At 37.4% G+C, this 234,996-nt stretch overlaps 3 protein-coding genes and 1 non-coding gene across 5 annotated transcripts; 2 read left to right on the forward strand and 2 right to left on the reverse strand.

Annotated features, from left to right (window-relative positions):
• The first annotated feature begins 44,299 nt into the window (after positions 1-44,299).
• On the forward strand, positions 44,300-44,371 carry TRNAH-GUG (transfer RNA histidin (anticodon GUG)). Its single transcript has one exon. It is a non-coding gene; the product is annotated as a tRNA-His (tRNA).
• Positions 44,372-47,441: 3,070 nt separating this feature from the next.
• On the reverse strand, positions 47,442-73,197 carry OAT (ornithine aminotransferase). Its single transcript, XM_070945245.1, has 10 exons — positions 73,104-73,197; positions 67,178-67,396; positions 57,845-58,069; positions 56,207-56,302; positions 55,104-55,231; positions 53,563-53,685; positions 51,190-51,318; positions 49,811-49,924; positions 48,823-48,967; positions 47,442-47,957 (listed from the first exon to the last, which is right to left on the reverse strand). The coding sequence occupies exons 2-10, from the start codon at positions 67,374-67,376 to the stop codon at positions 47,797-47,799; spliced, it is 1,320 nt and encodes a 439-aa protein (XP_070801346.1). The 5' UTR covers positions 67,377-67,396; positions 73,104-73,197; the 3' UTR covers positions 47,442-47,796.
• Positions 73,198-88,807: 15,610 nt separating this feature from the next.
• Positions 88,808-92,882, reverse strand: NKX1-2 (NK1 homeobox 2). The gene is made up of 2 exons (XM_070945927.1): positions 92,660-92,882; positions 88,808-89,471 (listed from the first exon to the last, which is right to left on the reverse strand). Exons 1-2 carry the CDS (start codon positions 92,880-92,882, stop codon positions 88,819-88,821), a joined length of 876 nt encoding a protein of 291 aa, XP_070802028.1. The 3' UTR covers positions 88,808-88,818.
• Positions 92,883-102,157: 9,275 nt separating this feature from the next.
• On the forward strand, positions 102,158-222,462 carry LHPP (phospholysine phosphohistidine inorganic pyrophosphate phosphatase). Of its 2 annotated transcripts, none has more exons than XM_070945570.1 (7): positions 102,158-102,291; positions 119,932-120,119; positions 121,745-121,898; positions 127,998-128,061; positions 128,820-128,912; positions 140,741-140,832; positions 222,169-222,462. In XM_070945570.1, exons 1-7 carry the CDS (start codon positions 102,164-102,166, stop codon positions 222,263-222,265), a joined length of 816 nt encoding a protein of 271 aa, XP_070801671.1. In that variant the 5' UTR covers positions 102,158-102,163; the 3' UTR covers positions 222,266-222,462. The 2 variants fall into 2 exon arrangements, with proteins under 2 accessions (XP_070801671.1, XP_070801672.1); XM_070945571.1 differs by lacking the exon at positions 222,169-222,462 and adding an exon at positions 152,272-152,350.
• Positions 222,463-234,996: the final 12,534 nt, after the last annotated feature.

The raw sequence follows: 234,996 nt of genomic DNA on the forward strand, positions 1-234,996 counted from the left end.
AATTGAGAATTAGCTATTATATTGAATGGAGAAATTATATATGGACTGAGTATCATCTTCCACTATTTTCACCAATACTGTTTTTTTTAATCATTTATAATTATGTCTTCCAGACAAAAGGAGGAAGCTATTTCCACCAAAAGACAAATACTATCAATAGAATAATTATTATTTTAGCTATTTGAATTTACCAGATGGATTTACATAGTACAATAAATCCAAAACCTTGGTTAACAAAATATAATTGCTATTTTCACACTTGTGTGAAATAAATATATTATGGATCAACGTAATGGCCCAATTCACATAAAATGTTAATCTCTGTTGGGTTCCCATAGTTTATTAATCTAACTGTATTTTAACCTAATCTAGTAGAAATCTAGCCAGGGAGTAGCATCAACCAGAAAGTAGAAATCCTCTCCAAAAGAGGAAAATAGTTGGCCACATCCCATGAGTTTCCATTCAGCTTTGGAGTGGTGAGAATAAAGGATGAACTACCCTGTTTACATTCAGGACATCTGTTTTTTCCATACTTATCACTTTCTACTCAGATCAGGGTTCTTCAACCATGGCAAATTTAAGACCTGTGGACTTCAATGCTCAGAATTCCCCAACTAGCTGGAAGAAGAACAAGTTAAAGAAACAATGATTGCGTGGGGGGAAAATTTTGGGTATGGTATTGATTTAGAGAAATGGCAAAAATTGTGGATGCAAAATTATAAAATGACAATGTTAACAACATATAAGGAGAATTTGTATAGATATTTTACAGGTGGCATCTACCTCCGACAAGAATAGCGAGAATGTTCAAGAACAAGTCTGAGAAGTGTTGGAAATGCCATCAGATACCAGGCTCATATTACCATATGTGGTGGACATATGTAGAAGCGAAAAAATATTGGACTAAAATCCACACATGGTTGGAAAAAATGACAAAAAAACACATAGACTTTAAGCCAGAGATTTTTTTATTAGGGATTGTGCCGGAAACATATAATAGAGAAATGAGATATTTGATTGTGAATGTTTTAACAGCTGCTAGAATTGTATTTGCTAAAAACTGGAAAAATGAAAAAATACCAACACAAGATGATTATTAAGAAAATCATGGAATGTGCTGAAATGAGTAAATTGACATTTGAAATTAGAGAACAAGAAGATAAACAATATTACAAGATATGGGATTTATTTTATCAATGGTTAGATAATAAAACATGGAAATGAAATTTGAAATATGAATATTATAAATATATTTGAAAATGAATTTTTGAAGCAGTAATGCAATAGTTAAACAAATGATAAATGAGGATGTCGACTTGTTTGACAATATGAGAAATAAGATAATTAGTAAATTTTGAATAGGAGGATGATGCACAAAAGATCTGTAACCAACTGACACACTGGTTGTATTTGTAATGGATGATGGATTTGTTTTATATTTTGTTTTTAAAAAAGAATTCCCCAACTGGCATGGCTGGCTAGGGAATTCTGGGAGTTGAAGTTCACAAGTCTTAAAAGGCAGTGATATAACATTGTGATACATATAGAATTTTTATCACAATGCGCTATACCTTGTTTAGCAATCAAGGGTTCTCTTTATAGACTTCAGCTCAGCATTCAATACCATCGTTCCAGATATTCTTCTAACTAAACTAAACCAGCTAGCTGTAACTGACCACACTTGTAAATGGATCATAAGCTTCCTAACAGACAGGAATCAACAGGTGAAGCTAGACAAAATCACATCAAATACCTGTACAATTAACACAGGGCTGTGTGCTCTCTACACTTCGCTCCACTTCTCTTTTGTGATCACAAAAGAAATCTCTGTTAAAGTACTGAAGTTTGCAGATGAAACAACATTGATTGGTCTCATTCAAGACAATGACAAATCTGCATATAGGTTCGTCATTGGAAGGGAGGTTGAATAACTAGCCTTGTGGTGCAACCAGAACAATCCTGAACTAAACACACATAGAAATGGTGGTAGATTTTAGGAGAAACCCTCCTATACAACGATCTCTAACAATACTAGACAACACAGTATCAACAGTACAGACCTCCAAGCTTCTAGGTTCTATTATATCTCAAGACTTAAAATGGACACCTAACATCAAAAACGTCATCAAAGAAGCACAACAAACAATGTTCTTTCTGAGCCAACTCAAAAAGCTCAAACTGCCCAAAGACCTGCTCATTCAGTTCTACAGCGGAATTATTGAGTCTGTCATCTGCACCTATATAACTGTCTGTTTTGGCTCTGCAACCAAGCAAGACAAACACATACTTCAACGGATAATTAGAACTGCAGAAAAACAATTGCTACCAACCTGCCTTCCATTGAGGACCTGTATACTGCACAAGTCAAAAAGAGGGCTGAGAAAATATCTGCAGACCCTTCACATCCTGGACATAAATTGTTTCAACTTCTACCCTCAAAATGACGGTATAGGGCACTGCACATCAGAACAACTAGACACAAATACAGTATTTTCCCGAATGCCATCACTCTGCTAAACAACTAATTCCCACAACACTGTCAAACTATTTACTAAGACTCAGTGGTGGGTTGCTACCGGTTCACCCCAGTTCACGTGAACCAGTAGTAGCGGCGGGAGGTTCCGCCCACCCGCCCAGACATCATCAAATACTCTCTGCGCATGCACAGAAGTGGCATGTGCGCGAGCGAAGCAAGAGCACGCACAAGAGCGAACCAGTAGCAAAGGTAAGTGAAATCCACCACTACTAAGACTGTATTACTATTATTCTTCTCATTCTTCCTATTACCTATCTCCTCCCACATATGACTATAACCATGTTGCTTGTATTTTTACCATATATATTGTTTTGTTTATTTCCTAGAATGATTTGATTGCTTATTATTAACCTATGACTATCACTAAGTGTTGTATCTTATGATTCTTGATGAATGTTTTTGTTCTTTTTTTTTACTTTTATGTACACTGAGAGCATATGTACCAAAGACAAATTCCCTGTTTGTCCAATCATACTTGGCCAATAAAGAATTCTATTCTATTCTATTCGCCTTGGCCAGCAACAATTCGCAGTTACAACAGTGTTGAAAAGATAACTTTGCAACCAATCTTCACATTTATGAAATTCACAGGTCTGTAAAGCTAAACAAAGCTGAAGTACAGTCATAAGCACAGTTGCAGTTTCACTTAACAACTGTTTTGCTTAATATCCAAGTTGCCGCTCCCAATTGTGGTTGCTAAACAAGGACTACTTATACAGTATTGCTTTCATGAATCTAAACCCTTTTCCTCCCAATGCTGCTGTTGGTATTTTTCTCTGTATAGTGATAACTCATTATTCTCAATGATTATTCTTAATGACTAACTTTTAACATGTTGAGGCAGAGCCAAGGATATGTTTATATCTCCCATCCCTTAAGTAAGTTAGAAGAAGAATGGCTGGCTTAACTCCTGCAGTTTTGTAGAACTTCAGGCTCTTGTCCAGTCTACAATTTTTCAATATATCAGGATCAAGTGTCCTGAAGTGATAGCAAATCCCCGTTTGCTTCTCTATAATTATTTTCTCTGTGATGTCCTCTGCAGATTGAATTGTGTGGAAGCCGGGCCAAATTAGTCCTGCTTAATATGGGATAGATGCTATAAAAAATTATGAGCTTCATTCTTCAAAAGAAGGAGACCCGAAGGACAAAATATTTATTTCTAAGGGGGAGAAAGAATGCCGATAAACAGAAAAATGCTATGAAATAATAACCAAATAAATACATTCAGGATATACTTTAAAAAATCTGAGAGTTAGCATAGCATGGAATAAATTAACAATAAGCAGAAAACTGAACAATGAATGGGCCTGAACCCAACAAATTATAATTATTTTATCAATTTTTCAACTAAATTTGCTGCACATTTTCACCACAAAATTGAGGTGAAATATCTATTGGATCAAATTATTGGGATTCAAATAATGTGACTTGATATTACCCCTTTTATAAGGGTAAACCTCCATTTCTTTCTTTGAATTAATCCCTAATGGATAAAATCATGCTCAGGCCTACTGCATTCAACCTGCAGATTGGAATGAAACTCAACTTATTTCTAAATTTTATTATATCACACGGGCACACCAAAGGAATGGTGCTTGCGTCACAATGATGCAATGCTGATTTAATCATTTAGTTGAAAGTATTGGATCCTGTGGACATGTCTGCTGTCAAAGGTCGAATTTTCCTAAAATCAAATAATGAAAAAATAGTAAATCTATTTCTACATCTATAGTAAAGAAATATAGAAACTAAATAGTAAATCTATTTCTAAAGTTAGAAACAATTATATTAGAATACCAGACGTCCAATTAATTTTAAGGAAAGCAAATTTATTACCAGGACATTCTCACCAATCCTTAGATGGAAAGAATAGGTCCATTATATTGGCTCCTTTTCCATAGATATGGTCAATCATTCCTTAGTTGTCATCTAATAGAATACCCGTTTACATATCATTATATTCTGGATACTGTAGAGCGTGGTGGCCTAGAGGTAAAGTTGCTTGCCTCACACTCAGGAGGTTAAGAGTTCAATCCTAGGCAGTGACAGATGTTTCTCTCTCTGGGCACAAAGTATCTGCTGCAAACTCCCCATAGGTGTCAGGATGCGTAGTATACCAGTAAACACTCAGCTCCGTTCAGGCACCCTGAGTCCACCCCGATAAAAAGGGATTAAAGGGTTGTAAAAAGAAAAAAAAATATTCTGAATACTGTAAACAACAACTATAATCCAGCTGTTTCCAATCTAGTACCCTACAACTATGTTGAATTACAACTTCCAATTCTCTATGAATGACAACTCAGTTGTAAGAGGGCAGTTAAAACCAATCTTCATCCTTCTCCTTAGAATATGATTTCACCATGGATTTTAAAATATGCCTATTGGATGATATTAAATCATGTTATACTTCTAAGCCTTTGAAGGTTGGAACTAGGCAAAGTTTTATTATATTTTACTGATATTATGGTGACATAATTCTTACTGCTTTGTGACACTGTTTATTTCCTCCTTTGTCATTAATTTTTGTTTAAAAAATCAATAAACGTATCAGTTAAAAGGATGTTATATCCAGGCTCACCCATATTGAACAGCAACATCAGTTTCATAAGCTTGGCTAGATTCATCAGTCTCATTCCTTTTTTTCAGTATGTGACATTATTGTAATAAATCTTCAGGAAAGGAATTTTCTGTGGTACTAGTTTTCCTGTTTAATCCCAATGGTTTAAGGGAACCAGCAAAGTGCAAATTGATTTAAGTAAGCAAAAGCTCTAACTCAGAAAAATGCTTCAGTAGTGATCAATAGCCATTCAACTTATCAATAAAACCTTAAATGGAGTCTGAACTCTAGATTTTTAGTCAGATATTTCATTCTGTGAATGGATTTACACTTTAAAACAAATAATGTGTTTAAGTACAAACCTGTCTTGGGTGATTTAAACTCAACTGAATCTCTATTTTTGCATGGATTATTTTCATTGATGCATTCACTATTCATAGCTGAAAATATGCATAGCAATAGCCTTAATAATCAATTAACATTTTCTACCTTTGCTTTTTCTATAAATGCTGACAGAGAATACAAATTGCATTTCATGTATTTGTCCCCTAGGGTAAAAACTACTTTAGCATACTTTTTACTTGTAGCCGTGCTATATAATTCAATTAACTTCAAATAATGAGATCTAGGGTTTAGATCAGAATGCAGGAGGATCACATTGTTCTTAGTTCAGATTATTCATGACTGGAAAAGTATGTAACATCAATGAGCTAGTAGGGTTTATCCTGAAGATATTTACACTTGATTTTTCAGAATTCTCAACAGTATCCATATACTCAGGCTAAGGAAACCTGAGTGGTGAAGTTCACACATCTTGAGGGTGTCCGGGCTGAAGAAGGATGAAATAGAAGATTATATTCAGAACAAGGAACAAAAGTTCAAGTTGTATGAGCTTCACTTATTGGCTGTAGCTTCCTTAATTAAGTCATGCTAAAATTACATGTTCCTTCAACACAGGGTAGGAAAGAAATATGATAAATAAATATATTACTGCATGTCACTGGGGAGGAATTTTGGTTTCTGTAAATGATAGTTAACGAATGTGTGCAAATGTTACTGAATTATAGTTCACGATTTCACCTACTCTTAACTATGCTAGCTGGGACTTCTGGAAGCTGTGATTTCAGCATCTTCTGGAAAGCCATGGATGGTGATGAACCACAGCTCCGAAATCTTGACATCCATTATTCAATATTCTGGCCTCAAAATAATTGTTGTTCTTTAATACAAAATTAAGGATACACTTGATGGCAGTCTTCAAAACTAAGATTGATTTCTCGGTCTAAACGAAGCCATTTTTAAAAAAAAAATGGCAAAAAATTAGATCTTACATTATTACCATTTTGGTCTCAAATTAAATACCAGGGAAATGTTAAAAATCAAAATTCACTTTTACTCTCAAGGGCAATCCAAAGCACTCTAATATATGTGCAATCATTTTTCAGCTTTTAAATAAATGTATCAAACCCAAAGTGCTAGGGGAAAGACTGATTAAAATTTTGCTTCATTAGCCATTTTTCCCCTTGGAAAAAAGCAGATTTGGTTCATATTTTGAAGAGAAAACAAACTAAAATGGAATAGATTAAAGGGGTTTTCAGTATTCCTTATTCAAGATTAAAGTTTCATGTCTTGTTGTGAATTAGGGGATTTTTCTTATTGGTTTTAATTTAAACTATTTTTCAGATTAACACTTTAAATGATTGCATAGATTTTTTCAGCTGAATTTGTTGCTAAATTTTAGATCAAAATAGATTTATTCAACTGTTTATCCCACTTTATTGTCACGCAAATAGCCTTGGGAGTCTTTTCCCAAACAATAGCTTAGAAATCTTTGAAACAAATAGCATAGCATTTAAAAATACAGCTTGATTCTTTCTTCTGTGTGCAGTGTGCATTTTATCCCTGAAACTTATCATATGCTGCATTCTAATTCTCACATTCTCATCTTCGGTACATGTGAGGATAGTTCTCCTTAAGCCTTTGCTCAAGCAATCATTTGTGAATTCCATTGTTGTGTCTCTTGAAATCACCAAAATGCAGTAGTGAATTCTATGCTCTTTTCCCTAGAATCAACAGTGGTACGATGATAATCACAAGTCTCCATTTTATGAACTATCAAAATGAATGTAGTGGAATGTTTTCACTATGTATTAAAAAAATCACCAGCAGCTTTGGAGAATAATACTCACTTTAAGAAAGAAAACAATATTAAAGTACACCTGTTGATGACCTAATTATAGTAAAGCAGGAGTGAAATGCTCCCAGTTCGGACCGGTTCAGCCGAACCGGTAGTGATGGCGGCCGGTGGATCGAAGAACCGGTAGCAATAGCGACATGAGGCTCCACCCACCCACCCGGTCATCATTACTTCCTGGTTTTAATCAGGAAGTAACCGGTTTTTTACCCTCTGTGCATGTGAAACAAGTGCACGCAGCATGTGCACTTCCAAACCGGTTGGGAAAGTAAGTAAATTTCACCTCTACTCACTTCTTGGTAGAAATCCAGTGGAGAGATACTAGCTTGGTGAGGTAATCCAGATAATAAGCACCAATCATGAGTACTAACATTACCTTTGTTGTACGGTTACAATAGCAGAATCATGCAGATCTGAAAATACCTTTACCGTCCAAGAAACAGGAGGGAGATGGGAATGTCTTCTGAGACAGTTGTCATATTCCTCATTTCTTCTATGGCTTAAGCTGCCTCTTCCTGACTGTTTATTAGTCTGCAATTGCTCCTCGTCCTCTTCCTGTCTCTCAAGGAGCTTTTCACTGACCATTTCAAAGCTAGCATAGAATCTTAAAATCATAGAACTGTGGAGTTAGAAGAGATCACAAGAATCTAGTCAAACCCCTTGCAATGTACAGAAAAATCAAATAAACCATCAGTGAGAGGTAGCTGTTCAGAGGTGGACAACCCAATATTTTCTAAGGAAACTATTCCACTGGTGTATAGACCTCCCACATCAGAAAGCGTTTCCTTAAATTTAAGTGAAATTAAAACTAGGTAGCAATTATCTTTGTTCTTAGTTTTAGTGATGAAGGTGGACAAATTTTTCAGTTCCTCTTCCCCTAGTCCTAGTAATTTCCTTGTCAAAGGACTTGGAATTTGTCTCATATGACCTATTTTTGAAATAGCTATGCTAACTCTTAGCAATTATGGCATTGTCTTACAAATAGCTTATTTTATTATTTACTCTAATGTTGTCAGGTTCACTAAGTAGATGAGATCAGGTAATGAACGCCACACAAAGGCTAAAACTATTTTCTTGAAATTGGCTATAATAACAGAATCTTGCAAACCTGATTATGCTGTACCTCTCCTCCTTTTTATAATTCAATGAATTAGGGAATTGCTTGCTTTAGCCACTTGCAATTATTGTGTCATAATTCTGGACTTTAAAAAACCTCAGTAATTGCTTCCTGCATAGCTTCAATAAGGTTATCTTATTTTCTACAAATATTTTCCATATATTGGTGTTAAGCTCACTGATCAGTCAATTCTGGAATCCTTATTTTTCTTATCTTAAAGAGGGAGACCACATTTGCTCCTGTCTAGTCCTCTGGCACTTTCCCTGTTCTCCAGGACTCTTCAAAGTTAGTTAGTTAAAACCCTAACAGTTCTTCAACCTTTTCCTTCAGTATTATAGGATATTTTTCATAATAGCCTAGGGCTGGGGTCTGCAACCTTAAACACTCAAAGAGCCATTTGGACCCATTTCCCACAGAAAAGAAAACACTGGGGGCCACAAAACCCTTCCCGTGCCTGACTATTTCTTGAGCGGCCACAAAACTAGAATATGTAGTTGAATTAAACGTTCTGTTTTCTTCTAAATTGGATTTATCCAAGGTTGGCCTACCGGGGGTTGAAAAGCTCAATAAATCGTGTGCCGGCAGATATCACACTTGGCGCTTGTGATGCATATTTTGAGTAACAGGGAGCCGCAACAGAGGGGTGAAAGAGCCCCATGTGGCTCCAGAGCCACAGGTTGCTGACCCCTGGCCTAGGGACTTGAAGGCATTTACATTCACTAAAAATGTTTTACCACACTCTAATTTACAGCATTTTCCTTGTCATGGTATTTCCCAATTCTGTTCTGTCCCCGTATCACGCACACACCCAACCAGCCAGCCAAGGGTAAAATAAACTCTTCAAACACACAACGTCAGTAATAAGGAACTTGGCAGCAACTCCGTGGCTGCCTGCCAAGAGCTTTTACTCCGATAACACAGACAAAAATACACACAGTTTGAATTAAATCCACGGCAAATAGATGTTGTGTCCGAAGGTGCAAGTGCCTCGCCAGAGATTAGCTTTGTCCGTCACAGAGTCTGAATGGCCACCACACTCCCTTTTATAGCCTGTGGGGTGTGGTCCAGTGACTCAGCTTAATCTCTGGCACGCCTCCTTTTCTGCTGCTAACGCTTATCTCTCCGACGCTGACGTGGGTCCAACCACAATGTTTCTTCATCAGACAGCTCGGAAACACCTGGCTCCTGGCCAGTCTCTTCCCCTTCGGGAGACACCTGAGGCATTGCCAGAGAGGAGGGTCCTGGAGAGGGAGGCCTGGCTGCCTCCTCTCCTTCATGTTTAGAGCCTTCTTCCTCCGATAAGATAGGCTCGGAGGACGGAGCCATAACAAATTCTATATGTAGTGAGCCACAGAAATGACCTGCAGAAACTATGCAGAAAGCATCACACACATTTAAAAATGTTTCAAGCCCAGGAAACAAAACAAAAAAAAATGTTAAAACCAAGGCATAAGAGTGAGGGAATGGGAAATACAGATTTAAGATGTCAACATTTTGAGATAGATCAAGTCAAGGAACAGACTGCGCAAGGATGATGGAAACATGCTTTATTGTTATAGGCCAGTGATGGCTAACCTTCTTGCCATCGTGTGCCAAAAGGGGGGGGAGTGTGGGGGGGTCATGCATGCATGTGCCCACACCCGTAATTCAATGCCTCCCGTGCACTCTTGTGCATGTGTGCACGACCCCCCCCCCCCCGCGCTCCACCTGCTTTTGGCACACAACGGCAAAAAGGTTACCGGTGGCCCAGTAGGCCCATTTTTTGCCCCCCCCCCCAGGCTTTCTTGGAACATGGGAAGGGCAAAAACGGCCTTCCCCACCCCTCCGGAGGCCCTCCGGAGGCCGTAAATGGCCCATTTCCCGACTTCCAGTGAGGCCAGAAGGCCCGAAAATCAGCTGGCTGGTGCGTGAATGAGCTCTGGAGCTGAGCGTGCTATAGGTTCGCCATCACTGTTATAGGCTATAGCCATCAATCTCAAAAATTTGACTGGTTTTCTCTTCTCTTCTTATATTGCAGGAAGTTAAGGAGGAATCAGCCTCTTTCTAACATTGTTTCACAGGCTTAAATTATATTGTTATAAGCATCCCTGCATAATTTCTCCAAGACATCACAAGAGTTTAAACAGTTTTTTCCCCTCTAGCCGATCAGCTGGGATTCAGGAGGCAGCAATAGATTGGGGGTGGGGCCAAATAAAAGGTAAGAATAATGCAGGGGAGGCGGGGGGTCCGAACTGGTTCGGTGATGTCATATTGTCACCACTACTGGCTCAGCTGGGCGGAACCAGAAGGAACCCACGACTGGTTAAGACATAGACCCGCCACCTTCTTGGTCTTCCTCTTGCTATTTTATTTGAAGAAATTCTTCTTGATGGATTTTGCCCCATTGCTAGCTTTTTCCCCTTTGCCTTCCTGATCTCTCATTCTTCCATTCTTGAGCTGAAGCTTTGTTGACTTTTTTGGTCATTAGTCCTTCCTTTCATTTCTAGTAAACATCTTTCTTTAGCCCAAGTTTCTTCCTGAGCTATCTACTCAATTGCACTGATTCCTTCAAATCACTCCTGATTTTCTTCCCCTTTGCTATTGTTTCAGACTGCACTATCCTTAATTTCTTTTTCAAAAAGTTCCAATGGCTTGCCTTCAAGGTTGTCTTCCCATGACATTTTCCTTACTATTCCTTTTGGTTTGTTAAAATCCATTTTTCTAAATTTTATGGTTTCTGTTTGACTGAATTTTTTTAACCAAGCTTTTTGCTAAAATTAAAAACTCTTAACAATGGCTGGTCATTTGTACCCAAAGTTCCCACCAATTTAATATTTTTAATCAATCCTTCCCTGATAGTAAGGACCAAATCCAAAGCAGCAGATCATCTAGAACCCTTCTCAATATTTTGAAAGGGGAAATGATCACTAACATAATTCAAAAATATATCTGACAGAGTATGCTTGGCAAAATTAGTCTTCAACGAATACCAGAGTAATTGAAATTCCCATCGCAATTATTTCAGCCTTCAGTTATCTGTTTTCAAAAATTTTCTACCTAGTTTGCTGGTCTATAGCAGATTCCGGGCAAGACATTTTCTTTGCCAGCTTTCTGCTTTATCTGAACTTGCATGACTATTTGTGTTATCATCAGTTCAATGGATCTCTGTGCATCTGCTCAGTTCATTCTTAATATGCAGTTATCTCCTCTATTGCGTTCATTCTTCCTTTGAAACAAGGGGTAGCCATCAATCTCATTGTTCCACTAATTGATTCACTATTTCTGTAACCCCTATTATAACTTACTTGACTTTGTGCCTCATGACTTCCAGCTCATGTTGCTTTATGGTCCATAGAACTCAAGGGATGCCTTCTGAGACATTTGCCATGCCCTCATTCCTTCTGTGGCCTAATTTGTTTATCAACTGCTACCTAATCTCCTCCTCCTCCTCCTCCTCTTCCTCCTCCTCCTCTTCCTCTTCCTCCTCCTCCTACTCCTGTTGTCTTTGATGTATGGGCAGTAGTGTAGAGATGTTTAATATGAAGGATTAGATTCCCTGTCTTATGTCTCTTGTTTCTTCTAGTCAGTTCTAATTATTAAGTTAAACATGAAACCATTCAACTGCAAGAAAGAATTGTGCTTCAATACTACACAGAGTTCCTACATAGTTCAGCAAGGTCAGATCAATGATCCATTTTATGGTATCATTCAGAGAAACTCATAAGTTTGGCAGAGGAGAGTTAGTCCTCCCTCACTACTTCTCCCTGAAAGCTAGTCCTTGAGATACATTCTCCTGAGCACATGTGTTCTTTCAGTTTTGTCTACTGGTTAAGGCAGCAGGCTAGAAAGCAGGACACTGGGAGTTCAAATCCTACCTTAGCCATGAAAGCCAGCTGGGTGACCAGTTACTCTCTCTCAGCCCAGCCAACTCTCATGGTTGTTGTTGTGGGGAAAATAGAAGAAGGCAAGTGTGCAATAACTCCTTGAATTATTGCAAATATAAGAAAAGGTGGGGTACAAATTAAATAAATAAATTTCTCTTCATGTCATTCACAGGTTCATGGGTACAGAAAAATAGGTAGCCATTCTTTAAAAAAGGAAGGGAAAGTAATGTTCATAATTCAAGTTGTTTTTAGTTGCTTTAAGTATACATAAGGAATAGAAATACACATTAGTACACATTAGTACTAATTAGTGCATAGTGCATAGTACACATTAAAGGCAGCTGCTAGCACACATCTCCTCCCTGGTAACATCTAATCAAAGAAGTTGTTCCTATCCTCATCTTGCTTGTCTGTGGTGCATTTTCTTTAACAAGATAGTAACAAGATAGTAACAAGAGTTCTGAGGGGATTCCTATCTTCCCTGAGACGCTTAGTTTGAGTCTTGATTAGCAAAGTTCTAAAAGCTGATCATGCTAAGCAATACGCTGTTATGCTTAGAGAGGGGAGGGGGGTTGACACAGAAATGGATGTTCTTAGACATAAACAAATTAATCATAGATTTTTTTGAGGGGGGGGCAAGAATCAAGCACTTTTGTTTAATATCTTGGCTCATAGTTATTTTTTTCTCGTAAAGTGGGAATCTAAGCCTGAACTTTGCAGATCATCACATGTTGGGGATTCCGGGGTTATAAAGGAGATGCTGCTAGACCAGCGATGGTATTCAGTTCGGGCGAAATGGTAGCGGCAGCTGCGGGAGGCTCCACCATCCATCCAGACGTCATCATGTCCCATTTTTTACGCTCTGTGCATACGCAGAAGGTCTTGTGCATGCGCAGAGGTATCACACATGAGCGAAGTGAGTGCGCGCACACGTGTCCTCACATTTGCGAACCGGTAGCGAAGGTAAGTGAATACCACCACTATGCTACACCCCCTTTTTTTTTGTACCCCTGCTTTAGAAAAAGATCAAGCAAAAGAGGAGAAACAAATTGGTCAAGTTAGAAGGATGTTTTATTTAATTATATATTATATAGAAACACCAAAAGCAAAATACTTCTGAATATTTTAAAAGTTTCACAGTTATGTTTTTTTTTTCCCCCTGCAGTTTTGTTTTTCCCAACACAAGCGTTGTGAATATAAGCAGTCAGGGCAGCTGCAAAAGAATTAAAAAAACAAAAGAAAACAAAGTGGATTATGGGAAAGTACAAAATGGGAGGCAAATGTCAAGATACAATGTTTATTCAAACCAGCTCTGACCTTAGATTTAAAGCTACTTTCTCAAAACTTCAAAGAAAACCGTCATCCAAGGATCCGCAGATCTGCCAATTTTTGAAGAAAGGCATGTTGATTCTGTCCCTGAGCACTGAATTCTCCCACCATCGCCACCCCGAGCATCAGCTTCTAAAATGGGATAGAATAATACAAAGTAATAATAATAATAGTTTGAAGTTCTGCAAGAAATACCATTTGCCTGCAAGCAAGAACTGGTGGGTCCATGAAATACACAAGGTAATATAAAATGAAGACACTAAATTGCTCTGGGACTTTAGTATTCAAGCAAACAGGCACCTGCCACATAAGACCCCAGACTTAAAAATTGTCGATAAGAAAGACAAAAATGTCTGGATTGTGGACATGGCAGTGCCTACAGAATAGAAGAAAAAGAACTGGAGAAGATAAGAAAAGACAAAGGCCTGAAAATATGTAAATATTGTGGCAAAAAAAGCAAGGGTTTACCAATAGTAATAGGTGCCCTGGCCGCAATCTCAAAACAACTGGAGCACCATCAGCATTGACAAATTCACCATCAGTCAGTTGCAAAAGGCAGCGTTACCGGAACAGCTTCCATCTTGCAATGATACCCCTAACACCATCAAACATCAACCTCTGCCTATCCCAGGTCCTTGGAAACAACTCAATAGATGAATAAAAATGCCAAAGCCAGCCTGAACATCTGACTGACTGTATGACAAACCATAATAATAAACTATGATGTGTTCACATCTGTATTTGTGCAGGTAAATAGAGAGAGAGGGAAGGTGGGTGAGAGATAAATCCTCACATGGTCTTGATTCTAGTTATATGATAAAAGTAGCCTTCTTCTTCATAGGTAAATAATAAAAATAGCACGGTCCATCCTCAAAATCTGTCAAAGCGTGAAGGGATAGTGAGGCTGAGTCAACACCTGGCTTAGCCACAGTCACCAGACAGTTACTGACCTGCTCCTGATTTTCAAACAATATAACAGGATTCACACATATGGTAAACCACATTATGATTTCTTTATTTATGGTTTAGCTTGTAATGAGAACCCAGCTGGTTGTGCTTTATTCCATGTGGTTTAGTCAAATTGTGGTTTAGCACTAACCCAGCACAAGGATGTTTTGTTTCAATCCAGCAGAACAATGAATAAGAGGTCAAAAAATTTAAAACCTTCACTGAATTCCCTTTTCCTTTGTTTCTCCTTCTCATTTCTAGATTCCAATCATTCGTCCTGTTCTTCTTGTCCTTTCACCCAGCCTCCAGTTATTGTTTTACTGTGTTTCCCTGAAAGTAAGATTTATATTAGTTTTTGCTCCAAAAGACACATTAGGACTTGTTTTCTGGTTAGATCTTATTTTGAGGGGAAATATGGTACTAAATGCATCCATCTGTCTGATTATCTTAACTGAGGCTTATTTTCGGAATAGGGCTTATATTACGAGCATCCTGAAAAATCATGCTAGGCCTTATTTGCCTATTGGATCTTATTTTCAGGGAAACACGATAATTACAATCTTAGTTTAACCTATCTATATTTCTAAGAAATCTTACTTGTCAGGTCCTTGGCCTTTTGCCAATCCCTAGTATGCTTGACCTGTCATGCTTATATAATTGGGATGGACCATGGGTGACTTCTTCTCCCATCAGCATAGTTAGTGGTGAGAAATGATGGGAGTTGAGTGACCATTCAACAAAGAAGAGTCTCGGAAGAGTCACTAATCTTTTTGTTATTCAGGCAGAATCTACAAACTTTTTGGAAATCCAGAATTGGGAGGGGGGAGGGGTGTCTGTTTTTCCCTGCTAAAGTCAATTTTTTTTCCCTTTCTGCAAAGAAGAGCCCACAAATGGAAGCTCTCTGGTTGCAAATAACTCTGAAACACAATGTCCTTTTCTCATTTGTTGCCCTTTCATTGTGCCTTCATCTTCTTCCGAAGCATGTGTTAAGCTGACTCATTAGCTCCTTCTGCTGCTTTCAGATCAGATTCAAACAACAACGCATGACAGGCTAGTTTTTCAAGTTTGGTCTTAATATTTAATCTTCATCCCATGTTTTCCACTGTTTTCTTTGACTTTTATTACTATAACTTGTAAATCATTCGCGTTTACAGCCTTCAGAGCAATGGCATCAGTGCTACCACCGTTTATTGATGTTTCTTCCTTACAGTTTAAAAACTGCACACATCTTCTTCCGATCTGGCTTCTCTCAATAAATAATCAGCATACAGTTTGCATAAATAAGGAAAAAGTATAGAGCCTTCTCCTTTGCCATTGCCAAGCAGGAAATATGGTCTGTTTCCAACTCTGGCTTCCTGACCTGTGTATACATTTCACATGAGATGTTCTGGGATTCCCATTTTTCTGAGTACCCTTCCCAACATGATATGAACGGCCTTCCTAAATCAATAATTAAAGGCCTTCCTAAATCAATAAAGTACATGTTAACTTCTTTTTCGTATTATAAGGCTCCCTCAGTTATCCAGCATACAACAGTGTTCTTCAGTTTTTCCTAGAACCATTCTGAACATAACAGAATAACAGAGTTGGAAGGGGCCTTCAAATCCAACCCCCTGCTCAGGCAGGAAACCCTATACCATTTCAGTCAAATGGTTGTCCAATCGCTTCTTAAAAGCTCCTGTGTTGGAGCACCCACAACTTCTGGAGACAGGTTGTTCCACTGATCAATTGTTCTGTCAGGAAATTTCTCCTTAGTTCTAGGTTGCTTCTCTCTTTGATTCGTTTCCATCCATTGCTTCCTGTCCTGCCTTCAGGTGCTTTGAAGAATAGGTTGACTCCCTCTTCTTTGTGGCAACCCCCGAGATATTGGAACACTGCTATCCCCAGCTTGACATGAACGACATAATTAAAAGCCTTCCTATAAATCAATAAAGTACATGTTAACTTCTTTTTTGTATTATTTGGCTCTCTCAGTTATCCAGCATACAACAATCTTGTGTTCTTCAATCTTTCCTAAAACCATTCTGAACATCTTTAATAATTCTGCCAATACTTGCCTACTGTTTTGCCAGGCAAGGTATTTTAATGGTCAAAAACATCTTTCCTCCTCTCTGGAACCTTTTTTACTCTGCCCAAAGCTCTTTTGTACATATATTTTTTGAGGAAGACTATACAATTATGCTGAAATGGGAGACAGACATAGCATTAGCAATTTCTCTCAGATAAATATGATTAACGCAGCCGCAGTTGCACTGGGCATAAAAAAAACCATAAACGAATGAAACCAGCAACTATCTTGATACATCCTTAAAAAGCATATAAAATCCACTGTAGGGAATAAGGAGACATGAGGCACTAAAGCTATCCTTTTATTTATATGAAGAAGACAGATGTGAGGCATGCAATGAACGCCATCTATTTTCCTTATTTTTAAAGAATATGCACATCTCCATCTTACAAACAGAATGGAGAATACATTTTTTAAAAACCAGTAAAACAAAAAAAACCTCACAAGGTAGGAAGGGCATTATATTAGTGATGTTACAGCTATTAACTTTTAGGTGATTTTTATAGCTCACCCAAAATTTTAATGTACTCCACTGTTACAGTAGGAATCAGGTTGCCCCTATTCAACATTTTTCTATTGTATTGTTTTTCATCATAATTTTTATTAAGGATTTTGATCATACTAATATAATCTAATATAATATAAAGAAGATAGACAGGAATAAAAAGTGCCAAGAAAAAGAAAGAAAAAAGAAAAAGAAAGGAGAGAAAAGTAAGAATATAATTTAAAAAAGAGAAAATAAATAGCAATAGCACTTAGACTTTTATACCAATCCATGGCGTCACCCCCATCTGCTGTGATCTGTCACTTAGGCAAAAAGGGCAAATCAGGCAAAACTCTTGACAAAGAACACAGATGCTGTGAGTTAGGTACCTGTGTCCCAATGTCAGGATGCAGGTAGGGAATGTTGACATTTGAATGATATATCATAGAATGTATGTCATCAATTTGGTGTCATTGTGATGTGCTGTGAATGCCACTGCTCCCATATATGCCAAATTGATATATAGTCAAGAGAATGGTACCTGAAAGTGACCCATTAGCACAAAATGGCATTGGAGTAAGCAAAATGGTACCACCAGCCAGGTAACAAATTAGTTAAAAGCACAGAGATGCAAAACCTTGCTGACATAAGCATTGGATTAACAGGTATGAAGGTGAATCCTTAGACAGTCAGTGTCTTGAATGTGACCATGTGTTCTGACTTAAATTTCTCTGTAAATTTTACTATTCACTGTTGACATTATATGCCATATTTTTCAGAGTATAAGACGCACCAGAGTATAAGACACACCTTCCGTTTTGGGTGAGGAAAAGAAGAAAAAGAAATATTCCTCTGCGTCTCAGCAATTTTGCCTCCTTGCAGCAAACAGCAAACAGCCTGCTTTACTTTCAGTTTCGTTTTCAGCATAGCTTGATTAGCAAAGGGGGAAAAAAATCTGCTCCAGCAATTTACCTCTTTGCAGCAAGCAGCAGAACCCTGCGCAAAACAGCTGAGAACAAATCAGCTGAGAGTTGGGAGGCCGATCCAATCAACTTGTGCTAATTAGGCTGTGCTGAAGCTGAAAGGAACTGTTTTTTCTTGCTGTTTACTTGCAAGGATGTAACTGCTGCGAGGCAGAGAACAAAGGGTGGGGGCCATTGGGTGGGCAGGGCTACATTCGGTTTATAAGACGCACCTAAATTTTCACCCCCTTTTAGGGTGGAAAAATGTGTGTCTTATACTCTGAAAAATATGGTAAGTAAAGCTATCCAACTTTTTTTTTACATTCTGAGTAACCGCTAGGAACAATGCTATCCTTCTTTCTTTCTTTTCTTCTCCTTTCTTTTCCTTTCTCTTTCCTTCCTTCCTTTTTTCCTTTTTCATGCCTATTTATATACTGGCTTTGCGCAATACAAAAGCACCCAACTACTTAAGAAGTGCTTTCCAGCAAATATTTCAAACACTTTATTTCCAATAGCTGAGTCAACTTGAGGAAAGGGCATGAACACCAGGCCCATTGCTTAATTTTCTGAACTTTAAAAGAAATATTTAGGTTTTAGGTTCTCTAGCAACTTGCAATGCTACAGACAAATAAATGCGGGGGGGGGGGAATGTTTCGTGGCATAGCATAGTTGGGAAGTTCCTTTCAGTGATATGCCCTAATGACTGAGCTATCTGAGAGAGAACCTACTACATTACTGATCAGCAATTTATAGTGTCACCAGCCATTGCTATGGCAATAAATCATTGGTGCAGACAAGCTTTATATCATCATGGCTAGGTGGTAATAAATCATTAGTCAAAAAGAGTCATACATCAAATCAAAAAGGAATCTCAAGAATAGAGATTTCTGGGCCAGCACTGTCAGGTCTCAAAAATGTTGCAAGCTCCTGACAAGTAATTTTTGAAAGGTGGGAAAAAGAGGCAAAAGATTTGAATACCTTCTCCTCTCTGCACCTGCTTAACAACAAGGAACTTAAACATTACATCACATGCTCCTCCGCATCATATTTTACTTAAGTCAGATTTCAGCTTGGTACTAATTATTGATAATTGTCAGCTCAAGGCATTTGAGTTAGTGTCCAAATGTCATCCTTTGCATAACAGGGCAATATTTCTTTTCTTCATTCTGTGTCTCTATTCATGCCTGAAGCAGTTTCTCCCAACTTGTTCAGCTGCAAAGCTGGACCTTAGTGATAAAAGATCTGAATAACTCACAGTTTTTATATTGCCAAAGGAAGAATAGTTATTACTATACTCATTAATCCCAGCAGGCCTTTCTACAAAGAGAAATCTTTCTTTCTTTTTCTTTTTTCTTATCTGACATACAATTGAATGAATTTGTCCTCTGAAGTAAATTTTATCGAATTCAATAGGCCTTCATCTAAGTGTTCAATCCTCAGTATTGGAGCATCCGTCTGTATTCTTTCTTTTTCATTTTTAATCATACAAACTGCAGCACTGGGTTTTCAATCACAACTCAGCAACAACTTCTCACAATAGCATTGACTCAGAGAATGTAACATCCTAATAACCTTTCTTTTAGTTTTCTCTGACCTCTATCAGTTTCTTCAAGGCCCATCAAATAATCACAGACTTCTGTTTATATTGATAGCTGGCCTGTGAGAAATGTTCCAGCTGTTTAGGTCAGGAGATGGAAGCTAGTGTATACTTAAAATTCAGTACATTTCACCTCTCCTTGATAAATGAAAGCCCATCTCTAAAGATTTAAATTTATTTTGTACGCAAATTACTGTGTGTTGATTATTACTGATTTTTAAGAAAACATGGTATTAATTATTATAGACAACACTGCTTGGGACTGCTCATAAGGGGTCATAACAATGTCCAGGAGTAGAAACCACAAATCTAAGACTGAATTCATCCTCTCTGCTATCCTTCAGAATTCGCTTTTTCCAAAATTAGGAAACCTGAACTTAAAAAGATACCAAGGGAAATACAATATAGGACAAAACAACCAGACTTGAAGATCTAATAGATTCTAATTCTCCAGGATTTGAAGCGTCAATATGATTTAGGTCCCTTCAGGAATCCCCTTTATATTGAAAAATGATTTATCATAGAAGAAAAAAAAATTTAGAAGTTGAATTTCCTTTCCAACCTCCTACTTTCGAATTAAATATTACTAAGCATTACATTCCCACAGAGTATAGTGAATTAGCGCAGTATTGGTAACTCCTGTAAGGATACTTTATGATTCCTATAGGAAAATATACATACTATAGTTCCTTCTGAGGAAGAATGGATAATTAACCTGTGGGAATATCCTTCAATGCAGGGGTAGGTTCTACTTACCTTTACTACCGGTTTGCAATGGGGCCGCGCGCACATTTCGCTCGCACAGAAGCATTCTGATGACATCGGGGTTGGTGGGCAGAGCCTCCCGCCGGTTTTACTACCGGTTCTATAGAACTGGGGCGAACCAGGGGCAACCCACCACTGCTTCAATGTCTAAAATAACTTTGTATTTCAAAAGTAAACCTGACACAAAATTTAATTCAATTTGGAAACCATTTTTGGACTCTCATATTTGGGCTTTCTCTCAACTTAAAGTCTTTAATTGTTCAAATAGAAATGATTGTAATGCTTAATCTTATTTTATGATGTATACTGGTTGACTTATGGCTGTTGATATTCATATATTACTTGGTTCTCCATTAGAATAATTGGTAGCTTATACAGCACTGTAGTTCATATAGCTATCTAAGCCAATTAATGAAATTTTGAAAATGTTAATGTAATTTCGTGATGGTGCAAACTTGTTTATTTGTTTTGTGTTTCTTCTTGTCTCCTACTTCCTCCTCTTCCTCCTCCCCCATCTATTTCTCCTTCTCCAACCTCCTCCCTTTTTTTACAAGAATCTGCTCTTATTTCCCATTCCTCTGTTTTTTTTTAAAGTGCTTAATTAAAAATAACATCAAAATACATGCAAAATAATCACTGTGGGAAGGATTTTCAAAAGATAGACAGATATAGAAGAAGGGCAGCAAACACTTCCCAGGGGTATCTTTAGCTCTGTCAGCCAGGGTCTGTTGCTAACCCAGTGAAGAAAAACTTCCAAACAGAAGATACGACTGCTCTTCCAATTAATTGCGGTCTGCAATTTCAAAAAGTTATTTGGAAAAGCATTTTGGAGAGTAATAATGCGCATAAAAAGTCTTTGATAGAAGTTTGTTTTCCCATGTGGATATTCCCAGGGCCTATGACCAGCATCTACTCTGGATTTTAATTTATATTCTCATCTGCCACACAGTTAAAATGTGAAATTGCTTTTTCTGCTCCTATACTCAAGCAAATCCCTAAGCTTATGTGAAAGGAAGGAAAATTTTTTTTAAATATTTTGAGATATGTTTTGTGAACAGATGTTTGAATTATTATCTTGCAGATATAATTGCGAGATGGCACTTGGGAATGAAGCCATATGGACGAAAGGACATCCATGTTGCCAGAATTTTTTTTTTAATTTTAATTATCTACTTAGACTTTGTTAATCTGCAAGTAAGCAAAGATCAAAGTATTTTAATATTCTCTCATTAACACTTTGACATGCTCGTTTTTGTTCTTGCAGTTTTCTTTAAGCCATTACCTTTTGTCCTTCAAATTTAAACCTTAGAATCTATTTAATCATAATAGCAAATTAGCCAATGGTCTGGCACAATAAAATCACAGGACTGGCTGATTATTTGTGTCACTTTATACAAATATTAGAATCTAGAATTGATATCCAGTGTTCATTCATTTTTTTTTTAATAGACAACCCAGAAACTATTGGAAATCTGCACCACAATATTATTTTCTGAGGGATCCCTGGTGCTGTCTGAGCTTGCTTGTGCACTGATGATGTTCCCTAGTTTGGGTAATGGAACATCTGCAAGAAAACAAACAAGCTCAGACAGCACCAAGGACGCCTCATTGCAACCCTGAGCTGCAAATATTCTCCTTTATTGGTAATATTATTTTCTGCCTTTATATTTCAGAATATGATTTTATAACACTGCAGTAGTGTTTTTAGATAAAACACTACTACAATGTCAACTCATGCCCTCGTCACTTCCCGCCTGGACTACTGTAATGGTCTCTACATGGGGCTCCCCTTGAGGATCACCCGGAGGCTTCAGCTGGTTCAAAGTGTGGCCGCGTGGGTGGTTATGGGAGCGACGTGGCGTTCCCATGTGACACCTCTCCTGCACGAGCTGCACTGGGTCCCGGTGGTCTTCCGGGTGCGCTTCAAGGTTTTGGTTACCACCTTTAGAACGCTCCATGGCTTAGGACCAGGGTACTTACAGGACCGCCTTCTGCAACCAGTAGCCTCTCACCGGCCAGTACGGTCACATAGAGAGGGGCTACTCAGGGTGCTGTCGGCAAACAGTGTCAACTGGCGGCCCCCAGGGGAAGAGCCTTCTCTGTGGGGGCACCTGCTATCTGGAATGAGCTCCCCCAAGAAATACAGAGGATCCTGGATTTACGCACCTTCCGCCATGCCCTCAAGACCTATTTATTTCAACAGGCTGGCCTGGCCTAACTTCCCTTTTAATTGTAATTTTTAAAATTGGTTTTAAAACATTAGGGATGTTTTAAATTGTTTTGGGCCAAATTATTTAATGGGTTTTTATATTGTCTTTTAAATTTTGTAGTTTGTGTGTTTTATCTTTCTGGCTGTTCACCTCCCTGAGTCCTTCAGGAGTAGGGCGGTATATAAATCTAATAAAATGAAATGAAAATGAAACTTGTAGATTGTACAGTAACAAACAACATAGAGACCTGGGAAGACAGAATAATGTAGAAGCTTCATCACCATGAATTAAAATATTCTTCTCTGCTTGCTGTTGAGGGTGACAGCCGTTATCATTATAGTTTTGAAAATGCTCCTTAAATAGCATCTTAATTGCTGTCAATTCCTATTTCCACAGATAGGAATAAATAATTGCTTCCTTGATGTGAATGGAAGCTCTATGGCCGTGACATTTTGGCTAGAGAGATGAGCATGATATAATGGTATGTGGGAACAGACTTGAGAGAAAAGACAAAGAGACCAGCCAAGGGAATGGTCGGATAAAAGGAACTTATCCCACAACGGGAATTTGGATGTGGCAAGAGAGTCAGAAGTGACTTTCTCTAGTCTCTTGAACTGTAAAGGGAAATGGGGCTGGAGGGAGACATACTTTCAAACTTGCAGGATTCTGTTAATGTAACCTTACAATAAAGTAGAATTAGTTCATCTGGCCATGTTTCCTATCTGATCTATCACACCTGGGCATCAGTCTTGCAAGTCTGAAATATATCCCTCCCTCCATTCCCTTTGTAGCCCAAGAAACTTGTGAGGGTCCTGTTTTGCCAAGTGGCAGGTAGGAGCTAGATGCCAGAAAATGGTTGTTTGGAGGGTCCAGAGACAATGAATACACTAATGGGTAAGGAGAATTTTAACATTATTGTTTAATTGTAACAAGTAAATTAATCAGAAGCACGAAAAAGCCATACAAGATGCTGTCCCTTCAACTGCTAGGAGCGTCTTTTCAAGAATCTTCATATCCAAGGCCCTTGGTGCACAGCAGAGCACTCAAAACTGTGCAGAGGCTCCATCTTAATGAGAAATTTTCAGGGCTTTTATTGAAATTTAGTATCAAGGTTTCATGGCCTGCCTTGCATGTGAAAATTTGACTCCAAAAATAACTGTGAAATTGAAAGCTATACTGGAGACTAAGAAGCTGGCAGTACAGTAGAAATAAATAACAATAGAAAGCAGAATGACAAAAGCAGAAACAAAGATAGGAAGAATGACTAAGGAAATATTCACATATTGTTGTTTCATATTGTACCCTATCCAAAGTCACGAAGGAGTTGGGCAAGCTATAATTTTTTTTTAAAATGCATAAATAAAGCACATTTTCTGGAGGGAGTTACAAATCTGTACTCAATGTATAGGAAAACTTCCTTCCTTATATGACACAACTGAAGTTGGTAAGATATATGTTGGGAAGAAATTTGATAAAGTGCTATTTGAGGGAGATTTTGAATTTAAGCCAAGCCATATCATTCAGGAATCATTACAATATAGGTGAGGTGCATTTCTATGTTTAGAAATAGACTTCATATCATATAAACAATTTGGTACTCTCCATATGTTTGGATTTCAACTCATATCAGACCCTCAGTTATCATAATTGGGTCCAATCCAATGGGAACAGAAAGACCACAACCTCCATTGGATTGGACCCAATTATGATTTAAGAAAGTATTAGAATTTCAAATATTGATTAAGCAGTTGTTTCCACACCGAGTTTTTATTATGCAGATGCCTCACCTCATTTGTGTAATTTTATGATTTTGGGAGAATAATATTAAATCTTCCAAGTGCAACAGTATCTTGCTTTCCTATCATTTCTTCTATGCTTTTCTTTCTAAATTCATTCCTCTCTGGCATTTAGGAGAAAGAGACAGGATAAAGACACAGTGCCCATTTTAGGTCATCTAGAGAACCTCTCTGGAAATCACCTACTTTTTAATGTATTTGTTTATCTATCCATTTAGTTGTTAGCTTGAGCAGCTGAAAAAGCTCAGTTGGAGACATTTTTCAAATAAGCCAGGAAATGACATTTTTCCTGAAGCTGTTGAAAAACTATGCGGAGAAAAGAAAGAAATTTTATTATTATTATCATCATCAAATTTATATGCTGCCCAACTTGCAGTTCAAGGTGACTCTGAGCAGGTTTACAGCAAGATCAAACATGCAAACATCAGACAATTGTAAATATATAAACAGACTAAAGTTATAAAAATTAAAATAAACTAAAACAATCAAGGGTTTGGAGGAGAGAGGTGGGGTGCCTTCTCTGTTTCTCCATCAACTACCTCCAGCCAACAGCTTCTCCTTCATGACCCTATGCAAGCAGGTTTTAAGTTTTCCTGAAATGGGGCTTAACAGTAAAGAATAGTTAGTTCTAGAATTGTACATGTTGGGGGATTGTTTACACCAGGGTTTAAATCATCGGCATTAAAAATGAAAACCAAAGTAACAACTAATAAATCTCTGTAGAGATGGCGGATTGATTTTGGCTCACAAACGGGCCAACTGGAATTTTTCCATACTAGCTGTCCAGAAGAGCAGAAGGGCAAGTATGAATTTCTGAAAATCTCTTTTCCTCACTAATAATTCTGCTGACAGAATTAATGTCTATGCAGAGCTGGAATAAAGCTTACAGAAAGCTTGTTTAGGTTCTGGGCAGGAACGAAAGAATGCAGTTCTATTTTTCCAAACAAAAGAGGAAAATGACAAAGCTAATATAGGCCCAGAGTCAGAGAGGGTTGGAAAGCTAACCAGCTGCCTAGAGAGGTCTGTTTTTCTTCCTGATGGGCAGATAAAATATTTTTTTTATTCAGGCAATCCTGGGCTGTTTTGCTGGCTGAAGTTGCTTATTTCATTAATGAGTTACTTTAAAATTTGTTTTTAACTGTGCTTTTTTTAAAAAATCTCATTCAATGTCGATGGCTTTGAATGCCATTTCTTAGAGCAAAAGCAAGCTATTAAATCAAGTAGGCCAATAGGATCAGGAAGAGCATTGCTGGATGCCACAGATGGCAGTGCTTTTGAAGAGAAGGCATGTCAATATTTAGTTCCATTCCAGACTGGCCAACCTCCATGTTATATTTCCCCAAATACAACATCCAAAATTGGACATCACATGTGGGAAATTTATCTGACCAGTTTTCTTTTCATTAGAAAGGGCAATCGCCTACGGCATTAATTACACTTTCTCTCTCGTGCATAATCATGGACATGTTTCCTTAGGGAATTGGTAGCTCAGTTCTCAGGCAGAAATGGCCCCATCTCCATCAGGAGGTTCATTCAGTCTGTTAATAGCAAGTAACTTGATAGCGTCCCACTCACCGGTCTTAGCTGTGATTGGAACTGCAACAAGACTATCTGCCCTCAGGTTTCCCTTAGTATTGGACTAACAGCTGCTTCCTGTGACAAAGCTTTCATATAGGAAAAAAAACCTCATGAAACTGCTTCAGGGTTGCTGCTAGTCAAACAGCCATCTGTTTTTAAGTGGGTTGTACAGAACTAGGAAATCATTCAGTTTCACTTTCTATCATATTCATTGCCTAATTAAATTCATTCTGATCTATGTGCAAACATTCTGGTAACTGCTCTTCAAAAAAATAAACTAAACCAAATTCTCATCCATCCGGACTGATCAATTAAGTACTTATTTCCTTTAGGAAGAATATCACGGGACCTATCCCTGCTATGTAGGGAAAAGAAAGAATGCTCTTCCAATCCAATATCACAACTTAATACAGATTCTATCCACCCTTTAGAAATTAGACAGACCATCTACCTGGAGAGACACATTACAAAAAAGATGTTGAGAGACTCTGGCAAAAGTGCAGAGAAAGAGCATTTGAGATGATTAAAGGCCTGGAGACTAAAATATATGAAGAACGGTTGCAGGAACTTGTTATGGCTAGTCTAGAGAAATGAAGGACTAGGGGTGACTTGATACAGTATTCCAGTATTTGAGGGACTGCCACAAAGAAGACGAGGGCAGGACAAGAAACAATGGTTGGAAACTAATCAAAGAGAGAAGCAACCTAGAATTAAGGAGAAACTTCCTAACAGTGAAAACAATTAACCAATGGAACAGCTTGCCTTTAGTAGACATTGTGAGTGCTCCATCATTGGAGGTTTTTAAGAAGATACTGGACAAATTGTATAGGGTCTCCTGTTTGAGCAGGGGCTTGGACTAGAAGTCCTCCAAAGTCCCTTCCAGTTCTATTCTGATTGATTGATTGATTGATTGATTGATTGATTGAGATATTAATTTCTTCTGCACTTATAATCCCACCTTGTGTGACTCTGTCTAGAAAGAGAGAATAGGAGATATACACTTTGACCCCTAGAAGAAGTCTACATTCTACAAAGTGAGTATATGTTCACAGTTTCTTCCAGAAATCCCCAAACCACACACTTATAACTGTTCATTTCAAAGTCATTTTGTGAATGTTTTCCATACCAACCAGGGTTACATAAGCAAAATCTGGAATCATACAGCATCCTAGACTGAAAGCCTACTATATAAATGTCCACAGCATTGTATACCTGAGGGATTGCCTTGTCTTCTGTCCAATTTCAATTATTACATTTGAAAAGGATAGCCTTTTAATAATTCAAGCAGGCAGAAGAAGCTAATTTTGTCAGCAGAGAAATCCTAAAAGCTTTGTGCTTAACTAAGTTGAGAGACCTGAGCCGGAAGCAAGAGGTAGGATGTTTCTGCTGATGGTGCCATAAGAAATAAAATAAAAATGTATGGGCAGAAGCTTGCAGTTGTGGCCTGCAATGCTGTGTCGTGTTTGTGTTCCTGCCAAGATGAATCTGGCATATAGTTGCCCTGAATGCCAGTTTGTATCAGTTCTTAAAGAAGGATATACACTTTATGAGATAAAGCAGGGGTGTCAAATTCACGATGACACATCATCACGTGACCTATGGCAACTTTTTTCCTCTTCGCTAAACCAGGGGTGGGTGTGGCCAGCACGTAACACCCGTAATGCGGGCCCCATGTTTGACACCCCTGAGGTAGAGGATGAAGATTGACAAGATCAAGAAAAGACGTTGTACATCAAAAATGGAAATTATTGATCATAAGAAAAATAGTGAAAGAAACAAGGCTGGTGAATAAGATATTTTGCCATGAATAATTTTTGAGCTCTTGCGTATAAAATAGTATCTAAGCCTTTTGGGGGAGTGATGGATGAGAGGGAGAAGAAAAGAAGAAGAATATGACTATGCCAGGCAAGAAGATAAAGAACCATGATAATTGGGCATTCACTATAAAGAACTGAAGAGAATGAAAGGTCAGTACCAACTGACCTATCAACTGATGAAGTATGCTATTTACCAGCAGTAAAGTTCATGATAGATTTAACTTTTCACATCCCCAGTAATACAAATTCCTTTCTGTTGATATGTGTGGGAACAAATGATACCACCAAAACAAACCCCATTGCAACCATATCAGCATGAACTTTAAAGACCTAACGAGGAAGTTTAGGACCCTGGGAATTCAAATAGTAGTTCATTCATCCTTTTAGTCCATGGAAAAAGCCTGAAAAGAAGAATGTTCCACATAAATAACTGGCTGAGAAAATGTAGCTAAAAGAGACTTAATTTCCAGAACTATGGTCTGAATTATCTAGATGATAAACTACTGACATCCGATCGGTTGCAGCTCACAAGGACTGGTAAAAATATGTCTGGTTGAAGCATGAAGAGTTTGAGTAGAAGGGTTTCAAATTGATTCCTGGAGGTAGGAAATGTAAATCCTAAAGTAAAGATCTCAGATAAGGATGTGTGTACTATAGAAAGAAATGGGAATGTCACAGTATACTTTGGCCTAGTAAACTGCTAATTAAAAAAATCAGGAAAAGCTTTGGCTTAAAAGTTCATAATCTTCATAACTGTACACCATCTCAGAGCACAGGAAACAATTGAGATCAGCTTGAACTTTTACAGGAAAGCAAATATGATTTCATAGATAAAAGAGTCCTAGTGGGATGAATTCCATAATTGGAATACAGCAGTTGAAGAACATAATTTGTTCAACACAGAACAGGGAAGAAGAGTTCCATTGGATGTTAAAAGTGTCCATTGTCAGCTGATAAGTCCAGGGAATGAACCTGGAATTTTTATAAGAAATTAAAATAAGTAGAAGAACAAATTCAGGTAGCCCTCAACATACAACAATTCATTTAATGCCCCTTCAAAGTTACAACAACACTGAAAAGAGTGACTTCTGAGTGTTTTTCACAGTTATGATCTTTGCAGCATCCTCATGATCATGTGATCAAAATTCAGATGCTTGGCAACTGCTTCATATTTATGACCGTTGCTGTTTCCCAAGGTCATGTGATCACCTTTTGCGACCTTCTGACAAGCAAAGTCTATGGGGAAGCCAGATTCACTTAACAACCAGGTTACTAACTTACCAACTGCAGTGATTCGCCTAACTGTGGCAAGAAAAGTCATAAAATGGGGTAAAACTCATTTAACAAATGCCTCACTTAACAACATAAATTTTGGACTCAATTGTGGTCGTAAGTCGAGGACTACCTGCGAAATTAATATTGTACATTTTATTGCCTGAATGATAAGGAGAAAATGTGGTGGTGCCTTCCAGAATACAGATCTATCAAAGAGACATGAAGAGGAACTTTAACCTAACATCTACTGGGAAGGAAACCTTGTTAAGCATAGTCCTACCAGAAAATTCCCTACATATCTTACAGGCAGTTTTTTTGAGTTTTCTTATCCCTTGAGCTGGAATCAAGGGATAGAGAAGGCTTGACTGAGGAAATGTAAGTAGCAGAACATTAAGGGGAACTGACTGACCATTTATATTAAGGGGAACTAAAGCTGAATTTTTTATTGTTCAATCACTCAGTCACGTCTGACTTTTCATGACCTGATGGACATCATTTCAATAGAACTGTCTGTCAGGAACCGCATCTTTGAACTTTTGTAACCTTATGCTTATGTCATTACTGACAGTGTCTAGCCACTTTGGCATCTTTTTCAATGGCTGCATTTACTCAAACACATATCATTGCTTTCAAATAAAATAAAATAAAAAATAACAACCTAGATTCCAAAAAACTTAAGACCAAAGAAAAGCAGGATTGTCTGGCAAGAATATCTACTAGAGGAAACAGCTGAAGAAGGGTAGAAATTCATTTTAAAAAGACATCAAAGCCACTATTGCAACAATTCCAAAGAAGAAGGAAGAAAAAATAACAGTGGAAGCCCAATGTAGTTATAGTTGAGGTCATTGCAAATCTGAAAATTAAAGAGGGACATGGAAAGATAATCAAGGAAGAATATATACAGATACCCAAAAAATATAGGTAGGATCAGTAGTGGGTTCCTCCCGGTTCGGTCCGGTTTGGCCGAGCCGGTAGCAGTGACGATATGACGTCACCGAACTGGTTCCCCCCCGCCCTCCCACCCCCTCCACCCACCCACCCACGTTATTCTTACCTTTTATTTGGTCCCACCCCCAATCTATTGCTGCCTCCTGAGTCCCAGCTGATGACTAGAGGAAAAAAAACTCTTGCCGCGGGGCTTCAAAGGGCCGTCCTACAGCTGATCAGTGTTAAAAGCAAACAAATGAGTCGGGTCATAAGTGTGAGGACTGGTCGTAAGTGCGAAGACCTTCCAGAAATGACTCTGACCAGTTAGCCACGCCCACCTAGTCACATGACCTCCAAGCCACACCCACAAAATAAGCCACGCCCACAGAACCGGTAGTAAAAAAATTTAGAACCCACCCCTGGGTAGGATCTATAAGTTCAGAAAGTAACAAAAAAGGAAAATAACAATAAGGATTCAGTAGCTATTAGGGCATCCATATTCAGGCTATAAAAATTCAATCAACCCCTTGATAGCAGCAAATACTTCTAAATATGCGTAGATCTTAACATATGACCACAATAAGGAACAGAACTTCCATCACTAAGTGATGCGATTGCTGAGCCATGCCTGATTTTACAACTTTTTTTTGCTCTGGTTGTTAAGAGAACTCAGCTTCCCCCCCATTGCCTTTGTTTGACCCCGTTCCAAGCGTCACTGCAACGGTTATAAGTTTGAGCACTGGTCATAAGTCCCTTTTTTTGGCATTCAGCTTGGAATTGTTGTTAAATGAATGGTTGCAAGTCAAGGATTACCAGTACAGGAAGGAAGGGAAAGGAATGAAAAATATACTAGCTACTCAATAAAAATGGAGTGAAAAATGTTAATAGGAACAAAAAGACAGAACCATTTAACTTCTATTTTAAACTTCTTCGATGTGCAAATATTGTTGCACTAGGAAATTGTATAAAACAGGATAAAAAGATGGGCTTGCAGCTTTAGTTAATAAAAATGTATATAACATATATAACAATTTTTGAATAAGTTCTCTAGACACAGGTACATTGCATCATAAAGAACCAAATGAATTAGCTGGTGGTCTGGTCAATCTTTGAAGAATCCTAGAGACTAGCCAGGTGCCAGATAACTGAAGAGGTGCAAATGTTGCCCTTTTCTTTGGGAGTGGAGGAGTTGCAAGGAATTACAGAGCACTACTGATACCTGGAAGATTTTATTGTATAACAGAAAGTGATTAGTCTATAATTACTTTGAAAAAAAATGCAGAAATTAGTAGACGTCAATGTGGATTTGTCAAGAAAAGACTTTTGTGAGACTAATCTTGTCTATTGCATTTTTGTTGGATAACTTCCTCAGCAGATTGTGAAAATGCTCTGGACATAATATAGCTTCATTTCAACAAAACATTTGACAAAGCATTTCGTGACATTCCAATTAAGATGAACTGAATAGCATGATAATTAAAGGGCTACATCTTAATTTTTTAAAAAAACTTACCACAAGACGGACTGGAATGAGGACGTACTGAGTTTATAGCTACAAGGTTCAGTTTGGGACTTTTTATTCTTCAATATTTTTATTAATGATTTGAAGGAACAGGCAGGGCAAATGTCAATCAAATTTGCAGATAGCACAAAAGTAGGGTGATATTGACAGGTTTTAGAGAATTGAAGAATCAAAATAATAAAATCTGACAATATAAACAAAAACAACACTGGTTGGTAAGCTTTTTGCTTACCAACCAGTGGTGAAATCCAAAAATTTTCCCTACCAGTTCTGTGGGCATGGCTTGGTGGGCGTGGCTTAGTGGCAGTGGTGAAATTTTTAAAAGTTTACTACCAGTTCTGTGGGCATGGCTTGGTGGGTGTGGCTTAGTGGCAGTGGTGAAATTTTTAAAAGTTTACTACCAGTTCTGTGGGCATGGCTTGGTGGGCGTGGCTTGGTGGCCATGTGAGTGGCTGGGCATGGCTGGATGGTCATGTGAGTGGCTGGGCATGGCCAACTCAATATCACTCCCACCCAGTCACATGATCCCCCCAGCCACACCTACCCAGGTTGTGTGGTTCCCGGTGTTTTCTGTGGGAAACAGGTCATGTGACTGAGTGGGCATGGCCAATTTGATTGGTCTCACCCTTACGAAATTTCTCCTTAGTCCAACTCACAATAAAATAGCACAATAAAATAGCACTGTTCCAATATTTAGAATAGAATAGAATAACAGAGTTGGAAAGGACCTCGGAAGTTTTCTAGTCCAACCCCCTGCTTAGGCAGGAAACCCTACACCACTTCAGACAAATAATTATCCAATCTCTTCTTTAAAACTTCCAGTGTTGGAGCATTTACAACTTCTAGAGGCAAGTTGTTCCACTGATTAATTGTTCTATCAGGAAATTTGAGGGGCTCCTACAAAAATGAGGGAGTTAATCTATTTTCCAAAGCACCAACAAAAACAATGGATGGAAACTAACCAAAGAGAGAGGCAACCTAGGGTTAAAGAGAAATTTCCTAAGGGTGAGACCAATTAACCAATGGAATAGCTTGCCTTCAGAAGTTGTAGATGCTCCATCACTAGAGGCTTTCAAAAAGAGTGAGGGAAGTACACCCCAAAAGGACAGTGCCAGGAACCACTAAAACAATGCAGGAAATTTAAAACAGCCATTCCCCTTTTTAAAAAAAGTCAACCGCAAAGCAAACACAGCAGCTGAGAGGGAAACTAAGAGCAGCTGCTCAGGCTAATTGAAAGCCTGGGCGTGTTGCCAAAAGCCATTAACCCTTCCAACTCTATTATTCTATGTTCTCTGTGTTCTAAATTGGGTGCTTCACAGCAGAAGCAATACTGCTGGCTGGACCACATATGCATTAAATTCATGGCCTGTATGATCAAGCTGCATTGTCCCCTCCTGTATCTTTTCCCCCAGAAAGAAACAAGAAGTAGCCAACACTGCAGCAGCTATAAAAGGTCTTGGGAAACTCCAGGGAGTATTAGCTGATCACAGAAATGTTACTTAATACTCTTTATAATGAAAATGTTTGTAATCTTGTCCTTCTTCCTGAAAGGAAGAGGTTAATCCCATCCCTAGATGGGTGATTGATGGGTTTCCCTGCCCTAATCCTGTCAGTTTCTGTTGTTTATTGACTTGATTCAGCGTGTATCAGCTGCATTCCAGCTGCAACTGTTAAGTGGAGCTATTAACCGAAGGGGGAGAGAGAGAGAGAGGAAAAAACCTCTCTTGCACTTTATTTTGAACCAGTTCTCCAAACTGCCTAAGTAATTTACTAATGGTTCAGGCGAACCTGTGAGAACTGGCTGAATTTCACCTGTGTTACAAACTAAAATAAAAAAGGATGAATATATTATGGAAAAACAGCTTACTAATAGTAATGGTGAAAGAGAATTTGAAATAGTAATTGAATGCAAACCGAATATGAGTCAACAGTGTAATGGGACAGAAAAAAAGGCAATGCAATTTTAGGCTGAGTTAGTAAAAGTATAATTTCAAAACCACAATAAACTATTATTGCATCTTACTATGTTTTAGTGAGATCCGAGTAACACATCATAAAAAAAGTTTCAGAGAAATTGGAACAGGTTCAGAGGAAAATAGCAAAAATGATTAGGAAACTACGAATTAAGTCCTGTGAAGAGAGATGGAAGAAGCTGGCCCATAAAGAGTTGAGAAACTCTTCTTAGGAAGGATAGCACTTTTATAATATCAGAAAGTTCTTACAGAGAAGTAATGACTTGTCCTTTGCTGCAGAAGTCAGATAATTTTATGGAATTAAATTACAGGAAAGCAGAAGAGTATTTGTAGCTCAGGGTTGAACTGTAGGGTCCTTGGTGCTGTCTGAGCTTGGTTATTTTCTTGCAAACCCCACTCTCTACTAACAATGATTATGTTACCTTGGTTGCTAATGAAACGTCTGCAAGAAAACAATCAAACTCAGAGACCATCAAAGACCCCACAGTTACAATAAGATATATTCCACTCAATAGAGTGTCCAGAAAGTCCAGTTACCTCTTGAAAAAGCACCTTTGGGGCAAGGGTGAAATGCTCCCGGTTCGGACCGGATTGCCCAATCCAGTAGCGATGGAGGCAGGTGGTTCAGAGAACCAGTAGCAAAAATCCCTGCCCCCTCCCCCCATTGCCCAGCTGAGCCATGCAATCATCAGAGGCTTTTTTTTTTTATTTTTAAAAGCATTTTTTCTACAACCTCTTTGGCCGAAAAAATGCTTTTAAAAGTAAAAAAAAAAAGCCTCTGATGATCACGCAGCTTAGCTGGGATCATCAGAAGCTTTTTTAAAAAAAAAGCTTCTGCCAATCAGGCAAGTCAGCTGGGATCGTCAGAGGCTTTAAAAGCATTTTTTTACAACCTCTTCAGCCGAAGAGGTTGTAGAAAAAATGTTTTTAAAAGTAAAAAAAAAAAAGGTTGGCCACACCCACTCAGTCATATTACACACACCCCAACCAAGCCACGCCCACAGAACAAATTTTACATTTCACCACTGCTTTGGGGCAACCATGACCTGGATGATTGAGAATCTCCATAGACATTCCACAGTTTGAAAATATTTATCTGAGTAGGTAGGTAGAGTAACCCATCAGATTGGTAATCTCCTTTTTGCTGCATCTGCTCAATTAGAGACTAGTAATCTGTCAGGGATGATTCAGTATATATATATTCTTGTCTTGAGCAAGTAGTAGCTCTTTTCAACTCTGGTTTTGAATATAAAGTCTTGAACAGGGCTGGTCAAATTATAAGTACCCTTCTCTGCTTCATAACCACTTCCATCTTGTCAGATTGCTCTCGAGTAGCACTTTTATTGAATACTTTTCTTGTTTTATTCATCAAATTTTAAAAGGACTCCAGATAGCTCTTCTATGTCTTTTAGCATTATTCCTACCAATTAAAAAATACAGATAAGAAATGGATGAAAGTTTCTTTATTGTTGGTACTAAGATTTACCCACCTGGAAGAATCCTTGGAAATCAATCAAATTCAGAAACATTGTATTTTTCCAGAATCACTGCAAAACATAATTTTTAAAACAATACTAGAGGAAGTTTTTATGTAGTACTTTATATGGAAATGTGTTTCTTATTGGGCTATAAAATAGAAATCAACATCACCGTGTTGTATGTCTAACATACATCAATATTATTATATTTTTTGATGTATAATTTTTGTCATTGTTAATTTGTTTTGTTATTCCCCTTTCTCTTTATTTCTTTGTATTTTTATGTTTCATGCTATAATCTAATAAAATATTATTTTTAAAAGGGTAAACATCCTTTCTCAAAACAGAAGAACTTTTTTTTAAAAAAAAGAAAAACCAAAACTCTTCTAGAAAAAAATAAACACAATCATACAACTTGTCCTGCTTATAAAAAGACTCTGCAGGAAAAAAATTAAATTGTATGGCATGCAGGGCAAATAAAAATGGTTATGATTCCCCATAACCATAATCATAAATTGTTAAACATGCCAATTATATAGAAAAGAAAGCAGCTCTGCAGACAGTCTGTCTAATAACTTTACTCCAGTCAATCTACATATAGCCATACAAAATTTTGTTTTTACTTTCATTTGGGTATTAGCTACATCCATTAAAGGAAAACGTTCACAGAATATCTGCTATGTTCACGATCTCAACAAGGCAAATATAATAGCTGAATATTGACTATGTGCCCTCAAGTGCTTAGCTGGAATGACATTAATCTCATTTTCATTTCTGTGCATATGAAGGTTAATATTAGAGTGCAGGGAGCTTTATTTTATTCATAGATTCTATTGCACTGTGAATACAAAACTCTTCTACAGTACCAAGCATTTTAAGCTTGGCCCACCATTAGGGAAGAAGCTACTGTTAGTAAGCAGCAAAGAAGTATATCAGTATGTTTACTCATACCAAAGTTCTGAATAAGTTTGCCAGATGTTGTTGAAGCAATTAATCAGCACTGAAAGGATATTTACCATCTATCTTAGAGAGAAAAACAACAGTTCCTTCTATCCAGATAAGCAATTATCGGAAGCAACATCTTGGTTAAGGCCGGAAAACCAAAGTTAATTCCATCTTTACACTCCAGAATCAACTACTGAAAGACAATCACTTTGTCTTTTGCAAGGTACCTTTATCTTTTTACAACAGAATAACAGCAGGCTTAGCATTTGTAACCCAGGGGCCTCCAAATATGTTGGAAAACCCCATGTTGGAACAAGCTGAGTGGGCTAGATAACGTAGTAGATCGAAATCATAAAGCTGGATTCCTGTCATGCACCCAAAACCACAAATACGGCTATAGATGCTCTTTGATACCCATCAGTCTCCTTCGTATATCAAAAGGGTTTGTTTGTTTTTTAATGGGAAGCTGCCATGCTGCAAACCAGCAGCATCTTCTGTGTAAATTTCAAATGGATTCTATTCGATAAACTTCCTTAGAAACTTTTTTTAAATAAGGACATTTGCATCTCATTATATAGTCCTAGAAAAAAACAAACAAAAGTGACCTGAAGTATAAGGTCATGGACTTTAGAAGAGGATACCAGATGGGGCAACAGATCTCCTTTGATCCCAAGTCATTTTGCAAGAGGATCCACAGGATATTCTTACAAGTCCAAACTTGTTCAAAATTGATGGGAAGCAACCCGGATTATAATTACAGCATTCCTCCCATTTAATGTTTTGGTTTTTTTTTTAATTTATAAGGCTGTCAACTCTATAAGGGTTCTGGGAACCATCCATTCTAAAAACAGTACAGGTAGTCCTTGACTTACAACAAACAGTTCATTTAGGGAGCATTCAAAGTTACAATGGCACTGAAAAAAGTGACTTATGACCATTTTCACACAACTTAAACTGACTCACTCATGCTTACAATTGCAGCATCCCCATGGTCATATGATCAAAATTCGGATGCTTGGCAACTGACTCATATTTATGACTGTTGCAGTGTCCCAGCGGTCACATGAAGGCCCCTTTTGCGACCTTCTGACATGCAAAGTTGATGGGGAAGCCAGATTCACTTAACAACTGTGTTACTAATCTAATAACTTCAGAAACTCACTTAACAACTGTGGCAAGAAAAGTCATAAAATGGGGCAAAATTCATTTAACAAATGTTTCACTTAGCAACAGAAACTTTGAGCTCACTTGTAGTCGAAAGTCTCTGTATGAGACCAGACTGCCATTCATTACATAATCCCAGGCCTTGGGAACAGCTAAGTTTTCAAGGGCTCTTTGAAATGCAATCAAGGTAGGGACCAGAGAAATCTTGGGGGGGAGGTCCATGTGGGTCCAGAAAATAAGTGCTGTGATGAAGAGAATTCATACTTTCTAGGTCCTATCAGGTGACACTCTTTGTGCGAATTGGAGCATGCCAACTCTACCCAATACTATGGGATGGACAGAAACTCTAGAAGGTAGACCCTATGACATGATAGTGATTACTTGCTCCTAGAAGGTAGACACCTATGAAACGATAGGTGATAACCTGCTCCTTGACTTGTACCCAAAAACTCACCAATAGCCAGTGCAGTTCAGAAAGCAAAGGAGTTACATGGGCATGACATGGCTTGCTCATCTGGCAGCATTCTGGGGCTGCTTTCAAGAGGTTTTCAAAAGTAGTCCACAGAAAGAGCATTGCATTAGTCCATTCACAAGGTGACCAAGGCATTAAAGACTGTCTGAAGGGTTTTTTTTCCCAATCCACCAATCTAGGTGGGTACAATTGGCAGACAAAATGTACAAAGGCCTTCTTAGTAGGAAGGCCTTTGTAGGAAGGCCTACTTAGCCACAGCTGCCACCAGCTCCTTGAGCAGAGGTTGCAAGTCCAAAAAGCCTCCAAATTTTGCACCAGTCCCAAAGGGAAAAATGCAATTCCATTCAGCACTTTAAGGTGAAAGTCACCTGTTCCTGGTATAAAGACCCACAACCACTCAGTCTTATAGCAATTCAGCTTAAGTCAGTTCTGCCCAATCTGTGTCCCCACAGCCTCCAGATATTCAGACAGCATCATCTAGTTGATCTGAGTCAAGATGTACAATCTGTCAAAAATGTATGACGAGATTGGTTGTATATGATGGAAGCTGTATGTCAGCATGGGGGGGTTGGCGGGAGGAATTCTGTTGTGAATGCTCACTCACAGCCAGTGCAAAATTCCAATTCAACATTTTACATCTGGGACAGGAAATAGTGCACAAATCAGAAATAGCTTTGAACAGCATACTTCAATACAAGTCCAAGGAAAAAAATCAACTATGATGTGATTCTCTATCATTTAATGTATATATGTTATATAATTGCAATCTAAACTGAGTACTGAGCACTGCTTTAAAATTGCCCTATTAGGAGATAAAGTTCTTTAAATGAGGTATATAATTTTAGATGATCTATCCCACACATGGCAAATTGTTGGAATCACTATGCAGAATAGTCCAGCTTGTTAGAATAATACTGGGATAAATAACCCAGTAAATCTTGAGCATTTTGTGATTGAGATTTCTTATATTATTGCCTAGAAGGGAAAAGATGTTTTCTGTCAATAAGCTCTTCATCACCTGACAGAGACTATTGTACATTTATGCTTATTGAGTATTATCTGTGATAATATCTGGCCATCTTGTCTTTTATCTCCCTCTTTTGCAATTGTCTTGTTTTTTTTTCAAGCATCAAGATCTTCTCCAGTAACTCCTGACCTCACAATTCTACACAATTATTATTTTCATTATTAGTCAGCAGTCTACTTTATCTAGAATTGAACAATTTGTTCTTTTTATAGCTCTAACCAGTTCAATTCATAATACTCTATGTGATTGTTAAATTATTCTATCACATCTTTAAAAATGACAGTGATAATTTCCCTCTTATGCAGAGGATGAAAGCAGGCACCTGAGTACCTTCCAACTATATCCTACCATCACTGAATTCTGGAAGTGATGGACATTTCCTTTATTATGTATCATGTAAAGTATTGCCTATCTTTCTTGGCCTGGATACATTATTTTAAGTTTGGTAAACAATGCCAATAAATTCTTGTTGCTCTTGTTGATGCTCAGCTGTTGTCATATTCTGGGTACAGGAAGATTTTTGCCTGTGTTCGTGTTGGCTAAGAAAAAAAGAATTGTTAGTTCTGCCCTCCTTTCCCCATTAAAAAAATGACATGTTTATATCAGGTTTCCAGCAAACCTGCAATAGTACTTCTTGGCTTGAGATGTGTTTTCATCACTCTGCAAGTGACGTACAGCTCTACAGCTCTGTTTCTCCTTGTATTCAGAAACAAGACTGTAGTTGTGAAGAACTAGCATCCAGCTATGGTAATGGAAGGAATGAAGGCTAGCAAGCTGAAAATATGTTTGCTCAGGCATCCTATGAGTTCTATGGAACATATTCACAATCAAGTTTCTATGGGCGTCTGCATCAACTAGCAATTGCACATATAAATCATGGAGAGAAATAAGGTACTTGTTTTCCTTCTTTGAATTTGTTCAAGACGAATAACTTTTTTTAAAAAAAAGTTGCAGTTTTTTCAACTTTATGGAACGAAGTTTCACCAAAACAGGAGAACCTTGTCTCAAATATGTTATTAAGCTTAAGGTAATAAACTAACAAGTAATATTTAAGAAGAGAATTTCGAAAACAAGATGCACCCATATGCTCTTCCTTAAAGTGATTTCAGTTCCAGCCACAAATTTTCATCTAACCCAAATGAACATAGCAGCTGGTTATAGTTAGAATTAAGAGAGCTGTTCAGTAAATGCAATGAAAATATATTTTCTTGATAAAAACCAAGTATTTTTAACCAGTTGGTAAAAGCAGTATCAGCCCTGAATATTCCAACCAAAAAGATACAAGGGCCAAGTGTAATTATAGACATAAACCATCAGATGGAATTTGTGTCAAGTATAACTTGTTTATAGCACTTTTTTAAAAAGACCAACTGCAAGCATCTCAGCCTCATGCCATCATTTTCAAAAACCAACTAGGAATGACACACAGAAATAATATGGATGAGGATATTGTAGCATTTTATAATATAACCCTTCAAATAAATAAAAATTAAATACAAAATGAAATAATTAATCTCTGGCATAAATGTTGGATGAGAGATAGCTCAAGCTAACAATAATACTTTAAGAGGTCTGCCGATTTCTAATAGATTATAACCATCATTTGTATATTTGTAAAATTTCTGTGTTATCTCAAAGCAACATAAGGTCTAAACTTTATAATAATTTATAAACTTAAATCATTGTGGCAAGAGGACAAAAACACTCCTTTACCCATCTGATACTGGAATATACAAATGGGCCTCATAAGCAGATTTTAAATAATTAACAAGTATACACAGGTAAAGTTCTCTTCCAGGTATTTTGCCCTCTTATCATTTCAGACTTCATTGGTAAAAACAAAGACTTTGATTTTTATTTGGGATAAAATTAAAGATAAATTAGTCTTGATCCAAGGCTAATATAATACAGTCAGCAAAATGCTATCAGAAAGCAAAGTGGCCACTGCGTATCATTTGGAGTTTCCAAATCCTTTTCAAGGGCAGCTTCACATGGACCTCATAACAACTCAATGATAAAACTCAGTACTCTAACCACATATCTAGAAGAGTTTTGGTGGGAACACCTTTTTTTTTTTGGTCTTTTAATGACACCGTAATCCAGGGGTGAAATTTAACTGCTTCTATCTGGATTGCGCAATCCGGTAGGGCCGACTGCATGAAGCCCCGCCCACCCACACAGATATCATGACATCCCTTTTCTGCGACAATTTTCAGCCTCTAAGCATGCGCAGAAGTTTTTGTGCATGAACGTACAGTGGTGCATGCAAGCAAAATGTTTGTGAACCAGTAGGGAAGGTAAGTGAATTTCACCCCTGCCGTAATCCCTTGCATCGGGGTGGAGTCAGGGCAACTGAATGGAGCCGACTGTTTACTGGCCGGATGCCCTTCCTGTCACCAATGCGGAGTTCGCAGCAGATATATTCTCATTGTGCCCAGAGAGAGAAATATCTGCTTCTACCTAAGATCGAACACACAGCCTCCTGATTGTGAGACGAGAGCTCCACCTCTAGACCCACACAACACTCTATGGGAACACACATATCTCTCAGAAATATTCTAACAAAAGAAATACTTGTGTGGCCAGCTATTCAAGGAGCAGGTACAACAAGGTGGCTTCTGCTCTATTAGCTAGGAGGAACACTCTAATTCAACCTGTCCTGAGAGCAAGAACAGAATGAAACAGAAGCAAGGGTCTGATATTTATCATCCAGACAACATAGGAATCCTGATTTATTTATTTTTTGCTTCAATCTGTTATTTGCAAATTGCTTTTAAAAATCATAGCTCTGAAAGATGCAATATAATCTCAGTCTTTACTATATACTCCACCTGATTTTATACACAGTGGTTTCGTTTTTATAAGTTGGTAAAAATATTTCGTAAATGCACAACTGTTATGGTTATAACTTCTCCTTAGCATTTGTACAGCATTCAGGACAGGGCTTCACCTTGTTCTAAAAATGCATGGTGAAATGAAGCTGAAACCTGAAACTGTGCTATAGTCCAATTTGGACCATTATATTGCAGTTTAAATAAAGCAAAATGTTCAGGAAGTGTTTGCCAAAACTACTAATCCTTCCTTCTTCAGCATGCTTGGAAGAAATCATGGTTTATCAGAATTGGTGCTGGAAGTTCTACTTATCAATGTTATAAGTCATCATCATACACTGAAGTGTGGGTTCAAATCAGTGGTGGATTGCCCCCGGTTTGGACCGGTTCGCAAGAACCAGTAGTAAAACCAGGGGGAGGCCCCGCCCATTGCTCCAGATGTCGTCATCAGTGATCTGCGCATGCACAGAAGCTTCCACGGATGCACACAAGCTTCGCTCGCACGCACACGATCCCGTTGTGAACCGGTGGTAAACGTAAGTAGAACCCACCCGTTTCAAATCCTGTTTTCATCCATACCCGATAAAATATTTTCCCAAAGTGGACAAAAATTGTGAACCAGGATAACCATGGGTTATTCCGCAACTTATTTAAAACAAAAGTGTCCACTCACCTTTCTCATCTGACTAAGCCAAGAAACAATCATTCAACGTAGCCAATGAATGAATGGTAGAGAATAAATATGAAACCAGATATTTCCCAGGTCCAAATCTAGTTTTCACTATAGTTTTCATATTGTGCTGATCCACCTTTGCTGCACCAAAGAAAGAATACCATGTTCTGTCATTACACAAGAAAGCTATCCCATGGTAACCCTGATCGTTTTTGTATTTAACTTTCTATGGTATGCTACGGCATTATTTTTAAACAACTGAATTATTGTTCTAGTTTCTAGAAAATACAACAAAGGCTTAGTTTTCTAAGTTTTCCCATTTAAAACATTTAAACGTAGGCACAGCCTACCAGAGTTCTCCCATTCCTAACCACAGACACAAATCAAAGATGAGTATGTAGCACCACCTTCTGGTCAATACAGGACAAGCACACATTTACCAAGGAAAACAGTAAATTCAAGATACTACTGGTTACATTCTAGGCCACTGAAAATCAACTAAGTAATGTTTGTTGCATTATATTTACAACTTCCAAGCTGCTAAAAAAATAAGTTATAATGGCCAGCTGTTTCAAGCATTAAAAGATAGGTTGGAGCACGAAGGAGAAAAGGGTATGCGATTTCTCAGCGTTAAAAAAGGGGGGGAGGGGCAATTAATATAAATTGGGCCGTAGTGGTCTATCCCACTAGCAGCAAATAATTTTCAATATTTATAAAAATAAAACATACTATATATATATATATATACACACACACACATACACATACATACATACATACATACATACATACATACATACATACATACATACATATATATATATATATATATATATATATATATATATATATATATATATATATATATATATATAAGCACTAACCATTAGTTCCTTAATCTGGTTGTGCAAATTGTACTAGGACAGGGCTGTCAAACTCCTGGCCTGCAGGTCGGATGCGTTACATGCTGGCCACACCCATGCCCGGTTTAGCAAAGGGGGGGGGAAGTCCCAATACATCACATGACACCACCATAACAACGTGAGTTTGACACCCCTTGTTCTAAGATAACCTGGTTATGCCTTCTTTCATTCAACCATTCAACTAATAAGTTAGAATAGAATAGAATTCTTAATTGGCCAAGTGTGATTGGACACACAAGGAATTTGTCTTGGTGCATACACTCTAGGAGTACATAAGAGAAGAGATACATTCATTAAGAAAACTTTCCAATAGGAAGGGCTAGGACAAAAACTAGATTTGGTTTCATCTAATTTAATTCACATACAGTGAATGTGATTACTCCTCAAATATTGAATAGTTTTTCTCATCTGCCACATTTTTAAAAATGTAGTCATTACAGGCATTTTAGGAGCTGCAGACAAGATTTCCAGGACTTTGTATGTCCCTCAGCTGCATATCATTAAATTAAAGATGGAGAACACCTGGCCCATTTACAAAAGCCCTTTTAAGCAGCTGGCTCAACCCAGCTGTAACAGCTGACCCACCCTAACAAACATCAGTAAAACACAGTAAAGAATAAACAAAGATGAAATGGGTGGTGCTCAAAATCTTTTTGATCAGTACTACAAGATTTTGGGAAATGTATAAATAACTGGAAATTTACTATAAAAGGAAGAGAGAACTATACGGTGGGGGAGGAATCCTTGGTGCTCTCTGAACTTGATTGTTTTCTTGCAGACATATTGTTACCAAACTAACACTGATGATGTTACCTAGTTTGGTAATGAAACATCTGTAAGAAAACAGCCAAGCTCCGAGAGCACCAAGGACTCTTCATTTCAACCCTGAGCTACAAATATTCTCCTTTATTGGGGAAGTGTTTTAGAAGATCACAAATCCTCACTCCTGAACTGCCTATGTGATTCTCACTTAGGATGACTTGATTTCTTGCATCCTAAACTAGTTTGTTCCCACTGTAGGAAGAATATTTTGCTTTTGAAGAGGCTCCTATTTTCCAGTGCAAACATAGCAAAGAGTTGTTTTTTTTAACTGTATTTGGCTGATAAAAGAAAGACGCACAACTGGGGAAAAAAAGAGCCAGGCTCTGAGGTTTCTGAGATCAGCAGTATTATGAAACTGTTCGTCAGTGCTTCTCATCTCAGAGGCTCTGGCCAATTCCCAATGCAACGGTAAGGAAGAGCTGTTTGGAACAAAGCAGAGCCAGCCAGCCATGATCGTATAGTGGTTAGTACTCTGCGTTGTGGCCGCAGCAACCTCGGTTCGAATCCGAGTCATGGCATCAAATGGCAAGTGCATGAATTTTTTAAAATCTATTTCAGGAAAAAGCTAAAGGCTTCCTGCGAGCTATATTCATATATAGCCACATTACTGGAACCTAAAGCATACGTTCTGAATACATTACTTTGAGAGTGTGTCGTTACATTTAAGACATTTATATGTTGCTTTTCTGCTCATTAATTTGGGAGCAGAGAAGATGAAGAATAGTTTCTTATTTGCACATCATCCTATATGTTTACCATTGTGTAATGTACACATGTAACAATACACTGTTTTAAAATTCATATAAAAAGTTGGCAGGTCAGTAATATACCATTTTCAACTATAAAATATATTTAACATAGATTAAGTTTATATAAATGTAAAATGGCATTTGTAACAATAATAACCAATCTTTCCATCCTCTTTTGGGGGGGGAAGTGTGTCTTATACTCCAAAAAGTACGGTAGTAACTCATAGTTTACAATTTCAAGAAAGTTTTTTTATTACCTGTGTTACAGAATTTGTTCTTAACAAATGAGCATAGCTATCAATTGTTCCTGTCATGAGCACATAAACACTATCCTTTTTCCTCAAAAATAAGACCCTGTCTTATATATTTTTGAACCCCGATATAAGGGCTTGGCCTTATTATCGTGGGGGTCGTATTATTTTGGGGATGCAGGAGACAGCGAGCATGGCCGCCTCATGGCTTCTGCTGTGTTGCACTGCTGTGGCAACAACCGCTCGTCAGCTGTTTGCTGGGGCAACCAAAGGTGAGAATCTCCCCAGCGTTCTTGGCACTTGCCCACCTCCCATCCATCCATCCATCCCTTTGCCTGCAAACTCCCAACCCGCTCCCACCTCTCTGCTGGGTGACCCCCAGCAGCCCCAGACGGTCAAAGCCTGCACCCGCCCGGCTCCCTTTTCCACTGCACCCGGCTCTTTATCAAGGGGGGTGGCATGTGAGGCGGGGGAGAAGCAAGATGTATGGAGTGAAACAGGGCTTGCTCCTCTTGCCGTCTCTTCTCCCCCCTCCTCACCAGGGTCTGGGGAGATGCGAAACGCGCATCTTACCTGCCTTGCAGCTCTGTCACGTGTTTCGCTGTTGTCTCCTTGTAGACACATTGTAGGGTAAAACCAAACTTCTCGCAAGTTTGAAAAGTTTGATTGAACTCGCAAGGTTTCTTTTACCCTACAATGTGTTTGCCTGCAGACAACAGCAAGACATGCAACTGAGCTACAAGGCAGGTAAGACACATTTCACGTCTCCCCAGCCCCACCCCTCTCCACTTGCCACCCCCAAATTGCATCCAATTTGGGCAGGGGCAGGAAGCCCTGCCATGCCCAGCAAGAGGGGGAGAAGAGACAGCAAGAAGAGCGAGCCCTGTCTCGCTCCATATGTCTCGCTTCTCCCCCACACCCCTCAATAAACAATCGGGCACTGTGGAAAAGGGAGCCAGGCGGGCATGGGCTTGGGCATCTGGGGCTGCCTGGAGTCGCCTGGCGGAGAGGCGGGAGCAGGGCGGGAGTTTGCAAGCGATCGCTTCCCCTTTGCCTTCTCTCCCAAAAGCGCTTCTCAGGCACAGCCATTTCTGCAGCAGGAGACTCGCATCTCGCGCCGGCCTTCTGAAGGGTATCATAGCAGCAGCTATCCACAATTGGTTAATCCTTATTTTGTCCTGACCCACGTGGCCCAGTACGGTTCGGATGAAATAAGGGTAAAAAAATTGTGGATAACTGCTGCTACAGTCCTGTTTGGTGGCTGCCGTGAGGCACATGGGGCACATTGTTTAGCCTCCTGCTGCAGAAGTGGCCACAATCCATGGCGCTTCCTGGAGGGCTTATTTTTGGGGGAGGATGTATATTTACGCCCACCCCAAAAATCAGGCTTGGCCTTATTTTTGGAACATGTCCTATTTTCGGGGAAACACGGTACTAGAAACAGGATGATAATTATCAATTGTTCAAAATGTATTGTGAAAGGAGCAACAGTGTGTGTGTGTGTGTGTGTGTGTGTGTGTGTGTGTGTGTGTGTGTTTGTGTGTGTGTTCATTCTCCGACCTTGTGGGTTGATTTCCAAACATTTTGTTACCAGGCTAGGTAACATCTTCAGCGGTGTTTAAGGGGCGTCAGTGTTCTTCTGTTTATAAGGGCTTCAGGTTTCGGTGTGTCAAGTGAGGGTCTTGTGATAAGATTACATCAGGTCAGGGTCATTGCGAGGTGAACTGGTGAGGAGGGTTGCGTGGGTTGATTGAGGGTCGGTGCTGTCTCTGGTTGGATTTAGATTCTGAGGGGTTCGTAGGCTGATGGTAGGTTAATGTGTCTGTTGATAAACTTGCTTGTAGAGTGTCATGACAAGGCTCACTGATGACTCACAACTGACCCATCACAAGAACCTCACTTGACACACCCACATCTGAAGCCCTTATAAACAGAAGAACACTGACAATGACATCCCCTAAACTCCGCTGAAGATGTTACCTAGACTGGTAACGAAATGTTCCGAAACCAACCCACAAGCTCAGAGAACGAACCATCACCCTCATCCTACATAAGGCAGGACGTATGAAATAAATCTCCCCATTTCTAGAACCAGAACTACAAAGGAACATTCCCAGCCAAAGGATTAGCAGTTCTGAGCAAGATACTTTTGCATTAAGAAAGAACCGACATTTTCAAAATGTGATTTAAAGAACAACAACAAATTTGCTGTTGGAAGTTTTCAATATGAATCCTGATAATATTCTTTCAATCCTTCAATATTATTCTTAAAGCTTTCATCTGCAGACTAAAACTTAAAAATAGGAATATTAGTTTTAGAACCCTTTTGAAGTTCCCAATGATTTATAACTTACAGAGTCACACACCTAGTAATGCACACACAGAACCAGTTGGTTAATTTATGTCCTAGTAACGAGAAGCTGTCTGTATTTCATCCCATTTGATCAGTCTTTATGAATTGGTACTTTTTTCCAACAGTAAAGCATTCTAATATTCCCTTTTCTCAAAACTAGGATTTCTTTAAAGATTACAGTCATTATCTCCCAACAACTAAGATTTCAAGTTCCGGCACAAAATGGAAAAAAGAATGCCCATAATTTTTTTTTAATGAAAAGTTTCATTAGATGTAATATTTGGTACATGAAGGTATATAATTTATACTTTGGCTGAAATGTAATTATTCAAATTACAGTTCATTAAAAGAGATTGAACAAATAGTCCACGAACAGAAAAAAGGGAAGAAATTTAGTCTTTTTTTTTTTCCGCTTTAGGTCCATTATAAAATAAATGTTTTAGTTTGATCTTCAAAGGCAGCTTTTCTGTGGCTGAACAGAGCAAAAAATTAAATAAACCGGGAAGGATCAAGCTGAGCTAATGCAATACCATGCTTCAGCTACAGCAGTTTGCCATCTGATTACGGGCACAGGTCAAACAAGACGGCTTTCAAAAAGAGAGGAGGGTTTTGTGGATAATTTCAATGCACTCTCTGATCTCGTCTTCCTTGATCACTAGTGGGGGAGCCAACCGGATTATATCTCCATGTGTCGGCTTGGCCAGCAGTCCATTGTCACGGAGTCTCAGGCACACTTTCCAGGCATCCCAATCTTCAGAAAGATTAAAAAGAAAAAAGATTAACAATTTTTCCTTAGAATCCAAATCTAATACCATATGAAGCACTCCACAAATAGGTTGCGGTTTTATTTGAGTTCATTTCCGGCGAGGGGACAAAACAATTTTTGAAGAAGACTGGAACTACTGAATGGTTGCATGGAGGCAACATACTTGGGGGTTTAGACTTTGCTGTGAATATATTGATAATCTGAATTTGGCAAGAGTTCTCTTGACATTTTCCCTTTTGCACCTATGGCAGAAGCCCTTTCCCAAGCTGATGCCCTCCTGATATATTAAACTTCAATTCCCAGAACTGGTAAACTCCATCTCAGCTCTTGCACATCACTCCCTTCTTTACAGGCTGCCTAGATATTTTTGTGCTTTAAGGCAGAAGTCTGCAACCGTTGTGGACTGGCAGGAAGATGGGAGACGGGATGCCTCTGCATGGGTGGCAGGCAAGCATGCGCATGTAGCTCCATTTGCACCAGCAACGGGCATGTATACCTGCCACTCTCACAAATGGAGCTGCATGCGCTCACCCGCCCACTATGCGCACAAGTGGAACTGTGCATGGGCTCATCCACCTCTTCCACAGCCCAATTCCAAACAGGCCACGGCCTGGTAGTGGTTGGGGACCCCTGCTTTAAGGAAATGTGATGAAAGTGTGAGGGTAGCAGGAGAAAACCATCTTCCCAGTGAAGCTACACCAGCTTGATTCCCATCCAAGAAAGATTGAAGGATGCAGTGAATATTTGGGTGTTGCTTTAGAACTGGTCCTGCAAATCTTCCTTGAAGGAATGATGAAATGGACTTTCTATCACAGTGATGAGTGGTAGCACAATATAATGATCATTTTACCTTTAGTTTCCCGAATAACAATAGCATTCAATAATCCTTTTCCTCTGACTTGAGTGACAATATCTGATGGAGTCTTCATCAGCTCTTTTCTCAATAGGCTGCCCATGATGTCTGCATTTTTAACCAATTCCTCTTCTTCAATGACCTAAAACATTTTTAAAAAGAACTTGAAAAGGATGAACACTGGGGATATCATAATAATTTCAATATGAAGTTTTAATATGGAATAGCGCTATGACAGGCAATCAAGAGGTTCCCAAAATTATACGTGTCTTCTTTCAAAAGACCTAAAACAAATTATGTAGAATTACTCTGCAGTGTTTGTTAGTATCTGTGTCTCAAAACCTGCAGGTTTCAAGTTACCGAAAAATTCCATTATATTATAAGAAGTTTTCATAAAGGCCTAGAAGAAGAAGAAGAAGAAGAAGAAGAAGAAGAAGAAGAAGAAGAAGAAGAAGAGGAAGAGGAAGAGGAAGAGGAAGAGGAAGAGGAAGAGGAAGAGGAAGAGGAAGAGGAAGAGGAAGAGGAAGAGGAAGAGGAAGAGGAAGAGGAAGTAGTAGTTGTTTACTTATATACTGCCTTTCTCCCGAAGGACTCGGGGCGGTGTACAGCCAGAATTAAAACATAAATATACAATATCATAGTTAAAATTAATTAAAATCATTAAATAGTTTTGGCCGAATTTTAAAACCCAAACTTAAAACCCAATTTAAAATCATTCAGTTAGACAGCCCTGCCTGTTGGAACAGTAGGGTCTTGAGGGCACAGTGAAAGATCCGGAGGTCAGAGATGTTACGAATATCCGGGGGCAATTCATTCCAAAGGGCAGGAGCTCCGACAGAGAAGGCCCTCCTCCTGGGTGTCGCCAGCCGACGTAAGTTGGCCGACGGTACCCTAAGGAGTCCCTCTCTGTGGGAGCGAACTGGTCCGTGGGAGGCTGTTGGTGGCAGAAGGCGGTCCCGTAGATATCCTGGTCCTACTTGCATACCTCAAGTGCTGCCATGGCCACTCGGCAGGCCAGTGGGTTCCCTCCATATGTAGAGCCATGTTCGCCAGGTTTTATGGTGAGCATAATTTCATCATCACATAGAACTGCTGACACCTATGGAAGTAGCATGATTGAGAAATTTAAAAAAAAAAATTTTTTCAAAATATTTTGTTGCCTACCACCTAAACGCCTGCTGTTTACAGCTAAAGGTAGCAACATAGAACAGTTCATTTCTTAGGTGTTAATTCAGTGTTTTGCTGCCTTATTGCTTCTTGAAAAATGCTAGTGCTGCATCTGCTTTTAGCAATATCTTGGAAAAGTGTCTTGGATCAGCAATGCTAAAAGTTTCTCCAATTATTTCTGCTGCAGCCCTAGCCAGTGCCAGCCCAAGCCAGCCACTATTTATTTATTTATGTTTTCAATGTTTATACGTTGTCCATCTCAAATCCATGCTTAGCACAACAGTGTTAAAAGAAAATCTAAAAGAACAACCAGAAACATAGGAATAGCAACTGAAATAAAAACAGACTCATAAATCGCCAAAGTATGGGCTCAGCCCCGCCTTCTGTCCTTCAATTGTTTAAGACTTTATGAAAGGCCATCAGGGTCAGAGACAATCTAATCTGTTCAGGGAATGATATTCCAAAGGGCAGGAGTCATGACAAAAAAGACTCTCTTCCTGGCCCCCGTCAGACAGCATTCCTTAGTAGATGGATCATAGAGAATGTTCCGCCATTTCAGTCCCTCCTGCTCAGCTCAAGGCTGTAGTTCATTTCTAAGTTACTCTTGGAAGCCCAAATGATTCGCCAATTAAGATTTTGATATAATCCTATGCTTGGAGCTAAGTCCCATAGAGTTCAAGGAAGTTTCCCCTCATGCATTTGTCTCAGAAGTTACAACCCTCCACACAGGTTCTCTTCTTGAATTCAGTCAGATGTATCTATTTTTTAGCAAATGCACACCCATCAAGGACAACAGACTATGTCAGCCCTATAAAACTAAAGACATACTGAAAATTCTTTTCTAACAAATTTGATCTTATTTAAATCCATGAACCTTGTAAGTTCCCTATTCATGTTTTCTCTCTCTTTTTTTCCCTTTTTCTTTTTTCATCTTTCATTTTTTCCTTTCTAAAAAGTGTTTCATGAAAATAAAAAATATATAATTTTTAAAAAGCAACCCTACCTCAGTATATAGAGACCCTTTCTACTAAGATCAGTTTTAATGCAAATTGGAAAGATTTGTGGAAGTCCTACCATGCTGTAAACAACTTCAGGGTAGGAATGTAGTTCAGCGTTCTACAAATTACTCTTATTATGATTAATCTGTTCAAAAATTCAAAAACAAATTCAGAGTACTTAAAAAAAAACAGCACTTACAGGATAAATACCTCCAGACAGCGCCTTTCCAAGCAAAACCACATCGGGTCTAACATTTTCATGATCAACAGCTAACATTTCCCCTGTTCTGGCTAATCCAGTTTGAATTTCATCAGCAATAAAGAGCACCTGTTAATTATAAAGAGAATAAAACAATAGCCTTGTATGTAAATTCAAGAATTAATATTTCTTCAACATACCAAGTTTATTCTAATATTCCAAGCTAATATGATCATATCACAAAGAAATATAATATCTGTATATTGCATAATTTTTAGTGAGGGGCAGCATCTTGGAATCACTACTTTCAATATTCAATTTTATATCTGCCTGTCTGCCAATCAATCAATAGAACTACCGATGGCTATAGACCATACTATATTGATTCACCACAGAACCAAGACTAATTAATTAATTTAGGGTTGCTGTGCAATGGTCAGATTTGCGAGGGGAAAAGTGGTTTGGAGGTTATACTTGTCTGCTTGTTATACCTGTTGGCAACTGCTTAAGGAAACTGCACCTTTTATGAGGCTCACATGGCAACAGTCATGACCACTTGCACCAAATCATTTTTTACTTTCAAAACTGCCACATGGCCCTAACGTCTGCCCTAACGCCATCTATTTCAAAATAATGTACCCCATTTAAAAATTTAAGTGATCCCATCTGTATATACAGACCATTCTCTCAGTGCATATTCCCCTAACAGCAGAAAGAACAAAAGCATGATGGAAGCAGAGAAGGGAACAGAGAGGATGAGAAAGGGAAAACAATATGGGAGGGAGGGAAGAAGGAAGGAGCATTCTAAAATACTAATCTTTAAAAAAAACCATGCATTTCCGCAGAAAAAGTCTATAGTCCTTTATAGCTCCTGCTAATCCCTTGTTTTAACTGTATGGAAGTTGATAATACGTGCAATTTTTTATCTGAGCCACTATTATGCAGCTAAAACTAAGAAACATGTTTAATATAAAAATGCCGCTAATATTCAACTATGCTGTAACCAAAAGTAAACAAAGTTGTTAAAACAGCCCTGTCAACAAAATCAGTTAGTAAAGGCAGTTTACTTGTGGATTAGAAATGGGTTAAACGTCCAAGCTTAAGAACACATAAAGCATACGCTTCTGTCTGCTTCAGATAGGCACAGAGCAGATAAGATAGTAGAGTTGAGTAATGTGTCCTATGAGAAAAAGATTCCAACAGAACAATGCAAGCATCACTATTGAGAAAAGGGAACACTGGTTTTTCAAAATGTGTTATACTATTAACTCCAAGGCATTTTGTTTTTTTATACCTAAAATGTAAAATTTTTATACTTTAAGGCCTCAGAAATTTTAGGAGAAAGTTTTTAAAAGTTGCCACCAAATTATTAATTCTGACTGAAAGAAAAAGGGGAGATTATGAAACACATAAGGAATACTGTACTAATTATATTTAATCAAAGGTTCTGTCATTTTAAACACCCTAAATTAAATTAAAACCAATTTTAGTTTTGTGTTCTCACCCTATCCATGTTTATATCCTGCCTTTGCCTAGTTTTGAGAATGCAGTCCCCAGCCCAGACATAGCTATATTGTAGCCCAGTAATGGGTTTTTAGCCCTGAATACAATAACAAAATCCAGAAAATATATTATTTTAGGTATCACAGAGTATTGCCACGCAATATTCTAATGCCATGATGACGAACTTATGGCACATGTGCCAGAGGTGGTACGCGGAGCCCTCTCTGCTGACACGCGCACCGTCGCCCCAGGTCAGATCTCCGTGGCGTTTCTTTTGTGAGCTTCTGTTTTCCTGCAAAGGACAAAACAGAAGCTCACGAAAGAAAAAGATCTTACCTCTTGCCGCACTGCCAGTGTTGGGATGTCCCATCTCCCGACGGCCAGCTGGTCTTCGGGTCTCTGCTGCGCATGCACATATATCTGCGTGCATGTCCTCACATGCACAGTCATGCATGTCCGTGCATGCGCAGTTATGTGCATGCACACATATGTCCATCCTGCGCACACACGCACATGTGCGCACACACTTTTCAGTTTGGGCATGCGCACAGGCAGTTTGGGCACTCAGTGTCTAAAAGTTCGCCATCATTGTTCTAATGTGTGCCTTAACATATGTAATAGCAATAGAGAATTCCTTCTTCTGCTCTAAAAAGATACTAGGGTGTTGGTTAATTACAAAGCTTGGCCATTTCCCAAACTTTAAGTATTCTAGTTTTAGAACATCTGACAAAGTGAATTGTTAGTTTATGAAAGTTTATGACTTTTAATGAAATTTGCTAGTCTGAAAGGGTGTTACCAGATCTCTTCTGACTTTTGACTACCATAGACTAACATGCTTCCTTACAATGTCTTTTGGGTACAATCACTTACATTATGCTTTGTGCAAAGTTCTCGCACTCCTGTGAGATAACCTTTATCAGGAACAACCACACCAGCTTCACCTTGAATCGGTTCTACCATAAAGGCCGCAACATTTGGATCTTGAAGCGCACGCTAAAAGGACAAACACATTTGTAGAGTAATCAGAATCACTAAATACAACTCAGAAGTGGGGCAATTCTAATCTTGGCTAAGATCTGCAACCAAAACATACTGAATCTTATTTCTGAATAAGTGAGCTCATACCAGATTCTTTTAATTGTTAAAAAAATGTAGATTTTATTCAGTAACACACAAGCATATGTCACCATCCATATAAAGAATTCGATTTTGTGGCACTTTACATTAACATTGATTTGAAATATTCTCAGTGAGAAATGTATAGAATAGCGTTATAAAGTGGAATGCACTTGAGAAAAAAAAACTGCAATAGTTTAAACAATACCTGAAAAATATATGCCAATGAATAGCCCTTAATATTCCTCTTTTCCAGTTCTTAGTAGTAAATTTTTGAGGGGCACATTTCTCCCTATACTAACTTAACCAGAAGTTGAAATTTTAGTTAGAAGCAAGTGAAACTTTAATAAAAAGTTGGCCCTTTGTTTCTGCTTCTCTTCTTCCTCAATCAAAGTTTGTTTCGCACACTTTTTGTATCTACTTTGCCTTATTTTCATTTTGCTTTGCTCTCTTTGTGTTTGTATTATCCGCTCTCCCTGCCTTCTCCACAAGTTGAGAGCCAGCATCTCAGTCCCTTCATCATGAATCATATTCAAATTGGCATAGGTTTTCATGGCCAGTGTCAATTCGGCAGCACTGGGTTTCTAAACCTTGAAGCCCAACACTGACCATATTCACATTGCTCATCAGGTTGTACCTCATCTTCACCTCCTTTCTTCCTTTCAACATATATTGTATATGGCCACTTCACCTTTTCAATTCTGAAGTGCTTGCTTCCATTTTTAAACATTTTATTGGATTCTACAGTACATACCAATATAGCAGAATCATTCTTTTTGTCATACTTGGCTCCAGAGCAACTGGTGTAGGAACTATTTGGATCCCAGAAGAATTTTTCCCACTTGATAGACAGAGAGGGTGGAGTTTTGTGTATAACTCTACTATAAACTATTATAAAACCATTTTCTGTTACTAAGCCATGTGCTCTTATGCTGAAGCAGTTCAATTCTATCACCAGTCCATGAGAAAATTCATTCATATGCAAGTCCACATCTCATAAGCAGGATCACTTGCAGGGGTCTCCAACCTTGGCAACTTTAAGCCTGGCGGACTTCAACTCCCAGAATTCCCCAGCCAGCAAAGGGGAATTCTGGGAGTTGAAGTCCACAGGCTTAAAATTGCCAAGATTGGAGACTCCTGACTTAAAGTAACCTCCATGTGCAACTTTTATACTTAAGACATTGTTCAGAACCAATTCTGGAAAAGCTATTCCAGTCTTCCAGGACAGCTTCCATAAAACAAAAGTACATTTAGCTAAATATCTTGCAACATAGATTGGGAAACTTGTGAGGTACCTCAAGAGCAGGCAAATCATTGTAGGGAATTACTTCAAAACCTGGCATAAATGGTCCAAACCCATCATAGCTGGAAGGATCTGTAGAGCTTGAGATTGCTGATAATGTTCTTCCCCAAAAGTTGCCAGCTAGTGGGGAGTGGGAGAAAGAAGAGTACATTAAGAGAAGTAACTATATTTACTGTTCAGTTATGCAGATAATAAAAGGTATGAGTAACTATATGTTCAAAATGCATTGTCACCTTTATTGTGGATAAATATAGATAGAATTCCTCCATCTTGATGATTTATGTCACAATTTTGTTACATTTGTTTTTGATACCATGCTACAGCTAACACAGTTTAGCCTACATTTTTCATTTCCAACTATAACAGAATGCTGCTATCTAATATAGACTCGTAAGAAGGGACATTCATCTTTACATTACAAACACCTTGCAATATAATAACACCAAGGTCATGAATGGCAAACGATAGCAATTAAAACTGAGTGCATGGAGTACCAACCTAATTGGAGCAGATCCCAAAGCAGCCTTGACCATTGTTTTCTATTGTTATGATGAATAGAACCATACATTTTACATATTTTATAATTTTGAACTTTAAATTACATGACCATCATAAACCTCCAGCACTACTATTATTATACAAGAGAACTCTTCTGCTTTGTTAACTATACATGCTTCTTAAGAATTTCAGCCAACATACTGATTCTAGATGGCTGGCATGTAATACAATTCTCAATGTTAATACAAAGTCCCAATAAATATGAAGTTTTTCCACTTCCAATTAATCTATTTACAACTACAGTTTCAACCTGACAGCAACTTAAAGCAAGATTTGTCTTAATGCCATAGAAACTTATAACAGTTAACATATTCATTACAAATGCTATTTTATAACAATAACACATAACATACTGCGTATTCTTTGAAACAGTATGACATATTAAGATGTCATGCTTGGTGTTTAACCAAAACACCCAGAATCTCTTCTTAAATGCAAAAGTATTCCTCAGCTGATGTTTTGTTCTAGTTTCATTTGCTGGCTTATGAGTGCTTTCGCTTTACTGTTGCTTTTCATAATCTGTAATTGATTACTCACCTGCAAAAATAATCTTTGCTTTGTATTTTGGAATACCTTTCACTGTGTAAGCCCATTTACGAGCCAGCTTGCATGCTGTTTCTCCAGCCTCCACACCTAAGACAAAGAACACATATATAACAGAGATGGGAAGGAAAGCAGGAAATAAACATTGCGGAGCCCATGGTGCTCTCTGAACTTGGTTTGCTTTCAGACATTTCATTAACTGACTAGGTAACATCATTAGTGCAAGTGAGTGTGGGACTTGCTCCCTGTTTAGAGACAATAGCTTGCCTTGCCAGTGTTGGTGGGGGTATAGGTTTCTTCTTGGTAGTTCCTTGATTGTGGTACTGCTTTCTACTTGCTTGTTTCTCTGGTGCTAATCCCTGTTTATCTGGTTGTTGGCTGCTGGAGAGGATATGTTCTAGTCACATAGACACATAGAGACATTTATGTACCATTCAAAAGAGACAATAAAAAAGCTCAGAAGGAAACAAAAAGACCAGTCCATTCTATTTATGGCACTCTCCCTTGCTCAATTACAGTTTGATCTTTCTCTTCTAAGCACTAGAAGATTCTTATTTCTTTATCCAGCCTTTGGTAGATCTGTGCTGCTGTCACTCTTGTTTATACTGTGAAATTGTTGGAAGTCCATGTAGCAGCTTTATGGCTGACCCTGTTTGGGCTCAGAAGCAAGGACTGGCTTGGGTAGCCTTGAATAGGAGACCAACATATAATACCAGAGTTGCAGACTAAAGTAGAAAGTTTAAAGATAATCCAAACAAAGCACTGACAAACCATATTCATACTACTGTGAAAAAAAGAAAACTATTTTTCAGGCTTTTTCAGGGGCAGACACTATCATAGGATTTTTCTACAATATCCAAAGCACCCAATATATGGATTTAAAAAAAAAAATTAATTAAATCTTTAATTATTATTTTCTTTTCAATATTTTTGGCCTGCAAGTGCCATCTAGTGATTTCACAGATGGTATGGTATCTAAGGCAGTCCAGATGTCAAATATATTTATTTAATCTATGTATGTGGCGGCTCAACTGGCAAATTATGGCTTTGGGTAACTAAGATTTTTTTAAAAAACTGAAAATGTAAACCAATAAGGTAAAAATAACATAAAAGGACACAGAATCTCCACTTTACAGAGATCCAGAAAAAGAAAGTAAAAGGGTCATGGCTCTGGAAAAAAACTTAAAAACAAAGGTAGCACCTGATTCTTGATAAATAAATAAAAATACAGTAGTTTTATTTGTACTTCTCTTCTCAACGGAAAATGTGAGAGGTTGATTCCCTACAGGAAGACCATTCTAGTTGGGATATGGAGGAGTCAGCACCATGCAATGTATTTTGATTTTTTTTAATGTTTGTCATTGTTTTTACTTTATTTTAATTCTGTTCCAACCAGAATCACTTGTTGAGAGGAGCAGCCATATAAACTGAATGAGTGACTGAACAAAGGAACAAGTCATTCTCTCTCTTAATGGGATCAGAACAGACACAGAATGTTGCGTCCAACCAGATTTCCAAGGTGCTGGGAACTAAGTTCATGGTGTTTTAGAATTTGCAGCTTGCTTCTGTAACACAGATGTTACCCAGATGCTTATTTCCATTCTGATTGGAGGAGATGTCAACAAATGTTACCTGTGTTCATTGGAAGCACTTTGTTGTATTTGAACATTTTCGTGATATATTCTTCATATTCACCAAGCACGTCATTATAAAATGCTCTTGAGGTAAGAGTAAGTTTTTCACACTGGGATTTCAAAGCGGCTACAATCTTTGGGTGACAATGACCTTGATTGACAGCGCTGTAAGAACTTAAGAAATCAAAATATTTTTTGCCTTCTACGTCCCACACGTAAACACCTGGAAAGGAATTAAAACAAGCAAAATTTAGTTGTTTCAAGATGCTCTATCTGCATGAAAAAAAAATAATTAAGCAGCTGTCAATTGACATGTGACAAATACAGTACAAGTAGTCCTCAACTTACAATAGTTCATTTAGTGACCATTCAAAGTTACAACAGCGCTGAAAAAGTTGACTGATGACCATTTTTCATACTTCTGTCAATTGCAGCATCCCCATGATCACATGATTTACATTCGGATCTTGACAACTGGTTCGTATTTGTGATGGTTGCAGTGTCCCGGGGTCATTTGATCACCTTTTGTGACCTTCTGACAAGTAGAGTCAATAGGAAAGCCAGAATCACTTAACAACCATGTTCCTAATTTAACAGCTGCAGTGATTCACTTAACAACTGTAGCAAGTAAAGCCGTAAATCGGTGCAAAACTCACTTAACAAATTTCTCACTTAGCAACCTAAATTTTGGGGTCAATTGTGATTGTAAGTCAAGGACTACCTGTACTGCCGGAAGTTGAAATCATATTCTCAATCACCTAGAATCCGACTGAACAAAATGAGATTTACTTCTAAGTAGTTGTGCAGAGGCTGCATTGAAAGTCATTTATCTGATAAAACCATAGTTACATAATCAAGATTTCTAAAGTCGCATTTCAGCACAAAGACACTTTGTAAATGAAATCATTTTGTTTAGCAAAACTTAATCAGAATGACAATAGTACAGAGTTCATCTTTTCTCATTTCTGGCAAGGTTTGAACACAAAAATTAAAAGTTTATCTTTTATAGCCTGGGCTGCATTCACAGAAAATTAGCCCAGTGAGTAGAGTTTGTTTGTTTGTTTTATGTTTTATTTGATTTGTATACCGCCCTACTCCCGAAGGACTCAGGGCGGTGAACAGCCAGACAATAAAATAACATAGATACAAAAAATTTAAAAACCAGATAAAATCAGATTAAATCATTTTGGCCCAGACAAATTAAAACACCCCAATAATTTAAAAACAAATTAAAATTTACATATTTAAAAAGGGAAGAGATTAGGCCAAGCCCGCCTGATGGAATAAAAAGGTCTTCACAGCGCGGCGGAAGGTGCGCAGATCCGGGATCCTCCGTATCTCTGGGGGGAGCCCATTCCAGATGGTAGGTGCCCCCACAGAGAAGGCTCTCCCCCTAGGGGTCGCCAGCCGACATTGTTTGGCTGACGGCACCCGGAGGAGTCCCTCTCTATGAGAGCGTACTGGTCGGTGGGAGGCTATTGGTGGTAGTAGGCGGTCCCGTAAATAACCAGGCCCTAAGCCATGGAGCGCTTTAAAGGTGGTAACCAAAACCTTGAAGCGCACCCGGAAGACCACCGGGAGCCAGTGCAGCTCGCACAGGAGAGGTGTTACATGGGAGCGCCATGTCGCTCCCATTACCACCCGCGCGGCCGCACTCTGCGCCAGTTGGAGCCTCCGGGTGCTCCTCAAGGGGAGCCCCATGTAGAGAGCATTACAATAGTCCAGGCGGGAGGTGACGAGGGCATGAGTGACCGTGCGTAACGAGTCCCGATCCAGAAAGGGACGCAACTGGCGAATCAGGCGAACCTGATGAAAAATCCTCCCGGTCACGGCCGTCAAGTGCTCTTCTAAAGACAGCCGTGAATCCAGGAGGACGCCCAAGTTGCGAGCCCTCTCCGTGGGGGCCAATGATTCGCCCCCAATAGTCAGTGATGGCATCAACTGACTATATCGGGACGTCGGAAACCACAGCCACTCGGTCTTGGATGGGTTGAGCCTGAGCCTGTTCCTCCCCATCCAGATCCGTACGGCCTCCAGGCACCGGGACATCACTTCAAGGGCATCGTTGGTGAGTGATAATGTAATATAAATGAAGTTGTGCTGTGACAAATTTTCTGATACTTAGACCATGTTAAAGTCTGAAAATTCAAGTTGATAAAATGAAATACCAAGAATGATCCTCTTCCTTTGAAAATGACTCTGGGCATACTTTTGCTAAGAAAAACTTTCTCATTTGAGTGAACTGCCAGGCTTCTTCCTTCATTAGCACTAATCAGGGTTTACTTTTTTGATGCATTCTATAGCAGGAGTTTGGGACAACTCTACCCCATTATTTCCCCCATTCTCCAAGAGTGATAATGCATGCTGAAACAAATAAGAAGAGGAGCTGCACACAATTTAGAAGTATCTCTGGTTTATGATCATCTGGCAATGTCGACCATATATAGCATTCTATATTTTCGTTAAGAGAAACTATCATTAATTGATATAGACATCAAGCGCAAAAAATCCATTCCAAAGACAGTAATTCATTATTGGTTAAAACACCAGCTTCTAAATGACCAGCTTTCCCCAAAAAATCAGGAAAACAGGAGGGCATGATTTCTTCAAAGGGTGTGTGAAACCTATATTTCCCTACATCAGACATGTCAAGCACGCGGCCCAGATCCAGCCCACGATAGGCCCAGAGTTGTCCCCCGGGGCTGTCCCATGCATGGCAAAGGACCAGCCCTGCCACCCCGGTCCCCCCGGCTATGCTCACCCAGTCAGCCGTGACCACTAGGCCACGCCCACCCCATCCCCCCAAGGGCAAACAAAATCCTGATGCGGCCCGCAATGGGATCAGATTTGACACCCCTGCCCTATGTATCGTGATGATTTGTCCTATACTTAGTCCTTACCCCTTATTTTAATTCATTGTCTAAAATGTCGTTTCTATCCAAATCTAACATAGGGTAGATCTTTCTGTTATATGAAAGCTCACAATGCACTTAAATGTAATTTCTAACCAAATTTAACATAGGGTAGATCTTTGAGTTATAGGAAAGCTCACAAAAGATTTAAATATAAATATCTTGCATCAGCTGATACAATGGCACCAAGGGAAGGTTGCTTACTTTCACATTTGCAAAGTAAGCAGAAGACTAGAGAGCTGCATTTCTCTCCCATAATAATATGTTTCAGCCGGCTGCAAGATACCAAGACAAAACAATTGTGTACTTGTCCTTAAGGAAGCACATTACTTGTTACTTATCTAGTTGCCAAGCACATTGTCAGTGAGACAATATTATTACACAAACCTGCTAATGTGCAGCTGTAAACCAGTAAAATAGTTGACCTACAAACAGTTTCCAGCTGCTTGTGTTGTACAACAAGCTTTTATCTAACATTATGAGGCTATAGAGTAGCAAGAAAATAGTTAGACTTTGACACCGTTTAAGCTTCTAATTAAACCGATGATAACATTCTCACAAAGTAGTGAAGCTTGCTAAAAAGCAGCGGCACCATGGATAAGGTGGCAAGTGTTGCAAATTATTGGTGCCCTAAATCGTGGGCAGCCTTGTAAAATATGCTCTGTCTTTGTAGAAAGGCAAAACCAAAGGCCCCGTAATTTTTACAACGGGAAACAGAAGGAGGATGAGAGAGATGAGAGGGAAAGAATCAGATATTAAAATTCTGTTCCTGTTTACAGATTTGAATCTGAACATAAATCTCAACTGAAACTCTTATGCTAGTTTTATTTGCTTTTTAGTACTTTATTCAGCTAATTCAGTGGACTAATAATACAAGGAGAAATATTAAGTGTTCCAACCGTCCCAAATAAAAAAATAGATGGGGAAGAGGCACCTGCACCACCAAGAAACGTTAACATTTCTCACACAACTAGTAGTATATTTTTAACAGGAAGGAGGCACTGGCTGGGGAGATTTTCTGTATTTCTGAAAGCTTAAGCAGCATTCAAAAAAAAAATCTCGGTCAGAACTGACTCTTTCATCATTCTCTTATTTATGGATGAAGCTGTAGCAATAGTCTCAGCTTAACTTCAAGCGGTCATTTCTACAGCTGAACTGTCTTGCCCAACTCTTATTTGCGACACACTATCTGATGGGTTTTCAAAATACTTATCTTCTTCTTTAAACATGATAAGCTTTTGCAATAGCAGCCTTTGGACCAATGATTTGCATTCTGTTTTCTATAGGTCAACTATGTCTTTAACAGAATAACAGAGTTGGAAGGGACCTTGGAGGTCTACTAGTCCAACCCCCTGCTCAAGCAGGAAACTCTATACCATTTCAGACAAATGGTTGTCCAATCTGTTCTTAAAAACCTTCAATGTTGAAGCATCCACAATTTCTGGAGGCAACTCGTTTCACCGATTAATTGTTCTGTCAGGAAATTTCGCCTTAGTTCCAGATTGGTTTATAATTACTGCAATTCTCATTATGGCTACAGATAAACATACAACTATAGATAGACCTCAGTTAACTACAGGGATCAGCAACTCTTCTGGTAATAGAAAAATCACAAGATCATAGTGATTTATGAGAGCAGTTGTAGTCACTAACTGAATTGCATGTGGTCATTAAGCACGTCACATGATTGGGCCTTCTTGTCAGCTTCCCCACTGTCTTTACTGTAGTGGCCCCCAACCTTTTGGGCACCAGGAACCGGTTCCATGGAGAGAGGGTTTTCTGTGGACCAGAGGGGGTGTGGTTTCATGTGCTGCCTACATCCTATCGATGGGGCTTCGCTTGTTTGTGCGGCCCAGTTTCTGGCATGCCGCGGACTGGTGCCAGTCCACAGATCGGGGGTTGGGGACCCCTGTTTTACCGTACTTGTCAGAAACTAGCAGTGAAGCAAATGGTGATCATGTGATCGCAGGACACTACAACCCAATTACATGTTAGTGGGGTTAGGACTAGGGTTGCCTAATCATGATCAAATTACTGTGGAGACAACACAACTATGGTTATAAGTCTCCTCATTCAGCACCATTGTAACTTTAAATGGTCATACTTTGGTTGCTAAGCAAGGATTAACTGTACAGCTAACTTCCTTAACATATGCATATACCTCAATTTTTTCAGCCTAACGCTCGCTAAATAAATGAGGCTATTAATTGCCTCAGGCAACATGACCAACAATATCATACAAGTAACTATGTCAGAAATATGCCAGGGCTCCAGGTAAATTCAGTTTTGAATTTACATTTTCTCTCCACCAAAATGTATTAGTAGCATTTGTCAGGTGAATCATCAGCCCAGCAGCAATGAGCTTACAGGGAAAAGAAAAATTTGGATATTCATGCAAATATCTGGAACAGGCCTTCAGGAAAATTAGGAAAAATGTGTGCTGTGCTCTTTAGCATACATTTATCCAGTTATAGACACAGGTTTCTCTCATATGATACACAAAAATAGCTGATTAAATACCGGTCAATATTCTAATGAAGAAAATGCTGCTCTGGAATTGAAATTTGACAATTTTTCTAAAACAGTTTATGACATAAAAATTACCATGAAACAGTTTGTGACATAACGCAAAATGCTATAAGCATTTCCTGTGCTGATGTTTGACCATGACATTTTCAAAGCAAATACACCTCTGAATGGATCCCAAAATCCATTAAGAACATTTTTCCACTTTGCTAATAGCAATAGCACTTAGATTTATATACCGCTTCACAGTGCTTTATAGCCCTCTCTAAGTGGTTTACAGAGTCAGCATGTATTGTCCCCAACAATCTGGGTTCTCATTTTACCTACCTCAGAAGGATGGAAGGCTGAGTCAACCTTGAGCCTGGTGAGATTCGATCTGCCAAACTGCTGGCAGCCAGAAGTAGCCTGCACTCTAACCACTGCGCCACCGCGGCTCTAAAACAAGGCAAGGATTTTTTTCCATGGAGTTTTTACAGGCAATTCATTGTAATTGCTCTACAACCCTAACCTATGATCATTCCAACAGAGAGAGAGAGAGAGAGAGTTGACAAGAGGCAAATACTTATGTACAAATAAACCCTGTTTAATTGCCTACAATTTCATAAAAACAAGGTTATTTTTTTCCTTCCTCAAAATAGCATTGGCATCATTTCAGGAAGTGAGCAATACTTTTTATATGAAGTAAAATCTTCTGCTTAGCTCTGAAAGCAGAGACAGGACTCTCTCTCTCTCTCTCTCTCTCGTCTCCTGTCCCAACCTTGATTTTTCATATGCATAATCTATTACAATATTATCATGTGAAGATCACTCATACTAGAATTAGGATTTTGTGGGTTTGGGGTTTGTTTTGTTTTGGGGTTTTTTGCTTATTGGGACTTTTGAAATTTGGAAAAGATACTGTGATTCTAACAAAATGACTGTCATCGGGAGACTGATATACTGCAGTTGGTTCACTGGAAGAGAGGTTTGTCTGCATCTTCCTCAACTATCATCAGGATGTTCCTTGCTACTCAGTGTGTTTTGGGTTCTTTTCCCCCAGACAGATGAGAACTGTTGCAAATAATTACAATGTTTTCCCTGTATGGAATCCAAGTTATATTTGTATATGTCATAAGCATTTCCTGTGCTGAGGTTTAACCGTGACATTTTCAAGGCAGATACATTCCTGAATGGATCCCAACTTTTCCAATGAAGACAGCATATTTCTGTCATTGGCAATATAGTTCTCTCATTATTGGTCACATCATTGTTGAAGCTATATCAGAATCTGGTAAGGAACCAGATTTGTTTAGTACTAAATATAGGTAGTCCTCAACTTACAACCACAATTGAGCTCAAAATTTATGTTGCTGAATGAGAAATTTGTTAAGTGAGTTTTGTCCCATTTTATGACTTTTCTTGCCACATTTGTTAAGTGAATCACTGCAGTTCTTAAATTAGTAACACAGTTGTAAAATGAATCTGGTTTCCCCACTGACTTTGCTTGTCAGAAGGTTGCAAAAAGTGATCATATGACCCAGGGACACTGCGGCAGTCATAAATGTGAGTCAGTAGCCAAGATCTGAATTTTGATCACGTATCCAATGGAGATGCTGCAATAGTCATAAGTGTGAAAAATGCACATAAGTCACTTTTTTCTGTTGTAAGTTTGAACGGTCACTAAGCAAACTGTTGTAAATCGAGGACTATCTGTAAGGCCCAATGTGAATATAACACTTGTTTCTAATAAATACTGTATTTTCCCTTTTTTAGATACTCATTACGAAATAAGGGATCACTTCTAGTTTTACATGCATTAGAGAAAAATATCAGATCGATAAGGCTGGTACCCTCCTTTGTATTGTAGCTGTCAACCATGTCAGAAGCTGTTAAGAGGTACAGAATACTTCTGACTTTCTGCAAAGGTTGAAGACAACCAACATTATTTTTGCAGATTCTTAGCATATATCAAATTATTTTTAGCATGAAACTTTGAAAATAATGGCCAATTACTGAAGTATCAATGTTTAAAATCTATAGTGGGTTGCAGATTTATGCTACGGCATGTTTACTGCATAAAAATATTAAATGTCAATAAATGTCAATTTAATACTAAAGGAATCTTCAGTACTAACTGGTCGTATCTGCCAGAAGCAAAGCCATTTACAAGAATTCTCTTTAGTGTGAAAACAGAAGTAGGCCACAGGCATCACACAGTGAAATAGGAGTTGCTTTCCGGGATTAATCTATTGAAACGTGGCATTTACATGTTCCCCCAGGTTTAAAAGTGTTGATGCTGTATCCACTAAGCTGGGTGTAAATGCCAAGTCATACTTAGAAGGACAGAAATAGAGAAAGAGCTACGGATTTGTTTCAATCAATGACGTTGGTAACCTATTTCCTATAACATAAATATAAATGTATGCCAAATTTCACTGGGAAAGAAAAGATAGCAACCACAGGCAAAATCAATGTTGCAGTGCCAGATATACAAATTATAAAAGCCATAGTCCAAAATGACTCTGTATCTTGCACATACACTATGAGGGCTGAAAGGGAAATCCATTTAGACTGTCACTGGTGAATTCAAATATTCAGTAATCCACAATTTTAGTTATTATTTGCTGACTAGGACACTATCACCCTAAACCGTTAAACAATGATTGAGACCATACAATACATTAAACAGAATAATAAGTCATATAATAAGTTAACCATACTAATAATAAAAACTCAAGTTATGGTTTAATATTTGTGAATCTAACCAATTCATCAAAAGAGAACAGGGAACCTAGAACACAAGTTGATATAACTATTTGTCCCCATATGGCATGCTATTATGTTCTATTTTTTACTGATGTCAACTTCCTTCATCCTGAACTCCATACTTTACTCTTCCTGAAACAGATATAAAATTCAGAGGAAGAATGTTATTCTAACTATAGCATCCCAGCTATCATTCCTCAAAAAGCAAATTAATGACAAAACGACAATTCCAGGTCACTTAAAGAAGACCGCCTCTCTCTCAGGAACCTTTAAGTTCTTCCATCACATTAATATCTTAGCTAGAAAAAGCTGCAGGATGCTTGTAATACTTAGATCAGGAATCTTTGGGGCACAGCACAGCCATTCTTTCACTCATCCATATGCATAAATAAGCTGCTAATATGAGGCAACTGATGGTTACAACTTGATACTGTCAAACTACTCATCATACTTCTAGTCATATGGCTGCAATATCTGTTATGAGAAGAGCACCTAGCTTCCTTATTTATTCAGTCACAAAGCTGCTTTTGTATACAATAAAAGAGATCAGTCTTCTCGACAGACATCCCTGCCAGTCCATTCCCCCTTGCTCCGTTGCCCTCTCTTATCACGCGTGAACTTATTTCTTCTCGTTTTTCGTAGATCGAGAGCCCTGGTGGCGCAGTGGTTAGAAGGCAGTATTGCAGGCTAATTCTGCCCACTACCAGCAGTTCGATCCTGGCCACCTCAAGGTTGACTCAGCTTTCCATCCTTCCGAGGTCAGTAAAATGACGACCCAGATTGTTCACTCCATATGCTGACACTGTAAATGGCTTAGAAAGTGCTGTAAAAGCACTATGAAGCGGTATATAAGTTTTAAGTGATATTACTATGCTAGATCTGCCAGCTAGCAAAAAAAAAAAAGAGGACTGATCCCACAGTAAGTTCTCTCCTTCTTCAGAGGGCATGTGGGGAAAGAGAGGAAAAACAGCTCACACAGCAGCTACAGAGCCCTACTGTTCCTAAACAGTCTCCCTGAACATCGTTATTTTAGTGGCCAAGCACCTGCAATTAAGGGGAAGGAAAGTGAAAGATTAAGACCAATATAATCCAATATTATTTAAACCAGTAATGCTTAGAAACAAATCACATCAATTAAAAAGGTGTACCTTTTCCTTTTTCAAGTGCCACAGGAAGTGGGTGATAATTATGTGCACCATATTTAGTTTCACGCTCAAATATGTAGTCTGAGGATGGTGGGCCTTGGACTGTTTTCTTGGTTGCAACCGATGTAGCCGTACTTGCTGAAGTACGGATACCCCGATGCAGAACTGCCAAGCGTTGTGGATGGGCCAGTTTAGAAAGCATGATTGTAGTACAGTTGTAATCTGAAACCAAAGAAAAATGGTAAGAAATCTGTAGATTCCTAGGGAGCCACAGCTTTATCAGAATATATATATTATATATATTATATATTATAAAAATACTTAACATTAAATCCCAGAAATAATAGTCAATGGATTCAAGAGTTTGAACAACTTATTAAAATTTTTGAAGCATTTTAATATTGTTCAAGCAAACTAAATCTGAAGGACACTGTTAAAACGTTTCCAAAACAGTGGGCAAATTTCTAAAGCAGCCTTTCCCAGGCTCCCACCCTCCAATATATTGGAATGAATCACAGAATTCACTGCATGTGAGCACTGGAGCATGCTGAATTAAGAAAACTGCCCTAGAAATAAATTGGACAATGAGGAACATGAAAGACTCAGTCCCATATTTCTACTTTCTATAAGATCCAGAAACACTCTGAACAAATGGGGCTATCCAGTGACTTCTATTCTTTGATTGTGGTGACCTGCAGACAACAACACATGTGTATACTTGAGGACCTCTTGACAGCCTGACAGAATGCAATTAATGTTACTAGTTTTTATCAATCAGAATAGACCTGGAAGGCACCTTGGAGGTCTTCTAATCCAATTCCCTGCTCGGGCAGGATAGCATTTCAGACAGGTGGCTGTACAGTCTCTTCTTAAAAATATCCATTGATGAAGCACCTACAACTTCTGAAGGTAAGATGCTCCATTGGTTAATTATCCTCACTGTTAGGAAGTTTCTCCTTAATTCCAGGTTGTTTTTCTCTTTGATTAGTTTCCAGCCATTGTTTCTTGTCTTTCCTTCTGGTGCTTTGAAAAATAAATTGATCCCCTCTTCTTTCTGGCAGCCCCTCAAATATTGTAATACTGTATCATGTCACCCCTAATCCTTTTCTGTAGACTAGCCATTCCCAATTCCTGCAACCGTTCTTCATACTTTTTAGTCTCCAGGCCTTTAAACATCTTAGTTGCTCTTCTTTGCACTTTTTCCAAAGTCTCAACATCTTTTTTGTAACGTGACCAAAACTTGATGCAGTTTTCCAGGTGTGGTCTTACTAAGGTTTATAAAGAGTTACTAATACTTCATGTGATTTTTATTCTATCTAGGCAAGATCTGTTTAATCTGTACATATTTTAATCTTGTATTTTATATTTTAAATGTTATGCCATATAGTATGCCTTATTTTAATTGTGATGTTTCTGACATCAATAAAGAAACATTCTCAATCTTCTAATAGATTACAGGCAGGTGTGTTTCTGCAGAGGAATGGCTACTTGCTAGCAAGTGTGTTTGTGTATCAAAACGTCAGAAATATGAAGATGGATAGACCTTTGACGGAAATGATTGAAACTGAATGACAGAATACAGGTAGTCTTTGATTTACAACAGTTTATTCAGTTACTGGCACTGAAAAGTGACTTATGACTGTTTTTCACAGTTACCACCTTTGCAGCATCTCCATGATCATGTGATCAAAATTCAGATTCTTGCCAACTGGTTCATATTTATGACCGTTGCAGCATCCCTGTATCATGTGATCCCCTTTTGCGATCTTCTGACAAGCAAAGTCGATGGAGAAACCAGATTCACTTAACAATCTGAGCAAGAAATGTCATAAAATGGGGAAAAACTCACTTAACAAATGACTCACTTAGCAACAGAAATTTTGGGCTTAATTGTAGTCATAAATCAAGGACTACCTGTATATTACCTACTAGAAGATATGTAACTTTTATCAGGGTTTCTTGACTTAGATTTGTTTTTGTCAGCCCAGTTCGATTTTCTCCTACCACTCAAAAATCATTTCTCTTTGGAAAGCTAGTTATTTAAAATAACAGATTTCATTCCTAATTTTGTCCAGGCAAAACAGGAACATGTTTTTGCAGAACTGCCTGCTTTGCTTTCACAAGCCTGATCAGCTCGGAAAAAGGTTTTGCAACCTCCCCACCACGAAATGCTTGTGACTTTCCTGAAGGGTTGCTAATCTACAATTTGGGAATCCCTGGTTTACCAATCTGCATGAACCTAACTAATTATGGTTTATTCAACAATCTTAAGATTAAACAAAGCATGGTTTAGCACAAGTCTGGGCAACATGTTTTGGTTTGGATCTATGCTCTAGTATTATTTTCATATATTTTGAGGCTGAGTGGCAAAGAAGTATGGCTATGCCACTGGAGTGACAGAGTTGATATTCTAGGCCTCAGTTTGGTGGTGAATATACAAATATATACAGAACAAAATACATGCATTAGTCTGTGATACCTTGAATCTCAAAAAAAATAATAATGTACAAATAAAAAATTGTAATTGTACTATTGAATTTTGGCAGTATGATGTTAGTGGGCTCAGGGATAGGGAGGACAGGATCTACATATGGATTATTGTCCACTAAGTAGACCTGATCAGAATATTAACTTGACGAATAAGCTAAAACTCTATTTATTGAGATTAGTTCTAACGATATAATCTTTATATCGTCTGATTGTGCGATACCTCCTCCTCCTCATTGTTCAATGAATGAGGGAGATGACTGATCCACTTCTGAACATTATCTCGACACTCTTGACTTTAAAAATGTTTTGGCCCCTATTGCCTTGGTAACAGACTCTTCATATCTCCATCAAGTCATCTTTCTTAGTCAACTTTACTAGGAGTGACCATCCCGATGTTTGCACATTATGCAAACGTAGTCAGTATGAAACATTTGTTTTAATATGGAGACAAAGCCATTAATTGTGAGCGGAAGCATCCTGAGTTTCACAATTCTCCCATAGATGTCACATGATTATCTTGAACAAATAACCATTTGTCTGTACTTTTAATCTTTTGTATCATTCTAAGTAAAAAAAATATCAGTAGGGTACCATAAATGTATTCTAAACAAATAAAGCTAGCCTTGGAATTTCTCACCAAGTGTTGCAAGAGAGAGGAAAATCACTGTGTTTTGCTGAAATACTTTAGTTTCTTATCTACATGTTCAAAGCTTTGGTTCAAATATGCTTGACAGGTCACAAGTGGATTACCTGATCAAATATTAGCTAAATCTATCTACTGTTAAGCGTCCTTGTTTGGCAGGCACTAGAGACCTGCAAAGAAGCAACATGATAGAATCATTCTATAAAATTTCCCCTCTCCACAATTACTGCTGCGGATTGAAAAACCCTTGAAAAAGGAAGATCAGATAGTAGTACTACATTATATTTTTGACATATATATAAACATTTCCAAGGAACTGATATTCACAATGACACCTACTTGTTTATGATGTTATGCTTGATACATGATTATTTCCTTGATACATCTATCCATATATCTATCTATAAACTTTCAGGCCTACAATCTTTAACAGATGAAATGGTGCATCGTAGTGCAATGATTTTTGAACCAAGGCATTTCAAATGGGCTAATTTATAGAATGTGTCCAAAATCTGGATCCCATGCCTCTGTGGAATTGAAATTTGGCATTTTATAACATAATACAAAATGTCATAAAACATTTCCTGCACCGATGTTAAACTGCTATATAGTTTAATGTAGGCCATTTTCAAGGCAGATACAGCTTTGAACATAGCCCAATTTTTCCAGTGAAGGCAGCACATTAAAAGTTCCGTTACTATTGAGAGCACTGAGGTATCTGTCTCAGGAATTCTGGGAGTTGAAGTCCACAGGTTGTAAAAGAGCCACATTTGCCCACCCCTGGCCTAGTGGGTCACAAGTTGTTTAGTTAAACATAAAACCAAATAATTTGCTATGGAAAGGATGCTAATTTTTTAAATAATGATACTCTCCGAAGCAGCCATTTGTGTTCAAAGGATCCTAAGTGTTTCACTTGATGGATATTTAGCTAAATATGAATTATAAGGTTCCTTGGAAAGATTCGGTATTTTTGCAGTATTTCTGGATCAGCTAAAAATGTATTTAAAATTCTTCTAATAATATGTTAATGCAAGATGACTACAAACAAGAAAAAACATCCTTCTCCATTGGTTTCAGTATTTCCGTATTCCTGGATAGTGCTAAACAGCTGCCAAGGAGCTTATATAACTATTCTAGTTGTTCAGGATGTATCAGTAAGTACTGCTGTTAATATTAACACAGGATATTAATGCACCTCAAATATCTAGAGACTTCAAGGAAAAATATCACATAAGATCTGGGTGAGATCCAGGTTTAACATTGCGTAATTCAAAGTTGCATCAGTCTGAGTGTAATAGGACTATAGAAGACTGGCCATTCATACTTCCTCAAATTAGCTTGTTTTGTAAGAAAGGTGACACTAAGATTTATTTTAATATTAAAATCTGATACACACACACATACACCTGAAAATTATGGACACATTTTAAATACAGAAAGCAAGAGAACTATTTTTAAAACTTCCTTTATAAAAACCAAATTTCCCCTTGCTTTAAAAAAAATCAAAACTGAATTATATTACTCATATAGCATATATACTATTTTTAATCCTCTTTTCCTGGGAGGTTGAAAAGGCATTTTCAATATGAAGTAAAACCACTGAAAGTGGCGCCTTAAAAATCCCTTGTCATAGTTAATCCTTAACTATTTGGCACCAAGATATGTCCATTAATAGGGTTGAATAATTAAACCCTTGTAATAGCCATACCTTGGTGCCAAATAGTTATACAAGACATAAAATTTGCCTCCAATATTAAAGGAAACAAATGATGTTAATTTTCAAAACATGCAAAAAAAGTAATATTTTTATGGTTCAAAACCTAGCCCCGGCATATCAACCAGCATAGGACATACCTGGCGGAACAAACAAACACTATTATTTCTTGGGAAACTGGAGACCAGTATGGAAAATTTGTTTAAGATACATATCTCCCTCGCACTTTGTGGACATGTTGGTATAATATCTCAAAAAGTCTCAAAAGCTAACATGTCCAAAAAGTGCGAGGGAGATATGTATCTTAAACAAATTTTCCATAAACATGAGACAAACATGAGCAACATTCCATAAACATGAACTAACATGAGACAAAAATGTGTATATATGTTTCAGACCTAATTAAATCAAATTGTTCTCAAAAAGATTTTTCATCTCTCACTGCCACCCCTGGGATACTGGAACGGCTTGCCTTGGAAAAAATATTGCCATATCTAATAACCAGTCGTGAAACCTCTTATTCTTAGGTAAAGAAGATGTGTAGAAGATCCTCAGTAGATGTGTAAGGAGTGCAAACCAATATCAAGACACAGCCATCCCTGGAGACCTTTGATTTTTTGCTAAAAATTACAAAGACCCAGGCAACGCAGAGGATTGAAGGATGCTGTTATGCAGTTATTTTTATTTTATCAAGACCGACTGCAGCTGAATAAAACAGAAGCCTTTCCCTGCATGCACCCACACTCCTGACATGCTCAGGATATATGATCGTACTCCAGACCATCCATCCATCCATCCGTCAATCAGAATAGAGGTGGAAGGGAAGAGTGACCCAATGTGGCATCGAATTCAACAGGAGGGCTTGGGAGGAAGTTATGCAACTAACAAGGCAAAAATTGAGAAGGGCTTTGCAGGATCCCCCAACATGAACAAGCTCTACCCGGATCTCCTCCAAGTACCAGCCTCTCTTTTCTCACCATCCAGAAACTCCCGGGAAATGGACTTTTGGGGAAAGTCAGCATCCTCTCCCTTCCCCAGACCCCAAACCGGACGCTAACCGGCGCCCGATCCCTCCGCGATACCTCCGAGATCCGGCTCCCTTTCCCCGGGCTTCCAAAACACTTCGAGGAAACGTCAGCTCGGCTTCTCCCGGTGCCCGTCAGAGCAAAAAAGGCCGATCACGTCACAAACCTACGAATAAGACTTGCCGCCTGCGAGGTGCCTCATTGGTTTCGCTTCCCCGATCACACCAATCACGGCATGGCTTTCTTGCCCTGCCCCCCCTAGCTTCCGTTGTCTATTGGCTGGCTCCGCTGTCCTTGACCTTTTTAGATCTTAACTCCGCTCCTAACCAATCAGTTTGTGCCAGTTTTTTTTAAAAAAAGTACTGTACCTTGGGTGACAATATTCGATAGGCTAGCAGGGTCTCCTCCCGTTTGGAACCACTGGCACTTTTCCCTGCTGTAAAGTAATCACTAGCTCGAGTTGCTTTGCGAGGTGGGGAATGGCTTTCCTTTCTGAAATTAGAAAGGAATCTGGAAAGGGAAGAACTGAAGGACTAGAGGTGGCATGATAGCAGTGTTACAATATTTAAGGGGCTGCCACAAAGGAGAGGGGGTTAACTTATTCTCCAAAGCAAGACAAGAGGCAATGGTTGGAAATTAATCAAGGATAGAACCAATCTAGAAATAAAGAGAAATTTCCTGACAGTTCCAACAGTTAATCAGTGGAACCACTTGCCACCAGAAGTTGTGGGTGCTCCAACACTGGAGGTGTTTAAGAAGAGATTGGACAACCCTTTGTCTGAAATGGTATAGGTCAGGGTTTCCTGCTTCAGCAAAATGTCACAGACCTCTAAGGTCCCTTCCAACTCTGTTGTTCCAGAGTGTGGAAATACTGCGTGAAGAAAGAGTTAAGCCATTCTTTCCAAATGTAGTCCCTCCAAAAGATGTGGATGTGCCCACAATCCATTCTGGCTTAAGAAAACTGCAACATTACCTAAAGGTTTAAGTGGGTCTTCCAGATCTGAGCTGTAAAACTCCAAAGTATCACTAGATGACAGCAGTGTTTGCCACTGCTGTTTGTCATTGTCTAATGGTTATCCTGTTTTCTGTAGCACAGATTAATATTTTATTTATATTTGTATAGCTGCCCCTTTCGCAAGGCAGTAAGTCTGGGTGGTGTACAACACTTAATTTTTTTTAAAAAAAATAACCTATTACTACTATTTGATTTTTATCCTACCCTTTTTATATATAATTCAAGGCAGCAAAAATAACTAAAACTCTTGCGTACTATTTTCCCCACGTCAACTCTGAAGTGGGTTGAATCAGATATTTATTTAGCTATTTATCTGATTTATATCCTGCTTTATATCCTTAATTGTAAGTGTACAATTAACGCAATTTGCAAAATGTTCCCATCTCCTATTTTCTCCACAACAATGCTGTGAGATGGGTTGGTCTAAGAGATAGAGACTGGCCCAAAGACTGGTTTTTGTGCTTAAGGCAGGATCAGAACTCATCAGCTTGCATGATCCCATATTCCCTGTGTTGTCTTCCCTGAAAATGTTCTCTGGAGCAATTTTTATATATTATTCACCTGTAATAATATTGCAACATTTTGTTAAAGTCTGTGCATAAATTAATACAATTTGATGACACCCCCTTCTCTCTCTCTCAAAGGTATAAATTGAAGACAGTAGGTAGGTATTAAGAAATGTAGAGGAAAAATTCTATTCACTTATTTGTTCTTTATCTCATTTGTTTCCCAAATTCAACTCAACAGTTTCTCTGGTTATCAACCAGATGAAAACTGGAAGCAAGTTGTAATCCTAACAGATTGGAACACACACAGGTTGCATAGTTTTTTCCTTTACAAAATTGGTCATGTTTTGAAATTATTTATAGTTTTTGTTGGAGACTACTGTAAAATTCCTGATTTCTATTTTGTTTCCTCTTTTTTGAATACACCAATGTTCTCTGTTGAATTAATACTAACAATGTCATTCCTATAAATATACTTTTTTATTTTATATGTATATGTTAAGGCAAAACAGATGCCTCTCGCAGTATGTAAACCATGCTTATATAAGTTACAGCAATATGGTTTATTCGCAAGTTTTGTAAAGTACTTAGCCTTAATATTTCATTTAGCGGTGATATAGATCTGGAAGATCAATTCATGTAATACCTAGAGGTTTTCATGAGAGACCCATTTGCACATAAAGACTTCTTTTATTTTCCTAGTTTTTCCTTGCAGCAGTTTCCTTAATGCATACTTTACGTTGCTCAATTGCACTGTATATTCCCTTCTATCTATCTCTCTTCTTTAATTTTGTCCATTTTGTCCTTTTTGAGGTCCTGACCTTAACTGACTTCTTAGCATTTGCTTACTTAGTTTTTGCCAACCTGGCAATGTTTCATGGCTCAGAAATAAATTACAACACCAGAGACTTCACTGATTAAATGTCCTCAGATCTCCCCACCACCATAAAAATACTTTTGGAAACATCTGTGAAAAATCTCAAGTAAATCTCCCCTTCAGGATAAAATAGATTGCAAATTACTTCCACTGAGTTTAATTGGATTTATTTCCAAGCAAGTACAAATATACAGTGCAAGCATAATCTAATCTTCCTTTCAAAAGGTATAGTTTCTACATCTGGTCCGATTCCTACAAATCTAAATAAATTTATGTAATCCTTATGATAGCTTCCCACTGTAAAGTACTGATACTTGACAGCATGTAGCAAACCTATAAATGTTCTAAAGGTAAAATATCACAGTATATCTTCTCACAAGGGATGAAGAGTGTCTTGGCTTCAGGAAAAGGCTGAGCTCAGATACTTACAGTAATCATAATAACCACATAAAGCTCAGCCACTGGAAGAGAAGAAAGCATGGCAATATGAAAGAAAGGTAGCAAGAAAAACATTACTAATTTTACTATTTTAAGTCTATATTACAGAGATTGGGTTTAGAAATAGTACTGCAATAGGACCAGGAAGCAAGCCTTTTCTTCTCCAGTGGAACAGAATCTCCCCAGAAATTAATTTGGCAGCCACCTTCCCCCATCCTGTGAGGATTGTGATTTGTGAAATAAAATAATGCCAATAAAGAAACAATATTTGTAGCTCAGGGTTGAAATGGGGCCGGGGGTCCCTTGGAGCTCTCTGAACTTGATTGTTTTCTTGCAGAGGATTCAATGCTGCAATGATGATGTTACCTAGTTGGGTAATGAATCCTCTTTGCAAGAAAACAACCAAACTCAGAAAGCACCAAGGACCTCTCAAATAAACAATCTATTTTTAACTAATGATTTACAATATTGTATGCTTGTTTTTTATGTATGTATCATCAGAAGTCAGACTCAGATATGGCCAGTGTTTTTCTAGATGTCTGGTAAAAATAAAAATTATACTGCATGTGTCAGAATATAATTGGGAGTTTATATCATGACTTCAGATCATGACTTCAAACTATATAATTCGCACAAAGATGTCATACACATAACCCACAGATGCCCAGGGATACAACAATAAAAGAATATTATAAATAAAAAAACCAAACAAATCAATTTTAGAAATTTAGAAATTCAGGAATTATCTAAGAGGTATTCCTGATGTGTACATGGCATAACATATTGACTGCTGGGAAATGCAGTTTTCTGATCATAGAATCTCTACTTTAAAAATTGAGCCTAAATCTTGCCATCAAAAAAGCAGTAATTAGCTGTGCCATTTAAGGAAAACATTCTCCACAAAAACATTTTTCTGAAATCTTGATATAATTATGAAGAAATTTTAAATAGCACTGCCTTTTTGCAATTTAGGTTATAATCCTATGGCCATTATCTGATAATAAAACCACTGAATGCAGTGAAGCATTAAGCATTAATTCTGAGCGAACATATGGGGCATATTCAAAGAGACCAAAATAATTATGCACATATATTATTCTGATATATCCAAGAGCATGGAATGAGATCTCCAATATGCCTTCCTTTCCTCTAGTTGAAGGGACATATAGTGTTCTGTGTTCAAACCAAAAAGATGTCTCCCAGCCATCTCCAAGAGAAGTACTGGTAAGTGAAAATAGATCTACAGTATTTTTATTTGTTCTGCTGAAACTTATGTTCCATTGGGATATGCTATCTGGCCATAGTTTGTCTGATCTTTTAAAAAATTACAATTAAACTTTAAAGAGTAATATCTAAATAGGATAGTTTGAGGATTTTTCCCCTCCCCATTTCTTTATTCATGTCATGTAATGTCATGTTTGAATTACCGATAAGTGAGCTCTTTGGAAATACAGTGTAAGATGTTTAAATTGATTCAAAATAAGAATATTGATACCCCTGAGTTCCTGTCCCATTGCTGTTGCTCAGGTAGCCCCTCTTAAATATCAAAAGGTGGAAGAAACCAGGTTCTTGGTGCATGAGAAAGTGCTTTGATGAATATTATATGTGGGGATTAACTCTCACATATACTAATTTGTGGGCCATAAGTATTTACCTTTGCTTAAGGGGAAAATGAGGGCACCTATGCTTGAATGATAGCACATTAATTCTCTATATTATTATTTAATAGTAAAGCATATGGGAACAGACTTATTTCAGTGTAAATCACATGGTCAGTTTTAAGAATATAATTAATAGGCTGGACTACTAGAGTATCATTAGATTTTGGAGAGGGAGACTCAATTCTTTCATTGTCCTGCTCTGTTCTTAATAAACATATCTATCTCCATGCCTTCCCATTGTTATTTTTATTGACAGAAAAAGTCTAATATTTTAGAAGATTCCAGGCTTGGTGTGTTCGGGAGCTGTGGGAGAAAATGAGATTATGCTTGAGTTGTTTTGAAGAAAGATCCTATATTTTTGTTTTAAAAAGTATTACATTGATTTTCCATCACAAATTAATATTAAATATGGGGAAGTAAGCAGCAGACTGTGTGTGCATGAGTAATTATGGGTATTGATTGGGAAAATTCAGGGTATTAGTACCATAAAAACAATTACTAGGTTGCAGAAATTTTGTCCGGATACTACAAACCATGTAGGAAAAAGACTCCTTGTATGTATGGCTGTCCTTAATAAGTTACAGCTCCTTTGTGGTAATAGTTACTGAAATAAAAATACAAAAAAATAAATTTTAATCCATGCATCAGTTGCACAAGCCTACAAAGTATTGACCAGTATTTTTAACTCCGTCCTATCATGACCATTCAACTACATGTAAGTAAATTGACTTTTGAGTTAATGTTCAAACATTCTTGTACAAAAGCTGTCGAATAGTGTTTGTAACATAGCTCCGTAGACATAATCACACTGACATCAATAGGATGTTACTTTTGTAAATGGGACACAGAAACTACCCCTGGTATCTGAGGTCTAACTTTGGCTGGTTGTTAGCTATAAACTTAGTTTTGTTATCTTATCTCTTTATTTAAACATAGAACATATCTCCAAGTCTGGAACAGTTCCAAACAGAATACAATATACTGGATTCTACAAAGTAAAGCACAAATGTATGTGACATTAGAAACTCTGGATAGCATCCTTTGTATTATAAAAAATCACTCCAGCTCTGTTTCAGGGTCCCCTTATTCATTCCCATACTCATACGTGGGATGGGGCACTTAAACTCTGTGCTAAAATCTTCTCTGAAAACATCATCAAATAAGCCAAAAGTAGATGGTTAAGGAGATGGCTTCACAGCAAAACACCGGAAATCAATGGGGTTCATCTGTGAACTAACAATAGAGCAGTTGACATTAAATGAGGACCTAGTCTCTTCATTAGAATCAATCCAATCCCTTGGTGGGAGAAGCAGCTAATTGTTCTCCATTTCTAGGAGGTTCAGGGTGCTGGGATTAAGTCCAGAAATGTTGTTTTTCAATGATGGGTCTGGTTGTCCACTGGAGGTTTATTTGTCTCCAACATTATATGCCTTCTGGAAAAAGTTGGGCAGAGCTTTTTCTGGAGGTCTTTGTGTTTTGTTTGAGTATTTAATGGTATTTGTTTTTATGTACTGTTATTGTGTTTGTTTATTTTTCTGAGGCAAGAGTCTTTGCAGTGGAATATAAATTTGATTAATAAATACATAAATACATCAAAGTCTTCAAAAGAAATAAGCTATTTTGCAAAAGCCAAATGCAGCGGCTCCTGTTCTAGTCCGTCAGGAAGTCATCCTCTCTTCCCGCAAGGATCTGCAGCTACCATAGAGACAGTTTGCATCTGGATTTGTAGAGATCAATCCAGAAGCAGTACAGAACAGTCAATGTAGAATAAACCTGAAGCAGTTGTAGAATCTTATAGCCAAAACCAGAAAGTTTAATTTCTCAAGTGTCATACACAATTATAAAAGTACATTATCTCTTTTTCTATAAGCATTTTGTTCACCTAGGGAGGAGACATAATAGGCAAAAAAATAAAATATTCCTTGTTCATCAGAAGGCGTCATATTTTCTCTAACCATTATTGCACAAAAATAACTGCAATGAGCACATTCCACAACTATCACTGAAGTGGTAAGAGAACTTGTCTCCATTTCTGTTATTCGACACAACAATGCCAAATGTCGAAATATTCTTCATCTTGGCAGGTTTTTTAAAAAAAAAAATCTAAGAAGATGAATCCTTCATGTGGTTATCCAACACTAAAGTTGGATTTCAAATAATAATAAAGGATTATTTTCATAGCAGCTAGAATTTCTGTTTCCATTACTGTTCCTCCCCCCTACCTTATAAGCATGTGAGCTTTAGATACATACTGAACAAAAGGATGTAAATTAGGGACAACAAAAATTCAATTTAGTCTAAACTGAATTATATTAAATTGAAGGCAATGAAATTAAACCCTTAAAACATTAAAGAGACACATTTCAATTAAGAAAATGACATTTTTTTGAAATGTCAATCAAAACATGCTACATTTTAATGTTAATAGAATTACATTGAAAAGAAATGGGATTTAAATTAAAATTAAATCGATGAAATTGACTCTAGTATTAATTGCTACACACAATACTGGATTTGATAAACAAAGTGAACTTCATTGTCTTTAGACAAAAAGGCTTAATACTCTCGGTTATAAAATGTTTTAAAGTCTGAACATAGAGGACAAACGCATAACCAGACTTAATTTTCCTTAGTAAAATAGCTTTTTTAAAAGGTTGATATTGCCATGGTTTCCATTAATTGAACAGGATGTTCATACTTCAAAAGCATATATCACTGTCCTAAGAAAAGAAAAGACAGCTGATCCTGAAAGACCCCCACAAGGGAACAGCAACAGTAACTATTCACCAATAAACTGCTTCCCACAATATGGAAAGTTATATCAAGGCATTATAACCACCAAGCTAAAGGACCATATGGGCCAGTACATGAGTACAGCTCAGAAGGACATTGGGAATAACACCAGAGGCTCAAAACCTCAGTTGGTCATAGACAGAGTAGTCACCCTTGACTCAACTTCTAAGCAAACCAATCTGAGCACAGTCTGGATTGACTATAGGAAATCCTATGACTCAATGCTACATACATGGCTCTGTGAATGCCTGACGCTATAAAAATCAATAGAACGCTAAGAACTTTCCTGAAGAATTCAGTGGGAACTGTGGAAAACACTAGAAGTCAACTCAAGACAATTTACACAACTAGCCATCAAGTGTGGCATAATATGCTAATTGGCATTCTACACCTCAGCTTTCTATCGGATTGGATACCAGATAGATACCAGATCTATCAGATTTGGATACCAGAATGGATTTCAAGAGCTATAAAATTCACTGTTACTTGTCATGTTTCTATTTTAAGATTCTGGAGAATAGGCAGTAAGATGATGATGCTTTAAGTACAAATAACTTAATAAAAAGACAGATTGGGAATAATCTGGTTTTATTGGGAATAAAAAGACAGATTTTTATTCTTTGTTCAGGAAAGGCTCAGGTTGAGTTATTAAATATAAGAAAGAAATCAGGAAAAATAAAGAGGGTGACAACTTTTCAGAAAATTATGTCTCTATTAATAATAAAATTTCAAAGTATAAGTAGGCTCACACATGGCTTAGGACCTGGCTACTTACGGGACTGCCTACTACTACAAACAGCCTCCCACCGGCCGGTATGCTCTCATAGAGAGGGGCTCCTCCAGGTGCCATCAGCCAAACAATGTCGACTGGCGGCCCCTAGGGGGAGGGCCTTCTCTGTGGGGGCACCTACTATCTGGAACGAGCTCCCCCCAGAGATACAGAGGATCCCGGATCTGTGCACTTTCCGCCGTGCTTTGAAGACACTCCTATTCCAGCAGGCCGGCCTGGCCTAATTTTTCCCCTTCTTTTAAATTTTTAAACTCAAATTTTAATTCGTTTTAAATTATTGGGAGTTTTAAATTGTCTCGGGCAAAAATTATTTAATTGGGTTTTAATCATGTTTTAACTTTTGTATTTATGTGTTTTATTTCATGCCTGTTCACCGCCCTGAGTCCTTCGGGAGTAGGGCGGTATACAAATTTAATTAATTTATTTATTTATTTATTTTTCATATTTGTATACCGCCCTACTCCCGAAGGACTCAGGGCGGTGAACAGCCATAATAAATACAAATACATATAGAAGTTAAAAACTATTAAGAAACAGATTAAGTAATTTAGGCTCAAAGATTAAAAACATCCAAATTTATCTAAAGAGGTTTAAAACCCAATTTAAAAGCCAGTTTAAAAGCCAATTAAAAAGGGAGAGTTAGGCCAGACCAGCTTGTTGGAATAGAAATGTTTTCAGGGCACGGCGGAATATGCGTAAGTCTTGGATGTTTCGTAACTCCGGGGGAAGCCCGTTCCAGATGGTAGGTGCCCCCACAGAAAAGGCTCTCCCCCTGGGGGCCGTCAGTCGACATTGTTTGGCCGACGGCACCCTGAGGAGTCCCTCTCTATGGGAGTGAACTGGTCGGTGAGAGGCTATTGGTGGCAGGAGGCGGTCTCGTAAGTACCCTGGTCCTGAGCCATGGAGCGCTAATAAAATGAAATGAAAAAAAATGAAAATGATAAACCTGTCTTGGTTCATAAATCAAGATAAGTTACCTTGAAATAAGATGGGTGACCAATAAATTTAATAAATAAATAAATACTTTCACGTGTTATCTGACCAGCCAATGAGACAGGGTTCCTATTTCATATGAACCATAATGTAATGTGTTTGATTTTGGCTTAAGGTGTTATATGTACACAGCTATTATGGGTTGTAAAGTATCATCTATGACCTAAGATATTGAGAACATGAGACCTGTCGTGCCAGATCAGGCCTGGCTCATCTAGCCAGCCTTTCGTACAATGGTGTGGTGGAAGCCACAAAGCACCAGCCCGCCAGACCTGATTGTTACGTTTTCTGGATTTTTACAAGTCAGTTGAGAGAAGGCCTAACACATTGAGTAACTGTTCTGAAGCTGATACTTACATTAGCAGTGGAGCCAGCAGAACCAGTTCTTAAAGATTAACCTGCACACTACTTGCTTCCTTCTTGGGTGACCCACCAGGTTCATCTTGGAAGTTTACAAACAGGAGATCAAAGCAGTCCTTTTCTCTTGTGCATATACATTGGTGGATTGCCCCAGGCTTGGAGGCAGCACCCAGCCATCAAGGTAATAGCAATTGATAAGATCTGTTCTGTAGGAAATTGTCTAGTCTTCTTTGAAGCCATGTTGAAAACTCAGCCAGGTGTGTGGGTGGTATGTGGGTGTGTTCAATTAGATTAAATAAATTATTTCTGAGCATTTGAGAAAACATTATTCTAAAGCAGGGATGTCAAACTCACAGCATCATGGCGACGTCATGTAATGTATTGGGACTTTTTCCCCCTTCACTAAACCAGGCGTGGGCATAGCCAGCACATGACGCATCCAGCCCGGGGCTGGGAGTTTGACAGCCCTGTTCTAAAGCATGAGAATGTAACAGTTAGATAAAGCAGTAGAAGTTCCAAGAAAGAATCAATAATAACTAGGAATCTTCCCATATGAGACAATTATGCAATTACTTCGTTCATTCGTTAAATTGGATGGAGTTAGAGAGTTAGACACATCCTTCTCATATTTCCTATTTCTGTTTCTTCCCACTTTTTTTTTTTAAACGAGAAAAGAAAATTGCTCAGGCAGGAGAAAGAGAAGGGCGACAAGATACCTTTTGACTAGTAGAATTAGCACCGCTCCATTCGGAAACACCTTAGACTTTCTTCAGGATATAATGCTAAGTTGTCAAAGGTCCCTCACCATCTGAAGTTTACCGAGCAACACAGTGTCCATTCAGCACTTTTCCCCTCATGATTACACAACATTGGCCTTAGCTTACCCCTAACCCATGATTTACAGAGTCTTATGCTACTTAAGAAGTAGAAATAAAAATAGCTTTTTGCCCCACCCATGCTCCACCACAGCGGTAAAGAGTACAACAATAATAACACGTTGTCACCATTATCTTGGAGGTGAGGTCAAGTGAAAGAATGAGTGGAAGTATATTTGAGGACTGCTAGGAAGTGTAGGCTGCTCTTCCTCTCTGCTCAGTCTCCATGGCTGCTAATTCTGTTCCAGCTCTCTGGGTTTCCTGAGTTCTTCTTGTAACTCTTACCTCCTTGCCAGGATTTTTTGTAATTACCTCTAAAAACCAAATATTTATTTTTCCCTAAACTAAAATCGATGTTCTGTTTTTTCTTGCTGTAAAGAAACAAAGAAAAAAATGCTATCTCCGTTGAAGTTTACAATTGTCTTTGTTCTTATACTTTGTTCTTATAAAGGAAACGTTTCTCATATATTCTCTGTAGGTTTTTATCCCTTATATAGGCATATATAAAGCTGTCAGACTGTGAGTCCCATCATAAAACAGACATAAACAAATTCATTACATGTAACTTCTATGCAATTTTCCCTACAGATCTATAATTTTGTGCCACTATCACACAAGTGGGCAACATTGGCCAGAAAAAGCTAACATATTAAATCAGCTTTGTAGTTTAGTCAACATGTTTGTAGAAAGCAAAGTATATAGAATATATAGAAGTATATAGAATTTGACATCTTTTCTGGTTCTGGCATAGAACTTCATTTTCGCAAGACAATACTCTTCTAAATTTCAGGCCCTAAAATTATATGAAAGGAGATGTTGTCTCAGTAGACCTTCCGATACAATGCTTTTGTTCCATTGTATCCAATATAAGTGGATAAAGTGTATGAAGTGAGTATAAGTGGATTTCTCATGGTCTCATAAAATCTTCAGAACAGGACAAGTTACACTGAGGTTGCCTTGAGAATGTGTGTTTTTTATGGAAAAGGGCAAAGTCCTTACAGCTTAAAATAAAATGCTGGAAGAGAAAGAAAACTTAAAGTTTAAATAAGATTTGTTTATTGTACTTATTTATTATGCTTCTATCCCGTCTTCTCTCCAAGGAGTTTCAATGGATATGCAAAACTCTTTCCTGTCCACTGTAATCAATTCTGTGAGGTAGGCCAAGTCAAAAATAGTCACCCCAGGCAGCTTCATGCTTGAGAAGCGCTGTTGGGCAGGGCTTCCCACAATCTGGTACCCCATCTAAAACCACCATGCTTCTGTTTCACAGGAAAAACTTCCAAATCACTAGCAAAGTGTGGTAAAGTCTAGTAAGAATCCTCAAATTTAATCCATCTTAAACTTGTTAGCTTTTTCAGATGCCACACATTTCTCATTTTATATATTGAAATATTCACAAACGAATAGACAGTAAAAAAAGTTCATATACCTCCTTGAATAAATTTTAATCTGATCATCTCTTTTCCTGATCGATGTCGAAAGGGTTTGGTTAAAGAAAGAAAGAAAGAAAGAAAGAAAGAAAGAAAGAAAGAAAGAAAGAAAGAAAGAAAGAAAGAAAGATCAAAGTATTGAATTAAAATGTGAATGCATTATTGGACTGTCCACTAGAGGGCATGGACTGCTTTTAAAAAGCTCAAATAATTCAGTTTCTAGTTATAAGAAAAATAAAAATTCTATCACAGTGAAGAAGGCAAATCTTTGCCAGTATAAAATTAACAAATGTCTGAAGACTAACTGATAGATGATGGCAGAGTTTATTATGGATTCAATATATCAGACCCATGAAATCTTATCCTTGATTGGTAAATGAAGGAAGGAAGGAAGGAAGATCTCTGTGTGTGTGTGTGTGTGTGAGAGAGAGAGAGAGAGAGACAGACAGACAGACAGACAGACAGACCCAGAAAAAGCAGAGAGGGGGATCTACAGCAACAAAAAAGTGAAGATTGCAGATTTTATCATGTGAGCCTTGCCCCTTTTTTACATTCTTACTTAGTATGCCCATAAAAAAGATGTGTGCCTTCATTCCCAGCTTCTGTCTTGACTTTATCAAGATTGGGGAGGGATGATTCTTCTTAACCATGTAGAAGATGATAGAGAACTTCACCATTGCCTGCCCCATTGATGCAATCATCCTATGGCTGGCTTTGCCTATGTTAGATAGACCATCAATTTGTAAATGAATACACTAAGGCCTAAATAATATTTTGTGGTTGCAGGATGATATTGATGGATAGCTGTGGATTCAATCTATCTCCAAACTTGATGAGGCTTTATTTCTAGGGCAAACTGGCTACTGGTTTGTGAAGCCAATATAGGAATACAGTACTGTAAAGAAGGAACAACAGCTGTCAAGCTTTGTGTGGGCAGCCATGTGCCACTTTGTTCCAATTCTTCTTAAAATAAGGTGTCCAGAACTTGATGTGAGCTCAATTATTTGTTTCCAATCAGAAGACAGCTTGGAAAAGATGTGGATGGTCTCAGGCTGCTGTGCCAATGCCTCTCTGACCTTTGGAAGAAACATCTTCTTTCTCTTGCTTGCATTTTGCCTGGCCCTACCATGTATCTGCTGCTGTCAATAACAACGTCAGCCTCTAATAAGACAACACATATGAGAAATTCAATTAGTTTTTAAGTTGTAAACATCTCTTAGACCAGGGGTGTTAAACTCAAGGCCTGCAGGCTGGATCCAACTCACGGGTATTAAATATCTGGATCTTTAGCAGATTTACTGAGGCGAGCTCAATGTTCAACTCAACATTTATTCAGTAACACAATACACGAACAACATTCCCGCGTTTGACAGCTCCTTATATACCGGCTGTCAAAACCCTGGTAACCAATCAGAACAGTTTCAACTTTCCTGCTTGTCGCTAGGGGGAGCCGACTAGCGACTATGCTCAGTATGTAACAACGGGTGCTTAGATCTGGCTGCGAGGCTACCCTGGAAACAGCGAAGGACCGGCCCGCAGTGCCTCTGCCAGCAAAATTGGGCTCCCAATCTCTGTTTTTGGCTGAGACAGCCTCCTGCAACCTCTGCCAGTGAAAATGGAGCTCTGGAGGGCCGCATCCATTTTTGTTGGCAGAGGGCTGCAGGAGGCCGTCCCAGCCGAAAACAGATTGGGAGCCCGTTTTCACTGGCACAACACTTGGGCCACCACACGCCCCCCTGACACAAGTGACGTCAAGCTGGCCATGCCTATCCTGGCCACACCCAGCCCAGCACACACACACAAACACACACACACAGACACACACACACACACACGAGGTCAAACACAACCCTGATATGCGGCCCTCAATTAAATCGAGTTTGACACCCCTGCCTTAGACCCTACCCTGAAAAGGAAGTCCCCAGCCAACCAAAGGGGCATAAATGAAACAGAAAAGTTTGAAGCATATTGTAATTCTGCTGGATCGCCGCTTTTAAAAGGTGCATTTCCACAAATGGCAAATCTTTCCCAAATTCCGCCAACCAAGATGCAGAAGTGAATGTGAGCACCAAGCAGGCTGTCATCAGACTTCTGTACGCAGCAGTCAGTCCAAAAAAGATGACAAATGATTTTGGTTCTGGTCGTCTCACACCAATATTTCCAGCTCTGGACAGGTAAGACCTTTTCGTGAGTTTGGAGAATTGAACAAGGGCATTTTCTTCTCATTCATTTTGAGGGAGACTAGATTTTATTGCCAAAAGCTTGGCTCAAGCAACATATGGGTGACCCAAAGGCTAGCCTAAAAATCTGGGTAGCAGTTGCAAAGAGAAATCAGGGCCCCCCTGGCATTAGTTTATCCCCAAGCCTGTCTTCTGATGCTAGCAGCATTTCTACTGCTCCTCCCAGTCAGCTAAATCAGATAGAAATGTGATATATGTCTCCTGCTCCAGGCTGATGCGGTGAAGAGGGCCCTTTATGTGATCTTGGAGAAAACAGTAGTCAGAATTCACTCTTGACTTTTGTAATCCAGTTTGGCCCAACAACATTGAAACAAGTTTTGATAGTGCTCCGGTTTGCATGCACACACACACTCAAAAAATTGTGATTCCCTTCAAAGTGGCCATGTGCCAGTTTGTGGATCCCTACATTAAATCATCATACAGTATACCTGGCTTTGGTTTAACTCTGACATTGTGATTTGCAAACCACACTTTACTATAATTTGCACAAACTCAGTCAGTTGCCTTATTCAATACTTTATTATTAAAGCAATCCTTGCTTTGCACAATATGCAAGCAAACTAGCACTTACAATTATAATAAAGAACAAACCCATAGTATTCTCAGATATTTACATTAGAATACTTAGTTGTCACCATGGCTGGGTTTATACATTGCACTAAGCCATGATTTTTAGCCAGTTTGACTTGGGCAAGCATATCACATTAAACTATAAAATATGTCTTATTCACTTACAATGTTGTGATCATAAATTATAATCAGGCCAAACCAAGTTAAAAACATTTTCACTTAGTGCAGTGTGTAAATACAGTCACTTCACAGGGCAGACTGCAAAGTTCCTAGATTATAAGGCTGTGTTCACACAGCACATTAGTTTAAAAATAAAGTTGACTTGTTTGCATGCTGTGCAAATTCAGGCAATTGGGAAACTTCAGTAAAAGACAAATTGATGTGTTGTTTGAAAGCCAGACTTACTTTGTGAATTAACCTGCGGAGGGTTACCCGGTTTTAACTCATTTTAATTACACTCTACTTGAGATTTAGACTGCCTTTCTCCCATCACATGACAACAACTGCTTTAAAATATAAGAGAATATAGTACAATACACATTTTATTAAAATATTGCCTTCATTTCCAAACTACGTTTTGCATATTCCACAATTACACATATCCTGTATTTCTTTTTGGAATCACTTCAAAGTCAAAGCAAAGTCATGCAGCATTGGCCCTTAGGAAAAACAGCCTGCTTTAGCATCTAGCTAGCACTAACACAGGTGGGAACAGACGTTCCCTGGATTCAGTGCATCAGAGGACATTAAATTACAGGAAGAGAACTGGAATTAGACACCCTTGTTGACTATTAAATCCACAGGATCTATGCCTTCTTTCATACTTGATCAACAGTCATATAAATACCAAATACTGTACTGTATAGCAGCTCTGGTTCCATTTTTAATAAATCCATATTCCTGAATTAAGTTAATCTACTTCCAAAAGGATTTCACAGATTCAAACTGCAGTTGTGTGTTTTCTCAAAAAATGTGGGGAGGGAGAGATTAATGTTTTCCCATCACGACACTCAAAACACCTAGAACTAGGTAATGGTGGCATTATCCAGTTAGTGTATTAGAAGAGATGATCTTATGTAAGATGTAGAGAAAACATAATTTGTGGCAGATGTTCCCCCATCTAAGGGACCTTCCAGTTGTATCAACTCTACTCCCATCATCCTCAACCTTTCCTGTAGGCTGCCCAATTGAGGAAGGCTGATCTGGGTTCTGATCTGGATCCTTCTAGAGGTGAGGGTTATAAAATGGAGTCAGATAAGCAGGGCGAAGGAAGGAAGGGAAGGCCCCTCCTGCTGCTGCAGCAGCAGCCACCAAGGGAAGGGAAGCTGCTGTTGGAAAGAGAAGATTGGCCGAGGCATAAGATGGGAAAGTCTGGTAGGCCAAGGAGCTAGGCCCTGGTGGGCTGGGACTGCTACTTCCTGTTGCTGGGGTCACAGCATTGTTGTTTCCTGGTTGGACCAGGCCATCAATTCCGGGATTTTGTTTCTTCCATTTTGTCCTTCGGTTCTGAAACCAGATTTTGACCTGCGTCTCCGTCAGGCTGAGCGACAGAGCTAGGTTGAGGCGTTCACACACTGACAGGTATCGTGTTGCCCTGAACTTGTTCTCCAGAGCCACAAGCTGCTCGTATGTAAAAGCTGTCCTGGCTCGCCGAGGCTTGGCACAGTTGGGCTCCACTCGGCGCCGTTTGGACAATCTTGGTGAGCTGGGTTCATCCAGATCCGAGGAGGAGGAAGAGGGAGGGAAGTCAAGAGAGTGGAGGGAAGCAGGTCTCCCCACTGTAGTGAGGTGGTTCCTCTCCCGGTCTGATTCTTCTTGTTCAGATGCCTCCAGGGTGGCTGTTTCACTTTCTCCTCTTTCTCCATCAATGTTTACATCTATAAAACATAAAACAGCATTGATGACAGTGATGGAGTCCTTGATTCCACCTGAGCTGCCTAACTATTGCTTTCTGCCTGAAAGCTGAATTGTCCATGCATACATACAGTTCAACGTATGCTTCAGATAGGGAGTTTTTCTTTCATTATATTTTTTGAAATAATATGTAGAATGGGTGGTATAGAATCAGACACAAGCAGAGAAAGATGGGTGGATAAGTAATAAGTCTGAAAAAAACATAAATGAATATATATTTATAATACATTTTTAGAAGCTGATCAGAGTCCTCTAGGGCTCAAAAATTCTGGAACATATGCCAGAAGAAGAAGGTCATTAACCTGAAGTGTCAATATTAATTACGCTCAGCAAAATCAGTGCTTCTGAGTATATGCAGAGCAAACTCAAGATTTGGCCAGTTCCCATATTTAGAAAAAGGAAGGTGCAGAGAAAGTCAAATAATGCACCTTCCAGCTTTGTTTGATCCCCCATCTCTCCCTCTCTCTCTCTCTCTCTCTCTCTCTCTCTCTCTCATCTCTCTCTCTCTCACTTCCCCCTCTCATCTCTCTCTCTCTCATCTCTCTCTCTTTCATCTCTCCCCTCTCTCTCTGTCACACACACACACACACACACAACACACACACACACACACATCTTCTGGTGTGACCAAAATTTGAAATTAAATACACACAATTCATTTCATCCCAAAACTTTTCTCAAGCTATTTATATTATGAGAAGGAAAGGCTGGTTTTAATCCATATACTGCTAATTTCAATCAAGTTGTATAAACCAAATCTATTAGTTGTATAAAATGTATAAAAAAAACCACATTTTTTTTAGAGGGAGGGGGCATTTGAACCCAAACGAAGGAACTCTATTTTTAAGGTAAATTTACAATCACATCAAACTTTCTGAAATTCTAGGTAACTTTTTCCAATCAGAAAAATAAGAAATCTAATTTGAGAACATTGGGAGAAGACAGTTAAATATTATAACATTATTAAGTGTTGGTTGTTCAAAATGTTTTTAAAACTGAGTGAAGATGTTGGATTGCTGGGTTGTTGTTTTTTTTTCCCTTTTTGCAAGAAGAAGTGAATCTGGTTCTTAGCCTCCCCCCACCTTCCCTCTTTTCCATCTCCTTTTTTTCCCCCCCTTCCTCGACCTAATAGAGTTTCAGATTTGTGAAGGGGCGGATCGATACATGTCATCTATTAAAGTTAAGTTTTAATCGAACAATATGAGGATCAGAGCGGGTCGGGAAAGAGATTTGAAGTCGGTACCTACAAGCTGTGGGAAGGAGATACGCGGGAGTCGGTAATAGGATATCGATCAAGGGGGAGCGAAGGCATCCTCTCGTGGGGGGAGACCGCAGGAACAATTATCTGGCTTGTCCTTTGCCGAGCGCGTCCCGATGCCAATCAGGCTCCGAGAGCCGCCTTTGCCTACCAGCCCGGGCATGGGCGGCGGGGGGGGGGTAGTGTGAGAGCTTCAGTTTTCGCGAACCGATTCGCTGCTCGCCTTTCTCCCGCGGTCTCTTAAAGGAGACCGCGGTCTGGGCCCAAGACCCTGAGTTCCTCGAGATGCGGCAAAGCACCTCGACTCAGCAAAATACAAGTAAACTCGGTCGGCGGCTGCAAAGAGGAGCAGGGCAGAAGGAGGCGCTTTTTTTTATTATTAGTTTTATGGAGTGGAGCTGATTTTCCAAGTCAAATTGAATCTTTTTATTTATTTATTTATTTATAATTAGATTTATATGCCGCCCTTCTCCGGAGACTCAGGGCGGCTTACATTGGGTTAAGCAATAGCCTTCATACTTTTGTATATTTTATACAAAGTCAGCTTATTGCCCCCACAAACTGGGTCCTCAATTTACCTACCTTAGAAAGGATGGAAGGCTGAGTCAACCTTGAGCCTGGGGAGATTCGAACTTGCAATAATTGCAGACAGCTGAATGTTAATAACAGGCTTTTAGTCTGTTGAGCTATCCAGGCTCAACATCTTGGGATCTCCTTTCAGCTAAAGCTAAGCAAGCGAGCGACACTTAAACGCGCTTCTTTTATATATATATATAAAGAGTCATTGAGATCGACCGGTTCTTATTTAATTTGTTACAGGGGATCTCCACCCACCCACCCACCCCATTTAAAATTTCGCCGCTGCTCGTCGGGAGGAAATCCACAACGCTGTCAAAAAATCCTGCTGGATTACCGCGTGGCGTGCTGTCCCGTTTATCATTCCTGCGACCAGCTTCCAGTCTCTCTCTCTCTCTCTCTCTTTCTCACCCCGCCCCCCACCTTTTCTTAACTTCATCCAAACCTCCGCTCGTATTTTCTTACGGAAAATAGCAAGTAGGTCACTTCTGCCTCCAACCGGATAGGCGCAGGATTTCAATTCCTACCACCCTCAATCAGCCCTGCTGGCTGCGGAGATGGGGTTTGTAGTCCGAGGGCGCCAGATTGGGAGAAGGCCCAATCTCCCCCTAATCCAAAGCACAGAATTACGCAAAGCCACTTGCCGGTTCCTAAGTGCGGCTGAGAAGGGACGAGGCGGCTGCCTGCGCTCCTACAGCATCTCCGGCAGACGGCCGGCTCGCATCTACCCCCTCCCCACAGCAGTCGCCATCGTGGGGTCCCTCTGTCAGGAAGTGATCGCGGGAGAGGCGATCGCGGGAGGCGGACGACAGTCCCTTAACAGCTCCACGAAAGGTTTCGCCCTTTGGGGGGCGGGGGGCGGGTCTGATCTGCCTCTATGGCCTTTGCAGCGGCGCCTTAAGGAAGCTGCCGGCCTTGGATGTTCAATGGACCTTTGGAAGCCCCGTTTAATGCTTGCCTGGGACGAAAAAACTCGGGATGGAAAGGGAAAGGAAAAGGGAAAGGGAAAGGAAAGGAAAGGAAAAGAAAGGGGAAAGGGGAAAGGAAAAGGGGAAAGGAAAAGGGAAGGGAAGGCAAAAGGGGAAAGGGAAGTGGAAAGGGAAAGGGAAGTGGAAAGGGAAAGGAAAGGCGAAAGGGAAGGAAAGGGGAAAGGGAAGGGAAGGAAAGGAGAAAGGGAAGGGAAGGGGAAAGGAAAAGGAAAAGGGAAAGGGAAAGGGAAAGGGAAAAGAAAGATAGGGAAAGGAAAGGGAAAGGAGAAGAGAGGAGGAGAGGAGAGGAGCCAGGGATCTCATTAAAACAGAGGAACACGACACCTACCCTGCGAAGCCTCGACCTTGCTCCTTTGGCGCTCGGATTCCAGTTCAACTCTTCCCAAACTTTTTCCTCGGTCTCCCCGCGCCACTGGCTCGTTCTCCCGTCCCCCAGCCGCCGAAGGGCTTTTCCGGTTGAATTTCTGCGGATCCAGGATGTCGAGGATGGAGAAGGAGATTTTCGAAGGGAGAGGGGGGCCTTTGGCCCCGCTGTCCGGACAGTCCGGCATTCCCCCTCCGAGCACCGAGGAAGTCTGCGGTGGCCCAGGACGCACGGCTGGATTCTGGGGAGGAGGCTGGCCATAAGAGGCGGGGGTCGCCTTCGGGTGAGGCGAGCGAGCCTGGACTTGGAAGATGCTCGTCTAAGGAAGAAGGGGAGTCTCTGTCGCGGGGTGGGGGGTGGGAGGAGGGGCGGAGAAGGAGGGTCCATCCTGGACAAGAGAACGGGGCTGCGATTGGAGGGAGGGGGCTGTCTGCCGAACTGCGTCGTTAATAGTAGTAGGTAGGTGTTGGGATTATTATTATTTTGCATGTCTGCCCAAGCTCGTGGAGAAAAGCACGTCGGTTATTGGGGACAGATTGAAACTACTCCTCTCCCCCCTCCGTGTGAAATGATAGCAAGAAGTATTTCGTATAAATTATGGTGCAATTCTCTATGAGAACTAAATCCAGCTGAATTTAGCAAGGTTTATTCCCAGGTAGATTATATAAAATTCAAGTCCAGCCCAAATCATTTAAGTTTTTTTCCCCAAAGAGTCTTTGATTTCCTTCTCAAGGATAAAGCAGGCGCGATGGAGAATTCTAACCTGCTCTAACTACTGTTGGGTTGTGAACAAAAGACAAACGCTTTGAGTTATTTGGTTTTTCTAAGAGTTTCACAGCCTATGCAGAATTTAACATGTAAAATGGGCAAGAAAAAAAGCTTTCAGGGCTAAAAATTGATGCTTCATGAAAGCCTTTAGGCTGATGATTTGGGGGCACCCAGCATTATGACTTTTGTGTGAATTCACTTAATGGTGAGATGAAACAAATAAATGCACAATCCGTCTCTCCAGTTATTCAGATTTTTATGTATCCAGAAGCTGTAATGTTATGCTCCTTTGGGAGCAAGCTGAAATAGAGAGCAGGATTTCTCAGAAGACATACAGGTGTGCATTCTAAGCCCCACTGAAATCTTGTTCCTAAATTAACATGCAGAGGTTCAAGATGTAAACCCTAGGATGCTTCCAGGTGAGGTTTTTTTTTCATGCAGTTTGCTTTATCTTGTTCACAAAGGTCCAGGCGATCTTGCCTTCCTCTAGGTTTTTTCCACCTATTTTTCTTCTTAATAAAAAAAGAGACAGATTAGTTTGTATGTTTCAGTAAATCATGATGTACTTTTTTGTTGTTGTTGGCAACTTAGCATGATGTATTCAGGCAGACAAATTACTAAATTTACAGTTTAGGACAGCATTGTTCAACCTTAGCAAACTTTAAGATATGTGGACTTCAATTCCCAGAATTACCCAGTCAGCCATGCTGACTGGAGGATTCTGGGAGTTGAAATTCACATATCTTAAAGTTTCCAAGGCTGAGTAACACAGACAATGTGTGAATCCAGCCAATTACTACCATCATTTCCTTAATAGCATTGGAACTTTGGGGGGAAATGTGTCCCACAGCTAAGAAAATAATAGCCATTCTTTTTCTCAGGACTGACGCCAATCAGTTTGGTACACTAAACTATTTCAAAATTATTTTCTAAAATTAAAGCATTATTTTAAGGTAAACAAGGTATCATAGGTTAACACAGGTTTTAGTTAGGCAACACACAGGAAAAGTCTAAGCTGTACAATTTTTAAAGGGCCTCTGTCAGTGGGCGGTTTGAGACTCTAAATTGATTTTTCAAAGGGATGGTAAAAGTACCTGCACACTGAAAGATTATAATAAGATTTATTTAAAAAAAAAAGATTGCAAGTACACATCTGTGAATATACATTGATAATGGTTTATCAGTTTCAGGTGAATGTTAGATCTGCTTCCACTATAATCTTTGAAGTGATGTGAGGTCAGGAAAAAATGGTCAGTTTGTGGTTTGTGCCTAATAGGCACATCGATGTTTTAATAGATGAAGTTCTGAATACAGCCCGACATAACTTGATTCTGGAAAACTGTTTCCTATACTAGATTCCCATGCTTAAGTTATCTTGAAGGGCATTTCAAAAAGTTTTTTTGTTTAATCACATTTAAACCAGTGCCAGTACTACAGATCACAGCCTCCATTAGGAAGAGTGAAGAACTTGTGGTCCTTTAGGGCAGGGGCCTCCAACCTTGGCAACTTTAAGCCTAGAGGACTTCAACTCCCAGAATTCCCTAGTTTAGACTAAACTCATATTTAAAAGGTTCAAAGATTCAGAATTATAATCATTAAAATCAGTGCAAGGTATGTATTTTGATCTGCAAGGCAAAAAAAAAAAAAAAAGGAATTTCTACCTAGTTCCTGAAAACAGAGCTACTTTTTAAGACCATATTGACTCCCACTATTGCTCAATTATTTATGATTCCTGTATGAAAGAAAATTCTCTTTTCACATACATTGAAAAGGAAAGTAAAGAAGTTGGCCATTATTCCACATAGTAAATCGAAGTTTTTCATTCATTCATTCCATGTTAATTGATGCTGAGTTTAATGGAGCCAAAGTTGAAATTAAGGACATATTCTACTGTTGATAGTGAATATTTATTTAGAGTCAGTTTTCCTCTTCGTTTTCCAAAAGGTGATAGGCCTGCCTCTTGTCTATCAACCTGTTTACAATTAAAAAAGAGAACTCATTTCAAAAGTGTGGTAGAACAGCTTCAGCAGTAAAATAATTTTTTTGCAAATGCAGATGCAAGCTGTAGTTGGGAAACTTTGGTGGGCTGAGACATTCAGAATTTGAAAGAAAAAAAGGCATTTCAAAGCACTCCTCTGATCTAGGGAAACAACTAAGGAGCATGGAAATCTCTTGCATCGGCTCCACCCACCCAATCTCCCATTACAATGCAGTGTCCTCATGTGGTTCTGGCAGCTCATGCTTGGTCATTTTTCAAAAGATAGAAGGTTTTCAAAACTTAAATGTTTCATCCAAAAATTGCACCCGGAGGCCAATAGCTTTTCTTCTCTCCTTCATCAAGGGAAAATAGAGCAGTCATGAGCATTGTTAGCAGGTATGGAATAGATTTAGGAGAAGAAAATTACCAAACTGGAGTTTTAGGTCTGTCAGCCCCCAGCTGATGAGCCATTAAAAAGAGGATATTCTTTTAGTTCCTACCCTCCTCAAACTGTAACATGGTTTGTTGTCTTCTGGCATTGTATAATGTGTGAATCCAGCTAAATTCCTCTCCTTTCTTACGCTGGATCTTTCCATACACTCTTATGTTTGGAAATAATGTTTTATTTCGGACATTTTGTCCCATTATTAGAGTATGGCAAGTATTTACAGAAACAGGACAAACTTGTGGTGATGGAAGAAACATTCTGCAGATCTTGAGTTTAGCTAAATGTGATCTATTTAATCATGCGGCTTTGATTATAACTGATAACTGTTCTGAATGTTCCCATTTTTTTTCAGTGTGGCGGTTGTATTTTATAACATCCTTTGCAATTACAAGTTGTAGAAATTTTAGAACACACATTCATGTCCAAACCATCGAATTATCTCTGATAGGTTTGCTGAAAATATGGAATATACACACACACAAAAAACCCTTCAGTGTGCTGAATCCTTCTTCTTGTTGGACACAGGATCTTGTGAATGGTATCTTATTACATATTTTGGACACTTTAGGGAATATTGCAGGTATAAGAAGCAAAACTCTAATAAATTTAGCAGATGTTGATGGGAGGAGGGCAGGAGCAGCTGGCCTCTCAAAAGAGTATGCCACATTCATTCCTATTATTATGTAAATTATACAGATACCCCCTACATATTCTGATGTTTTACTTTCAAAGAAACTAGCCTTTGGTCCCCATAAAATAGGGATGGGAAAAGATCAGCTTTTGGAATCTCCTTTGTTTAAAAAGAAAGAAAGATGAAATCCATTGTGTATAGGCTACTGAACAGGGATCATATTTTTAAAACTCTGACCCTAAGAATTTCTTTTGACTATCAATACTAAACAGAAATCACAGTCCTTCCACCTGAAAATCTATTCCTGAAAACATCCAAAATCAGTTGCTAAATTCTGTAATCACTGCTACTATGCATACAGTGTGTGTTACTGCATTAAATCCATTAGAATCAAATTTGAAACATGGTGTGAATCTAATCAAAATAACTCTTATTTAATGAACAAATCAGCTAATATGAGATGTGTATTTACCATTGTATGACCTCAGCCAATAGTATTTATTCAGTAAACTCTGATCCAGATGTACTGGATTAGTACATCTGATCTTTTTAAAATTTCAGACTGTGTATGCTTATATATGTCTAAGGCCACTGAAATTAATGTTCCAAGAAGGTTGCCTAATTATTATCTCAATGTTAGTATGGTAGTGTATGAGGAAATAATTTTGCTTAAAAAATAAATGAAGTACTTAATTTCAGGAGGTAGGAAATGTATTTTACTTTATTTATCTTGGAAAATCTAAATAGCCGACTACTCATGATGTCTCTAGGCAATCTACAAAAAAATAAAAACATGGGAGAAAAAAGGGGGAAAAATCTGTATTTGAAAAACCTTTTCAATAAAAAAATAAAAAAAATAAATAAAAACATAATGTAGAAGGAATAAAAATAATAAAATAATAAAATAATACTTTCTCACCCTTGGAGACAACACACACCCATTTAATGTGCTCCATCCTACTTTGGGTTCCCCAGGCCCACTGGCAAAACCACATCTTCAGGATGTTCCAAAAGAATGTCAGAGTGAGGGCCAGTCTAATTTCTGGAGGGATGATGTTCCAGAGGGAGGGAGCCTTCACAGAAAAGGCCATTCTTCTGGGGCCCGCAAGATGTACCTCCCTAGGAGAAAGGACCTGCAATATTCCTTGCCTCTCCGCTCTAGTGGGTCAGGTGGATGTGGCTGGCAAGAGATGGTCCCTCAGATAACCTGGTCCCAAGCCACGAAGGGCTTTAAAGGTGACAACCAGCACCTTGAATTGCATCAGGAAGCAGGAGAGGTGACACATGTGTACACCGAGGTCTGTACAAAACCATGTGGGCCATTGCATTTTGAGTCAACTGGAGCTTCCAGATTCCGAGTATTTTAACTGACTTATTTGCTGTTTCATGAATATTATTACTGATGCAACCATTTCATTTTGTTTACTTTATCATGCTTTTTTTACTCATGGGCATCTGTAAGAGGAAGTGATGTAATCTAACAAGGGGCGGAGTTTGATTGTGCCCATGTCACCACCGTCTGGCCTTTTTGGACTATCCTACAGAACCCCTTTACATACTGCTATATGTTTTCACTAGCAAGAGCCAAATTTCCGATTTAATTCTATTATTAATACTAAAAGTGCCAAAACTGATATGTTTATTTGTTCCAATCTGAAGTTCTTTGTAAGAATAACAATTTAATGATTTCCTTTTTTCTTTTAACAATTTATAAATGTTTATGCAATTTTTATATTTTTTAGAAAAATCCTTGATGTATTTTCCCCTCTTTTCTTTCTTTCTTTTTTGTTTGGCTCCTTTCAATACAGCCTTTAGAAAGAGATGTAAAGTAATAAACAATAGTCCTTATTTGGCATTCCCTACAAGAGGCACAAATGCATGATGTATATTGTAAAACAGAAATAAAGACAAATAACTGAAATGAAAGATGAGCAGGACAGGAAAAAAATCAACCTAAGAAAGATACACTCTGTACCTCACTGGGCAAATAATGGTAAAATAATGATTTACTGATGTATGATTTCAGGAGATGACATAAATATTGTCTGTATGGGAATAATCACACAAGCCATTATTTATCTGGCAATACATCTTAATCTTTTCCCTGAGGTAGATTCTACCACTATTACTCATCTTAAGAAGTACCTTACATGGCAGTAGATCCCATTGAAATGAATTATAGTATTGCTATACTATAAATAGCTATGCTTTTATTATGACAAGATCTAGAGATAAAAGCTGTACATATTTACCTAAGAACACAACCCATTTAATCAATTAATTGATGAGCCATTTGAATTAAAATTATCTAGAATTATAGAGGAAATATATATTTATGGATACTTTCTGGAAAAAAGTGAAAAAAATCTAACTTTGTCACACAAGGTGAACATTTCAGAAAATTGGTCTAAATAAGAATAATAATCACAAAATTTAGATAACACAGGTACAAAAATCTATACAAAACCTATCTATACAATTCTGTGAATCCATAAAATGTTAGGCACCAAATATAACTGTTTGCTCTGCAAATTAACTTCCGGTACATCTCTTTGTATTTTAGAATGCTCCTACAACATCACATTCATTTAAAAATAACAAGATACGTATCCATTTGTCCTGATTCTCCTTTCTTTCACAATACTACCTATTCTCAGATATATTATCATGCTAAAGAAAAGTATGGCCATATGTTCATCCCAGAATATGTTCCAGTGAATATGTGAAAGTTATTGATTAGTTTTTAATACAGTATAATCCATAGAATTTTTGTAGTGCCGATTTTGGGCAAGGGGCTTCATAAAATATAGTCAAGTCACCAGCATGCAGGCACACATTGGCAAAGCCTGGGCTGTTTTGTTTTTCAGCTCAGGCAGACATTAAGATTCTGTTGGAGTAGTCTTTAAATTGCTTTGAAGCTAGGTAAGTGTCAACCCTGACCTGTCCCGACGGCAAGTGATGGCTCTTACAAGCACTGGATCAATATTCATAGCGGGTGTCCTGAACTGATAACACTATCCAAGACAATATCCCATATCAGAGTGGACAGCTGAGATATTGTACCATTAGTGGTGTTGTTTTAAATAACCTGATCCATTTCACAGTCTATATAATGAATTTTACCATTTAGATACTATCTTAAAGAAGAAGTGACTTGGAGCACTGAACAAATCAATGATTCAAAGACTCCTTGGCTTTTCTTAAAGCAGACTATAATTCCAACACTGCCTCTTACATATTTTTGAATTGCAGCATGAAAGTGATTGCAGTAGTAATAAATAAAGCTCTGCACTTTACCACAGTGAAAAAATTCCCATTATCATGTAAGTTTGAATATATGATTAAACTCTCTTGCAGCTATTCAAAATATGGCTCACTCTACTTTGTTCTTTCAGTGACAAATTAATTAGGTATTATTTGTATAGAGGTCAGTATCAATTGAGAAAATCTACCTGTAGCCTAATTAAGATCACCATCCTATGCATAGTTATGACAGAACTTACTTCAAGGGTTACACACAGGTTTGATTCATTTTGTCTGTATTCCTTCTTTTATTTAAGTTTGAGATGTGAACCTAGCCAAAGTTTAGGATACTGCAAACATTGTTTGATTTAGCCAATGTAGCTGTCTAAACTATGATTAATGGCTTAAGATTTTTATGATTAAATAAATCATTGTTAATTATTGCTTAGCATGATACATAACCTAATCAGCATGGTACTTGTACCTATGTGGGCTTGCAATATTGCAAAATCAAAGACCATACAAAATTGCCAAAATGTCACCCATCTAAGAGTGACATTGTATCATGATGTCATTGCCCATATGTGATTTGGGGTTTATTGCAGATGTTGTAAGAAACAGATATAAAGTTACCGACATTTAAGACAGGACAGGTTGAGAAAGTGTATTTTCTCACCTTTGCTAGCCCAGCAGGTAAGACAGAACAGTTAGTTGGACCAGCTATGGATCAGTCTTACATTAGGCACAAACTGGGTTTGCACATTACACAAGCCATACTGTCACTGTAAAGCATGTCTATGGAGATTCTCAGTCATCCAGGTAATGTTTGTCACAAAGGTGCTTTTTTAAAAGGTAACTGGGTTTTTTTCCCCCTCTTTAAAGACATTTTGCTTCTCATCCAAGAAGTTTCTTCAGTTCTGAAGCTTCTTGGATGAGAAGAAAAACATCTTCAAGCAAGCAAGCAAGCAAGCAAAAAAAAAAAAAAAAGTCTGGTTGCTTTTTGAAAAAGCACTTTTGTAAACACTATATTAAAAGTGGTTTAAACCTAACATATTTGAGTCCAGTCATCATGGCTTACTCAAAAAACCATGATTATGGCAAACTGTGGTTTAGCACAGTTTGACCCTAAAGCTATTATTTTCTATTGGTTGACTTGGAGTGAGGTTCTTTCTTGTTCTTTGCCCCCAATAGTATCACGTCCTGGCCATTATGGCTAGTAAGTAGTGCCTCGGCTTCACTTCCAGTCCATTTGCTGAAAGTCTATAAAGATTCTCAGTCATCCAGGTCATGGTTGTCTCAAAGGTGCTTTTTCAGGAGGCAACTGGACTTTCTTGTTTTTTCTTCTGAAGACGTTTCACTTCTCATCCAAGAAGCTTCTTCAGCTCTGACAGGATAGTGTGGAATGGAAGGATTTATATTCCTTGCAGACAGATGAGGACCAGATTGTTGGGGGCAATATGCTATTTAGTATACTGTCTTTGGTGTAAGCCGCCCAGAGTCCTCGGAGAGTGGGCGGCATAGAAATACAAATAATAAAATAAATAAATAATAAAAAATAAAATGATCATTTGCATACTTTTAGAGGGCACTTTTGAAGCACTTGGACCTTTATCTGTGTCCTCAGGGTCACCTGAGTAGTGCTCCTGATTCCTGTAGTCCCCAATTTTTCTCTGGAAATCCATTCCTATTTCCACACCATCCTCTAAAAGGATGCAAGTGACCAGCTGTCTGCAAGGAATATAAATCCTTCCATTCTCCACTATCCTGTCAGAGCTGAAGAAGCTTCTTGGATGAGAAGCGAAACGTCTTCAAAAGAAAAAAACAAGAAAGTCCAGTTGCCGCCTGAAAAAGCGCCTTTGGGACAATCCATTTACTGGTTTGTTTCTGCTTCTCTTCGGCCGAAGGGGCGCCGGAGGAGCCCAGAGAAGGCAGCCGTGCCGCCACCGTGCCGCCTAAGGAAGTCGGAGGGCTTCGGCTCGCTTGCTATCAGCCGCTCAAAGGCGAACGCCCGACGGGATGAGGCTGTTGCAGCAGCGGTGCCCAAGTGGGGGAGAGGAGCATCTCCAGGGCTCAGAAAGAGGAGACCTGAGCTGTCCGGAGAAGCGAAGATGGATATCTCCCCAAAAATCGCATTGCCGACTTTCCTCCACAGAACCCGGGGTGCCGATCGACCGATCGACCCTTCATTTCACTTCGCCCGGCGTAGGACTGCCATTACAACACACTACAGTAAGTTCCGCCGGCATTGCAACCTGAGGAGCCGCCCGGCTTGAGCTACAACTACATTTCTCAGGAGCCTTCGCAGCCAGGAAGAACGGGCGGGGCCCCGGGTTCGGGGCGGGGCAGATGCGTCTCGGCAAGCAGAGGCTCTAGCTAACCCGTGGGCGGGGCTTATCCGGTATGGCTGATGGGGGTGCAGTCTTAGCGGGCGCAGAAGGAGTCCTATTAGATATTAGCGGGGTGCTTTATGACAGCGGAGGCGACGGAGGCGGAGTCCCCATTTCGGGATCTAGGGAAGCGGTAAAAAAGTAAGTGGGAGGCCTGCAAGAAATTGGCTGCGAGGCATTTTGTGGTGCAAAAACAACAACAACAACCAACCCTTCCTTCCCGCTATTGACCGAGCAGGTCCTGCTGGTGGTACCTCTCTCTGCCGGCTTGGGAGAAGTCAAGAAAGGGCGCGTGTGTGGTTTGTACAACCCATACCACCAATTGCAGATGCCGATCCGTTGCTATAATTCAGTAAACCACGGTTTATTGTGGCTCACTTCAAGCCACTCGCGTTAGATTCGCATACTGCGCCAAACTGCACCGTGGACTCCAAACCACATATGGAGATTCTCAATCATCCAGGTCATGGTTGTCCCAAAGGTGCTTTTTTTTTCAAGAGACGAACTGGACTTTCTGGGTTTTTGTTTTTTTTGGGGGGAAGATGTTTTCGCTTCTTATCTAAGAAGTTTCTTTGACTACTTCTTGGATGAGCTGAAGAAGCTTCTTGGATCAGAAGCGAAAGGTGTTCAAAGCAAAACCAGAAAGCCTAGTTTCCTCTTGAAAAAAAGGACCTTTGGGACACATGTGAGGATGGTTTACATTAAACCTAGTCTTCTCCATAGTGTGCTGTGGGAATACAGTTTTTTTTAAATCCTCTGCAATTAAGCCTTTCTTGTGGTAGTTGATACTTTGACACAGTGACAGTTAACACTGATTTTATGGAGTGCTTTTATTAATCCGATGTATATCCTGATGCAAGCAAAACAGATTCCTTGGTAGCTCACTGTAACAAGCAAAACATCGTAATACCCCTCCCTCTTCAATAAATGATAATTACATTTTTTTAAAAATTAGTGTGGAATCCTGCACATGCTGATTTGGGAATACCTCCAGTTTCTTTCACTGGGAACGTACTTTGCTCTGATCAAATAAAATATTTTTGTGCTACTTGGCAATGAAGTTATAAGTTACAGATAATGCAGTTACAGGTAGTCCTTGACTTACGACCACAATTGAGACCAAAATTTCTGTTGTTAAGTGAGTTTTGTCCCATTTTACGATCTTTACTTGCCACAGTTGTTAAGTGAATCACTGGAGTTGATAAGTTAATAACTCGGTTGTTAAATGAATCGGGCTTCTCCATTTACTTTGCTTGTCAGGAGGTCGCAAAAGTGGTTCACATGATCCTGGGACAGAGCAATGGTCATAAGTATGAATCAGTTGCCCAAGCATCTGAATTTTGATCACATGATCATGGGGATCCTACTAAGGTGGTAACTGTGAAAAATGGTCATACTTTTTTTCAGTGCCATTGTAACTTTTGAATGGTCACTAAATGAATTGTTGTAATTTGAGGACTACCTGTATTAAAATGCTAATATTCTTTTAGATAATGGATTATAGCTAAAGGAAAGTTCTGTGTGTGCGCATCTCTCCCTGATGTTTTTTTAAGATAAATTATTTTCTGCTATATGCCAAAGCATATACCACAGAAGTAGCAACACCTACAAGATTAATCTTAAATTTAAGGATGGCATTATTGTTGCCCTCCATATGGATACTGCAGGATCTTCTGATTGGCAATTTGTGCCCATTTACACAGCGGGACTTGGTTTTGAGTAAATAGCAAGCTGGGAAAGAATTTGGGGAAGAGCTTTTTCTGGCCAGATTCTGTCCATTTTAAAACTTGATTTTTCTTTTCTGTTTTGCCTCCCTTACTACATCTAATTTGATCCTGCCCTGATCAAATGCAGAGTGATTATACTGACAGATAAATTGAGTCCTGACCCCTTTACACATTTCTTTTCCAACATCTGATAGGTTGGAAAGAGCAACACTCATATCCTGGTTTTTCTTTTGCTTTTTTATACAGTAGCTGCTTTTACTTAATTAAGTTGATGCCCTCTGGATATATTGGCTAAAACTTTAGTCCTAAAAGAATGCTGCCTAATGGTTACAGAAGCCATGTTGGGATGGCTGTCCATATGACAATATATTGTCTCTCCCCTCCCCCCTTCATGTTATTATCCAGGAATGGAGTACTGACTTTTTTTTAACAAGAGAAACACAATATATTCCTGTTTTAACACTAAAATGAAAAGACTGCTGGATACTCATGAATTATATCAAGAACAATTATGTTTTTATTATTTGTTTATATAGAGTATAATCAGTGTACTCTGCTAATACTGGACTAATGTTAGACGTTATCTAAACCAAATCGATTATTTTAAGCACTGTAAGAGTTTTTAGGAGTCTTTTTATTCACATATTTTTTTAATTTTGTTTTTTCTTCCCTTTCCCTTCATATTCCTATCACCCATCTCCTCCCACTTACGACTGTATGACTGTAATCTTGTTGCTGGTATCCTTACGATTTATAGTGACTGTTTCCTAATATGATTTGATTGCTTATTTGTTCCCTATGACTATCATTAAGTGTTGTACCTTATTATTCTTGACGAATGTATCTTTTCTTTTATGTACACTGAGAGCGTATGCACCAAGACAAATTCCTTGTGTGTCCAGTCACACTTGGCCAATAAAGAATTCTATTCTATTCTATATTTTGGATACAAGATATTGCTTGTTGTTTGTGCTAATTGTACTACATTTTATAAGTACAGATACTAAAATATTAAGTCATACTTTACAGATAAAAAGCAAAGTAATGTAAGTTATGTTGATTCAAATGTTAATAGGTTAGAGTCTTTGGGTTAAATGCAAGATGTTGAAATTCTGAAAATTAGCTGATCCTAATTATTTCGGATTTATATGTAATAAATAATTTGGCCTATACCCTTATTTGACCCAAGAAGAATACATGCTATTGCATCTTTAGAATCTGATTTGACATGCTAACTAATCATTAACTTCTTGTCCCAGGAAGTTAAATCAGGACACAGTAAAATTCTTATGGACTAAATCTGCATTGGTAGAATTGGAGCTGACATTTACTTAAAGCCATCTCAATATTTTTCCAATTATCTTGGAGATTCTGATAGTTTAAATAGGAAAATATGAATATCAGAATTGCTAATAGAGTTTGTTTAGCCAGAACAAACAAAACAAACATTGGGAAGTTTTGTTAACATCTCTCTTGAATTTATGTCTAGTTTATTTTGTTAAAAATGCCTAGTATCAGCATTTTACTGTCTTTCCACTGAAAGCATCACTGTTAATAGCTTTGTATCAAAAAGTGTGTGTTGAGATCTGTAACAGCCATATATATTATAAATATATGATAGCAGAAGTTTGATTTCCCCCCCTTCTGCTTCATAAAAAGCTGTTTTTATTAAAAGAGCCACATAAAAGAAAAATCTTCCAGTAAGTGCATTGTAAATTAAAATGTATAATTGGCATATTATTCAGTAGTAGCTTGTTCATCTGCTTAAAACTCATTATATAAAACATATTTTTATTAGGAAAACCTATGACTAAAAGCATTCCTTTCTTACTTTTTCTGCTTGCTTTGTGTTCAAATAAACTTCCATGGAAGTCTTTTCCTTCTTCCTAGCATCATTCCTGCACTATGGCAGGGTCCGCTTTAAGCTTCACTTAGTGGAAGTAAGCTCCACTAAACCTCTTGGGACATGGATAAGAAAGTGCTCTTAAAAATCAGATTAAAGTAAATTTGTAAGCAACTGCAAAAATGTAGTGATTTATGCTGGAAAGCGAGATCAGAGTGGGAGTCGAAATAAGGCCTTTCTCTTTATAATTGATTACAAAAGAAATAATCTTTTTAATATGCACTTATTGTTTTTGATAGAATGCATGCAGTTGTAAGAATAACCAGAGTCAGTTGCTGAATTTTTAGTAGTAAATTTGATGATGGGTAGATCTTCAGCTTAAATGTCATGAATGTAATACTTTGCTGGCAAACACATATTGACTTATTTGAGGGACAGGCCTGTTTAAATTAAAAGGGCTTTCTTTTTGTTTGATACTAACAAAGGTGTGTCATTTCCCTCATTGTTTTAATACCTTCCAAAGTAGGTAACGTAAAAATAAATTTCAGTATCTAAATTGCTACAGGACATCTTTATTTTTTTCTTTGGAACATATATTGATTGTGTTAGCTTTCAATAATTTGTTATGAAGTGTGACCACACTCTCTGTCTGCTCTGACTGCTCTTATTAGCAGTCACAAGAATCCTAGCAAGACTCTTTAGTTGAAAACCTCGATTCAATCAGCCATAGCATCTCCTCTGTTCTGTGCCATTATTGCTCTGATTGGTTTACACAGCCTCAAGATGAAGTAAGCGATTTGCTTTTTATGTTGGAACCAGTGAGGAGTTGCCCACTTGCAATACAGAAGGTGGTTAAAGAGCAATAAAAATACCCTGCTTCAGACTTGTTATTTGCATTTACAGCTGTGTGCTGATAGCATACCTATTAGCATATACATTTGAAAAGCCCACAGCAGTTAGACATTTACAACATCCTGTTGTTTGACCCTCATATGGCATCTGTTGGCACAATTTTCAACAGGACTCTTTAGAAGGGGAACGGAAATCTAGAGCACCATGACACGGTAGAGCAGCTGGATGGTCAGGTTAGAATAAGATGCCTGCAGAGTTTTACAAGGGCAGGATTGCAAAAAGAAGTAGCCCAATTGCAATTGTAAAACAATTTAAACATTTGGGATAGGGAAAAGGGGAGAAATAACCTCATGGAGAAGATATGGATAGTCTTGGAAACCGCTTTATAAAGATATTCCTGTAAGTGGAAGGGTTGGAAATAGTAGACATGTTAAAAAACTTTGTTAACTTGCTTTGTTATAATATTCCCTATTTACATGTGTTTACATTGCCAATTTCCAAGCATTTTAGTTTCCAAACTGTAAGACCCTATTAGGGATGAAGCCTATTTTTTCCTGCTAACCCAAGTGTTTAACTTGTGCTAGGAAGTATAACAAATTCAGTCAAATACACGGCAGAAATATATGTATTAAAGGAAGAAAAGAAAAACCAAAGCAGGGGATTAGTCAAGATAGTAATGCATTTCAAGATAAAAAGTAGCCTTCAGTATTCTTTTTAAATATTTTCCTATTTTAGAAAGAACAGTAGAATTATGGTTATGGAGAATTCAATAATAATGGTAATTTATTTGAATACATTTGACCATTTGGTAACATACCTTGCTGGGGTATCTCATTATGGTTACTTAGGGTATGTATGTAACACAAAAGTTTGAATATCAAAATTATCAGACATGTTAGTAATCTCTAGGTTTAACTACTACAGTGGCTTTGTAGATAGCAAACTGCTATTGTTTATAGTTGGCAAACCACAGTTTGTATAGAATGTGCATGCTAGTTTGGTTTTTGGGATAACACAACAGGGCCATTCCACACATATATTAAGAGTGTGTGTGTAATTATATAAGCTGCCAGTTAGTTTGTAGATAATAAAAATATAGGTGAATAGATTCAATGGATAAAAATAACATTAAATTTACTTAAGGTTATTTAAGGACAGCCAATTTATCACTGCTTACATACTAAATCAAGGCAGCATAAAAGAGGTGGTTTTATTTGCTGTTGATTTGATTGGCAGTACATTTTTGATGATTTTTAGTAAATAATTTTATTCTATAAAATTTATTATTAGATGTACGGTACTATAAAGTGTCTTAAGGCTTCTGGAAATTGGCAATTTAAATATTCACCAAATAAATGTTGCCACTTCATGTTTTTCTAAATGGAATCCATTACTGCTTACTTTCAGTCTAACTAGACATTTTTGTTATATCTTAATTGAAATAGATAAAGAACTACTGGTAAAAATGGAAATATTTTTTTTTTTTTGGTCAAGGAAGTTAACCAAATAAACTTGGAAGGTTTAAATAAATAACACAGCAAAACAAAATAATAATTACAATATCAAGTCCTTATTTACTTTATTCATTGTCAGTTACTAGATAAATGATAAGTATCATTGAACGATAGCCTTGGTATTCTAACAATTTTTGCCTGAGAATTTCCTGTGGATGAATCTTGTTGTGGAGTCTCATAAAATGGCACTGTTTTCCCAATCAAGCAGTTATGTATGATCTTTTATTTAAAATGCATCACAGTAATTGTCAATTACACCTGCCAAGAGAGTCATCTCAGTTCTTCCACAATTGGGATAGACTTAATCATACTGATTTGTGCTTTGTTGTTCTTGCAGTAATTGGTAAATTAGCCATTAGCTCTTGGGTACAAAAACATATCTCAGAGTTATGGCTGCATTATAATCAATCAAGCTATCCCTGTAATATTACTATATTATTTTTTTTAACTATGCATCAGCTCCCTGTCCTTTTCTTACTATAAATTTAGCATGGTTTGAATGTGGTTGAGCATATAATTTTAATCTGGTTACTTGTATCCTGTCATCATATATGCATATAAAATTATTTTCCCTTGTTGAGTTAATAGAAAAACGAGGATCAGTATTGTGTAATTCTGCCTTGCCTGTTCAGATACTTGTCCCCAACATCAGGAACTTTGCATGCTACAAGGCCTTCCATAGAAATTAGTGGTTTCAGAGAGCTGTGTCAGCACACCTTAATTTTCATAATTTTAAGAATTGTTTCTAAATACTTATACTTACATCTGAGAACAGCCTTAGTAGCATAGTACATTCATCATGCAAACAGTTCCTTGAGGGATTGTTGAAATTTGGGTAAGACTTCAAGTAGAGTTAATACTGAATTACAGGCAGATATTAGTGGTGAACCAGGAAGAAGCAGTGTCATAATGTAGGAACTTAGCACTCACCCCTTTCCTAGAAGAATGAAATATTTTAGGAAATATTAAAAAGGCAGAATATATTTCCCTGAATGAGAAATGGAGAAACATGTTTTAAAGACAAAGCAGCACCCACCTTCCTGCCTCCCCCTCTTTTGTCAATGGGCCAGAGGCAGAAACCCAATCCTTTGTCAAAGGACCATCATCTCCAACACATTAGGACCCACGTAGCAACAGAAACTAACACAATGGGACCCAACTAGCAACAGAAACTCACCACATGGTACCTGGGAAAATTACATCAGCCAGCAAGGCTAGCTAAGACCCCCACCCCCTGGGGGTGACAACCAATTGGGATACTCTTTCGGGGCCCCAGGAAGTTCAAAGCCAGAGAGGGCATAAAACCCAGGGACTCGCAGCATCTCTGCCCTTTTCTATTCAGGAACTCAAACCATGTGATCCTCTCCACCATTAAACCATCTTTCCAAGCAGTCTCCATGTTTCCAGTGTCTTTTTCCCTACTTGGATCTGAAGCCAGAAGGATATTTCTTCTTACAGTAGGAAATCTGCCTTGGGGCTCACATATCAGAAGAACTAGGAAGATTGTGTAGTTCAGATAAAATCTTGGCACAATGATAACTCTTAGAAGTAGTCCAAATGCTATCTTGGACAGGTGAGATTCACATCAGAATCTGACAGTACTCTGAGAAAAGCTAGATATTTTTAATACCGGACAGATGTTTCATGCTATACTTCAAATCATCATTTGGAGACTACAAATAGAAGATCAGGGTTGGGTTCTCAATAGCTTCTGATGGGGGAAATATGATCCTTTTCTACATAAAATTAATAAAGACTACCGGATATGACTACAGGATCATGGTTCCAATTCTGTGTTCAGGGAACAACAGACAATTAGTAATTGCTATATTTACTGAAAGATATCTATGCTTCTCCTGAAAATATTCTCTTTAAAACTGGAGGGCGAGAGGTCGCATGTTCCCATCTTACATTTGCTGGCAATATGGTAATTCTATTCTTCGCTTTGGGGAAGAGGATTGTCTTCAAGGTTATTTTCTTTTCATTTAGCAATGATATGAATGGGAATTGGAAAGGAGCAGGGTTTTTTTGGTACATACTTAAAACAGTGGAGCAAATTAACTCAAAATTGGGCTTGCACTACAGGAATTTGTGAATAAGCTATGCCAACTTTGACACAGAAAGAATGACACTATGAGCAATTTAGATTTTGATCAATGTCTCTCTTAATTTGACATCTTTGTGTTGGGTCTTTTTTAAAACCCCTGTAGATTCTTTTGGGTTGAATTTTGCTAGTAGTGTTAGAAGAAATATCCTTCTGGGTTCAGCTCCAAGTGGGGAAAAAGACACTGGAAACATGGAGACTGCTTGGAAAGATGGTTTAATGGTGGACAGGATCACATGGTTTGAGTCGCCAAACAGAAAAGGGCCAAGATGTAGCGAGTCCCTGGGTTTGGGCGAGTCCCTCTCTGGCTTTGAACTTCCTGGGGCCCCAAAAGAGTGTCCTGATTGGTTGTCAGACTCCCAGGGGGTGGGGGTCTTAGCTAGCCTTGCTGGCTGATGTAATCTTCCCAGGTACCATGTGATGAGTTTCTGTTGCTAGATGGGTCCTATTGTGTTGCAGATGATGGTCCATTGACAAAGATGGGAGGGAATTGAGTTTCTGCTTCTGGCCCATTGACAAAGGGTGAGGGGGGCACAAGAAGGTGGGAGCTGCTTCGTCTTTAAAACATGCTTCTCCATTTCTCATCCAGGGAAACATAATATTCTAACTTTTTAATATTTCCTAAAATATTTCATTCTTCTAGGAAAGGGATGGGTGCTAACTTCCTACAGTAGTTTTCTCAGTTTCTAATGTATATATAGATGGTGTTTCATGTTACTGTAATGTGCTTTGCATTACAGTATTATGTTTACTGTTTTTATTAAAAAGGCAAGTGCATAACTCAGGCACGAGAATCAGTTTAGTGTAGTGGTGAAGGCACCAGGCCTTGAAACCAAGAGACTGTGAGTTCTAGTCTAGCCTTAGGCACGAGGCCAGCAAGGTAACCTTAAGCCAGTCACTGTCTCTCAGCCCTGGGAAATAGGCAATGGCAAACCACATCTGAAATTTTGTCAAGAAAACTGAAAGGATTTGTCCAGGCAGTCACCAGAAGTCAAGATTGACCTGCAGACAATACATCCATATATACCCAATTTATAATTTATGGTGATTTGGGCATGGCACGTGCTCGATTTGATTCTGTCTTGCATTTCAGGAGTTAAATTATGCCAATTATATCATATATCTCTCTCTCTCTCTCCCTCTCTCTCTCTCTTTTTGTTAACAATAGAAACTGGTGGCACAAAATTGGTGGTTGCCAAAGCCAAGGAATTTAGGTGAACCATTCTACCACTCTATTCCAGTGAAAAAAAACTTCAGTAACAATTATATACCCTAAACACAAGTTACAGAAAACAATGTCTCTTAATGCCATGATCCTTAGCTATAATTTCCTGATATTTTAGAGCATCAAAATAACTTAAAGGAATGTCTCAGACTACAAAGACCATGCTGCAGGTCTCAGTTATTCTTTGAAAATTTTTGAGATTTGATCTCCAGAGGGATGCTATTCGAGAGAATGGGGCAGTGACTGAAAAGGCCTTACTGTCTGGTTCCTGCAGAGGACACTTCCTTGGGATCAGTATCCGGAGAGAGCGCCTTGTTCCAGTTCTTGGCAGAGAACCCCTGGGAATAGATGATCTTGAAGACACTCATATCCTAATCCCTGAAGGACTTTAAAGAAGACAATCCTTGAAGTACACCCAAAAGCAAACTGGTGATATTATTGTTCCAAAAGGAATAAACACAGAAAACCTTCATCATAGATTCTTTAATTGTGGTAATCTCTGGATTTAAAAGAACTACAGATGATTGAATCTTTCTCTTATTTTTTCTTGGAAGGCATTAGCTAAGTGATGATTAAAATGGGGCAAAGAATTGCTTCCTTTCTGTTAGTCCCTAGTTAATTGTTTACCAACAGATGCTCTTTATATACAAAGTGTAATAATGATTTCACAGTGGAAGTGTTGTATTGAATTCAACTGGCTTTTATAGATTATAATTAGGGACTTCAAAGGCAAACAGTTAACAATCCATCAGTATGAAACAAAGGCCAGTGTAATACGATTACTGGATTATATTATCCATAAAAATGTGATTAAGATAGCTCATAATAGTAGTAAATGACGAATTCATTTCCTGGGCTGCTCACACAAAATAATAGCTCAGCTGTCAAGGTTCATAGAGAAAAATAAGGAAAGACTTTCTGAGTTGTATGACTGCAAAAATAAGCTTTTTCATAAAATGTACACCTACTGTAAATCCTCATAACTATGCTGGACATTAAAAGATCAAGGGACTAGTTGGTGATCTTTTCATCATTATTCACAGATAATAAGCCCTAATAAAACTAGGCAACTGGGCAAATATTTTCATGCTTTAAATTAGAATAATAGGATCAAAGGAACAAGTTGTGTATCCTTGTCAAAATTCATCTGTGAATTTTCCAGTTGCCACAGGCTACACTTGTTAATATAAACTACTTGTAGAATTAGTTTCTACCGCATGCTGTAATTGGCTCCTTCCTAAGAGGGTAGTTGATTATTTTTTGTTTCTGAACAACCATGCTGGATGTTTAGATGTCAGCTTTGCATAAAAGCTCCGGACGGCTCCTGATTTCCGCTCCTTCCATCAGGACCTGAAGACTTGGCTGTTCAAGCAAATAGGCTGACTCTGATTCTGGGTTTTATTATTTATTAGTTAATTTGGTTTAAAATGGGATTTTGTTGTACATGTTTTTAACTTTTGTTGGCTGCCCTGAGTCCTTCTGGAGAAGGGCGGCATATAAATACATGAAATAAATAAATAAAATAAATAAGCATGAAAATCTAGAATATAATATCTAAAATATATTAATTTTCATCGTTAATATTTCCGTTGGCTAGTGTTTGGGTCTACTTTAGTAACAAATACACACTTTAAATCAAGGGTGCACACATTATTTTGGGCTAATGGTTACCCGGGAAAGCTGTGCAATCTCATAATCATGAGACTAGGACAAAACAAAATTTGATTTAATTTCATTAAAATGTAATTAAAAATCAAATGAATTATGGTGTTAATATAATTGTGCCCCCATGTATTTAATTTTTCCCTTCTGTCACCAATTATACATTGGTAATTGGGAAATAATTGCCAATCTAATAACTACAATTTGGTGACCACTTTAGAAGGCATTCAGAGAGCCTATAAGGCCTTAAAAACCAGAAATACTGGTCCAGATTAAAGGCCTAATTAGTCTGACATCCTTTCTTATTATACTAACCAGCCAGTTTCCAAGGCAGGGATTGTGAAAGTATTATTTCTTTCTTATTATAATACAAGTAGTCCTCAATTTACGACCATACTTGAGCCCAAAATTTCTATTGCTGAGATATTTGTTAAATGAATTTTGTCCTGTTTTATGACCTTTATGATATATGTTAAGTGAATCACTTAACTATTATTAAGTTAGTGACATGGTTGTTAACTGAATCTAGTTTCCCCATTCACTTTGCTTGTCAGAAGGTGCTTGTCTCATGACCGTGGGGAATGCTGCAACCGTCATCAGTGTGAAAAATGGTCATAAGTCACTTTTTTCAGTGCTGTTGTAACTTTGAATGGTCACTAAGCGTTGTAAATTGAGGACTACCTGTACTATATACTTTCATTAGATTACTGTTGTCGGATTCCTTTCTTTCATTGCGGTGGTGGAAAGTTGGTGATAATGATGTTGCAGGCATTATGCAATGATGAAAGCATGTCCTCCCCCCCTTTTCAGTTGCTCCAGATCTCACCAGTTCATGAGATTTTAGCATTATTATCCTGGAAAATCTCTCCCCAGATGCTGAACGTTTGTACAGTTTCGGCAATCTTATTAAAGTTAAAAATTAAAAAATTGGGACCTGCACAGATGCCACTTCAGAATGTCATGGACATAATGGGAATTAGAATCAGCCTCTTGAGCTTGGAACTCTCATTCCACTGATCTCCAAATGTATTTCACTTCCATCTGATTTTCTCCTATGTGGCTGGCTGAAGAGTTATTGCACATGAACACAAGACTTGTTACTACAAGAGAAACATCTACCTCTAGCAGAGTATTATACTCCCTGACATATTTGTTTTTACCTGGCAGGATTTTTCTGTTTTCATGGCAGCAATTCATGCTATTTGCTTATTTTGTTTAGATCTACTTTTAAACAAGCAGATTTAGTAAATACATAAATAACAATTCCAACACGGAGGTACAAGAAAGATTTGAAGCATAAAACTGTATAAAATTATAAGGGAGGTAAAATAATAAAATATCAGAAACATGGCCATAATAGAATGTGAAACATCTCCTGAAGCTGCAGCAGAAATTCAACTGAAAAAAAAAAGCATTTTCAGCTGGTGTAAGAGCAAAATGGCCAAATCAAATATGGTTGGTTTCATTTGCATGAAACCAACCATATGAAAATGATATGAAATGACATGAAAATGATAAATAAGTTATTTGTTTATATTGTCACGGCTATATCCAAACTTTGGCTTCTCTTTTTCTGGCTACTTTTGTAAATGTGTGTGTTGTGTAGTCACATCATTCTAGAGGGACTTAGTCTCAGATGATGACTGCAAAGTCAAGATTAATACATAAAAATTGGGTTGGGGGAAGAGAGAGAGGAGAGAGAGAATGGGTCTTTCAGCTTAACATTTTGTGGGTTAATTTCCCAATTTATATGGAATTAGTGGCTTAGGCCTGGAGTACTTGCAGGACCATCTTCTGCCTTCCTCCCACCGTCCCGTGCGCTCCCACAGAGCAGGCCTCCTCAGGGTGCCGTCGGCCAAACAGTGTCGACTGGCGGCCCCCAGGGGGAGAGCATTCTCTGTCGGAGCACCGATCCTCTGGAATGATTTGCCCACCGAGCTCAGGATAGCCCCGGACCTCCTCTCCTTTTGCCGTGAACTGAAGACGTGGCTCTTCCGTCAAATAACTTGATCTGCTAGGGGTTGCACAAACTAATAATTTTAAATATGGTTTTTAAGGGGTTTTTAACTTATTTTGTTATTTTGTGATTTGCATTATTGATTGTTGTTGTAAGCCGCCCTGAGTCCTTCGGGAGAATGGCAGCATATAAATCGCAAAATTAATTAAATAAATAATAAATAAATAAATCCTGAATCACTCAAAAATTCTGATAATTGAAGAATGTACTTTTTAAATTTGCTACACTTTTTTAAAAAACTAATAAGATCTCCTGGTAGGTTAAAACTTCAGAAAATATTTCTATAAACTTATATTGTACACCATGCTATATTGCACTGTGTAGTAATTATTACTACTACAGTTTGCCTCCAGCTCAAGCCTGGAAAGCTAGTGGATTGGGTTTCCATTTCTATATTAAAGGAGGGTATCCGCACAACTGTCATGGATTCCTAAGTGCTGGGTTTCTCTGAATGTCTGTCACATGCAAGCTAGTAGCATATGAGGGGGAATATTGGACTTTGAGTAATGCATATGCACGTAGGATAACATTTTTTAAAACAAGCAAATAAATGGAAAGTGGAGATAGTGAGATTTCTTTTTACCAAAAGTACCTCTCTATTTGAAAATCTGCTTCCTAATCCCAGTATCTTATTCTGAGTTCTTTAGGGAAAAGGTAGATTATCAAGAAGGAAATGGAAATGTCTCTGTTCAGAGAGTAAACGGAGAGAAAGCAAAACATTTGCAAGCAACATTGAAAACAATAAATAAAGCTATTGCAAATTGCTCATTTTTTCCCCAAGCATAATTTTCACCAGCAAGAGGAGCCCCAGTTTTGATTTCCTTAATATTTTGGGATGGGCGTGAAGGAGATGTATGAAAATATTTTAAATTTCAGCGAGGAGCTGTCTCTGATGTTATACCAGTTCTTTGAACTGACCTTTACCTCATTCTGACAGAACAGGACAAGAATCTGAGTGACAGTGTCCCACAATGCAATTACTGTGCGTCAGATGAGCTGGTCCCTTACAAATCACCTCGAACTTTACACATCTGCTGGCTGTCAGCATCTGCCAGGTTCATTCACCCGAAAATAATGAAAAAAACCTCTCATTATTGTGCCATAACAGGTAAAGTGTTAGGACAATTATTGGACATCCTCTGTGACCTTGTACAGTCTTAGCCAACTGCCCTTGCCAACGTTTTTTTGGGGTCAGTTTGTGGGCATGTTAAATATGAACCCTGTTCTTGCCCTCTCATGCTGCATGACATAAAGGTTGTGACAAAAATTGGCAGATGGGAAAGAGAGATAGCAAAGGATCATGTTAAAGCACTGCTGCTTTCTAAATTGCTGCTATTGCTCCTTTGCCAAAGCAGGATAAAAAGATTCAGACTTAACAGCTAAGGTGAATTTATTTGGAAATTTGAAGACTGAACATCGGAGCTTGTGTTCATATTAGCATGCCAAATTGTGTTTATTTCATTTGCCTTTATTTCCCTGTGGCTGAACAAATACTAAGCCATGTTTTGTATTGCCATAATTTGCTTAAATAAGCAACAGTTGGCTACTTTCATAACACATGAAGGATAAAACGTGTATGCACTGAAGGTAAGTTCACTAAATAGACTAAAAAAACCAATGATAGATTATCAAGATATGTGACCTAGCCTATGCACGTCTTTGGTCTTAATAGCAACAGTAATAGCACTTAGACTTATATACCACTTCATAATGCTTTACAGCATTCTCTAAGGGGTTTACAGAGTCAGCATATTGCCCCCAACAATCTGGGTCTTCATTTTACAGACCTCGGGAGGATGGAAAGCTGAGTCAACCTTGAACCGATCAGGATCAAACTCCTGGCTGTGGGCAGTGTCAGTGTTCAATACTACATTCTAACCATTTCACCACCATGGTGCAATACTGCATTCTAACCATTTCACCACCATGGCTCAACTAAAACAATAACAGGAAGGAGTATCCTTATAACGGATGCTGTTGATTGAGTCCTGGATGGCTTTTTCGTCAGTTCATTCCTAGTTTTGCAAACAATTAAAAAGGGGCAAGAGGTCATGAATAATACAGAACAGTCTGAGATGAAAAAGTATATTGAAAGCTTAAGTATGCATGTAAAAATAGTAATAAGAACTTGAACAGACTATATGTGAACTAAAGGTTCGGAGCAGGGGTAAAATCTACTTACCTTCCCCACTGATTTGGAAGTGCGCGCACTGCACACAATTTTGGATCCTCTGCGCATGCACAAAGTCTTCTGCGCATGCTCAGAGGGTAAAAAACAGTTACTTCCTGGTTAAAACCAGGAAGTAATGATGTCCGGGGGGGTGGAGCCTCCACCGGTTCTCTGAACCACCTGCCACCACGTCCCTACCGGTTCTCCTGAACCGGTATGAACCGGTAGCATTTCACTCTTACTCTTCTTATCTGATATAAAACTTCACTCTAGGGCAGTACCATCTCCTCTTCTCCCAGAAGGGGCAAGGCAATCACAGGCAGCATTAATTAGTTATACAGAATGATGGTCCTCATTTTGAATTGGGAAAACATTATTTAATTTATTTGGATTGTATTTTAACTTCCCAGGGAGCTTATGGACCAATGTAGTTCACCATGTCTTCTGAGAATGGGAGTTTTCTACCTGAGACAGCAAATTATCAGGGTAATTCAACCAGTAGAGATATACCATCTGAGAAGATTAGATTTGGCCCAAGTTTCTTTGTGCTCACTTAAGTTGAGCCGAGGTGGCACAGTGGTTAGACTGCAGTACTGCAGCTACTTCAGCTGACTGCTACTTCAGCAGATCAGCGGATCAAATCTCACCGGCTCAAGGTTGACTCAGCCTTCCATCCTTCCCAGGTGGATAAAATGAGGACCCAGATTGTTGGGGGCAATATGCTATTTAGTATACTGTCTTTGGTGTAAGCTGCCCAAAGTCCTCGGAGAGTGGGCGGCATAGAAATATGACTAATAAATAAATAAATAAATAAGTTTAACAAATAATCAAGTGGTTCATAGACTCCAGGCAAAATTTCACATAAAGTATTTTTTTTCAATATATGAAAACATAACTTGTTTTTTATGTGAGGTTTATGAAGTACTTTGAACTGTATATAATTCCACTTAGCATCTTTGTTTTGTTTGTGAGTATGTGTGAGGCTGGGCATGTATGTGTATGTTGATTGTGCTTATATTCCAGTTTACACTATATTTGGAATAACAGATGTGAAGTCCTGTCATCTTAACTGTTGCTCCAATTGTTCATTGTTCTGAGAAGGTCACATCATAATTCATTAACAATAATTATTCCCTGGGTACACGTTATCCTTCTTTATTCAATTGCTTCATTAGCTCATGACTAATTCTCACATTCATTGCTCCAATCAGTGAAGATATATTTATAATTTACAAGTGGATGCTATTAGTTATAATATATTAACTGCCTAATTTAAAATAGAATAGCTATCTTTATGAAGGGCAATTAACCACTAACTGTAATTGATAATTCACATACCTGTGATTAGGAAAGACAAATAATACAAAAAGAAGGAATCTGGAGATGACATGTTTCAGTATTTTAAATGACCATCAACTGTTTTTCTACTGTGGAGCTACATTTTTAAAGACGTACTTGTGGAGGGTTGATTTGAAAAGTATCACAGAGAATATAAAATCATAATAACCATATAAATATGGTTTAATGTATATTTTGATTTATTTGATAGAGTGTATATCATTTTCTTACTGCAGTGCTTTTTTGAAACAGGTCCCTACGGTAGTAGCACAAATATATATTTAAAATTATTTTAAAGAAATAAGACAGGAATAGTATCCAGATGTATTAGACCAGGGGTGTCAAACTCGTGGCCCACGGGCCAGATACGTCACACACAGGCCACACCCACCCCCATTTTAGCGAAGGGGGGAAAGTTGTTATATGTCACGTGATGACTCCATGGCGACATGAGTTTGACACCCCTAACCATAACGTCTATAATCTATATCATTGGATAAATCCAGCTTTGATGAAGGGAGTTATGGTCGAAAGCATTTGGTGGGAACTGGATAGTCTTACTTTGAAATGCAAATTAAATTAAATTAAATAGGATATGTATTCTGATTTCCATTTTTGTCTCATGCCTTCAACTACCAAGTTCTTTTAGGATTACTGTTGCCTAAATTGCATCTGTGTGTATAAATATATGGCAAACTGGAAGGAGTTCCTAAACTGAAGATGGACAGCATCTGGGATTTACATATCTGGCAATATGATACTGTCCTGGAAAACAGAATGCTGCCTTACAGTATGTGCAGCAATTTCAGTAATACAGAAAAGAATGTACATATTTGCACATTATTCTGAGGGGGGCGATTCCATTATAAGTACTTGAGGCAGAGCAGAATAAAATGAAATTCAAAAAGGAAATGAATTACAAATGGTAATGTTTGAATTGGAATCTTCAAACTGTAAAGATATTAAAATACTTAATTTATTAGAAAAAAAAACAAGTAAATGGAATTAATGAGGTTGCTTTTGTTGTTAAAATTTGACATCTCACGATTTAAGCGGCATTATTAATCATAGTGTTTGTACTGAAACACATTTTTTCTTGAATTCTAACTATTGGTGACAGACAACCAGCATATATTGTATTATAAATATACTAATCTTGTGTTATAATTATAAAACATAAATGTAAATTACTCATGGTATTGTGATTTACATTTCATTTAATTCTTTTTAACATGTACTTATAACTATAAGCTTTGACAGAAATATTCATTTAAATCCTACATTCTGTATAACTAATTAGTTTAATAATATACCATTTAACTGTCACAGGATCAAGGCATCTGGTCTAAAGCTGCAGTTTTGTACTAATGAAACTCAAGCTACGCGGGACAAATTTGTAAAAAAGTTGCAGCATTTGGGTTTTGACATCGCGGTAAATGAAGTCACTGCTCCGGCACCTGCAGTATGTCGAATTCTGAAGGAGCGCAATCTGAGGCCTCATCTTCTTGTGCATGATGGTTTGCTAATATTTAAATTTTTGCATATAAAGTGGACTGCAATTAAGTAATTTCAACGTAATATAGGTTCATTTTAGATGTGTGTAATTCAGGAATGAAACTGTTAGATTCACAGACTAAATTAGTTTTAGATTAATGATTAGATTAAGACATCTGGAAGTCAAAACAAAACAAAAATCCCAAACTAATAATGAAAGTAAGCAGATGAGGTGGTAACTGGATAATATAAAGGCCCAATTAGGATGAACATCTCATCTTTCATAATCCATGTTTTCTGAAGTCATAAAGCTGAGTATGGGGTGAACGTTCCTACCTCCCATCCTTGCCAACCTTTCATTGGAAGATCTTGGCATATATTCCAATTTCTTGGTTTGTTAATTTAACTGAACTACATAATCTGCATTTGGATGTAATGTCTTCTAATATCTTCATGAATGAGCTGGCATAGGATAAGAGTAAAATTGCTTATCTGACCATAGTATTTTCACACCAAAACTGGTACACAGCATAAACAATCTACTGCCATATCTGACACTTGTTTCCAGATTCATAAAATAGGTCCTTTTCCTTTTTACTTCAAACACATATGGAAGCAATCCTAAGTTTGTTTTCTGTTCTTTCGTATTGGGAAACAATAAAGATAAAACCTTCACCAGATTTCTTGTAATTTACAAGCAATTTTATTCTGCTTACCTTTGGACAATGTAAGCATTCTAAGAAAATTTTTCAAAATGTTTTCTACTTGCTTTTTATAAAAAACATAGCTTTCTTTTTAGGCTTCCAGGCACTATCGGTTCTGCTTTGTTCACATGCAACTAGTTATCTTGAAGTTCAGAAACATGACTTGAGGGGAGCAAATGTATCCTCTTCTTGGTTTCAGCTTCATTCTTGTCATGTTGAACTGCAACCACAAGATATCAGGTTGACAGTAAAAGACGGTTGTCTCCTTACCATCTCTTAGACATACTTATTTGATTTCCAAGCTATCAAAGCCATTTTCAAAAGATTTCTGGTTTCTGGGCAAGATTTTTGGAAATGGCAATGTCAGGTGCAAGAAGTCAAAATAGAATCCAAAAAAGTACTAAGGGTTTATTTCATGCTACCTATATACAAGAATCTGCACTGCTAACATTCAAGGAGAATTGGCACCAGATAAGAGTCAATGGACTTGGGTCTCCAGGGACATAGAAATTCCAAACTGATGATGAGTTTGACCCCGTCCTCGGGCTCAACCTGGTCAGCTCCTATAGATAAGGTATTCAGGATGGAGATATATGGCATGCATTTTTCTTTTCTTATCAATTAGCCTGTATTTAGACCCTGCTGAACATGCTCGGTCTACACTTTCTATACATTTGTTTTGCATTTATTTATCAGAAAAAAAAATAGATTTTCTGAGGCCTGTTAATAACTCTTTTATGGGTGCAGATGATACTGTTTGACTATATTGGACAAAATCGAGTAAGTTTTTGATTTATGAAGTAACATTTATACTGTAGCCTTTGAGGGAGAGAATATGCAATTCTGTTAATGTATGAGCTGCTTTAGCTCAATAGACCTAGGTTAATATGAATTTGGAAATAAGTTGTCATGAAATATATAAATATATGTTTATTATTCCTTAGATCTCATTCCTGAATTTGCTGATGTTGATAAAACAAATCCTAACTGTGTAGTAATTGGGGATGCAGCAGACAACTTTTCTTACAAAAATCTAAATGATGCTTTCCAAATTCTCATAAGCCTGGAAAATCCAGTTCTGCTGTCTTTGGGAAGAGGGTAAGTTAATAAGTAGAGCTCTGAAAATGTTTTTAAAAATAGTAATGTTTGTTTAATGCCCACAACTTTTTCAAATTCTAACTGCCTTCTTATAGGTTTGTAGGGTCATCCAAGGATGTCTCTCAACTGCCCAACAGTTTTGATGCTGAAGACAGATGTAAAGGATTAATTGACTTTCTCTTCCTTTAGTCAATTTTGACATCTGTATGTCAATCAAGAGAGCACTGGAAAAGAGTTTTGTCCTAGTCTTCCCATCTTTCTGATACATCACTTGAACGGTTGGTTCATGGTGTTCAATAGTAGGACAATTCATGTTGTCCTTGTGTGAGGCTAAAAAAGGGCTAGTAACATAAAACAAATAGTGGTATAAACTCTTTTGCCAATTTTCTTTTCTGAACCTATTTAAATTATTTTTTGATATGGATGTTAATGTTCTTTGTCATACTTTCCTCAACATCTTTTTCCTTCCTCTTTTTTACTGTGCTCCTATATCTCTTTTGTAAATGTGCAGGTAGTCCTCCACTTACGACTGGCCGCTTAATAACAGTTTGAAGTTACGATAGACACTCCCCCTAAAAGCAATTTGTGACCCAATTTAAAGGTTTTGACAGTTGCACATCCCCCCCCCCCCCAATCACTTGATCACATTTAGAGTGCTTGGCAACTGGCTCACCTTTATAGCTATTTGCGGTATCCTGGGGTCACATGACCACAATTTTCAACATTTTTTTTATTGAATTTATATTATATTATATTATTATATTATTATATTATATTATATTATATTATTATATTATATTATATTATATTTATTATATTATATTATATTATATTATATTATATTATATTATATTATATTATATTATATTATATTATATTATATTATATTATATTATATTATATTATATTATATTATATTATATTATATTATATTATATTATATTATATTATATTATATTATATTATATTATATTGCCTATTCACCCATGGCGACTGAATGTGGCTTACAGAATATAAAACCACATTTAAAACAATAAAAACTAACAAAAAGAATCAAATAAATTAATATAATACAATATAACAAAATCATCTCCCATCCCCCACCCCGGCGACAGCAGATCACACGAGCCATTTAATGGGCTCCATCCCGCTCTGGGTTCCCCAGGCCTGCTGGCAGAACCAGGTCTTCAGCGCCTTCTGGAAGAGTGGGGGCCATTCTAATCTCTGGAGGAATGATGTTCCAGAGAAAGGGAGCCACCACGGAGAAGGCCCTTCTTCTGGGTCCTACCAGGTGTATTTCCCTCTGGGATAGGACCCGCAACATTCCCTGCCTCCCCGCTCTGATGGGTCTGGTAGATGTGACCAGCAAGAGAGTCCCTCAGATAACCTGGTCCCAAGGCATGAAGGGCTTTAAAGGTGACAACTAGCATCTTGAATTGCACCTGGAAGCAAATCGGCAATCAATGCTGGTCCTGCAGGAGAGGTGATACATGTGCACACCGGGGTCTGCACAAAATCATGCAGCCCGCTGAATTTTGCACCAACTGGAGCTTCCAGATGCTCTTCAAGGGCAGCCCCATGTAGAACACATTGCAATAATCAAGATGGGAAGTGACTAGGGCATGAGTGACTGTGAGTAGGGACTGTTGGTCCAGGAAGGGGCGTAACTGGCGCACAACCTGCAGTTGCACAAAGGCCCTCCTGGCTACGACCTCCACATGCTCTTCAAGCAGGAATCGTGAGTCCAGGAAAACCCCTAGATTACAGTGATTACAGTAGTGATAATCAGATAACTGATTACAGTAGTGCACCCCATCCGTTTTGCTGGTTTCCGATGCTTATTTCTGGTTTTTGGCAAAAAATGCCCAAATTTATTCACTTAATGACTGTAATGTTTGCTTAATGACTGTAGTGTTTGCTTAATGACTGAGGCATTTGCTTAATGAACACTGCAAAAATTGGATCTGGTCACATAGTGACCTGGTTAACGATCGCAATAGCTTACAATAATCATTCTAGGCTCAATTATGGTCCTAATTCAAGGACTACCTATTCTGTTGGGCTTCCTTCATTTGGCCAGTTTGTTGTTTTAAAAACAAACAAACTAACTAATGTTGAACAATAGATAGAGGTGGGAGGGATGAAATAGTTGCTCATCCCTGGTAATAGAGAAAGGATGAGTAAGAGATATAGAACAGTTCTCTTTGGGCCATATTGTCCTTAAAAAGGGCAATGAAGGCTTTCTTAGACTTTTAGGATTCTGTTATATAGCTTGGAGTGATGTCAGGTACGCTTCTTTGGAGCAGGGGTGCCTCAGTACCTTGCTGGAACTGAAGGCTGTTAGAATCACAAGTCTTTCTGGGAAAGTCATGTCATGCCTTCAGGAACACAGTGAATAGCTGGTGATTATAGTTGAGAGCTAGATACAAAATGGTGATCACTAAACAGTGAGTCAGGAGGATGTTGGAGAAGGGCTTTGTCTCAGTCTGCTTTCTTTCCTAATTCATCACTTGAATTGTTGTTTAATTGCATCCAATAGCAGGACTATCTCTTCATCAATATATTAGACAAAAAGGACTAGTAAGTAACAGTAAAGTTGGCTTTCTCTATCTATATTTGCATATGGCATTAAAGGAACCAAGCTTGAATATTTTTAAGTAGGAAAATGAATAACAAAAGTCACTAAACTGTCTCTGAGATTTCAAGTAAATGAATTCCATTGTTGTTCAAGTACAGCAGAAGTCATGAATGCTTCAGAAATCCTTATCAAATCTGTAAGAATATGCAGAAACATATTTTGGAAACATTATTTTTTGTTATAAAAACATTCAGATATTTAGATTTTGTTTATCAGGAGGTTGGACTGGAAGACCTCCAAGATCCCTTCCATGTTTGTTATTCTGTATTCTGTAAAACTCAAATATTGTTTTGATATACAATCATGAGAAGTCCTAATTAAGGAATTCTGTGGAAAGCAATCTAATGAAAGGAGGGTAATCATTTCCAAACAAATTAAAATAATCATTTGCAAACACTCTTAAACTTGGTAGGGTTTCTGAGTAAGATGTACAGTATATTAAATCTCACTGATTTTCTTATAACTTTATTTATGTTAGCTGTACCATATACCAGCTGTACTTCTACTAATTGCTTCATACAGAGATGTAAGAAGCAGGGGTGGGTTCTACTTACCTTTACTACCGGTTCGCAATGGGATCGCACGCACTCTCTCGCTTCGCTCACGCATGCGCCTTGCTTCTGTGCATGCGCAGATTGCTGCTGATGACATCCGGGGCAGTGGGAAGGGCCTCCCACCAGTTTTACTACCGGTTCTTGCGAACCGGTCCAAACCAGGGACAACCCACCACTGGTAAGAAGAAAGTAGGAATCATGTTTGCGTTAACTGTGTCAAGCATACTAAGTGGAATATTTATTTTATAATGGGCATCAGCTTTCTCTTGTAAGATCACAACTGTGATTGAGTTGTGAGTGCCGATGGTATGGATTTTGCCTTCCATTCAATGTCCTCTCAGCCACTTTTCTTATGAGTTACTAATATTATGTAAAGTATAACAGTGTTAATAATGTTCATTTCTTTAACTTGCTTTAGGAAAAAAACCCAGAATTCTTTCCTCTAAAGTTTTAGTATATGCTCTTGAAAGCTAGAACATTAGAATGACTGAAGCAGAATGCTGTCCTTGTGAAAATGGAGTGATTTACATTTAGCATCTGTTTTGGGTTGAGAGTGGGAATTGGCTTTGTAATTTCTTCTGTCATGCCACTGTCAGAAAATTAAGCTGTTTACGCTAGACTATAGAAGGTTAATGGCTGTTCTAGCAAAGGTCAAGTGGTCATTTTAAAGAGAGGCTGTGCTGATTAATCGAAAATGGCAGAAGGATATAGCATAAAATCTTATCTGACTGCTCATCCTATACATTTTTTGCTCCTTACCTATTTGTTTAGGAACGTTAAAAAACACTTGAATTGTACAGCTCTCTCTTTTTATTGTTCTAATAAAAAGAAAAAAAGAAAGAGATCTACTGAATCATATTTTGAATGTTTGCTAAAGAAAGTCAGCTGCTGAGCTTCTTCATCACCAAACATGGTTATTTGGAATAAGTTCCCCCTTAGCATTTTCAAAGAATTGGGACTAGAATGAGCCTGCCAGTTTAGGTAGTGAAGTCCAAAACTTTTTGCAATGTTGGTTTGATTCTGTCAGTGATATGTGCTATGATCAAAGCCATTTATAATAAGAGAAGATAATATTGCTAAGAATATGTAGTAGCACCAGCAGGGAATTTGGAACAATTGCTAACTCTCTGGACTACACCCCATCTTTTATAAAAAAATATGTGTTCCATAGAGGTCAATTGGATATGACAACAGAAATCTATCATCAAGAAAAATGAATCCCGCCTTTTTTAATTTGTGATGCGGGAAAAAATATTAGATCTGCTTAGTAGAAGTAGTAAGTTAACCAATTGAATGAATAACATTACCATTGATTTTAATAATTAAAGATACATTAAATAGTAGTTTATTTTTATGTTTAACCTATTTCCCATACATTACTGTAAATAACAAATAAAATAAAAATGGCCTTTCATCCATAATAAGTGATAGCTTTTGTTATCTATTATTTTTTCTTTAGTAATTTAAAGCAAAAAACTTTTAAAAGGTTTTGGTAAAATAAACATTTGTCATTAATAAAGCACAATGAAAGTGTGATACTTTATCACAATTAAGGTCATGAATAATACATGAAATTCAACAACTTATCTGTTGATTGGCATTTATATTTATGGACAACATATTCAAGGTAAGTCAGTGTGTAAAATATATGTTGTCTGCATTTGGACAACATAATAATCCTTTAACCATGTGTAGGAAGTTAGCACCCACCCCTTTCCTGGAAGAATGAAATATTTTAGGAAATATTAAAAAGGCAGAATATTATATTTCCCTGGATGAGAAATGGAGAAACATGTTTTAAAGACAAAGCAGCTTCCTGCCTCCCCCACCCCCACCTTTGTTAATGGGCCATAATCTGCAACACAATAGCAACAGAAACTAACACAATGGGACCCATCTAGGACAAAAACTCACCACATGGCACCTGGGAAGATTACATCAGCCAGCAAGGCTAGCTAAGACCCCCACCCCCTGGGAGTCTGACAACCAATCAGGATACTCTTTCTGGGCCCCAGGAAGTTCAAAGTCAGAAAAAGCATAAAACCTGGGGACTTACTGTATCTCGGCCCCTTTTCTGTTCAGGAACTCAAGCCATGTGATCCTGTTCACCATTAAACCATCTTTCCAAGCAGTTTCCATGTTTCCAGTGTCTTTTTCCCCACTTGGAGCTGAACCCAGAAGGATATTTCTTCCAACACATGGTGTATGATTAATAGTGAATATGTCCTATTTAGTCAGCTAGCTAAATAATGCTTCATCATGCAGATTGCTATTAGAAATCTGGTTATTTTAGAGTTTTTGTTTACCCATATATTCTACCTTCACTACTCAGATACAGTTAACTAAGATCTTTATCAATGGCTTTTGCAAATATGGACCCACAAGCCTACTACGTACTTTTTGCATCTTCTATAGCTTAGCTTTAAAGTGATAAAAGGTTAGTTCAAGTCATCTTCGTTTCATGACCACTCATTGAATGAACATTCAAACTTACAACGGCACTGAACGAGTGTAGCTACAATCAGATCTTGCACCCACATTCGGTGCTGCATTCACAGTCAAGTGACTGTGATTTGCAAGCTTCCTGCAAGCAAAGTCAATGGGGAAACTGGCAGGAAGTTGAAAGTTATGGGCATGTGAGAACCTGTACAGTCCCCACTTAACTGGAATTGCTGGGACTGCTGCCACTAAGCAGTGCAGTCATGCAGTTTTTCAACTTTCAACCACATTGCTTAATAGTGGAGTTTCTCATCCAAATTAGCATTCTTATATGAAGATCAGCTGTATAATAGTTTATCACTTTCAATAGGAAAGTGGGGACAGAGAGCAAATGCAGAATGCTGTATGGGTCAAAGGATCAAAAGGCTTGAAATACTGCATTTTAAATCTGCATATTTTCAATTTCAGACGCTATTATAAAGAAACAGATGGACTAAAACTTGATGTTGGAGCATATATGAAAGCACTGGAGGTATTTTATTGTTTTAGTAGATAATGTTCTTTATTCCAGAAAAAATGTCACTAATGTATTCGTTTATTTTATTAAAATATTTATATACCACTAAACATTTGCATATTACCAAATATGTTGCCAAATTACCATATGACACAGGATCTAGGCAAAAAAATATATCTTTTTTGTAAACCAATATTTTTCAACTAATTCAAAACATAGCAATTTTTTTTGCCAAGACAAGTCTTTGGTAGACTATCTCATGGTCTTAATCATCTTCCTTGATGGGATGTGTATAGCCAACCACAGTTCAGAGTGCTGATGTTTACAGTGAAACCCTGCATAGGGTTTTCTAAATAGGATTGGTTGTGTACATATAACATGAACGAGGGCATCTGGAGCTTATGACCCCAATTGGAATCGGAACTTTGATGCTTAATTTGAAATATTTAAATGGCTCTACTTGTTCCCAAAGTTGTTCTCCTGGTCTTCTGCTTAGACCAAGGTTGTTGGTATACTAGGCTATATGAAAGAACAGCAGAACCTTTCCCCCTCTGATAAATTCCCTATGCACTTCTGTGGAACCCATCTTGTATCTTCAAAATTGGACGTAAACCGTGGAGATTATTCTTGATATTTCTACAAATAGTATTCCTACCTTAAGCTGTGTTTTAGAATGTTACCCTCATTTGAATGTCAATAACTAGAAAGCAATGTGTGTAAATCAGGCACTTTTGTTTTGAAAGTAACAGTGTTATTTTTGTCCTATTGCCTAGTATGCCTGTGATATTCAAGCTGAGGTGGTGGGAAAACCAGCCAAAATGTTTTTCCAGTCGGCTTTGACAGAAATGGGCATTGAACCTCACCAGGTAAGATTTCCGAACATTGTCAGAGTTGATTTTACTACCATACCCAGGATGGAAATGGGAGGATAAAATAATTCATTGGGGAAGAAATATGAAACCAATTCAGTTGCACAAAAATGTATTGAACTTTGAATTTGCAGGAAACAGCTGTTCTTTCTCTTTGAAAATAAAAGTTGTTTCAGTTCATTTCTCTCATGTTAAATTGTTCATACAAGCAGATAATAACATGTAGAAAGGTTTCTAAAGGTTTCCAATTGTCACTGGAATATTATGTGGAGCTGAATTCCCAACAAGCAGTAATGATTTACTTGATGAAAATTTTGAAGAATGCTGCTGCCAAAACTACTGAATATGCATGTACATTCATTTAAATTATTATTAAGTAATAAACTAAAGAGACATCTTTAAATAAGCAATAATCTTAGGAGATTTATTATTTTTCTTTCTGTTTTTATTATCTATTTTATAATGTAAAAGAAACCAAAGAGATATCTTTAAATAAGTAATAATCTAAGGAGATTTATTATTTTTCTTTCTGTTTTTATTGTCCTTTATTTCATAATATAAGCTGTCCAGAGTAGTCTGGAATTGGGCACCCTCCAAATTTAATCATGAATCCTTGAATTAATCTTCAATTCAAGTATTTACTTCAAATATTCAGCAGAATTGTAGACAGTAAATCTTTCTTTTCCTGAAGAAACTTAGATGAGAAGTGAAACATCTTCAAGAAAAACCAAGATGTCCCAGAGGTGCCTCTTGAAAAAGCACCTCTGGGACATCTTGCTTCATTTGTATCAAAACTGGGGATCAGTTCAAATCTGACTGATGAGTTGATTAATTAAGTGCTATCAGATTAGTGCTGACTCTTTATGACCACATGCATGGATTCTCTCCACTAAGCCTTTTAATTGTCTCAGACTTCATTGCTACTGTGGTCAAATTCATCTATCTTGCCATTGATCATTCTCTTTCTCTCTCAACGTTTTGGATTTGCCATAATGCAATAGATCTCCATCTATTACAAAACAATAGTTGGAGTCTCATTAGTGCTGTCAGGGAGATTCCTGGATTGACTTCTTCTAGGATCCAGTTGCTGGCTTTCTTGGCCGTCCATGGTACCCTTCAAAGTTTTCCATAGTGCCATAATGTTGGTAATATCTGTATCCTGTTTCTTCCATATATAGCTTTTTAATCCATAGACTTTCACAGGGATTGTTTTTTTCCCCCTGAACCTAATTAAAACCAACATTGTAAATCAAGAAAAGTTTTTTGTGTTGAAAATTGTCTATATGTGGCATATTCCTAATATGTGTCAACACATATTTGCCAACGGTGTTAAGAAGCTCATTGTCCTCACCAGATTGCAGGAAATCTTAAGGTGTGTATCAAATTGTAAGTTCAGTTCATGTCACACAGGCAGCTACGAGAGCATGTCATATGGCTTTTCCCTAAAAATGCCCCAGGGGTTCTTTTTAAGTACTGATACAACTTAGCATCTTTTTCTGACAGTAAGTTTAATTGGACTCTTTAAACAATCTAGATATCTCTAAATTTTGCCCGATGACAGTCTTCCTGAAAATGACACTTGTTCTGTGATATTTTCAACCAGTCAGCTATTTGAAGACCGCTCTCTTGTTCTTTCTTTCTAGCTATCTCTCGCCTAAGCTATTTGTTTTGCTTTTTGTAATCTTCCTTCTCGGTTCAATCCTTCAACATTCTTAACAGTTTTTGTTGTGCCACTCTAGACATTTTCCAATTTGTTGCTATCTTTCTGGCAATGAGTTGGCTAAGTCTGAACACAGTTTCCACTTGTACTAAGCCATTAATCCCAACTCTGAAAACCTGACAAGACAAAATCTTTTTTTAAAAAAAATCAGTAAAATTTATTTCTTAAAAAAAAGTGGGAAGATTTTGAAAGGATTCTGTAGAGTGATTGCTTCAAAAAGGGTATAATTGAGAAACTATGCAAGAAAGCCAGAACGTAGACATGGTAATGATATAGAAAGGAAGCTCTAACACACCATTGTTGCTTCCATTGGATTCTTGCCTTCATAAGAACGGACTGTCTTTTCTGTGCTTGACTTCTGGGACTCAGAAGCAAGGTTTGTTTCAGGGTGTTTTAACTGATGCTAACTTAGTAGAATGTCTGACTTACAAGTTAAATAAAATGTACATGTTCAAACTTCAAGCCAGCTGTGTGTGCCTGCACTGCCTGAAGTCAGATGTGGGTTTCATTTTTATTCTCCAATTGAAATTAGTTGAATTGGAGAGATTGGGATGGGTAATTCTGTAGGTTCTCTAACTTGCTTAAAATATTTTTGTATTTATGTCTCAGAATTTCTCATAAATTACAGATAACTGCTGTTTGTTCAAAGGTGTGTGAAAGATCATGGGTGTGTGTAAGAGTTGCCATGTGGGTCAAGTAGGGTGCTCAGGTTTGGCACAGGTCAAGAAGAATGCATGGAGGTTGCAGGGGTATGTGAGAGGTACCATGTGTTGAGTTGGGATGCTATGCAGGGACGTGGTGTGGATTGGGAGATAGCTTGGGGATATAAATGCAGGTCAGAGATGGCGCATGGGGAGAACAGCACAGATCAGAGTGTGTGTGCAAGAAGGGTTTTGTGATTTGGGAAAGGCATTTGGGGGATGGGTTGGGAAGCTGTGTGGCTGGAGGCAGCACAGGTAGGTGAAGTGTGCCGGATGGTGGCATAGACTGGGAAGGATGTACAAGATTCCTTCCTTCCTGTTCCTCACTCCCTCCATTCCCAGTAGGCAGGTAAGCGGCTGCTACTGAGTGGGGAAGGGATTGCAAAAGTGGCTTGGAAACTGTCAGAGAATATTCAGAGAATATTGATAATGAGCATAATGAAAATAATATGACCACAGCAGCCGCCCAGCAATGCAGCAACAGCAAATAGCACTGAAGCAGCCAGAACATTCCCAAATGTCATCCCCTTGGGTCATGGGTCCCAGATTTTTGACACATTCTGTAAATTGATCTGTTAGAATATTATTTTGCATTTGAGATACAAAAAGTTTTGGCCCTATGATACACCGTTTTGCCCAATTAAAGGTGTATATAGGCTTCTCTGGATTTTGGATGATAGCGTGTTTTTAAAAACTTTTTATGTGTTCACCTAAAATGTTATATACGGTATTTCTTTAAGTCAGTGCATCAATACAGCTTTTCTGGTTATAGTCCAAAATAAATGGAATGCAGAAGGTTAATAATGGCTACTTTATAACATTATGGTTTTTAAATGCTCACTTTTTGAGTACTTGGGTACCATTTATTCATTGTTCCTACTGGATCTGGATCTTTGTAGCTCTGATTTTCTCTAATCTATATAGCATCTACCTCTCTTAAAATCAAAAAGTATATCTTTACTCTCACCCTGATTTAGTTACACCATTCCAACCTACTTGTTACAAATAACACAATTCAGAATGTGAAAGCACAAATACCATTTTTGTTCATTTGAATCCAGGTGCTGCTGGAAATGGAAATATTACCTCCTGCAAAAATGTATCTGAGTGACACGTGGAAAAGACACTTCATGTGCATGTCAGTCCCTGCCTAGGGTAATAAAATAAAGACTAGAGTGATGACTTTCATCATAAAATGTTCAGGTCCATTTATGTGTTGCACTTAAATATGACATTAACTGCATCATTAAATCACTGTAAATCTCCATCTGTGCTTTGTTAAACTTGTAATAGTCTTCATCTGTCTTCATTTTGCCCCTACATCATCTTCAATTGTCTTGTCTGTATAGTGGCTAAAGTTTGAAATTTTTGGAATTACTTTAATCAATAAAGTTATCACCAATCATTTCCCTTGATAACTGCTTTGTAAAGTGATCCTGCCTTTGCTTGCTTCAGCTGAGATGTTTTCAACTGACTCTTTGAGTGGAAAGGACTCCCTAAAGTCCAATTTTCATTTTAACCTTTCCTGAATAGCTTTGGGGAAAAAAGATTGCTGGAATTACTTTAATAGGAAATTTAAAACTTTTAAACGTAACCAAGCTCTTCTTATGATTCAGTAATATGACAAAGAATAACCCACCTTTAAAGGTTACAGAAATAGCCTAATACCAATTATTTTTAAAGTTGTTGTTAACAGTGATTTTTACTGCATTACAATAATACCAAAATAATGTTAAGGTTCCAATAGCTTAATATCATAATAAATAGGGTCTGTTGGTTATAAATTGTCCTGGTCTAATGAGAATAGGTTTCACAAGCATGTGCCTGCATCTATTGCTAGTTGCAAATTTCTGATAGTGCCAAAAATAGATAAGAAAATGTAAGAATGCAGCTATAGTAGTAATAAAGGCAATTCACCTTTTTCTAATGTCACTGTGCTAAATTGAAATCAAGAATGTCACTTGCATTGTCTGAGCCATCTGCTTGACACAACACATCCTGAATCTTCTAAATAACAGGAAATTCAAGATTTGCATTTGTGAGACTTTAGGAGTTCTAGTTGACCAGGAATACATCTAGCATCTAGGTTAATTAGCGACGAAGAAAATCCAAATTTGCTTCTGAAGATCTTCTATACTATATAATAGTTTTACTCTTGAATTCTTCAAAAGCAATTTACCGCTCCCAGCCTCAGATAACTCAAGCCAAGGAGGCTCCTTCTTTTCAGTGAACCGATTGAGAAGTAAGAAAGAATGCCAGACATGCATTGTCTCATTCTTATCCATCGCTTTCATTTACTTCACGGGTTCACTGATTTCTAAAAATAAGAATGAACAAAAAAGAAGTGGTGAATTTAAGGAATGATGCAAAGCAGCGAGATCACTACTTCTATTCTGATCCCAAAATCGGAGAAGTGGGATGAGGAACAGGCGAAACGGCCTGCCCACAGGTTCTGCTGAGCTTCTGAGTTGCAGTGGGATAGATGGCTTTTTTTCAATGCACCAAAACCAAAAACAAATTGGTTAAACTGTCAAAGACAGGCAGTACCATGAAATCATAAAGATGGACGGCAGTTTCTGGAAAAGTGCTTAGACTCCATGTAAAAGTACTCTCTTAATTCTGGAATGTTGCCTCTCCCTCTGAAAATGATGTCATCCCATATTTTACTTCTTGTTTTTTTCCCATTAAAAACAAAGCAGCTGTTTTTTTAACTCTGGAGTTTTAACTTTTTTTTTTTTTTTTTTTGAAAAATAGCACTTTTCTTTTTAAAATAGGAGAAATTGCCAGAACTACAATTGCATAAATGATAATAGAAAGCAGCCCAAGAGAGAAGGAATTTGTGTTTGGCCATTGATCCATCCATCTTTTTATTGTTTCTCTGCTTGTGCAAACTAGTTTTATGTGGTTTCGTAGAGAACTCCTTTCATACTACATCATAGCAAGGTGTTGGACTGAGCTTGAGAGCTGTATATAAAGCATGTGTTGGGGTTGAGAGTTCACATTTTTTTTCTCTTGTTGCCTCAAGTTGTAGCCTCCTTGAAATTCTGTCATAACCAATGGATCCATTGACCTAATCACTGACATGATGTTAGGGTTCATTCATACACAGTCAGATAAGGAAAAGTGTTTCAGAGCGAAATAGAGGGAAGAAAACAATATTTCATGTACTGGGCAGTATGATACTTCATTTATTTTATATAAATGTTTTATAATATAAACATCTTTTATTTCATAAAGATATTATTTCTTACCAGGGGTTATCATCTGCTGTCCATGCAGTTTCTGGGAATGCCTAATTAATACATAAAACAGCTCTGCTGCTTGAGCATTTATATGACCAAATTTTAAAATATCTCTACCTGTTACTGTTTGGGCTAGAGCAGAGGTATCAAACTAGATTTCATTGAGGGCTGCATCAGGGTTGTGTTTGACCTTGGGGGGGGGGCAGGAGGGGCATGGCCAGCTTAATATCACCTATGTTGCGGGTGCTTGTGGTGGCCCAAGTACTCTGCCAGCTAAAACAGGCTCCTGAGCTCTGTTTTCGGCTGTGATGGCTTCCCTCAACTCTCTGCCAGTGAAAACAGAGCTCGGGAGGGTGACCCACGGCCCTCCCAAGCTCCATTTTTCACTGGCAGAGGCACCGCAGGCTGGTCCTTTGAGTTTCTAGGGCAGCCATTCGGGCCAGATCTAAACACCCTACGGGCCGGATCTGCCCCCGGGCCTTGAGTTTGACACCCCTGGGCTAGAGCATGGGAAACTCACCTTGACAATACAGTGTAGCAGTATAGCTCTTAATGCTCTTTCTTCCCTATATTTTTTTTTATCTTTTCTGACAGAACGATTGTGAGGATGAAAGTCATTTTCAGTCATTTGGATAAAGCTTGAGACTTAATTGTCATAGAAAATAAATATTGCATCATAATAGTTGAAGGAAAAAAAATGGTCAACTATATCCCTCTCCCCCCCCCCCAGTTGGGCAACCATTTTGTATACACAAAAATGGAGCTCTTCTACATTGATAAACTGTTTAGCATTTGAGATGTTAAAGAAGATGCCATAGAATAATTTTTTCCCATTCCTTTTTCCCTCTTGAGCTACCTTCTAGCTTGCAATTTTGCAATTGCTGCTAAATTTAAAGGAAAGCCAATTTGGGGTAATGTTTGAGGCATCGGTTTCGAAATCAGTAGTCTATGAGTTCTAGTTCTGCTTTGAGCACAAAAACCTTTTTCTCAGTCCTAGGAAGAAGGCATTGGCAAACCTCTTTCAAAATCTTGCCAAGAAAACTCCAAGGATTTATCCAGGCAGTTGCCAAGGGTCAACACTGATTCAGAGGAACTATAATTTGTATTTAAAGAGCCTAAGCTGAGAAAGTGTGCTTAGCTAAGCAATAGCAACAACACATAATTTTTAATTGCTTATTCCAATCTTCCTTCCTTCCTTTCTTCCTTCCCTTCCTCTTAATTCAAAGCAGTGAACATATCCAACATACTGTCTTGTAACTTGGAATGATCACTAAATGAATTGTTGTAAGGGGAGGACTACCTGTGTATGTTCCAGTGAACTCAGGGAGACTTACTTTTGAGTAGATGCATATAGTTGTGCTATTTATTTTGTAATACACCTTTTAGTTCTTCAGTTTTCAGTACAATTTTCCTCACAATAACAGGTTTCTGGAAGTAAATTATTTCTTTATCGTTGAGCAGCACACATTCCACTTTTTCATAATTTCAGAATGACTAAGTTTGTCAGAAACTACTCTTGTCTTTGTATAAAATGTGTTGACAAACTTGAATTCTTGTTTTGGCCTTCAGCAAGTAGGTGACCTTTTCAGTTTTATCTTCTCTGTTTCTCCTTTCTTCCTTTCTCTTCTTTTTGCTTCCTATCTTGCTGCCAGAGAAGAAGTTAAACCTAGGTTTGACAGGTAGAGTTTTTTATTTCCCCTGACAGTGCACCTCTTGACCTCTATCTTCTTGCCAATGATTTTTTTAAATCCTAAATGATTTGGGAATAATTGCTCCTCCTTTAGTGATTATTGCCCTTCACCGATAGTAAATCTGTGAAATCCCAGGAGGCTGGAGGACATTTTTGTATGCGTCTACCACAAGCTGGCTTGGATAGGCTCTACTGCTCAAGTGCAGCTGCACTTTCAGTGTGGATGGCCTTCTTACACGAAAACTTCTCTATAAACAAAATGAAGCATTTTACTCTTATGCCAGCACCTTCTTAATTGCAGCATGAAAGACTTGATTTCCCTGGAAGCCTCCTTATCTGCTTCCCTGTCTCGTATTAATCTTCCACAGGGGTTTTATAAATTAGAAGAAAACTATTTCTATAAACCCTTAATAGAAAAGCCATAAAGGAATATTAGCAGATCCTGCTAAATCAATTCAGCAGACCACACAAATCTAACTTGGCTTCCAGAATTAATTGAATTTGAAATATCTCTACTGCAGCTTCAACAGATTTATATACTTAGATGTTGGTTTGCTTAAGAGGCAGAACAATGCACAATGAAAAAAGGGAACTTACTGAAGCTATTCATTTATTGTTTTAGAGATCTGTTATTTTTCAAGTCACTTTAAAATCTGCTCAAAAATTTAACAGATTAACAGAGTTGGAAGGGACCTTATAGGTCATCTAGTCCAACCCACCACTCAAGCAGAAGACCCTACACCATTTCTGACAACTGGCAGTCCAATCTTTTCTTGAAAGTCTCAAGTGATGAAGCTTCCACAACTTCCGAAGGAAACTGTTCCATAGGTTGATTGTTCTCACTGTCAGAAAGTTCCTCCTCATTTCTAGGTTGAATCTCTCCTTGGTCAGTTTCCATCCAGTATTCCTTGTCTGGCCTTCAGGTGCTTTGGAAAATAGGCTGTCCTCCTCCTCTCTGTGGCAGCCCTTCAAACACTGCTATCATGTCTCCTCTGATCCTTCTTTTCACTAGACTAGCCATGTCCAGTTCCTGTAACTGTTCTTTATATGTTTTAGTCTCCAGGCCCCTAATCATCCTGGTTGCTCTCCTCTGCACTTTTTCTAGAGTCTCAACATCTTTTTTATAGTGTGATGACCAAAACTGGATGCAGTACTCTAGGTGTGGTCTTACTAGGGCTTTATAGAGTGGTATTAGTACGTCACTTGATCTTAATTGTGTCCCTCTGTTAATGCAATTTAGGATTGCATTGGCTTTTTTGGCTGTCGCTGCACACTGCTGGCTCATATTTAGCTGGTTGTCCACCAACTAATCAAGTTAATAAAGGCAGTCCTCGACTTACAACTAATCATTTAAAGTTACAATCACACTAGAAAAAGGGACTTATAACTGGTTCTTGTACTTTCAACTGTTGCAGCATTCCACAGTTATGTGGTCAAAAGTCTGGATGCTTGACAATTGGTTGTAGTGTCCCAGAGTCATGTGATCGCTATTTGTAACCTTCCCAGCCAGCTTCCAACAAGCAAAGTCAATGGAGGAAGATGGCTTTGCTTAACAACGGCATGATTCACTTAACTGCAATGATTTGCTTAATAAATATGACAAAAAAGATCTAAAAATCACTTAACAATTATCTTACTTAGCAGTGGAAATTCTGGTCCCAATTGTCATAAATCGAGGACTACATGTAAGTTGATTTAGGGCGGATATCTACATGATATGAAAGACATGACATCTACATGAAAGACATGACATCTACATGAAAGACCTTTAACTACTTCCCACGCTTGGTTTTTTAAATATAATGGTAATATGAGTTATGGGAAACATGATAGGTAGACTAATCTGCATTTAGTTGCCAGACTAATGTCCTTGCTTTTCCATACTCAGTTCATACACATCTTTTCTAGGTAATTCAGTGTGATTTGACATTTTGGACTGCATTCACTGTTTTGGTCAGTTTGCAAGGGAATTGCAGAACTAGGAAAATGACTTGTTGCATGCATTTGATTTCTTCACCATCAATTGTTATTCTGATATTTCCGTTCCATGCAGTGGTCATGAGTTTGGTCTTTTTGTTCTTTAAGAAGAGGCCAAATTTCTCACTAACTTCTTTAATTCTTTTGATGAGATGTTTCAGGTTTTCTTTGGTTTCTGAAAATTATGTCATCAGCATACCAAAAATTGTTGACGTTCCTGCCTTCAGTCTCTACTCCAGTTTTGATTCTTCAAGTTCCACTTCCTCGCGATCACTCCAGCATATAGGTTGAATAAGAATGATGAAAAAATGCAATCTTGCCACACTCCTTTCTGTATCTTGAACCAATCAGTGTCTCCATATGATGCTCACACAGTGTCTTTCTTATTTGCATGCAGCAACTACACCAACTTGATCAGATGTGTTGGCATCTAGAGTTCTACATAGCTTGTCATGATTGATAGAATTAAAGGTTTACTTGTAGTCAATAAAGCAGATATAGATCATCTTTTGATATTTTTGACATCTGTCCATGATCCAACACAGATTTACAGTATGGTCATGAGTGACACGTCCCTTTCTGAAGTTAGCTTGAACATCTGATAAATCCTTTATATGGGTTGTATGGACCTTAACAATTCTGCAGCAACAGTGTTAACACCCGGGGCCTTGTTGTTTGGTAGTTGGATCATTGTGCACATAACTTCTTCCTGAAGGATGGCTGGTTCTATTTTTTGCTTCCCTTTCTTCATCATCCTGAGGAGCATGGCTAGCATGGCTGGCATGGCTATACACCAAAGGCACATGGAACACTATTAAACTTCCCACCAAAGTGGTACCTATTAATCTACTCACATTTGCCTGCTTTCAAACTGCTAGATGAGCAGGAGTTGAGGCAGGAATGGGAGCTCATCCCATTGTGTGATGCTTGGGCTGTCATCTTTCCAGATGATAAACTCAGCATCTTTAACCACTGAGCCATTCCACCTATAGAAACCTACATAGCACATTCAGAAGTCTACAGGAATTTGTTGGTAGAGGAATAGAAATTAGAAGAGAATGTATTTATGTTTCAAGTTAACAGATAGGTAATGTGATTAGGAGAGAGACGCTTAAGCTTTCATAGGTTGTTAAGAAAGACATACTTAATAGTTAAATATCTATATTTAACTGCTGGGATTTACAGATAGTATAGATCTAATCTGTCTTTCTGCTTTAGAGACAGACTTATGTTTTTCTCTGTCTGATTTTCGTTTAGATAATAAATGGACATAAATGTGGGGAAATATTTAATTGTGAAAATGTACGCGTTAAGCTGAGGCTTTTGTGATATTTTTATTTTATTTTAATTTGTTTTAATTTTTTCAAAATGTCCTCATGCTTTGCAGCTATTCCTGGAATGATTAGGTGATTCCTGTGGTAGAGGTCTTCAAACTTGGCAGCTTTAAGACTTGTGGACTTCAACTCCCAGCTATGTTGGTAGGAGAATTCTGGGAGTTGAAGTCCACAAGTCTTAAAGTTGCCAAGTTTGAAGACCTCTGTCCTATGGATACCTGGCCCACTTAGAAAATGATGCATTGGACAATAAGACTCTCAGAAATACCTTTGAGTTGGGATCTTTTTGTTATAGAAAAGAACAAGAACAAGAAAATGCCAAGACCACCAAACACCTTGAGCCTTTAAAAAGAGGAAAGAGAAGAAGCTGATCAGACTTTGTTTCTTCTATTATCTTTCTAGCCTAGGATTCTTCTGGGAGTTAAAACTTCACTATTAGGATCAATAGTTAAAAAAAAAAAATCAGTCTGATTTGGGATTAAGTGATATGTTCAGTTTTGATTTTAGCATACTGTAGTCTCAATATGAAATCATGCTGAACTTGGATGCACTTAGCTTTAATGGCTTTGAAAAGTATAATTTCTTACTTAAAGTTTGATTACATCTTAAGTTTTAAAGGGTAAGAAAAAAAATGTTGGAATCCCAATATATTTAATTCATGACCAAATCAATATGTAATTAGTTGGTATTTGTTACAAGGTGAACAACATTAGATTGTAAGACAATGCACATATATCTAAATCATATAGCTAGACTGACAACAAACACAGAAGATTAAAGGAGAGTGTAGAGGAAGGGAAGAAATGCATTAGAGTAAGCTATGGAATTTACCCTTTATAGTTTGAAATGGAGGAATTTTCTTGAAGTACTCACTTCCCCCTTGCACTATATCAAAAAATATATGTATACTGAGTTTTTCTGATGGCTTTCAGACCACTTGAAATATCAGTGCTCAACTCTATAACCTTGTAGATAGAGATTAAATTATAATCCAGATGGGTTAATTTTAAATCAGTACATTGACAATACAACTTGTTTAATTTTTTATGATGGCTATATTAAATATCAAATCAAGCAGTTTATTATGTCAAGGAAGACGAAGTAGGATGGCACTCAAATGCTTTTGACTTAATCTCTGTCCGTATTTCATTGCTGTGTCAGGCCATCATGATTGGAGACGATATTGTAAACGATGTAGGAGGAGCCCAGCAATGTGGAATGAGAGCTGTACAAGTACGGACGGGAAAGTACAGGTCAGTGCATATTCAATAAGCCTTCTATCTCCCACAGTTAGCAATTTGCTTCCCTTACTTTTTCTTGTATGGCTCTGTAGTGTAACTATGATGCATAGATTTGTAATTAAAACAATACATTTTATTTTTTTGTCCGTGTATTGTCCGTGAATACATGGTCTGGCAGCCTGAATTTTGTCCTAGGACTCAGCTTTACATGGCCCATGTATTCACCATCTTCAAGCCCATCTTTAATAATGATTTTATTAATCCTGGTAATTTGGTAATTTATTTATTTATGGAGAAAATGCATCAAAAGCCAATTTGTTTCTCAAGGTAGTTTGCACTTAAAATAAAAAGGAACCTTAGTACAGCATGAAAAATATGAAGTGCCATGCATAATTTATGTTATTTGAAATCCAAGCTGGGCTCTGTCTTTTAGTGAATGACTGCTTACAGAAAGTGCTGCCTTTGAATCCAGATGTGTGTATTACATTCTAGTTCCCTTAGATGGTGCCATTTGTTCAGTTACTGCAGGTCTGACTGATCTTCTCTCCTGGTTGTTTTAGCAGATTTGCCAATAACTGTTGTCAGCATAATTGATTTTTTTCAGATCCTTTACTGATTAGAGGTTTCAAAGTTTCTGAACTTATTTCAGATCAAATAAGCTTTTAGCACCTTTCAGTGGTCTTTTGAATGCTTTTAACACTGCAGGACCCTTCCAGCTAGGCACATAAAATGGTTTGTAATGCATATGGGTCACAATACCTAAAGTGTTGATAGAATCGAGGCATGAAACAGTTATTTAGTAGAAACCTGGAAATGAAGTGATGAAGAAAAAGAAGTGTATATATCAAGGAGAGGGAATTTAGTTTACACTTTTGTTTATACCTATTGGCTGGGGCCAATAGGATTTTGAATTCAACATTTGAAGGATCAAGAAATTGCCACTGTGATTTATAGAGGAAAACAAAGTGGATATAACTGTACATTTAGGAACAACATTCAGGAGCCTAGGAGGTTGGATGAAATAAATCTATAGGAGCCAGGCAAGTATTCCCAATGCAACAAGATCTGTATTAAAAAAAATAATAATAACAAGGGGTTAGGAATTGTACAACAGACCTGCCATCAGATATATTTCTTAACAGAATAATTTCCCTGGTGGGCTAAAGTTTTCTCGGGCACAATAGCTGTGAGTCCAGGAGAACTTCCAAGTCACATATTTGCTCTTTCAAGGACAGTGCCATTCCATCAAGGGTCACAATTACAAATGTCAGGGACCTGCAATTAATGAACATACTTTCGGTCTTGTTTAGGGTTCAGGCTCTTCTATCCCATCCAGAGTTGCACAGTCTCCAGTCAATATGTGGAGAACATCACCTATGTGGCTTAAGGTAGCAGTGTACAGTTCAGCAACACCAGCATATGGCTGATATTGAACCTCAGACTACCTGATAATTTTATTGAGCAGCTTCATGTGGATGTTTAAAAAAATGGAAGAGGGAAGCCTGAGTCTTGCAGCACCTCACAAACAAGGGACTGTCTGGCTGACCTCCCATACCCATTGATGCCTCCAGCTCCCAACTTACACAGATTGCCCCAGATCTCCCATGGTTTGGGAGATTGTATTTATTTATGGATAGCTTATTTATGGATAGTTTATTTATGGATAGTTTATTTGTATTTCCCATGGATAATTTGTGTTTGGTGATAATGTTTTGTTAACTTGTTGTCTTAGTAAATTGTAGCAGGTTACAAGTCAAATAAATATTAACTGTCCAGTGAGAACCTTCTCTTCTGACTCTTGAATGACATTTATATATTATGAATTCCATATTTTAAATAAACTATCTTGAAGGGAGGGCCAGTTGGTGCAGTGGTTAAAGACACCAAGCTAAAAATTGGGAGACCATGAATTCTACTACCGTCTTTTGTCAACTGGATGACTTTGGGCCAGTCAAGTTTTCTTAGCTGAAAGAAGAAGAGGCAAATTGCTTGCCTTCCCAAAAATATTGCCAAGAAAAGTGCATTGATTTGTGCAAGGTAGTTACCAGGAATGAAGACTGATTTGAAGGCACACACATACACAAGATAAAGGACTGCCCTTAAAACACAAGGAAACTACAATATTAGCAAATGTGTGCTTTATAACTTTACTGCTTTGTTTAGAATTTGAACTAAAGGTCATACTGCTGATTTTTTTAAACTGTAAATTTGACACTGATCACTGAGTTTATTTGACAGAATAAATGGAATGCTCTTTTCTGGAATGTATATTGATTCCTCTTGCTTTTATTTCTGTTTCCTACTTATGTCATATAGCATCTTTTGCTGTAAATTATTACTTGATGTAAATGTTAAAATGAATGAGTTTGTATAAATGGAATCTCCATTCGGATATGCAGAAGCCAACTGAAAAAAAACTGTTCCCTTGGATATGGAATATTTCCTCCATTGAGAGTTTTTAGTAGTCCTTAATATTTAGTCTTGCTCTGCAATGAGAGGTGGGATGTTCTTGGATGGATGTTATATTCAACCTCTGTTGATTTGTCCTTACTGTCTTCCTGGAGCCTGGCATGCATTACAATTAATGTAGTTTGATTCCCACTACTGAAAACTGTTGGTCAGTATTGTTTCTGTGGCATAAATGTTTGTTGAGAATCGAAAATAGAATGGAATGGAATGGAATTCTTTATTGGCCAAGTGTGATTAGACATACCAGGAATTTGTCTTTGGTGCATATGCTCTCAGTGTACATAAAAGGAAAAAAAAAGAAAAAAAATACATTCTTCAAGCAGATACAACACTTAGATACAACACTTAGTGATAGTCATAGGTTAATAATAAGCTATCAAATCATACTAGGAAACAAACAGAACAATATAAATCATAAAAATACAAGCAACATGGTTATAGTCATAAGTGGGAGGAGATAGGTAATAGGAAGGATGAGAAGAATAATAGTAATACAGTCTTAGTAAATAGTTTGATAGTGTGGTGAGAATTAGTTGTTTAGCAGAGTGATGGTATTGGGGAAAAACTGCCCTTGTGTCTAGTTGTTCTAGTGTGCAGTGCCCTATAGCATCGTTTTGAGGTTAGAAGTTGAAACAATTTCTGTCCAGGATGTGAGGGGTCTGTAGATATTGTCTCAGCCCTCTTTTTGATTTGTGCAGTATACAGCTCCTCAATGGAAGGTTTTTTCTGAAGTTCTAATTATTATAATTATATTAATTATTCTCATTATTATTAATGAGGCTTACTTTATTGCCTGTTCCTTTAATTCAGTTCAAATAGCAGATGTATTTTAATGTAAATGCTATTCTTGTTGAATCTTACAAACTTTTTTTTTATTTGTGAGAAAAATAACATTCAGGTATACAGATAATTTATAATCCGCATTTCATTTTTATTTCTTGATGTATGCCTTCTTCTTTAAGGAAGCCTTTCCCAATTTGAGGTGATACCTTCGTCATAACCTCTGAGTCAGCATTGGAAATGGTCAGCTATTACCAGGTTTCGGTTTATAGTTCAAACCATTGGGGTTTTAGGTTGGGAAATGCAATTTTAAATATTTAGGCTGCTATAGACAATTTCCACAATTATTCCTGGAAGAACCATCATTTTTATGATACTCTGTTGACTTCCATAATTTATCAAATATTCCATTATTTTCTCCCTCTCCCTTCCCCCCCTCTCTGTATGTGTGTGTGTGTATATATTTATTTCTTGTCCACAGTGAAATAGTTTCTCTATGTCATATTAAGACTGAAATTTTTGCTTTAGTTAGTCACCCAAGGTGACTTATATTCCTGGGGAGCTTAAATTTATTACTAGGTCTGATATAAAGTCTGAAAAGATGAAGGATTTTTATTTCATTTTTATTTTTTTATTTCATATTTTATATAGGAAATCTGAACTGAAGAAAGCTTGAATCTTTTTGGGAAAAGATGGTCGCCAAACATCCTTCTTAAATCTGGGCTCCCCCCCCCCAACACAAACGACAGCCAAAATTATTAAAAATACTCTAATCCTTTGCTGTCATCTGGTGGTTGTCTGGATTTTTTTCAGCCCAGATCAGGTTGTCCTAGTTTATTTTCTAATAGTAATAACAACTGTAATAGCAAAAACCTTTTTTTTAGCAGCTTTAGTTTTCTGGAAAGCTCATTCTGGCAGACCTCTCGTTGAGGTTTAGTTTTGTTTGTTGGCTAGATTGGCTAAACACACATTACTACATTCTTCCCTTTAACCCTTTCTTTTTCTATGACCCTGCAGAATGGCAGCTGAACATAATGCTTCCATTTAAAAATTTGTGCATGATATTTTAAATGCAAGTCCTTGTTTATCCGGAAAATGCAGTTTGTAGACAGTGGGATCTTACCACGAAACTAAGTGAGGCAGCTGCTTTGAGTGCTGTAACCTGTTATAAAGCGAATCTTTGTTCACAACTGTGAAAGACATTTTGTGGTTGAATAACATTACTTCTGCTAAACCGTAGGCCAGTGTTTTTCAGCCTTGGCAACTTTTTGGACTTCAACTCCCAGAATTCCCCAGCCAGCTCAGCCAAGTCCATACATCTTAAAGTTGCCAAAGTTGAAAAACCATAAACTGCAGGGGCTAGGATTAAAATCTAAAAATAGGAGTATGTTTAAAAAGTCTATCCAGCTCTGACATAAAAAAAAAAAAACTGTAGATGTAACCAATCTTAACATTTGCCTGCAGATTACATCATCTGGAGGGGAATTTGGAAAAGCTTCTACAATGATGCTTTTCTTAAAAAGTGCTTAATCAGTTATATCAGCTAATAATCTTCTGATGTTCCTGTGATTGGCAGTATTTTTTTGAGCATAAAAATGCAAGAGAAAACTGCTATGGAATAAGGAACTTGTCTTTTTTTAAAAAAAGAGACTGCTTGCATGGATAGGTTTATATTTGGACTTAATGATCAACTAAAATATTCCATAGAGTATACATTTCTAGGAAATGAAAGGAAAATTACTTAATAGGCTTTCCTATTATTGTTCCTGAGATAGGGAAAAGGAATCGGTTTGAGCTAGAATAACTTCAGATACTTCATTAGAATGCACTTGTTATTCTATTACTCTAAGATTTTGAAAGGATCCAGAAAGAAAAGAACCAATTTTTCCTAATCTTTTTGGGTTCTCAAAAATTCTTCAGTTACATTCCTTCACTTATTTATCTGGTCATCAATCTCATAAAAGTTACTCCAGGCTGGGAATAAAGATTTAAAACAATAGCTAATATACAAATCTCACCATGTAAGTCCCTTCCTTCCCCAATTATTAAAAGTGGATGTAGCAGACAACTTTTTTGCACACAGAGGATGCATAGTTTAGAAAGATTGTATTTACCTTCAAGATCTATGTGATGGATCACAGGGTTATCACCAGGAAGAGCCCTGGTGGCATGGCAGACTAAAGCACTGTTATTAACATCAGCTGCCTGCAATTACTGCAAGTTCAAATCTCACCAGGCTCAAGGTTGACTCAGCCTTCCATCCTTTCTAAGGTAGGTAAAATGAGAACCCGGATTGTAGGGGCAATAAGCTGACTTTGTATAAATATACAAAAGTATGAAAGCTATTGTTTAACACATTGTAAGCCGCCCTGAGTCTCCGGAGAAGGGCGGCATATAAATCAAATTAAAAAAAAAATAGTCTAGAGCAGAACTTTTCATTTTAAAAGACTTGAATCATTGCGAAACAATTGTTTATAAGTTAAACACTGAACCTACCTATTTCAATGCTTTCATAAATGCATGCATGCACTTAGTAAACTCAAATTGTTCAACTAAGAATAGGTGATTTGCTATGAAATATCATGAAGCAATTTTACAGAGTTTCCAAGAACAATAGATTTGAGGATTGTACATCTCTTTGTTAAAGGCGAGGTCCTGATGAGTTATTTTTGTATGTTGTTATTTTATTTCAACCTAACGTGAATGAGTGATGTTGTCACAAGATAAGTCAACAGAGCCTTCCATTTCTGTCAGAAGTATATTTCAGTTCGTTGGCTTCTATTTCCCTATAATTACTCACATGTTTTATTATGCTATAGTAGCTGCTTGCAATGACAGAAATATAGAGCTTTATGTCAAATAATAACATTGATCTCTACAATACAGCATTGTCTTTACTGAGTGGCTATAATCCTTCAGGGCCTCAGAGAGGTCATTTTCTGCTTGACCAGATATTGATTGTTTATAATTTGCATAGATTTTGTCACCGAAATATTAAACATTGGATGGAGAAATTAGAATTGAATTTTAGAGGTCCTGCATAAAGATTTATCATCAAGCAATGTCTCTTCTGAAAGGGTGATATTATGTTAAATTGGTACATTTTGTGGCTTCTCTTATCTGCCAAATTTTAGGATTAAGCGGCACATAATATGGATGGTATACTTAATAAGCACTGCTTTGTGAAATGGAGCAACATTACAGAAAAGGAAACTTTCCATTCCAAAGAAAAGCAGTGATAATATGTTTCTTATTCCTCTTATTCCAGGAATACTTAAAAGAACTTCTCTTGTGAAATGGTGAAGGTAAAATTACTATGTAAAACCTGATTTAAACCTTGCCAACATACACGACATAAGGATCTGATCTTCAGAACAAATCCTGCCTTAGAAAATTCAATTAGCATAAAGTGGTGTACAATTAATTCCATTCCAATATTATAAAACAAGATAAAACACGTTCGCTTTGCCATGAAATTCACTAATGGACTTGGATAAAATTGTCATATTTCTAACTGTAGCCTTATGTATTTTAAAAGCTAGCAATTATAATCCTGTAATTATTGCTATAATAAATCTACTGTTCCCTTTATTCATAACAGACAGGTAAGAGCTATAAGTAGTTCAACTCATTTGAAAGATTAGAAGTTGGTATCTCATACAGTAATAATTTTCTGAGGGCTACCTTGATATTATACTTGGCTGGAACATAATCTTGTGAACCTTTTCCCAGGCAGTCCTTTTCATACTCTGTTCCCAATTATCATGATAGGAAGAGGAATTGGCTTTGATTTCTTTGAAATGGCAGATGTTAGGCAAGAGGCGCTGCTAAATTAGGAGCCATGGTGGACAGTGGTTAGAATATGGTACTGCAGGCTACTTCTGCTGACTGCTAGCTGCCTGCAATTTGGCAGTTCGAATCTCACCAGGCTGACTCAGCCTTCCATCCTTCCGAGGTCAGTAAAATGAGGACCCAGATTGTTGGGTGCAATATGCTGACTCCGTAAACTGATTAGAGAGGGCTGTAAAGCACTGTGAAGCAATATATAAATCTAAGTGCTATTGCTAAATTAAGAATATATGCTCCTTTGTCGGTAAAAGAAATAACAAACCCTATTCTCTTCCTTGAACAAATGTAAATATATTGATAAGTTTCCATATAAAATATATTTGGCTAATTATGAACATATTTTCTTTATCTCAGTATAACTTAATGTGTAAGTGTAATGATTGCTGATAATGCCCACACATGTTTTGGAGATGGTAGATAGACAGGACTCAAGAACTAATTGTGGTTTTTTGGAACTTAGCATTCAGAGAATAACTCTCATACTTACTTCCTTTGGAACTAATGCAAAGTGGCCAACTTTGAAATTATGAATGGATGAGTCTGGGACTCATTCTTTGGTTTTCAGGAGATACCAGTCGTTGCCTATGGAGACTACATATGGCTACTGCCACCTTTTCTGATCTCTGAAGCTTCCAGGAACCGTTCCCATTTTTTTTCTTTCGCAACAGATTGGCCATCAGCTGCCAATAGGGCTGAGGTACTTTTTCCTCATTGCTAATAGCAGCAAAGAAACAGTAAACTGAAACAGGATTAGTAAAATGGAGAGGACTAATCCCAGCTACTCTGTTCAAGACTGCTGTCTTCTTACATTAATACCAGTAAAAAAACAGTTAGGATCTTTAAGAGAGGAATGAGGGAATGAAATTGGGAAAAGTAGCTGCAGCCAGCCAGAAATACCATTTCCCTCGTGTATTTCTTCATGCACTTATATCCTGGTGGGAATCTTCCCTGTAGCTCAGAGTTTGTCAGGAGCAAATAGAAGAGGAACTAGCAGACTGAAACAGCATCTCATCCCAATTAAAGTAAGAACTTTTTGAAGGAGGCAAAAGTTGTATTCCACTTTATAGACTAATAGATATTTGCTTGAACTAAGGATTAAAGGACTCCCTTTAATACTTACTGAAGGACTGAATATTAAAGATATATTTACAGGGCAACATGACCTTGAAAATATATGCCATCCATCTGATAAACTGACAAGATTCATTTTTCTCGCCATGTACATGTATACTGCAAACTAGACTGTATTGTTCTCTATATATTATATATGTGGGTATGTGCTTAATTTTGTATTTATTCTGTCATGGTTATGTAGTGTTGGAGATGGTGACGCTTTGAGAGCTAATTTCATTTTAATCAGAGGTGAATTTCAGCAGGTTCTAGAGAACCGGTAGCGGAGATTTTGAGTAGTTCGGAGAACCGGTAGTAAAAATTCTGACTGGCCCTGCCCCCATCTATTCTCTCAAATCCTAGCTGATCGGAAGGAAATGGAATTTTGCAGTAACCTTCCCCTGGAGTGGGGTGGGAATGGAGATTTTACAGTATGCTTCCCTTGCCACGCCCACCAAACCACGCCCACCAAGCCAAGCCATGCCACGCCCACCAAGCCACACCCACAGAACCAGTAGTAAAAAAATTTGAAACCCACCACTGATTTTAATGTATGCCGATTAGTGTACATTCAAAATGACAATAAAGTTATTAAAGTTAAAGTTAAAAATCTCAGAAAGGCAAAGGGGAAACAGCCATTTGTTGGGGAAGTTATGTGCTGCAATAAAGCATTGTGTACAGATTGCTATACTGTGATGTGTCTGGCCCTTGGAAAGCAAAGCACTTTGGAAAGATAAAGTTGCTCCCCTCCTTAGTGAACCTGCTGTGATTGGTTGCTTTTTTACTGTATTGATTGAAATTAACAAGTTCCACACACCAACACTTTGTAAGTGCTGATGCAACCTCTCTATCTAGAGCTCTACGGAGATTATCAGTCATCCAGGTCATGGTTGTCCCAAAGGTGCTTTTTCAAAAGATGACTGGAGTTTGTTTTTCCTTGAAGATGTTTCACTTCACATCCAAGAAGCTTCTTCAGTTCTGACTGAATGGTGGAGGATGGAAGGATTTATATTCCTTGCAGTCATCACATAAACCTCAAAGTGGCCTCAATGTCTCTCAGAAAGAGTGCTAACAACCAGATTGACTGCAAGGAATATAAATCCTTCCATCCTCCAAGTCAAGGAAAAACAAGTCCAGTTGCCTTTTGAAAAATCACCTTTGAGATTCTCTGTACAGTGTCCACCTTAAATGAACTTGAACAACATTAACCTGTTCATTGTGGGATAACAGTAAGCAAGCTGTTTTTTTGGGGGGGAAACTTTACTTTTGAATCTCCTGTGGATGAAATATACAGTTGGGAGAAAGCTGAGAGAGCTGGTCTGCTGGTTTCAGGCTAGAAACCAGGAGACACTGAGTTCTAGTCCTGCTTTAGGCATGAAAGCCGGCTGGGTATATTTGGCCCAGTCACTCTCTTTCAGCTCACCTCACCTCACAGGATTGTTGTTGTGGGAAAAATAGGAGGAAAGAGTATTAGGTGTGTCCGTTCCCTTGAGTTATTTATAAAAATAATAATAAAGGCAGGACACATAATAAAAATGTTAGAAATGGTTTGATGTGGAGATGGGCAATTTATGTCAGTTTAAAGTACAGCACTGGCCATCACCAAGAGTGGTGCACCCACTTCCAGACTAGACTTTTTTCTCCACATAACCAGTACGCCCAGCAGTGTTTTCCTGGTGTATGGAAAGTAATTTTTTGCTTTAGAGAAACAGTTGGACACAAAGATGAAGCAGCATTGTGGACTATTGCTATATAGTGTATGCTTTAAACTTCATGCATATTTGGCACTATTTTAGTTTTTATTGATGAACTTTTGATAAGACTGACAATTTCAAGAATTCCTTCAGAATACGTTTAACACTGCTGCTGTGAAAGAGTAGGTTAGATTATTCCTGCTACATAGGTAGCAGGTTGAATATTCTGAAATATTTTAAAACACTCTGAAGTCAGCCAGAGCTAAATACTGGAGCTTAGTGAATTACTGTCATTTCAGTTATGGGAGATGGTGAGTTCCCCTAGTCCTGCAGATGCCACATGAATCTTGCTTTTACAACAGAAGGAAAAGGGGGTTTAGGTATTATTTCACCTTTTATTGCTCACTAACTTTTGTTAGGGTACCATTTCATGAGTAATTGTGTGAACAGTATGGGTGCAAACCTTTGTGGATGAAATAAATCTTCTTTTCAATACCAGCAGCACAAAGCAGCTCAGCCATAGGTCAACTGTGCTGTTGTAAGTTCACCATTTCCCGGATCATTTACATTTACAGAACTGACAGAAATAATAAACTTTCCACCATTATAGATGTAGCAGGCCATTCTGAATATAATTTGATACTTTTCCAAGTCTCTTCCTCCTCCTCTTCCTCCTCCTCTTCCTCCTCCTCCTCCTTCCTTTCTGAATCATTCAATCCATGAATGATTCAGAATTTTTGACAGCATTAGATAGACTTCTATCAGTCTCACAGGCTTCTATTTTGTCATAGTATTGTTTTCAAAATAAATACTTTTAAATGTATGTTTTTATTTCCCATTTTTACTTTCTTAGTATGCGTTCTCTTTCTCTTGTACAACCATTTCAGATATATGAGTTTCTTTTGGAAAGCACTTCTTTCTGTTTGTTTTTGCTTTGTTTTCTTTCTCTGGTTAATGGCACTGGATCGCAAGAATAGCCAATTTGCTGGTTTATACATTAACAAATGGTTTACAGATAGTCCTCATCTTACAATTGGTCATTTAATGACCATTTCGAGTTATGATAGCCTCAGAAAGGGTGACTTATGGCAGTGGTGGTATTCAAAATAGTTTACTACCGGTTCTCTGGGTGTGGCTTGGTGGGCTTGGCTTGGCATGGTGGGTGTGGCTTGGTGGATGTGGCAGCGGAAGGATACTGTAAAATCTCCATTCCCTCCCCACTCCAGGGGAAGGTTACTGCATTTCTTCCTGATCAGCTGGGACTCGGGAGGCAGAAAATAGATGGGGGCGGGGCCAGTCAGAGGTGGTATTTACTAGTTCTCTGAACTACTTAAAATTTCCTCTACTGGTTCTCCAGAACTGGTCAGAACCTGCTGAATACCACCTCTGCTTTATGGCCTATAAAGCATTCCAGCTGTTGTAAAATATCACACACACGCACACACACAGAGTCATATGACTATACTTTGGACACTTGATACCTGACTCACATTTACAACTGGTGGCACCATCTCACATATCATCAAAGTTTGTGATGTTTTTTTTCCAGCAAAAAAAACATTCATTGAGGAGGATGGATTCGGACTCTCAACCAGATGATTTGCTTAATGACCATGTGATTCAAACTTACAACTATATGATTCAGGTAACAACAGTCTTAAAAATGGATGTAGAATTGACTGTAGTCATAAGAGTGCCTCTACGTATAACCTAAATTCCGGTTCCAGTTGCAGATGAGGAATATCTGTATGTTATACAGGTGGTCCCCGACTTATGGCATGAATGGAACCTGACCATTCATGTCGGAAGTCGCGGACTATGTTAAATGAAGCACCTAACTAACGACCTCCCTGTCCCTGCTTTCCCCAATGCATTTGTTAAACAAATGTACAGGTGGTTAGGTAGAGCATGGATGACTTGGGGGTGGGAGAAACCGAGGAAGGCCTAGTGTAGAAAAACATCACCAACATGATATAATGTTTACTTAATGTTAAGTAATTAAAGTTTTTCTAAGTTAAAAAAAAAGAAACGGTAGTATATTTTTAGAAATTGAGTGCAAATGAGCATTAAATCACTAGCAGCAGATTGAGTGTTCTCCAGAAAATGTCCCTATGGAAAATCATGCCTAGCAACAATTTGCAGCTGTGTATAAATTATATCCTGTACTTAAAAATTGTATTTGCATACTTGACATTTCTGCTAAACTTATAACGCAAGCCTTTTTGTCTATAAAAAAACCAAGCCTGATAAACAAGCCCCTTGGATATGGGATTATGGCATTAGAATTTTTTCAGTGCAGAACCAAAAAACCCTCACTCCCCCCCAGATCATTTCTTTGATTCTTTCTCTCACAGAGAAAATGATAAATTGGATTATAACATGGATTTGTTTAACTAAGGTTAAATATATATGCTACTATCTCTAGTAGCTCTTAATAAACTTTTGCAGATTAATACTAAATGATAGGTTTCTGCAGTTTGATGATTGATAAGAGTTGAAATATGGGAAATGATTTTATAAAGGTATTGTGTTACTGAAGCTTATACCTGCCTGAAGAGAGGGAAGTAATATTTTTATATCTTTTTTCTTAATTGTTAATTTTCTTTTTTCTATTTCTTTGCTCTTCTCTGTTTATTTTCTTATTAATATTTTCCTTAGTTTGTATTAAGTCTTTTATTTTTATATTTCTAAACTTTAATAAAATAAATATGTTCCCTGGGTTGAGAAACTAAGTAGGTTTTCAGAGAAAACCTGAACTGTAATCATCTAGACCAGCAAACTACACCCCTTTCTATCAAAGCCCTGACAGTGTTAATTAGGTTGATGGTAAAATGTTTGTAAGAAGACAAGCAAGCTCAGCAAACACCAAGATCCCAATATTTCAACTCTGAGTCACACATATTTGCCACTAGTAGTAAAAAAAGAGGAAAAAAAGTCCTGGCAATGAGCAGCCACTAACATACTACTGCCAAAGTAAACTGCATTGCCATTCTGATTCTGAGATTCTAACATGTCCATATCCCCAACAGAACCTTTGTTTGAAAAACCAACAGCGTCCTTCATTGTAATTTGGATATATTTTACAGTAATTATTCTGTTGAATATTGTCCCTGAATGTTTTATAATTGCTGAACAAGTTTTAACAGAGAAAATATCTTTATGTTGGAAAATTTCATGGTTATGTATCCATATGCCCATTAGGTGGCATTATATACAAAGTGAGATTTATCAAGAATACTTTCCTGTGAAGTAGACAGCATAGCATCTCATGAATTTGCTTTTCATAGTAGCATTATTGAGACAGAAATTGGTACCAAGAAATAAGAGGCACACACTTTTCTGCTGCAGCAAATGCTGTTTAAGCTTATAACCGGGTGACAGAATAAACCTGTTGGCATTTTTTTCCTGCCTAGAATAATGTAACCCTAGTCTCTTCACCACAGTTTTGTTAGCATAATTTCCCATCAGGAGTAGATAAAAGAGCAGTTTCCACTATCCCCAGAGTACCTATAAGAGATTCTCCATTTTATTACTGGATTTGTTAGATGGAAGCTTTCTTCCAGTGCAAAAATAAAGAATGGGTTGTGAGTTACCATTCAAGGAACTTCTCAGAATTTCGCTTCATTATTATTACTGAATATCCCATGTACATAACAACCAGTACAGAACACTGCAGCACTCAAAAGCTCTAGAGAAGCTCATAATAACACACTACAATAGCTATGAACATGTCTTAGAGCACCCCTCTCTAATTTGTTTGAAGCCCAAGTACATCTGAAGAAAGAAATAATATGAAATCAATTACTGAAATAAAGAGAAAAGTATAATGGCCTTAAGGTATCTTCCTTAATGTTCAGGTCTAAATGGTTTGGTGCTCCCAGGATCCCTGCTGCACAGAATGCCTGGAAACCAGTTCATGGCGTCATGCTGTAGGTGATGACCCCGAGGTCAAGGGTTAAACTGTAGATATTTCAGTAATAACAACAAGCAAATTTAACTTCACAAGTTGACTGAAAACAGCATTCATCCTGGGACAAGCTTTTCTGAAATGGCATCCTTTCCCTTTCCTTTCAAGGAGTTGTTTTTCTTCACAGCTGGATGCAGTGGATTTTAGCCTTAAAGCAGCAGGTCTCCATCCTGCCTCCCTAACCCTGAAAGGGCAGAAGCCTGAACAAACCTAACATGTTTTAAAAAAGAAAGAAATCTAGAGTTAGTCAGTACAGCCATTATTTTGGAAGGAGAAGTAGTTGTTTGCTACAGTGTGTAGATCAGGGGTTGGCACCTTAAACACTCAAAGAGCCACAAAGGTCCTAACCAGAAGCCCCCGTTCAATTCTGGAGCTGACCAGAAGTCTAGTTCCCCCATCATAAAGTCTCCTCCTAGCGCGGCATCCTTTTTCCTCTACCTGTCCTAACAGAAAGCCCTATCAAATGTGAAGCTGACCAGCAACAGGGAGCTGCAGCAGAGGGATGAAAGAGCCACATACGGCTCCAGAGCCGCAGGTTGCTGACCCCTGGTGTAGAACTTCCAGTGGTTTGTTTATGTTCTTCTCGGTTAGGCTGACCTAAAGGAAAATAGGAAATAGGTAATAATATCACCTTCCCAGGGTATAAGAAGGAAAAAGCGAAGCATGAAAGGGAATTGGGAGACAGTAGCCCAAGTCTACTACAGGTTGTCCTGGCCTTACGACCACAATTGAACCTAAAATTTATATTGATAAAGTGAGACATTTTTTAAATGAGTTTACAACCTTTCCTGTCATAGTTGTTAAGTGAATCATTGCAGTTGTTAAATTATTAACATGGTTGTTAAGTGAAGCTGACTTCCCCATTGACTTTGCTTGTCAGAAGGTTGCAAAAGCTGATCACATGACCCCTGGACACTACAACTGTCATAAATATGGACCAGTTGCCAAGCATCTGAATTTTGATCATGTGGCCGTGGAAATGTGGCAGTGGTTCTAAGTGTGAAAAATGGTCATAAGTCATTTTTTTCAGAGCTGTTGTAACTTTGAATGGTCACTAAATGAACTGTTGAAAGTCAAGGATAATAAGAGCTCAATAAGAGCCTGTAGTACAGTGGACTAAAGCACACTGTTATTAACAACTGCTGCTTGCAATTACTGCAAGTTCAAATCTCACCAGGCTCAAGGTTGACTCAGCCTTCCATCCTTTCAAAGGTAGGTGAAATGAGGACCCAGATTGTGGGGGCAATAAGCTGACTTTGTATAAATATACAAAAGTATGAAGGCTATTGCTTAACACATTGTAAGCAGCCCTGAGTCACCGGTTCCTATAGAGCTGTGACAGAATACTTTGTTGTTTCTGTCCAAGGATTTGGGGGATTTCTATTTGGTAACAGAATTACCAGCTATTTTCTGAACAAACCCTATGAAAGAACATAGCAGGTGTATTATTTGGGGAAGTGTACTATAAAATCCCAAACAATGAAATGTGAGGGTGAGATTCAGGTCCTTTAAAAATGTCTTTATATTACTGTTGCTGAGTGGATAATTAAAATTATATTTTGCATTTTCAAATAGCATGATATGTAAAACATTTATTATTACACTTATTAAAATCTCAGGCAGGGTTTTAGAAGTTTGTACATATTGTTAAGGTAACAAATAATAGCTGCGAATAAGATAAATTCTAATAATAGTACAATATTTTATGTTTTATTCTGGGTTCTGTAGGAATATCTCCAAAATAGATTTGTATAGAATTACAATTTAAAAGATACTAAATGTATAATATATTATGTCACAAACAAAAATAGTACTTTATCTAGTGAGAATGGTAATATTTTCAATAGACATACTAGTTGTGATGGTGTGATTTTGCCTTGTGAAAAAAAGGCTTTGTGTTAAATAATTATGTATCTAATTTAAAAGATGTAGAGAACAGAAAGCAGTGAAAAATGCAGTACTAAAGAATCAGGTTTGGGAGGAGGGGATTAAAAAGTAACATGTGTAATGTGTTTGTTTAAAAGCATAGATTGGAAAACAGGATTAAGTAATAAGTATGTCAAGATGACAAAAGACAAACCCAGGGAACAGTCATATGGAACATTTTGCTTGTGTTTGTTCTTAGGACAAAAAAAAGGAGGTCAGGATCTTAGAATACCCTTGAGGTTCCTGAAACACATGGGAAATTTTCATCTCAGTCTCCATACAAGAAAGCATGGAAGCAATTTCCAAGTTTCTAGATCCTGTTTTTGTCAATCTGTTTCTTGCTGATGGGGAGCACAGGTTTGAAAATATGTAGAAACTGTGAAATTCATATTGTTTGTCTTGAAAATTTCTTCACTGGGAGGCCTAAATGTATCTCTAGATTAAAGGTATGGAAGAGACTAGACACAATTGGAAGCAATTGACTGACTTAATGCTGCAATCCATAGTAACCTGGGGGGGAGGGGGAGAGGATTATGTAAGAGAAAGATGGAATTATAGTTGTAAAAATGTGAGAGGCTTTGGAATCAATCCTGTCTGTAAATACAATCCAGTAGGATATGCAGTGTTTCAGATATAATTTAGAAAAGATATTCCACAGCATGACTATAGTACTGTATTTTCCGGTGTATAAGACGACTTTTTAACACATGAAAATCTTCTCAAAAGTTGGGGGTTGTCTTATACGCTGGTTGTTGTTCTCCTGTAACCAGGCAGACCAGCCCGAAAGGCTCTGATGAGCCTTAAATGGCTCTGACAAGCCAAGCTCTGACCATCCCAGCTGAGTTGCCTGCTAATCAGGCAACTCAGCTTGGACCATCAGAGCCATTTAAAAATCATTTTTTTAAAAAAAGCCATTTAAAATCCCCCCCTCCAGCTTGCTTACCTTAGCTGCTAGTCGCAACGTTTGCCTTGCTTTGCTTGCCTGCAATCCATTGCATCAGCAAGCAACTGAATCCCCCTGTCTGCAATCAAGCAGGCAGGGAGTTGTGGACTTCAACTCCCAGAATTCCTCAGCAAAGCAAAGCTGGCTGAGGAATTCTGGGAGTTGAAGTCTACAAGTCTTAAAGTTGCCAAGGTTGGAGACCCCTGTTCTATTGGGTAAGTTTTTTTCCCCTTTGGGAGCTTTAAAAAAAAAAGTTAATTGGGTTTTTTTTTAGTTGTTCTTTTTTTAGACCTAGCCATTTAAAGTTTAGGAAGTTTTAAATTTAGCTGCTTTCATATAAAAATAAAAATAAATAAAAATAAAATAATATTTGTGCAGCTTTCTGAGATTTAGTGTGTTTCTGTAGTGTTTCACTCTAACTATACAAACACACAAAATCTCACAAAGCTGTATGTGGAATTTTGTGTGTGTAAAGTGTGAAAGTTGGGTTTTTGGGCTTTTTGTGGCTGTGTGAGGTTCCTGCTTGTTGCAGGGGCCATTTTGGGTCTAGCACAGCTGCTTTTACATTGTGGGTAAGCCAGTTGTGTTGTGTTGTGTTGTGTGTGTGTAAAGTGCCAGGGACTTGCCCGGCACTTGCTCTCTCTCTATTGTTTGTTATCTTCCTCCTATCATCATCCGTTCCAGTTTGGTTGACAACTTAGAAAACAAACAGTATGGCAGCTCCCATGGGTTTATTGTTTTATCCTTCCTTTCAGCTTTAGAGTGAATTAGGAAAAGTTTAATCCAATTGCACTGTTTTATGTTTACATGTTTGATGACAAACAGCCTTATGTTTATAAGTGACAGTTTTCCTGCTAAGTACCTGCATGTCATAAGCATTTGAATTAAAATTACCATATTGAAATCAAATCTGATGTTTTTTAATTTTTATTTGGTGTGCATTGGAAGAGGGGTAGTCTTATACGGCGAGTATAGCCCAAACCCTATATTTTAACAGGAAAAGTTGGGGGTCGTCTTATACGCCCAGTCGTCTTATACACCGGAAAATACGGTATATATCCGCAACTCTTTAAAGCAACTGCATCTTTTCCCAAGGTCATATAGCTGTCCTTCGAAACAGACATATGATTGTACAAAAAATGTGGCTGGTCTAAAGAATTGCAGAGAGATGCTGCAAAATGCTTATCCTAAATCCAAAATATTGCACAGCCATGCAATCAAAGTTTTTCATGGAAGTAAGCCCCACTATATTTAAGGGCTTTCTTCTGTTGAAAGTAGGTTTAGGACTTTAGACTTCATGTCCATATACTGTTGATCATTAAATCATCAAGTTCCTTAACATCTTTGATATAGACTAAAAAAATATTGCTAATACTAGTAAGGCCCAACTATCATGTAGAACAGAACATTGAGTTTGTTCTGTCATAAAGAGGAAGTAGGAAAATAACTGAAATTAAGTCAGTAATTGTGAGTTTAATCTTTGAAACATAGCAGAATAAATTATTAGGAGAAAAAAGATTTATTTGATTGTGATTTTAGAGATGTCAGGTCCTTCACTGCAGCTCTTTATGTGATAAAGACTCCCTGGTGTACTATTACTTACATACACTTCCATATATAATGTTTATAGCTTTAGTTTAGTTATCTATTTGGCTGTACTATTTGAGTTATGTGCTTCCTGTTTTACTGTTATTGCTGTTTCTTGCTAATCTTGGATATTTTATGGTTTAGCACAGTGTTTTTCAACTTGACCATTTTAAGACCATGGACTTCAACTCCCAGAATTCTATAAGCCAATATGCTGGCTGGGAAATTCTGGGAGTTCACCCATCTTAAAATGGCCAAAATTGAAAAATGCTGGTTTAGAATTTTTCTGTATATTGGAATCAAGCTACAGTGCATGTTTGAAGCTGAGCTAGCTCTTGCAGTTTTACATTGAAACAGGGCTTAGAAATTTTTAAAATAAATTAAAATATGGCTACAAAAGCATGTTTATTTGGGAATAAATCTTGCTGAATTTGGTGGGACTTATGTCTGAATAAACAAGCATAAACCAAGCTGTAGTACTCCTAAGAGCAAATTCCACTGAAGTAACTCAGATACTCAAATCAAGATGCATTATTCAACATTCCATGCAACAGTATTTGTTCAGGACTGAAACTAGGAAGATGTAAACTCTAAAGGCAGGCCTACTTTTATTTATTTTTTCCTTAAAGGAACACTGTCAGTATTTTATAACATATTGCTTACATAATGGGCTTTTGTCTATACCTGATTTTTCACCCGGAGCTAATTGCTTCTTTACCTATGTAGCCATCTACATACTTTTGTTACATGTTTGACAATGTAAAGATACTTTTGTGCATAAGGAATCCAGTACTACCTGTTTTCCCTTCAGTTCTCAACCTCATCAAAAAGTTCAATTTATTTAAACACATAGAATGTGCTTACTTTAAAAAGAATTTCACTCTTCATAATATAATTGCTATATATTTAAGTATCTGGAAGATTTTAAAAATCTTTTAAATTGACTTGCAATTGTAAGCTTCGACCAAGAGTACACTAGCTCTGTAGTTTATCTGAAGTTTTATGGACTTAACAAACTTCAGGTTGCTGTTACATAGTACATTATACTATATACAAAACAAAACTAACCTTAGCGTGATTAAAATTGTTAGATGCATTGGAAACATATGGGCAAGTACCTGAGTACCTTGGCTTTCTGGCTTCTCAAAACTTGTGAACAATTTCAAGACCATTCTAGTTCCTTTTCATGTTTTTATTTTCCATAACTTAACTGGATTGTATTTTTCATATAGAAGATACAAGTCATAGCTGCTGTAAAAAGGGATCAGCTTTCTCAGCCAGAAATAGTCTCTAAGTCCCAGTAGTTCCTTAATCAGCCTTTGCTAAAAATTCTAAAAACTGAACCGTACACATTTGGAGAATTCCGTAAGGAAGGCTGAATGTGTGCCTATAAAAGAAAGCATATGAGGAAAGTGTATTAGACTTCTATTGATTCTTTTTCAGATATTTCAGATATAAAACCATCCTTTGATAGAGTAAAATCTAACATATCAATCCAAAACAAATCTAAAATGTGTTTTAGGTTGATACATTGATACGTTAACTGTTGATATATTGGTATGTTATCTGTTCTTTATTGGTAAAAAAAGTTATGTTACTTTTTAGTAAAAACTTCCAGAATAATTTATTACTATGTTGCATATTTTTGTAGTGCCTGAGGATTTTTCCCACATGTCTTCTTTTAGGACAAAAACGTCTTGTCTCACAGTCACAAGGAGTCCCACTATAATAAATGTTCTTGAGTAAAACAGGCTAAGTCTGGTACTTCATGGATTTAAGAATGAATGAATGAATGAATGAATGAATGAATGAATGAATGAATGAATGAATGAATAAATAAATAAATAAATAAATAAATAAATAATCTTTCTTGGACTAAGCAATTCACCATTTATAGTAATGTAGCAGGCCCTTATAGTTCTTTTAAATTGACTTGCAATTGTAAGCTTAGTCCCAGAGCAAAAGTAATTCATATGCCATTCTTTTCCTGAAGCTTTATGGACTTACACACACTTTAAGTTGCCTTGTCACATATTTCTATGGTAATTATCCTGCACATAAAACAGATTTGTACATATGCCTACAGGCTTCACCAGTGTAACTGGTATGAAAGTCATCTTGTCATACTGATTCTCATATGAGCATGTTGCCATCAGCCATATTCATTATGAAATGTTTGGGAATAAGTCTACCCAACAATATATTGAATATGGAAATGAAATACGGTAGATACACACTAACTACATTTGGTTAATATTTTTGTTTCCCTGTACAAAGAATTGGGGAACTAGCATTAGGATTAGGGTTAAGTAACATGCAAATAGTTTATAACAAAAGTTATTTATAGAACAGAAATGGTCAAAATGTTATAAATCTTACATAGAGATACAAAGGTTAATGTTACATCTGCTCTATTTCCTTGAGAAAGCTCAATAGTGTAGAAAAATATTTTTGGAGGATTATATTTTAATCACCCTTTCATCATGTTTTTAGGGATAGAAAAAGTAAGTTAGCTGTTTAGTTACCTGTAAAATGAAAATGTGAAAACTGAAGATGTAATGGCATGCATATTCACTAGGAGAATAAAGTATACATGTAGATTAATTTCTATCTTAAAGTAGTGTTTTTCTCCGGTTAACTATAATTCAATAATTAGAATAATCAAGAATTAACTATAATTCATCAGGTTAATTTGTATGAAACATCCTAACGAACATGTAGGTTTCAATGAAATATATAACTTGAAATGACTTACCCATTAAAGCCCATCTCTTAAATTTTTGTGATTCATACTTTTGATACGCTATCGGATATAATCTTCCTGCAAGATGGTTTTCTGTTATATTTTCAGAACCTTATCAGATTGCAATGCTGCAGAATAGAAATTAGATAATGTGGGTGATTGAAAGTCTTCAGTGCCAGAAAGCAAACACGGGCTGCAACTTAATGAAAACCATGACGTTGCTGCACTAGAGCAAATCTATGCGTGAGAAGCTCATTAAAAATGTACGAGCTGTAAGGGGAATCGGCAATGAATGAAGTCATGGAATTTGTTTGCCTTTGGCTATAGTTCTCCAAGACTAGATGTCGGCTTCACTTCTTCCAGGTAGGCAATTTTCTGGAGTAGAGCACAAGTTAATTAAGAACGGCAACTTCCTTCACTGAGAGAAACCAGTGCCAGTGTAAATATAAGAATTTAATGAGTGCCAGCCTATATAGGAAGATTTATGAAAATCCCTCTTTAACTTGCAGGTCTTTTTATAATCCATCAAAACTCTGATGCTTAGAATAAAAATTTGCTAATGCAAATTTGTTTCTTCCTTAGTAGCTTCAGACGTTATAGAGATAAGTATTAAATGCCTAAATCATTAGGAAAATAGTTTCATTTTCTTTTCTGCTGCATAGAAGTTCTTCAGATAGGCTTAAAATTATTCAAGTTTGTCAGTTTTCAGATTCTGACAGATTAGCTTTCTAATGCTTAAGTGGAAAAGATATAAGTTTTAATATTTGACCAGTTCCTGTATTGGATCATAGATCACATTCATCTAAAAATAGAAGTAGAAGAATTATATTAATGTTATTGTGGAATTGCCCTTATTTTAATAAATGCAGTTAAGCTATTTATGTATTCATGTAGCCATTGTAATTCTATGTATGGCATTTCATGTCTCAGACAACCGACTTACAATGTTCTATGTAAATTCTCAGTTATAGTCCTTTATAGTCCAAAGCAATTATCAAACATCAGGTCTCAAGAGTATTTTTTTCTTTAAATAGATAAAAGGGCTCCATCGGGGGTCCTCAACCCCAGAGCTGCAGCCCACTATCGGCTGCGACCCAGTCAGTACTAGGCCACAGAAACGGCAGCGAGCGTGCACGCAGCTTCACTTGCATGAGCTACGGGCATGTGTGAATTTGGTTATTACTTTTGGTCTCTGTGGTTATAGGCAGCTGCCTTGAGCCACAATTAGTTGAATGGGCTACTGTTTCCATTTCCCAAATATTCTATCCCCCTCCCCCATGCTACAGTTTACAATTGAGATAATAGAAAGCTTGTGTTGGGGATGACCATGTCATTAATCTTGGAAAATCCTGCAATTAACCATTTCATTTCTACTCTCTTCATATTTTTTTTTAACCTATTGCCATGACCTAGTGTAATGATATAGCAAATGAAGAAAACGAGAACAAAATCATTTGCAGAACAAAACTAAAGAGCACAGTCTATAGGATATGCTGAATTATAGGTCATTGGTTTTCTCTGTGTCATCTGTTTGTATTTGTGAAGCAGTCTCTCCCGCTGCACCCCCCAGTAGTTGCTTGAAATCTGTAAATGCTTTGCTCCTGTACAAATGATCCAGTCGTTTCCCTTGCCTTCCATAATGTTAGGAGAAATTGGGTTCTTTCTTCTGAATGTAGAATAACGAGAATTAGCTTGCCTAGAAGTGTGAACTATATAAAGACTTACCCGTTCGCTCTTCTTGCTGCTTGGTTAATGCTTGTTAATCCTGTCTTCTCTTTCTTTTCCTCTTCCTCATCTAATTATTTTCTACAACTCAATGCAACATACATAATGTTCTTGCTTCCTGTTTTTTCCACCATAACAATCTTGTGAGGTAAATTGGATTGAGAGAGAGAGTGATTGGCCCAAAACCACCTAGAGATTCCATGCTTGATTCCTAGGACTGGAGCATTCTTCTTCTGATCAGGATTTTTGTGTTTAGAATATATTTAACAATAAAATACATAATTCCTTTCCAACTGCTACCAAAGCATGGGTAGTATTTGTGGTTATAACTGAGAATGGATGGTTTAATCTCCTTTTGCATATCTTTCAATAACTTTTTTTAATACAAAAATTCTACTTCCCATTAAAGCATGACAACTAAGTCAGTACTTAGTTAAAGTGGGGAAAATTCCAGTCCACAATCCCTATCCTAGATATTGTATAAATACTTTGGAAAACCTGATCACAGAAGACCTTACCATCATGTTAAAACAGTTTAGTGAGCTTGGGTTGCAAATATTAACAACATGGTGGGCAGGAGGTTAGTGAGGCAATTATAATCTATACTTCAATTAATATAATTATACTTATGAATCTAATGCAATCCAAAGATCACTCAGCATTAGTTAACTAAGTCAGTCCCAATTAACATTAAAACAACATTTTAATTGCCTCCATGTTCTTTCATCTGGTCCCCATAGAGGATGACAAAAAGAAGTGAAGTTATGCTATTTATTTGCTTTGGTTTATAACTAGATAAACCAGTTTCTGAATCATAGTTTCACATTTGGATCAGCTGAATCAAACACATTCAAATACAGATTTTGTGACACGACACTCTAAACTCAGTTTATGAATGCAGTTACTTTGTTTAACAATTGTACTGGCTTCAAAAAGAAAATACACAATGATAATGGGTTAATAAAAATATTACATCTAAGTCAACTATCTGATTCATATGTAGCATTTAAATGTATTTAAAATTTTGTGCTTGTACCCTGCACATACTTTCATACAAACTCTACCTTAGGAAAATAAGCTTGAATTTAAGATTGACTTGTTTTCTTAAACCAACTTTCCCCAGTCTGATAGATATTTCTGAGTGGAGCTTTGTAGCTGATCCACATTGATCATATTATCTTATGGTGTTACTTTCCAGTTTTGCTATTTGTAGTATTGGGCCTGAATAAAGCTTTGGAATGGACTATTTCCCCATTCATGGGATACTAGCCTTATCACTCTTCTTGCATTCTGAACTCCTGGAGATCTAGTGTGGTGTTTGCAAACCTTGGCAACTTTAAGATGTGTGGATTGACTGGGGAATTTTGGAAGTTGAAGTTCACATATCTTAGTTTCTTGGATTGAGAAACATTGGTGTAGTAGATTTCACAAACAATGATATCAGGAGCCTGAGCTTAATCCTACTAGTCAGTGTCTAATCGGTTTCACAATCCCTTTTTAAAAACAAAAACACCAGACTTGATTGTCCCAGCATGTACAAGTGGCCTGCTCTGAACCTTTGTTTTGTCCACCTCACATCTTCTTTAATTCAAGTCATCCATTATTTTCTGTCCACATACATGTATACACAAAGACATGCATACTTTATTGCAATCTACAACATACCATTATTTCAGTGTCTTTTAAATGGAAATTTAAAATTTACATATCTATATCTATATATCAGTGGTGAAATGTAAAATTTGTTACCACCAGTTCTGTGGGTGTTTCTTGGTGGTGGTGGGGGGGTAATATGACTGAGTGGGCGTGGCCAACTTTTTTTAAAAAAAGCTGAAGAGGTTGTAAAAAAAATGCTTTTAAAGCCTCTGATGATCCCAGCTGACTTGCCTGATCGGCAGAGGCTTTTTATCCCTTTAAAAACCTTTTTTCTATAACCTCTTCCGCTGGAGAGGTTGTAGAAAAAATGCTTTTAAAAGCCTCTGATGATCCCAGCTGAGTCGCGCGATCATCAGAGGCTTTTTTTTTTTACTTTTAAAAGCATTTTTTCAGCCAAAGAGGTTGTAGAAAAAATGCTTTTAAAAATTAAAAAAAAGCCTCTGATGATTGCGCGGCTCAGCTGGGCAAGGGGGGGGAGCAGGGATTTTTGCTACCAGTTCTTCAAACCACCCGCCTCCATCGCTATTGGATCGGGTGATCCGGTCCGAACCGGGAGCATTTCACCCCTGCTATATATCTATATATATGTAGATTTAAATAGGTCGCTATATATGTGTATGTGTGTGCACACGTGCATACACATACACATATACATACACATACACATACACATAATGTTTCACCACAAATGTGTTTTTACTGTTACTGTTAACTATATTCCAAAGCTAGTTTTAAACTACTTTCTTCTTTAAATAAATAAATTTTAATATTTTTCTCTAGAAACACATGCACTAACCCATTTTTAGTCATTAATTCAAAATTGAATTTGTCTTTCTGAGGTTGGGCATTGATTTGGAATTTGCAGCGGTTAGCCCTGGAGAAGTAAGACTGGTGTCTTATGAAAGCAAAAATAAGTTAAACCTGAAAATATTTTTGCAAAGTATTTTCTTAGGCATTTGCAGGAGACTTGGGTTTGTCTGCCAAACGTGATTCCAAAAGAAACCTGAAAGAGATGTCAAATTGTGATCTGTCTTTTGTTCACTTCTTCCTTCAGGAAGGAAATGTTATAAATATAACAGAGCATTGGCTCCATTTTCATAAACTGGATAAATTATTCAAATACATACTTTGGCTAGAACCATATTTTAAAGTTTTTCTTTTAACTTAATAGTTCCTTGTGCATCACTTCTCAAAGTCTTCATTAAATCATAACATTCAAAAGTCTATATATTGAACTGAAATGTGACAGCAACAATCTAGACTAAATCATTTATAAGAATACATGTTATTACCTTGATTATGGGTTGAAATATCAGTAAGAAAACATTATAAAGTGTCAAAAGTTATTCAGCGAAAGCCTTTCTTTGAATACATATGCTACATCACCATATATGAATTATTTTGCAGAAGTCTATAATGGATTAATTGTTACTAGGCTTTAGGACAGTGATAGCATACTAGGATCATTTTTAGTTGTTCCAAACAATGGAATCTATTTTGGGGATATATGTGCACACAGTAACAGAGTAGATGGGTTTGTATTTGTTTCATTGATCACATAAGTAGAAAATTTAAGATTAGGGCAGGGGTGGGCAAATATGGCCCCTTTATGACCTGTGGACTTCAACTCCCAGAATTCCTGAGCCAGCTTGGCTGTCTCAGGAATTCTGGGAGTTGAAGTCCACAGGTTGTAAAAGGGCCACAGTTGCCCACCCCTGGATTAGGGTTAATGTGTAGCATCAGAAAAACTAACACCATTATTGGGAATTGTTATGTTTAATAGAAATCTATTGTCCTCCATCTAAGATACTATGTACAGCAGGACTGTCCAACCTTGGCAACTTTAAGACTTGTGGACTTTAACTCACAGAATTGATGCTGGCTAAGGAATTCTGGGAGTTGAAGTCCAGAAGTCTTAAAGTTGCCAAGATTGTACTCCCCTGATGTACCGTTTTCATAATCATTTTCTCAAGAGATAGATTGTTGGATGTTAGCGACTTTGCCCTATGTCTAACTTATTTCATAGGCTCCTTTGTGCTCTCTGAGTTTGGTTGCTTTCTTGCAGATGTTTCATTATCCAACTGGGTAACATCATCAGTGCACAGATGGTTGGGTAATGAAACGTCTTCAAGAAAACAACCAAGCTCAGAGAACCTCAAGGTCTCCATAATTCAACCCTGAGCTGCAAATATTTTTTTCTTCTATTGCTAACTTGTTAATAAATGTGTTTACCCTTTATATGTATTTAATCCATTTAAATTTATTTAAGGGCAATTGTTTATTAAAACTAATTAAACATAATTAAATGGGAAACTGCATCACTTGCATTATTTTCTACAAGAGTGCTTGTTAACATGTGATCAGTTCCATAGATCTTAGAAAAAAGAAATGGTGTTACAAAGAAAAGCTAAGATTGTAGGGAGAGTTCATAAAGATAGGGGAATTAGATAGCCCAGAACAATCTTATCTATTTGTTTTCTGATAAATAGGTATCCTGTGACTGATTAGACTAGAGCAATGATATGAATGCTCATACTTCATAGATACTCATCTCTCCTGAAAGGTATCTTTGCTGTACAAATGGGAAATATTCAGGAAATGGCAGCAAAATAATAAAGATGGTAAAGCACAATATTTATAAAAAGCATTCAGCATTTTAAAATGGAAAAAAAATCTGCATAGGAGGAATATAATAGGTACAAATGCTATTATTTATATTATGGGGAAAGTACATCTTTTCACTTTTATCAGGAAACAGTTTTTCCCCATTAAATTGATTAGCTCTAGGATAAATAAAAGGAAACAACATGTCATAGAGTACATAAACTGAAAGAATTTCGAGTACACTATAAGCTGAAAGAATTTCTTATTGCATTCCTTGGCAACGATGATAGCTACTAGTTTATATAACTTTAAAAAGGGATTAGACAAATTTATTGAGGATTACAGATATGAAATACAATTTCAGAGTTATGATGGACCAGTTTTTTAAAAAGTCTAAGCTATTTGTTTTCTGAAAAAAAGATTGCTCTTAAATTAAAATTATTCTTTTATTATGATAACATTTTATAAACATGGAGTTGGCAGTACTTAACCATCGATTGATCAAATCTGAAACAGTTGACATTTAGAAGGGAACAATACTTGCTATTTCCCTTAAGGGCAGATGGCTTTTACAGACCTGTTCAGCTTCTGCACATGCTCAGATCACCTATGACCGTGATGGCAAACCTATGGCATGCATGCCACAGGTGGCACGCATAGCCAGATCAGTGGGCACTCCAGCTCAGCTCTGGCGTGCATGCGCGTGCCGACCAACTGATCTTTGGGCCTTCTCAGCCCACCAGAAGTAGGGAAACAGGCTGTTTCCTGCCTCCAGAGGGCCTGGGGGGGGAGGCCTGTTTTTCTTTCTCACCTGGCTCCAGATGCTCTCTATGCATCTGGGGCAGGCGAAAACAGCCTTTCCCACTCCCTCGGAGGCCCTCCAGAGGCCTGAAATGGCCCATTTCCCAATTCCCGGTGGGACAGGAAGTGACATTTTTTGCTGTCCCCAGCCTCCAGAGACTCCTAGAGAAGCTGGCCACGCCCACCGAGGTCAAATACAACCCTGATGTGGCCCTCAATGAAATCATATTATACTGTATAACATATGTGTACAACAGTTGTGGTACTAGTGTCCCATTGGAATAAGACCAGATGTTTTGAACATAAAAATATTGAGAAGCTTATTATGTTTCAGTCCCAAAGCAGCTAAATAACTATCAGATATCTTTGTTGTTATAAACCAGCCTAAAATATGGTCCTGCAAGAGGACCATGATTTTGAAAGAATGAGATTCAGTGAATCAAAAAGAAAAATATGATTGGATTCAAAGGGTTCATCCCACTAGAATGAATTCCATTCATCTAGTTTCTGCATTCAGTGCTTTTTTCAGGAGGCGACTGGACTTAGTTTTTTTTTTTTCTTTTGAAGACGTTACACTTCTCATCCAAGAGGCTTCCTCAGATCTTACAGGATAATGGAGAAAGGAAGGATTTATATTCCTTGCAGACATCTGGTAATTTGTTCCTTTTAGACGGTCATTGACTGTCTATGTTTTCAGGATCACCTGAGTAGTGCTCCTAGTTCGGGTAGTCTGCAGTTTTTTCCTCTGGAAATCCATTCCTCTCCCACACCATTCATAGGGTGTTCATCCCAAATTATATAGCTAAACGTCTGTAGAGATTCTCAGTCATCCAGGTCATGGTTGTCCCAAAGGTGCTTTTTCAGGAGGACTTTCTTGTGTTTTTCCCCCACAGTTTTTTTTTCCAGTCCAGTTGCCTCCTGAAAAAGCACCTTTGGGACAACCATGACCTGGATGACTGAGAATCTCTACAGACAATTTGTAGTTTACATGGCAGAGACAGCAAATGCATGTTCTATCTTGAGCAATATCAAATTACTATGTAGGTATTGTCATTATATATGTATTCTGGATCATGTACAGCTGTATACTCCATAGGAGTTCTTGGGAATTCTACTCTGCTAGTTGTTGCTGACTATAGGGCACGGTGCTCATCTCCGTTTCAAGGCCATTGAACCAGTGCTATTCAAAGACATTTCCATGTTCATGAGGCCAGCATCACATCACAAAACACTATTACCTTCCCACCGAAGTGGTACCTGTTTATCTACTAGCATTTGCATGCTTTCGAACTGCTAGGTTGGCAGGAGCTGGGGTGATAACAGGAGCTCACCCCATTGTGTAGCATGCGAGTCTCAAACCTGGGCTGCTGGCTTTCCAGCTGTTAAGCCCAGCATCTTAACCACTGAGCCATCGCGCTGCACATACATAGTTCGTAAAAATATTTTTTTATGTGAGCAAAGAACAATGTGATAAAATGTTGATGACTGCATTTCATAGATCTTGAATCAGGCCAAGGAATCTTGCTGAACCTCAGAATGTTAAGGGGGGAGTTTGTCTGTGTCACTAACATTTCACTTGTGACTTTACAAAGCAGATGGCTGATATGAACATGCTAATGTGCCAGTCCCATCTGTTTTATCCGGTTATAACTCTGGCGGTAATAAGCTTCAACCAAACAGTTTCTAGGCAGCAAAATGTAAAGAGGCAATTCACTTTCTAATTCAGGTGTTTTATCCTTTTTACTAAACATGTGTTCCACATCATGTGCTTTCAATGCAAATATAGCTCAAGGGCTTCCAAACAAAGCTATCAGACTAAATTGGCTACATGTTAAATATTCATGCCTTGCCTTTGTAAGAAGGGAACTCTTTCTCTCCCCACACAGAGTACCATTCAGTCCAATAGCACTAATTTTCCTTAAGATTTTAGTTTAGAAAGCTGGTGTTTGGCACATCTTGCCTTACATATCCATGGAGTTACTTGGGTGGAACTTATTTAGGGATGAATATTTCAGTCACATCTATTATAGTCCTGCCCCCTAAATCTACTCTTGTTTTTCTGTACATTGAACATATGTTAGCATAAAATGCAGATACATGCATTTTCCCTAAAATAATGTATGCTTTTTAAAGTTGTGCCTCTTACTTGGAACTGAATTGCAAAAATTGGGAAAAGTGCAAAAATGGAGGAATGCCTGTCTTATGATTGCAAATCATATCCATTTGACATAAAATGATGACCAAGCAGTTTTGAAAATCTCTTGTCTTACCAGGTGGAGTTAAGCAGGTGTGTAAAGGTGACATAATTAGAAGAAGAGATGCATAGCCTGCTCCTGTTGTTTTTTTATGTGTTTCCCTTGAATATCTTCAGACTATAGCCAAGAGCAGTACATGGTGAAAAGATTTAGCAATTATAGTGTTTTCCATAGATGTTAAGAGGCATTATGGAGAATGCTGCAGAATGGAGGCAATGAGGCTATAAATGAGTATTGAAATTTATGTTCTTCTCTATTGTGTATTTTTGAATTCTTATCATTAGAAGCTTTCGACTTAGAAGATAGCATTATTATTAAATAATAATTAAATGCTATTATATGTTGTTTGATCCTTCTATTCTGAATTTAAAATTTTGATTTTATGATATAACTAAGTTTTATTTGTTTTGAAATGGGGTTTTAGTTTTTCTTCTGTATAATGGTGTTATGAAAAAAGGATGTTTTTATTACAAATAGTAACTGAACTGGTCTATAAAAGCAGTTGCTATTATATCTTGAAACTATCACTCCAAAAATCTCAAAATTTTCCTTCTTTCAACAAAATTACTCCTGTTATTTGTATTTTGAGTTATTATATGGGAATTTGACTTCACCAATTTATGTTTCATTAACTTCAAAACTAATTCTTTTCTTTCTTCAAAAATTGCAATAGCAATTAGACGTATATACTGCCCCATAGTGCTTTACAGCACTCTTTGGGTGGTTTACAATGTCAGCATATTACCCCCAACAATCTGGGTTTTCATTTACCAAACTGAGAAGAATGGAAGGCAGAGTCAACCTTGAGCAGGTCAGGATTGAATTCCTGGCTGTGGGCAGAATTAGCCTGCAATACTGCATTCTAACCACTGCGCCACCGGGGCTTCATGATGTGAATGCCCTCTTAGCACTTGTTAGGTGTAGAAAAGGCAGCTATACTTAGGCAGAAAATTGCACCTCTTCTTTTTTAGAAAAATTAAAATCCTATCACCATACTTGCCCTCTGGAAGAGTATTTCCCTTGAGATCCATCTTGTCCCAATCCTGCAATCCTTTTTGAACCCTTAAAAATCTTGCTCCCCTAGCAGGAGTCAACTGAGATGGTTTCTAAATGTAAAATGGTATTTTACATTTAAGTTTTTATCTTTTCCTAGTATGGAATCTCTTTTACTGTTTTAATATTACTTCAATAATCTATATTTATTCAGTTCTTTGCACGCCTGCTGCTTGAATCAATTGGGCAGCCCCATAAATTGATTTAAATGAACATATAATTAAATAAATTGTGGAAAGGAATATATATGTTTGTCATTAATTAGCTACAGTAGCATCCATTGTTCATTCCAGGTTTTCTTTATTTTTGTCAGAAGCACCTACAAACTATAGACATATAATGTTCAACACTGAACAAATAAAACAGGCATAAAATAGGTTACAAAAATATAGTATGTTTAAAATTATATAAAATAAATAGGATTAAAACTAAATAACATTTGCCCAATATTGCTGAGCACATTGTAAGCCGCCCTGAGTCTTCGGAGAAGGGCGGCATATAAATCAAATAAAAAAAAAATATCAGGGCATGTTAGTAGCATTTTCTCTTGCCAACATAAGGTCTTCATCCATGTACGCTGAAGGAAATAGTATGCACCGTAGCATATGTGAGATGGAGTGTCCCAAAGGTGCTTTTTCAAGAGGCATCTAAATCTAAAGATTCAGAAGTGAAGAAGCTTCTTGGATGAGAAGTGAAACATCTTTAAGGAAAAAAAAAAAAGTCCAGTTGCCTCTTGAAAAAGCACCTTTGGGACAGCCATGACCTGGATGACTGAGAATTTCCATAGACATGTGAGATGGATTGTTTTTCTCCCCAGTTACACACATTCATTCCAGGTAATATTCCTGTAACATTTTCATATGAGAATATTTCCATTTAAGATTTATCAATATGGGGAAAATCACAATTATTTGTAATTCTAACTGTGGAAGGAACTGGGCTGTTTTAGAAATGTCGTGTTCTTGTAGGAATTTCTAGAGTTCACAAGTACAAAATATTTCCTTCTCCTTCTTAGAATGGCATTTCAGGAAGTTAATAGAATTCTTTTTATCTCTCATAATATTCTGAAGTGCTGTCTTGAACAACTTTGTTGAAAATAGCTCAGTACTTAAACTTTGACAGACTTTGACTAAGTCTTCATCTAGAGTTGTATGGGAATTTGTATACATTTATTGGACAAAAAGATAAATGAATTGTAAATGCTTGCTGAAATGTTACACTTTCCCATAATTTTCCAATTGTGTTTCAAAAAAAGAAAAGTAAAACAAAAAAAGATTTTGAGAAAGGAAAACGCAGATAAAACTGTGTTTTAGTATTAAAGTTGTTTATGGAATGTATGCACAACAGTTATGTACTGTATGTATTTATAAATATTTAATCCTCTTTTCAGGGTTAAAAAAACAAACCCCCCAACTAGGAAAGATGCCCTAAAAACTTTTGAGAAGTTTTCTCTTTTTTTCACAGCAGAATACATAAATAAGCCCAAACAGTCTGCTCAGTAAAATAGTTTTGTCCAAAAAAGAAAATGGCAAAATCCCCATTCTTATTGAAAAAGTTTTCAAATACAAATTTTTCCCCCTTTTTCCCCCCCCTCCCCCCCCCTCCCTAACCCCCCCTCCCCACCCTTCCCCCCCTGTGACTTCTTCGTAACAAAAAAAAAACCCTAATTCATAACAGATTACTTACTCCCTCCTCAAAATACTGACCTTTACTTACTAAAAGTATTATAAATCCCCCTTTATCCATACATCTCAGAAAAGAAGAAGAGAAAAAAACAAAACAAAAAACAAACACATTATACTATAACTATTATAAAATAACTTCTAATTTAGCATAATAGTGTTTTATATCTATACATTATTGCAACAATTCAAAACCACCTTCCACTTTAAAACTATACGATAAGTCCTACTTTAATAACATTTCAAAGCGGGCTCCCCATAAAATCTAATTTAACATTTATTCCACTCTATCCATTTCCTCCACTCCCCTAAATGTATCACTTAAAAATCCCTTTTCTTAAACTAATCAATCTGTAGCTAGCTTATTCACCCACTGTCTTACAAATTTACCATACACAACTCTTGATATCTTTAATTCACTGCCCACACTACTTAAATATATATATATATATATATTCCATTATATCTAAATAAAAAAAGAAAAGACAATAACTTTAAATTTATAGTCCATATAATATCTTCTTGAAGTCTTTCCACTGGATTGTTAGAACCAACATCCATAATAGGGTAACATAGCTTGCTGATGCAACAGTTTATTCAAGGTCTCCAATCATATCTGCCCCCATCAGTAGTAAACATCTTCTTATATATATAAAAGTAAAAACAACCACCCGAGTGACATTATAATTATATTCCATATAATAATAATTGTGGGTTTCATCAGGATTATTAATTTCCATCATCGTATTGGGTAACAACCCGATCTTCTGCATGTCCCAATATGATTCTCTTGCCTTATAATTCAAAATAATTATAATATATTTATCAACACAAAAAGAAGTTTCAAAGTAGATAATTCAAAACCATCAATTTGAGGCTCTTTCCATGTCCCAAAATTACGGCAATGCAGAGATCTGCCACTATCCTCAGGATGATATTGACCAATGTGTCGCCTCCTCTATGTTTTCACATAATCATTCATATTTTAAAATCACTGGCTTCACTGTTGCTTGGGTTAGAAATTTCTATTTTTGCACAACCTATTTCTTTTTTGTTTTCTTTTTGTGGGTTTGACTTCCATCCTAATTTTTTGTGTCTCGCGTTTCTTTTTTATCCCTTGTATATCCTCTAATTGGTTTCCATGCTTGTCCTTGCCTTGATAAGTCATCACATTAAAATCAGATGGCACTTCTCTCGAATTTGTAGATAATCCAGCTGGGGTATCCGATAAATCCAAAGGCAATTTATCTGGTACAGTCTCTGTCTTTAGTTCCAGCTCCTTCTGCTTATCCTGTATTATATCTGAAGACGTTAAATTCATTTTCAACCTATTTTGATAAAATTCTTCCGCTCTTTCAACAGTATTTAACTGGTATCTTTCTCCTTGATATCTCAATATAATACCAACTGGGACGTCCCACCGGAATTGAATATTTCTCCTTTTTAACTCAGACACCAGAAAGCCAAATTTCTTCCTTTCCATTAATATCTTAGGTGGGAGTTCCTTGTAAATCCAAATCTTTCTTCCATACAATTGCAAATTAGAATTGAAGGAATTTTGCACAATTTTATTCCTAATTTCTTTATCTGAAAAATAGATTACCACATCTCTAGGCAATTGCCTTTGCTTGGCAGTCCAGGAGTTTATTCGATAAGCTCTGTCAATCCTACAAAACACTTCCTCAGGTTGAATCTTTAAAATCCCAGCTAGAAATTCAGAAGATATTTTCCTTAAGTCATCTCTGTTATTTTCCTGCAAACCTCTAAGTCTTATTGCATATTCTGTAAAATTATATTGTATCTTTAGAACCTCTTTTTCAATCCTCTGTTGCAGAGTTTCTACATTACCAGACTTTTGATCAGCATCCATTTTAAATTTTTCTTCTGAACTATAATCCTGAATATTTAACAAATCATTTTCAATTTTTTGAATTCTATTGTCCAATTTGTCTTGAATTTCATCCATTTTTGACTCTAGTAAATTAGCATTTGTTTCCAACCGAATCATGAATTCTGACATTTTTAAAATTTTTTGCTGCAAAAAGTCAAACTTGGATTTCACCAATTCCTTAGTTTCCTGCTTAAATTTTTCAAGTTGCTGATTCACAATCTCATCCCTTCTTTCAATCTCCTCTAAGAGAAATTCTATTATATTAAAATCAGGTTTCTGGGACTGAAGAGTTAAAACTTGTTCCTTTAAATTCTTAGTGGGGGAATCCCCCCCACCTATTTTTTTGTCTGACTTCACAAGCCTCAGTGCCATGTTTCCGCCTAAGCAGGCTTTGTTAGAAGAAAAAAAAAAAACAAGACAAAAGACTTCCAGCCAGCAACAATCAGGCCTCCAGGGGAAAAAGAGAAAAACAAAAACAGGAGCGGAGTTTTGTCTACAAATGTAGCCAGTGGTATTTATTCCGCTACATTGTAAGAATAAAAAACGGAAGAACTTTCCCTCTCAAACTCTTCTCCAGCCGCGGCAGACGCCATTTTAAAAAAAACCTTTTTTCCTCTTTCTCTTCCTCTATTCTCTTAAGTAATTTTTAAAAGATAAGTAAAATACTTGCGCTTCAGTATTACAGGTCCAGCTCACATTTTCTTTGAGTAATCTGTCAAATTCGCAGGCTTGCTTTTGACGCCTAGCTCTGCATTAGCAGAGGTCTCCCAAAGCCCGGAGCAGCGGCTGGGGATATGGGGCATCTCATCCGCTCCATCCCAAAAGTAAAAGAAAAACTTTTGGGACTCTGCAGAGAGTTCTACCCACCCCTGCCGGCTCTATCTCCGTTTCCTCATGGGAACGGAGTTTTTTCGAGCCGCCGTTCCGTTGTGAAGGCGGCTCTGACAGGCTATGGAAGCTGACGATCCCAAAGGAACGTCTGGCGGCGGCCAGCAGCAAACAGGAAGTCCTCGCAAAATCCCCATTCTTAAGCTTTTTTTTTTTATTCTCATCAGAGCAGCTACAGAAAGTTGAAACCTATCTATTTAAAATGTTTATGTTTCTCTTCCATTAGTTACAACCATAGAAGTGAGACCAGAAAAGGTGAGCACAGTTTGAATACCTGCAAATCTCATTGAGACCTGTACTTTCCATGTTTTCATCTTACAAACCCAAACAAAATTATTTACACAGATGTTCTTTCAGAGCATATCAATCAGTCTCTTGTGAAATACACAGTGCTTGGTTTCCAAATATCTACAGTCATCACAACTGTTTCAGGATGTCTGTTTTCTGTCTTATTACCTTTCTTTTTCCAAAGTTTCTTTGAAGATAGAACTTTGTGATAGCTGACTTGTGGCTCATATGTTGTATCCTCCATCTGCTCTATTTCCTCAAAGGAATTCTTTTTATAAGTCTTCTTTTTTTTTTCTTTATAAGAACATAAAATAAAATAAAATTCATCATTACAGTCACAGATCAGGATATATGAACATCCAGTAACAGTCAAGTCGTTGTCATTTTCTCTGGAGGAATCATAAATATTCATTCTTAGAAATACTATTTTAAAATGTTCAGGTTTTTTTAAACAAACATGTTGTGTCTCTGGGTTTTAAAAGTGACACAATTCCTTTAGAGATGGAGTGTATAACAAAATATGCATTGAGAATTTTGGCAAAAATATCCACAAGAGCTTTGAACAATAAGCTGTTAGTAGCTGTGAAGTGGCTATATTTTATCTCCAGTAGAGAAGAGAGTTATTTTCTTTTGTCTGAGAACTGCTTCTCTTTTGCTGTTGTTTATATTTGGTACAGTAGACCTTCGCTGTTGTAGCAGCTGCACTTTGGATACCGTACCCTCTCAGATTTATTTGGTCCCAACCCTGCTAGCATTTCAGAAATCCTTGAAGACCTGGATGTTTCCCCAAGTATGAGGCCTACAGGATGGATGAGCCCATCATGTAATTTTGTTAGCATGACTGAGGTTATGTGTCTGACTTAATTTCCCTCAAGTGCTGCTGTGTTGTTATTGTATTATTGCTGTTTATTCATTAGTTTCATTTTGTTGGCTTTTATGTTTGCTGCCAAGACTTGCAATTGCACAGTCACTGATACCATATAACAATATAACAAATAAATAAATAGCAAAGTATATCTTACACAAAAGAAAAAGGAGAAATATTAAAAGCCTGAATAGGACAAATGTCTACAAATGTCAATCCTTGGAGGTAGGCCAGAACAATGATCATATTCCATAGGGATTATTAAAACTCTACAGTATTGATGCAGGGTATAATAATAGACTCTTGAAAGGCTGATCTTGTTTTTCACTCCTCATCTTATATGAAATTCAACAAAGGCAGGCAGTTCCTCTTTCCTTTCCTCCCTCCTTTCCTCCCTTCTGCTGGGTTTGCCCAATGGCTAGTTAACTACTTCTTTAAGGACATCTCTGTATTCATGTACAACAAATTAAGTACTGTAGCCAAAGATTATTTCTACTAAGGAACAAGATTGCAGTAAAAGCACAAGTAATTATCAGGTTACAACCAATGGTTCAGCAACTGTTCAAAATTACAATGGCACAGAATGAGTGGTAGTTATAACCAATCCTTGACGTTCTGGCCATTGCAGCACTCCTCCAGTCATGTGATCAAAATTTGCGCACTTGGGGAGTGGCCTGCATTTATGACCTGTCACAGAATCCCATGGTCACATTCTGCTGAAAGGAGTTGAAGCACGAATCTCTATGCTTCGATTCCTTTCTTGCCTATCTCCCTCATCTTTGCCTTTTAGATTGCCCTGCACTTCACCTCCAACCTCTTCTACCTTCCCATGTCCATCTGACCTTGCCTTCTTCCTCCTGATGCTGGCAGGCCAGGTCTTCAGGAACGCATTGGAAACCGCTAGCCCTTCACAAGGATTTGCAGGAGGAAGTCTGGGCCAATTGAGTAGAGGACCTGCAGTAGGCTCTGTTGGCACTGGGTTTGCTCCCAACCCTTGCTGAAGTCCACGGGCCAGTTCTCCATAGTACTTCCAACATGAACTGCAGAGTGTGCTGTACCTCCAGGATTCCTCTCATCCCTGTGCACCTCCCACAGAGCTGCTACTTTCACCCAGAAGCTGCATTGCTTGTCCCAGAGACACAGTACACTGTGCCACGCTGTCCTTCTGTGTTCTTATAAGCTCTGCAGACTAATATACTGCTCCTCGTCCCAACAGTGGAAGATGAGCTTCTCTGCCCTGTCTCCTCCAACTACCTCTTTCCCAGCAGGGCTTAGCAAACTGCTTTCAGCAGACAAAGTTATGCCATCCTGCCACCCTTCCTCTACATGTCCCAGGACTACACCCTCACACAGTACCCAGATCACCATGGCAGCAGCAGGAGAAAGTAGACAGTGAAGATCAGCTGCCGGTAGCAGTAAGGCAGAGGGAGACAGAGATATGTGGTAGATTGCAGGACAAGCCAAAAGGGCAGCTGTGATGAGGGAGATGGGCAAGTCAGAGAGTTAAAGTGAAGGGGAGCTCAGCAAGGCAAGAGAAGCATGAAGTCCTTGGTAACAACAATGCAGTCCTGACTTAACCATAATTTAGACTGCTGGGACTACTGTCACTAAGAGGCATAGTCATGTGATTTTTGCTTAATGATTGCTTCCCTTAGTGATAGAAATTCCAGTCCTAATTAGGATTGTAACTCAAGGACTACTTGTACATCTAATTATGTGAAGGTTGCCTTTCAGTTCCCACTGTGACTGCTGTTCTTATTCTCAGAAGAAAATCTAATAGCGTAGGTGGCCTCACTTACCATAACACTTAAGTGTTCTGCAATTTCTTTACCTTATGCATCTATTACCTCAACTTTCCTCTCTCTCTCTTAAAACCAGTTTTAAACAAAGCTTTTCAACAAAAGCTTCTAGAAGTACCATCTGTTTAAAAAAAAAAAAAACAGCAAGGCACACAGGATCAGACTGCAGATTTCCAGGAGATAGTGAAAAAGGCACAGAATCTTTCAAAAATACATTTCGTTTTGCTTTAATACTTATTTATTGCTAACTGAACCTCTTGATTCCACAAATCAATTTTAGATGGCTAGCACTTAAAGCTATGAGCATACCCATCCACTTTATGTGCATATTGAAGTTTTTGCATCTTGATAAAGAAAAAACAATCAGAAGGGAATATGGGACCACTTGGTGATTCACAAGTAAGAAAGGAGTTGCATATTGTCACCTTGTGCATTTATTTATTCTATTTTTATCCTGTCACAAGAATAGACTTGCAGAGCATTATCATTAGAAATTTATTAATTTATTTGCTTGCTAGCTTACTTTGATTTACATTATTGTACATGGGAGTTGCTTCTTTGAAATGGACAGCCATCTAAATAAGGTGATGGATGGATGGATGGATGGATGGATGATGGGATGGATGGATGATAGGATGGAGGGATGATGGGATGGAGGGATGGATGGGGAGAGGGGGAAGGAAGGAGAGAGATTCAGTAATTAAAATTGCTGAAGAAAAGATTGACAATCTCTGATATGGTAATAATGGCACTTCAGCGGCTGGAAGTAAGAAGGACTTAGGGAATCTCTTGAGGAAAGTGAAGTACAAGGGTAACAGTCATTCCGATTCTTAATATTTTTTTTAAAAAAGATGTCAGCTACTAGTGGTAACTGAATGCAAATAGATGAAGAGGTAATGGAAATAGTAACAGACTTTATGTTCCTAGGCTCAAAACTCCACAGGGATGTTGCCTGTAATTTTGACATAAATAGACATCTACTTCTCTGGGGACAAGCTTGTAGCAAATCTCAACAAAACACTAAAGTACAGAAATATCAAGCTTCAGGAAAGGCACGAATAGGGAAGGCAATGGTGTTCCCAGTCATAATGTAAATGCTGGTTCACTGGAAAAGATACTCAGAGAAAAATCAGTGTTTTTCAACTATAGTGCTGAAAAGAAATGTATTTAGAATACCTTGGACAGCAGAAAGAAGAAATCATTCAGTAATAGTTGTTGTAAAATCAGAGAGTTCTCTGGAAATGCTAATAGCTAAGTACTAAGTGTTAAATATAAGATTTAATAATGGCTGTTACAATGGGGAATCAATAGTCTTTGAAGAAGATACTAATGCTTGAAAAAAACCAAAGGTAATAGATAAGATAAGCCTCACTGATTTCATGAGCTTTAGCTTACAATTGAGTTCAAAAGAGGGAGCTATTGGCAAACTTGTCCATCAAGTGTCAAAAGTGACTGAACGAAAAGAACAATTTAAAAGAGAAAGGAACAGTTTCCCCTCTTTTCCTAATGAAATCCAGGCCAATTATTTCTTTCTTGTAGCAGTACTCCCTTATAACCCAGACTTTCTTGTTTAATTTCTTAAATCTGCATCCAAGACAACAAAATTAGGAAATTCCAAAATTATGTTCAGTTGACAAAAAGCAAAGCTTCATTGTCTTTGGAGAAATGCTATCTGTACTTGAAAAGAACTAGAACAGATGTTTGTTAACTGGACAATGCTTGGAAGAGAAGAATTATCAGGTCTGCGGTTTCAAAAATTGCTTTGAATTCCAAGGAGGAAAGTATTGAAGAAAGCAAGCAAAGGGATCAAGTGGAGGAAGCAGCTGTGCAGATGGAGAAAAAGCAGCACCAGAGATAAAAATCAATCCCCATCCACCCATAGCCCACCACTTTGTATGAACTACACAAAGCACCATTGCGAGTTGTATAAAAACATAAATTACGGTGCGCTAAATATTATACTCCACTAAGCATCTCCAGTCATAAATTGTGATAGAATCCCTTATGCATTCACACTTTGTGAAATTATCTACTATTCAAAAATTGTCAACCACATTTTTAATCTTAAACCACCCGTGTTATGACTTCTCTTTGTGGAAAATTATGTCTTCTAATCTCACTCTAAATGCAGCTAATCCAATAAAGAAGAGGTGTCAAACTCAGATGCGTCACATGCTGGCCATGCCCACCCCTGGTTTAGCGAAGGAAAAAGTTGTGATTTGGCACGTGGCGACATGTCATTGCAAGTTTGACATCCCTGCAATTAAGCAATACAAACTTTACCAAATATGTACAATAACTAACGATTTTTTAACATACTTAAGCACTATAAATCTTATGTTAATGATTTCCGTAACAATGAGAAGTTTAATTCATTCTGTTGCTTTGAACTGACCCGTTCTAAGTCAATGAAAAACATTGTCAGATTCAAGACTACTTGAGTTTAATAAACTACCTCTGTGCATCATTTAGCATCAGAAAGAGCAGTGTGAAATCAAAATTAACACTTGGAAATGATAATTAAAAATGATAGAAGAGCAGAGTTCTATGCTCCTGTCACTTCAAATCTAGCCACACTTCTGTGTATCATATTTATTTATTTATTTATTTATTTATTTATTTATTTATTTATTTATTTATTTATTTATTAAATTTATATACCGCCCTATTCCTAAGGGACTCAGGGCGGTGAACAGCGAACGATAAAAATACATGTAATACAAACGTTAATAATAAAAAAAACCAATTAAAATATACTAAACATTCTGGTCCTAGATAATTCAAGACATCCCAGTTTAAAATAAAATCAAAAAGTAATATAAAGGGAAAGTTAGGCCAGGCCGGCCTGCTGAAACAGGAATGTTTTGAGGGCACGGCGGAAAGTGCGCAGATCCGGAATCTTCTGTATCTCTGGGGGGAGCTCGTTCCAGATGGTGGGTGCCCTCACAGAAAAGGCTCTCCCCCTGGGGGCCGCCAGTCGACATTGTTTGGCTGACGGCACCCTGAGAAGCCCCTCTCTATGGGAGCGTACTGGGCGGTGAGAGGATATTGGTGGTAGAAGGCGGTCTCGTAAGTACCCCGGTCCTAAGCCATGGAGCGCTCTAAAGGTGGTAACTAAGACCTTGAAGCGCACCGGAAGACCACAGGGAGCCATATGATCAACCCTACACAAATATGACTATAGTCACATAGGTATTCTCCTAAGTCTAGCTGTATGATGAAAGGGGGTGGGAGATAATTACAAGATACTTTCAGTTTTATTGAGATAGGAAAGGATTTATTTCTATCACTCAAAACAATCTCATCTTGAATTTGGGCAATTGCATGGGTGTCAGACTCACTGCGTCACGTTGCTGTCACGTGATGTTTCGTAACGATTTTTCCCTTCCCGGAGCTGAGGTGGACGTCGGCTGCTCATGACGCATCCAGCCCATGGGCCACCAGTTTGACACCCCTGCTTTGGAGGATGTTTATACATGCTGACATTCTGATCCTTGTTTCCCAATCTTATTTCTTGATTGTTCATAATGTTTCAGAGGCAGTGAGCCAATTGGATAACTAACCTGCCTCATCCTGTGCATCTACAGAAAATATCCATTTGCTAAGTATAACAGCACTATTAGTAGCTTTTAATGTAAGGGTCTGAAATCATACCAGAGCACTGCTGACAGGACATTGTGTCTCTTTTTCTTCAGTTATTCTTGCACAGTATGATTCAGTGTTCGTATTAAATGGCTATATTAACACAAATACGTTGTTGCTTCAGGTAATTGTTGTCATTCTGGATTTGTTTAAATAAACTGAAACACGCTTCCCTTCCTTTTCCTTGAGCTTCAGGCTTGTTTTCTAAGTGATCAAAAATTAACTTCATTTTTTTGGGGGGTATAACTACGGACTGTACAGTTGCAGAGACTAAACTGGTTTTGAACTTGATAACAGCAGCAAGATTGTTGGTAGCACAACATTGGAAGAAGGACTTTTTGCCTACTATTGATGACTGGATATTGAAAGTAACTAATTTAGCTGAAATGGCTAAAATTTCAGCATATTTGAAGGATCACACACAAGAAAGGTATATACAGGACTGGAGAAGATGGATTGATTATATACAAAATAAGTATCAGACTAAAAAATATCAAATAGCTTATGAATGATTTCTTTTATCTGTATAAGCGCTATATAAGTGATATTAGAAGTTTTATGTCTAAGAAGCAGGATTTTATATATGGGGGGTTAAGAATTTTTTTTTTTAGGGGGTGTTAGTTTAATGATTGGTTAAGCAATTTAGTTTATTGTTAAAAGTCAATAGAAATACCTTGTGTTCTGCTCTGGGAAGTCGGGGAGGGGGAGGGGGGGTTGGGTGGGAGGGTTGTGGGGAAATTGTGTTTGTTTTAAAACTTTTTCAATAAAAAAAAATTAACTTCATTTTTTTAAAATGAGTTTTCAGCCTTGTTGCTAGCATTCAGAAAGCATTTCATAGCTAATTATTTCTGTAGTCCCCCAAAGTTAAAACAGAAGGAAGCATGAACAAAATGTTTTTGACATCAGGTAATGCACAAAATTTGGGGTGTATCTGCAATACTTGAATGTTTCAAGAATGCTATAGGTGCCATGCAAAAAACCCAAAACCACCCTTGCTTCAGTCAATATTATATAGAATTAGTAGTTCTTTGTTTTTTTCCTGTCCAGTTTTTTTATTCACATGTTGCTTTCAGCTAGATCCACAGCCAATAATTGAAGACAATTTTTTTTTCCTGGAGGCTTGGAAGAAATATTTTGGCTCACCAAAATATAAGACGAAAGTATCATTTTTTCCTTATATAGGTAGAAGATAGTCCCATGAGGATGCTCTAATTTCTAATAAACTACTAAAATAGCTGTGCCCCAGTTAAGTTTCTTAATGGTCAGAACATTTATGAATATATTCTTCCGTACAGAAATATCTGAAGAAAAACAATTGCTATAAAATGGATTTGAAAATTCTCTTTCATTATTTTTCCATCTCTGTCTCCCTCCCAGATACACACCAGCTCTTATAATTTTAAAACCATGACAATATATTTGTATTTTTATTGCAAAAAATGAATTCTCTTTTCTTGTACTTTGTAGCAATACTAATGCCATAGGAACATGGAGTCAAATTTCCACTTCTCCCAAGGATTAGGATAGAAGAGGCAGAATTCCTATATATACTCTTTGTAGAATTGTAGATTAGGAAGTAATAGTTACTTGCATAAAAGTAACTATTCACTTAAGAACCTGGGAATTGACACTTTCCACTGTCCACTTTCTATATCAACTTCTTTGTGCTTACCTGGAGAAAGATGTTGCCATCAAGTCATCTCTCTACTCAAGTCACATTGAAAGTTGTGCCTGAAATGGTATCTAGAGGGGGATATCTTCTATATTTTGGTCCTATATTAGGTGAAGGCAGTGAGAAATAAGGTGTCATAACCAAGGGTGAAATCCAGCAGGTTCTGACAGGTTCTGGAGAACCGGTAATGGAAATTTTGAGATATTTGGAGAACCGGTAGCGGAACTGGCAAATGCCACCTCTGGCTGGCCCCAGAGTTGGGTGGGAATGGAGTTTTTGCAATATCCTTCCCCCAGGAGTGGGAATGGGGATTTTGCAGTATCCTTCCCCTGCCATGCCCACCAAGCCACACCACACCCACCAAGCCACGCCCACAGAACCGGTAGTAAAAAAATTTGGATTTCACCACTGGTCATAAGTAACCTGTTCCATTCATTTTAGTCTGATGACAGTTCACTTACTTCAAGTCCATTTGTTATAGAAATTCTGCATAAAAAGGATTCGTTTTTGCAAGGGGACATTTCAAAGTAAATTTTGCTTTCAAGGATTAGATACTTTATTACACAATGTAGCAGAGGCTTTTATCTTAAAGGGTATCCAGTAAGACTGAATAAATAGCCTATCCTATTAATTTATGGGAAACAAATGGAGCCCACTGTTGTCACTACCAGGTGACAACTCAATACTCCTTTACACTACAGTAGCACATCAGGATATTATATCAAAATTGCAGTATAGTTACTAGTTTTTCTCTTCTGATTGCTACCCATGTGTTTTAATCAGGGCTAAGTAACCACAGAAATACCCCCTGCATCTCATTTTAGGTATTTCATTATTACTATATGGAATGTCAGCCAATATTACCCTGTAGGAAAGTTATTTTGAAGCATCTGGAGTAATTGAGCTTGGAGCTCAGTCCTTACAAGATTATGGAAGTACTTTTACCCATTCATTTTCATAAAGCTCTGTGACTGAATTTAGGACAGAGCATAGTGCTTTATGTAATGAATGAACTTTATTGAAAATGAATGTCTGAAAATACAGTCATTACTTTGTAAATTCCACATAGTAAGCTACGAGAAAAAAGTTTTTTTACATTAATAAAATCTCTAAAGAAACTTGATTTATTTTAATAGAATAAGGGAAAGAGATTGACAATTATGGGATCTTTTTTTACTCTTATCAGCATTAAAAGAGTAAATAAACTATGTTTGCACATTTCCCAAAGCCATAACATATTCCATATATGAAGTGATTGGACTCACATAAAAACATTGAGCCAAAATCAAAACCAAACCATATTATAGCTTAGAAAAAGTATTAACTCAATCAAAGTTAATACTTCATTACCTAGATCAGTGAAGGATAATCCTTTCCGGACAGAGTGCCCAAAGTACACCCGAACCCCCAAAATGCAATGCATGTGCGACCCCACGCATGCCCCCCTGCATGCGTACGTGGTCCTTGCATGTGCCCTACTCCCACATGCAGGTCCCAATGTGCCCCACTCCTGTGTATGTGCCCCCCTGCATGCACCCCATCCCCCGTGCATGCGCAGCAGAGACCCAAAGACCAGCTGGCTGGTGGGAGACGCATGCACAGTGGAGCTGAACTGGGGTGACGGCTCGCGTGCCATCAGAGAGGGCATGGCATGCCATCTCTGGCACATGTGCCAGAGATTTGGCATTACAGATCTAGATCATATGAAGCTGGTTTGATGTATCAAAAGATCCAGAAAGATTTGTGTTTTGAATTTTTATTTATATATTTGGTACAGGTACAAGTGTACATAGCATTCCTTCTTGTAGTCCCGTCCCCCCCACCCCAAGAATAGCAACCGTATTGTTGGAGAGAGAGGGAATGAATTATCCTAAGTTATCCAATGAGTTTCTAAGCCTGATGGTGCACTTGAACCTGGAAAATGCTGGTCCCAGTCCAACACCTTTACCGTGATACCACACTGGATCTATTTTTCATATGAAAATATAAGATGGGCACCTTTGTAACTTCCCAAAGATGAGTTTGAGAGTTCAAAATACATGTTTTACTCAGCTTTTAATTTCTGCTTCTTTTACTTCCTTTTCTGGTGTCCTTCTGATCCTTTCAATGCTAAAGTAAAAAATATGTTCTCCATTTGCCTATGGCTGCTAATTATTTCCATTCGTGACTTCCCCATGTAAGTCTGGATCAAGCAAAATTGTAAACTGTACTCAAATGAACGTGATGTGTGAATTGGGTTCTTATTTTTTATTAAGCAGTGTAACTGAGTTTAGCTAGATCACATAAATATAGACTTTTTCCATCTTCTATCCCTGCTTACATTTTTTTTATAAAACCCAAGCAAGGTTTATTTCCATGTGGCTCTTTTGAACTTGCCTTCCTAAACACATTCCTCATCTTAGATTTAAAAATTGTTAGTCTTGAAAGTGCTGTTTTGTTTCAGAGCCTGTCTTTAACCATCTTCAGGGCATCAGTAAATCCTTACATTTGTGCTATACAGTTTCATTTCAGGGTGTTTCTTAACTATTTTATGATCTTCTTCTTTGCTATTGAAAAAAACTATTTACTTCATAACTTCATTGACCTCTATATGAAATAGCTAGACCTAGAAAAGTGATTAACAATAGTTGGCTAGAGATCCATCAGATTTTATTCCTTATGTAAGTAGAGATGCTGTTTTGCCAAAAAGTACATTGTGCAAACCCGTTTTTCTGAATCTGCTTTCAAGTATAATTCCTGTGTTGCCTAAAGAGGCTTCTTTTCTCTTACTCTTTTTGTTCTCTCAGTAAATGCATTCCTAAGTAAAAGCTTTTGCTTTTTTTTCCTAAGAAAATTAGGCAGCAAAACAATGCTGAAATCTTTTCTTACATTGAAAGTAGCTGTTGCTATACAACAGTAATTTATATTAATGTAAACAAAGTTTTATATTTCATTTAGTTAGCGATTTGAATGTATACAATACAATTCAATAGCATCACATTACAGTATGAGTCCACTGATGGCCAATAAATTTAAATTAATCATTAACATCATTTAAAATATATTTGTAAAACACTTTAAAACTGATTTGTAATATTTCATCCAAGTTTATTCCAATCAAGATGGGTTCTGCCTGATTTAAATGTCTAGTACTAGTGTAATACTGTAGTATTTAGGCTCAATCCAGGCATTTTTCTTCTACCTTAATCTAATACATTTTTTATTTATTTGAAAGGTTCAAAAGAGTTATACACAAATAAGCATTGTAAGCATGTTTTCCTGATACACATAGAAGGACGGCTGATGCTTGCAAAAAGAAATTCTAGCAAGAAGTTAAACCTCTGAAAAGGCTAGTGTGCAAAGCTACAGCTTCCATCTTCAGCACTATCAAAGCTTTTACATGTTCTTCTTGGGTACATTCTATGATTTTTCTGAGAAAAACCAGCTAAATATGCATTAAGCTTCACCATAGTAGCAGAGGAAGAGAAAGTACAAAGGTTACAGAAAACAAAACATTAATTTTCTTGACCAGCTGCATTGGAAGCAAAATGCAGCTTATTTATAACCATGGCATGCTGTTCATAAATCAAGTCTTTTCTTCTGTTAATGAGAACTATTAAAAGTTTTCATATTATATTCATCATTGTCATCGGATTTCTTTGTTTTTGTGTTTGCTTTTTGGGTGGGATATAAACTCCTGGTGGTGCTTTTTAATGGAAGTTTTTTGTATGGACAAGACCAAAAAGCTGTTTTGCAAATCTTTAGCATAACTTTGTGGTATAGGGAAAAGCAGCTTGTAAATTACTCATAACTTCCCCCACCCCTTCATGTTGCCATAAACTTGTCCCTGGATTGGTCAAACTTGAAAGTTCTTGAGACTAATTTAATGATATATTAATAAGTAAAGCAATGTGTGTGAGTGGGTACCATGGAAACCAATTGATAACAAGTTCAGAGCTTATTTTGGTAAAACCAGAGCAAATCCCTGCCAACCACAGTTGTAATCTCACTCGGATTTTACATGTTGCAATCATTTTACATGATTGCCCGTTTCCAGTCAGTTTTGAGAAGGTTTTTAAGTTTGCCCCCATATTGGATAAATATTATACTATCCCTATTTGAAAGCTCTTATTCCTGCAGGATGAGGGGAAGGAATTGGTTCAGATATATTTTCCTGTTAAAACTGTTGCTCCTTTTTGATCTAGGTTTTAGTGGCTGACATAAATTCTTCAAACATGCTAAAACTGCTCAATGAACACATCTGTTTGTTTGCTCTTCTGTTAGTATCCCACCTTTATTATTTTAACAAATAACTCGAGGAGGACACACCTTCCTCCTCCTATTTTCCTGGGAACCACAACCATGCGAGGTGAATTGGGCTGAGGGTGACTGGCCTAAGATCGTCTAGCTGAGCACATTGTAAGCCGCCCTGAGTCTTCGGAGAAGGGCGGCATATAAATCAAATTAAAAAAAAAAAAAAGTCACTGTATTCCATATCCTTGTCAGGCAATGATGTTTTAAAAACTGCCATGGTCATTGCTATGTATTTAAGCATCCATGTTCATGAGAGATAAAAAGATTTGATGTTCAGACTATAAACTGAAACTTGCACTACTATAACTGTACATATTTTCAAACTTATATAAATACACAATTCTTATTGCTGCCATGTTTGGACTGGCCAAGGCAACTAAATTCATTATTAGCAGCAGCTCCCTTAGATTAAATCAAACTTCATTCTTCCTGGTTTTGTTATTTGAGCAATATCCTATATATTCAGTTAAGGTATTATCTTTTTGTTCTAAGGGCTTCTGTGGCGCTGAACTATGTCTGCTTCTTCCTAGATTTGTTAGTACTCATCTCTGTTCTGCTTCGGCTGGGCTTTCCAGTTTTCATGTCTTTATTCTGAAGTTTTTGACTGGACTAGCAGTTATTCAAAATGCATGCTTTAGTTGTGTCACTCCATGACAGCTTACGTGCACAATAGATTATAGTGCCATATGTACACAATTCTGTATATTGCTTAGAGTGGAATCTATATGGCACATGCCTCATATTCTGCTTGGAATCAGTCCATGTATTCAAGGGATCAGCTCGCTCTCCAAGGAAGAATATAATGATTTATCCAGTCCTTGCATTCTATATAGCAACTTTTGACAGGAAAAAATCATTTAGCAGTGGAATAACCCTAAGAAAGCTACAATTGACTGGCTCTCTACCAGATTTGGAAGAGGAGGAGGGGAAGGGAAAGTAATATTCAGTTGCTACCCAGTTCCCAACAAATACTATCCCTTTATCGAATGCACATTGATGCATTGAAATTTGGGGCTGCTGGTTGATTTATGTGACAAGATTTTCAAAAAAGTAGTAATGAAACTCTTTTTTAAATAATGCCCTAAAACTTGATTTTTTATTTTTTTTTGCAACTGCTGATCAGAAATGTTGGATTCAGGGATTGCAAAGATCTTACGTTTCCTTTTTTTCGGCCAGAGTGATTTAATAATGCAATTGTTTATTTGTAGTGTGTCTGTAGAAAGTGCTAAAATGCTACCATTTCACATTATTTTATTTTTATGATAGAGAACGTGCCAATATTTCATTTTACTCCAGCACTTTAAATGTACCAATTCATATGAGGCCAGATTCTGCCCTCTATTTATTCTGACTTTTCTTATAGCTCTTTTGAATTTACTTCTTTGGGGCTACTACACATTTATAGCTCTTTAATCTAAACTGAAAATATTATATTGCTGTAGCTGTCACAGGCTTGCAAGCCTCTTGTATGTGCCAACTCTTCTTGATTTACGTGGCTGTTCTGAATAAATTTATTATTCTTAGCCTTTTGAATCATGGTTACTTTATGATATCCCCTGTTTGAGGTTGTCTGTGAGCCAACTCAAGTAATTTAATTTCCAAGGCCAAAGATTTTCAATGAAACTTCATTTTAATCCAGAAAATAAGAACAGTAGTCAGTGGACGTTCATTGTTGAAAGTCCTAAGAGAATGCCTGAAGAAAAAGTTAATCCTTTGGGAAGAGATTATTTGATTACAGCTCTTAAAGAAAGCAATTATAATTTATTTATTTACTTAATCTAAGGACTTACATATTGCATTTTTAAAAGAAAATTATTCCTTCCTTTATAAGAAAAGCATTTTCCATCAGTGCCATAGAAGACTATTCTATGACAAACAGAAGAAAGATGTCCCAGTGATTGGGAATTGGTCATAAGTATGGATTATATAACATACTAGCTGGATATCTGTGCTTCGCTACTTATGACCATTTTTCACACTTACAACCATTGTAGCATCCCCATGGTCTTGACAGACTCTCATTGTCATCATCATCAACAAAGTATATCTGGAGAAATGAAAGCTGCTGCTGACGCCTCACCATGATACTCCCTATCCTGTGGTAGACCTGCCCCTGCACTTTGAATGCTGACATAAAGTTTTCCTCCTTCACCTCTCTGGCTCCAAAAGATGTCATTTTGAAGCATCCGTTGTACTTCCGGGCAGCAGAAAGACAGTCTTTTCCCATTAACTGGTGTTACAGTAGAAGAAACAGATTCATCTGAACTGAGGAGGTCAGTGTAAGAAGCGAATTGGGGCTGGGACACTATGCAGGAGAAATTTGGTTCACAATCCATTGGCTCAGTGATGGTCAGTGATTGAAACACATAAGGGAATATCTGTCCCGCCACCTTGAGTCCAGAAGCAGTTCCATAGGTGGAAGGCGTAGACATTTTGGTGAGGTAGCGACATTTAGTACTGTAAGGAGGCCCAGACCGCTCCAGAGTGAACGAGTGGAATGTCTGCCAGTTTGACCTGAGGTAACGGAATGTGAGGCAAGTGGCAGTTGGAACTTTTCAGGTGGGGAGGGGGAGTAGAACGTCTATTTCCTTAGCATCAGAGCGTGTTAATATACTGTATATGAATATACTGTATATGAAATACTAGTGATCTGATGGTCATTTCAAATAATCCTTTGTTAGCAAGTACCTAGAAGCCAAGAGGAATGTACGTGCCAAATTTCAAGTTTGTAGGCTTTATAGTTCTGGAGATTTCATGATGAGTGAGTGGATTTCGCTTTTATATATATAGATTTGCTTGCTTGCTTGCTTGCCTGCCTGCCTGCCTGCCTGTCTGTCTACTTACTTATTTGATTTCTTTGCCTCCCATCTCATTTCAAACTACTCTCGGAGGCCTACAGCATAATTTATAATAATAAAACAATAACAACAAATTTACAACTAAAAATTCCAAAATGGGAAAAAAACCCATGATGCCAACTTATCTCAGATTTATTTCAGAAAAATTCTGTTTATTCTCACTCTAGGAAGGCCAATTAGGATGGGCGCTAGCATGGGTGCTTCAGTAACAACATTGTTTGAGCCCCTATCTTCTTGACATTTCAATAATTGAGAACCGTTAATAGATTTTTGCCAAGGAGCATGGACTCGGTGAGTCTATTCTATATAGGGATAGTAGTGCTAAAAAAATACCTAGAAACAAACAAAGCCATATACAGCTTTAAAAATTAAATAATCTGGTGAAAGTCTTCAGGTGGGGTCTGAAGGCAGCATAAAAACTTTGTAAATAAATATACTCTTAAATGTACTCAGAAATACTTTTTAATTGTTTAGTATAATGGACCGGTTGCGTCCTAAGTGGTCTCTGACTTTGGGCTGTTAATGCACTTATCATTTTCCCCAGTTTAGTTTTAGGCAAAACAATGTATTATACGAGCTTTTGTTTGGGGGAAAAAAAACCAAACAAAAATAGAATAAAGCAGCATCCAATTTATTTTGCCCTCGTAGATTTATCAGATAGATCTATTTATTATGGGTTTTATTTACCCTTAAATTGCATTTTTTTCCCTTTGTATTCTACAGAGCTGACTTTAGAGGTCTCTCTGAAAATTTCTTGTGACAAAGCAGTGGTGGGTCTTTTTGTTGCATTTTAGCGACATCACTAATTTATTTACTATCATTATCAAGGCAAAAATGTAAAAATCATAGAAGGCAGAGTAAAAGCAAGTAGAGAACCAAGGCTCAGGTGGGTTAAAGGGAGAATATGTGAGCTAGTAAAAAGAAATGGAACATTTCAGAGAAAATATGAAGGTGTTGATAGAAATGCCAGGACTGGTATGTTTGTAGGACCAATCCTAGAACTAGTTATCACCTTGAGCAGCTTAACTTTATTGAATACAGTACTGTATGACAGAAAAAGAAAGCCTATAATTTAATTTTTGTGGTCCAAGACACCCGTAAATTGCATTTAAAAACAACAACAACCCTGAGCTTAGTTTAAAATGGCCCTCAGGATTACTGTGCTGCTGAAGTTTAGAGTTGTCAGCATTTCCACACAACCCCCTAATTTTCAGGTTAGTGATTTAACCAAACTATGTGGTTTGGATAGAAATGTAAATGGTAGAAGACCAGCTGCAGGTTTCATGCTTGGGTTCTCTTAAACAATTAACGCCTTGTGTAATTCTTCTTTCTTAATACTGAATTTCAAACATTTTTTGGTTTTTAGGACTTCTCAATACAATACTGATGCTGAAATGGCATTATCTGAAAATGAGTGTTTTCCATAAACCACGTACCAAAGGAGGCCCATGCTCCTTAAAGTATAATTTCTACTTGAGCTCTAGGTACGTTAGAGGAGCTTAAACAAATTGGGACAGGATTGGTGATAACAGTAAATTATGTTCCATAATAAACTACACTATCAATTAAATCTACTCTTATGCTGCCAGTGTGAGACAGCTGAGATGCCTTCCATGAATTTAAGAGCTGAATTCCTGATGCAGAGTTGGATGGGGTCCTATATAACTGTGGAACAATTTACAATTACCCAAGCCTACTAGCAACATACGAAACTTGAAACAAAACATAAACAAAACAAGGAAGCAAAGGGAAGCAAAGGGAAGCAAATTCTAAATAAAAACTAGCCCCTGAAGATCAAGGGTAATTTAGATTTTTACATATAGCTGTTAAGATTCAAGATCAGAAGAAAGGTGAAATCTCAAGCTTGAAATCTTCCTTTTCCTTATGATACTCCTGATTATCATGCTACAACACTGTTTATTGTGCTGATACCCCTGTTTAGCGTGCTGTGCGTTTATCAGCTACATTTAAGGACACTGTATCATTCTGATTCAATAGTAATAGCTGCACATAAAAGAGATCAAAATTTCGTAGATATTTTACTAGGTGGGGAGTTACGAAATGAATCCATGATTCCTTATACAGAGTACAATATGGCAGGACATGAGTTGTGGTTTCAAAGGCCCCTCATCTATAGGGGCACAAACTCAGCTCATATGGGATTTTTTGTATTGGCCCTCCAGAACTGCTCTGGGAAGGGAGTTAGTACGCTTCAAAGTTTAAAAACCATTATATAAGCATCTTGCTGGCTTATGGGGGTGGGGTATCTACCCAGTTCTTGTGACACCCTCATCATCTTATTCTGCCTTCTACCCCTGAGAACAATGTCACAATTAAAACCAGTCAAATCAACAACTTTTCTTTCTAAATAAAATTGCAAACATGCTGTTCCTTGGATTTTTGTGCATTTCACTTTATTAATACAGCTTACCCAGTATCGGAGGCTTCACTATCAAATTGGAATATAAATAAAATAATATCAATCACATAGTCAATTTAAAAGTATTGCAGGTATGTAGCCCAGTTCACATCATTTTTAAAAATTCTGGTCTTCCTGCACAAATTTCAGGTTAGCATATGAATTCTTTCATCCATCTTCCCTTTTATCGTCATAATATCATAGTGAGCAAGTACTGTAGATTTGAATATGGCTTGGATTATTAGACCCTAATCATTGAACTTGGCTTTGATTGATCTTAACTGAAGAATTAATCAGCCTTTCACAAACTGAAATTGTGCAGATGGATGGGGACTAGAATTCACTGTTCTGTCTAGGATTTACAATCCAGGATATTTTTGGTCCCAGCTCCCAGGTGAGTAGGTCTGCTCTGAACACATCACCATAGTAGCTCTCTTGGGAGGCTTGAATTTTTCAGCAATACTTCTTTTCAACAATTATTAGAAGTTGCATTTTAATATTTATTTTTCTTCATATACTTTCTGCATTTTAACTTTAGTTTTATTTCAGTTTAAATATTGACTCTTTCTTTTCTGAAAGATGACTTAGGTCCAAAAGCTACACAAGAACCATGCATCCAGTAAATTAATTTTCAACATTACTGCAAGTCCACACTTGGAAAATCTTTATTTGGCCAAGTTAACGATATTTAGCTAAGATTTTTTTAAAATGCACTTTTCAGAGTGAGTTAGAAGAGAACACAGACAAGAAAAAATATCATGCTTCCTGTTTATCAAATATCTCTTCTAACGATATTTGTATTGGATCAATAAACTGGAACCACTGTTGAAAACAGTGCTTATTTTCAGGAACTCCACAGTATGCTAAGCTAGTTGTCAAAAGTTTGTTCATAACCCATAGCATTGATGAGGTTCTTACAAAATTGTGGATCATGGTGACTGCATTGACGTACAATTTCCTTGTTTCAACATTTGTTTCAACATTTTTTCATTTCACTAATTTGTGTTAATACACAAATTCCTTGTATGTCCAATCACAATTGGCCAATAAAAAAATTATCTATCTTATCTATCTATCTATCTATCTGTCTGTCTGTCTGTCTGTCTGTCTGTCTGTCTGTCTATCTGTCTGTCTGTCTCTCTGTCTCTCTGTCTATCATCTATCTGTCGTTATCTTTGACAAGACCCTTCATCAGTGACCCTCCAGAAACAAGAAACTACATAGGCATCAAAAGAAGTACACTTTAAGAGATTAGCAGTTGGTTAAGAAATTAAACAAGGTAAATAGTTAATACAGGAAAAAGTAAATAGTGGAGTTCTCTATATTGAGTTTTATTCATTCTTTTCTTTTCTTTTTCTTCCATTCAGTCATGTCCAATTCTTGGAGTCTGCAATTTTCTTGGCAAGGTATTTCTAAAGTGGTTTGCCATTGTGTCCTTCTAGGGACTAAGAGAAAGTCCAAAGTCATCCAGCTGACTTTGTACATAAGGCGAGATTAAAACTCACAGTCTTCTAGTCTGATGCTTTACTAGTACACCAGATTTGCTCTTTAAAATGTATTCAACTAGAAATGAAAGAGAGGGAAGAAGTTACAGAAATTTGAATTGGATAACTCACTCTTCCAGTTAACCCAAAGGTGCTTTTTCAAAAGGCCACTGGACTTTGGTTTTTCTTTGAAGACTTTTCACTTCTCATCCAAGATGCTTCTTCAGTTCTTAATGTCTATGGAGATTCTCAGTCATCCAGGACATGGTTTTTCCAAAGGTGCTTTTCCAAGAGGCAACTAGACTTTCTTTGTTTTTCCTTGAAGACATTTTGCTTCTCACCCAAGAACTGAAGATGCTTCTTGAATGAGAAGTTAAATGACTTCAAGGAAAAAAAACAGTTCCTTTTGAAAGGTAAACAGTTGCCTTTTGAAAAAGCACCTTTGGGACAACCATGACCTGGATGACTAAGAATCCACATAGACATCTTTCAGTTAACTTTGAAGCAGACCATGGAAACCTTCAGATAGCCCTTATAATAAATAACAAAATGCATTGTTAAGTAGGAAATTATGAACATTAACTAGAACAGAATCTTGTCGTGGCTGTAAGCCACAACTGGGTGCAATTAAGGTTTAGAAGAGTGTTCTTTTATGCTGTGTGCTATAGAGCCATTGAATTATGAAGGAGATTCAGCCTTGATTGAAAGAGATGAAGTAAAGCTGGGATAGTATATAATAAAAGTTGTTAAATGAATAAAGGCCAACTGTTTAAAAATGGAGTTGTGGTAACATTGCGGGTTATTAACTGGGGAATCAAGAATCACATTTTCTTAAAAGAAGGGCTACAATTGGGTTTTCTAGGTGAGCTTACAACTGTAGTTGTAACATAACACATCTGTGGTTGGGTGGAACTATCCAGTCAGTCCATTTCCTGGTTCTGGTCTCATGGAAAGAGTAGTACAGATCGCCCAGCGTGATCACTTGGGCAAGTCTGATCCTGCATGTCATCCTTCCCTTTTAAGATAGTCTCTATTTCATTGCCATTAATTGTTTTGGTTTTGTTTAATTTTATCTGGCAACTCTTAATTAGTTTACTTCGTGGAGGTGGTGGTATTCCTGCATCTGCAATACACATCAGTAAAGGTCAGTACAAGCATACAAAGGCATGGAAGGAAGTGGACAGCTTGCAAATGTCAGCCTGGGGCACTGACTTGGTTTGATTTATTTACAATGACCTGCCTTGCTTGAGTGACCAGGTTAATTGCAGCCCAATGTATTACCCTCCACATTATCCAAGCAGCCCTCATGATATGCAGAGTTTTTATGATGGTAGAAGAAAATAAATGGGAAGAGACTTGGCATGGGGTCCTCTTGACAAGATGAAAAATTTGAAATAGTTGTCAGATTGTTATATTTCACAGCAAGCCCACAATTTTCCTTGGACTTACATAAAATATGTGCTTTCTGAACTTTAACCTCTTTGCTCAATTTGTAAAGCATTCAATGGGCCTTGTTCCCATCTACTGCTTGTTTTCTTTTGTAATTTCTATGTTTTGAAAACAAAGAATGGATCTTGTGTTTTTCCACTGCCAATGGTGGTAAAGTGAACTATGCTACTTAAAACCGTACATGGAATTAATGGTTTAAGTATAGTGCTATAGTGCAGTATTAAATAAATAAAAATCCTACACATAGAAAATGCTAAGTCAGGCATAATCGTTTTAGCCAAACTTTCTCCCTGCTAAATTAATAAACTAGTCTATGTAGAAATATTTTTTAGAATTTAAAATGACATGAATTCTTATCGACAGTGTAAAATGATATAAACAAGTCATGGATGTAACCTATCTATTCAGTGGATGGAAGAAAAGAATATTTGTAGCAGAATGCAGAACATTAGTTTTAATTGTCAAATTAGAAAGGAATGTTAATATAACAATTAATGTTGTATAGTGGCTAAGGTGGAGGAATGAATCAAATCTCTTTTTAGCCCTGAGACAAAAGGCTATACAACAGAGGATGTACTAAAGCTATTAAATACTCTGTGCTTTTCTTATTGTTCATAGCTACTAGTCTACAAGTTGGGACATGCCAGAAGTTGGGGCCAGGCTTAGTTTTCTGATGCACACCACTTCCTCTTGGCTGCAGTCTCCTGACCTTCACCTCAATCTTCCACTGCAAACAGTATTTACAGAAGCAAATAGAAGTAAATTAAGATACCATTGCATTGGAAAAAGAAGTAGAACTGTATTCCACATGTAGTTTTAAATCACATGTCTCAAAAACCCAGAACCTTCTCTCTGTTTGTTTGCTTCCTTCACCTCCCAGGGTTTTATGAAGTTAAGTGAAGGAGAAGGTCATGGTATTAAATCATATTTAAGAAGAATGATATTACTAAAAACAATGTTCTGTAAAGGTAAATATTAGGGCATATGAAGAAAAAAGAATCTTATTTACAGTGAACAATTGTTGAGAATTGGAGTTCGGCAGTTAAGAGAGTTTTCTGTAGCTATGGGAGGAACTAGATAGATTTGGAGATAAATAGTCTCTGGAGATGATTGTGTAAATCACAAGTGGATGTTTTACACAGCTGATAACTTAAAATAGAAAATACAGGATGTAAGTATTTAACTTTTTAGAAGTGTCTGCTAAATAATGCCATGGTTTCAAGGAAAATAGAGATCAATTTATTCATGTTAAATTATTAAGACCAATAATAATTTCAAATGCTAAAACATATAAAGAATGGTTGCAAGAACTGGGCATGGCTAGTCTAGTGAAGAGAAGGACCAGGGGTGACATGATAGCAGTATTCCATTATCTGAAGGACTGTCGCAGAGAGGTGAGGGACAGCCTATTTTCCAAAGTACCCAAAGGCCAGACAAGGAACAACGGACAGATCCCGGAGAGATTCAACCTAGAAATGAGGAGAAATTTTATGATAGTGAGAACAATCAACCAATGGAACAGGTTGCCTTCAGAAGTTGTGGGAGCTTCATCACTGGAGAATTTCAAGAAGAGACTGGACAGCCAGTTGTCAGAAATGGTATAGAAATGGCCAACCGCCATGTTTGAACAGGGGGTTGGCCTGGATGACCTACAAGATTCCTTCCAACTCTGTTATTCTGTAAGGCTTATATAGCATTTTATACCATGGTTTGCTTAATTAAATCACATTACATGCTGAGCCAAAACCAAAAAGACTCTATTATGGCTTAATGTGTTGTATGAAGCAACTCTGAAATTAAGGATGGGTTTCTTCTGAAGCATGGAGTGCACATTTTTTCTTGAGAAAATACAAGGCTAGTTTAAAACTTGCAAGCAAATGTATTTGTGCCCTCACTGATTACTGATTTGAAATACCACTTTGCCTTCAACTCCAAAGTACTGCCCAATCCTATAAATTAATTCTCCTCTGTGTGGCTTTGAAAAGATACATTGCTTTTATTGCTTAACTATAACTTCTCCAGATTTGTTGCATGCTTGATAATGCATCTATATGTAATACTTCAATTTTTGATTTGCTTTTATGGAAAAGCAAAATGACCATTGATTCCAACTCAGAAAAAGCCAGTTAAATTGATTGATGGTTGGTTTCTTTTCTTTGCAAAATTTAAAGTTTGCAAAAATTATCATTAAAGCAGAGCAAAGTTTAGAATGAATCCATCCACTCAGATTTTCTTTGAAAGCTAAAAGAAAAAAAAATCTGAGTTATACCCAGTCTTCATTTTTTTCCTGACACAGTGATAATTCTCAGTTCATGAATAGTTCAGAAGAATTCTATGAATAGTTCAGAGGTGTGAAGAGTTTCACCTTTTAAAGCAATAGAAATTTGGAAGATATTTTGCATTAAGGCCTGAGAAAGTTTTCAGAGGCCTAGATGTAAACACGGCTTGTTTCAGTTATATGTAATTTATCCTGTCCAACTTTTTGTGAAAACCAGACACAGAAATCTGTAAGTGAAGAAAACCAGGTGGAGATTTTTAAATTTTTTTTATTTTTTTTATTATTATTATTTTGCTTTATGCTTATTTTCTGTTCAAAACCTTTCTCTTCAAAATGTTCCCAGAAGTTTTCTCTTAACAAGAATAAAGCAATTCAGGTTATTTTTCTTTGAGGAAGAAGTAAATCAATAAATAATGATTTAAAAAAGAATGTTGTTCTCTCTTCCAGTACTGTTTTTAAATTTAAATTTCCATTTAAATACAGAATGTGCACTGTATATAATCCATAGTTTGCCTCAGAGGAATTAAACATTGCTGGAGTCCAGTAAACTAAGAATTGTAGAAGTCCATCATCTAAAAGGCAATATTTAAATGTGCTGCTACCGCTAAATCTGTATGGATCCGAAGATACGTTTGGTTTGGTTTGTTCGTTTGGATGCAGAAACAATATTAGGTTGTATGACAGAAAAAACAGTCTTTTTTTCTTGACACAAGGCCTTCACTACAAGAATTTACCTCTAGGTTCACTAGCTTTGCTGTAGGTATTCTTAGATTCTCCGCAGATCTTTTTGAGCTTTGTATAAAAACAGGGCTAGCCAGTCCAGCTCTGTAATTTGTAAAGGATAAGAGGAGAGAATTGCTTCAAGCTTGCTTAACAGGGAAGTGAAACATTTTTACAAAGAACATCCTGGTGGAGGGTCTGAAAGTAATCTAAAGATTTTTTAGAAAGTTTTAAATATGTGCATTGAACATACTCATTAATCCATTTTCTGTTGCTTTAGTCTGGCCAGCATAATTCCTAAATTGCTGTTTTTAAAATGGTTGCTTGATTTCTTAAGCCAAGTATTCTTTATCTAAACCTTTGTATCTTTAATCTTTCCAGAGCTGCAGAAGTGTGGGAATTTTTATTACTATTATTATTTGCTGTGAATATTCTGCTGTTTGAATTACATGAGTTCCACTTGACTTGGGGTGGATATGATGACAGACTGTTTAGTTTACTCTGTGCTTCATTGATGGAATTGGAATAAAGTTACATTCATGCTTCTCCTCTCTTCTATTTTTCTTCCTAGTTATTCCTACACACTTTGCCTCCCCTTTTCTCAGTTCCTACATTCTGATTGAAGTTGTTCCATCCAAAACAAGGATCTGTGGTTTAATGTTAGTTTACAAGCTCAGAACCTAAGCAACATTATAAGCCACATTCAATAATGATGAAGCAGGAAAGTGAAGTGGATCAACATTCAGCCTCATCATATTAGTAATCAGGAATTGAGCATATGAACCAGTCCCATGGGTTACACAAGAAGTATAATTTGACATTTTCACTGTGGAATGAAAGTATGCAAGCACAGCTGTCTACTGTTTGCACTGCAAGAACAGAACAATGTCATATCTAGCCACCTTTCCTCATTATACTGAGTCCAGATCAGGGGTGGGTTCTACTTACCTTTACTACCAGTTCGCAGTGGGGCCGCATGCGCGCTTGCTTTGCTTGCTTGCGCACGCACTCTTCTGCGCATGCGCAGAAGCATTTTGATGACGTCGGGGTCGGTGCGCGGAGCTTCCCGCCAGTTTTACTACCGGTTCTATAGAACCAGTGTGAACCGGGGGCAACTCACCACTGGTCCAGACCTTTATAACTGACTGAATCCATGGATATTTCTACTACTAATTGTTTTCCTGCTTCTGAACAAGTGCAGCAAAGGGATATATAACTGTTCAGGACATAATGGCCTGAGAAATGTTGTCTTTCTGAGAGGAAAAGTCAATCGCCTCCAAATGAGCCTCCAAGTAGACTAGAAAAATGAATGTATTTTTATTTTAATAGCATAAATTACTAATATTAACTTTAATCGTGGATTTATCTAGAATTGTATTGCATACTTCTTAAAATCTATCTCTTTAAAAGCTTTACATTCAAGTGCTGGGAAAAGTAAACATAAACGTTCAGAAAAGAAAACTCTTTTGTTTTTTATAACTGAGAGTTGCTTAAAGTATATGTTTGTATTTTCTGTATTTGGCATCTGCCCTCATTACAAACCATTATGTGAGAGGTGGAACCTTAAATGAACAGGGACATTAGTATATTGGTCTATATTCACTATTTATATATAGAGAGAATTTAGCCACAACTGAGGATTTTTCCCATTCACTTAAGCATTTCAGTTTATTAGATGCAAACTTGAAGTATTAGCACCCTAGAAATAGACAAGATTCTTTACTATATACAGGTATTTCCTCACCAAAACTGTTTCTTTTCTGTATTCTTGTTTCACCCAATTCTCCAACCATAACAGAAGTAGACATATCCAGGGAGACATCAGAGATGGATCTCAACCTAAAGAAGACTTTTGTTTAAAGTATGGGCATGTTTATGAGCATGAAACTCAAATTATTTTGAAAATTATGTAATAACATATGAAAATAAGCATTAAAATTGATTGTGAAACTGTAAGCTTGTCTGCTTAATCATTTCCGTAATGCCACTTTTCATACTGCATATGCTATATGTAAACAGATGATTATATTGCCTCTTTTTACCTTCACTCAAAATAATACAAAGGCAATGCATATTTCTTAATTTTATTCAAGGCCAGTCCCATCACATTATAGGAGATGTAGCCCAGATATTCAAATTGTGTGTCAAATTGTTGTACATGCAATGTATCTTATAGCTCTTCGTTGAGGGCTTTAAAATAGAGTCATAGTCTTTAGAAGCATTGTGGCCAGGATATTTATGGTGATTACATCCTTCCTATTCAAAATTAAGGAAGAACTCAAAGAGTTGACCAATGACAAAACAAACATCAGTTAAATATGAACAAAATCAGGAAAAGAATAGTAAAACAAAAATAGCAAAAATTAAATAAAAAATCAATGGCATATGAAAATAAGCAAAACCTAAACTGATTTAAGTAAAATGGGCAACTTTTTCAGGTACTGAATACCATTGGAGGGTCTTGCATAAAGGCAATCCTTCTAGTGTACAAAATCTTTTGAAGTCATCATATCTCAGAAAATTTCAATGTCCTCACCTTTGAGATCTTGCCATTTGCATATTTAGAAAATTTTGGAATTCTTGTATAATGATCTTTGAGGGCAATGGCCAGCATTTTGGTTTATAGATTAGATTGATCTCTCCATTGTCTTTCAGTAAAAATATATCAATGTTGTAGGTTGCTTAGTGTGAAGCAACAATGAGCTTCTTAAAGCAACTGCAAATAAATCCTCCTTTATGTACAGGCACACCTGAGGTAGGCATTGATATACACAAAACTTGTCCATTGTTTATGTAGTAACCTACCATATCCAAAACTGACTGTTGTCTAAGTTATCAGGAGTACTTTTGTCTACTCAGGATTACATTTGTTAGGATAGTTCCAATTCCAAATATTGAGCAAGGTTTTATTCATTCATTCAGTCAGTCAGTCAGTCAGTCAGTCAATCGGCCAATCAACTTACATGGCTGCTCATCTAACCACAATTTTAAAAATACAAAGCATGAAAATAGAAATACAAGATGAATACTGTTGATGAGTGTTTCTCAGCCTTGACAACTTTAAGATGTGTGGTCTTCAACTCCCAAAATTCCCCAGCCACCATATGCTGGTTGGAGAATTTTGGGGCTTCCACATGTCTTAAAGTTGTCAAGGTTGAAAAACATTACTGTCGATAATTGATAGCCAAGATTTAAAAAATCCATACAGATACAATGCAAATATTTCAAGAAAACTATTTTTCCAGATTCCAATAGACACACTGATTCCCAAACCCAGGAAAAGAACCATGTCTTCAGGGTCTTGCAAAAAACCAAGAGGATCAGGGCCTATCTGTTCTACAGAGAGATGAGGCTCCACAGGGCAGATACAGCAACAGGAACCTGAGGAACCTAAGGAAAGAAGACACCATGTATTTCATAGGCATAGAACTACTTTTTGAAATGTTTCTTCTGTGTTATTTGTTGTGGTTTCACTTTTCCATTTGCTATTGCACTTGAGTCATTGGAATAGTGATATTTGTATGCCAAGAAGTAATAATTATAAACCCAGTTTTTAAGAATTACAGCAATACATTTTCTTATAATTTTGTTGGTAATATTTACTCTGGAATACATATTAATATCAAAAGGAAACCTGTCTTTGTGTCAAGATATCAGAGTGGTATTCCATAAAGGGAGTAATTATCTCCAATACAGGCCTTGTTACCCTGGCAGGCAGAACAGACAACAAGACCATAAGCCCTTATGTGCCAATGGAAGTTATATCAGGTTGAAATGAATATGTTAATCTTGGCTGCATCCCAGTTCTTTAATGGTCCCCAAGTAGTCCTTTTACCCCAGTCTCTATTGGCTTTGAGCATCTCTAACGAAACATTTTCTGTTTTTCAAAGTTTTATTAATTTTGTCTAAAATTATGTCCAACCTACAACTATTCCATCTGTATATCAACCATTTTGGAGATTTAAATCCATGGTTTGGTTAAAAAAAAAAAAGTGTCCTGATTAAATTCCAAGTAATGCAGGGATTTAAGAAGGCATGTTTAACCAATAATTCTACTTCCATAAAATATTTTATGAGCACAAAAGGAGATAAAAAAATCTATTAAAGAAAAAAAAAAGAACAATATGCCCAGGAATGCTGGGCAGAGAGTCAACAGACTCTAACAAACAAAAATCATAGATTATTTTCATTCTGATATAAAAAACTGAAGTTTTCACAAGGTCAGAAAACAATATTAATTCAATCCCCTCCCCTGATGCCTGGTATAGGCATTTTCAAAGTGTATTTTCACCCAATCAGGATTATATCTCAAATATTCTGGTATTTGACGACCCTATTCTAGAATGGCTAACGGTAACTTATGTAGAAGTACAAAAACTAATTGTGCAACTCTTCCCAAAATAATAATAATAAAACTCCTATTGCAGATATAATTCCTCCAGAATTCTTAAAGATAAATCCATCAGTCATGACCCCTATAATTAGAATTCTTCCACAATAATCCCTTACAACTGGGTCAATTCAATAACACTAAAAAGTACTACTAGAAATAAAAGAAATGCTAGTTGACAGGAAAATAGTTTTGTCCTTGCAGCAATTAAATTATTCAAGGCCAAAACCCTAGAGGTGATGTTTATGAATCTCAGATATGTATTTACAAACACTTTTCAATCCCTGAACAAATGCAAACAAAATTCTTAAAATCAAGAGCACATATTCTTTATTCAACTTTTAATGTCATCACCAGAGTAGAGCTTGATTGCATCTCATTCAAAACTCAGGAAACATTATGTCAGCTAAGATTCTGCACAAAATAAATAATTGGGGATCTTCATTGGTACATTTCATTCCATATGGTATATGTCAGTCTATTCTGATAAAACAAATAGACCAAGATCTGAGACAGTATAGATGGTCAATACAACCATACTTTCTTTAGACTTTAAAAAAGCTTAGGTAGAACTTAAGTAGAGAAATCACTGGGCTCGTTGACTGGAATTTTGGCAATTCAAGACCAAGCACCACATGATGGGGTGAGTTCCCATTCTTGCCCCAGTTCCTGCCAAACTAACAGTTCAAAAGCATGCAAATGCAAGTAGATAAGTAGGTACCACTTCAGTGGGAAGGTAACAGTGTTCCATGTACCTCAGCATATAGTCATGCTGGCCTCATGACCATGGAAGCATCTTTGGACAATGCTGGCTCCCTTGGCTAGGAAACAGAGATGAGCACCACCCCCTAGAGTCAGACATGACTGGTCAGGAGAAAACTTTCCTTTTTTATATAGGACTTAGACACCCAGGAAGACAGAGCCAAACTCCCCTTGGACATTCCCCAGGATATACAGGATCTTATGAAAGGTATAGATAGCAAAGAGTTTTCTCAATAGTTCATGTAAATCCTTTTATACTTGGGTGACAGCTAGTCAATATGTCAGCTTCCATATGAAGATTGAATGTGAATTTCCTCAAACATAGAAGTTGAGTCTGCGTCACACAACCTTTTAGTGGCCTTATATTCTCTCTCTCTCTCTCTCTCTTTTTTGTAAACAAGTTTTATTAAAATTTTTCTTTCATCATACATATTTTATGAGCAGAGTGTTGACCGGGTCACATCTTATACAGTACATCTTTTATATATTAATCTTCATAATCTATTCCAAACTTCCCATTTTTTCCATATCCATCTCTTTTATATAATTCTTTATCATAAATTAATCATTTTTCACCATGTCTTGTTATTTCAGCTTCTGCCATATTATTCTTTTTTTCCAAGTCCATTTTACATGTTTCCAATTTCAGCCATATTATTCTTTTTCCATACTTCTTTATCTTATTTTAATTTCTTCTTAATATATAATACATAAACAATATCACTATCCGCCCTTAATTCCTAATCTCTTACAATAACATAAATTAATTATCTTATTTCTCCATTACAGAATATATTTCTCAAAATTCCCATCCCACTTTTTAACATTTCAACTTTGTCTCTTAATTTAAATTGTCTTCAAAATTAAACCAAGTTGCCATTTCACATTTCATCTGCTATTCTGTTACTAAGCAATATACATCATCATATTCAAATCTTACATTAAAACCCTTTATCTTAGTTGACCATCCACAATTAATAATATTAATACAATTCCCTTAAATTTACTAGTATATACCTTATTTCCCTTCATCCTTTCTACCAATCTTCCCTTCTTTAACCATTTTCTCTTGGTCTCTCCAAACTTCCACTTCTTAATAGTTTTCTCCTTTTATCCCATTCTCTTAACTTCTTCTTTTTCTTCTTTTTCTTTTTATGTTTATTATATCTTTTCTTCTGAAACCTTTTTCTCCCTTTTAGATATATTATTCAAGTAATTCTCCCCAAGCTTTCTCCTAGTCTCTTTCCACTATTTCCCGCTTTACCCTTTGATTGATTCTTTTTTGGCAGATGTTCCCCCCATCCACTCTTTTTTTGCCACTGTGAAATCATCTAACTGCTTTTTGCATTCAATTCCTTTTCCTTCAATATTATTTTCTTGCTCCTCATTTATGTTCTCTTTTACCACCTTCTCCCCTATTTCCTGTTCTGTGTGTTCCAGCAAAATTTCTGACTTTTTATTACCCTTTAGTGATTCACACATATTTTTAAACATCTCACTTAATTCCTCACACATCCAAGACACCATATTGCCGATTTAAGAAATTGTTAATCTTTTTGAATTATGTCACATTTAATTAAAATATAAAATCCATATAGTCTTATTTTCAAATAATGTCCAATCCAAATATTTATCAGTCCACTCCAAGTTAAAGCTTTGTTATCTTCCACAGCCTTTGAGAATCGAAACCAAGCACTGTAGAAAGACAAATACTCCTTAAAAGTTTCCACAGTTTCCAAATTATCATTTAGTAGTCAAGGTCACAGCTGTACTTTCTCTTGTATCTTCCAACAAATATTGCAGTAGTCTCTTTCCGCCAGCAGATGTCTCTTTCAAATCCACAATATTCTCAAACCAGCTAAATGTCAAAGCTGTCAAAAATATTTTAAATCCACATAAAAAATACTTTTCTTGGGTTCTTTTCTTTTATTATTTTTAATTTCTCCAAATCCAATTATAGATATGAAAAACTTTCTTGGGCTTTAGTATTTTAGCCTCCTCTTTGTTCTTCTCCCTCCACAGAATTTCCCAAATGCCAATTAGCTGCTCATTTCAGCTACAGGACACCTTTTAATGTTCCAAGTCAAAATTTTCTTTACCTGTGAGTTGGCCAATCACTCACCTGGTACCAGCACTCCGTTCAAACATCGCTCCTGCACAAAAACTTAGTCTGGTTGCTCCAGTTTCAGAGCGGGCATTTTTCAATGGCCGCCACCCCCATCGCCGGTCCGAAGAGCTGCCTCCGACCGTTGGAGGAACTTGCCTGTTCCTCTTGGTCTTCCAAGATGCCTCTTCTTTTTCACCGTCCCTACAGGACGGTTCCGGTCCAAAGACCCCCCGACAATGGTTTGTCTGGCTGGATTTTTGTGGAGCTGGTCAGACCCCGCTATTTTTCTAGTTGGTCTCACTGCGACGCTTCCGGTTTCCTAGTGGCCTTGTATTCTCATTGGTGATCAGAAGTAATGCACCCCTTCTTGAGCCTGATAGATTCCACTCATTATGAGATTATTCTTACTAAACGATAAATACTGGGTGTTTTGAATACAGTCACAAAATCTTTATTTATAGCCTTAGCTTATAGAAATTGTTTGGTGCCTCCAATGAATTGCTAATTTTATAGAGTTTCTTCTTCTTCCTCTTATATATGTATGTCTTGTTATGTGTGTATGTATTGGTGTGCTGTATTTTAAATTTTGTGACTTTGGATAGTGAAGTAGTTTAGTTAGATAGTTAGATGGATGGATGGATGGACGGACGGACGGACGCCTCCCTCATTTGGGGCCTTAGATGTTTTTTGACCTTATTTTGATTGAATTGTATTCCAATATTATATTTTTTTTTTATCATTGTTGACCAAGCAATATTAAAACATTAGAAGTATGTAGAACTGGGTTTCCTGAAGCAGATGTTCAACACATGCTTGAGTATGTTAAATTTAATCTTTGTCATCTAGAAAAACAGTGGAAAATGGTATTGGAAACATCAAACAGGGAGTCAGATAAATGTGGAAAGATGTTTTACTGAGTTATCCTTCTCACTCTTGAGCAAGAAGGATTTTCTGTGTCAGTGAAGTACTATAATTAGCTTGCCAGAGCTGTGTCATCTCTCAACCACAGGAATAGAATCAGATTTCATTTTTACATCTTGTATTTTACTGAAAGGTCATAAAGTAATAATGAGAGATAGATTGCATGATAAGCCAACTTGTTTCTCTTTCTTTGAAGCTGTGGTGTAATTAACTATACATAAATGCCTGGGTTTGTATGGTTTTCATACAAAGGAATGGATATACAGTACATACTGTATCCCTAATATCCATGCACAAAAGATACAGGTTTTTCCTTTCCTGTTTGCTAGGTTGACCCTTTCACATCAGTGGAGGGAGACGTCAATGTTTTTCAGTCTTGGTGGGCAGATTGAACCTACCCTCCTCGATGACCATTAAAGTTCCTGTGTTACCAGCAAAAATTATTATATAGGAAGCATGGAAGTAATGCTTTGTTTATAGAAGTGTTATTACCAATCCATGCATTTCTAAAAAAAACCTACCTATTTAAAAGATGTTATTTTCTGAGGCTGCTATCTAATCCACATAATAGGCATTGGTTTTCATTAATATTGCTTCAGATAAACTGCCTTTTTATATTGTAAAAGTGAAAAACTGTATCTAAAAGCCAAATAGAATTTGTTTGGTCTCGTGCAGTGGTTCCCAATGTGGGCCCCAATGCCTCACAGGAGGGCAATTTGATTTTTAATGGGGGCAATTCTAAAATGAGCTATTAACTGAATTTTTGAAAGCCCGCTAATTGTTCTTATATATTTGTGATGAAACAGCTGTGTTTCATTTACCTATTGTTGTCTTTGTTAAAGTGCATTTCCTAGGGCCTGGTCTGAAAAGGATATCGTAGCTGGGGGGAGCAGGGAGCAACTGCCAGCCAATAAGATGTGTTCCCACTAAGGATCACGGGACTAGCAGAGTCTCTCTCTCTCTCTCTTTTTCTGTGCGCTTTGCTGCTGGGGTTGCAGGGAGAGCTGCTCTGTGGGGAGACAGAGTGGATGGCTGCTAGGGGAAGCCCAGCAATGAGGATACAGAACCAAGACCCAAGTTTAAATAAGAAATGGTTAGATTTACAGTTATTTTTAGTCTGTGTTTTCCTAGGCCATGTTTTTACTCTTTTTTTCTCAGAGACTTTTCTCAAAGACTTTTCCTCTCAGAGCAATCTGGGGCTGGGCCACGCATGCGTAGACCTTGCCAGGCCTGTGTGATTCACCTCCACCTACTGAGCCACCAAAGCTTTTCCCCACTAAGCTGCAGGTTCAAACCAAGTGGGCGAGTCATAGGTTACAACCCCCCTTTTGTTCATGACAATCTTATTATTTATAAATTAAGCTAAGAATGTTTTTTAAATTTCCCTCATTCTGCGCCATCTTCTTTTAATAGTTATTTCTTTTAATAATTTGCATCGTTTCATAAGTTTTTCTCACATTTATTTCCTTTAGTCACAAACCCTATGCATAAAATGTATAGTGCAATTAATTAAAGTAATTAATATGATCAAAGTATTACAGAAAAAGTTTTCATTAAAATTATTTTATATTTATGCATTTCAGTTCTCTATTATATGTTTTGAAACTTTATTTGCTGTTTTTTCATATCCCATCATATTATTATTTTTTAAGTTCCTCAGTACTTCTACTACCTTTCATTCTTTTATTTTTCTCTTTCATGGATGCCATGTTCTTTGGAACCTTGTTTGAACCAAGTTAATGGCCTTTTAGGCTTCCTCCATGTGAGTAGGAACACTTTTTGAATAGTAAGAATTATATGTCACGGGTGGGGGGGGGCATCAGGATTTTAGAGATGCTTAGGTGGGGCACGGCCAAAAAAAAAGTTGGGAACCACTGGTCTAGTGGTTAAAACACTAGGCTAGAAACTAAGAGACTGTGACTTCTAATACTGCCTTAGTTATGAAAACTGGATGAGTGACTTTGGGCCAGTTACTCTCAGTCCAGCCCACCTCACAGGGTTGTTGTTGCAGAAAAAATAAGAAGTGGAAGGCGTGTTAGATATGTTTCCCACCTTGAGTTATTCATAAAAATAATAAAGGTGGGATATAAATAAAGTAAACAAAATTTTACTTGAGACAGATTAAATGACATTTTGGTAGGATTGTGCATTGAGTCCTCTTGTTGCTTGATGTGTAAGGATTGCCTTCCTAAATAATTATTAGTATATTTAATATACAGACTTGTAATCTGCATTGCTCAACGTTGTTAGAAGCCAAAATATTGGATTCAGTTTTCCAGGCAGCTTGAGAGAGACCAAAAAGTTAATATCTCAAATACAGTGAATTAATAAATACACCCTATATAATTCTGTAGTTTAATTTCGGGTTTCTTTTTTATATTTGGAAGCCTGTTTTTTCCATGAAAGATTACTTTTCATGATAATATCTAATTACCATGATACAGAACAGGCCACTTGGGGGGAGAGATGGAGAAGAATCAACAATGTAACTCACAATTAATAAAACTAAATTACAGGGATATTAACCCAGATTTTAATCATTGAACTGAAAGCTCTTTTCACAATTTTCTCAGTAAATTGGTACAAGGGAATAAAATGGGAATAGTTACTGTTTCGGGTGAGGGGATGAGAAAAAGGCCCCAATTTATTGAAAACAGCTGTGCTACTACCAAAAAATAGTTTTTCTTAGTGTATGTATATTATTAGATATATTACTACTATATATTAGAGGGATTGTATAATTTCATATGTAAATGTATGTATGTCTCTATCTATCTATCTATCTATCTATCTATCTATCTATCTATCTATCTATTTATCTATCTCTCTCCTCTAATCCTACAGTCCTAGCATTCCTTTCAATATGATAATTTAGCATCAATATATTCCCCAAATAAATGATGTATTATCCCGGAAAGATTTTAAAAGTTAGCAGGTGAACCAAAAGAAAGAAAAGAGTAGATAAGAATTACCATCAAAAGGGTGGGCACTTGTTGCTTAAAAGCGAAGTAGCAAGTTTCAAATATCATCCCCAGGATTAGAGAAAACCACTAGAGGGTATTGTAGCTTTTTCATTCTTTCCAGCCAAGGAGTTGTTTGATATTGAAGTACACATTCTGAGCATTGCCCAGAGCAGCTGGCAAGAGCGTCTCTCAGCACAGATAAGCAGACCAAGCAGCTTTTCCCGCAGTCAGGGGTAACCAGGCCTTGAGCAATATATAATATGAATATATTGGTAGGCAACCTTCAGCGCTCCATTTACAGCATGATGTTAAAGGGTTCCTTGTTTCCTTTTAATTATGTAATAACAAAAATTGAGGACCCAGTTTGTGGGGGCAATAAGCTGACTTTGTATAAAATATACAAAAGTATGAAGGCTATTGCTTAACGCACTGTAAGCCGCCCTGAGTCTCCGGAGAAGGGCGGCATATAAATCAAATTTAAAAAAAAATAAAATAAAAATTGTGCCTTTACATATTATTTATACAAAGCACACATCAAATGCACATGAATCAAATGCATTTACAAAGTTTTGAAATGTGACAACACTTTTCTGTGTTCGTTTTTGGATTTTGCACAAAATATGCCTACCAGGGGCAATGCAGAAACAAGTATTAAGGGCATGATAAGAACTGTGCACTAAATGAACCATTTTAGGAGTAATGTGCACAAAATGCAACTTCTTGTGACAAAATTTGGAAACTTGGCATTGAACTTGCGATCAGGAAAATGAGCAACTGAGTGAAAATTGATAAATTGAATCTATAACTAGTTGTAATGGGAAATAGCATGAAGGAAGGTTTATCTTTCTTTTACTATCATGCATATTCTTCCCATAATCGTTGCTTTGAAAGGAAGGGGAAATATGATGAAACTAATAACTTTGCGGGGGGAACGTTCCAATTAAAATAAAGTCTAAAAGGATGGTGTTGGAACACATGCTTTGCATACATTTGATCCAGATTTAATCCCTGTCATATTTAATTAGCAGTGAGAAAGACCTCTATTCAAAGTCCTAGAGAGTTACTAGGCTGAAATGATTAACAGATGTTTCTGTGGAGATGTCTTGAGCAGTACAAATTGCTCTGGGAAAGGAAAGGCCAGTGATTTTTAAAAAAATCCCTTTTAAACCATATAGAGAGGACTATTGATTCATATTCACAAAGAAAATGAACATCATTTAAGAATTCCATCCATATAATTAACAGTTTTATGGAATGGGAAGCTGGGACAATATGTGTTGCACTTCTCTTTTTCACATCCCCATCACTGGTTGGGGAGAATATTTATAAAGGGAAATATGTTCTATATGTATGCATCTCACCAAGACACATATAGTTCTGTAGTTCAGTTTTGTGTGGTTGTGAGGCTTTGACCTTCATGGGGATGTGGTGATTGGGTTTGATTGAGGATGTGATTAGATGACATTTGCAAATTACCACATGTTAAAAAACCATAGCTCACCAGGTTAATTGTGATCACAATGTAAGTCTTAGCATTAATGAAAGTAATTACAGGGCTGACAGCGATTCACCTCCTGGAATGGGGGAATTTGTTCCATAAGGCAAAAAGGATTGTGTGAATCTTCCTTTGGAATTATAGAATAATGATTTTTCCTCTTATGTACGCTTACATTTTGTAAAATTTGATGTTGTTTGGACTTACAATAAATGCTGGTGGCATTTGTTATTTTAAGGATGTTGAGATTTAGTCTTCAAAATAATAAAAATAAACTTTATTTCCTCTGTGAGAGACATTGAATAGTTTTAGGAGATTTATTCCCTCTTTTGTGCGAATATATATTTACTGTCCTTGGGGATGTATTTAACTGAAATTCTTTGAAGCTGAATAGTTGAAAGCACCAGCTAAACAGATCTTATTACTATTAAAATTAACTGTAATTATATATTGTTTCGCTCTTACTGTACATCACTGTATTTTGTTGTTATACATAGATTGTAGCTGTTGCTTCTGTAAACTATAGAGACTTTCTTTGAAGTAATTTATAAATGCATAGCAAATACATATTTCTAAAGAAAAAGTTAATTTAATATGATAGTTAGATTATCACTGTATAATTATTTATATAAAAGTAAATTTTATAGCATTGATCTCAGTGAAAATTATGTGTATAAGGTAGTATATTACCTCAAAGAAGTGGCAAAACTGAAAATTTGCTTCTTAGATTGATATGATTGAAATAGCATGTATAATATATGCTAATTTTTCCAAAATCAATCCTCTGAAAATGCTGGATATAGAAAAAGAATGGTTATTTTATCTTTAGCTAAAATCTGTTTGATAAGGTGTTCCTGCCAAAACATGCCATTGATAATTCTTCTAGAAACTTGCCAGGTTATAGTATGATTATTGGTATGATTATTATGGTTATTATTTGATAATATGAGGAATATGAGATGCGTATGTTTGTCTCAGCATAGCTGTTTGAGACAATATATTTGCAAGAGAATACCATAAATGGTTATCATGCTTTGTTGATACTTACCTTCACATGGCCACTAAATATACATGTTCATATATTTTTATACTCTGTGTGTATGTGTGTGTGGAGAGAGAAAGGGAGGGAGGGAGGGAGACGAAGAGAGGGGGGTGGAGGGAGAGAGATATGATATTCCATAATTAGGCTATGACTGTCTAGAATCCTTCTCTCTTACATTTCCAGAAAGCGATGATGGAATATAAACTGTGGCAAGATAGGCAGCGAACAGATTTTATACATAAATAAATAAAAATATAAATACCAACAGCAGAAGCAGTGTGTTCTCAACTGTCATGTTCTCCAAAGCTCCTTCCTATTCAGGGCTTTGAGTCCGATCCCTGATATCCTGAGAAGATACTGGAAGCATTTAGCAACTAGTGCAACATACAATTAAAATCAGTAAACAAGGGTTTCTAGATTACATGTTCGACAGTAGATTAGCTAATGCATTGTCTATTTGCAGCCTTCTTATTTCATCTTGAGAGCCAGAGGTGTTTAGAAAGCAGAGATGCATTAAGAACAGCTATTGTAATGTTTGACAGACATTGATACAATTAAGATGCCTAATGCACATGAGAAGCAGATTAGAGTTGGAAGAACTGCTTAATGTGAAACTTGTTTATACTGGAACTAGAATCTTATTTTCATCAATAATTCTTGCCTGCCAGAAAGCAGACTGCAGTCACGTTTGGCCCAGAAGTGGTTGAGAAAGTAGATTGTAAAATACTCCTGGTTTTCAATCAGTTGCACAGCCAGTGATCATTTTCACAGTGTGAGTTCTTTCAATCTTATTTTCCCTTACACTGTATTTTTTGTTTTCTTTTGTTTATTGTTTCTCTTTCTTAACTGTATATATTTGTCTTTAGAAGTGTATTGTGGAATACATGTAAATGAATGCAATATCTGCACTGATTTACTCTCACTAACAAAACTCCAGCATTCTAATACTAGATTTTACCTTACTCTACAACAGTGATTCTCAACCTTGGCAACTTTGAGATGTGTGAACTTCAGCTCCCAGAATTTCCCAGCTCAATGCTGACTAGGAAATTCTGGGAGATAAATCTCATCCAAGGCTGAGAAACACTGCTCTGAAACTTTATTTTAATTAAATCACTGACATTTGCTCTTGGGCGACAGAGGAAAAGTATAAAAAAAACTAGAAATTTGAATACTATCATAAAACAGAAGGCTTCCCACTATTTTTATTCATTTCTATTCAGTATACACTCTTATCCTATGAAATGTAATGGGATTTTCCCACTAAATATGGCGGCACGGACCTACACATTTATTAACAATGCTAAGATGATACAGGAAAAGAGGAACTTGATAATTTGGCTTTTGCACTATGAAGTTGTATGTATTTATTCTGTAGCCCATGGGATTGCTTTGGAATAACTGAAAATTGTAGTTGCTGTAGGAAACTGGCTTTGCTCCAGGGCAACAGAAGCTTTTGAAAAATCATACTATGCTTCCATTTTCTACACACCAAAGTTAAGCAGGAATTCTTCCCTAGTGATCTTTATCTTCACTTTGTTAGCTTTCTTCTCTGTTCATCAGGAATATGATGGAGCCAGATTGTTAATTATTTAGTTGTATTGTTAATAGTCATCTGACAATTGTAAGCCACAACAAAGGACTTAGAACAAGGTTACAAGTCAGTTCTCTCTAATTCTCTCTCTAATACTTCCTGCCAAATCTTCTCAGTTTGCACATGCAGAATTTTACAGTGCCAACCTATGATCTTCAAGCATCAAGGTTATTGAAGAGGAGAAAAAAGCATGAGGTTCCTGTATCAAAATGTAAACTTATGGGTTTCTATGGTAAATCTCCTTGGCCAACTCTTTTACTTTATCAGCATGCAGACTTGCTGGAAAAAATAGTAGCAGGAAACACAAGCACAAGACTGGTGTTTCCTGACATTATTCAATTTACCTATTTATTTATGGAAATAATTATTTTACTTTCCTGATTCTGTGCAGTTGTCTTCTTCTTTCAAGTGTTATTCCCGCGCTATGCCAGGGTCTGCTTATTCCCGCTATGGCTTGGTCCTTTCTTGTGCAGTGAAGAAAAATATAATCTATGGTCAGTTATCTCATCTGTCCATGATAATTAACATTAACATGATAAGCTTTACATGACGAGCTCTAATGTCTTTATTTTACTCTCTCCTTATTAAATTGCAGGGAATAATTGAATTAGCTGAATTTAGTCTCTTTTTTAAATACTGTACATTGTACCTCTGCTTTTGATAGTATTTAGAAATTAAAAGAGCATATATTTTTATCAAATAAAAAAAATAAATAGCTGGGTCCTTTCCTGATTTATGTGCTTTAAATTCAGATGAAATTTAGAGTAAAACAAAACCTTCCATTTAAAAGAACTTGGTTCTTGGCCCTGAAGAAATAATACAATCCAAGCCATGGAAAAAATGGTGGGTGGCTGCAGCTAATGTCTCTGAAAGTCAAAGAACAAAACTATTTAAACTTTAAAAACAAAACAAACCATGGCTTTGGATAACTGTGCAGGCAACTCCCGAGTCCTATATTTGTACATGAGGCTAGATTAAGATAATCAAGGATTGATCACTTGTTATTCAGACTTATTCGGAAATGGAATCAATTAGTCTGAGTGGGCATGGTTGCCATAAGATTTATGGCTTAGCATGAGATGTGAACAAAGTCATTGTCTGAGTTCCCACATCACAGTAAGCCATAGTTCACAAAGCTCTTAGACCAAAGCTGTAGGGGGCTTAGCACAGCATGTGAATACTGGGCGTGTTTTGTTGCAATATATTCCTTTACATCTTTCGGTAATATAGTGTCTCTATGTGTGTATGCATATTTATATTCATTTAAAAATTTTTTTGTCTAATATACACAATGAATTGGGGAATATCAGCACAGCTTAAAATACTGATTGAGTGATTTTACATTAGGATATTGGGGGGAGTGTATGCTTAAATCTTGGTTCCAAAGTGGAATATACGATGGAATTTACTTCAGAGAGATACAATAGCATGTGCTTATACTTTTATTGATTCTTATTTAATTAATTTCAAGTATCTTGTCTTTTAAGATACAAATCCTGCTTAAGTAACATCATTAATAATAAATACAATTATATATTATTTTTAAAACAATGGAATACTTTTGAAATTTCCCCCCAAAAGCTGTTTCTGCTAATGTCAAGCAAGAGTTGAGGAAGACAAATTTGCAATAAATAAATGTTTAGGATGATCTTTATTTGCTATCTTCTATTCTTCCCTATTATATTCTGAATGCAAAGAAACTCGAGTGATGCCTCAAGATAAAAGATAAAATTTTCATTAATAACTTTTGAATACCATGCCAGTTAGCTTCTGGGTGCAATTCAAGGTGCTAGTTGTTTCAGGACATGATTGACTTCAATAGGTGTAAGTATACTCTATCTAGATTTATCCCTCTAAATTTAGGATAGGGGCAACTTCTTCCAATCCACATGAGTTGGATTGTAGTTTCCATAATTTCAAGTTTTTGGCCTCCGTATGTCCTGTTTTTGGCCTCTGTGCAGGACTTTTGTGGAGGCCGAAAATAGGGCGTGCAGAGCAGAGGTGGATTTCAGCAGGTTCTGACCAGTTCTGGAGAACCGGTAGCAGAAATTTTGAGTAGTTCGGAGAACTGGTAGTAAAAATTCTGACTGGCCTTGCCCCCATCTATTCTCTGCTTCCCAAGTCCCAGGTGATCGGGAGGAAATGGGGATTTTGCAGTAACCTTCCCCTAGATTGGGAACAGAATGGAGAGTTTACAGTATCTTCCCCCTGCCATGCCCATTGAGCCATGCCCCGCCCACCAAGTCACATCCACAGAACCGGTAGTAAAAATTTTTGAAACCCACCACTAGTGCAGAGGCCAAAAATGGGACACATGGAGGCCAAAAACGGGGCGCGGGAAGGCCAAAAACGAGGTGCATGGAGGCCAAAAACGAGGTGTGTGGAGGCTGAAAATGGAGAGCGTGGAGGCTGAAAATGGGGTGCACAGACACCAAAAATGGGGCATGCGGAGGCCGAAAATGGGACATGCGGAGGACAAAAACAGGATGCACTGAGGCCGAAAACAGGGCATGTGTAGGCCAAAAACAGAGCGCACAGAGGCCAGGGCGTGTGGAGGCCAAAAACGGGAGTGCGTCTTATGGTCAGGTGCATCCTATGGAGCGACAAATATGGTAATAGCCAACGTCCTTAACAGCTTATTAAATTGAAATATTTTTTCAATTCTTATATTAAATTTGCTCTTCAGCTAAGCTGCCCTATTGAAAAATGTGCACACCTTACATATGCTCAAAATTCATTGTAAAAATATGGAATTTGAAAATTTTATTGGGAAAATATGAAATATTTTCAAAATCAGTGTCAAGGCTTGAATTTCTCCTGCTGTGAAATAAAACTTTCCATATGTCAGCAATAGCTTTCTTGTCTGTTAAAAAATGAAATTCATTAGCATAAGAAGCATTTGCTCATAGATTCTGGCATCTCACTAAATACTCATGTGTGAAAAGGAAAGAAAACACATTCCTTTGAACATTGGACTTTATTTTTGAGCTCTATAAAGGAAACTGCAAAATAAACAGCAGATTACCAGATGGTCTGATGAATCAACAATAATAAAAATTTCTAAGCTCAAGGTTATAAGATATTAGGATATGATTATCTGTTACAATGCCCTAACTCTGAAGTTACTGCTTTAATAAAGAAAGACAGCACTGTTTATAATTACAGTGTACAAACTCAGAAAATGAAGGGCATGTAATGAATACATCGAAAGCTTTAATTTTCTGCATTAAATATCATAAGTGAAACAATCCCTTCTTGCAGAAGTTACAGATTTAAAAACATACAACGAAACAGGATTTAAAAGAATAGGAAAAGTGTCGAATCAGAGCCAAGTGGTTTTCAGTACCACAATCAGCAGATCAAAGAGATGGATCTGCCCATAAACAAGCTGTTATATTCTATTACTCAAGTGGCCTTGGGCACAGTGAGTGGCTGGAGAGAGGAAGGGTCCAGCTTTTGCAACTATATATTTCTGTTTACCCAAAGAACAGGAGTGGTTTTGCCAAACTGGACACGGTATAACTGCATCAATTCTATATTGAAAATCTAGCACTAGTTACAAGCATTTTCACAGCCTTGATTTGAGAGTCTGGTTTTAAGTTTTAAAACCCTAGATGCTTTTAAATCGGTTATCTGCAGGGTAAAGCATTTCTGTTATTACGGGTAATAATTTCTCAGAATAATTTTTCAGTTATCAAAGCTACAAAGGGACTGCCCTCCAGAGTTTGGAAGCAACACCAATAGCATTTTTTAAAAGGCTCTTCCCTTATTTGTGTAGCTGTCATTAATCTCTCTATTCTTTGTCCATACAAAGATTATCAAAAAAAGTATCAAGGAGCTGCCCTTGAAGAGCATCCAGAAGCTCCAGTTGGTGCAAAATGCAGCGACCTTCATGGTTTTGTGCAGACTTCGGTGCGCACATGTATCACCTCTCCTGCAGGAGCTGCATTTGTTGCCGATTTGCTTCCAGGTGCAATTCAAGCTGCTGGTTGTCACCTTCGTGGCTTAGGACCAGGTTATCTGAGGGACCATCTCTTGCTGGTCACATCTACTTGACCCACCAGAACGGGGAGGCAAGGATTGTTGCAGGTGCCATCCCCTAGGGAGATACACCTGGTGGGACCAAGAAGAAAGGCCTTCTCCGTAGTGGCTCCCTCTCATTTCCCTAGAGATTAAAATGACCCCCATTCTGACACTCTTCTGGAAGGCGCTGAAGACCTGGTTCTGCCAGTGGGCCTGGGAAACGCAAAGCGGGATGAAGCCCATTAATTGGCTCATAATGATGTGTTGTTGCCGGAGCAGGGGGTGGGGGGTTATTTTATTATATATGATTATCTCTTTTATTAGTTTTATTGTTTTTATATGATGTTTTTATATTCTTGTAAGATGACTTGAGTCGCCATGTGAGAATAGGCTACAATATAAATATAAATAAATAAATACATACATACATACATACATACATAATCTTATCTTGAGTATAACTTAATCATTTTAATTTTTTAGTTTTTTAAATTATTGCTAATGACTATAATACTATTTGAACATTTCATTATGTTTTTTTTTAATTCTTCTATTTTGTGGTGGTTTTCACAAAAGTTAAATTCTCTGAATAAATAGAAGTAAATTGTAATCTCATACACTGACTGTGTGGCAAATTAGATAAGTAGACTACCAATGAAGAGTGAGTCCAAACAGTATAAATGAGGACTTTCATCCACTTGATAAACAAAGACAGCTTCAGAGCATTATCAAAAGGGAAAACTCCCTGGAAGCCTCATCCCAAATCAAATATATGATTTGTTCTGACAATTATGTGTTGAATCCTGCAAATCAGTCATTGGTAGCTTTATCTTCACCGGTTGATAAGTAAATAAAACCTTGAGTCTTAAACTGGTTGAATGAAAATAGAATGAGTGACTGAAGCTACAGTGACTGTGATTCCTGCCTTTGAAGCTCACAGAACTAAGATGATTTCTTAAGATGCTCTTAAAATATCTCAAGATATCACCTTCATTCCAAAATATCACCCCAAGATATCATCTTGAATCATTCCAAAAAGAAGCTCATTAATGACTGCTGCTGCAGTCAAATCTACCAAAATATATAGAATGTATCAAAAAGTCAAATTCCATAAGCCATTAGAGTAAATGTAAACATTAGAGTAAATGTTACTGTATATTCATAGGTCATGAGTTAAAGGAATCAGGAAGTATTCAGAACAAAATGGCAGCCAATTTGAACATTTAATGTAATGTATTTAATAAATCGTGTTATACGGGACTATGGGACTAGCTCTCATTCCAAGATGTTACAAACAAATGTATGTGAAATTGATCACTGTTTTGCAGTGCTTAACAAAAAATTATTTAGTGTAATTACTAAAGGGAGCATTAGGCAAGTTTGTCTGCATGCTGACCATGACTCATTCAATAATTAAAATGTGAGTTGAAGTGGGGTCCTACTTTAATTTCCTAAGTATTAAGGTGGATAGGTGTTTGTTTTTGTAACTTCATCACTGGTATTGAACAACATGTTCAAAACCTTAATTTGCTTTGGTTAAATAGGTAAATTAACTTACTTAACATAAAATTACATCGATAACAACTTATTAATTAGAGTCTCCTTTGTACAGGACAGAACAGTCCATTGGTAGATATGGTCCATAGTTTATTGGTTTTGGTAGGGAGAAGGAAGGTGACAGTGACCAATTTGATGACACAGTGGGGGCAGGAGAAGCATCCTCTTTTTAACTCCTATTAAGGTGAATGATGGCCTGATTTTATAGACTGTGGATTTTACAGTTTAAATGTAAAGTATAACATGTAGGAATTTGTTAAGCTAATGATGATTTTAATAGCTGACCAGCTGCGATAAGGCTGTAAACCAAGATGATGCAATGAGAATGAGTCAGCAGGGTATCACTTTAAGAGGCTGACTATATAAGGGAGGCCATTAGAGGGCGTCTCTCTCTTCTCATGTATCTCTCTCCTCATGTTCTATCTCCATTGTAGTTCTCTGTGTATTTCTATACGTGTGTGCTTTCTGTTATAGTTGAAGATTGATTGATTGCCTGGCTTTGCTTAGCACGTGTATGTATATATACTGTAGATAACTTGTAGATAAACCACTATTCGTAAGACAAAACCTCTGTGTACTGTATTTTGCTCCTGGGTTGTCTTAAACTAGCAGTCACACTGTGCACACTCTGACAGAATTTCAAGGATTCTTTGAACAATGTTTGTGGTTTACTGTCTCAGAATGGTAGGAAAAGCCCACTACAGATTTTTAGGACTTGCACTGCCAACATGTGGGTGGTGCGTTTGGAAGTGGTTCCAGGGATTGCAAAAAAAAAAGGGGGGGGATTCAGGGCTGGAATTTGCCTAATCCTGCTCAGAACCATGTCTGTACAAGCAACCCCTACAATAATCAAGTGCATGGATAAACACAGCACAATCCTGGGGTGGGAGTGTGGGAGAGATAAAATACAAAATTTGCTGTGGACCATGTTCATTATATCTTTGTTTAAACATTGATTCACGGCTAAAAGAGACAGTGTGAAAGGCACAGTGTGAAGTAGCACTAGGAAATTAGACTCTGCGGAGAATGAAATTGTGTAACTTGCTACTGTTTGCATGCCCCAATTCATCCTCTCGCTGTTTTGTGCTTTTATCCCCTTTGCAGACCTTGTGATGAGCAGCATCCAGAAGTCAAAGCCGACCTTTATGTGAACAACCTGGCAGAAGCTGTTGATGTAATACTCAAGTATTTGCATAAATGAAAATGCTGCAGGAGTCCACTCTAGGCAGATGTTAATGTAAGATCTTTGGCATAGCTGCACATTTCTAGCAATGTTCAAGCCTTCCTCCATTGTTTATGGACTAATTGGGAAGCAACTTGCAGTACCACAAACATGCCTTCAACAGTCTAGTTTAATTTGCTATTGTATCCAGTTAACCACAATAAAAACAAAAAGTTTAATGCATCCCTGTTACTCTGCTCTAGGAATCCTTTGAATCTTGTTTGTCTGATTTGGGGGTACTGTAACACATCACTGAATAAACCTCTGTGCCATGGGAACTGTTTTTTGTCTTGGCCATTTTTTATTATTATCTTATTTCTTGCAAAAAAGAACCCTACAGGAGGGGTGTCAAATTTGATTTCATTGAGGGCCACATCAAGTTTGACCTCAAAAGGTCGGGGTGGGTGTGGCCAGGGTAGGCATGGCCAGCTCAACATCACTCATATCGGGGGCACCTGTGGTGGCCCAAGTGCTCTGCCATCAAAAATGGGCTCTCGAGCTCCGTTTTTGGTTGCGACAGCCTCCTGCAACCCTCTGCCAGTGAAAATGGAGCTCGGGAGGGCCGCATGCAGCCCTCCCAAGCTCCGTTTTCACTGGCAGAGGCATCGCAGGCTGGTCCTTCGCTGTTTCCAGGCCGGTCCCTCAGGCTGGATCTAAGCATTACCCAGGTCAGATCTGGCCCGCGGGCTTTGAGTTCGACACCCCTGCCCTACAGAAAGCAATCACTGCAGATTCTAAAGAATTTTGTGCAGAATTACCTTAAAAAACATAAGTAAGATCACGTCTTTGGATAATTTTTCATTTTTATTGTCTTCACCCATTCAGTAGGAAGAAAAAAAGGATCATGCTAAGGAATATAGACAGATGTTTATACAACAGAGTGTTGATCAGCATCCATACTACAGCTGGCCCAAACGTTTCTTCCTCCTTCCTCTGGGACAGGACGGATCTTCCAAGTTTTCAGTAGAAGCTGGTTTTCCAGTGTTTTGAGGGTGGCATCCTGTAGCATCAAAACAAAACTTTCCACATTCCCAGTCCCTGAAGCAATTTTGCTTTCTTTTAATCTGTTTTAACAAGAAGATGAATGAATTACATAAACATAATGCAGAACATGTAGATGGTTTTAAGATGCATGCAGCCTTCCTGAAATTAAAGGAGGAACAGCAGACCAGCGTTTGAATCACTGGTAGGCGTACATCTATTACTTTAGTTTCCAAGCTGGATTGAAAGATCCAGCTAGAGTGGGTGCTACCTTTATATTACATTTATATATTACATTTCTTCTTTGAAACTTGAACATTCTTACAGATAGTCCTTGACTTACAACCATTCATTTAGTGACCATTCAATGTTACAACAGCACTGAAAAAAATGACTTATAATTTTTTTCCCCCTGTAATCTGGACTGTCCCAGGGTAGTTTCAAAAAATGCTTGACCTTCAGTTATTGTGACCTCCTGATGAAACCCAAATTAAATAAGAGCTCATCAGTTGATATTTTGTGTACAGGTAATACCCAGGTTATGAGCGTTCCCTTAGCGAACGTTTGAAGTTACGTGATAAGCACCCTCTAGTGTTTATGAACAACTCCCAAAACTATGAATCTTGGAGTACCATGGCAATTGTTCACCCTTTCAAACAACAACAGAGGCTCTGCAACATTCATCCTGCATTTTGCCAGCCAAAATGGAGCATTGGAATGGTGGGCCTGCCCCTCCGAAGTTCTCCCTCCCTCCCTCTCTCGTTGCTAATTTGTCATGTGACCATGGGGATGTCACAACGGTGATATGTGTGAAAAATGGTCATAAGTCACTTTTTTCAGTGCTGTAACTTCTGTCACTAAGGAACTGTTGTAAGTCAAGGACTACCTATTTGGGAAAACATCTGTGCAGTTGCATCCTAAAAGTGATTGTTCGGTTTTCAGACATATAAAATTCCCTAATATATTTTCCCTGACGTGAGAAAAATAATTTCTTGTCTCAGGATCAGGCACCTCTTCTTCAGATCAGGTCCTTCACAATTAAAAAGAAACCCTCTTAACACCCTCTAATTACATGAGTTGTTCTGTCAAATTTAATTATAACCTGGTTGCGAATCATACCCAATATACAATTGGCTTCTCATCAGACTGGCATTCAAGATCCCAGACTTCATGATGACATGCGTTTTGCACTGACAGTCTTTCTTTGCTGGGTATGGATTTGACATTTTCATTTATAATATTCCATAAAAGAAGGAATTAAGACATTAATGAATGTTAATTATTACTTGGAATTGCAGTTAGCAGCTTCCAGATTATTCATGAAAAGTATCTGCAAATCTAGAAATAATGGGATAGACTTGCAATAGTTGGGGGGGTTGAAGAAGAGAGGGACAGAGCAGAGAAACTGTACTTTTGTACAATTTTCTATATATTGTTTTAACTTAACAAAACATCTAAGTCTCTCTCTGATGGCTGGCTGGCGAATGCTGGGAGTTGAAGGCCACAGGTCTTAAAGTTGCCACGATTGGACGCCCCTGCTCTACACAAATATCTTTGCAAAATTGTTCAGCTTGGGCTATCAATACCAAGTTGTTACAACCAGATCCCTTTCCTGCATAAATATATTCTTGTTTGGACCCGTTGCCACAGAAACATTTTTGATTTGGTGCCACACCATAACAGTATTTAGAAGGTTTACCTAGAATTTAAAATTCTCCAGAGTCATAAAAGTTGGAAAAAAGTGGATATGATCAGCGTTGGCGATATGCTTCATTTATAGATACAACTTGATGTTGGCCAAATTGGAAGAGAAAGTGTTAGCTATGCAAGTTTTACTATACTATACTATGATATAAAACACTTCCACATAGGAATTAGTGTAACATTTATCTGTGACTAAGCTGAAGTGGTGGGTTACCCCCGGTTCGGACCCGTTCGCAAGAACCGGTAGTAAAACCGGCAGGAGGCCCTGCTCACTGCTCCGGATGTTGTCATCGACGATCTGCGCATACCATTGCGAACCAGTAGTAAAGGTAAGTAGAACCCACCCCTGCTAAGCTGAATCTTAGCTTTAACAAATCTGATGACTTCCACATCTATTCATGTTTGTGTGCTATTGTAAGGGCATTTTTGATTTGGAACATTACATTGTATGAAGCACATGGGTACACTGATAGTTGATGCCGAAACAATTTGGAAATATTCAATATTCCTTTTAGTGCACAATGTTAACAGATGCTAATGAAAAAAAAAATCTGATTACTAAAGTCATTATCAAATCCTTTTTGGCAGCGGTTTACTCAATGTGAGAGGTCACTCTAACATCTGCATATTTTCATATATATGTTCCTTAAATTGTTTGCTCATAGGCATTTTCATGATTCAAGGCTTCTTAAATAAGTTTTTTAATCTTTTATTTTGCAAAAAATATTTTTATTCTGTATTTTTTCCTCCAAAACACGCCTTTTTCCAAGGAATAACATTAGCTCTGTGGAAGAATATTTATTTTTACAACAATTTTTTAAAGGCATATGTGTGTTGTTGGGTGGCAACAGATTTCCTGACTCAAAACTCAGCTGAAAGACTTGAGCTGGAGAATCAATCGAAAGTCCTCATAATGTTAGGATCAAAGCACATCGCCATTTTGTGCTGGCTTTGCTGACAAACACAACTGGCTTGGAAAATATTGTGGCTGGAGATACACATTGTAGGCAATAGTATTTGCTAGCAGCAACTAGAAATCCTGGGTGCTGCAATACACTAAATGAAATAATGGATCTGTTGGATGGAAATCCGCTGATCCTACCACAATTTCTTCTAGAGCCCATCCTGTCAGATTTCTGAGGAATCAGACTTAGGAGAACCTTCTCTTTCTATTCTCTTGATAAAGGGATCACCATGATTAAGTGGACTGACAAATCAAATAAGCAAGGTTGGATTTAGAAAGAATCCTTCTGAAAAACTTGATGGACAAGTTATATTAATTGAAAGCCCGTAGTGAATTCAGAGGTTAACACTGCTTGTGTTGCATTTGAACTGAGCTTTATGAACACCTGAGCCCAGAAATATAATCCTTATGTCATTATTAATTCTCATTGGTCCTTGGCTCAAATTTTACTCTTGTTACTGTATATGGCCAAAATCATTCAAGTTTTCTTCCAGGACTAGCAAATTTTGTTTCTGTAAAGCTTGAGTAGACTTGTGAGAGAAAGGGAGACGGATGCAAATGAAAGAAAATGTACTGCTTATGCTACAGAGCATGAAATCTATGGCTCTTTAATGCAAAGAAATTAAATTAGTAGTTTAGAGGATCACTGAAGAGCAAAGAAATTGCTTGTAGATAATTTCATGCCTAAAGATGTACCATTTCATTTTGCTAAATCAGGGGTTTTCAAATGTTGCAATGTGTGCCCACTAAACATTAATTTGCCTCTGCCTCCTATTGATGGGTGGCATGGTGAGCTTGGTGCCATGGTCTCTTCCCAAATCAGATGGGACCCAAATCAGACTGCCAATTTTCAGATAAACTGAGAGGTTTTTGATAAGCTAATTATACAGACAACTATACTCAAGTGTGTTAAAAAAATATTGCAGATTTGTCTACAGGTAGTCCTCAACTTACAACAGTTCATTCAGTAACCATTCAAAGTTACAACAGCACTGAAAAAAGTGAACATTTTTACACTGGTAATTGTAGCATTTTCATGGTCACGTGATCGAAATTCACATGCTTGGCAACTGATTTGTATTTATGACGGTTGCAGTGTCCTGGGGTCATGTGATTTACCTTTTGCAACCTTCTGACAAGCAAAGTGAATGGAGGAGACAGATTCACTTAACAACCATTTTACTAACTTCACAACTTCCTTACTCATTTTAATGATGTTAAAATTGTTACTACATACTAGGGGTGTCAAACCAGGGGTGAAATGCTCCCGGTTTGGACCGGATCACCCGATCTGAAGTGATAGAGGTGGGTGGTTCGGAGAACCGGTAGCAAAAATCCCTGGTCCCCCACCTCATTGCCCAGCTGAGCCGCACAATCATCAGAGGTTTTTTTTTTTTTTAATTTTTAAAAGCATTTTTTCTACATCCTCTTTGGCCTAAAAAATGCTTTTAAAAGTAAAAAAAAAAGCCTCTGATGATCACGCGGCTCAGCTGGGATCGTCAGAGGCTTTTAAAAGCATTTTTTTTACAACCTCTTCAGCCAAAGAGGTTGTAGAAAATATGGTTTTAAAAGAAAAAAAAATGGCCACGCTCACTGTCATATTACCCCACCAAGCCACACCCACAGAACCAGTAGTAACAAATTTTACATTTCACCACTGTGTCAAACTCAACGTCGTCCCATGATGTATTGTGACTCTTCCTCTTTTGCTAAAATGGGGGTGGGCATGGCTAGTGCATGACGCATCCGGCCCATAGGCCGCGAGTTTGACACCCCCACTATATACAGCAAATGCTTTATACTAATATTCTACCATCGTGGTGCTTCTTTTGGCAGTTCTGAACATTTTTCTGCACAGTAATAGTTACGTTTAAAAAGGATATGCTTCATCTCATTACAGGTAGTCCTCAATTTACGACCACAATTGAGCCCAAAATTTATGTGGCTGAGAAATTTGTTAAGTGAGTTTTGGCCCATTTTACGACTTTTCTTGTCACATTTATTAACTGAAACACAGCAGTTGTGAAATTAGTAATACGGTTGCTAGGCAAACCCGATTTCCCCATTGACTTTGCTTGTCAGAAGGTTGCAAAAGGTGATCACAACACTACAACCATCATAAATGTGAGTCAAGCATCCGAATGTAAATTATGGAGATGCTGCAATGGTCATAAGTGTGAAAAATGGTCATAAGTCACTTTTTCCAGTGTCATAACTTCAAACAGTCACTAAACGAACTGTTGTAAATCAAGGACTACCTGTATAATTTTATGGAGGAGTGGCTGGAATCTCCTTGTGCTTTGAGCAAACATGACCAATTTTAAAATATGCTAAATAATGAATGTATCCAGAATACAGATATAGTCCTACAACTGAAGAGGCACGATGAAAGCGTTCCTACTTTTTCAGAAGCTGAATATATTTAACGATAGCATAACATAAGAAAAAAATAGTGCTGAATAGCAGTTACAGAATCAGAAAGCTTTATTTACACAGAGTAACAAGTAAATTCCTGAGACTGCGCTGCTCTATAGTGCAATAAAGTCATTTGAGAGAGTACAAATCAGCAGTTTTCTTAATTTTTCATGTCAGGGAACAGTCTTCACCAACATTAGATTTTGAACAAACACCAACTACAGAGCTGACTTTGTATATATGTCAATATGTTTGCATCTGTGCAATTACCATGAACAAAAAGACACATACATACATATGTACGTGTACACACCCACACACCCACGCACAACCACACTTCCTTGGAACTAAACATCGCTAGACTTCATGGATTTTCAAAGGCTTTTTGACCATCATCATGTTCTGATTCATTGGTTCTTAGACACTGAAAATATAAAATGCTGAAAAAGACAGCTATAATTCTAAAAATATTCTCTAGTCCTGTTTCAACAAGGAGTATCTAAAATGTATTTGTAATACAATTATTATTATTGGGCCAAAGAAACTATGCTACTTGTGAAAAATTACAGTAAAATCCAGAAATACGTTCTATTTCACCTTATTCTTTTCTTCAGTGTGTCATTAAATAAAACGTTTCATGAAAACCAGTTCTAAATAGCAATGACTGTAGATCTACAATACATTCCCTATAAGAACATTCATCAGTGCTAATAGGACAAAACCCTTCCATAAAAGTTGCATTTAAAAACTCTTTTTTTTTTTTTTTTTAAAAAAAGGGAAAATGATTGACATTTATTGCTGTTGTCATTACATTTCCACAGTACAGATTGATCCGTGTGCCAACTAAGCTGTTGTCCGTCTCCCTGCTGATTTGAATGTACTGTTTAGCAAATAAAAATATTTGTTGCGATGGTAGTGAATGCTCACAAAAAAAAGTCAATATACCTGATCAAAACCTGCTATAGGAGCTAGTTCCAGTAAACTAACCAATCTGGCAGGAGCACAAGATCCCCATTAAAGGAATCCAATGGATTTTTTTTTCAGTGGATATGACCAAGCATAGATGCAGCTGAACATCATTATTTTTTTCTGAACAGCACCCCTGTATGTTACCATCAAAAGTATTTTCCGTAAACATAAACTTATATTTCAGATGTTTACATTTTGTGTGAATGTACATATGCACATACATCTCCTTTATATATACACCCATACATACGTATACACACATTCTTACATCCCATAACATTTTGCTTCTATTTAAAAAAAAAAAAAAGGAAGAAGTAAGGCTTTAAAAATTTAGTTTCAATACATAAATCATACAGCAACACCAAACCCAATGCAATCCAATGAAACGCCACCTGGGATTAATTTTAGGAAAACACTATATTATTAAGTATGCAGATGTGTTCACTGTAAGGCCATTTGCTAGTAAAGCATCATTGCTAAGGCAAAGAAAGTTTGCAGCTATATAAACTAAGCTACAGCTAGGCGAGTTGGGTAGTGATCTTTCGGGCACTTTCCTACTCTGTGTACTTAGCTTCTCATAGCTTGCAGCCCTTTTTGTTTTTAGAAAGCCCTTATGCATAAAAACCCCAAATAAGAAAAGGCTGCCTCTATAGCACTAAAGACAAAGCAAACTGTCATTAATCAAGATGTCTGTTAAGTAAAAGCTGATACACTATCTCAAAAAGCATACGGTTAATGGCATAAGATGTACTCTCTGTTGGCAAGCCAAAAATGCTATGATTAGGAATCATTATTTCCAAGTGAAAATGTGAAAGCAAAGAACACGCTATATTTATGCACAGCAGACGGGCAACCATTTCTCCGAGGATAGGACATGTTTAGTAAAAAAAAAAAAAAATCTCTCTGTAACAAAGTTGGTGGGGAGAATTTTGACAGAACCATGCAATAAAATGGAAAATAAATCCAGTGGGTTGGATCCAGATTAAATGAAATGAAGATACCACTTACTGAAATGAGTCTTCAGTAATTTACCGCACAACCCTACACATTTACTCAGAAGTAAGTCAAACCAAACTCAGTTACTTTGATGTAATATATATATATACAACTACAATCATGATATGGATCTGATCCAAAAATTGCAATTATTTTAACAGTACCACAGCTAAATGCTGCGTGTTATATTTGCAGTGTTTTTTTTTTCAAAGAAAAAAAAATAAGAACAGCTATGCTGATAAGAAATATGGATCAATGTGCCATATCTGACATAGTTAATAACCTAAGTAATAATCCATTTGAGTGCCTATTCCAATATGCCATGGTAGGAATTTTCAACCACTGCTCAACAGATCTTTGACCGTATACATGTAGCCTAAGTATCAAATCTATTATTCAAATATTTGCATTGAGTAAGCTCTTTGAGTAAGCCATGACCACCTGATTGGTTGTCCAGATGTAATACAACCAAAACCTGTATCTAATAACATGGTATACATACTTGCACACAACACCCTACAGACTGCACTCTGTTTATATCAATAATTAAAGATGATTCATTTGCCATTGTAATTTTTGCCCATAGTGACATTCAGATGATAAACAACAGGCTTAGCTTGTCAACATAAATGTATTTAATTATTACACTCAATGGAAAGGTTATTTCTCTAGTAAGAGCTTGGATATCACTTGAACAAAGGCAAATTTTATAGCACCATTTGATTCTGGTGCTGTCCTCAGTAATAGCGGTAAGCAACTTGTATGGTTAAAAATGATTTCGCATGTATTTTATTCTTTTTCATTTATGACACAATAGTGTATTATCCAACCCCTCTGCCATTCATTTCACCTACTCTTTCTCCAGGTCTTCCAGGTAGGAAGAAATTCTCAAGAAGAAAATGTGATTCTTTGGATGGTGTTGCGAAGAGCAGCAGCAATAGCTTTGTTTTCAGGCTGCAGAAGTCCCTGTCTCTAAAGCAGAACACCAAACTATCTTAATACTTCAGTAGCAAAGCAAAACAAAATCGCTTTTCGGTGTGTGTAATTGCCAAGCATCTTCCTCCAGTGTGCCTTATAAAAGGGGTGTCAAACTCGTGGTCCGCAGGCCAGATGCATCACACGCTGGCTACGCCCACCCTCACTTTAGTGAAGGGGGAAAAGTCGCGATATGTCATGTGACGACAACATGACGCTGTGAGTATGACACCCCTGCCTTATAAGCTTTCTTTTGATCAGGAAGGATTAAGCTTTCTTTAGCAGTCACACTACTAATGGAGCTGAAGTCTGAAAGTGGATAATTTTGCCTTGGGAAAAAAATGGTATTCTTAACATTCAGATGATCAATATCAATTAAAAGTTGGAACTTGTCTTAGAGTCAACTAGAGTCTTAGACACAGACACATCAGCCACTGTTTTATCTTTACACCAAAAACTGGTGGAAGGACTGGAATATGGTTTTTATGAAAAAACCAAAACCTACAGGAATTACAGAATGTTGGTATAAGTACAATTTTTAGGAGCTCAGTGCCCATGATGAAGCCAGACACATTTACGTGAGCGCAATGTACCTGGAGCAGTGGAATTGATACTATTGCCAAGATAAGAGATTTTCTCAGAGCTCATAACATTCAGTGTTCATAATAACATTGCTACATAATTACAGCCACTACCATTACCTGGTAAAATTGGAAGGGAAGGGTCAAAAGCAGTAAGAGGTTTTACAAGAGAGATACAGAAGGAAGATTTCCAGATCTGTCATGATCCTGATAACCCACAGGGAGATCTAAAACTAATTAATTCAGACCAAATTATAAAAACAAAACAAAACCTAATTCCAACTCAAATCTATGAAAACTTGCCCCTTATAACTTTTCTATGTTTCTGAAAACAAGTAATGTATGTTAACTTGGGTTGCAATCGACAGATTTTGCAAGCATGAAAACGGAGTCTTTTCATAAAGACCACCAAGTTATTCCATGGCACCAAAATGTAAATAGATATTCCAGCTTAATACTATTTTTATTTTCACTTGCGTATCTGTATGCGCATAAACACATACACATATGGCTTATATGTCACATAAGCTTCAAACAGAAAATAATAAAAATGAACATGTGAAGAAATAAAGCCTATGTGAAAGTTTAAATGAGCAATTGTAAAGCTTTATCTTAGATGAGATCTTCTGTGATTTAGGTGCCATACGCATTAATGCCATTACGGGAAAAGTTAAAAATAGGATACCATTTTTAAGAAATAATCTCTTGTTTTCCCTTTCATAAAGAAAGGACTGGATTTCATTTATAATTGAATAACTTGGTTCCATCATTATGTGCTAAATTATCATTGTTGGTTGCCCAACATAAGGAGTTAAGAGGTGGAAGGGAAACTATTGGAGTGTCAAGTGAATATTAGAATCTCAAACAGCATTTTGTATTAGTTTTGTTATAGCAAAACCCCAAGCCTCTGCCACCCGCATATCTTAAACTACTGTGAATTCAGAGAATTATAATCACAATTAGAGGATACTAAAGTGAGAAAGGCTATTTTAAAATATGTATTGAACAACATGGTGGTTAAACACATGTTCCAGCAATATAATGGAAAGTAAAGCAGAGCACTGAATAGTCTAAAGCTCTTATTACCTATTGTGATCCATCTGTCCCTGTTTACTAGCTATATAATCAAGTTTCCTTAGAATGAAATATAAAATGCAAGAACCACTCAATTCATAAGGAAAACTGAATTCCATTCTTCTTCAAAATAAATCATGCACCATTGTTTCATAATCTGCAAACTATGAATTGTGTTCGCCAACCAAATAACAATTGTAAGTGACAGGCTGATGATGGATTATAATCTTATTTTAGAGGAGAAATACAAACACTATTTTTGGCAATTTAGATTTGCACGCTTTGACAATGAAGACCTATTTGCCTGTTACTAAAGCATGGCTTGGTGTTACAATTTAATAAAATCTTCTGTTACTTTAGATATCTTGACAATCAAGTCAAAACTGCACCAAGTTTAGACGAGTACATTTCTGTCACATTTGTGTGAACATTCACTAATCATGGCTATGGTTTCCTGGGCTTTATGCTGAGCACCAAGTTTAGTCTCCTGAATATCAAGACTTATTTTACAAAAGCCACACACATACACACACACATACCTGTGCACATTCATTTGTTTCTAGAAATTAACTTGATGTACTTTGAAAAAACAGAATCCGAAGCTGTGGCTAAGCAGAATTTCCAGTGTTTAGAAGACAGAACCCTGGTTCTGCTTGATTATTTGCCCCATCTTTGGAAGATGTATGCTAAAATGGTTAGTGAATTTGGGGATGCTATATGTAATACAATTTAATATGTTGCAGACTGAAAGCTGAGAATGAGACCAGCAAAATCAGTGTGGGTATAAAATGAAAGGGTGAGAAACTCTATAAATACCACAACAGGAAATGAGTGATGACATCTTTCTCACAAGACTTAATGTAACTATCATAAGCCAGGCCGTGTAAACTGCTTCTGCAGTGAAACATTAAACCATCATAAAAGCAAGGCAAACCAAGCCCAAAATAAAACAGAGATAATCCGCCAGACGAGGATTTCTCAACCTCAGCAACTTGAAGATACATGGACTTCAATCTCAGCATACTGGATGGGAAAGTCTGGGAGGCAAAGACCACACTTCTTAAAATTACTGAGGTGGAGAAACATTGATCAAGACTTTTTGGGGTTATTAAAAAGGAAGGGGAATATAAGGAAACTAGTGGAGGTATCTTTTAGAATCTACAGCTAGGCTTCCCAGTGCTCATATACAGCAGTGCCTGATGTGACATAATGGAAATGCTGAATAATCTTCTTTTTTGACAATAATAATACACTCTTCAAGATTTGGTTGCCTGTATTTTGCACTAGGTTTAATTTCTTCTACAGCAAATTAAGGAAACAGGGAAGTGGGTTTTTGTTGGATGTACTTTCTTTTTCTCTTAGTTATATTCATCTCCTGTAGTAGCAGTGGCAGAAAGTGTCATACGTAATCTGACACAGACCACTCAACAGTGCCATGCGTGCTCAACTATTGGGCTACTGTTGTTCACTGAAGATAGAAGTAACACATTACTGTATACTCTATATTATTTTCATCTTTTCACTTGATGAAAATACCTAAATACTGAGTAATGACTGAAAAACAAGATTTATCTTTAATTTTTTCTACTGATGAATGTACGACAAATGGTACAAAATGCAGGTTTAAGAGACTTCACATCAGATAAGAGCCATGATCCCTTTTCAGATGCCAACTACTAAATTATATATCTCTCCCATATTAAATCATATACCATTACAGATTATAGTATCACCAGTTTAATTTCATTATTCCTTGAAATTTCACTAAAATATCAAGAGTGCAAAAATTTTCTCAATATTTTATTTCTCTAGAAAAAGCCTCTGTCCTCTTCTTACCGGTAAATTAATAGCAACCATGAATGAGAGGTCATGCATCAAAGTGTGCATCAAACCCATTAAATCTGGTGCAGGTGAAGATGAGTAAGAGCACATACCTGTATGTTTGATTTGGATAAGGAGGCCTCTTAATAAGCACAGATCTCTTTTACTGATATGAATAAAAATCCATTGTGCTTTCTTTTCATAATGTTATTGGTATGTGTATGTCTATG

Source organism: Pituophis catenifer, unplaced genomic scaffold (assembly GCF_029215685.1).
Source record: "Pituophis catenifer annectens isolate HBS135680 unplaced genomic scaffold, rPitCat1.0.hap2 SCAF_6, whole genome shotgun sequence".
In the NCBI taxonomy this organism is placed as follows: Eukaryota; Metazoa; Chordata; class Lepidosauria; order Squamata; family Colubridae; genus Pituophis; species Pituophis catenifer.

Bases quoted from the DNA above. Each gene is read 5' to 3' on its own strand.
- OAT (XM_070945245.1), bottom strand. From the start codon at position 67,376: ATGCTTTCTAAACTGGCCCATCCACAACGCTTGGCAGTTCTGCATCGG. The intron at 58,070-67,177 runs GTACACCTTTTT...ATTCCTTTCCAG, and splicing joins GGCACTTGAAAAAGGAAAAG to GTGTTTACGTGTGGGACGTA. The intron at 53,686-55,103 runs GTACCTCACAAG...TTGTCCTTTTAG, and splicing joins ATGATTTGCCTGCTCTTGAG to CGTGCGCTTCAAGATCCAAA.
- NKX1-2 (XM_070945927.1), bottom strand. From the start codon at position 92,882: ATGCCGGACTGTCCGGACAGCGGGGCCAAAGGCCCCCCTCTCCCTTCG. The intron at 89,472-92,659 runs GTAGGTGTCGTG...TATGTTTTATAG, and splicing joins CAAGGTCGAGGCTTCGCAGG to ATGTAAACATTGATGGAGAA.
- LHPP (XM_070945570.1), top strand. From the start codon at position 102,164: ATGGCTGATGGGGGTGCAGTCTTAGCGGGCGCAGAAGGAGTCCTATTA. The intron at 120,120-121,744 runs GTTTGCTAATAT...ATTATTCCTTAG, and splicing joins TCATCTTCTTGTGCATGATG to ATCTCATTCCTGAATTTGCT. The intron at 140,833-222,168 runs GTCAGTGCATAT...TCCCCTTTGCAG, and splicing joins GTACGGACGGGAAAGTACAG to ACCTTGTGATGAGCAGCATC.